General features: G+C 49.0%; 4 protein-coding genes across 7 annotated transcripts; 2 read left to right on the top strand and 2 right to left on the bottom strand.

Moving 5' to 3' along the window:
* The first annotated feature begins 5,157 nt into the window (after window positions 1-5,157).
* Window positions 5,158-28,713, top strand: LOC120928823 (putative nuclease HARBI1). Its single transcript, XM_040339839.1, has 5 exons — window positions 5,158-6,148; window positions 13,296-13,661; window positions 17,480-17,540; window positions 25,890-25,954; window positions 28,284-28,713. Coding segments are annotated over exons 1-3 (1,128 nt in total). The 5' UTR covers window positions 5,158-5,388; the 3' UTR covers window positions 17,482-17,540; window positions 25,890-25,954; window positions 28,284-28,713.
* A 68,445-nt stretch (window positions 28,714-97,158) lies between these two features.
* NEU3 (neuraminidase 3) lies at window positions 97,159-109,687 on the bottom strand. Of its 2 annotated transcripts, XM_040339836.1 has the most exons (3): window positions 109,453-109,687; window positions 104,197-104,404; window positions 97,159-98,159 (listed from the first exon to the last, which is right to left on the bottom strand). In XM_040339836.1, exons 2-3 carry the CDS (start codon window positions 104,395-104,397, stop codon window positions 97,200-97,202), a joined length of 1,161 nt encoding a protein of 386 aa, XP_040195770.1. In that variant the 5' UTR covers window positions 104,398-104,404; window positions 109,453-109,687; the 3' UTR covers window positions 97,159-97,199. The 2 variants fall into 2 exon arrangements, with proteins under 2 accessions (XP_040195770.1, XP_040195772.1); XM_040339838.1 differs by lacking the exon at window positions 109,453-109,687 and having other exon boundaries at window positions 104,168-104,245.
* An 18,906-nt stretch (window positions 109,688-128,593) lies between these two features.
* On the bottom strand, window positions 128,594-198,247 carry SPCS2 (signal peptidase complex subunit 2). Of its 3 annotated transcripts, XM_040339833.1 has the most exons (6): window positions 165,173-165,265; window positions 153,036-153,077; window positions 140,019-140,102; window positions 136,000-136,160; window positions 130,148-130,282; window positions 128,594-129,760 (listed from the first exon to the last, which is right to left on the bottom strand). In XM_040339833.1, exons 1-6 carry the CDS (start codon window positions 165,209-165,211, stop codon window positions 129,574-129,576), a joined length of 648 nt encoding a protein of 215 aa, XP_040195767.1. In that variant the 5' UTR covers window positions 165,212-165,265; the 3' UTR covers window positions 128,594-129,573. The 3 variants fall into 3 exon arrangements, with proteins under 3 accessions (XP_040195767.1, XP_040195769.1, XP_040195768.1); XM_040339835.1 differs by lacking the exons at window positions 153,036-153,077; window positions 165,173-165,265 and adding an exon at window positions 198,193-198,247; XM_040339834.1 differs by lacking the exon at window positions 153,036-153,077 and having other exon boundaries at window positions 165,173-165,269.
* On the top strand, window positions 165,377-282,426 carry XRRA1 (X-ray radiation resistance associated 1). The gene is made up of 18 exons (XM_040339832.1): window positions 165,377-165,422; window positions 168,277-168,369; window positions 168,712-168,896; window positions 176,556-176,627; window positions 184,039-184,111; window positions 207,782-207,879; window positions 220,163-220,296; window positions 227,443-227,550; window positions 231,472-231,695; window positions 233,621-233,670; window positions 237,903-238,031; window positions 249,659-249,752; window positions 252,178-252,296; window positions 257,068-257,334; window positions 259,563-259,731; window positions 268,141-268,256; window positions 270,498-270,603; window positions 281,223-282,426. Exons 2-18 carry the CDS (start codon window positions 168,300-168,302, stop codon window positions 281,453-281,455), a joined length of 2,247 nt encoding a protein of 748 aa, XP_040195766.1. The 5' UTR covers window positions 165,377-165,422; window positions 168,277-168,299; the 3' UTR covers window positions 281,456-282,426.
* The last annotated feature ends 5,932 nt before the right edge of the window (window positions 282,427-288,358 follow it).

The following is a 288,358-nucleotide window of genomic DNA, read 5'->3' as shown; positions in this document are numbered from 1 at the left end:
GAGAGAAGCCGAACACACAGGAAATCCGTCTCCTCTCGGCGCCAAATCCAAAAACAAACACCGCTGCAACCCCGGGCAAGGTGCGGATGGACTCGCAGACGGACGCGTTTGACGGAGACGGACACCTGGATGGAGGCCGCAGACGGACACCTCCAAAGCCGCAGACGGACACCCACAAGGCCGCAGACGGACGCCGGACAAGGCCGCCGATGGACGCAGGGCAAAAATTTAAGTTTTCTTTTTCTCCTTAAACTACCTTTCTAAGGTTGGGGGGCGCGTTATACGCCGGCGCGCGGTATACCCCGATAAATATGGTATGTGCCAAATTGTGTTTTGGTCTATCACATAAAATCCCAATAAAATACATTTATGTTTTTGGTTGTAACGTGTTGTGGTTGTCCACAAAATGTGGAAAATTTCAAGGGGTATGAATACTTTTTCAAGGCACTGTATGTTGAGACTTGTCGTCCTGTATTAGCGGGACACTGGGATTGCTGAGACTTGCAGTCCTGTATTAGTGGGACATTGGGATTGCTGAGACTTGTCGTCCTGTATTAGCGGGACACTGGGATTGCTGAGACTTGCAGTCCTGTATTAGCGGGACACTGGGATTGCTGAGACTTGCAGTCCTGTATTAGCGGGACACTGGGATTGCTGAGACTTGCAGTCCTCTATTAGCGGGATGCTGGGATTGCTGAGACTTGTAGTCCTGTATTAGCGGGACACTGGGATTGCTGAGACTTGTAGTCCTGTATTAGCGGGACACTGGGATTGCTGAGACTTGCAGTCCTGTATTAGCGGGACACTGGGATTGCTGAGACTTGTCGTCCTGTATTAGCGGGACACTGGGATTGCTGAGACTTGTAGTCCTGTATTAGCGGGACACTGGGATTGCTGAGACTTGTAGTCCTGTATTAGCGGGACACTGGGATTGCTGAGACTTGCAGTCCTGTATTAGCGGGACACTGGGATTGCTGAGACTTGCAGTCCTGTATTAGCGGGACACTGGGATTGCTGAGACTTGCAGTCCTGTATTAGCGGGACACTGGGATTGCTGAGACTTGCAGTCCTGTATTAGCGGGACACTGGGATTGCTGAGACTTGTAGTCCTGTATTAGCGGGACACTGGGATTGCTGAGACTTGTAGTCCTGTATTAGCGGGACACTGGGATTGCTGAGACTTGCTGTCCTGTAATAGCGGGACACTGGGATTGCTGAGACTTGTAGTCCTGTATTAGCGGGACACTGGGATTGCTGAGACTTGCAGTCCTGTATTAGTGGGACACTGGGATTGCTGAGACTTGTAGTCCTGTATTAGCGGGACACTGGGATTGCTGAGACTTGCAGTCCTGTATTAGCAGGACACTGGGATTGCTGAGACTTGTCGTCCTGTATTAGCGGGACACTGGGATTGCTGAGACTTGTCGTCCTGTATTAGCGGGACACTGGGATTGCTGAGACTTGTAGTCCTGTATTAGTGGGACACTGGGATTGCTGAGACTTGTAGTCCTGTATTAGCAGGACACTGGGATTGATGAGACTTGCAGTCCTGTATTAGCGGGACACTGGGATTGATGAGACTTGCAGTCCTGTATTAGCGGGACACTGGGATTGCTGAGACTTGCAGTCCTGTATTAGCGGGACACTGGGATTGCTGAGACTTGCAGTCCTGTATTAGCGGGACACTGGGATTGCTGAGACTTGCAGTCCTGTATTAGCGGGACACTGGGATTGCTGAGACTTGCAGTCCTGTATTAGTGGGACACTGGGATTGCTGAGACTTGTCGTCCTCTATTAGCGGGACACTGGGATTGCTGAGACTTGTCGTCCTGTATTAGCGGGACACTGGGATTGCTGAGACTTGCAGTCCTGTATTAGCGGGACACTGGGATTGCTGAGACTTGTAGTCCTCTATTAGCGGGACACTGGGATTGCTGAGACTTGCAGTCCTGTATTAGTGGGACACTGGGATTGCTGAGACTTGTCGTCCTCTATTAGCGGGACACTGGGATTGCTGAGACTTGCAGTCCTGTATTAGTGGGACACTGGGATTGCTGAGACTTGTCGTCCTCTATTAGCGGGACACTGGGATTTCTGAGACTTGTAGTCCTGTATTAGCGGGACACTGGGATTGCTGAGACTTGCAGTCCTGTATTAGCGGGACACTGGGATTGCTGAGACTTGCAGTCCTGTATTAGCGGGACACTGGGATTGCTGAGACTTGTAGTCCTCTATTAGCGGGACACTGGGATTGCTGAGACTTGTAGTCCTGTATTAGCGGGACACTGGGATTGCTGAGACTTGTAGTCCTGTATTAGCGGGACACTGGGATTGCTGAGACTTGCAGTCCTCTATTAGCGGGACGCTGGGATTGCTGAGACTTTTAGTCCTCTATTAGCGGGACACTGGGATTGCTGAGACTTGTCGTCCTGTATTAGCGGGACACTGGGATTGCTGAGACTTGTAGTCCTGTATTAGCGGGACACTGGGATTTCTGAGACTTGTCGTCCTGTATTAGCGGGACACTGGGATTGCTGAGACTTGCAGTCCTGTATTAGCGGGACACTGGAATTGCTGAGACTTGCAGTCCTGTATTAGCGGGACACTGGGATTGCTGAGACTTGCAGTCCTGTATTAGCGGGACACTGGGATTGATGAGACTTGTAGTCCTCTATTAGCGGGACACTGGGATTGCTGAGACTTGTAGTCCTGTATTAGCGGGACACTGGGACTGCTGAGACTTGCAGTCCTCTATTAGCGGGACACTGGGATTGCTGAGACTTGCAGTCCTGTATTAGCGGGACACTGGGATTGCTGAGACTTGTAGTCCTCTATTAGCGGGACACTGGGATTGCTGAGACTTGCAGTCCTCTATTAGCGGGACACAGGGATTGCTGAGACTTGTAGTCCTGTATTAGCGGGACACTGGGATTGCTGAGACTTGTAGTCCTGTATTAGCGGGACACTGGGATTGCTGAGACTTGTCGTCCTCTATTAGCGGGATGCTGGGATTGCTGAGACTTGCAGTCCTGTATTAGCGGGACACTGGGATTGCCGAGACTTGCAGTCCTGTATTAGTGGGACACTGGGATTGCTGAGACTTGCAGTCCTGTATTAGCGGGACACTGGGATTGCTGAGACTTGTAGTCCTGTATTAGCGGGACACTGGGATTGATGAGACTTGTAGTCCTGTATTAGCAGGACACTGGGATTGCTGAGACTTGCAGTCCTGTATTAGCGGGACACTGGGATTGCTGAGACTTGTAGTCTTGTATTAGCGGGACACTGGGATTGCTGAGACTTGCAGTCCTGTATTAGTGGGACACTGGGATTGCTGAGACTTGTAGTCCTGTATTAGCGGGACACTGGGATTGCTGAGACTTGCAGTCCTGTATTAGCGGGACACTGGGATTGCTGAGACTTGTAGTCCTGTATTAGCGGGACACTGGGATTGCTGAGACTTGCAGTCCTGTATTAGCGGGACACTGGGATTGCTGAGACTTGCAGTCCTGTATTAGCGGGACACTGGGATTGCTGAGACTTGTAGTCCTGTATTAGCGGGACACTGGGATTGCTGAGACTTGTCGTCCTGTATTAGCGGGACACTGGGATTGCTGAGACTTGCAGTCCTGTATTAGCGGGACACTGGGATTGCTGAGACTTGCAGTCCTGTATTAGCGGGACACTGGGATTGCTGAGACTTGTAGTCCTGTATTAGCGGGACACTGGGATTGCTGAGACTTGTAGTCCTCTATTAGCGGGACACTGGGATTGCTGAGACTTGTAGTCCTGTATTAGCGGGACACTGGGATTGCTGAGACTTGTAGTCCTGTATTAGCGGGACACTGGGATTGCTGAGACTTGTAGTCCTCTATTAGCGGGACACTGGGATTGCTGAGACTTGTAGTCCTCTATTAGCGGGACACTGGGATTGCTGAGACTTGTAGTCCTGTATTAGCGGGACACTGGGATTGCTGAGACTTGCAGTCCTGTATTAGCGGGACACTGGGATTGCTGAGACTTGCAGTCCTCTATTAGCGGGACACTGGGATTGCTGAGACTTGCAGTCCTGTATTAGCGGGACACTGGGATTGCTGAGACTTGTCGTCCTGTATTAGCGGGACACTGGGATTGCTGAGACTTGTCGTCCTGTATTAGCGGGACACTGGGATTGCTGAGACTTGTAGTCCTCTATTAGCGGGACACTGGGATTGCTGAGACCTGTAGACCTGTGTCAGTTTCATTCCGGGACACTGGGCCATATTCTTAGATATCTCCGGCGGCGTAACGTATGTCCTTTACGTTACTCCGCCGCAAGTTTTACGGGCAAGTGCCTGATTCCCAAACCACTTACCTGTAAACTTGCGGCGGCGTAGCGTAAAGTCCACCCGCGCAAGCCCTCCTAATTCAAATGATCCTGGTAGGGGGCGTGGATCATTTAAATTAGGCGCGCTCCCGCGCCGATCGTAATGCGCATGCTCCGTCGGGTAAATTACCCGACGTGCATTGCGCTAAATGACGTCTCACGGACGTCATTTGTTTTGACGGTAACGTAAATGGCGTCCATCGCCATTCACGGACGACTTACGTAAACGACGTTAAATTCTCAAATTTCGACGCGGGAACGACGGCCATACTTAACATTGAGTACGCCACCTAGGGGGCATGTTTATCTTTACGCCGCGTATCGCTTACGGAAATGACGTAAAATCACTACGACGGGCAAGCGTACGTTAGAGAATCGGCGTGACTAGTCATTTGCATATTCTACGCTGACCGCAAAGGAAACGCCACCTAGCGGTCAGCGTAGATATTTCAGCCTGAGATACAATGGCGCAGGCCGTCGTATTTTAGGCATGTTTTAAGTGTATCTCAGTTTGAGAATACACTTAAACATAGGACGGCCTTAGAATCGGACTTACGTCGGCGTATCTGCTGATACGCCGGCGTAAATTCTTTAAGAATATGGCCCACTGTATTGTCCCAGTGTGAAGGTGCCCGGGACAGACCTGCAGAATGCGGGACTGTCCCGGGCAATCCGGGACACCCTAATTGTCCCTATGGGGAGAGATCGATCGGACGAGAAATCGATCATTGATCGAAGTGTGTACGGCCACCAGAAGAATACAGAAAAGTATCAGCAGCGAGGAGCCTCCACACGTCTCCTTCCATCACAGATCCCAACAATGGGAGGATTAGTCCTCATCTCTGGACGGGGGTTGGAGGACCTTTTCGGAGCCCCCGTTAGGAAAACGCAGACGAGACCTTTGTGTCCCCCGCCTGGACACCATAGTTTAGGGGGATGGTTGTGCTGGGTGAAAGCCAGCCCACATTGCACAGACATTGTTCCCCAGGCCCCAGGCAGCAAAGGCTCGCGTCGTGGGAACAATGACCACCTCTCGGGACGGGAGCGATGTCCTGCAGGTGACGGCAGCCGAGGGCTCTCTCGGGGAGGAGGCCCAGCAGCCGCCCGTGAACGCCGAAGGGGGAGCCCCGAGTCCTTTGGCGCCCGTGAGAGTCCGGCAGCCCCGCATGTTCAGGAGGCGCGCGTACCTCTTGGACGAACTGTCCGACGACGAGGTGGTGAGGAGGTACCGGCTCAACCGCTCCGCCATCCAAGAGCTCTTCGACCTGGTGGGGGAGGACCTGGAGCCGCAGACCAGGAGGAACAAGGCTCTGCCCGGCATGTGCAAGCTGCTGGCGGTCTTGTACTTCTTGGGCAACGCCACCTTCCAGCCGGTCACCTCGCTCCTCATCGGCATGAGCCAGCCCACCTTCTCCAGGATCCTCAAGCAGGTGGTGGAGGCCATCCTCAAGCACTCCAGGCGCCTCGTCCACTTCCCGGCGTCCCCGGCGGACTGGCAGAGGGTGAGGCGGGACTTCTTCCTGCTGGGGGGGATGCCGAACTGCCTGGGCGCCATCGACTGTACCCACATCGCCCTGGCGCCGCCACGGGAGAGGGAGGAGGTGTTCCGCAACTGGAAGGACTTCCACTCCCTCAACGTGCAGGTGGTGTGCGATTCCCGCCTGCGCATCATGAGCGTCAACGCCGCCTTTCCGGGCAGCTGCCACAACGCCTACATCCTGCGACAGTCCGCCCTTTACGACAAGTTTGCGCAGAGGCAGATGCCCGACGGATGGCTCCTGGGTAAGCCGCTTGCACGCGCGCTTCTGGGGAACTAAAGGACAGCCCGCGCCCAATTTTATTTTTTTCCGTTTTGGATGGAGTGGGGAAGGGTCAAAACCCCCGTCAAGGTTCTAAAGTGGAGCTCTAGGCTCCCCCCCCCCCCCCAAAAAAAAATGTAAAGTCAGCAGCTACAAATACTGAACAACACTTACCTGTCCAGGGATCCAGCCATGTCCTCGCCAAAGCGGGATCCAGCCATGTCCTCGCCAAAGCGGGATCCAGCCATGTCCTCGCCAAAGCGTGATCCAGCCATGTCCTCGCCAAAGCGGGATCCAGCCATGTCCTCGCCAAAGCGGGATCCAGCCATGTCCTCGCCAAAGCAGGATCCAGCCATGTCCTCGCCAAAGCGGGATCCAGCCATGTCCTCGCCAGAGCGGGATCCAGCCATGTCCTCGCCTAAGCGTGATCCAGCCATGTCCTCGCCAAAGCGGGATCCAGCCATGTCCTCGCCAAAGCGGGATCCAGCCATGTCCTCGCCAAAACGAGATCCAGCCATGTCCTCGCCAAAGCGTGATCCAGCCATGTCCTCGCCAAAGCGTGATCCAGCCATGTCCTCGCCTAAGCGTGATCCAGCCATGTCCTCGCCAAAACGAGATCCAGCCATGTCCTCGCCAAAGCGTGATCCAGCCATGTCCTCGCCAAAGCGTGATCCAGCCATGTCCTCGCCAAAGCGTGATCCAGCCATGTCCTCGCCTAAGCGTGATCCAGCCATGTCCTCGCCAAAACGTGATCCAGCCATGTCCTCGCCAAAACGTGATCCAGCCATGTCCTCGCCAAAGCGGGATCCAGCCATGTCCTCGCCAAAGCGGGATCCAGCCATGTCCTCGCCAGAGCCAATTCTTCAATTCATCTTAAGTAAGGGAAACCGGCAGTGATGCCTTGCGGCTCCACAGCCAGGTTTCCTACTGCGCATGCGCGAGCCACGCTGCGCTTTGTGAATGCTCCCGTAGTCTTCTGGGACCTGTGATGTGTCCCAGAAGACTGCGGGGGAAGGAGGGGGGTGAACTTCTGGCTCAGATCGCCGCAACGCATCTGAGCGGAACTGGGAGCAGGTACCTGTCAAAATCAGGTACCCGCCCCCCCCAAAAAAGTCCCAACAAAGGGGGGGGGCAAACAAGTGGAACTTTTACATCAGAGCCCACAGTGTTCCCTTTACATCAGAGCCCACAGTGTTCCCTTTACATCAGAGTCCGCAGTGTTCCCTTTACATCAGAGTCCGCAGTGTTCCCTTTACATCAGAGTCCGCAGTGTTCCCTTTACATCAGAGCCCGCAGTGTTCCCTTTACATCAGAGCCCACAGTGTTCCCTTTACATCAGAGCCCACAGTGTTCCCTTTACATCAGAGTCCGCAGTGTTCCCTTTACATCAGAGTCCACAGTGTTCCCTTTACATCAGAGCCCACAGTGTTCCCTTTACATCAGAGTCCACAGTGTTCCCTTTACATCAAAGTCCACAGTGTCCCCCTTGACATCAGAGTCCACAGTGTCCCCCTTGACATCAGAGTCCACAGTGTCCCCCTTGACATCAGAGTCCGTAGTGTTCCCTTTTACATCAGAGTCCATAGTGTTCCCTTTTACATCAGAGTCCACAGTGTTCCCCTTTACATCAGAGCCCACAGTGTTCCATTTACATCAGAGTCCACAGTGTTCCCTTTACATCAGAGTCCACAGTGTTCCCTTTACATCGGAGCCCACAGTGTTCCCCTTTACATCGGAGCCCACAGTGTTCCCCTTTACATCAGAGCCCACAGTGTTCTCCTTTACATCAGAGCCCACAGTGTTCCATTTACATCAGAGCCCACAGTGTTCCCTTTACATCAGAGCCCACAGTGTTCCCTTTACATCAGAGTCCACAGTGTTCCCTTTATATCAGAGCCCACAGTGTTCACCTTTACATCAGAGCCCACAGTGTTCCCTTTACATCAGGATCCATAGTGTTCCCTTTACATCAGAGCCCACAGTGTTCCCTTTACATCAGAGTCCACAGTGTTCCCTTTACATCAGAGCCCACAGTGTTCCCTTTACATCAGGATCCATAGTGTTCCCTTTACATCAGAGTCCACAGTGTTCCCTTTACATCAGAGTCCACAGTGTTCCCTTTACATCAGAGCCCACAGTGTTCCCTTTACATCAGAGCCCACAGTGTTCCCTTTACATCAGAGCCCACAGTGTTCCCTTTACATCAGAGCCCACAGTGTTCCCCTCTACATCAGAGTCCACGGTGTTCCCCTTTACATCAGAGTCCACAGTGTTCCCCTTTACATCAGAGTCCGCAGTGTTCACCTTTCTATCAGGGTCCGGAGTGTTCCCTTTTACATCAGAGTCCACAGTGTCCCTTTTATATCAGAGTCCACAGTGTTCCCCTTGACATCAGAGTCCACAGTATTTCCTTCTACATCAGAATCCGCAGGGTTCCCTTTTATGTCCTGGTCTGCAGAGTTCCCCCTTGCACGGTAAGGCCCCATTCACACCTGAGCTTGAAGCCTGAAACTACAAAACGCCTGAAGCTCAGGCAAGTCCTGGGTTTTTAATTTTAGGCAGATTACATGCTTTTTTTTCTGCTTTGTACATTGGTGACCTTTTGACTTGTACAAAAATCGCAGCAAAAATGCAGTCAAATTGCACGACTTTCTGCCTAAAAACAATACACTCAGACATGAATAGGGCCTAAAGGGGAATCCTGCAGACTCTGATGTATCTCGATGTTGGGTTATAGTTACCTGACCATCATGTAAATTGAGAAATACGTTTTTTTTTTGCCTTTTGTTACACCTTAAAGCAGATAATCGTACATGTTTGTTGATTTGGTCAAATTTTCGAAGGGTCAGTAAAAAAAATTGGCTGTGTCAGTAAATTTCATGTGTTGTTCCAGCAAAGAAATTGGGTAAATATAACTTCGGGAGGTTGGCAACACTGTTACCAGCCACGTGGGTTCTCCGATGCAGTTTTTCACAAACCTATTTGCCTCAGCGTGGACCTGGGTGTAGCCGGGGGATTGCGCCTTCTTTTATGCAGGATTTATGCGCAATTTGTAGTAGAGGAAAAGATTTGCACATTTTTTGCCCACGTCTATTAAAGTCAGGGGCCCAGATTCTCGTACATTTGCGTAAAACTGGGCGGGGTAACGTATCTGATTTACGTTACGCCGCCGCAAGTTTTAAAGTGCTTTATTCTCAAAGAACTTGCCTGTAAAGTTGCGGCAGCGTAGCGTAAATCACCCGGCGCAAGCCCGCCTAATTTAAATTCGGCGGGTAGGGGGCGTGAGGCGTTTAAATTAAGCGCGTTCCTCCCACTGATACCAATGATGGGACACTATTCCTCCCACTGACACCAATGATGGGACACTATTCCTCCCACTGACACCAATGATGGGACACTATTTCTCCCACTGATACCAATGGTGGGACACTATTCCTTCCACTGACACCAATGATGGGACACTATTCCTCTCACTGACACCAATGATGGGGCACTATTCCTCCCACTGATACCAATGATGGGGCACTATTCCTTCCACTGATACCAATGATGGGACACTATTCCTCTCACTGACACCAATGATGGGGCACTATTCCTCTCACTGATACCAATGATGGGACACTATTTCTCCCACTGATACCAATGATGGGACACTATTCCTCCCACTGATACCAATGATGGGGCACTATTTCTCCCACTGACACCAATGATGGGACACTATTCCTCCCACTGACACCAATGATGGGACACTATTTATCCCACTGAGACTAATGATGGGACACTATTCCTTCCACTGATGCCAATGATGGGACACTATTCCTCCCACTGACACCAATGATGGGACACTATTCCTCCCACTGACACCAATGATGGGGCACTATTCCTCCTACTGATACCAATGATGGGGCACTATTCCTCCCACTGATACCAATGATGGGGCACTATTCCTCCCACTGATACCAATGATGGGACACTATTCCTCCCACTGACACCAATGATGGGACACTATTCCTCCCACTGATACCAATGATGGGGCACTATTCCTCTCACTGACACCAATGATGGGGCACTATTCCTCTCACTGACACCAATGATGGGACACTATTCCTCTCACTGACACCAATGATGGGACACTATTCCTCCTATTCATTTCAATGGGCTGTGTTAACACCTCTTGTGCTCACTACGTGACATGCTAACGCATTAAACAAGACTGTTTTTGGGCTCTGAAACTTTTCTCTTCTGAACAAATGTGCTTTTATTACGGGTGATAGTATAATACCACATTCTGGCCATTAGATGGCGCTGAGGAGCATTGGAAATACATGTGTCTTTGTAACAAGAGATACAATGTAACCATTCTAGAGAAATTTAGTGGAGATTGTAGTGTTGAGCGGAATACGCCATATTCGATTTCGCGATATATCACGAATATATAGCCGAATATTCGTGAAATATTCGCTAAAATCGAATATTCGTGATATTTTATCAAAAAACATTTTTTGCGAAATTTCGCTAATGCGAATGCGAAACTGATTGCGAAATTTTGAAACATTCAATTTCACCTGCCCTTTGGAAAAAGTGTGGTTTTACGTAATGGACCCTGCAACTAACAAGGTATTAATAAAATAAATACATTATTATATAGATTTGAGGGTTTACTTTGACCAATTTGTATATTGATTAGTTTAATAAATATTGAATAACCATAGATTTGGAAAATACAAGTAAACCGTTTACGTTGACATCTCTTAAATGTCTTTATGTTAAACAGTTATTATTCTCATTAAAGAGGTGAAATGCAAATGATGATGACACGGGACAAAAGATGGAAAATTCTTTGAAGATGTGATACACTGGAAAATCGCACAGAAACACTCCACTCTCTCCTATGACAACTGTGGTAGGAGAACTCTGATTGGCTCTGATGCAAAAGAAGGGCGGAGAAAGTATTCGCGAATATTCGGCAACATAAAAGGATCGCCTCAGCTTAGCTACTCGGCCCAGGGTCTCTAATCATACCAGCAATGCTTTTAGACGTCGATGGAGATCACTAGGATGTGATCTGTTTTAAAAATAAAATAGAAAAAATACGAATATTCGGAATAGCGAATATTGGCCGCGAAATTCGAGTTATTCGCGAATATTCGAATATGCCATATTCGTAACGAATATTCGCAATGCGAATATTCGTGAGCAACACTAGAGATTAGCAAACCAATGTAATTACTGGCTCTCTAGAACTAATAGATTGTATCTCTTTCTACAAAGACGTATTCTTTCCTATGCTCCTCAGCTCCATCTAATGGCCATAGTGGGGTATATTACTTCTACATATGATGAAGGAACAGCGGTCTCCAAACTGCGGCCCTTTACTTGCCTTTATCTGTCCCTTGAGGTGCCGTTTTATTCTCTGACACCAATGAAGGGCACAGTTCCTCCAAATAACACTAATGATGGGGCCCAAGTACACCAATGATGGGGCACAACTCCTTCCAATACCACCAACAATGGGACCCAATGACACCAATGATGGGGCACAACTCCTTCCAATAATACCCACGATCGGGGCCCAAGTACACCAATGAATCGGCACAATTCCTCCCAATACCACCAACAATGGGACCCAATGATGGGGCACAACTCCTTCCAATAACACCAATAATGGGGCCCAACGATGGGGCACAATTCCTCCCAATAACACCAACAATGGGGCCCAATGACACCAATGATGGGGCACAACTCCTTCCAATAACACCAACAATGGGACCCAATGATGGGGCACAACTCCTTCCAATAACACCAATAATGGGGCCCAATGATGGGGCACAATTCCTCCCAATAACACCAACAATGGGGCCCAATTGACACCAATGATGGGGCACAATTCCTCCTAATAGCACCAACAATGGGTTCCAATAACACCAATGATGGGGGAAACAACTCCTTCAAATAACAGCAATAATGGGGCACTATTCCTCCCAATAACACCAACAATGGGGCCCAATGACACCAATAATGGGGCACAATTCCTTCTAATAGCACCAACAATGGGGTCCAATAACACCAATGATGGGGAAAACTCCTTCCAATAACACCAACAATGGGGCCTAATGATGGGGCACAATTTCTCCCAATAACACCAACAATGGGGCCCAATGACACTAATGATGGGGCACAATTCCTCCTAATAGCACCAACAATGGGTTCCAATAACACCAATGATGAGGCACAACTCCTTCCAATAACACCAACAATGGGTTCCAATAACACCAATGATGAGGCACAACTCCTTCCAATAACAAGGCACAATTCCTCCCAATAACACCAACAATGGGTTCCAATAACACCAATGATGAGGCACAACTCCTTCCAATAACGGGGCACAATTCCTACCAATAACACCAACAATGGGTTCCAATAACACCAATGATGGGGCACAACTCCTTCCAATAACACCAACAATGGGGCCCAATGATGGGGCACAATTCCTCTCAATACCACCAACAATGGGGCACAGTTCCTTCCAATAGCACTAACAATGGGGTCCAATGACACCAATGATCGGGGCACAACTCCTTCCAACAACCCTCAACGATGGGGCCCAATGACACTAATGATGGGGGGGGCACAACTCCTTCCAATAACACCAACAATGGGGCCCAATGACACCAATGATGGGGCACAATTCCTCCCAATAACACCAACAATGGAGCATAATGACACCAATGATGGGTTACAATTCCTCCCAATGACACAAACAATGGGGCCCAAAGACACCAATGATGGGGGATTGTTTACTCCCACTGACGCTGGGACATTTTGTACTCCCGATGGCCGCAGTCCTGCCCACTGAAGTCTGAAGGACATTAAACCGGCCCTTTAATACGTTTGGGGACCCCTGATTTAGAAGAAAGAACATTTGTTTTTGCATTGTATTGTAATAGATGATAGATGGCGTGTATGTAATCACTCGTGTCTGGATTGAAGTCCGGTTGCCACGTACACGGGCACCAGATAGCAGTAAACACCTGCCAGGGCTTCTGATTCTTCACCACTCTCTCCAGAGCTAAAGAGGAACATTTTGGCTGGTCGTAGAATTCAAACATTTTCCTTTCTATACCCTACAGGCCACGCGGGATACGGGAGCCAACCATGGCTGATGACTCCGCTAGCGACTCCGGAGACGGCGGCCGAGACTCGGTACAATCGCGCCCACCAGAAAACCCGCCAATGCCTGGCACGACTCTTTGGGGTGTGGAAATCGCGTTTCCGGTGCCTCTCGTCCACCGGCAAGCTGCTCTACGCTCCCACCAGGGTGGCCGAGCTCGTCATCGTTTGCGCGGCGCTCCACAACCTGGCTTGCAAGCACGGAGCGCCGCAGGACATCGACGGCAACCTACAGGCGGAAGACGAGGGACCGGCTGCTGACGACGAGGAGTCCTCGGAGGCAGGGCTCAGAAAGAGGGCGGAGCTGATCGCCTCCCACTTCTGTTGTGAGTATATAAATATATATTCTTTAAAACAGCGGCAGGCAACCATTGAGAGGTGGAGATCTTCCTGAACAACATGAAATAGATCAAAGATCGGAGACTGCTGCAATGAGAAGGAACGGATCCTGATGTAAGCCGGGGGTCTTCACAATGCCCCCCGCCCCCTCCTTCTACTACCCCAACTATTCTCCTAAACCTCTCCGCTCTGCCCTTCCCTATTGAAAGGGAATGGGCTCCAGGGACCATGATGTAAGGGGGGACTATGGGGAGCCTAATAAAAGTTGGGTCTCTGATATAATGGCGTGATCTGGGGACCCTAATTTAAGGAGGGGGTACTCTGGGGACCCTGATGTAAGGGGGGAATTCTGGGGACCCTGATTTAAGGAGGGGGTACTCTGGGGACCCTGATGTAAGGGGGGAATTCTGGGGACCCTGATTTAAGGAGGGGGTACTCTGGGGACCCTGATGTAAGGGGGGAATTCTGGGGACCCTGATTTAAGGAGGGGGTACTCTGGGGACCCTGATGTAAGGGGGGAATTCTGGGGGCCCTGATTTAAGAAGAGGGGACTCTTGGGACCCTGATGTAAAAGGGGATGACTTTGGGGACAATGATGAAAGGAAGGGGACTTTGGGGACCCTAGTGAAAGGGGTAAACTCTGATATAAGGGGTCAGGCCCGAGGGGGCCCGGGCCTAAAGCTGTGTAAGGGGCCCCAAAATGTCTGATGTCACTAATGATGGGATACTATTCCCTTCACAGATATTAATGATGGGGCACTATTCCTCCCACTAATTATAGGGCATTATTACCTCCACTGATATCTATTATGGGACACTATTCCTCCCACTGACACCAATGATGGGGCACTATTACTCCCACTGACACCAAAGATTGGTTACTATTCTTCCCACGAATACTAATGATGGGACACTATTCCTCCACTGATATTAACGATGGGGCACTATTCCTCCCACTGACACCAATGATGGGGCACTATTCCTCCCACTGACACCAATGATGGGGCACTATTCCTCCCACTGACACCAATGATGGGGCACTATTCCTCCCACTGACACCAATGATGGGGCACTATTCCTCCCACTGATACCACCGATAGGGCACTATTCCTCCCACTGACACCAATGATGGGGCACTATTCCTCCCACTGACACCAATGATGGGGCACTATTCCTCCCATTGACACCAATGATTGGGCACTATTCCTCCCATTGACACCAATGATGGGGCACTATTCCTCCCACTAACTATAGGGCACTATTCTTCTCCACTGATATTTATGATGGGGCACTATTCTTCTCCACTGATATTTATGATGGGGCACTATTCCTCCCACTGACACCAATGATTGGTTACTATTCTTCCCACTGATACTAATGATGGGACACTATTCCCCCTACAGATATTAATGATGGGGCACTATTACTCCCACTAATTATAGGGCATTATTCCCTCCACTGATATTTATTATGGGGCACTATTTCTCCCACTGACACCAATGATGGGGCACTATTCCTATCACTGACACCAACGATGGGGCACTATTCCTCCCACTGACACCAATGGTGGGGCACTATTCCTTTTTTCACTCCCACTGACCGCCAAGCCTATGGCATTTTCTACTCAGCCCAGCCCCCCTAAAGTTTGAAGGGTAGTATACTGGCCCTTTGTTTTGAAAGTTTGGAGACCCCTGCACTAAGGCTGCATTCACATCTAGACGGACGAAATCGCGGCGTTTTGTCGCCGCAAATCGCGGTAAAAATCGCGGCGTTTTGTACCGCGATTTGCGGCGACAAAACGCCGGTATTGTCCGCCTAGATGTGTCCCAAGATGACCCCCTCTATGGAGATGATTCCCATCTCCTAGCCGAACGCTCGAAGTCGCCTGAAAAAAAGGTCCGGGACCTTTTTTCACGCGGCAGGCGACAGGCGTCCGGCGTTCGGCGTGGAGATGTGAACCATCTCCATAGAGGGACATCTGTTTTCAGCCCTCTGGCGGCAGCGGCGTAGCGCTACAGGCGTAAAAACGCCTAGATGTGAATGCAGTCTAAGGCAACGCACCTGTGTTTCAGCACGGCAGTTTGGTGTAAAACATGTACTACCACTGCCAAAAACGGTACATGTCTGATTTGTATAGAGGTGGTAACCTGTGGAATTATTAGCATGGGGAATATTTATATTTATTCACTGGTAATGAATCAATCGCTGTCATTTAAACCACATGAGCCGGGAAGATTCACCTGCAGTGAAGGTTTGGTGAAAGTCCGATTCACTGCTTTTTAAATATGCCATAGTGTTCAAAAACAAGCAAAAAGACAACTATAAAAAAAGAAAGCTACGAGTATTCCAAATTGTAGCTTTTTAAAAAAAAAAAAAAAACGAGGGAGGTGCCACTCGCAGGACAGCCCACTATGACGACAGCTGAAGTTCACCGTTATAGCAAAAGGCGTATTTGTGACGGCAGAACCAACAGGATGTCAGTGTGACAGCCATCTTCTTTCCTTGTCCAATCGGAGGCTTGGGGGGCGGGTCGTTGACCAAGCTGTATTGTGTAACTGTAGAAGAGAAAAGTGAGGTCACCCAGCTGTGTGGCTGGAGGGTGAATCATAGACACGGCCGAATAACATTACAAATATGTTGGGTGACTATTTAGCCTCATTTGTTTTACTTTTTTTTAATGTAATTTAATTAATTAAAAATTATGGAAGAGCCCTGGGGGGGCCATCATAAAAAAAATACAGAATTCTGAGTTTCAAAGTCAGAATTCTGAGATTTAAAGTCAGAATTCTGAGATTTATAGCTGGATTCAGAGACAGTTATGCCGGCGTATCAGTAGATACGCCGTCGTAACTCTGAATCTACGCCGTCGTAAATTTAAGCGTATTCTCAAAAACCAGATACGCTTAAAATAGGCTAAGATACAAGCGGCGTAAGTCTCCTACGCCGTCGTATCTTAGGGTGTAATATTTACGCTGGCCACTAGGTGGCGCTTCCATTGATTTTGGCGTAGAATATGCAAATGTGCTAGATACGCCGATTCAGAAATGTACGTGCGCCCGGCGCATTTTTTTACGTCGTTTACGTAAGGCTTTTTCCGGTGTAAAGTTAGTCGAACAAATAGCTGGCCTAGCCAATGTTAAGTATGGCCGTCGTTCCCGCGTCGAAATGTGAAAATGTTTACGTTGTTTGCGTAAGTCGTCCGTGAATGGGGCTGGACGTAATTTACCTTCACGTCGAAACCAATACGTCCATGCAAGGTATGGACGTCGGGACAAGCCTATCTTTTTACGTCGTTTGCGTAAGTCGTACGCGAATCGGACTGGACGTAATTTACGTTCACGCCGGGAACGGCGTACTTTGGAGCAATGCGCCCTGGATATGTCCACGGACGGCGCATGCGCCGTTCGTAAAAAAACAGCAATCACGTCGGGTCACGGGTAATTTACATAAAACACGCCCCCCCTCATCCTCATTTGAATTAGGCGCGCTTAGGCCGGCACATTTACGATACGCCGCCGTAACTTAGGAGGCAAGTGCTTTGTGAATACAGCACTTGCCTCTCTGACTTAAGGCGGCGTAGCGTATATGCGATACGCTACGCCGCCTCAAGCATACGCCGCCCTACGTGAATCTAGCTATAAATCTTCTTTGGTCACCTCTTGGCCATAGTTGAGTAAAGGACACAAGTCCATCTAGTTCAGCCAATAAATAAGACCTCATGTGATGTCATAGTGGTTTGTCGTATTGTCACAGTCATGTGATGTGTTGATGGGTACACAGATAACCGATTATTTCTTGTTGGTAGAATCTGGAGAAGACGGGTGACTGTTCCTAATCACAGAATGCACGGCCAGCCTTTTCCCTAAGTAAGTATCATTTTAATGATCACATAGGAGTTACTAATTCCCAGGGCTTTTTTTCTCAGAGAATAGGTGCAGGAACTCCCTACTTCCGAGTCACCTGTTGTGTCCACCCCCTACCCACCTCCGAGCACCATTCCTTGGTTCCACCCCCTACCCACCTCCGAGCACCATTCCTTGGTTCCACCTCTAAACACCATTCCTTGGTTCCACCCTCTACCCACCTCCGAGCACCATTCCTTGGTTCCACCCCCTACCCACCTCTGAGCACCATTCCTTGGTTCCACCTCTAAACACCATTCCTTGGTTCCACCCCCTACCCACCTCAGAGCACCATTCCTTGGTTCCACCCCCTACCCACCTCCGAGCACCATTCCTTGGTTCCACCCCCTACCCACCTCTGAGCACCATTCCTTGGTTCCACCTCTAAACACCATTCCTTGGTTCCACCCCCTACCCACCTCCGAGCACCATTCCTTGGTTCCACCCCCTACCCACCTCCGAGCACCATTCCTTGGTTCCACCCCCTACCCACCTCCGAGCACCATTCCTTGGTTCCACCCCCTACCCACCTCCGAGCACCATTCCTTGGTTCCACCCCCTACCCACCTCCAAGCACCATTCCTTGGTTCCACCTCTAAACACCATTCCTTGGTTCCACCCCCTACCCACCTCCGAGCACCATTCCTTGGTTCCACCCCCCACCCACCTTCAAGCACCATTCCTTAGTTCCACCCCCAACCCACCTCCAAGCACCATTCCTTGGTTCCACCCCCTACCCACCTCCAAGCACCATTCCTTGGTTCCACCCCCTACCCACCTCTGAGCACCATTCCTTGGTTCCACCTCCAACCCACCTTCAAGCACCATTCCTTGGTTTCACTCCCTACCTACCTCCAAGCACCGTTCCTTGGTTCCACCCCCTACCCACCTCCGAGCACCATTCCTTGGTTCCACCCCCTACCCACCACTGAGCACCATTCCTTGGTTCCACCTCCTACCCACCTCCAAGCACCATTCCTTGGTTCCACCCCCTACCCACCTCCAAGCACCATTCCTTGGTTCCACCCCCTACCCACCTCTGAGCACCATTCCTTGGTTCCACCTCCAACCCACCTTCAAGCACCATTCCTTGGTTTCACTCCCTACCTACCTCCAAGCACCATTCCTTGGTTCCACCCCCTACCCACCTCCGAGCACCATTCCTTGGTTCCACCCCCTACCCACCACTGAGCACCATTCCTTGGTTCCACCTCCTACCCAACTCCAAGCACCATTCCTTGGTTCCACCCCCCACCCACCTTCAAGCACCATTCCTTAGTTCCACCCCCTACCCACCTCCAAGCACCATTCCTTGGTTCCACCCCCTACCCACCTCCAAGCACCATTCCTTGGTTCCACCCCCTACCCACCTCTGAGCACCATTCCTTGGTTCCACCTCCAACCCACCTTCAAGCACCATTTCTTGGTTTCACTCCCTACCTACCTCCAAGCACCATTCCTTGGCTCCACCCCCCACCCACCTTCAAGCACCATTCCTTAGTTCCACCCCCACCCACCTCCAAGCACCATTCCTTGGTTCCACCCCCTACCCACCTCCAAGCACCATTCCTTGGTTCCACCCCCTACCCACCTCTGAGCACCATTCCTTGGTTCCACCCCCTACCCACCACTGAGCACCATTCCTTGGTTCCACCTCCTACCCACCTTCAAGCACCATTCATTGGTTTCACTCCCTACCTACCTCCAAGCACCATTCCTTCGCTCCACCCCTACCCACCTCCAAGCACCATTTCTTGGTTCCACCCCCTACCCACCTCCAAGCACCATTCCTTGGTTCCACCCCCTACCCACCTTCAAGCACCATTCCTTGGTTCCACCTCTGAGCACCATTCCTTGTTTCCACCCCCTACCCACCTCCGAGCACCATTCCTTGGTTCCACCCCCCACCCACCTTCAAGCACCATTCCTTAGTTCCACCCCCCACCCACCTCCGAGCACCATTCCTTGGTTCCACCCCCTACCCACCTCCAAGCACCATTCCTTGGTTCCACCCCCTACCCACCTCTGATCACCATTCCTTGGTTCCACCTCCTACCTACCTCCAAGCACCATTCCTTGGCTCCACCCCTTACCCACCTCCGAGCACCATTTCTTGGTTCCACCCCCTACCCACCTCCGAGCACCATTCCTTGGTTCCACTCCCCACTCCTTGCCATTACATGCATTCAGAGCTGGAGGTGCCGGGCAGGGTGTATTGATGCTGGCTGGTCTATGGTCGCTGGGGGATCTATTGTTCCTGGAAGGGTGTTATGTTGCTGGGGAGGGGTCAATTGTCAATTATTGGTGAGAGGGACATACTCTTGAGGGAGGGGTCTATTGTTGCTGGCTGCTGCAGGGTGTATTGGTGCTGGCTGGTCTATGGTCGCTGGGGGATCTATTGTTGCTGGAAGGGTATTATGTTGCTGGGGAAGGGTCAATTGTTGGTGGGAGGGACCTACTGTAGAGGGAGGGGTCTATGGTTGCTGGCTGCTGCAGGGTGTATTGATGCTGGCTGCTGGGGGATCTATTGTTTCTGGAAGGGTATTATGTTGCTGGGGGAGGGGTCTATTGATGGTGGGAGGGACCTACTGTTGAGGGAGGGGTCTATTGTTGCTGACTGCCGCAGGGTGTATTGATGCTGGCTGCTGGGGGGGGTCTATGGTTGCTGGGGGATCTATTGTTACTGGAAGGGTATTATGTTGCTGGGGGGGGGGTCAACTGTTGATGGAAGGGACCTACTCATGAGGGAGGGGACTATTGTTGTTGGCTGCTGGGGGGTCTATTGTTGCTGGAAGGGTATTATGTTGCTGGGGGAGTGTCAATTGTTTGTGGGAGGGACCTACTGTTGGGGGAGTGGTCTATTGTTGCTGGTTGCTGCCGGGTGTATTGCTGCTGGCTGCTGGGGGGCCTATTGTTGCTGGGGGATCTATTGTTGTTGGTAGGGTATTTTGTTTCTAGGGGGGGTCAATTGTTGCTGGGAGGGATCAACTGTTGAAAGAGAGGTCTATTGATGCTGGCTGCTGGGAGATCTATTGTTGCTGGGGGGGTCTATTGTTGCTGGGGGATCTGTTGCTGGGGATCTGTTGTTGTGGGAGATCTATTGTTGCTGGGGGGGTCTATTCTTGCTGGGGAATCTGTTGTTGGTGGGGATCTGTTGTTGCTGGGGGATCTATTGTTGCTGGGGGATCTATTGTTGCTGGGGGGATCTGTTGTTGGTGGCGGATCTGTTGTTGGTGGCGGATCTGTTGTTGGTGGCGGATCTGTTGTTGGTGGGGGGATCTGTTGTTAGTGGGGGATCTGTTGTTAGTGGGGGATCTGTTGTTGGTGGGGGATCTGTTGTTGGTGGGGGATCTGTTTTTGCTGGGGAGATCTGTTGTTGGTGGGGATCTGTTGTTGCTGGGGGATCTATTGTTGCTGGGGGATCTATTGTTGCTGGGGGATCTGTTGTTGGTGGCGGATCTGTTGTTGGTGGCGGATCTGTTGTTGGTGGGGGATCTGTTGTTGCTGGGGGGATCTGTTGTTGGTGGCGGATCTGTTGTTGGTGGGGGATCTGTTGTTGCTGGGGGGATCTGTTGTTGGTGGCGGATCTGTTGTTGGTGGGGGGATCTCTTGTTAGTGGGGGATCTCTTGTTAGTGGGGGATCTGTTGTTGGTGGGGGATCTGTTGTTAGTGGGGGATCTGTTGTTAGTGGGGGATCTGTTGTTAGTGGGGATCTGTTGTTGGTGGGGGATCTGTTGTTAGTGGGGGATCTGTTGTTAGTGGGGGATCTGTTGTTGGTGGGGATCTGTTGTTGGTGGGGATCTGTTGTTGGTGGGGGATCTGTTGTTAGTGGGGGATCTGTTGTTAGTGGGGGATCTGTTGTTGGTGGGGATCTGTTGTTGGTGGGGATCTGTTGTTGGTGGGGATCTGTTGTTGGTGGGGATCTGTTGTTAGTGGGGATCTGTTGTTAGTGGGGGATCTGTTGTTAGTGGGGGATCTGTTGTTGGTGGGGATCTGTTGTTGGTGGGGGATCTGTTGTTAGTGGGGATCTGTTGTTAGTGGGGGATCTGTTGTTAGTGGGGGATCTGTTGTTGGTGGGGATCTGTTGTTGGTGGGGGATCTGTTGTTGGTGGGGGATCTGTTGTTAGTGGGGGATCTCTTGTTAGTGGGGGATCTCTTGTTAGTGGGGGATCTCTTGTTAGTGGGGGATCTGTTGTTGGTGGGGATCTGTTGTTGTTACCCAGATTTTAGCAGTCCCCCCCCCCCCAGGGCTCTAATAGTGCATCCACTGATCCATGTGGCACTCTATTGGGGCCAGTTGATGTAAGGGGGGCTCCGATGGGGACAGTTGATGTAAGGGGGGCTCCGATGGGGACAGTTGATGTAAGGGGGGCTCCGATGGGGATAGTTGATGTAAGGGGGGCTCCGATGGGGACATTTGATGTAAGGGGGGCTCCGATGGGGACATTTGATGTAAGGGGGGCTCCGATGGGGACAGTTGATGTAAGGGGGCACTCTGATGGGGACAGTTGATGTAAGGGGGGCTCCGATGGAGACAGTTGATGTAAGGGGGGCTCCGATGGGGACAGTTGATGTAAGGGGGGCTCCGATGGGGACATTTGATGTAAGGGGGGCTCCGATGGGGACAGTTGATGTAAGGGGGGCTCCGATGGGGACATTTGATGTAAGGGGGGCTCCGATGGGGACAGTTGATGTAAGGGGGCACTCTGATGGGGACAGTTGATGTAAGGGGGCTCCGATGGGGACAGTTGATGTAAGGGGGCACTCTGATGGGGACAGTTGATGTAAGGGGGCTCCGATGGGGACAGTTGATGTAAGGGGGCACTCCGATGGGGACAGTTGATGTAAGGGGGGCTCCGATGGGGACATTTGATGTAAGGGGGCACTCTGATGGGGACAGTTGATGTAAGGGGACACTCTGATGGGGACAGTTGATGTAAGGGGGCACTCTGATGGGGACAGTTGATGTAAGGGGGCACTCTGATGGGGACAGTTGATGTAAGGGGACACTCTGATGGGGACAGTTGATGTAAGGGGGCACTCTGATGGGGACAGTTGATGTAAGGGGACACTCTGATGGGGACAGTTGATGTAAGGGGACACTCTGATGGGGACAGTTGATGTAAGGGGACACTCTGATGGGGACAGTTGATGTAAGGGGGCACTCTGATGGGGACAGTTGATGTAAGGGGACACTCTGATGGGGACAGTTGATGTAAGGGGGCACTCTGATGGGGACAGTTGATGTAAGGGGGCACTCTGATGGGGACAGTTGATGTAAGGGGACACTCTGATGGGGACAGTTGATGTAAGGGGGCACTCTGATGGGGACAGTTGATGTAAGGGGACACTCTGATGGGGACAGTTGATGTAAGGGGGCACTCTGATGGGGACAGTTGATGTAAGGGGACACTCTGATGGGGACAGTTGGCCTAGTCACGAATAATTTACATAAAACACGCCCCCCTGTTCCACATTTGAATTAGGCGCACTTAGGCCGGCCCCATTTACGATACGCCGCTGTAACTTAGGAGGCAAGTGCTTCGTGAATACAGCACTTGCCTCTCTGACTTACGGCGGCGTAGCGTAAATGCGTATACGCTACGCCGCCTGTGATTTTGTTCCCTTTAAAAATGGCGTCCTGGTAGGTATATTGAGAATAATTTGTGGTTTACTTTATGGCTAAACTTTTGTGGACAGTTAAACATTGCATATGAGTAAAAACCAGGCGCGGACTGACCATTCAGGCAATCAAAGCCATTCGGAAATACTCAGTTCTTGGGTGTTTCCGAGGTCAGCCGAGCTGTCCCCGGTCATTTCCGAGGCTCTCTGGCGCCCCCCCCCCACCTCTGGCCACATGCGGTATTGCATGCCATTGAAGTCAATGCAAATTATTTTTGGTTTCATTGGGCCAGATTCTCAAAGGCGTTACGACGGCGCAAAGCCATTTGCGCCGTCGTAAGTCCTAATCTGGCCCCGGGTATCTATGCGACTGATTCTTAGAATCAGTTACGCATAGATACCCATTAGATCTGACAGGCGTAAGGCTCTTACGCTGTCAGATCTTAAATGCAATTTTTTTTCCCGCCGCTAGGTGTCGCCTCCGTCGTTTTCCCCGTCGCTTATGTAAATTAGCAATTTACGACGATTCCCGAACGTACGTGCAGCCTGACGCAGAGAATTTACGACGTTTCCGTAGCCTTTGCGACGTGTAAAGTTGCCCCTGGGTCTATGAGGCGCAGCCAATGTTAAGTATGGCCGTCGTTCCCGCAATCGAAATTTAAAAATCAACGTCGTTTGCGTAAGACGTCCGTGAATGGCGCTGGACGGCATTTACGTTAACGTCTAAGCAAATGACGTCGGTGCGACGTCATTTAGCGCAATGCACATCGGGTAATTTACCCGACGGAGCATGCGCAGTACGCTCGGTGCGGGAACGCGCCTAATTTAAATGGTGCCCGCCCCATTTGAATTGGGCGGGCTTGCGCCGAGCGCATTTACGATACACCGTCGCAAGTTTACAGGTAAGTGTTCTGAGAATCAGGCACTTACGCTGTAAACCTGCGGCGGTGTAACGTAAATCACATACGTTACGCTGCCCAGGAGCAACGTAATTATATGTGAATCTGGCCCATTGACTTCAATGGGGAAACTCGCTTTGATATGCGAGTGCTTTGGATTAGACATGTGCACAGAATTTTTTTTTCGTTTTTTTTTGTTCCGTTTCGTATCGTTCCGTAGGTTCGTTCCCGTTCGTTTTTTGTAAGACGCCCGTTTTCCTGTTCGTTCCCGTTTGTTTTTCGTACGACGCAATTTTTTCGTATTCCGATCGTTTCGTATTTTGGTTACCGTTTTATTTTCGTACATGCGGGATGGTTCGTTATTCGTTATTTACAATAATTTTCGTCATTTTGTACTTTCGTAAATATATCGCGGGATTCGCGGCACTTTCAACACGCGGCTCATCCATATTAACTATTGTTAAGCCCCATACACTTGGTCAGACTTTTTTAACAACAAACATAAAAACGATCGTTTTACCAAACGTTCGTTCGTTTTTAAACTCCATCAGAAAACCATTTTTGGGTTCCAGGTTCAAAAGTCTGGCCAACTGATCTCTCCCTTCAGACGAAAATCCACAGAAAAGTTTATTTGGCTTTTCTGTACTACTGTACTCAGCACAAAAGAGAAGCTGCTTCACTAACTAACTACACTCACTGTCCATTCAAAAAAAAGAAAATTACATCTATAACAAAAGATTTGCATTCTGTATTTTGAAACCAAATTACGAACAGAAAAAAGGAATTCAGAATACAGAATACAAATCTTTTGTTATAAGATGTCATATGAACATACAAACAGAAAAAGGATTCAAACAAAATACAGAATGAAAATCTTTTGTTAGATGTCATATGAACATACAAACAGAAAAAGGATTCAAACAAAATACAGAATGAAAATCTTTTGTTATAAGATGTCATATGAACATACAAACAGAAAAAGGATTCAAACAAAATACAGAATGAAAATCTTTTGTTATAAGATGTCATATGAACATACAAACAGAAAAAGGAATCAAACAAAATACAGAATGAAAATCTTTTGTTATAAGATGTCATATGAACATACAAACAGAAAAAGGATTCAAACAAAATACAGAATGAAAATCTTTTGTTATAAGATGTCATATGAACATACAAACAGAAAAAGGATTCAAACAAAATACAGAATGAAAATCTTTTGTTAGATGTCATATGAACATACGACTGAAAATCAAAATACAAACAGAACAAGGATTCAAACAAAATACAGAATGCAAGTCTTTTGTTATAGATGTCATATTCGTTCTTTTGCCGTTTTCGTTTTGTCGTATTTTCGTCGGATCGTTCGTTCGTATTTGCGGTTGTTCGTTATGCGACTCATTCGTAATCCCGACGTTTTCGTATTTTGGTGCTTAAATTTTTTCGTATGTACACATTATTCTGCGGGTACGAAAATAACATTCGTACGAACGGGAATGCACATATCTACTTTGGATTACGAGAATTCTCCTGGAACGGACTATGCTCGTAACTCAAGGTTCCCCTGTATCAACTGCTGTGAGGAGTGCAGCCTCTATTTGGTCTTTATAAGGTCTTCTCATCCAACATCAGTACATGATGCAAATGGGGCGGCAACTCCAAAGGAATGACATTGGTTTTGGAATGGGATGTACAACAAGGTCATATAGGTGTGATGGTCAGGTGACCATATACAGTAATGTGTTAAATATCCTCGTTATTAAAGTAGACTTTTTCTTTATTATTATTACAGAGGCTCTCCATCTTGGAAGAATTGTCATGTACATGGGCCCCGTGGGTCATTCGGCTCTCTTCTTGGTAAGTGGCCCCCCAGCCTGTCTTTTGCAAGTTTTTTCTGTATTCACCTTCCATTAAAGAAATCTCATCAGGTTTGCACAGGAGGCGGCAAGAGATACAATTGTTCCATGCATTGCTCTTGCTGCACCTAGTTAAAGCAAAACTCCACCCAAAGGGGGAAGTTCTGCTTTAAGACATCCTTCCCACCCCCCCCCTTTTCTCTGCTGAACATGGCATGTGATTTTGGAGGGGGGGGGGGTACCTCATTTTGACATGTACCCACTCTTACTTCCACTTGGATCACCTAGGCCAGTGATGGCGAACCTACTTAAAGTGGAGTTCCACCCTCTTTTTCATCTTTATTGCATCCTCTCTATTTCGGGCCCCTTAAAGATATTTGGGGCAGATCCACGTAGCGGATCGTAATTTTATTCCGGCGCAGCGTATCGTAGTAACGCTACGCCGCCGCAACTTTGAGAGGCAAGTGCTGTATTCACAAAGCACTTGCCTCTAAAGTTACGGCGGCGTAGCGTAAATCTGCCGGCGTAAGGGCGCGGAATTCAAATGTTAAAGATGTGGGCGTGTTTTATGTTAATTTTACTTGACCCGCCGTAAATGACGTTTTTTTCTGAACGGCGCATGCGCCGTCCGTGGGGGTATCCCAGTGCGCATGCTCGAAATTAACCCGCAACAAGCCAATGCTTACGACGTGAACGTCATTCTACGCAAAGCCCTATTCACGAACGACTTACGCAAACGACGTAAAATTTTCAAAATTCGACGCGGGAACGACGTCCATACTTAACATAGGATACGCCTCATATAGCAGGGGTAACTTTACACCGAGAAAAGCCTTACGGAAACGACGTAAAAAAATGCGCCGGCCGGATGTACGTTCGTGGATCGCCGTATCTAGCTAATTTGCATACTCAACGTGGAAATCAACGGAAGCGCCACCTAGCGGCCAGCGCAAATATGCACCTTAGATCCGACGGCGTACTAAGACGTACGTCAGTTGGATCTAGCACAGCTTCAGGCGTATCTTGTTTTGTGGATACAAAACAAAGATACGCCGGAGCAAACTAGAAGTTACGCGGCGTATCAATAGATACGCCAGCATAACTGCTTCGTGGATCTGGGCCACTGTTTTGTTCTTGTTAGTTTAGTTCTCCGGCAGCGGCCTCTTCACGTCATCCAGTGCCTGCTATGCCTCCTGGGAGATGTTTGTCATCAATCCCAGGAGGCGGTAGGGTTGCTGGGCTGAAGTATCGCGGGACTTTACCGCTGCAGTTGAGAAACATCTCGAGCAGGCGGGCGGAGGCGGAGAGATGATTAACAGCCCCGCCCTAATTATGTAGAGTTGGTGGGAGGGGGGAGATAGAGCAGACCTTGCCATCATATACGCTGCCACTGCACCCAGCAAACGCAGCCACTGTGCCATCAAACTGCTGCCTCACTGTTCCATCAAACACGGCCTCACTTGTGCCATCAAATGCATCCACTGTGCCCAATGCTGCCTCACTGTGCCCGTAAAACGCATTCATTCGCTGGGGATGATGCGATTTGGCGGGGGCGATGCAATGTGCAGGGGAGCTATGCGATTTGGCGGGGGGCAATGCAATGTGTTGGAGCGATGCAATGTGCTGGGACGATGCAATTTGGCAAGGGGCGATGCAATGTTCTGGTGTGATGTGATTTGGCGGGGGCGATGCAATGTTCTGGTGTGATGCGATTTGGCAGGGGGCGATGCGATTTGTTGGCGGGGCGATGCTATGTGCTGGTGCGATGTGATGCAATTCGGTGGGGGGCGCTGCAATTAGGCGGGGGGCAATGCGATGTGCTGGGGCAATGTGATTGGGTGGGGGGTATTGCAATGTGCTGGTGCGATGTGATGCAATTTGGCGGGGGGGGCGATGCCATTTGGCGGGGGCAATGCAATGTGCCGGGGCGATGCAATTTGGTTGGGGGGCGATGCAATGTGCTGGTGTGATGCGATGCAATTTGGCAGGGGGCAATGCGATGTGCTGGGGCGATGCAATTTGGCGGGGGGGGGGGGCGATGCAATGTGCTGGGGCGATGTGATGGAAATTGGTGGGGGGCAATGCGATGTGCTGGGGCAATGTGATTGGGTGGGGGGTATTGCAATGTGCTGGTGCGATGTGATGCAATTTGGCGGGGGGCGATGCGATTTGCAGGGGCAATGCAATGTGCCGGGGCGATGAAATTTGGTTGGGGGGCAATGCAATGTGCTGGGGCGATGTGATTTGGTGGGGGGGCATTGCAATGACTTGTACAGTGGTATGACTCTTTCGACACCAAGTCTGACATAAAATATTCATTTTTTTCCCAGCAGTGACAGAGGAGGAGATCGCGACTTCTTGTTTGTCTGCGGCTGATATGTGCCATGCAGGAGCTTTAAGCTACCCATCCAAGATGGCCGACAATCATTTGGTCGCCGTTAACAGAAACTACAGGTGGCCGCCATTATGTCCTGTCACTAAGTATTGGACTAGTTACATACTGTATGTCTTGGCTTTGTAAGGCCAAAATCATCGTTCCGCTGTCAGAACTTATGACACGAGTTCTATATTTGAAGAGCACGTTGGCGTACGGTACGTGATACTGTATTTCCACTAATATGGGCACCAATAATCGCTACCATCGCCTTTCGGAAGAAATAGGTGAACCTTGGTTGGCAAGAACTGTGAAATGTATTGTATATGAAAAATGGGATTTATAATCCGTTGTATTGTAAAATAAAATATTGCTTTTTTAAAAAAAAAAAACATTTGGTGTTTTATAATCTGTAAGGACCCTCTGCTTTATTTTTTATTTATTTTTTCTCCACCCCCTTTTACCTAGTACCAGGGGTGCCCAACCTTTTGAAGAGCGAGGGCCACTTAAGCTACTTGGTAATATGTCACGGGCCACAATGAGCGGAGCGGGTGGATGGCAGCCCACTCTACTCTATAGAGCCCACTCAGATTGGAGGTAGGCGTTTGTAAACAGACACAAGTCCATTGACATCTGCTGCTCCTAAGGCCTCGTACACACGACGGGACCTGTCCGATGAAAACGCTCCGCGGACCGTTTTCATCGGACATGTCCGCTGGCGGATTTTGGTCTGATGGCTGTACACACCATCAGACCAAATTTCCCGCGGACAGCGAACGCGGTGACGTGGCTGCGCCGATGACGCAGCGACGTGCGCGACCCTGGAAAGTCAATGCTTCCACGCATGCGTCGAATCACTTCGACGCATGCGAGGGCTTTCGGCCGAGCGGACATGTCCGGTGAGTCATACAGACGACCGAACATGTCCGACGGACTGGCTTCCAGCGGACATGTTTCTTAGCAGGCTAAGAAACATTTGTCCGCTGGAAACCTGTCCGACCCGCCGGAAAATTGTCCGGTCAGCCGTACCAGTTTCAGCAGACATGTTCGGTCGTCTGTACGAGGCCTACGCCTATTGGCGTAGTTTCTGGGGAAAAAATAAAAATGTAATAAAGATCTGTGAAGCAAAATAAGGGTCAGTGCCCATCTGCAGCCTCACAAGTGCCCATCTGCAGACCCACTATTGCCAGGAATGCACCCCAGACCCACCATTGCCAGGAATGCACCCACCATTGCCAGGAATGCACCCACCATTGCCAGGAATGCACCCACCATTGCCAGGAATGCACTCACCATTGCCAGGAATGCACCCGCCATTGCCAGGAATGCACTCGCCATTGCCAGGAATGCACCCGCCATTGCCAGGAATGCACCCACCATTGCCAGGAATGCACCCACCATTGCCAGGAATACACCCGCCATTGCCAGGAATGCACTCACGAGCACCAAAGATTAATTACAGGAGAATCTCCTGTTTACACAGCGGCCTCTTCAATAGAAAGTCCCGCCTCTTTTGATGGACAGAACAGTCGTCCAATGGCAGCGCGGGACTTCCTATTACAGAGGCCGCCCATAAAAAGGAAATTCTCCTCTGTGTGTGCGCGGTGGCAGCGCTGGTCCCGCCTCCTCCCTGTCCTGTTCCAAGGCATATACAGTACGGGCTAGATTCATGTAGAAGTTACGGCGGCGTATCTCCAGATACGCCGCCGTAATTTCAAATCTGCGCCGTCGTATCTTTACGCCGATTCTCAAAGGCAGATACGTTTTATAAAGTAGGCTTCCTCCGCCGACGTAACTTGAATACGGCGGCGTATAATTGTGTGCAATTTTACTCTGGCCGCTAGGGGCGCTTCTGTTGTTTTCGGCGTAGAATATGCAAATGACCTAGTTACGTCGATTCACAAACGTACGTACGCCTGGCGCCATTTATTTACGTTGTTTACATTAGGCTATTTCGACGTAAGGTTGCTCCCGCTATTAGGAGGCGCAGCCAATGTTAAGTATGGATGTCGTTCCCGCTTCGAAATTTGAATTTTTGACGTCGTTCGCGAATAGGGCTTTGCGTAAATTACGTCCACGTCGAAAGCATTGACGGTTTGCGGCGAAATTTTCGAGCATGCGCACTGGGATTCTTTCACGAACGACGCATGCGCCGTTCGTTAAAGACGTCATTTACGTGGGGTCATGTTTTATTTACATAAAACACGCCCACCTCTGGCAAATTTGAATTCGGCGCGCTTACGCCGGCTGATTTACGCTATGCGGCCGCAACTTACGGAGCAAGTGCTTTGTGAATACTGCACTTGCCCGTGTAAGTTGCGGCGGCGTAGCGTAAATAACATACGCTACGCCCGCACAAACTTACGGCGGGCTACTTGAATCTAGCCCATTATCTTTGTCTAGATCAGGGGTGGGCAATTATTTTTTCGATGGGGCCACATGAGAAACTAAAAATATTTTGGAGGGCCGGGCCAAAAGGCTAAACTCAATACTGCATAAAATCAATTGTATTTCTTTATAAAAAGCAGTAAATATCATTGTTGGACAACTGGTACGAGTACTTGTTATAGACATGGCACAGGAGGGGGACAGAGGCTGGGGACATGGCACAGGAGGGGGATAGAGGCTGGGGACATGGAACAGGAGGGGGACAGAGGCTGGGGACATGGCACAGGAGGGGGACAGAGGCTGGGGACATGGCACAGGAGGGGGACAGAGGCTGGGGACATGGCACAGGAGGGGGACAGAGGCTGGGGACATGGCACAGGAGGGGGACAGAGGCTGGGGACATGGCACAGGAGGGGGACAGAGGCTGGGGACATGGCACAGGAGGGGGACAGAGGCTGGGGACATGACACAGGAGGGGGACAGATGCTGGGGACATGACACAGGAGGGGGACAGACGCTGGGGACAGGCAGCCACTGTTTAATCAATAACAATTGTGCAATTGTGCTGCATGTGCTGCATGTGATGGCACAGTGGCTGCGTGTGATGGCACAGTGGTTGCGTTTGATGGGCACAGTGGCGACAATTGATGGCACAGTGGCTGCGTTTGATTGCACAGTGGCTGCGTTTGATGGCATGTCACAGTGGTGACAATTGATGGCACAGTGGCTGCGTTTGATGGCATGGCACAGTGGCGACAATTGATGGCACAGTGGCTGCGTTTGATGGCATGGCACAGTGGCGACAATTGATGGCACAGTGGCTGCGTTTGATGGCATGGCACAGTGGCGACAATTGATGGCACAGTGGCTGCGTTTGATGGCATGGCACAGTGGCTGTGTTTGATTGCACAGTGGCTGCGTTTGATGGCATGTCATAGTGGTGACAATTGATGGGCCCAGTGGCTGCCTGCATATGATGGGCACAGTGAGGCTTCAATTTTTTTGTTTGTTTTTTCGTTTGCGCGCCCCCCCCCCCCAAAAAAAATTTGAGCACCAGCCGCAGGCCACTGGACAAACTAATGCAGACAGACAGTGCACAGTACCATGAGGAAGTAACAGCTGCCCAGGCCCCAGGCCCCCAGCACACATGCCACAGCTATACTTACTTTTCTTTCAGTGTCTGAGAGGCTGGCTCACACTGTCAGTCAGACTCAGTCAGGTCGGTGGTCGGCCACACTCAGCACTGCAGCTCTCTCACCTCCTTGTCCACTCCTCAGCCCTCAACCCCACACTTCCCTCACGCTGTGGACTCGAGATGGGCGGACGCAAATTGCAATTTGGCGCGGAGGCGCGCTGTGAATGCTGGGGCGGCCGCGGCGTCCTCGGCTCCTCCTCCTGATGTCCTGATCACTCTGCTTGCTAGGTGCCGGTCGCCGCGGTCGGCATCGCTCTGCTCTCCGCCGCAGCGCTAGTATTATAACTTTCTGCCGCCGGAATTTGCCGCTCCCTCCTAGGTGCCGCCTGGTACCAATGGTCCCATTGGGTCCCATGTACGGGCCGGCTCTGGCCCGGAGCACTCGCCCCTGCCTTGTACCGGCCCTGCCTACCAGGGCCGCTGTTAGAAATCATGGGGCCCCGTACAGTCTACCTGAAGGGGCCCCCTTCAACCACGCCCTTGCCCCCCCCCCCCGCCTTGAAGCGAAATGCAGGTTTGTTGCCGTTTACATATGCGTGCAGAGCCAATGCATGTGTTTGCAATTAGTAAGCATGAAGGAGCAGGGGGCAGTTTAAATTTATTTTAAATTGTATTTTATTTATTACAAATAATAAAAAAATAAATCTTACACTGTATCTTTACATTTTTGCTATCACAAGGGATGGACAACATCCCTTGTGATAGCATGGGCCATCACAGGTTCTCTTTATGGAAAGATATGAGGTATATTAGACCCCATATCTGTCCTCTGACCTCCAATGCATCTGATCAAACCGAGATCATTTTAATCAGATGCTTGTTCAAGTTTGTAATGGCTTCTTTACAGGAGCCTGAAACAGGAAGTGATAAAGTCCTTGTTACTGCTCCCCCAAATGAAGTTTTTACTGGGCACTTAAACCCCCTTCGTGCCCAGACCAATTTTCAGCTTTCAGCGCTGACGTATTTTGAATGACAATTGCGCGGTCATACAACAGTGTACCCAAATTATATTTTTATAATTTTTTTCCCACAAATATAGCTTTCTTTTGGTGGTATTTGATTATCTCTGCGATTTTATTTTTTTGCGCTATAAACAAAAAAAGACAGAAAATTTTGAAAAAAAAAACCACAATATTTTTTTACTTTTTGTTATAATATCCCAATTAAAAAAATTTCCCTCGGTTTAGGCCGATACGTATTCTTCTACATATTTTTGTTAAAAAAAAATCGCAATAAGCGTATATTGATTGGTTTGCGCAAAAGTCATAGCGCCTACAAAATAGGGGATAGATTCTGTTTTTTTTTTTTTTTTACTAGTAATGGTGGCGATCAGCAGTTTTTTTTTTTGGCAGGCCTGCGATATTGCGGCAGATGTATCGGACACTTTTGACACAAATTTGGGACCATTCACATTTATACAGCGATTAGTGCTATAAAAATGCACTGATTACTGTATAAATGTGACTGGCAGGGAAGGGGTTAACACTAGGGGGTGAGGAAGGGGTTAAACGTGTATCCTGGGTGTGTTCTAACTGTGTGGGGGAGGGGACTGACTGGGGGAGGTGACCGATGCTGTGTCTCTATGTACAAGGGACACAGATCGGTCTCCTCTCCTCTGACAGCATGTGGAGCTCTGTGTTTACACACAGAGCTCCACGTCTCTGCTGTCACCGCCGATTGTGGGTACCTGGCGGACATCACGGCCACCAGGTACACCATCGGCTTCCCAGCGATGCGCCGGGCACGTTGTTTGAGAATGACAACAACAGGACGTCCACCCGGCACTTGAGAGCCGCGCTGTGGACGTCTTTCATCCATAGCGCGGATCCCAAGTGGTTAAAGTAGCATATTTCTTATTATCATCAGGTTACAATTATCACACAGGCAGCACAGTAACCATGGGGTCGATCATGGCTCTATGTCACATGGCTGTTAGGTGCTGACTTAACTTATGGCTGTATTGTATATAACAGACTGTAACAGTACAACTATAACAAAGTCAGCACCCAACAGCAATGTGACACAGAGCCATGACAGAGACCCTGCTGTTCTGCCTCACCTGTGTGATGATTGTAACCTGATGTGCTGTAAGATACATATAATAGGACACAGTGAGTATTATTTCTCTATTGCCCACTCACTGTGTCCAAGTGCAGCCACGATCGCCTCCTGCTCTTCCTTGTCAGCCGCTCAACTCTATCATATCTCATGAGAGAAGCAGCCGGGAGCCGAAAGGAGAATCGCCGTATCACTCCGCCTGCCGGGACTATTATAATAGTGGGGCGGCATGATGTACATGTGCCCGAAAACAAAGAAATAGTCCCTCCGCTGTGCTCCCCTCCTGGGCCCCTGTGTTGACCCGATGGGGTCCAGTAAATGTATATAACCACTCTGTAAGCAAGTGGAGGCGGGAAAGATTTTAGAAAACATTTTTTTTTTAAATGCAGTAAAGCATTTTAATGATGCCCGGCCCCACTGTGTAGCTGATGGGGGCGGGCCCGGTACAACAGGCTACTGTTATCACCGCGGCGGGAACATTACAGACAGCGTTCGTTTGAACAGCTGTTTTCCCCGCTGCGCATAGACACTCCCCCTTGGACGGATCTGTCCAATCGCGAGCAAGGGGGAGTGTCTATGTGACTCCCCCTTGCTCGCGATTGGACAGATCCGTCCAAGGGGGAGTGTCTATGCACGGCGGGGAAAACAGCTGTTCAAACGAACGCTGTCTGTAATGTTCCCCGCCGCGGTGATTAACGTGGCAGCTGCAGCGGCGGGGGGGCCGGATTAAAAGGTCCGCCGGGCCGTATACGGCCCGCGGGCCGTAGTTTGCCCAGGTCTGGTCTAGATATATGTCTAGATAACCCGCGAGCCAGACTTTGGACATGCCTGCCATTAAATTCCTGTGCGTGTAAAGGCAGGTGTCCCAATACTTTTGACAATACAGTGTATTTTAAGGCAAAGGACGCCGTGTTCTGATTGGGCCCTCAGTTAGAAATAATACGTATGATTGGAGTACAGATGTCATTATGACTCCTATGTGACCTCTCTGACATTCCGCCTTGGTGTGTTGTTCTGTCTGGGCGCCCCGCCATTGGCAGTCACCCATTGGAGGAAGATAATATCGGAGGAAGTGTTACCTGGACATTCCTACTGACCAGCAGCCAGGACGCGGCCTTCCTCCAGTGTACCGGCGCTAAATCTGTCTGTCCTACAAAATAGAACAACCACATCCTGTCCAGACATACAGGCCCAGATTCAAGAAGCAATTGCGCCTGTGTAACCATAGGTTACGCAGCGCAATTGCTTACTTGCTCCGGCGTAACGAGTTCTCCTGATTCAGGAACATCGTAACGCCGACTGCAGCCTAAAATCTGCGTGGCATAAGGCTCTTATGCCACGCAGATTTTAGGCTGCATTCTTGCGATGGCCGCTAGGGGGCGCTCCCATTGTGATCAGCGTATAGTATGCAAATTGCATACTAACACCGATTCACAATTGTTGCGCGGGCCCTGCGTACGCAAGTTACGTCGTTTCCGTACGGCGTGCTTAGCGTAAGGCTGCTCCTGCTAATAACAGGCGCAGCCAATGCTAAGGATACCCGTCGTTCCCGCGTCGCGACTTTCGAATTTTACGTCGTTTGCGTAAGTGAATCGTGAATGGCGCTGGACGCCATTCACGTTCACTGTGAAGCAAATGACGTCCTTGCGACGTCATTTGCCGCAATGCACGTCGGGAAAGTTTCCCGACGGAGCATGCGCTTTACGATCGGCGCGGGAACGCGCCTAATTTAAATGATTCCCGCCCCCGGCGGGATCATTTACATTGCGCGCGCTTACGCCAGGCAATTTTGCCGGCGCGCCCTCGCAATTTACGGAGCTACTGCTCCGTGAATCGAGGGCAGCGGCGCAAATTTGCGGGGGCGCAGGGCAAAATCGTTGCCCTGTGCCTCCGCAAAAAAAGAGCAAATCTCTTTGAATCTGGGCCACATATCTCCCTCCCTGAGCCCCCCCGAGATCCGTCACACATAACCCCCCCTTCATTCTATGGGGGCGCGGCGTCCACATGTCCGGGGCTAATACAGCGCAGACTTATCGCTTCTATTTACAGCTGAACTCCGAGCACAAAACTTACAATTTACTTATAATTTACAGGTGTGCTTAAAAGTTTACATACCCCGGCAGGATTTATGATTTCTTGGCCATTTCTCAGAGAAAATTAATGATAACAAAAACTTTTCTTTCACTCACAGTTAGTGATTGGCTGAAGCCGTTTATTATCAATCAACTGGGTTTACTCTTTTTATATCATAATGATAACAGAAACGACCCAAATGACCCTGATCAAAAGTTTACATACCCTGGTGATTTTGGCCTGATAACATGCACACAAGTTGACACAAAGGGGTTTGAACGGCTATTAAAAGGTAACCATCCTCACCTGTGATCTGTTTGCTTGTAATTAGTGGGGTAGATTCACGTAGCTGCGCTTTAGCTTACGGCGGCGCAGCGTATCGTATTTACGCTACGCCGCCGCAACTGACAGGAGCAAGTGCAGTATTCACAAAGCACTTGCTCCGTAAGTCGCGGCGGCGTAGCGTAAATGGGGCCGGCGTAAGCGCGCCTAATTCAAATGTGGAAGGGGGCGTGTTTTATGTAAATGTGTGATGACGGCATGCGCCGTCCGTGTACATATCCCAGTGTGCATTGCTTCCAAGTACGGCGCAACGACGTATCGGTTTCGACGTGAACGTAAATTACGTCCAGCCCTATTCGCGAACGACTTACGCAAACAACGTAAATAATTCAAATTTCGAAGCGGGAACGACGTCCATACTCAACATTGGCTGCGCCTCCTAATAGCAGGAGCAACGTAACGCCGAACAAGCCTTTACGCAAACGACGTAAAAAACTACCGCTGGGCGCACGTACGTTTGTGAATCGGCGTATCTAGGTAATTTGCATATTCTACGCCGAAAACAATGGAAGCGCCCCTAGCGGCCAACGTAATATTGCACACAATTGTACGCCGCCGCAATCAAGTTACGTCGATGGAGGAAGCCTATTTTTTAAGCGTATCTGCCTTTGAGAATCGGCGTAATGATACGCGGGCGCGGATTTCAAATTATGGAGATACGCCGCCGTAAAAGGTACGTGAATCTACCCCAGTGTGTGTGTATAAAAGGTCAATGAGTTTCTGGACTCCTGACAGACCCTTGCATCTTCCATCCAGTGCTGCGCTGACGTTTCTGGATTCTGAGTCATGGGGAAAGCAAAAGAATTGTCAAAGGATCTGTGGGAAAAGGTAGTTGAACTGTATAAAACAGGAAAGGGATATAAAAAGATATACAAGGAATGGAGAATGCCAATCAGCAGTGTTCAAACTCTAATCATGAAGTGGAAAATGAGGGGTTCTGGTGAAACCAAACCACGGTCAGGTAGACCAACTAAAATTTCAGCCACAACTGCCAGGAAAATTGTTCGGGATGCAAAGAAAAACCCTCAAATACCTTCAGGTGAAATACAGGACTCTCTGAAAACATGTGGTGTGGCTGTACAAGATGCACAATAAGGAGGCACTTGAAGAAAGTTGGGCTGCATGGTCGAGTCTCCAGATGAAAGCCATTTCTACACAAAATGCCGCAAAGTATCCCGCTTACAGCACAGAGACAAGCCTCAAACCTTCTGCCACAAAGTCATTTGGAGTGACGAGACCAAAATTGAGCTTTTTGGCCACAACCATAAACACTACATTTGGAGAGGAGGCAACAAGGCCTATGATGAAAGGTCCACCATCCCTACTGTGAAACACGGAGGTGGATCGCTGATGTTTTGGGCATGTGTGAGGTAAAAAGGCTCAGGAAATTTTATCAGAATTGATGGCAAGATGAATGCAGAATGTTATCAAATAATACTGGAGGAACATTTCATTCATCAGCCAGGAAGCTGCCCATGGGACGTACTTGGACATTCCAACATGACAATGATCCAAAACACAAGGCCAAGTCCACCTGTGATTGGCTACAGCAGAATAAAGTGAAGGTTCTGGAGTGGCCATCTCAGTCTCCTGACCCCAATATCATTGAGCCCCTCTGGCAGTGGCGGCCAGTCCATAGGGGGCGCCCGGGCGCCACCCCCCCTCCTGTAGTCATAAAAAAAAACGGGCCCTTTAAGGCTTTTAAAAATGTATTTTGCAGCGCCGCGCAAATAACATACACTCATGCATTGCAGTGTATGTTATTGTGGCCAGCCTATTCAGATAACCGGACATTGGGCGCCGGTTATCTGAATAAGGACAGCTGGTTGGCTGTGCGGAAGTGCCTATCAGAGCCAGCGTACAGCCCTTCAGCTCTCGGATGTCTTATCCTTGGAACATAGTGGGCTACGTCCCTTGGATAAGACTGACGGCCGTCTCAGCCAATCAGGTTCACTGATTCTGGTTATCAGTAACCTGATTGGCTGAAGCGTCATCAAGGGCGGCAGAAGACATCGAGGGACCGTGGAAGGAGGGTGGCGAACCCCAGAAAGGTAAGTGCCGGGTGGGGGGGGGGCAATCTGACTGGCAGCATTTTACAGGGCACAGTGGGGACAATTGATGTGGGGACAATTGATGTGGGCACAGTGGGGGACAATTGATGTGGGCACAGTGGGGGACAATTGATGTGGGCACAGTGGGGGCAATTGATGTGGGCACAGTGGGGGACAATTGATGTGGGCACAGTGGGGGCAATTGATGTGGGCACAGTGGGGGACAATTGATGTGGGCACAGTGGGGGACAATTGATGTGGGCACAGTGGGGGACAATTGATGTGGACACAGTGGGGACAATTGATGTGGGCACAGTGGGGGACAATTGATGTGGGCACAGTGGCGACAATTGATGTGGGCACAATGGGGACAATTGATGTGGGCACAGTGGCGACAATTGATGTGGGCACAGTGGCGACAATTGATGTGGGCACAGTGGGGACAATTGATGTGGGCACAGTGGCGGAAATTGATGTGGGCACAGTGGCGACAATTGATGTGGGCACAGTGGCGACAATTGATGTGGGCACAGTGGCGGAAATTGATGTGGGCACAGTGGCGACAATTGATGTGGGCACAGTGGGGACAATTGATGTGGGCACAGTGGCGACAATTGATGTGGGCACAGTGGCGACAATTGATGTGGGCACAGTGGGGACAATTGATGTGGGCACAGTGGGGACAATTGATGTGGGCACAGTGGTGACAATTGATGTGGGCACAGTGGTGACAAGTGATGTGGGCACAGTGGGGACAAGTGATGTGGGCACAGTGGGGACAACTGATGTGGGCACAGTGGGGACAATTGATGTGGGCACAGTGGGGACAATTAATGTGGGCACAGTGGCGACAATTGATGTGGGCACAGTGGTAACAATTGATGGCGTGGCACAGTGGCTGCGTTTGGCATGGCACAGTGGTGACAATTGATGGGCACAGTGGTGACAATTGATGGCACAGTGGTGACAATTAATGGCACAGTGGCGACAATTGATGGCATGGCACAGTGGCTGCATTTGATGGGCACAGTGGATGCCTTTGATGGGCACAGTGGATGCCTTCGATGGGCACAGTGAGGCTGCAATTGTCTTTTTTTTTTTTTTTCATTTGTTTGCGCCCCCCTAAAATTTTTGAGCACCAGCCGCCACTGCCCTCTGGGGAGATCTCAATCGTGCCGTTCATGCGAGACAGCCCAAGAATTTACAGGAACTGGAAGAGGAATGGACAGCTTTACCATCTGAGAAGATAAAGAGCCTCATCCACAAATACCACAAAACACTTCAAGCTGCCATTGATGTTAAAGGGGGCAATACACGGGATTAAGAACTGGGGGTATGTAAACTTTTGATCAGGGTCATTTGGGTCGTTTCTGTTGCCATTATGATATAAAAAGTGAAAACACAGTTGATTGATAAAAAACGGCTTCAGCCAAACACTAATCATGAGTGAGAGAAAAGTTTTTGGGCTAGATTCAGCAATGATTTACGCCGGCGTATCTATAGATACGCCGCGTAAATTCAAAGCTGCGCGGGCGTAGCTTCTTTCTGTATTCAGAAAGCAAGATACGCCGACATTAGCCTAAGATCCGACTGGCGTAAGTCTCTTACACCGTCGTATCTTAGGGTGCACATTTACGCTGGCCGCTAGGTGACGCTTCCGTTGTTTTCGGCGTACAATATGCAAATGACCTAGATACGCCGATTCACAAACATACGTACGCCCGGCGCTATTTTGTTACGTCGTTTACATTAGGCTTTTTCGGCGTAAGGTTGCTCCTGCTATTATGAGGCGTACGCAATGTTAAGTATGGACGTCGTTCCCGCGTCAAATTTTTAATTTTTTACGTCGTTTGCGTAAGTCGTTCGCGAATAGGGCTGGACGTAATTTACGTTCACGTCGAAAGCAATGACGATTTGCGGCGGAATTTCAAGCATGCGCACTGGGATTCTTTCACGTAAAATACGCTGGGTCACCATTAATTTAAATAAAACACGCCCGCATCATCCCCATTTGCATTAGGCGCGCTTACGCCGGCTACCATTTAGGCTACGCCGCCGTAAGTTAGGAGGCAAGTGCTTTGTGAATACAGCACTTGGCTCTCTAACTTACGGCGGCGTAGCGTAAGCGTAAATACGCCGCCGTAAAAATGCACGGATCTACGTGAATCCAGCCCTTTGTGTTATCATTTATATTCTCTGAAAAATGGGCAAGAAATCATAAATTCTGCCGGGGTATGTAAACTTATGAGCACAACTGTATATATATAAAAATAATAGTGTTTGGCCTTGGTGGGACGGCGCAAGCTCCGTGGTGCAGACTGATGTGACTGTACAATCACACTGATCTCGGATAAACTCCCCCAACCCTTCTAAATATAACACCTGTCCTTGGACTTCTTATTATATCTCGCCGTGTCCCTGCGCACTTTTCCCGTGTTCTTCACGCCGCGGCTCAGACACCTGCTGTTGTTTTTTTTTAGTGAGCCTTTCCGCTCATGTAAGATCTGCCAGCTGTACATCCGCTGTAACCTGCCCGGGCTGGAAGTGTCCGGGGTAACATCAGGAAAAAGTGCGTCCGGCGGCTCAGGAATGTTAGTAAATATATAACGCGCCCAAATTAGACTTTTTGCGTACAAGTTTGCCTTGAACATCCGGCTTCTCAAGCAGAGAGGATGAGGAAATGTAAAATGAGCCTGTACGTAAATATCCCGGCATCCTCCAAATCAAAGCAGATGAATCATCAAACAATTGTCCGCATCTGACGGTGGGAAGCGCGATGCCAGCAAATCGTCCAGATGCACAACACTACAATCTACAGGGATTTAAAGGGACACCGCCTTCCACAATTATGTGGGCTGGGATCAGGGAATTATGGGGCCCCTTACACAGCTTCAAGGCATGGGCCCCCTGGAGCAGAGAACCGGGGGGGGGGGGGGGGGGGGGGTTCTGCCTCCTCAAATTGTGAAGTGGGGGGCTGCCGCAAATTGGGAAGCGGGGGGGGGGGGTGTTTTTGCCGCTACTTGAGAAAATTGAGAAGGGGGGGGGGGCCGTGCCTGGGCCCCTTACAAAAGAAAAGAAATAAAATATATATATATATATAAAAATATATATAAAAAAGGGGGGGGTAGCCATCTGGGGACCTCTGGGCACTTGAATAAAAAGAAAAAAGAAAGAAAGAAAAAATATATATATAAAAAAATATATATTTTTTTTAGGGGTCCGGAGGTCCCCAGGGCCCCGGACGGCAACCCCCCCCCCCTTTTTTTAATTATTTTTTTTATAAAAAAAATGTATATATATATTTATTATTATTATTATTATTATTATTATTAAAGGGCTCAGAGGTCCCCAGGCAGGGCCAGATTAAGAACATCATGGGCCTGGTGCTGAGGATTTTGGTGGGGCCTTTTAGGCTGCATTCACACCTCCGCGACAAGTAACGCCGCGTACGCGGCGTATTTTGCCGCGAATAGTGTAACTTTTTTTTTACAAATCCTTCCTATTGCTTTGTATGGCCGAACGCCAATGCCGCCTGAAAAAAAGGGTCCGGGACTTTTTTCATGCCAGGAAAGTTTACTACCGCTTTATTATCACAGGATCCCAGGAGCCTCTCATGGGGCCCCCTACTGACCCAGTGTTCCTTGGGCAGTGCCTAAGTGCACAGTTGCCAACATTTAAAAAATAGTTTCTGGGACACTTTTTTATATAAGTGCTATACTTAGAGTAGCTGAGATCCCCGATGTTCCTCTATACATCATAGTAGTAATCACAAAATTAAATGAGTACTAATAATGGGGCAGAACAAATATGAGGACTGATATTTCCTTTAGTTGAACTAACAAAAGTGTGTCCATTCTAGAGCTGGTAACATTGAGGATATTCAGTATAATTTTAAAGAACTGTTTTTGTGGGTAAGCGACATAGGGGAGGAGTATGGACGGTATATAAGTGGGAAGTATGTGCAGGTGAGGGAGAGGAATGTGGAGGGTCTAACAGTGGGCACTATGTACAGGAGAGGAGTACAAAGGGTACGGAAAAAAGCACTTTGTACAGGAGAGGAGTGTGAAGGGTATGACAATGGGCAGTATGTACAGGAAGAGTGAGGGGGTATGACAGAGGGTAGTACGTACCAGAGAGAAGTGTGGAGGGTATGATGGGGCAGTATGTACAGGAGAGGAGTGTGGAGGGTATGACAGTGGGCAGTATGTACAGGAGAGGAATGTAGACTGTATGATAGTGGGCTCTATGTATAGGAGAGGAGTGTGGAGGGTATGACAGTGAACACTATGTATAGGAGAGGAGTGTGGAGGGTATGACAGTGAGCAGTATGTACAGGAGAGGAGTGTGGAGGGTGCGACAGTGGGCACTAAGTACAGGAGAGAAGTGTATGACAGCAGGCACTATGTACAGGAGAGGAGTGTGAAGGGTATGACAGTGGGCGCTATGTATAGGAGAGGAGTGTGGAGGGTATGAAAGTGGGCACTATGTACAGGAGAGGAGTGTGTAGGGTATGACAGTGGGTACTATGTATAGGAGAGAAGTGTGGAGAGTATGACAGTGGGCACTATGTACAGGAGAGGAGTGTGGAGAGTATGACAGTGAGCACTATGTACAGGAGTGGAAGGATATTTAGGGACTGAGAAGTGGTTAAGCGGGTCATACATGGATTGAAATTACGCCAATTATGCAGAGACCAGCCATAGTCAATCTATGTATGGGCTAGCTGGTTTTACACAAGTCAATCTATTAATCAACTTGAGTACAACCAGCCTGTTTTTTTTTCTTAAAACAATCAGTGCTGCCAGCTAAAGTTAGCAACACTGATCATTGTACGCACTGGCAGAACACAATAACACTGCAGGAGTGATTCCCCCACAGGTCAGCAGGTGAGAGGGTGTGTGGGGACAGGCTGGGGAGAGATACTAGTCAGTGGCTGGGTAGGCACTGGTAGTATCAGAGCCAGATACACACAGGTTACATACGCCACGATCGTTAGAGCGAGAACAATAATTCTAGTACTAGACCTCCTCTGTAACTCTAAACATGTAACCTAAAAAAATGTAAAGCATCGCTTAGGATACCAAAAAAAATTGTGCTAACTTAACTAACTAACTGTTTTTTTAATGAATGAAACATTTTTTTCCAAAAAAACATGTTTGAAAAATTGCTGCGCAAATACCGTGCTAGAGCTGCACAATTAATCGTTAAAAAAATCGTGATCTCGATTCAACCCCCCTGACGATCTCCAAGGCAGAGTTTGCCGATTCTTTCATAAAACAAGTGGAGAGACTTTCAGCTGTCAAAAGAAAATATCCGGGCAGTCTGCCAAGTTTTTAACAGGAAACATTGTAACTAACACTTCCTTCTTAGATCAAAGGGATACACTTCTGTGTGTAAAGAACAAATCTGGGCAGTCTGCGAAGTTTGTAAACAAAATGAAACATTGTAACTAACTAACATTGTAACTAAATTTAACCACTTAAAGTCCAACACTTGTTTCTTAAGTTAGAAAGCAATATTATTTGCTAGAAAATGACTTGGAACTGCCAAACATTATATATATTTTAGCAGAGACTCTAGGGAATACAATGGCTATTGCTGCATTATTTTATGTCACACTGCATTTTCCCACTTCAATGAATAATAAAAACCATAAAAACAAAACAGTGAAGTTAGCCCATTTTTTTTTTATTTTTTTTTTATGTGAAAGATGATGTTACGCCGCAACAATCGTGAGAGAATCGTGATCTATCTTCTAAGCAAAAAAATTGCAATTCTCATTTTAGCCAGAATCGTGCAGCTCTGTACCCTGCAACATAAAAAGTGCAAAGACCACCATAGAGTAATTTTCTAGCAAAAAACAAATGATGATTTTTACATGTAGTAGAGAAGTGTCAGAATTGGCCTGGGTGGCAAGGGGTTAATTACCATGAGTAATATACAAATAATTATTATAAGCACTGTGATCCTATCAGTCTGCTGCAGTGTGTCAGCTTGTATTTATATTGGCCGCTCTGAATGTAGCTTCTGACAGGCTGTGCAAGCAGGCCCGTATCTCCGGAACCATAAATGATAGCCGTCCCATATTTTAACCAGTTGTGGGGTAGCTCTTCCCATGCCTACCCCCAAATGTAGGGTTTCTGTGACCTCTGGTCATCGGGCTACAACCCCCCAAATTCGATCTTAGAAAAAAAAAAATCTTAAAAAAAAAAAAAAAAAAAAATTTTTTTTTTTTTTTTTTTTGGGCAAATGGGCCTATCTTGAGAAAGGGGCCTGGAGCTGCAGCTCCATCAGCCCCATTGTTAATCCGGCCCTGTCCCCAGGGCCCCATGTGGCAACCCCCCCCTTTTTTTTTATTTTTTTATAAATGTTTATTTTTTAATTTTTGTTTGTTTTTTGTTTATATTTTTTTATATTTTATTAAAAGGCCCAGAGGTCCCCAGGGCCCCCGGATGCCAACCTCCCTTTTTTTATGTATTTTTTTTTTATTAAAGGGCCCAGAGGTTTCTTTTTTCTTTTTATTAAAGGGCCCAGAGGTCCCCAGGGCCCCGGATAGCTACCCCCTTTTTTTTTTTATATATATATATCACCCCCCCCCTGGTTCTCTGCTCCAGGGGACCCATGCCTTAAGTTGTGTAAGGGGCCCCAAAATTCCTGATGGCGGCCCTGCGCATACCTCCCAACACGCATGGATTCTGCGGGACTTTCCCACACAGACAGCTTCTTCCCACAGTCCCGCAAAAGGGTTAATTTTCCCGCACTGCAAGAGGAGGCAGCACGGAAGCAGGAGGAACCGGAGCGGTGTGGAGGACTGTGGCTGTTGAAGGGAAGAAAGCCGACAGCCGGGCTAATGACAGTCTGTGGCCCCGGCTGTCGGCACAGGTGAGAGGCACTCCCCCCCCCCCCGCTCAACAACTGCAAAACCCCCCCGTGGTGTGTGGATGTCTGCTGAAGGGAAGAGAGCCGACACATTCCGTGCACAGGTGAGAGCCGCCCCCTCCCCCCCGCTCAACAACTTTAATGCGCACCCCCCTCCGCTCAACAACTATGACCCCCCCCCCGCTCAACATCTTCGATCCCCCCCCCCAATTCTCGGCTCCAGGGGGCCCCTTCAACACTCAAGCCCAGGGGTCCCCACAACCCTAAGTCCTGCCCTGGGCGCATCATATACGCGGTTTGCGTAAGTCGTACGTCCGGCGTAAAGTTATTCCCCATATAGGAGGCGCAACTCATGCAAAGTTATGGACCATGGAACACAAGCCGTCGTATATTTTGTCGTTTACGTTGTACGTGAATATAACTAGGCGTAGAATACGTTCACATCGTAGGCAGTGATTCAACGTATCTTAGGGAGTAGTTCCGACGTGATTCTGAGCATGCGCACTGGGATGCGTCCACGGGACGGCGCATGCGCCGTTCATTTTAAGTACTTCTATGGCGCTTGGCCCATAATTTGCATGGGGTCACGCCTCATTAGCATGGCTCACGCCCACTTCCACCTACGCTGGCTTACGCCGAGGAAACCCAGCGTATCTTTAACAGCGAGTGGGAGCGAGTGCTTTGTGAATCCAGTGCTTGCCTCTGTGCGCTGCGCCGGCGTAGCGTAAAAAAGATACGCTACGCCGGCATAAATATGCGCTGATGTCTGTGAATCCGGGCCCACGTGTGTGTAAAGGCAGGTGTCCCAATACTTTTGACAATACAGTGTATTTTAACACAAGGCAAAGGACGCCGTGTTCTGATTGGGCCCTCAGTTAGAAATAATACGTATGATTGGAGTACAGATGTCATTATGACTCCTATGTGACCTCTCTGACATTCCGCCTTGGTGTGTTGTTCTGTCTGGGCGCCCCGCCATTGGCAGTCACCCATTGGAGGAAGATAATATCGGAGGAAGTGTTACCTGGACATTCCTACTGACCAGCAGCCAGGACGCGGCCTTCCTCCAGTGTACCGGCGCTAAATCTGTCTGTCCTACAAAATAGAACAACCACATCCTGTCCAGACACACAGATCTCCCTCCCTGAGCCCCCCCCCGAGATCCGTCACACATAACCCCCCCTTCATTCTATGGGGGCGCTGCGTCCACATGTCCGGGGCTAATACAGGGCAGACTTATCGCTGCTATTTACAGCTGAACTCCGAGCACAAAACTTACAATTTACTTATAATTTACAGGTGTGCTCAAAAGTTTACATACCCCGGCAGGATTTCTGATTTCTTGGCCATTTCTCAGAGAATATGAATAATAACACAAAAACTTTTCTGTCACTCCTGGTTAGTGATTGGCTGAAGCCGTTTATTATCAATCAACTGGGTTTACTCTTTTTATATCATAATGATAACAGAAACGACCCAAATGACCCTGATCAAAAGTTTACATACCCCGTGTTTTGCCCCCTTCAACCACTTCCATACCAGGCACTTACGCACCTTCCCGCCCAAGCCAATTTTCAGCTTTCAGCGCTGTCGCAATTTGAATGACAATTGCGCGGTCATGCTACACTGTACCCCAATGAAATTTTTATAATTTTTCTCCCACAAATAGAGTTTTTTTTTGGTGGTATTTGATCACCTCTATGATTTTTATTTTTTGCGCAACAACTAAAAAAAGACCAACATTTTTGAAAAATAATTATTTTTTATTTTTTTCTGTAATTTTTTTTGTAAATAAGTAAGTTTTCTTCTTCAATTATGGGCACTGATATGGCGGCACTGATGGGCACTGATAGGTGGTGCTGGTATGCTGCACTGATGGGCATTCATAGGCGGCACTGATGGGCACTGATAGGCCGCGCTGGTATGCTGCACTGATGGGCATTCATAGGCGGCACTGATGGGCACTCATAGGCGGCACTGATGGGCACTCATAGGCGGCACTGGGCACTCTTTGGCGGCACTTATGTGTGGCACTGATGGGTACTTATGAGTGGCACAGATGGGCACTGATAGGTGGGCACTGGGCATAGATGGGCACTAAGAGGTGGCACTGATGTGGCTCTGGGTGGCACTGATGGACACTGAGGGGTGGCACTGATGGCATTGCTGGGCATCATTCCAGCCAGTGCCCATGTTGCCAGTCAGTGCCCATTTGTGGGCACTGATTGGCATTGGTTGTGTTAATTTTTTTTTTGCTCTATTGAGCACCAGGGGGCACTCCCTGGTGGTCCAGTGGGGGGCTGCGCTCATAAACAATCAGCGTGAACCCCCCCCTGTCAGGAGAGCCGCCGATCGTCTGTCCTCTACTCGCGTCTTTCAGACGCGAGTGAGGAAGAGCCGATCAATGGCTCTTCCTGTTTACATTGTGATCAGCCGTGATTGGACATGGCTGATTACGTGGTAAAGAGGCTCCGCCAGAGGCTCTTTACCGAGATCGGAGATGCAGGGTGTCAGACTGACACCCCGCACCACCGATCGCCGCGCTGCGCGCCCCCACGGGCGTGAGCCGGCATGAAATCCTGCAGGACGTCAATAGATGTCCAGTCCGGATTTCACAACCACTTCCTGGACGTCAATTGACTATTGACCGGGCGGGAAGTGGTTAACACCAATGACAGCTTGAAGTCTTTTGTGGTATTTGTGGATGAGGCTCTTTATCTTCTCGGATGGTAAAGCTGCCCACTCCTCTTGGTAAAAAGCCTCCAGTTCCTGTAAATTCTTGGGCTGTCTCGCATGAACGGCACGTTGGAGATCCCCCCAGAGGGGCTCCATGATATGGAGGTCAGGAGACTGAGATGGCCACTCCAGAACCTTCACTTTATTCTGCTGTAGCCAATCACAGGTGGACTTGGCCTTGTGTTTTGGATCATTGTCATGTTGGAATGTCCAAGTACGTCCCATGGGCAGCTTCCTGACTGATGAATGAAATGTTCCTCCAGTATTATTTGATAACATTCTGCATTCATCTTGCCATCAATTCTGACCAAATGTCCTGTGCCTTTGCAGCTCACACATCCCCAAAACATCAGCGATCCACCTCCGTGTTTCACAGTAGGGATGGTGGACCTTTTATCATAGGCCTTGTTGTCTCCTCTCCAAATGTAGGGCCAGATTCACAAAGAGATATGACGGTGTATCTCCTGATACGCCGTCGTATCTCCGAGTTCCGTCGGTCGTATCTATGCGCCTGATTCATAGAATCAGGTTCCGCATAGATCTCCCTAAGATCCGACAGGTGTAAGTGACTTACACCGTCGGATCTTAGGCTGCAATCTCACGCTGTCCGCTAGGTGGCGCTTTCGTTTGTATATGCGAGGAATATGCAAATGAGGAGTTACACCGATTCAGATACGAACGACCGCCCGGCGCTTTTTTTTTACGTCGTTTGCGTTCGGCTTTATCCGGCGTATAGTTACCCCTGGGTCTCTGAGGCGCAGCCAATGTTAAGTATGGCCGTCGTTCCCGCCACGAAATTTGAATTTTTCTACGTCGTTTGCGTAAGTCGTTCGCGAATACGGATGGATGTAATTTACATAAACGTCGAAACCAATGACGTCCTTGCAACGTCATTTGGAGCAATGCACGCTGGGAAAATTTCCGGACGGCGCATGCGCTGTTCGATCGGCGCGGGGGCGCGCCTGATTTGAATAGTACACTCCCCCTAGCCGCGGAATTTTAATTCCGCCAGGGGATTTACGATACGCCGCCACAAGTTTTGAGGTAAGTGCTTTCTGAATTAAGCACTCACCTCAAAAACTTGCAGCGGCGGATCGTAAATCAGATCTAAAGATCTAAAGATCCGCTAACCTATCTGAATCTGTCTCGTAGTGTTTATGGTTGTGACCAAAAAGCTACATTTTGGTCTCATCACTCCAAATGACTTTGTGGCAGAAGGTTTGAGGCTTGTCTCTGTGCTGTTTGTCGTATCGTAAGCGGGATACTTTGTGGCATTTGCGTAGTAATGATTTTCATCCGGCGACTCGACCATGCAGCTAGGGTGACCACATTTCCAAACTACCATTCAGGGACACCCTCCCTTCCCAAAAATCAGCTTGTGCTGTAACGAATCACAGTGATTGGACACAAGAGGCGGGATTTATGATTTCTCCAGTCACGAGCAGGGGGCGGGGACTGTGCTCCTCCAGGTATTCCCGGCCTAGACAAGTACTGTCAGTGAGTAAAGTGGTGATGTGGCGGCCTTTTTGGGGGCATCAGATTGGCCCGGGGGGTGGCTGTGTCAGTTTAATTCCGGGACACTGTATTGTCCTGCAATAAAGGTACCCGGGACAGACCTGCAAAATGCGGGATTGTCCTGGGCAATCCGGGACACGTGGTCACCCTACATGCAGCCCATCTTTCTTCAAGTGCCTCCTTATTGTACATCTTGTACAGCCACACCACATGTTTTCAGAGAGTCCTGTATTTCACCTGAAGTTATTTGTGGGTTTTTCTTTGCATCCCAAACTATTTTCCTGGCAGTTGTGGCTGAAATTTTAGTTGGTCTACCTGACCGTGGTTTGGTTTCACCAGAACCCCTCATTTTCCACTTCTTGATTAGAGTTTGAACACTGCTGATTGGCATTTTTATTTTTTGCGCTATAAACAAAAATAGAGCGACAATTTTGAAAAAAAAAATCAATTTTTTTTTTACTTTTTGCTATAATAAATATCCACAAAAAAGATATAAAAAACATTTTTTTTTCTCAGTTTAGGCCGATACGTATTCTTCTACATATTTTTGGTGTGGGCTCTAATAGGCTTCCAAAATTGGTAAACAGCAGGCGCAGTGCTGTGCGTTCGCTGTTTACACAGTGTTGTGTTAGGGAAGCGAATAAATTGCTTCCCTAACACTGACCCGCCTCTCAGCCAATCAGGTGCTCGGGTCTGGTTACCCTGTCACCTGATTGGCTGAAGCGACAGGTGCTGTGATTGAATGCCTATCAGGCATCCAATCATAGCAGAGGACGGGAAGAGGACGGGAGAAGACATGAGGACTCGGAGCGTGGAGGACAGTGCCGAGGCAGGTAAGTGCTGGGCGGGGGGCACACTGGCAGCATTTGATGGGGCACAGTAGCGGCAATTGATGGGAACACTGGTGGCAATTGATGGGACACAGTGGTGGCAATTTATGGGGCACACTGGCAGCAATAAATGGGGCACACTGGCAGCAATTGATGGGGCATAGTGGCGGAAATTGATGGGCACAGTGGCGGCAATTGATGGGCACACTGGCAGCAATTGATGGGTACAGTAGCTGCGTTTGATGGCACAGTGGCGGCAATTGATGGGGCACGCTGGCAGCAATTGATGGGGAACAGTGGCGGCAAATGATGGGGCACAGTGGCGGCAATTGATGGGGCACGCTGGCAGCAATTGATGGGGAACAGTGGCGGCAATTGATTGGCACAGTGGCAGCAATTGATGGGGCACAGTGGCAGCAATTGATGGGGCACGCTGGCGGCAATTGATGGGGCACACTGGCGGCAATTGATGGGCACAGTGGCAGCAATTAATGGGGCACAGTGGCAGCAATTGATGGGCACAGTGGCAGCAATTGATGGGGCATGCTGGCAGCAATTGATGGGGCACAGTGGGAGCAATTCATGGGCACACTGGCAGCAATTGATGGGGCACAGAGGCGGCAATTGATGGGCACAGTGTCGGCAATTGATCGGGCACGCTGGCAGCAATTGATGGGGCACAGTGGCGGCAATTGATGGGGCACGCTGGCAGCAATTGATGGGGCACAGTGGCGGCAATTGATGGGCACAGTGGCTGCAATTGATGGGGCACACTTGCAGCAATTGATGGGCACAGTGGCGGCAATTGATGGGGCACACTGGCAGCAACTGATGGGTACAGTAGCTGCGTTTGATGGCACAGTTGCAGCAATTTATGGGTACAGTGCTTGATGGGAACAGTGGCTGCGCTTGATGTTTTTCAGTTTGTTTGCGCCCCCCCAAACATTTTGAGCACCAACTGCCACTGATAAGATGATATTTTGGACCCAGTATTGGTGCTCAGCGGAGCTCCTCTTTAATCTCAGCCATTACTCAGCACTTTGTCCTGCCGGAGACAGTGATTGGGGGACACTGGTGACAATGTGACATAAGCCGCCTGCCTGGAACAATCAGCGTATTCCATGTAAACAAGTCCAGCTGCATATCAAAAGCCGGCCGTGACGCAGTTTACTTAAAGGTCTGATGCGGATTCCTTTTCCTCCCGGATCAAAACAAGCCAATTATCAGCGCTGAGTCCGTCTGAATGCCCATCAGCTCTGCACATCCTCTTCCTACTGCTGTTTAGATTGTTCCTGGCTGCTTCCTGCCCTCCGCTCCTCCTGTCCTTGGCACGAGAAATCCATATACTGCGCCCAATCCTCCCAACTCATGTCTTTATTTCATGTATGTCAATGTAGACACCTTAACCACTTAACCCCCGTACCATATGGCTGGTCAAAGACCAGAGCACTTTTTGCGATTCTGCACTGCATCGCTTTAACTGACAATTGCGCGGTCGTGCGACGTGGCTCCCAAACAAAATTGGCGTCCTTTTTTTCCCACAAATAGAGCTTTCTTTTGGTGGTATTTGATTGCCTCTGCGGTTTTTAGTTTTTGCGCTATAAACAAAAATAGAGTGACAATTTTGAAAAAAATAAATATTTTTCACTTGTTGCTGTAATAAATACCCCCAAAAATATATATAAAAAACATTTTTTTCCTCAGTTTACGTATTCTTCTACATATTTTCCGTAAAAAATCGCAATAAGCGTTTATTGATTGCTTTATTTTTTTAACTAGTAATGGCGGCGATCAGCGATTTTTTTTCGGTACTGCGACATTATGGCGGACACTTCGGACACTTTTGACACATTTTTGGGACCATTGGCATTTTTATAGCGATCAGTGCTATAAAAATGCATTGGATTACTATAAAAATGCCACTGGCAGGGAAGGGGTTAACACTAGGGGGCGGGGAAGGGGTTAAGTATGTTTCCTGGGTGTGTTCTAACTGTAGGGGGGGTGGCCTCACTAGGGGAAATGACTGATCAGCATTCCCTCCCTGACAGGACCGGGAGCTGTGTTTACGCACACAGCTCCCGGTCCCCGCTCTGTAACGAGCGATCGCATGTGCCCGGGGGCGATCCCGCCCGCCGGGCACGCGCACGGGAGTCAGAGGCGAGCGGGGGGCGCGCGCAAATGGTCTGCGATAGAGCCGACGTAGAGCTACAGGCTTTCGCGCAGGGGAGCCGACCTGCCGCCGTAAAACGGTGGCGGCAGGACGGCAAGTAGTTAAAGGGTCAGTCCACCCAGAGCTGGCATGTCATTGCTGGAGAGATGTCTCTCGGGAACTCTAATGCCGACAACCAATGTTCGATGGGAGCTTGCTGTCGGAAATTCCGACCCTGTGTAGGCCCCATCGGACATTTGCTGTCGGAATTTCAGACAACAAAAATTTGAGAGCTGGATCTCAAATTTTCCGACAACAAAATCCGTTCTCGTAAATTCCGATCGTGTGTGGATAATTCTGCCGCACAAAATTCCACGCATGCTCTGAATCAAGTAAGAGACGGAAGCGCTCGGTCTGGTAAAACTAATGTCCGTAATAGACATGGCACATTCGTCGCGCTGTAACGGACTGAAAAGCACGAGGCTGAAAAGCGTGAATCGTCTCTCACCAAACCTCTACTAACACGACTGGTATTGAACTTCCCTTATCTAGTGCCGTCGTACGCGTTGTACGTCACAAGCTTTCTTGGCGTTCGGAATTTTCCGACAACATTTGTGTGAACGTGTCCGTCGGGAAAAAAATCCACGGCTTTGTTGTCGGAATTTTCGATCTTCTGTAGGTGGCATAAGGCTTCCGGGTATCTGGTTCTTGACACCTGCTTTGCCATGATATGGGGTTCCCACCATTCCTGCACTGAGTTCCTGGCTCTGGAACCTGCTGTGCCCATTATGAGGGGTTCCCACCGTCCCTGTGCTGAGTTCCTGGGTCTGTACACCCGCTGTGCCCATTATGAGGGGTTTCCACCATCCCTGTGCTGAGTTCCCAGGTCTGTACACCTGCTGTGCCCATTATGAGGGGTTCCCACCATCCCTGTGCTGAGTTCCCGGGTCTGTACACCTGCTGTGCCCATTATGAGGGGTTCCCACCATCCCTGTGCTTAGTTCCCGGGTCTGTACACCTGCTGTGCCCATTATGAGGGGTTCCCACCATCCCTGTGCTGAGTTCCCAGGTCTGTACACCCGCTGTGCCCATTATGAGGGGTTTCCACCATCCCTGTGCTGAGTTCCCGGGTCTGTACACCTGCTGTGCCCATTATGAGGGGTTCCCACCATCCCTGTGCTTAGTTCCCGGGTCTGTACACCTGCTGTGCCCATTATGAGGGGTTCCCACCATCCCTGTGCTGAGTTCCCGGGTCTGTACACCTGCTGTGCCCATTATGAGAGGTTCCCACCATCCCTGTGCTGAGTTCCCAGGTCTGTACACCTGCTGTGCCCATTATGAGGGGTTCCCACCATCCCTGTGCTGAGTTCCCAGGTCTGTACACCCGCTGTGCCCATTATGAGGGGTTCCCACCATCCCTGTGCTGAGTTCCCAGGTCTGTACACCCGCTGTGCCCATTATGAGGGGTTTCCACCATCCCTGTGCTGAGTCCCGGGTCTGTACACCCGCTGTGCCCATTATGAGGGGTTCCCACCATCCCTGCACCCAGAACACAGAGGAAACCACTGAAGAGCAATTAAGGCATGTAAGAAAAACAACGATATCCACCATAATTCAGTCTTCCCTGTCGACTCCAAACCATTTTGCCAGAAAGTGACATTTTCTGTTTGGCAAATTTTGGTGCGGCACATTGGCTTTGTTCTCTGATTATAGGGAGCCCCTCGGACCATTTCCATTCGGCTCCCTCTTCTCCCCGGTCAGGCCTTCTATCTTGTTTTTTTTCCCACGTTTATTTCCTGTTATTAGCTGACGGCTTCCTGACATCAGTAAACAGCGAGCGGGCGGGCGATGCGCGGCGGGAGAGATTTCCTTGTCACTCAGCGCCGCTGCCTTTTGTTCTCCGTGTTGTGATGTCAAAGGACGATGTTTATAGAGAGGCTGCGGCCTGGCAGACGGTGTCACTCATGGAGTCCGGCTGCCGGACTCTTCCTGACCCGTGAGGAGGACTGAAGTGACCTCATAAAGGAGAACCCCGGATAACGAATATCTGACACGCGTAGTGGCGAGTCGGTGGAGAAGAGGGCGACAAACCCCCCCCCCCTCAACGCACCTTCTCTGCAAGTGTGTCCCACTGCATTTTCCAGATTACCAGGCAACTAGCATTTTCAGAAACAGCAGAAGCCTTTGGGCCAGATTCTCAAAGGCGTTACGACGGCGCAACACCATTAGCGCCGTCGTAACACCTCATCTGGCCCCGGGTATCTATGCGACTGATTCTCAGAATCAGTTGCGCATAGATATCCATTAGATCTGACAAGCGTAAGGCTGTTACGCTGTCAGATCTTAAAAGTATTTTTTTTTCCCGCCGCTAGGTGTCACATCGTCGCTTTTCCCCGTCGTCTATGCAAATTAGGTAAGTACGGCGATTCCCGAACATACGCGAGGTCGACGCAGCGAATTAACGTCGTTTGCGTAGCGTACCCGACGCGTAAGGTTGCCCCTGCTAATTAGCAGGCGCAACCAATGTTAACGATGGCCGTCGTTCCCGCGTCGAATTCAATAAAAATTACGTCGTTTGCGTAAGACGTCCGTGAATGGCGCTGGACGCCATTTACGTATACATCTAGGCAAATGACGTCGGGGCGACGTCATTTAGCGCAATGCACGTCGGGTAATTTACCCGACGGAGCATGCGCAGTACGCTCGGCGCGGGAGCGCGCCTAATTTAAATGGTGCCCTCCCCATTTGAATTGGGCGGGCTTGCGACGAGCAATCTAACGCTACACCGCCGCAAGTTTACAGGTAAGTGTTCTGAGAATCAGGATGTAAACCTGTAGACCTGCGGCGGTGTAAAGTAGATCTCATATATTACGCTGCCCAGGAGCAGCGCGAATGTATGAGAATCTGGGCCTTTGTATTCTTGAAGCGCATTTCCCAATGAACTTCACGAATGATCACCATGGCCCATATTCTCTCTAAAAATCCGCGGGCTGCGCTTAAGGCACTTACACTCCGCTGTCCCAACTTACAGGAGCAAGTGTTGTATTCCCCAAACACTTGCTCCGTAAGTTGGGACGGCGGAGTGTAAATGCCCCGGCGTAGCCTGGCGGATCTCCAAGGGGGCGGCTTGTATTCAAATTAAGCGCGCCCCCGATTCTAATGAACTGCGCATGCGCCGGGCTTCAAAAAGCCCAGTGCGCATGCTCCAGTTCTTGGCGGAAAACGTCAATGACGCCGACGTGTGCGTCATTGACGTAAAGTCGTATTCAAGAACGACTTACGGAAACGACGTACCCGACGAGAAAACACGACGCGGACCCGACGCCATCCGTAACATGGCCTACGTGGGACTTGCGGAAACTTACTCCTCATATAGCAGGAGTAAGTTTCTGCTTACGCAAACGATGTTAGCGACGGTTACGCGACGCGAACTCGTTCGAGAATCGGCGTAGAAGGATCATTTGCATACGCAAATGAGTCCTTCACGTAAATGCCATCTAGCGGCGGCCGGCGTCATTACATTTAAGATCCGCCAGTGTAAGTGACTTACAGATGGCGGATCTTAAGCGTATCTATGCGAAAATGATTCTAAGAATCAGTCGCATAGATACACGGGCCAAAAAAGAGAGATACGATGGAGTATCCTGAGATACTGCATCGTAACTTCTATGAGAATATGGCCCCATGTTGTTTGCAATATCATTATCTCCTATGAGCGTTGGCACCATCTAGTGGCCATAATGCAGTATTTTCCTTAACCACGTCTGGACCGCCGCACACCGATATACGTCGGCTTTTTCAAGAGGGATATCTCTGTTATGGCAGCAGCTAGCTGCCATAACTGAGGTATCCTCTTCTTCAGCCGGCGGCCCGGTTTCCAATAATGGTGGTCTCTGAGCCGGATTCACCACAAGATCACTGTTATCGGTGGCGGGAAAGGGCCCCCCCTCCCCCTCCCGCCGCTCTCCCATGCCCTCTGCCGCTTACTGGAGCCGTCGGCAGTGGCGGAGGCGATTGGGTCCTTCTGGTGGCTGGGTACAGGCCCGGATTTCCCACAAGGCCACTGAGGCCAGGCCTTGGGGCGGCAGGGCTCCAAGGGGCGGCAGTGGCATGGAGTCCCCCGACGCCCGGAAGATACAGTTAAGGGCGGTAAGTTATGGGGGAATCCGCTCGCTCGTTAACAAGTGATTGCGGCGATGTCGCCAAAATCACTTGTAAAATATGTGCTCCCGTCCGTCCTCCCCCCTCCCCCCCCACCCCACATACCTCTCACTGCTGGCTCTGTCTTCAGGACTCCGTCCTCCCCCCGGCCACCGAGTCTGTCTCCTGTCCCTGCTGCCGATGTACACAGTGAGAGGGGAGAGCTGTGCTCTTCCCATCTCAGCTGTGACAGGAGTTCTAGCACAGCGCTAGGACTCCTGTTTTGGAGGTGACAGGGTCAATAAAGAGAACCTGTCACCTCCAATTGCAATCACACAGGAAATTGTTTTCTCCTGTGTGATAGCAAAAAAGTTAAAGTGGTTGTAAACCCTCGGAGACAACATTATTTAAAAAAATAGCCCATAACACAGGCAGTTGATCGCTGCCTGTGAAAGTGTACTCACCGCTACATTTACCTGTAAAATGTTATTTTTCTTTTCAATGACGTCACCGCGCTTGCGCACTTTTGACCCTCAAAACCGGCACCTAAAGTTTGTCCGGTTTCATTTTCATTGTTTCCGGCACTGAATCTGAGCGAACTTCCCCTCTGTCCGCACAGAGGAGAAGTCTCGCGTTGTTATAATCCTTCTACTGTTTCTGATACTCCCCCCTCTCCTTGCCAGTGCTTTTGCATTTGCCACGTATCTTGGTTGACATGGTAACGGCAATTGACATTGAGGCTTGGTTTCGGCGCTACGGCGCACGCGCGAGATTTCGAACAGGGACTCAGTAAGGGCGGAAGTAATGCCAGATAAGGATTCACTGAACAGCACAAAGAATGGCGATTTCAATACCCGGAAGTAGGGAGAACAACAACGGGAGATAAAGGGTATTTGCGGGCCTCGTTTTTTCTAAATGTTATATGTAATATGCATTGCCATGCCCTTGTGTAACATAATATTTCAAAAATAGAAAAAATCGGCCGGGGGTTTACAACCGCTTTAACTACTTAACCCCCGGACCATATTGCTGCCCAAAGACCAGAGTACTTTTTGCGATTCGGGACTGCGTCACTTTAACAGACAATTGCGCAGTCGTGCGACGTGGCTCCCAAACAAAATTGGCGTCCTTTTTTTCCCACAAATAGAGCTTTCTTTTGGTGGTATTTGATCACCTCTGCGGTTTTTAGTTTTTGCGCAATAAACAAAAATAGAGAGACAATTTTGAAAAAAATGAATATTTTTTACATTTTGCTATAATAAATATCCCCCAAAAATATATAAAAAAACATTTTTTTTCCTCAGTTTAGGCCGATACGTTTTCTTCTACATATTTTTCGTAAAAAAAAATCGCAATAAGCGTTTATTGATTGGTTTGCGCAAAAGTTATAGCGTTTACAAAATAGGGGGTATTTTTATGTCATTTTTATTATATTTTTTTTACTAGTAATGGCGGTGATCAGCGATTTTTTTTCGTTACTGCGACATTATGGCGGACACTTCGGACATTTTTGACACATTTTTGGGACCATTGTCATTTTTATAGCGATCAGTGCTATAAAAATGCATTGGATTACTATAAAAATGCCACTGGCAGTGAAGGGGTTAAAACTAGGGGGCGGGGAAGGGGTTAAGTATGCCTGGGTGTGTTCTAACTGTAGGGGGGGTGGCCTCACTAGGGGAAACACTGATCCTCTGTTCATACATTGTATGAACCGAAGATCAGCATTTCCCCTGCCGACAGGACCGGGAGCTGTGTGTTTACACACACAGCTCCCGGTCCCCGCTCTGTAACGAGCGATCGCGTGTGCCCGGCGGCGATCGCGCCCGCCAGGCACACGCACGGGAGTCGGGGGCGAGCAGGGGGCGCGCGCGCGTGCGCGCCCCTAGTGGCGGCTGGGAGAGAGGACGTCATACTACGTGCTCTCGCCCAGCCGAGCCAACTTGCCGATGTAGAACGGCGGTGGGCGGTCGGCTAGTGGTTAAGTGAAAAAAAATTGATAAAAAATAAATAAATAATAAAAATAATAATTAAATTAATAAAATAAAAAAGTAAAGAATAAGAAAAACAATAAGAAAATGATACAAAAATTCAAAAAAGTAAGACAAGCTACAAATAAATAATAAAAAAAAAAGTGATAAAAAAGTAAAAAAACAAACAAAACATATTTGAACTAACCGTGCTGCACATTCTCCGTTAATTTGGAGGGGGGGGGTTCGGTTGGCGGGGAGGGGGTGCATTGTGGAACCTGGCCTTGGGGCGGCAGGGAGAGCAAATCCGGCCCTGGCATCCATACCATAGCAGGTTTGATAATAGAGGTTCTCTCACTCTGCCCAAAACGTAATAAAAGAAGTGTGGCTGCCCCACAATAATACTTCTATCTTCTATACCGGCCTCGTGTTTCTACGTGATGTCCGGGAGGAAACTCATATTTATGATGATTAGAGTCACAATCCACCAGAATTAAAGACACATCCTGTCCCATGACTGCCTTCCTCGTCCAATTACGGCCATTTACTAATCTCTACAGAACAGGCCGTGTCCCGACTCCCTGCTAGTGATGGACACACAGGCCCGGATTCTCAGAGGACTTACGACGGCGTAGCACCATGTGCGCCGTCGCAAGTCCGAATCCGACCCATCGTATCTATGCGCCTGATTCTTAGAATCAGTTACGCATAGATATCCATTAGATCCGACAGGCGAAAGTCTCTTACGCCGTCGGATCTTAACTGCATTTTTTTTTTTGACCGCTAGGTGGCGCTTCCGTCGAATTCCGCGTCGAGTATGCAAATGAGCTAAATACGCGAATTCCCAAACGTACGCGCGGCCGACGCAGTAAAGTTACGACGTTTACGTTAGGCTTTTCCCGGCGTAAAGTTGCCCCTGCTATATGAGGCGCAGCCAATGTTAACCACTTAAAGACCTTAGGTGTTTTTCAGATTTGGTGTTTGCAAGACTAAAACAGTTTTTTCTGCTAGAAAATTACTTAAAACCCCCAAACATTATATATTTTTTTTTCTAACACCCTAGAGAATAAAATGGCGGTCATACTTTTTGTCACACCGTATTTGCGCAGCAGTCTTACAAGCGCAAAATCACTTTTTTGAATTAAAAAATAAGACAATAATAAATTTGGCCCAATTTTTTTATATATTGTGAAAGATAATGTTACGCCGAGTAAAATGATACCCAACATGTCACGCTTTAAAATTGCGCCCGCTCGTGGCATGGCGTCAAACTTTTACCCTTAAAAATCTTGATAGGCAACGTTTAAAAAAATCTATAAGTTGCATTTTTTGAGCTACAGAGTAGCTCTAGGGCTATAATTATTGCTCTCGCTCTAACGATCGCGGCGATACCTCACTTGTGTGATTTGAACACCGTTTTCATATGGCGGCGCTACTCGCGTATGCGTTCGCTTCTGCGTGCGAGCTCGTCAGGACGGGGCGCTTTAAAAAAATTTTTTTTTGTTTTCTTATTTAATTTTATTAATTTTATTATTTTTTACACTAAAATATAAAAAAAAAAAAAAAATGATCACTTTTATTCCTATTACAAGGAATGTAAACATCCCTTGTAATAGAAAAAAGCATGACAGGTCCTCTTAAATATGAGATCTGGGGTCAAAAAGACCTCAGATCTCATATTTAGGCTTAAATGCAAAAAAAAAAAAAAAAAAAAGGAAAATTTGTCATTTAAAAAAATGACAAAAAAAAAATTGTCTCTTTAAGAGGCTGGGCGGGACTGACGTTTTGACGTCACTTCCGCCCAGCAGAGCTATGAGGACGGGTGGGGGCCATCTTGCCCTCACTCAAGTCCTCATTCTCCAGGCGGCAGTATCGGATCTCCTCCGCCGCTACCAACGGCTCCGGTAAGCGGCGGAGGGCGCGGAAAAGCGGTGGGAGGGGGGGGGCCCTCTCCCGCCACCGATAACGGCGATCTCGCGGCGAATCCGCCGCGGAGACCGCCGTTATCGTTTACACGGCCGCCCGCTGAAAACATGGATATCTCAGTTGTGGCAGCAGCTGCTGCCGTTACTGAGATATCCATGTTTAAAAAGAGGACGTACATTTACAATACGCCGGCGTCGAAATTTTAAAAAATTACGTCGTTTGCGTAAGTCGTCCGTGAAAGGGGCTGGACGTTCATTTACGTTCACGTCGAAACCAATGACGTCCTTGCGACGTCATTTGGAGCAATGCACACTAGGAGATTTTACGGACGGCGCATGTGCAGTTCGTTCGGTGCGGGGACAAGCTTGATTTAAATGATACACGCCCCCCTACCCGCCGAATTTGAATTCCGCCGGGTGATTTACGCTACGTCGCCGCAACTTACGGAGCAAGTGCTTTGAGAATACAGCACTTGCCCGTGTAAGTTGCGGAGGTGTAACGTAAATCAGATACGTTACGCCCGCACAATTTTGCGCGGCTGTATGTGAATCTGTCCCACAAGTTACATAGTAGGTGAGGTTGAAAAAAAAGTTCTTCAAGTCCAACCTATGTGTGTGATTATATGTCAGCATTACATTGTATATCCCTGTAGGTTGCGGTGATTCAGGTGCTTATCTAATAGTTTTGTTAAACTATCGATGCCCCCCGCTGAGACCACCGCCTGTGGAAGGGAGTTCCACATCCTTGCCGCTCTTACAGTTAAAGAACCCTTTACGCAGTTTAAGGTTAAGCCGCTTTTCTTCTAATTTTAGTGAATGGCATTTAGGTAGATTCAGTAACATTGCCGCAACTTTGCTGCGGCGTAGCTTAGGGAATTTAAGCTACGCCGCCGTAAGTTAGGGAGGCAAGTACATGATTCACAATGTACTTGCCTGCTAAGTTACGGCGGCGTAGGCTAAAGCGGCGGGCGTAAGGGCGCCTAATTCAAATGTGTTTGAGGGGGCGTGTTTTATGTTAATAGTGCTTGACCTTACGTTTTTTTTACGTTTTTTTCGAACTGCGCATGCGCCGGGCGCCTACATTTCCCAGTGTGCATTGCGGCTAAGTACGCCGCGCGGGCCTATTGATTTCGACGTGGACGTAAACGACGTAAATCCCGATTCACGGAAGACTTACGCAAACGACGTAAAAATTTTGACGCGGGAACGGCGGCCATACTTAACATTACTATTCCATGTAGGGCTAAGCTCTAACTTTAGGCGGCCTATCTCTAACGTAAACGGTGTAAAAGTACTGCGGCGGCCGGGCGTACGTTCGTGAATCGGCGTATCTACTCATTTACATATTCTACGCCGACCGCAATGGAAGCGCCACCTAGCGGCCATCCGAAATATTGCAATCTAAGATAGGAGGGCGCAAGCCGTCGTATCTTAGATATGTTTAAGTGTATCTCTGTTTGAGCATACCCTTAAACATAAGTCGGCGCAGATTCTGAGTTAGGTCGTCTTATCTACTGATAAGTCGGCCTAACTCTTACTGAATCTACCTAATTGCGTCTTATTAAATTCCCTTTTGCGGAAAAGTTTTATCCCTATTGTGGGGTCACCAGTATGGTGTTTGTACATTGAAATCATATCTCCTCTCAAGCGTCTCTTCTCCAGAGAGAATGGGCCTGATCCACAAAAGGGATACGCTGGCGTGTCTACTGATACGCCGTCGTATCCCTGTTTCTATCTATGGAACTGATCCACAGAATCAGTTTCTCATAGATAGGCAGAAGATCCGACATGTGTAAGGGACTTACACTGTCGGATCTTAGGATGCAGTACCGCAGCCGCCGCTGGGGGCATTTCTCGTCGAAATCCAGCGTCGGGTATGCAAATTAGCACTTACGGAGATCCACAAAGCTTTTAAGCTTTGTTTTTTCTCCGTAAGTATTAGTTTGCCGTCGCAAAATTAGGGCTGCTTTTACAAAGTGTAAAGTTAGTACACCATGTAAAAGTAGACCCTTCTTTCCCGCGACGCTGTCAATTTTTTTTTTTAATTATTTTTTTTCCCCGCCGCATCTCTTTTTGTTCCCGACGCAACTTTTTTTACCCGGCGCGATTCACAAAACTCGGCGTAACGTAATTTCGTGCAATGCACGTCGGGAAAATCGCGTCGGGAGCATGCGCAGTACGTCCGGCGCGGGAGCGCGCCTAATTTAAATGGGACTCGCCCCATTAGATTAGGAACGCCTTGAGCCGGACGGATTTAAGTTACACCGCTCAAAATTTCTAGGTAAGTGCTTTGTGGATCGGGCACTTAGGTAGAGATTTTGCGGCGGTGTAACTTAAATGGCAAAAGTTAAGTTACGGCCGTTTTTTGTGCATCAGGCCCAATAAGTCCAGTGCTCGCAACCTTTCTTCATAACTAATATCCTCCAGACCATTTATTAGCTTTGTTGCCCTTCTTTGTAATCTCTCCACTTCCAGCACATCCTTCCTGAGGACTGGTGCCCAGAACTGGACAGCATACTCCAGGTGCGGCTGGACCAGAGTCTTGTAGAGCGGGAGAATTATCGTTTTATCTCTGGAGTTGATCCCCTTTTTAATGCCAATATTCTGTTTGCTTTGTTGGCAGCAGTTTAGCATTTCATGCCATTGCTGAGCCTATCATCTACTAGGACCCCCAGGTCCTTTTCCATCCTAGATTCCCCCAGAGGTTCTCCCCCTCCCCCGTGTATAGATTGCATTCATATTTTTGCCACCCAAATGCATTATTTTACATTTTTCTACATTGAACCTCATTTTTCATGTAGTTGCCATCCCATTAATTTGTTCAGATCTTCTTGCAAGGTTTCCACATCCTGCGGAGAAGTTATTGCCCTGCTTAGCTTAGTATTGTCCTCAAATACAGAGATTGAGCCGCTTACCCCCATCCTCCAGGTCGCTTATGAACAAATTAAATAGGATTGGTTCCACCACAGAACCCTGGGGGACCCCACTACCCACCCCTGACCATTCCCAGTACTCCCCATTTATCACCACCCTCTGAACTCGCCCCTGTAGCCAGTTTTCAATTCATGTACTCACCCTATGGTCCATACCAACGGACCTTATTTTGTATAGTAAACGTCGGGGATGGACTGGCCATCGGGACTACCGGGACATTCCCGGTGGGCCGATGGCTCGGTGGGCTGGTCGGAGGTCCGCAGCGATAAACCCGTCAATCGCCGACATCTGGCGCCTGACGGGTAGATCGAGATTAGCCAGCATGCAGTGTAGCGCAGGAAGCGTGTGTTCTCAAGTCACGCGGAGGCTGCTCCCCGTCCCCTCCCCACTCTCTTCTCATCCATCCATATTTTCCTGTGACATCATCTGGGATGGACGAGAAGAGAGGAGGGGCCACCGGGGGCGGTGAGCAGCCGCAGCGTGACTTGAGAGAGAACACACGCTTCCTGCACTACTCTGCATGCTGGCTGGTAAACGATGTGCCATGTGCCCTGATGTATAATGTGCCCTGATGTGCCCTTGTGTCCTGATGTGCTATGTGCCCTGATGTGCTATGTTCCATGTGCCCCATGTCCTGATGTGCTCCGTGCCCTGATGTGCTCTGTGCCCTGATGTGCTCTGTGCCCTGATGTGCTATGTGCCCTGAGCCCTGATGTGCTATGTGCCCTGATGTGCTATGTGCCCTGATGCACCCCGTGTCCTGATGTGCTCTGTGCCCTGATCTGATGTGCCCTGTGCCCCGTGTCCTGATGTGCTCCGTGCCCTGACGTGCTATGTGCCCTGTGGTGCTATGTGCCCTGATGTACCCCATGCTATGTACCCCATACTCTGATGTGCTATGTGCCCTGATGTGCTATGTGCCCTATGCCCTGATGTGCTATGTGCCCTGATGTGATCTGATGTGCCCCGTGCCCTGATGTGCCCCATGCCCCGATGTGCTGTGCCTCAATGTGGTGTGCCCTGATGTGCTGTGATGGGCCCTGATGTGCTGTGCCCTGTACCCTGATGTGATGTGCCCTGATGTGCCTAGTGCCCTGATGTGCTGGGCTATGTACCCTGATGTTCTGTACCCTGATGTGCTGTGATGGGCCCTGATGTGCTGTGCCCTGTACCCTGATGTGATGTGCCCTGATGTGCACAGTGCCCTGATGTGCTGGGCTATGTACCCTGATGTTCTGTGTGCTGTACCCTGATGTGCTGAGCTCTGTACCGTGCCCTGATGTGTTGTGCCCTGGGCCGGTCTGGATGAAGTCCAGGGCCACATTTTTGTCCCAGTCCAGTACTGGTAAACGTTTATGGGGAACTGTGTCAAATGCTTTTGCAAAATCCAAATACACCACGTCTACGGGCCTTCCTTTATCTAGATGGCAACTCACCTCCTCATAGAAGGGTAATAGATTGGTTTGGCAAGAACGATTCTTCAAGAATCCATGCTGATTACTGCTAATGATACCGTTCTCATTACTAAAATCTTGTATATAGTCCCTTATCATCCCGTCTAAAAGCTTACATACTATTGATGTTAGGCTAACTGGTCTGTAATTCCCAGGGATGTATTTTGGGCCCTTTTCTAAATATTGGTGCTACATTGGCTTTTCTCTAAACAGCTGGTACCATTCCAGTCAGTAAAAATTGGGAACAATGATCTGGCAAGTACTTGACTGAGTTCCTTAAGGACCCTCGGATGCAAGTCATCTGGTCCCGGTGACTCATTAATGTTAAGTTTTTCAAGTCTCATTCTAACTCTGTGCTCTTTTAGCCACGAGGGTTCTTCCTGTGACATGTCATGAGCAGACACATCTGCTGAGTCCTATTCTCCAAGGGTTCAGCGACTCTTTAAAGTGGTTGTAAACCTCAGACATGAAATATGAACAAAGCATATCCCTCCATAATGTGTACTTGTCTCAAATAAGAGCACTAAGCAGGTGATTTACTAAAACTGGAGAATGCAAAATCTGGTGCAGCTGTGCATGGTAGCCAATGAGCTTTTAACTTCAGCTTGTTCAATTAAGCTTTGACAATACAACCTGGAAGCTGACTGGTTTCTATGCAGGGCTGCACCAGATGTTGAAATCTGTGGGCCGGATTCACACAGCACTTACGCCGACGTATCTCCAGATACGCCGCGTAAGTGCAAATATGCGCCGTCGTATCTGTGCGCCGTGCCCACAAACTAAGATACGCCTAAAAACAGGCTTCATCCGACCGACGTAACTTGTCTACGCCGGCGTAGAGTGAGCGCATATTTACGCTGGCCGCATTTGGCGCTCCCATTGATTTTCTATTCACATATGCAAATGAGGGAGATACGCCGATTCACGAACGTACGTGCACCCGACGCAGTGCGCGTAAAGTCATACGTCCGGCGTAAAGTTATGCCCCATAAAGGAGGTGTAACTCAGCAGCATCCATGCAAAAGGCTGCACCTGGGAACACAAGCCGACGTAGTTAACGTAGGACGTGAATAGGGCTGAGCGTAGGTTACGTTCACGCCGTAGGCAGTGATCCGGCGTATCTTAGGGAGTAGTTCCGACGCGATTCTGAGCATGCGCACTGGGATGCGTCCACGGGACGGCGCATGCGCCGTTCATTATACGTATCTGTCTGAGACTCAGCCCATCATTTGCATGGGGTCACGCCTCATTTGCATGGCTCACGCCCACTTCCACATACGCCGGCTTACGCCTAGGAAACCCAGCGCAGATTTGGCAGCACAGGCTTTGTGAATCCAGTGCTTGCCTCTCTGCGCAACGTCGGCGTAGCGTATATGAGATACGATACGGCGGCATAAATATGCGCCGATGTGTGTGAATCCGGGCCTAAGTGTCCTTTCTGTCTGCTGCTTCGTTCCTCTGCCAGCAGCATGAATCACTTCTGATGAGTTTCCTTCACACCAAGAGAAAAAAGGTGACAAGGGAGGGATCTCCAGCTGATTGACGGCCTCAGCTCTGTTCCATGTGTGCTGTGTTCAGGTGGGGAGTGTCCCTTCTGTGTCCCCTCCCTCCAATCAGCTCTCAGAGCTCTCCGCACTGAGCTCTGCAGAGTGTGACTTCAGCTCTCCACCCTCTTTTTTTCTAAACTCTCAGGCCCCGTACACACGGCCGAGGAACTCGACGTGCCAAACACATCGAGTTCCTCGGCGAGTTCAGCCCTGAAGCCGCCGAGGAGCTCGGCGGGCCGAGTTCTCCCATAGAACAACGAGAAAATAGAGAACATGTTCTCTATTTTCTCGACGAGTTCCTCGGCGGCTCCATCGGGCCGAAAGTGTACACACGACAGAGTTTCTCGGCAGAATCCGGCTCTGACCGAGTTTCTGGCTGAATTCTGCCGAGAAACTCTGTCGTGTGTACGGGGCCTCAGACAAGCTTTACAATTCAGCACTTTGAATGAATGTAGAGAAGAGATGGTTAACAGGTACAACTTATGTAGGAGGCTTTGTTTTACCTCTATGTTTCACCCGAGGTTAGATACTTCATTGGTTATATGTGAGGGTTTACAACCATGTAAACGTCGAGGGGAACACATTTGAACTCTATGGGGGACATTTTTGTCCTTTTATAGGGATAATAGACCATTTACTGTCAAAATAGGCATGAGAGGCTAAAAATTGCCATAGGGGACGTGTAACAATGCAAACTAATACCGTATAACAGCTAAAGGGTCTTTTCATGCGACTTGCAGGGCAACATTTAAGGTGCACAAGTCCTTTAAATAATATGCTTGGGGGCATGGGCGTCCGCTGAAACTTTTTCAGGGGGGGGGGCGCTTCGGGATCGGCGATAAACAGTCGCATTTAACACGGCCAGCTGGCAGTGTGAAATAGCTCTTGAGATAATTCAGCTTCACTCCATCCCCATATAAATATAGCCTAGAGAATGTACAGACCCCCCTTCAGCACAGACCCCTCCATTCAGCACAGATGGACCCCCCTTCAGCACAGACCCCCCCCATTCTGCACAGACCTCTCCATTCAGCACAGACCCCTCCATTCAGCACAGATGGACCCCCCTTCAGCACAGACCCCCCCCATTCTGCACAGACCTCTCCATTCAGCACAGACCCCTCCATTCAGCACAGATGGACCCCCCCCCCCCTTCAGCACAGCCCCCCCCCATCCCACACAGGCCCATTCATTCAGCACAGACCCCCCTTTCAGCACAGATGGACCCCCTTTAAGCACAGACCCCCCCTTCAGCACAGATGGACTCCCCCTTCAGCACATACCCCCTTCAGACAGCCCACGGCCACGAGACTCTTCAACACCTTCTCGATTTTCCAGGGGGGGTCAATTGCCCTATGGAGCCCCCCCTTGCCCTATGGAGCGGACACCCATGCTTGGGGGATACCTTAGCGCTGTATGTAGAGTTATGAAATAATGCAATTTTCATGAAAAGTTTCAGTCGCAGCGCAAGCTGGCAGCGCATATTCGGCTGTTTTTTTTTTTTTTTTTTTTTTTTCAATTAGCTTGTCCTATATAAAGAAGCAGCATCCCCATTCTGACTCATTACAGTTTGGAATAAAGGCTTTCTGAAGTAGTTTTAGCAAGGACACATGCTTTCCCATCAAGCGCTAATAAACCTGCATAGACCATTACATAGAAATTGTCCAGTAGTTCTCTGTGGCTGTCTCCTTATTCATGTAAAACTGCCCTGTTAATAGCCGGTTCAATCAAATGATGGTATAGCAGTGTAAAACTAGAATTAGGAGCAGTGGCAGCCTGTCCATTGGGGGGGGCAGGGGCTCCGTCCCCCTAATCCATGCATCCGACCCCTAATCTAGGGCAGGGCACCGGATGCATAGATTCCAATAGTTTTTTTATTTATTTTTTGGAAGCACATGATTAGAGCCTGAGGCTCTAATTGGCTTTAAAAAAGGGTGGGATCAGGGCTCAGAGCACTGCGCCCGGAGCCCACGCAGTTGTGCGACATTAGCAAATGTCTTCCTGTTTTTCCTCATTGCCAATCAGTGGGTCCTGAGACCCAACTGGCCAGGAGTTCTAAGACCACATTGGCCGGGTTCCAGGACTCCTGATTGGCCAAGAGGAGATTAGAGCCAGAGGCCCAGATTCTGAAAGGGCTTACGACGGCGCAACGCCATGTACGCCGTCGTAAGTCCTAATCTGGGCCGTCGTATCTATGCGTCTGATTCTTAGAATCAGTTACGCATAGATAAGCATTAGATCCGACAGGTGTAAGGCTCTTACGCCGTCGGATCTTAAATGCATTTTTTTTTTTGGCCGCTAGGTGTCGCCGACGTCGTTTTCCCCGTCGAGTATGCAAATTAGCTAGATACGCAAATTCACGAACATACGCGCGGCCGACGCTAGGCTTGTCCCGGCGTATAGTTGCCCCTGCTATATGAGGCGCAGCCAATGTTAAGTATGGCCGTCGTTCCCGCGTCAAATTGTAAAAATTTACGTCGTTTGCGTAAGTCGTCCGTGAATGGGGCTGGACGTCATTTACGTTCACGTCGAAACCAATGACGTCCTTGCGACGTCATTTGGAGCAATGCACCCGGGATATTTTTCGGACGGCGCATGCGCATTACGTTCGGCGCGGGAACACGCTTAATTGAAATGCTATACGCCCCCTACCCGCCTAATTTGAATTAGGTGGGCTTGCGCCAGGTGATTTACGCTACGCCGCCGCAACTTTACAGGCAAGTTCTTTGTGAATAAAGCACTTGCCTGTAAAACTTGCGGCGGCATAACGTAAATGACATACGTTACGCCGCCGCAGAGATACGCCGGATCTACGAGAATCTGGCCCAGAGGCTCTAATAGACTTAAAAAAAAGGGTGGGCTCCGGGAACAAAGCACTGCTCCCGGAGCCCACCCAGTTGTGTGTTAATAGCGAATTTATATTTGCTATTGTCTTCCTGCTTCTCCTCCCGGCCAATCAAGAAGCGGGTTTAAGGCCTGATTGGCCGAGAGGAGAAGTGATCGTATTGGCAGCCAAGGGAAGGATGAGGTAAGCCGCTGAAGATGAAGTTGCCGCCATGGAGGAGGAGGAGACGCAGGAAGGAGTCGAAGCTGCTACATGGGGTAAGTGTGGGGCTGGTGGAGGAACGAACGACGGACCGAAGTTGCATAGATGTCGGCAAGCCGCCCCTATAACTCGCACTGGCCGGCGGTTTTGAAACCACACTGAAGTAGCGCGATTTTAAAGCCACATTCAGTGTGAACGGGGTGTGATGACCTATGATGATGCACATAATTAGGAGACCTCAGATGATACAGCAGTGAGAAATAAAGGATTCAGAGCCCACCAATGATACAGCAGTGTAAAATTAAGAAAATCTGTCCAATGAGGCGTGAGACAGTGGCTGGAGCCACTGCGCTCGTGCACATCGATGGATCGGATCAGGCTCATGTAAGAAAAAGGGGGGGGTCTGGGGGAGCTACACCACAGAAGGTTTTTCACTTTAATGCATAGAATACATTAACCACTTCCGGACCGCCGCATGTATATGTACGTCGGCAGAATGGCACGGACAGGCACATTGGCGTACCTGTACGTCCCTGCCTAGACGTGAGTCAGGGGTCCGATCGGGACCCCCCCCCGGTACATGCGGCGGTCGGTAACCTGCGGGGAGCAATCCGGGACGAGGGCGCGGCTATTCGTTTCTAGCCGCCCCCCCGCGATCGCTCCCCGGAGCTGAAGAACAGGAAGAGCGGTATGTAAACACGGCTTCCCCGTGCTTCACTGTGGCGGCGCATCGATCGAGTGATCCCTTTTATAGGGAGACTCGATCGATGACGTCAGACCTACAGCCACACCCCCCTACACTAGTAAACACACACTAGGTGAACCCTAACTCCTACAGCGTCCCCTTGTGGTTAACTCCCAAACTGCAACTGTCATTTTCACAATAAACAATGCAATTTAAATGCATTTTTTGCTGTGAAAATGACAATGGTCCCAAAAATGTGTCAAAATTGTCCGATTTGTCCGCCATAATGTCGCAGTCACGAAAAAAAAACGCTGATCGCCGCCATTAGTAGTAAAAAAAAAAAAAAATTATAAAAATGCAATAAAACTATCCCCTATTTTGTAAACGCTATAAATTTTGCGCAAACCAATCGATAAATGTTTATTGCGATATTTTTTAACCAAAAATAGGTAGAAGAATACGTATCGGCCTAAACTGAGGAAAAAAATAGTTTTTATATATATTTTTGGGGGATATTTATTATAGCAAAAAGTAAAAAATATTGAATTTTTTTAAAAATTGACGCTCTATTTTTGTTTATAGCGCAAAAAATAAAAACCGCAGAGGCGATCAAATACCACCAAAAGAAAGCTCTATTTGTGGGAAACAAAAGGACGCCAATTTTGTTTGGGAGCCACGTCGCACGACCGCGCAATTGTCAGTTAAAGCGACGCAGTGCCGAATCGCAAAAACTGGCTGGGTCCTTTACCTGCCTAAAAGGTCCGGGTCTTAAGTGGTTAAGGTGAAAAACCTTAAGCCTTTAGAACCACTTTAAGACTTTAGGAGACCACTAATGATAGAGCAGTGTAAAATTAAGAATTTAGGAGACCGCTGATGATAGAGCAGTGTAAAATTAAGATGTAACAGAGTGCCGATGATAGAACAGTGTAAAATTAAAGGAGAAGTATAGCCAAAGCTCGTTTGGCTGTACTTCTCCTGTGAATCACAGGAATGCAATTCGTTTTGCACTCCCGTGTCCCGTTTTTAGCAGAAAAATCTGCTCTCTGCTGATGTCACAGAAGTTGGTCCAGGGTCTGCGTCATCATGACAATGCAAGTTGGCATCCGCCAGTTCCCTGCACCGACACCCAGCTCAGCCTCTCAGTGAGCCGCTGAGAGCCTAAACCGGCTGCTCCTCCCCCTCCACAGCCCTGCCCTCCAATGAGTGAGGAGGGAGCAGAGCAGAGAGCTGTAACTGACAGTCTGCAGCTCTCTGCTCCCAGAGCTGTGAGAACCGAGTGATCGGCTGTGTTCTATCGCTCGGCTCTCAGTTTAGAGACCCCGGGGACTGATGCAGAATCAACCTAGGTAAGTATGAATCTTAAAAAAAAAAAAACGACTTCTCTTTTAAGAATTTAGAAGACCCCTGATGGTAGAGCAGTGTAAAATTAAAAATTTAGAGACTGCAGATGATACAGCAGTGGGAAATTGGCCAACAGCTGGACAGTTTTAATAAGGGAGAATTGGCCAAAATGAACTTAAAGCGGGGGTTCACCCTAAAAAAAATATATTTTTTTGTCTATCGTGCCATGCAGCATACTAGCGTGAGCTACAGTATGCATTTATTTTATTTTTTTCCGCTGTACTCACTGTGTAATCCGTTTCAGACTCCCCGCGGGGAATAGGCGTTCCTATCAAGAGGGGAACGTGATTGACGGCCAGCTATGGCGCGTCACGCTTCCCGGAAATAGCCGAAATAGGACTTGGCTCTTCACGGCGCCTGCACAGTCAGCTCCTAGTCTGTGCGCAGGCGCCGTAAAGCGCCGTGAAGAGCCGAGACCTACTATTTTCGGGAAGCGTGACGCGCCATAGCCGGCCGTCAATCACGTTCCCCTCTTGATAGGAGCGCCTATTCCCTGCGGGTGTCTAAAACGAAACTATTGGATAACACAGTGAGTACAGCGCAAAAAAAAAAAAATAAAGGCATACTGTAGCTGACGCTAGTATGCTGCATGGCATGGTAGAAAGTAGTTTTTTAGGGTGAACCTCCGCTTTAAAGAGGAAGTAAAGCCTCTTGTTCAAAAAAAAAAAAAAATCAAATGCAGCCTCACCAGCACTAGGGTGACCACATTTCCAAACTGCCATTCAGGGACACCCCCCCCCCCCTTTCTAAAAAAAAGATAACCTTTTCTAAAAAAAAATTGTGACCCCCCCCCCATGGTTTTCACCGGTTCATCCTGGGACCTGTAGTTCTTCACTAGTTGGGGGGGTTCATGCTGGGACCTGTAGTCCTTAACTTTGGGGGAGGTCACCCCCCCCCCAAAGTAAAGGACTACAAATCCCAGCATGAACCGATGATATCTAAAGATGTGACCCCCCCACCCCAATTTTGAAACTCCCAGCATGAACCTGTGAGATCTAAGGGTGTGACCCCATAGATTTCACAGATCTATGCTGGGACCTGTAGTTCTTCACCTGTTTGGGGGGGGGGGGTGTCACATCTTAAGCTCTGAGGGGTACATGCTGGGACCTGTGTCAGTTTCATTCCGGGACACTGTATTGTCCCAGAGTGAAGGTGCCCGGGACAGACCTGCAGAATGCGGGACTGTCCCGGGCAATCCGGGACACGTGGTCAGCCTAACCAGCACCCATCAAATGCAGCCTCACCAGCTCACCTCACCTAGGGCAGGAAGCATGCTCTTGGCAGAATCACCAGGTGAAAATTAAGAGAAAAAAGGGAAAGGAATGCAGCCTCCACAAAAGACTGATAGGCAGCAAGACGTTACATCTTAGTTCTTGGGTTAGGAGGATACAGGGTCCTTTATGCGGGAAAACAGTAAACACATGACTCTCCAGTTGTGAAGGAACCTCAATTAGCAGCCAGCAGGGTTGAGCAGAGGCTGGAGATGACCCGACCCTGCTCCAGCCATAAAGTCCAACCCACCAATCACAAGGTCTTTAAAATCGTTCTAGTTTTCCCAATCATCAGCATTTGATCCCGGAGAAGGTCTGCAGCCATGAACTATCTCCAGGTCTTGTTCTTGGTTCTCGTGGTCGTCACCTGGAGAGGCAGTAAGTCGGGAACTGGTCACAGGAGATGGGTCAGACGTGTCATTATGTGTTGGGCAGATGACATTATAGATATTTTTCCATATAACCAAATTCTGAGATTCTTTACCATGTAATTCCACGTGTTGGGGGAGCGGTGACCTACCTATGGGGGGGTAGACTTTGTATACGGGCAATGAGTGGTCAGCAGTCACTTGTCCTTGGAAATGTCCCATCTTTAGTAAATGTCATCCCTGGAAGAATGCCATCAAACCATATACTTAGAATCTTTTGACCACTGCAGCTATGTTTTGTTTTTTTTGTAAAAAAAATTGTTGGACGACAACATTTAGATGTACAGTGGGGATGGAAAGTTTGGGCACCCCAGGTAAAAATTTGTATTAATGTGCATAACGAAGCCAAGGAAAGATGGAAAAATCTCCAAAAGGCATCAAATTACAGATTAGACATTCTTATAATATGTAAAAAAAAGTTAGATTTTATTTCCATCATTTACACTTTCAAAATGACAGAAAACTAAAAAATGGCGTCTGCAAAAGTTTGGGCACCCTGCAGAGTTAATATCTTGTACTGCCCCCTTTGGCAAGTATCACAGCTTGTAAACGCTTTTTGTAGCCAGCCAAGAGTCTTTCACTTCTTGTTTGAGGGATCTTTGCCCATTCTTCCTTACAAAAGTCTTCCAGTTCTTTGAGATTTCTGGGCTGTCTGTCACGCACTGCTCTTTTAAGGTCTATCCATAGATTTTCAATTATGTTGAGGTCAGGAGATTGTGAAGGCCATGGCAAAACCTTCAGTTTACGCCTCTTGATGTAATCCCCCGTGGATTTTGAGGTGTGTTTAGGATCATTATCCATTTGTAGAAGCCATCCTCTCTTTAACTTCAGCTTTTTCACAGATGGCATCAAGTTACCATCCAAAATTTGCTGAAATTGTATTGAATCCATTTTTCCTTCTACTCGTGAAATGTTCCCTGTGCCACTGGCTGCAATACAACCCCGAAGCATGATTGATCCACCCCCATGCTTCACAGTTAGACAGAGGTTCTTTTCATTAAATTCTGCGCCCTTTCTTCTCCAAACGTACCTTTGCTCATTCCGGCCAAAAAGTTCTATTTTAACCTCATCGGTCCACAGAACTTGTTTCCAAAATGCATCAGGCTTGTCTATATGTTCATTTGCAAAGTTCAAACGCTGATTTTTGTGGTGAGGACGTAGAAGAGGTTTTCTACTGATGACTCTTCCATGAAGACCATATTTGTACAAGTATCTCTTTATAGTGGAATAGTGTACCACAACTCCAGTGTCTGCCAGATCTTTCTGGAGGGATCATGCAGTCAAACGTGGGTTTTGAATTGCTTTTCTCACAATCCTGCGAGCTGTTCTGTCTGATATTTTTCTTGGTCTTCCAGATCTTGCTTTAACTTCCACTGTTCCTGATGACTGCCATTTCCTAATTACATTCCGAACAGAGGATATTGACATCTGAAAATGCTTTGCTATCTTCTTATAGCTTTTCCAGCTTTGTGAGCGACAACTATTTTCACTTTCAGATTTCTAGACAACTGCTTAGAAGAACCCATGGTGCTGATTGTTGGGGGAGGGTCAGATGAGTCTGGGCATTTAAAACCTTTGAGATTGACATCACCTGGTCTTCCCAGACGATGATTGAGAACAATCCATGACACTGGCAGGTCTCAGCTTTGCAAAGGGGGCAGTGCATGCTATAAATTCTGCAGGGTGCCCAAACTTTTGCAGACGCCATTTTTTTGTTTTCTGTAATTTTGAAAGTGTAAATAAAGGAAATAAAATCTAACTTTTTTTTTACATAATATAAGAATGTCTAATCTGTAATTTGATGCCTTTTGGAGATTTTTCCATCTTTCCTTGGCTTCGTTATGCACATTAATACAAATTTTTACCTGGGGTGCCCAAACTTTCCATCCCCACTGTAACTCTAAAATGTAATGATTTTGCTGAGAAAAGAGCATGTCACAGACACTGGTCCTTATCTGCTGAAAGAAGGACTGTTCAGATGATGAAGGAGCGAATCAGAAGCAGCGTGGAGACAGAGGTGTCCCACAGGGGGCACATGAAGACGGTACAATACGGGGGACACAGGACACACTGAAATCACTAGAGGACATGGGGAATGGATAAACACTTGGGAGTCACTGAGTGTACTGGACTCACAATGTGACACGGGAACTAGAGATGCATTTGGAGTCACAATGGGCACAATGGGAGTCACTGGGCACACTGGAGCCTCAAGATGACACAGAGGCACAGTGGGAGTCACTGGGCACACTGGAGCCTCAAGATGACACAGAGGCACAATGGGAGTCACTGGGCACACTGGGGCCTCAAGATGACACAGAGGCACAATGGGAGTCACTGGGCACACTGGGGCCTCAAGATGACACAGAGGCACAATGGGAGTCACTGGGCACACTGGAGCCACAAGATGACACAGAGGCACAATGGAAGTCACTGGGCACACTGGGGCCTCAAGATGACACAGAGGCACAATGGGAGTCACTGGGCACACTGGGGCCTCAAGATGACACAGAGGCACAATGGGAGTCACTGGGCACACTGGAGCCACAAGATGACACAGAGGCACAATGGAAGTCACTGGGCACACTGGAGCCACAAGATGACACAGAGGCACAATGGAAGTCACTGGGCACACTGGAGCCTCAAGATGACACAGAGGCACAGTGGGAGTCACTGGGCACACTGGAGCCTCAAGATGACACAGAGGCACAGTGGGAGTCACTGGGCACACTGGAGCCTCAAGATGACACAGGGACTAGAGGCACAATGGGAGTCACTGGGCACACTGGAGCCACAAGATTAAACAGGGAATGGAGGCACACTTGGAGTCATTGGGTGCACTTGGGTCACTAGATGATACAGGGACTGGAATTGCATTGGGAGTCACTGGGCATACTGGAGCCACTAGATAACATGGGGACTGGGGGTGCTGTTTGGAGTCATTGGGCCTACGCCTACTGGGGGTCACTAGATGACTTAGGGAGGGAGGTGCACTTGAGTAACTAGAGGACTGGAGCCACGCCAAGGCAAAATGTCATCTCCCTCGGTGTGGACCGGCTGGGAGACCGATGCCTCGTTCTAAGGCAAGTATTACATAATGAGCTAGTATGCGGTGCATACTAGCTCATTGTGCCCTTTGCCTTACAGGTATACAACCGCTTTAAAATTTTGCATCTCAAAATGTCCAATTGGAACAATAATGTCCACTATGTACCTTGTACAGAACTAATATTGGGGTTCCCATTATTCCGGCCTGTGAATCCTCACCTACAGGTTTAATGTAGAGCACAGGAGTCAAACACAAGGCCCGCGGGCCGAATCCGGCCCTCCAGGCCATTTCATGTGGCCCTCACACCTCTCTTGCAACTGCAGGAGACCTTCAGCCCTCCTCTGGTCCTCCTCCAGACCTTTACTTTCTGCTTTCAAGCAATGCATCCAGCGATGCACTGTGATGTAAGGGAGAGTGGGGGACTCAACTTCTGATGTTGGGGGGGCTCTTGACATCTAATATATGGGGAGGAGATGTGCTGGACACCTAATCTTACAGATACAACCGGCCCTTTTGAGGACCATTATAATCCGGCCCACAATGAAATTGAGTTTGACACCCCTGACATTGTAGACTGCATCCACTGTTATATTGAACGTCTGCATTGTTGATATGATATGTGACCACTAGATGGCGACATCACACTGCACAAATGATGAAAAAGGCCTTTTTTTGGCCCATGTCCCTTTGGGACATCATAGAAGCTGCTAAGTAGTCCTATTCATTCTACAGCACTGGACTTCTGGGCTCAATTCTCACTAGTTTGAAATTTTTCATGAAAAAAATAAAAAATCCTGGCAATTTCCTCGCATCAGACTTCACCGTGCGTTACGCTTTCGCACCAGAACAGAACAAAAAAAATGTACATGCAGCATTTTTTTTCCCCCCAATGTTGCGCCACAACACATGGTAGTACGTTACTCATGGCTCCCAACTGTTGGAGAAATGTCCCTCTGTCCCTCATTCCTCCTCATCTGTCCCTCATTTTGCTCTGATCTATATCCACTTCCATACAAGGCACTTACGCACCTTCATGCCCAAGCCAATTTTCAGCTTTCAGCGCTGTCGCACTTTGAATGACAATTGCGCGGTCGTGCTACATAGTCCCCAAATGAAATTTTTATCATTTTGTTCCCACAAATAGAGCTTTCTTTTGGTGGTATTTGATCACCTTTTATTTTTTGCGCAACAACTAAAAAAAGACAGAAATTTTGGAAAAAAATTACGTTTTTCTTTAATTTTTTTTGTAAATAAGTAAGTTTTCTTCTTCAATTATGGGCACCGATGAGGTGGCACTGATAGGCAGCGCTGGTATGCTGCACTGATGGGCATTCATAGGCGGCACTGATGGGCACTCATAGGCGGCACTGATGGGCACTCATAGGCGGCACTGATAGGCACTCATGGGTGGCACTGATGGGTACTTATGGGTGGCACAGATTGGCACTGGGCATAGATGGGCACTAATGGACACTGGGTGGCACTGATGGACACTGAGGGGTGGCACTGATGGCATTGCTGGGCATCATTTCAGCCAGTGCCCATGTTGCCAGTCAGTGCCCATTTGTGGGCACTGATTGGCAGGGCCGCTGATAGGGGGGGACCACCAGCCCTCCTGTAGGGGGCCTGGGCACACAGGGGGGGGCCCAAACGGCAGGGGGAATTAGTGCGGTTCGGCAGAGGGGTGGTTACAGAAGGATGCCCTGTGCGGCTCTCTGCAGCAGCTGAAAGACAGTTTCTCCCCCTCCTGCCGGCTTTCAGCTGCTGCAGGGAGAGACACAGGGCATCGTTCCTGTAACTGATTCCCCTTCCTGTTCTGCCCGCTTCTGATCCCTCGTCACTGTGAACATATTTTTTTTTTTTAATCTAAAAAACAAATACAAAATAATGATTTTAGGGTATTTTAAGTGAAAATATGGTCTTGATATATTGGGGGGGCCCTGCCAGGTAGGCTGTATGGGGCCCCATGATTTCTAACAGCAGCCCTGCTGATTGGCATCGATTGTGTTATTTATTTATTTTTATTGGTGTTTTTTTTGCTCTATTGAGCACTGGGGGGCACTCCCTGGTGGTCCAGTGTTGGCATCCGAGGGGGGGGGGGGGCGAACAACGGCTCTTCCTGTTTACATCGTGATCAGCCGTGGTTGGACACGGCTGATCACGTGGTAAAGAGCCTCCGCCGGCATCACCGATCGCTGCGCGCCTCCACGGGCGCGCGCCGGCACGAAATCCTGCAGGACGTCAACAGACGTCCAGTCAGGATTTCACAACCACTTCCCGGACGTCAATTGACTATTGCCCGGGCGGGAAGTGGTTAAAGTTGTATATAAAATGCACTTTTTTATCTTTTAAAAAGTGTTTCCCAGCGCTAAACCTTTCATCTAATTTCTAAATTGCTGCATTTGTACGTTTAAAAGCCAATATAAACGAATAGTATTGGTTAAAAAAAAAAAGCCCTTGTGGATTTAATTAACCTTTTTTTTCCGGGTTGATTCTCCTTTAAGGGGGTGTGGCAGGGGGTGTGTCCTAGGCCTATATACATTTTCTTGTAGGTGTCCCTCATTCCTATCTGTGTTGTGTATGTTGGGCGGTGTGACTTTACTGCATTTGCGCCGTTTGTGGTTCAGAGGCGCGTTGGGTTGCCGTATAAAGTTGTTTGTTCTCCCTCTCCCCAGGTGACGGCGCCTCTCCCGCGATCTGGGGCTGCGACAGTTTCCTCGGTAATTGCCGATTGGCCTGTTTTGTTCGCGAGTCCTCCGTAGGGCAGAAGGAGTGTGCCGAGGGAATGCTGTAAGTGATCTCTGCCATAGGTATAGCACCACAACTCTCCACATTTTGCCATACTCCCACTCCTCTGACCACCAACCCATCCAGGCATTTTTATATTTGCATAACTCCTCCCAAGAGCACGCCCACTGCTTGCATCAAAACTGAGGACTCATAAGAGGGTGTTGTCAGGTTTGGACGATTTCACGCTCCCAACTTTGTGGGAGGAGCTTGGGGGACGGCCCCTTCCTGTTCCAACATGACAGCGCACAAAGCAAGGTCCATAAAGACATGGATGAGCGAGTTTGGGGTGAAGGAACTTGACTGGCCTGCACAGAGTCCTGACCTCAACCCAAGAGAACACCTTTGGGATGAATTAGAGTGGAGACTGCGAGCCAGGTCTTCTCACCCAACATCAGTGCCTGACCTCACAAATGCGCTTCTGGAAGAATGGTCAAACATTCCCATAGACACACTCCTAAACCCTGTGGACGGCCTTCCCAGAAGAGTTAAAGCTGTTATAGCTGAAAAGGGCGGGGCCAACTCAATATTGAACCCTACAGACTAATGCCGCGTACACACGATCGGATTTTCCATCTGAAAAACCTTGGATTGTTTTTCCGAAGGAATTCCGCTCAAGCTTGGCTTGCATACCCACGGAACTTTCGACCGGCAAGAACGCGGTGACGTACAACACTACGACGAGCCGGGAAAATTAAGTTCAATGCGTCCGAGCATGCGTTGGAATTTTGCGCGTCGAAATTGCTACAGACGAGTGGATTTTCCGATAGGATTTTTTTCCAGCGGAAAATTTGACAACCAGATCTCAATCTTTTGTTGGCGGAAATTTTCCGACAGCAAAAAGTCCGATGGGGCCTACACACGGTCGGAATTTCCGTTCAAAAGCTCACATCGGACTTTTGCTGGCGGAATTTCCGATTGTGTGTACCGGGGATAAGAGTGGGATGCCATTACATTTTATGTGTGCGTAAATTCGGGTGTCCCAATACTTTTGGTAATATAGTGGTGATTGTTCAACAGTGCCGAAGTATGTCATGTCTACCTAAAGTTTGAATTTTAAAGGGATTGTAAAGGTAAAAAAAAAAAATTCCCTAAATATCTTCCTTTACCTTAGTGCAGTCCTCCTTCACTTACCTCATCCTTCCATTTTGCTTTTAAATGTCCTTATTTCTTCTGAGAAATCCTCACTTCCTGTTCTCCTGTCTGTAACTCCACACCGTAATGCAAGGCTTCCTCCCTGGTGTGGAGTGAGGGGGGAGGGGGCGAGCAGGAGTGTCAGCACGCCCACTAACACACAGCTCCTTTCTCTATCTGCAACGTAGAGAGCGTCCTTGATCTCCTGCTCGCCCCCTCAAGGGAGAAGGCGAGCACGACACTCCACACCAAGGCTTTCTCCCTGGTGTGGAGTGTCGTGCTCGTCCCCTCCCTTGGACTCCAGGAGAGTCAGGACGCCCAATAACACACAGCTCCTTTCTCTATCTGCAACGTAGAGAGCGTCCTTGATCTCCTGCTCGACCCCTCCCCCCTCAAGGCTTTCTCCCTGGTGTGGAGTGTCGTGCTCGCCCCCTCCCTTGGACTCCAGGAGAGTCAGGATGCCCACTAACCCACAGCTCCTTTCTCTATCTGCAACGTAGAGAGCGTCTTGACTCTCCCGTAGTCCAAGTAGGGTGACCACATTTCCAAACTACCATTCAGGGACACCCTCCCTTCCCAAAAATCAGCTTGTGCTGTAACGAATCACAGCACAGTGAGGTGGGATTTATGATTTCTCCAATCACAAGCAGGGGGCGGGGACTGTGCGCCTCCAGGCATTCCCGGGCAGGACAAGTACTGTCAGTGAGTAAAGCGGTGATGTGGCTGCCTTTTTTGGGGGCATCAGATTGGCCCAGGGGGGTGGCTGCATCAGTTTCATTCCCAGGACACTGTATTGTCCTGGAATGAATGTGCCCGGGACAGATCTGCAAAATGCGGGACTGTCCCGGGCAATCTGGGACACGTGGTCACCAGAGGCGGCTCTAGGCTTTGTGAGGCCTTAGGCAAAACTTGACATGGGGGCCCCACTCACACCCATGATGGGAAAAATAATTCAAGGACAAGAGCCTCTTCCCCACAACCCTGGCCAGTGGTTGTGGGGGTCTGCGGGCTTATCGGAATCTGGAAGCCCCCCCAGATCCTGTTCTTTAACCACTTAAGACCCGGACCAAAATGCAGCTAAAGGACCTTGCCCCTTTTTGCGATTCGGCACTGCGTCGCTTTAACTGACAATTGCGACGCGGCTCCCAAACAAAATTGGCGTCCTTTTTTTCCCACAAATAGAGCTTTCTTTGGGTGGTATTTGATCACCTCTGCGCTTTTTATTTTTTGCGCTATAAACAAAAATAGAGCGACAATTTTGAAAAAAATGCAATATTTTTTACTTTTTGCTATAATAAATATCCCCCAAAAATATATATAAAAAAACGATTTTTTTCCTCAGTTTAGGCCGATATGTATTCTTCTACCTATTTTTGGTATAAAAAAAAAATCGCAATAAGCGTTTATCGATTGGTTTGCGCAAAATTTATAGCGTTTACAAAATAGGGGATAGTTTTATTGCATTTTTATTAATTATTTTTTTTTTACTACTAATGGCGGCGATCAGCGATTTTTTTCGTGACTGCGACATTATGGCGGACACTTCGGACAATTTTGACACATTTTTGAGACCATTGCCATTTTCACAGCAAAAAATGCATTAAAAATGCATTGTGTACTGTGAAAATGACAATTGCAGTTTGGGAGTTAACCACAAGGGGGCGCTAAAGGGGTTAAGTGTGACCTCATGTGTGTTTCTAACTGTAGGGGGGTGTGGCTGTAGGTGTGACGTCATCGATTGTGATTCCCTATATAAGGGAACACACGATCGATCACGGCGCCACAGTGAAGAACGGGGAAGCTGTGTTTACACACGGCTCTCCCCGTTCTTCAGCTCCGGGGACCGATCGCGGGACTCCACCGGCGATCGAGTCCCGCGTTCAGGTACGTGATTGTGCCCAGCCGTGCCATTCTGCCGACGTATATCGGCGTTAGGCGGTCCTTAAGTGGTTAATAACTAAGGGGCGGGGGCCATTCAGTGATTTCACCTGGTAAACCCGCCCCCCTTGTGACATCATTGACTGAGGGCATGCTGGGTCACTGACATCACAAGGGGTGGCGTCACCGATATTCACTGGTTGTTAGGGACGCTGGCGGACCCGCTCCTGAGTCAGGGCTCAGCAGCCTTAAGGTTCCCTGTCGCTCAAAACTGGGGTAATGCATTGGGCAAGTTAGGCAGCCGCGAGGCCCCTGCGACTGCGAGGCCTTAGGCGACCGCCTAGTTAAAGAGCCGCCTCTGGTGGTCACCCTAAGTCCAAGGGAGGGGGGCGAGCACGACACTCCACACCAGGGAGAAAGCCTCACATTACTGTGTGGAGTTACAGACAGAAGAACAGGAAGTGAGGATTTCTCAGAAGAAATAAGGACATTTAAAAGCAAAATGGAAGGATGAGGTAAGTGAAGGAGGACTGCACTAAGGTAAAGGAAGCTATTTAGGGGGGGAAAACATTTACCTTTACAACCCCTTTAATGACAGGTCCACTTTATCCAGTATATGTTACTTGTATCCGCCATCTTGTCTGCCAACAGGTGCTGCATTCCCAACGTGTTCGGGACTTTCTGGTGAGGACTCCGGAGAAGAGCTGCCGTTGGATGAAAATTCATTGAATTTTTTTATTTTTTGTTAAACTGTAAAAATGAGTATTTTGTGATTCTGTCCGTCTGCATTGTGTGCCCCTGAAAGATGGGCGGCGGCTTGCTTCTTTTATGAAATATTCTGTTACAATTACAAATTTTTATTCAATAAAATATACCTTTGTGTATTATGTTCCTCCAGCTCCTTCCTGTGCTCCCCTCCCGCTCCTTCCTGTGCTCTCCTCCCGCTCCTTCCTGTGCTCCCCTCCCGCTCCTTCCTGTGCTCTCCTCCCGCTCCTCCCTGTGCTCTCCTCCAGCTCCTCCCTGTGCTCTCCTCCCGCTCCTTCCTGTGCTCTCCTCCAGCTCCTTCCTGTGCTCTCCTCCCGCTCCTCCCTGTGCTCTCCTCCCGCTCCTCCCTGTGCTCTCCTCCCGCTCCTTCCTGTGCTCTCCTCCCGCTCCTTCCTGTGCTCTCCTCCAGCTCCTTCCTGTGCTCTCCTCCCGCTCCTCCCTGTGCTCTCCTCCCGCTCCTTCCTGTGCTCTCCTCCCGCTCCTCCCTGTGCTCTCCTCCCGCTCCTTCCTGTGCTCTCCTCCCGCTCCTTCCTGTGCTCTCCTCCCGCTCCTTCCTGTGCTCTCCTCCAGCTCCTTCCTGTGCTCTCCTCCCGCTCCTTCCTGTGCTCTCCTCCCGCTCCTTCCTGTGCTCTCCTCCCGCTCCTTCCTGTGCTCTCCTCCCGCTCCTTCCTGTGCTCTCCTCCAGCTCCTTCCTGTGCTCTCCTCCCGCCCCTTCCTGTGCTCTCCTCCCGCCCCTTCCTGTGCTCTCCTCCCGCCCCTTCCTGTGCTCTCCTCCCGCTCCTTCCTGTGCTCTCCTCCCGCTCCTTCCTGTGCTCTCCTCCAGCTCCTTCCTGTGCTCTCCTCCCGCTCCTTCCTGTGCTCTCCTCCCGCTCCTTCCTGTGCTCTCCTCCCGCTCCTTCCTGTGCTCTCCTCCCGCTCCTCCCTGTGCTCTCCTCCCGCTCCTCCCTGTGCTCTCCTCCCGCTCCTTCCTGTGCTCTCCTCCCGCTCCTTCCTGTGCTCTCCTCCCGCTCCTTCCTGTGCTCTCCTCCCGCTCCTTCCTGTGCTCTCCTCCAGCTCCTTCCTGTGCTCTCCTCCCGCTCCTTCCTGTGCTCTCCTCCCGCTCCTTCCTGTGCTCTCCTCCCGTGCCTTCCTGTGCTCTCCTCCCGCTCCTTCCTGTGCTCTCCTCCAGCTCCTTCCTGTGCTCTCCTCCAGCTCCTTCCTGTGCTCTCCTCCAGCTCCTTCCTGTGCTCTCCTCCCGCTCCTTCCTGTGCTCTCCTCCAGCTCCTTCCTGTGCTCTCCTCCCGCTGCAGGCGAATGGCTCCTCCTTGTCATGTGACAGTTCCCAGCATGCTAAGCACGTCAGCTGAAAAGCAGACGGTGGAGACTCAATATTACCATCCAACAATGCCTACCATATAGCCGGAGGGGGCTGTTCACATGCCGGGCATCACAAATTTTGGGTCCCCTTACTGGAGCAGTGAACCGGGGGGGGGGGGGGTTCCTGATGCGAGATAATAAGCGTGGGAGGGGGCCTGGGGACCATTGAGACCCTTACCAGTGTAATGCAAAAAGTAAATAACGTTAGGGGGGCCGGCCTGGCCTGTAAGGGGCCCTGGGGACCATTGGGCCCCTTACAGGTGTAATGCAAAAAGTAAATAAATAATAATAATAATAAAATTAAATAATAAAAAACGGGAGGGAGGCCACCTGGACCTGTAAGGGGCCCTGGGGACCATCGGGCCCCTTACAGGTGTAATGCAAAAAAGAAATTTAAAACAAAGAAAAAAAAAATGGGAGGGGGGCCAGCCGGGCCTGTAAGGGGCCCTGGGGACCATCGGGCCCCTTACAAGTGTAATACAAAACAAATAACGGTAGGGGGGCCGGCCCGGCCTGTAAGGGGCCCTGGGGACCATCGGGCCCCTTACAGGTGTAATGAAAAAAGTAAATAAATAATAAATATAAATAAATAATAAAACACAGGAGGGGGGCCACATGGACCTGTAAGGGGCCCTGGGGACCATCGGGCCCCTTACAAGTGTAATTCAAAAAAAATAACGGTAGGGGGGCCGGCCCGGCCTGTAAGGGGCCCTGGGGACCATTGGGCCCCTTACAGGTGTAATGCAAAAAGTAAATAAATATTTTAATTTTTTTAATTAAATAATAAAAAACGGGAGGGGGGCCACCTGGACCTGTTAGGGGCCCTGGGGACCATCGGGCCCCTTACAAGTGTAATGCAAAAAATAAATAAATAATAATAAAAAAAAATAATAATAAAAAACCGGGAGGGGGGCCACCTGGAACTGTAAGGGGCCCTGGAGACCATCGGGCCCCTTACAGGTGTAATGCAAAAAGGAAATTAAAAAAATAAAAATAAAACAATTAATGGGAGGGGGGCCAGCCGGGCCTGTAAGGGGCCCTGGGGACCATTGGGCCCCTTACAAGTGTAATGCAAAAAAAATAACGGTAGGGGGGGCGGCCCGGCCTGTAAGGGGCCCTGGGGACCATCGGGCCCCTTACAGGTGTAATGCAAAAAATAAATAAATAATAATAAAAAAAAATAATAATAAAAAACCGGGAGGGGGGGCAGCCGGGCCTGTAAGGGGCCCTGGGGACCATCGGGCCCCTTACAGGTGTAATGCAAAAAGTAAATAAATATATATATATATATATTTTTAATTAAATAATAAAAAACAGGAGGGGGACACCTGGACCTGTAAGGGACCATGGGGTCCATTGGGCCCCTTACAAGTGCAATGCAAAAAAAATAACGGTAGGGGGGGCGGCCCGGCCTGTAAGGGGCCCTGGGGACCATTGGGCCCCTTACAGGTGTAATGCAAAAAGTAAATAAATATAATTTTTTTAAAATTAAATAATAAAAAACGTGAGGGGGGCCACCTGGACCTGTAAGGGGCCCTGGGGACCATCGGGCCCCTTACAAGTGTAATGCAAAAAAAAATAACGGTAGGGGGGCCGCCCGGCCTGTAAGGGGCCCTGGGGACCATTGGGCCCCTTATAGGTGTAATGCAAAAAGTACATAAATAATAATAATAAAAAAAAAATGTAATTATAAAAAATGGGAGGGGGGCCACCTGGACCTGTAAGGGGCCCTGGGGACCATTGAGCCCCTTACAGGTGTAATGCAAAAAAAAAAAAAAAAAAAAAAGAAAAGAAAAATGAAAAAAAATAAAAAATGGGAGAGCGGCCTGTAAGGGGCCCTGGGGACCATCAGGCTCCTTAAAAAAAACAGGAGGGGGGCCATTCAGGCCCCTGGGGACCATCGGGCCCCCCCTTACAGGTGTAATGCCTGTACCCCCCTGATGGCGGGCCCTGAGCCCCATGATACTTTGCATCACGGGTGTGTCAAATTTCACATACGGCATGTTGTGATCAAGTTCAAGTCAACGGGGCCAAACGCCCCCCCCCCCCCAAAAAAAGGGCAATCATGAGGCGGTAAGATCACCTCCTGAATGCCCGATTGCTTTTCAGCAAGAGTGAACCCAGCCTTGATCTGTTAAACACTTAAGCCCCGGACCAATATGCTGGCTAAAGACCCAAGGTGTTTTTACAGTTCGGGACTGCGTCGCTTTAACAGACAATTGCGCGGTCGTGCGACGTGGCTCCCAAACAAAATTGGCGTCCTTTTTTCCCCACAAATAGAGCTTTCTTTTGGTGGTATTTGATCACATCTGCGGTTTTTAGTTTTTGCGCTATAAACAAAAATAGAGCGACAATTTTGAAAAAAAAGCAATATTTTTTACTTTTTGCTATAATAAATATCCCCCAAAAATATATAAAAACATTTTTTTTCCTCAGTTTAGGCCGATACGTATTCTTCTACCTATTTTTAGTAAAAAAAATCGCAATAAGCGTTTATCGATTGGTTTGCGCAAAATTTATAGTGTTTACAAAATAGGGGATAGTTTTATTGCATTTTTATTATTTTTTTTTTTTTTAACTACTAATGGCGGCGATCAGCAATTTTTTTCGTGACTGCGACATTATGGCGGACACTTCGGACAATTTTGACACATTTTTGGGACCATTGTCATTTTCACAAAAATGACAGTTGCAGTTTGGGAGTTAACCACAGGTGGCGCTGTAGGAGTTAGGGTGCACCTAGTATGTGTTTACAACTGTTTGGGGGTGTGGCTGTAGGAATGACGTCATCGATCGTGTCTTCCCTATAAAGGGAATGACGCGATCGATGCGCCGCCATAGTGAAGGACGGGGAAGCAGTGCTTACACACGGCTCTCCCCGTTCTTCAGCTCCGGGGAGCGATCGCGACGGAGCGGCTATAAACAAATAGCCACGCCGTGGTCCCGGATCGCTCCCCGAGCGGACCCGACCTCCGCATGTAGCGGGGGGGGGGTCCCGATCGGACCCCCCACCCGCTAATAGGCGAGGACGTACGTGTACGCCCATGTGCCTGTACGTGCCATATTGTGGACGTATATGTACATGCGGGGGTCGGGAACTGGTTAAATATCTCATTGGAAGTGTTTTGTTATAAAGTATCTATTCCATATACAGTACCGCTGATAAGGGAGTACCACCAGGCCTCCTGTAGGGGGCCCGGGCACACGGGGGGTTCTGGACAGCAGGAGGATCGGTGCGGCAGAACAATGCACTATGTCTCCCCCTCCAGCAGCTGAAATCCAGTTTCTCCCCCTCTCTTTCAGCTGCTGGGGGGGGAGAGACACAGATACAGTGCATCGTTCTGTAATTGTCCTCCGCACTGGTCCCCCGCCCTGAGCTGCCTACATCTGATTCCCCCTTCTGATTCCCACCTGTACGTGATTGTTAAATGCCCAGCCGTAGGTCGCGGCGCGTGCCCGCGACCCGGTCCGAAGCTCCGTGACCGCGAGACTCGGGGACCCGATCGCCGCTGGAGTACCGCGATCGGTCCCCGGAGCTGAAGAACGGGGAGAGCCGCGTGTAAACACCGCTTCCCCGTTCTTCACTATGGCTCCGTCATCGATCGTGTGTTCCCTGATATAGGGAATCACAATCTCTGACATCACACGTCCAGCCCCGCCCCCCTACAATTAGAAACACACATGAGGTCACTCTTAACCCCTTCAGCGCCCCCTTGTGGTTAACTCCCAAACTGCAACTGTCATTTTCACAGTAAACAATGCATTTTTAATGCATTTTTTGCTGTGAAAATGACAATGGTCCCAAAAATGTGTCAAAATTGTCTGATGTGTCCGCCATAATGTCGCAGTCACTAAAAAAAAAAAAATCGCTGATCGCCGCCATTAGTAGTAAAAAAATATATGAATATATAAAAATGCAATAAAACAATCCCCTATTTTGTAAACGCTATAAATTTTGCGCAAACCAACCGATAAACGCTTATTGCGATTTTTTTTTTTACCAAAAATAGGTAGAATACGTATCGGCCTAAACTGAGGAACAAAAATATTTTTTATATATTTTTGGGGGATATTTATTATAGCAAAAAGTTAAAAATATTGAATTTTTTTCAAAATTGTCGCTCTATTTTTGTTTATAGCGCAAAAAAAAAAAAACAACCTGCAGAGGTGATCAAATACCACCAAAAGAAAGCGCTATTTGTGGGGAAAAAAGGACGCCAATTTTGTTTCGGAGCCACGTCGCCCGACCGCGCAACCGCGACATGTGCAATTCGTTTTGTTTCTAATTCGTTTTTTTACGAAAATTCGTTAATTACGAATTTTCGTATTTACTAATTTTTTATTTACAAATTTTCGTTTTTTTTTTAAATTTCCGAATTTTCGTATTTTTCAATTTTCGAAATTTTTTCATTTTCAAATTTTTCCATTTTCGATTTTTTTCAATTTTTGAATTTTTCAATTTTCGAAAATTCGAAATTCGGAAATACGAAAATTCGAATTTTTCAGAAATTTGGAATTTTTTAAATTTTAGAATTTTTCAATTTTGGTATTTCCGAATTTCGAAAATTGAAAAATTCGAAATTCAAAAATTGAAAAATTCAAAAACTGAAAAATTAGAAAATTAAAAAATTCGAAAACTGAAAAATTAGAAATACGAAATTTCGAAAATGTGAAAATTGAAAAATTAGAAATTTCGAAAATTGAAAAATTTGAAATTCGTAAATTTCCGAATTTTTTTTTTTCGTTTCATTCGTTTTTTCCTTTTTCGGAAATCCGAAAATTTCCCGAATTTACGAAAAAAGCAAAAAAACGAAAGAAACAAAAAACGGAAAAAAAGAATTTTTCGAATTTCCGGAATTTATGAAAAAAGAAAAAAAAAGAAAATAACATAAACGAAAAAAACGATTTTTTTGGCAGTGCACATGTCTAAGCGACGCAGTGCCGAATCGCAAAAAGGGATCGGGTCCTTAACCTGCATTTTGGTACGGGTCTTAAGTGGTTAAAAGGGTGCTACAATATCTCCCACCTGGTCGAAGTGTATACCGTAGATGAAATAAGCACACCGACAAGCTTGTTTCAAAGTGCAAAGCTTTTTTTCCTGTTGGATCACATAGAAAACCAACGTTTCGGGACCACGCAGGGACCCTTCCTCAGGCATGTGATGGTCATCCTCATACAATCTAAAATGAGTAAAGGAGTTAAATATTTAACGTATAACTACAGGCAAACTTTTTTTATTATTATTTTGGATAGAGCGGGAGGGTTCAGTTTTTTCGCTGCCATCTGTGTCCCATTGCGGAGATTTCCCTTCACTTCCTGTCCCATAGCCAAACAGGAAGTGAGAGAATTCCTTGGGGACCCCCAGGTCACCCGAATTATTGTCCACTCTACAGTGCAGGGACAAGATCATTCAGTGCCCAGGGCAAAGATGCCAAATTGTGACCTCCCCCACCTTCAAGCTTACGAGTAGGAGGGGGAGAGAGAGCACAGCCCGCACCTCCTCCTGGCTCTCTCCTTAGCACTTCCAGTGACGGGCTGACAGAAGTAGTGATACCGCCGTCACTACACCTGTCAGTCTTATAGTAGAAGAAGGTGGGTGCCCCCATCCCTACAATACAAGCTGCGCCCAGGGTAGCCGCCCATTCTGCCCACCCTTTCTCCTGGTGCTGCCCCCTCTATGACTTTTCTGGGGGACAACCCAACATTTTTTATTTTTATTTTACTTTTTTCAACCACTTCCCGCCTTGCCTATAGCAGAATGATGGCCGGAGTGGTTGCGTTATCCTAACTGGACATCATATGACGTCCAGCAGTATAACAGCCACCGCTACACCGATCTCGGTGAAGAGCCTACGTCAGAGGCTTTTTACCACGTGATCGGCCGTGTCCAATCACGGCTGATTACGATGTAAACAGGAAGAGCCGTTGATCCTCTTTTCCTCACTAGCGTCTGACAGAATCGAGTAGAGGAGAGCCAATCGGCTGCTCTCCTGACAGGGGGGGGGGGTCTGTGCTGCCTGCCCAGGACCACCAGGATGCCAGAATAGACCACCAAGGATGGCCACCCCACTGAACCACCAGGTATGCCACCTAGACCACCAAGGAAATGCCAATCTGTGCCTAGGCAGCTACCAATCAGTGCCCACCCAAAATGTCTGCCAGTGCCACAAGGGATGACTATCAGTGCCATCTATCAGTGATGCATATCAGTGCTACGTATCAGTGGCGCCTATCAGTGCCCAGAAGTGCCGCCTATCCGTGCCACTTATAAGTACCCATCAGTGCAGCCTTTTAGTGACCATCAGTGTCACCTATCAGTTCCCACCAGTGCCACCCATGAGTGCCCATCAGTGCCGCCTATCAATGCCCATCAGTGCTGCCTATCAGTGCCACCTATCAGTATCCATCGTTAGTGCCACCTAATCAGTGCCCATCAGTGAAGGAGAAAAACGTACATATTTTCCAAATTTTATAACTGAAACAAAAGAAAAACTATTTTTTTTCAATACTCTCTCTTTAAATATTTACCGTAGTTTGCCGTTAGTTATATTTTAAGTCTATCAAAGGTTCCTGAACAGTAGTTCCCTGCCACTGATAGGCTGATTCAATGCAATTTTTAATGTGACTTTTCTATATTGCTTTTTTTGTTGGTGTGCACTGCAAAATATTGTAGCTCAGAATGAACAGGCTGCATGGAATCTGATCCCGGAACAGTGCACACAATGTACTTGTGCTCGTTTCTCTCCAAAGACTGCTATCCATCATCCAGTTCCTTCTTCCCTACCATCATCCAGTTCCTTCTTCCCTACCATCATCCAGTTCCTTCTTCCCTACCACCATCCAGTTCTTTCTACCCTACCATCATCTACTTCCTTCTTCTCTACCTTCACCTAGTTCCTTCTTCCCTACCACCATCCAGTTCTTTCTACCCTACCATCATCTACTTCCTTCTTCTCTACCATCACCCAGTTCCTTCTTCCCTACCATCATCCAGTTCCTTCTACCCTACCACCATCCAGTTCGTTCTACCCTACCATCATCCAGTTCCTTCTTCCCTACCATCATCCAGTTCCTTCATCTCTACCATCATCCAGTTCCTTCTTCCCTACCATCATCCAGTTCCTTCTTCCCTACCATCATCCAGGTCCTTCTTCCCTACCATCATCCAGTTCCTTCATCTCTACCATCATCCAGTTCCTTCTTCCCTATCATCATCCAGTGCCTTCATCTCTACCATCATCCAGTTCCTTCATCTCTACCATCATCCAGTTCCTTCTTCCCTACCACCATCCAGTTCTTTCTTCCCTACCATCATTCCAGTTCCTTCTTCCCTACCATCATTCCAGTTCCTTCTTCCCTACCATCATTCCAGTTCCTTCTTCCCTACCATCATCCAGTTCCTTCATCTCTACCATCATCCAGTTCCTTCATCTCTACCATCATCCAGTTCCTTCTTCCCTACCTTCATCTAGTGTCTTCTTCCCTACCTTCATCCAGTTCTTTCTTCCCTACCATCATCCAGTTCCTTCTTCCCTACCATCATCCAGTTCCTTCTTCCCTACCATCATCCAGTTCCTTCTTCCCTACCATCATCCAGTTCCTTCTTCCCTACCTTCATCCAGTTCCTTCTTCCCTACCATCATCCAGTTATTTATTCCCTACCATCATTCCAGTTCCTTCTTCCCTACCATCATCCAGTTCTTTTGTCCCTACCTTCATCCAGTTCCTTCTTCCCTACCATCATCCAGTTACTTCTTCCCTACCATCATCCAGTTCTTTCTACCCTACCATCATCCAGTTCCTTCATCTCTACCATCATCCAGTTCCTTCTTCCCTACCATCATCCAGTTCCTTCTTCCCTACCATCATCCAGTTACTTCTTCCCTACCATCATCCAGTTACTTCTTCCCTACCATCATCCAGTTTCTTTTTCCCTACCACCATCCAGTTACTTTTTCCCTACCATCACCCAGTTTTTTGTTCCGTACCTTTTGATCATGATGAAACGCGTCAGTGCAGAGCAGGATGTAAACTACGATACTGTAAAATTTGGAGAACTGTGTAAACAATGAAGCTTTGGGACTAATGAGGAATCACACACCTCTGACCATTGTTCAAGTCTTTATACAAAGTCTGTGCCTCCACTTAAGCACATTGGAAGCATATCCATCCAGCCACATGAGTGTTAAAAGCACCTGTGATATGGCCCTGGACATTTTCAGGCCTGGGTCCCTGGAAAGGACACCTAAAACCTGGCCCTCAGGGAGTCAAAATTCCAGGAGGAAAGCCCATAACCTATTTAGAGAACCAGCAGGGTCCTTGTGCCACCAAGGTGTTTTTTACTGTAGAAGTTCCATGTTGCATCACAATTATATGACACGTCACACTGCAATACCACAGGTAATCAGTAGTTGGCACTGTAGATAAAAATATTACTACGTTGCAATACCACAGCTAATCATCAAGTGGCATTGCAAGTAAAAATAATACTATATTGTAATACCATAGTTAATCAGCAGGTGGCACTGTAGGTGAAACATTAAAACGCAGCTCCCGCTCCAGGTAAAATCCAGGCTATGGGTGGAGTGACCGGAGGTCAGAAGCCAACTTCAAGTAGTTATACCACAGCTCTAGGCAAGCTTATTATTATTCGAGGTTTGAAGGTTCCTTCAGAAATATTCTTCCCGGTAAGGCTTTATGCTGCAAACCAATGAGATACAAATGAGATACAATGAGATACAAAGCAATGAGATACTCAGGAGTCTGCCATTGGCCAGCCAAATAAGTCCATAAAGAGACAGTGGCCCAGATTCAGGTAGAATTTGCCCCTTTCTTACGGAGGCACAGGGCAGCGTTTTTGCCCTGCGCCCCCGCAAATTTACTGCGCTACCCGCGATTCACGGAGCAGTAGCTCCGTAAATTGCGTGTGCGCTGTGTAAACTTGCCCTGCGTAGGGGCGCCTAATGTAAATGATCCCGTAGGGGGCGGGAATCATTTAAATTAGGCGCGCTCCCGCGCCGAGCGTAGAGCACATGCTCCGTCGGGAAACTTTCCCGACGTGCATTGCGGCAAATGACGTCGCAAGGACGTCATTTGCTTCAAAGTGAACGGCGTCCAGCGCCATTCACGAATCACTTGCGCAAATCACGTAAATTTCGAACGTCGCAATGCGGGAACGACGGGTATCCTATAGCATTGGCTGCGCCTGCTATTAGGATGTGCAACCTTACGCGAAACCCGACGTACGCAAACTACGTAATTTGTGTACGCAGGGCTCGCGCAACGTTGTGAATCGGTGTTAGTATGCAATTTGCATACTATACACAGATCACAATGGGAGGGCCCCCTAGCGGTCATCGCTAGAATGCAGCCTAAGATATGCGTGGCATAAGAGCCTTATGCCACGCAGATTTTAGGCTGCAGTCGGCGTAACAAGCTCTCTGAATCATGAGAACTCGTTACGCCGGGGCAACTAAGCAATTGCGCTGCGTAACTATGGTTACGCAGGCGCAATTGCTCTCTGAATCTGGGCCTCTGTCACCAACTTAAAAAGAAAAATCATCAAAAAGCACAACATTTTTTTTTTGTTCCTTTCCATAAATTATTTTAATAATAATTTTGAACTTGCTAGCAAATTTGAATACCCCCAGGAAGCGTCAAATCTCGGACACAGCACCATCCCCTCCTTTCATGTTCTAGCCCTACCCTCTTCTTGTGCTGGCCTAGCTACTCCACCTCCCCCCTCTCTTTTATGTACCTGCCAGGGGAAGGCTACCCTTTCAGGTAGTGCCTGTGCTGGCCCAGCTCCTCTCCTCACCTTTCTACATAACCTTTGATGTAACTGCCAGGGTTGGATCGAAAGGGAATACTAGAGAAAACCATTCTCAGCCAGGGTTCCTCCAAAGGTTGCAAGGGGTTCCATTAACCACTTCCCGACCGCCGCATGTAGATATACGTCCACAGAATGGCACGTACAGGCACATGGGCGTACAGGTACGTCCTTGCCTTCTAGTGGGTGGGGGGTCCGATTGGTGGTATTTGATCACCTCTGCGGTTTTTATTTTTTGCCCTTTAACCACTTCCCGACCGCCTCATGTAGATATACGTCGGCAGAATGGCACGGACAGGCACATCAACGTACCTGTATGTGCCTGCTTAGACGTGGGTCGGGGGTCCGATCGGGACCCCCCCGCTGCGTGCGGATCCCCTCGGGGAGCGTTCCGGGACGACGGCGCGGCTATTCGTTTATAGCCGCTCCGTCGCGATCGCTCCCCGGAGCTGAAGAACTTGCTTCACTGTGGCGGCTGCATCGATCGAGTGATCCCTTTTATAGGGAGACTCGATCGATGACGTCAGTCCTACAGCCACACCCCCCTACAGTTGTAAACACACACTAAGTGAACACTAACTCCTACAGCGCCCCCTGTGGTTAACTCCCAAACTACAACTGTCATTTTCACAATAAAGAATGCAATTTAAATGCATTTTTTGCTGTGAAAATGACAATGGTCCCAAAAATGTGTCAAAATTGTCCGAAGTGTCCGCCGTAATGTCGCAGTCACGAAAAAAATCGCTGATCGCCGCCATTAGTAGTAAAAAAAAAAAAATTTTATAAAAATGCAATAAAACTATCCCCTATTTTGTAAACGCTATAAATTTTGCGCAAACCAATCGATAAACGCTTATTGCGATTTTTTTTTACCAAAAATAGGTAGAAGAATACGTATCGGCCTAAACTGAGGAAATTTTTTTTTTTATATATATATGTTTTTGGGGGATATTTATTATAGCAAAAAGTAAAAAATATTGAATTTTTTTCAAAATTGCCGCTCTATTTTTGTTTATAGCGCAAAAAATAAAAACCGCAGAGGTGATCAAATACCACCAAAAGAAAGCTCTATTTATGGGGAAAAAAGGACGCCAATTTTGTTTGGGAGCCACGTCGCACGACCGCGCAATTGTCTGTTAAAGCGACGCAGTGCCGAATCGCAAAACCTGGCCTGGGCATTTAGCTGCCTAAAGGTCCGGGGCTTAAGTGGTTAACTGTGATGCAGCAGCAGTCTTGGGGCTTCTGGATATCTACATAAGGTAGTCAATGTCATGCCTATAATACATTTATTGCTCGAAGAATCTTATGGGGAGGTTTCTGCTGGAGCTACTGACATCACCTCAAAGATGGCGGCACCCAGTAGCACTTTTAGGGGTTCCTCTGGGGTAACAAGTGTAATCTCTTCTCTCCTGACGCAAGATAATTAAAAAAAACGGGAGGGGGCAGTAAGGGCCGGGGCATGTGAGGGGCCCTGGGGACCATTGGGCCCCTGACAGGTGTAATGCCTGTACCCCCCCCCCCCCCGATGGCGGCCCTGACTCCAGAAGAGTGAGTTCCCTAGCACATCCCCCTTCTTCCTTGCCTTCTCCTCTTCTGGGAGTGTTTGATTACAGTCTGCGCTGGCCCAGCTCCTTTGCACCTCCCTTCAGCTTAGGGTGACCACATTTCCAAACTACCATTCAGGGACACCCTCCCTTCCCAAAAAGTCACTTGTGCTGTAACGAATCACACCACAGTGATTGGACACAAGGGCCCAGATTCAAGTAGATCCGCGCAAAAATGTGCGGGCGTAACGTATCTCATTTACGTTACGCCGCCGCAAGTTTTTCAGGCAAGTGCTTTATTCACAAAGCACTTGCCTGTAAAGTTGCGGCGGCGCAGCGTAAATCACCCGGCGGAATTCAAATTCGGCGGGTAGGGGGCGTGTATCATTTAAATGAAGCGCGTCCCCGCCGCCGAACGAACTGCGCATGGGCCGGCCGCGACTGAATCCCAGTACGCATGCTCCAAATGACGTCGGCAAATCGTCATGCTTTCGACGTGAACGTAAATTACGCCCAGCCCCATTCGCGGACGACTTACGCAAACGACGTAACTTTTTATAAATTTCAACGCGGGAACGACGGCCGTACTCAACATTGGCTGCGCCTCATAGACCCAGGGTCAACTTTACGCCGGGAAAAGCCTAACGTAAACGTCGTAACTTTACTGCGTCGGCCGCGCGTACGTTCGGGAATTCGCATATCTAGCTAATTTGCATACTCAACGCGGATTTCGACAAAAGCGCCACCTAGCGGGGCAAAAGAAAATTGAAAATTCAGATCGGACGGCGTAAGAGACTTACGCCTGTCGGATCTAATGGTTATCTATGCGTAACTGATTCTAAGAATCAGTCGCATAGATACGACGGCTCAACGCAGAGATACGACGGCGTATCTGGAGATACGCCGTCGTATCTCGGTTGAGAATCTGGGCCAAGAGGCGGGATTTATGATTTCTCCAATCACAAGCAGGGGGGGCGGGGGATTTTGCTCCTCCAGGCATTCCCGGCCAGGGCAAGTACTGTCGGTGAGTAAAGCGGTGATGTGGCGCCCTTTTTTGGGGGCATCAGATTGGCCCGGGTGGGTGGCTGTCAGTTTCCTTCTGGGACACTGTATTGTCCTGGAATAAATGTGCCCGGAAAAGACCTGCGAAATGCGGGACTGTCGCGGGCAATCCGGGACACGTGGTCACTCTACTCCAGCTGCATACAGGGGAGCTATGAAGTTGAGGCTGCTGACATCACATCCAAGATGGCGGTACCCAGCAGCAGTCTTAGGAGTTTTGATATCTACACGGGGGAGGGGGTCAGTATCATGCCTAAAATACGTTAAGTGCTCATTGAATCTTATGGGAAGGTTTGTGTTGGTCTGGAGACAGAGTCTCTTTAAATGTAACAGTAAAAAGCCATGTTTAGAGTAACTAAACAAGAACAAGGCATGCTGGGACTTGTAGTCTGTAGACAGCTGACGCGGCATTGTTTCCAAACATTTATTGGAGGTTGTAACAAGAAACCGATTAACGTTTTGACAAATTTTCCAACAGCTCCTCTACGGTGAACCTTCGAAAGACGATGTTTTCACAAGCGTCTACGCCACACTCGAAGAGGCATCCAAATGCATGTGTGCCCTGGCAGACGGCTAGGTCGGAGTACCCGCTGGGGCCCTGGTTAATGATCCACGGTTGGTTCCATCCAGTGGGTTTCAGTGGGGATTTGTTTAGGTAGATCCCTAAGTCAACCCTTTCATATTTGCTCGTTGGGTGGGAGTAGAGCAGCCAAGACTTAGCATCCAGGTCATCTGCCTCTTGGTGGCTCTCTAAGGGCTGGTAGCTCACCACACTTCCCTGGCACCCATGGGGTGGTTCACAAAGGTTCCTGCACAGATCAGAACTGTCAAACCCCTTGGCCTGGTCGCTACTGGTAGCTTCTACCCGGTAGTGCTTTTTTGTCCGGGCGCTGCAATACAACATGTCAGGACCGTTGCAGCAGGACACATATGCCACCTCGCACTCGCCAGTCTGCCGTTGCCAAATGGTGCACCCCCTGTGCCATCTTTTACCATGGTCATCACTGTAGAAGATGAAAGAGTGAGGCTTGGTTTTCCATGGAATGGGTAGACCGCAGACACGGGAGTGGATGTAGTAGAGGTAGGCCGGCACTATCAGCTTTCCCGATAGGGACTGGATTCCGTGACCAGGCCCAACAGCCACGGTGGCACAGTTCTCCAGCTCCTTGCCCAGAACGTCCTCCGTTACGTCCACTAGGGAGTTCCAGGATTTGCCGTAGTCGGTGCTGGTGACGTAGCAGATTCGGGCAGCGTTTATGCCGGTAATGATCTGCCTCATTTCTGAGCAGTTTCTCCGGACGCAGATGAAGAAAAGGAAGACGGTTCTGGTGTGCTTGTCGTACACCGGGCACGGGTTCATGGTACGGTGGTCCAGTAGCTTGGCTTGTTTCAAGGTAATCATGTTTTCCCACTGGAGGAAGAAAATGATAATACATTTATTACAGCCACAAAACCCTTCAGTTTAGCCTATTGCCGGCCCACTCACAGTAGAGGTACAGCAAGCAAGCAGTAGAGCCAGGCACCGCAACGTTGCGGTGTGCTTTCTGGTCTGGGGGCGCGCATGCACGCACCCCCCCCCTCCAGACCCGTGTTGTGATTGGCCACAGCACAAGTTTCGCAGCAAATTTCAGGCAGCGATTTTGTCTGAAACCTGCTGATTGGCTGTGGCCAATCACAGTACAGAGTTCTGTGTTTACAAACGGAAATGCAGGGAGAAAAACAGCCAGATCAATAAGTAAAATCAGCACACATTACACATTGTTAGGCACACAATTAACTAGGGTTGTCCCGATACCGATACTAGTATCGGTATCGGGACCGATTCCGAGTATTTGCGGGAGTACTTGTACTCCCGCAAATACCCCCGATACCGGATCCGATACCACCCCCCCCCTCGCCGCCGCCGCCACCGCGCCGCATCCCCGCCGCCTGGTTAATACGGGCGGGGAACAATACAGCTTTCATTTCCTCGCCGCGTATAGACACTCCCCCTTGCTCGGGTGAACTGTCCAATCCCGAGCAGGGGGGAGTGTCTATACGCAGGGCGGCGCAAATCACTACAGCTATTCAAATGAAAGCTGTAATGTTCCCCGCCCGTATTAACCAGGCGGCGGCAGCGGGGATGCGGCGGGATGCAGGTAAGGGGGACATGGCTGCATATGGGGGGAGACATTGCTGCATATGGGGGACATGGCTGGATATGGGGGGGGGGACATGGCTGCATATGGGGGGACATGGCTGCATGGGGGGGGACATGGCTGCATATGGGGGGAGACATGGCTGGATATGGGGGGAGACATGGCTGGATATGGCGGGAGACATGGCTGCATATGGGGGGAGACATGGCAGCATATGGGGGGGAGACATGGCAGCATATGGGGGGGAGACATGGCTGGATATGGGGGGAGACATGGCTGGATATGGGGGGAGACATGGCTGGATATGGGGGGACATGGCTGCATATGGGGGACATGGCTGCATATGGGGGGGAGACATGGCTGCATATGGGGGGAGACATGGCAGCATATGGGGGGGAGACATGGCTGGATATGGGGGGAGACATGGCTGGATATGGGGGGGGGACATGGCTGCATATGGGGGGAGACATGGCTGGATATGGGGGGAGACATGGCTGCATATGGGGGGAGACATGGCTGCATATGGGGGGGGACATGGCTGCATATGGGGGGGGACATGGCTGCATATGGGGGGGCATGGCTGCATATGGGGGGGACATGGCTGCATATGGGGGACATGGCTGCATATGGGGGACATGGCTGCATATGGGGGGGAGACATGGCTGCATATGGGGGGAGACATGGCTGGATATGGGGGGAGACATGGCTGGATATGGGGGGAGACATGGCTGGATATGGGGGGAGACATGGCTGGATATGGGGGGAGACATGGCTGGATATGGGGGGAGACATGGCTGGATATGGGGGGAGACATGGCTGCATATGGGGGGGGGCATGGCTGGATATGGGGGGGGACATGGCTGGATATGGGGGGAGACATGGCAGCATATGGGGGGGACATGGCTGGATATGGGGGAGACATGGCTGGATATGGGGGGGACATGGCTGGATATGGGGGGGGACATGGCTGGATATGGGGGGGGGACATGGCTGCATATGGGGGGGGGACATGGCTGCATATGGGGGGGGACATGGCTGCATATGGGGGGGGACATGGCTGCATATGGGGGGACATGGCTGCATATGGGGGGGACATGGCTGCATTTGTGGGGGGGACATGGCTGCATATGGGGGGGACATGGCTGCATATGGGGGGGACATGGCTGGATATGGGGGGGACATGGCTGCATTTGTGGTGGGGACATGGCTGCATATGGGGGGGACATGGCTGCATTTGTGGGGGGACAAGGCTGCATTTGGGGACACATTTAAAAAAAAGTATCGGTATCGGCGAGTACTTAAAAAAAAGTATCAGTACTTGTACTCAGTCCTAAAAAAGTCATATCGGGACAACCCTACAATTAACCCGTTAATTGCCACTAGATATTAACCCCTTCCCAGCCAGTGTCATCAGTACAGTGTCGGTGTACAGTATTATCACTGTATTAGTGTCACTGGTGACATCAGTGTCAGTAAGTGACCGTCCCAGGGCCCGTCAACCTATCACAGTCCCACTAGAAGTCGCTGATCACCATCTTTACAGTACATTGCCTTGAAAAAGTATTCATACCCCTTAAATTTTCCACATTTTGTCATGTTACAACCAAAAACGTAAATGTATTTTATTTGGATTTTATGTGATAGACCAACACAAAGCGGAACATAATTATGGATTGGAAAGAAAATGATAAATGGTTTTCAGAATTTGTTACAAATAAATATCTGAAAAGTGTGTGTGTGTGTGTGGGGGGGGGGGGGGGCATTTGTATTCAGCCCCCTTTACTCCGATACCCCTAACTAAAATCTAGTGGAACCAATTGCCTTCAGAAGTCACCTAATTAGTAAATAGAGTCCACCTGTGTGTCATTTAATCTCAGTATAAATACAGCTGTTCTGTGAAGCCCTCAGAGGTTTGTTAGAAGACCTTAGTGAACAAACAGCATCATGAAGGCCAAGGAACACACCAGACAGGTCAGGGATAACATTGTGGAGAAGTACAAAGCAGGGTTAGGTTATAAAAAAATATTCTAAGCTTTGAACATCTCACGGAGCTTCTGTTCAATCCATCATCGGAAAATGGAAAGAGTATGGCACAACTGCAAACCTACCAAGACATGGCCGTCCACCTAAACTGACCGGGCCGGGCAAGGAGAGCATTCATCAGAGAAGCAGCCAAGAGGCCCATGGTAACTCTGGAGGAGCTGCAGAGATCCACAGCTCAGGGGGGAGAATCTGTCCACAGGACAACTATTAGGCCTCGTACACACGACCAAACATGTATGCTGAAACTGGTCCGCGGGCCAGTTTCAGCATACATGTTCGGTCGTGTGTGGGCGCGAGCGGGCCGAATTCCAGCAAACATTTGCCCGCCGGGCCTTTTCCCAGCGGGCAAATATTCCTGGACTTGTTTTAAAACCGTCCGCTGGAATCCTGCCCGCTCGGACATGTCCAGGCGCCCGCCGTCCCTCGCATGCGTCGAATGACTTCGACGCATGCGTGGAAGCATTTTAAAGGCGGGCCGCCCACGTCGCTGCGTCATTGTCGGGGCGACACCGCGTCATCGACGCGGCGACACCGCGGACACGCCCCGCGTATTGTTTACGCGCGGACTTCTGTACGATGGTGTGTACAACCATCGTACAGAAGCCCTCTGGCAGACATGTATGGTGAAAACGGTCCGACGGACCGCTTTCACCATACATGTTTGTTCGTGTGTACCCGGCCTTAGTCGTGCCTCCACAAATCTGCCCTTTATGGAAGAGAGGCAAGAAGAAAGACATTGGAGAAAGAAAGACATAAGAAGTCCTGTTTGTAGTTTGTAAAAAGCCATGTGGGGGAGGGGACACAGCAGACATGTGGAAGAAGGTGCTCTGGTCAGATGAGACCAAAATTGAACTTTTGGCCTAAAAGCAAAACGCTATGTGTGGCGGAAAACTAACACTACACATCACCCTGAACACACCATCCCCACCGTGAAACATGGTGGTGGCAGCATCATGTGGTGGGGATGCTTTACTTCAGCAGGGACAGGGAAGCTGATCAAAGTTGATGGGAAGATGGATGGAGACAAATACAGGACAATCTTAGAAGAAAACCTGTTAGAGTCTCCAAAAGACTTGAGACCGGGGGGAGGTTCACCTTCCAGCAGGACAACGACCCTAAAGTACAGCCAGAGCTACAATGGAATGGTTTAGATCAAAGCATATTCATGTGTTAGAATGGCCCAGTCACAGTCCAGACCTAAATCCCATTGAGAATCTGTGGCAAGACTTGAAAATTGCTGTTCACAGACGCTCTCCATCCAATCTGACAGAGCTTGAGATATTTTACAAAGAAGAAGAATGGGCAGAAATGTCCCTCTCTAGATGGGCAAAGCTGGTAGAGACATCCCCAAAAAGAATTGCAGCTGTAATTGCAGAGAAAGGGGGTTCTACAAAGTATTGACTCCGGGGGGCACCATACAAATGTACCCCCCACACTTTTCACATATTTGTAAAAAAAAAAATTGAAAACCATTTATCATTTTCCTTCCACTTTACAATGATGTGCCACTTTGTGTTGGTCTATCACATAAAATCCCAATAAAATATATTTACGTTTTTAGTTGTAACATGACAAATAGGCAGATTCAGAAAGACTTAGGCCGGCGTATGAGTAGATACGCCGGCCTAAGTCTGAATCTGCGCCGACGTGAATTTAAGCGTATTCTGGTAACCAGATACGCTTAAATTAGGCTCAGATACGAGCAGCGTAAGTGTCTTACACCGTCGTATCTTAAAGTGTCATTTTTAGGCTGACCGCTAGGTGGAGCTTCCATTGAGTTCGGCGTAGAATATGTAAATCGTAAGATACGCCTATTCACGAACGTACGTGCGCCCGTCGCAGTAAAGATATGCCGTTTACGTAAGGCATTTTCAGGCATTCCATCAAATAGCTGGACTAGTAATGTTAAGTATGGCCGCCGTTCCCGCGTCGAAATTTGAAAATTTTACGTCGTTCGCGTAAGTCGTCCGTGAATAGGGCTGGACGTAATTTACGTCCACGTCGAAACCAATACGTCCTTGTGGCGTACTTTGCCGCAATGCACACTGGGAGATGTACACGGACGGCGCATGCGCCGTTCGTAAAAAACGTCAATCAGGTCACAGTTAATATACATAAAACACGCCCCCGCATCCTCATTTGAATTAGGCGCGCTTACGCCGGCCCCATTTACGCTACGCCGCCCTAAATTAGCAGGCAAGTACTTTGTAAATACAGTACTTGCCTTGCAAACTTACGGCTGCGTAGTGTAAATAAGATACGCCGCCGCAACGATGCGCCGCCGTACCTGAATCCAGCTACAAATGTGGAAAATATCAAAGGGTGTGAATACTTTTTCAAGCTGGCATCGGTGCATCCCTAGTGACAACACGTCTTGGCATGTCACTTCTGCAGAGGCAGTGGCCCGGATTCAAGAAGCAATTGCGCCTGTGTAACCATAGTTACGCAGCGCAATTGCTTACTTGCCCCGGCGTTACGAATGCTCCTGATTCAGGAACATCGTAACGCCGACTGCAGCCTAAAATCTGCGTGGTATAAGGCTCTTATGCCACGCATATCTTAGGCTGCATTCTTGCGATGACCGCTAGGGGGCGCTCCCATTGTGCTCAGTGTATAGTATGCAAATTGCATACTAACACCGATTCACAATGTTGCGCGAGCCCTGCGTACGCAATTTACGTTGTTTCCGTACGGCGTGTTTAGCGTAAGGCTGCCCCTTCTAATAGCAGGGGCAGCCAATGCTAAAGTATACCCATCGTTCCCGCGTCGCGACGTTCGAATTTTACGTAATTTGCGTAAGTGATTCGTGAATGGCGCTGGACGCCATTCACGTTCACTTTGAAGCAAATGAAGTCCTTGCGACGTCATTTGCCGCAATGCACGTCGGGAAAGTTTCCCGACGGAGCATGCGCTCTACACTCGGCGCGCCTAATTTAAATGATTCCCGCCCCCTACGGGATCATTTACATTAGGCGCCCTTACGCAGGGCAAGTTTACACAGCGCACACGCAATTTACGGAGCTACTGCTCCGTGAATCGCGGGTAGCGCAGGAAATTTGCAGGGGCGCAGGGCAAAAACGCTGCGCCTCCGTAACAAAGGGGCAAATCTACCTGAATCCGGGCCGGGGTTGTCAGCTCATACAGGAAGTAGGGGGCTTCCTAGCAGAGCAAGAAGAATACAAATTTATCGCAATTTCCACGATTTGGATTTTTTTGGGCTGTTTTCATTACCATTTACCTGACCCGGGTCCAGATAATAGAACGTACCCGCAGAGTCCCATGAGCCTCCACTCCTCTCCTCATCACCAGGCACAGAGCGTCCTGATCCCGGGGCGACAACCGCTTCTCTGCAAACGCCAAAAACATGGAGGGATGCTCGATGTAGATGAGGGCCGGGATCCGGTACGTCATGCCGCAGGGCTCCCGCTTGAACAGTGTGGACACGTCCGGTACTGCCGCCTCCGCCATGGTGTATCTGGAGAACATCACATATCAGTCTGTGCACCACAGGAGCTTACACTCTAATACCCCCCCTCCCCGCCCCCAACATTCTATATTTATACAGCTCTGACATATACCATGATAAAGTACAAATAATGACCCAGATCAGTCTGCGCCAGAGCAGCTTACACTCCAACTAGACGCGTGTGCTTCGTTTTGTTTTGCGAATTGAAATTCTGACAAATTTTGAGTTATGCAGAAATTCGGATGATCCAAATTTCAGATATAAAATAGTAACAAATTCGACCATCTCCGAAATATCAAACAAACTGGGTCTGTGGTGTCGTCTCCCCCCAGTCTGTGGTGTCGGTCCCCCCCTGGTCTGTGGTGTCGTCTCCCCCCGGTCTGTGGTGTCGGTGCCCCTGCCCGGTCTGTGGTGTCCGTGCCCCCCCCCAGTCTGTGGTGTCGGTCCCCCCCCCGGTCTGTGGTGTCGGTGCCCCCCGGGTCTGTGGTGTCGGTGCCCCCCGGGTCTGTGGTGTCGGTGCCCCCCCGGGTCTGTGGTGTCGGTGCCCCCCCGGGTCTGTGGTGTCGGTGCCCCCCCGGGTCTGTGGTGTCGGTGCCCCCCCCCGGGTCTGTGGTGTCGGTGCCCCCCCCGGGTCTGTGGTGTTGGTGCCCCCCCGGGTCTGTGGTGTCGGTGCCCCCCCTGGTCTGTGGTGTCGGTGCCCCCCCTGGTCTGTGGTGTCGGTGCCCCCCCTGGTCTGTGGTGTCGGTGCCCCCCCTGGTCTGTGGTGTCGGTGCCCCCCCCCTAGTCTGTGGTGTCGGTGCCCCCCCCCTAGTCTGTGGTGTCGGTGCCCCTGCCGAGTCTGTGGTGTCGGTGCCCCCCCCGGTCTGTGGTGTCGGTGCCCCCCCCGGTCTGTGGTGTCGGTGCCCCCCCGGTCTGTGGTGTCGGTGCCCCCCCTGGTCTGTGGTGTCGGTGCCCCCCCTGGTCTGTGGTGTCGGTGCCCCCCCGGTCTGTGGTGTCGGTGCCCCCCCTAGTCTGTGGTGTCGGTGCCCCCCCTAGTCTGTGGTGTCGGTGCCCCCCCTAGTCTGTGGTGTCGGTGCCCCCCCTAGTCTGTGGTGTCGGTGCTCCCCCGGTCTGTGGTGTCGGTGCCCCCCCTGGTCTGTGGTGTCGGTGCCCCCCCTGGTCTGTGGTGTCGGTGCCCCCCCCTAGTCTGTGGTGTCGGTGCCCCTGCCGAGTCTGTGGTGTCGGTGCCCCCCCCCCGGTCTGTGGTGTCGGTGCCCCCCCGGTCTGTGGTGTCGGTGCCCCCCCTGGTCTGTGGTGTCGGTGCCCCCCCTGGTCTGTGGTGTCGGTGCCCCCCCGGTCTGTGGTGTCGGTGCCCCCCCTAGTCTGTGGTGTCGGTGCCCCCCCTAGTCTGTGGTGTCGGTGCCCCCCCTAGTCTGTGGTGTCGGTGCCCCCCCTAGTCTGTGGTGTCGGTGCCCGCCCAGTCTGTGGTGTCGGTGCCCCCCCGGGTCTGTGGTGTCGGTGCCCCCCGGTCTGTGGTGTCGGTGCCCCCCCGGTCTGTGGTGTCGGTGCCCCCCCCCCCCCCCGTCTGTGGTCTCCCAGTCAGTGTCAGAAAGTGTGGTTGTCAAGTCTGTGTCTGCACCTATTGAGGGTGCGGGACCAGAGTGTATGGTGGTGCCAACCCCTCCTCCTCAGCGTGGCAGAAGTGCGGGTGGAGTGAGGGAAGGATTGGAGGATGGAAGAGGTGGGAAGGGCATGAGGGTGGCTGGTGCAGAATGCAAGGTGAATGATGTGGAAGCTGGGGGGGGGGGTGAGTGATGTGGAAGTTGGGGGGGGGGGGGTGAATGATGTGGAAGTCGGGGGGTGAATGATGTGGAAGTCGGGGGGTGAATGATGAGGAAGTCGGGGGGGTGAATGATGTGGAAGTCGGGGGGGGGAATGATGTGGAAGTCGGGGGGGGGAATGATGTGGAAGTCGGGGGGGGAAAATGATGTGGAAGTCGGGGGGTGAATGATGAGGAAGTCGGGGGGGTGAATGATGTGGAAGTCGGGGGGGTGAATGATGTGGAAGTCGGGGGGGTGAATGATGTGGAAGTCGGGGGGGTGAATGATGTGGAAGTCGGGGGGTGAATGATGTGGAAGTCGGGGGGTGAATGATGTGGAAGTCGGGGGGTGAATGATGTGGAAGTCGGGGGGTGAATGATGTGGAAGTCGGGGGGTGAATGATGTGGAAGTCGGGGGGAATGATGTGGAAGTCGGGGGGAATGATGTGGAAGTCGGGGGGTGAATGATGTGGAAGTCGGGGGGAATGATGTGGAAGTCGGGGGGTGAATGACGTGGAAGTCGGAGGTGAATGACGTGGAAGTCGGGGGTGAATGATGTGGAAGTCGGGGGGTGAATGATGAGGAAGTCGGGGGGTGAATGATGTGGAAGTCGGGGGGTGAATGATGAGGAAGTCGGGGGGTGAATGATGAGGAAGCCGGGGGGTGAATGATGAGGAAGCCGGGGGGTGAGTGATGTGGAAGTCGGGGGGTGAATGATGAGGAAGTCGGGGGGGTGAATGATGAGGAAGTCGGGGGGTGAATGATGAGGAAGTCGGGGGGTGAATGATGAGGAAGTCGGGGGGGGTGAATGATGTGTAAGTCGGGGGGTGAGTGATGTGGAAGTCGGGGGGGTGAATGATGTGTAAGTCGGGGGGTGAGTGATGTGGAAGTCGGGGGGGTGAGTGATGTGGAAGTCGGGGGGGAATGATGTGGAAGTCGGGGGGGGGGAAATGATGTGGAAGTCGGGGGGTGAATGATGAGGAAGTCGGGGGGGTGAATGATGTGGAAGTCGGGGGGGTGAATGATGTGGAAGTCGGGGGGGTGAATGATGTGGAAGTCGGGGGGTGAATGATGTGGAAGTCGGGGGGGTGAATGATGTGGAAGTCGGGGGGTGAATGATGTGGAAGTCGGGGGGTGAATGATGTGGAAGTCGGGGGGTGAATGATGTGGAAGTTGGGGGGTGAATGATGTGGAAGTCGGGGGGAATGATGTGGAAGTCGGGGGGTGAATGACGTGGAAGTCGGAGGTGAATGACGTGGAAGTCGGGGGTGAATGATGTGGAAGTCGGGGGGTGAATGATGAGGAAGTCGGGGGGTGAATGATGAGGAAGTCGGGGGGTGAATGATGAGGAAGTCGGGGGGTGAATGATGAGGAAGTCGGGGGGTGAATGATGAGGAAGTCGGGGGGTGAATGATGTGGAAGTCGGGGGGTGAATGATGAGGAAGTCGGGGGGTGAATGATGAGGAAGTCGGGGGGTGAATGATGAGGAAGTCGGGGGGTGAATGATGTGGAAGTCGGGGGGTGAATGATGAGGAAGTCGGGGGGGTGAATGATGAGGAAGTCGGGGGGGAATGATGTGGAAGTCGGGGGGTGAATGATGTGGAAGTCGGGGGGAATGATGTGGAAGTCGGGGGGAATGATGTGGAAGTCGGGGGGTGAATGATGAGGAAGTCGGGGGGTGAATGATGAGGAAGTCGGGGGGGTGAATGATGTGGAAGTCGGGGGGTGAATGATGAGGAAGTCGGGGGGTGAATGATGAGGAAGTCGGGGGGGTGAATGATGTGGAAGTAGGGTGACCACATTTCCAAACTGCCATTCAGGGACACCTCCCCAAAAAATAATAATATTTTTTTGCCAATTTTGGGGGCAGGGGCGTATCATGAAATCAGCGGGCCTGTGTGCAAGATCAAAAGTGGGCCCTAGGTCCCATCAAATACAGCCACTGTGCCCCATCTAATGCCACCACTGTGCCCATCAAATACAGCCACTGTGCCCCATCTAATGCCACCACTGTGCCCATCAAATACAGCCACTGTGCCCCATCTAATGCCACCACTGTGCCCCATCTAATGCCACCACTGTGCCCATCAAATGCAGCCACTTATGCCCCATCAAATGCCACCACTGTGCCCCATCAAATGCTGCCACTGTGCCCATCAAATGCAGCCACTTGGGCCCAATCAAATGCCACCACTGTGCCCCATCTAATGCCGCCACTGTTCCCATCATATGCAGCCACCTGTGCCCCATCAAATGCAATCACCTGTGCCCCATCAAATGCAATCACTTGTGCCCCATCAAATGCAATCACTTGTGCCCCATCAAATGCAGTCACCTTTTTTCATCATATGCAACCACTTATGCCATCAAATGCAGCCACTGTGCCCCATCAAACACAGCCACTGTGCCCATCAAACACAGCCACTGTGCCCCATCAAACACAGCCACTGTGCCCATCAAACACAGCCACTGTGCCCCATCAAATGCAGCCACTGTGCCCCATCAAATGCAGCCACTGGGCCATCAAACACAGCCACTGTGCCCATCAAACGTAGCCACTGTGCCAACACACATCGCCACTGTGCCCATCAAAGCAGCCACTGTGCCATCACATGCAGCCACTGTGCCAACACACGTTGCCACTGTGCCCATCAAACGCAGCCACTGTGCCATCAAATACAGCCACTGTAACCATCAATTATTATTGCCACTGACAGTTTGCCCCATCAATTGCCGCCATTGTGCCCATCAAACGCAGCCACTGGGCCATCAAAAAATTGAAATAGGGGGAAAAAGAAAAAAAAGTCATTTTCGGTTTGTTTTGTTATTTCGGTTTTGTTTCGGCTCTGAAATCTCCATTTCGGTGCACCCCTCATTTATATAGCTCTGATATAAACTGTAGGGAAGCACAAATAACGAGACAGATCAGTCTGCACCGCAAGAGCTTACACTCTAATCCCCCTCCCCATTATATATATAGCTCTTATATATACCATAGTGATGTACAAAAAAACGAATCGCTCAGCGCCAGAGAAGCTCCGCTTACATGTTCCACCCACTATTACTATTTATATATCTCTGACATATACAGTATGAAAGTACAAATAATAAGACAGATCAGTCTGCACCAGAGGAGCTTACACTCTAATGTCCCCTTCCTCCCTATATTTATATATAACTCTGACATATACTGTAGGGAGGTCACAGCTGTAAGTCCTGACACCCCTCCCCTCCCCCACACACAGAAATGTAAACAAACCTCTCCGTCTCCTATCCAGAGTCTGCACTAAAAAATGACAGCGAGCAGAGCAGCAAAACTAAAGGCTAAGATACAGGGTGTCTGCTGGCGGCCATTTTCTCGTAGAGCATTTCCTTACTGTAGAAGGGAGAGGCAAAAAGAAAATGGCTTCCGATTGCCCGAGGGAAAAATCGGCCTCTAGTGCACGTCCTCGTAAAGCGTTATTCTAACCCAACGGGTAACCTGAGGCGACTAACTGAGACACAACCTCACGCGTAGCTAAAGGCAACGTGAACACCGCCCACCTGGGAAGGCAGACCACGCCCCCGGCTGAGGAAGACACCGCCCAGTTAGCTAAGGCGGAGCTCGACGCTAGCAGACATAGACTCCGCCCACCGCCGTAAAGTGTAAAGTGACAGCTGCTGATCACTTTCCACACCCAGCAAATGTTTATTTACCTCTCCATAGCAACGCCCTGGCGTATATACATTTCCCTGTCAGTGATCAGTTCCTGGCGTATGTGCATTGCCCTCTCATAGGTAGATTCAGAAAGAGTTAGGTCGGCTTATCAGTAGATAAGCCGACCTAACTCAGAATCTACGCTGACTTATGTTTAAGCGTATGCTCAAACTGATATAACTTAAAGCGGGGGTTCACCCTATCGACGGGAAAAAAAATAATTTTTTTTCTTTTACCTTTAAATCAGGCATTGTAGCGCGAGCTACAGTATGCCTGTCCCGAATTTTTTCCCCCCATACTCACCTTGTAGTCGTCCATCGAAGATACCGGGGAATGGGCGTGCCTCTGGAGACGGAGGATGATTGACGGCCGGCTCTGGCGCGTCACGCTTCTCCGGAAATAGCCGAAATAGGCTTGGTCTTCACGACGCGTGCGCATAGCCTGTGCGCACGCGCCGTGAAGAGCCGAGACCTACTCCGGCTGTCTTCGGGGAGAGTGACGTGCCAGGGCCGGCCGTCAATCACCTTCCCTCTCCATAGGCACGCCCATTCCCCGCGGGAGCCGAAATCTACGATGGACGACTACGAGGTGAGTACGGGGTTAAAAAAATCGGGACAGGCATACTGTAGCTCGCGCTACAATGCCTGTCTCGATGGTAACATCAAGTACGAGAGGGTGAACTACCGCTTTAAACATATCTAAGGTACGACGGCTTGCGCCGTCCTATCTTAGATTGCAATATTTTGGATGGCCGCTAGGTGGCGCTTCCATTGCGGTCGGCGTAAGAATATGCAAATCACTAGATACGCCAATTCCCGAACGTACGCCCGGCCGACGCAGTACTTTTACGCCATTTACGTAAGAGATAGGCCGCGTAAAGTTAGAGCTAGGCCCTAGTGGAATAGTAATGTTAAGTATGGCCGCCGTTCCCGCCACGTCGTTTGCGTAAGTCGTCCGTGAATCGGGATTTACGTAGTTTACGTTCACGTCGAAATCAATAGGCCCGTGCGGCGTACTTAGCCGCAATGCACAACTGGGAAATGTAGGCGCCCGGCGCATGCGCAGTTTAAAAAAAACGTAAAAAACGTGAGGTCAAGCCTCATTAACATAAAACACGCCCCCCTCAAACAAATTTGAATTAGGCGCCCTTACGCCCGCCGCTTTAGGCTACGCCGTCGTAACTTAGCAGGCAAGTACATTGAGAATCATGTACTTGCCTAGCTAACCTACGCCGCCGCAAGTTTAGGCTCTTCTACGTGAATCTACCTATCAGCGATCAGTTCCTGGCGTATGTTCATTGATCTCTCAGGGCCAGATTCTCGTCCAGCGGCGTATCTCTGCGGCGGTGTAACATATCCGATTTACGTTACGCCTCCGCAACTTACACGGGCAAGTGCTGTATTCTCAAAGCACTTGCTCCGTAAGTTGCGGCGGCGTAGCGTAAATCGGCCGGCGTAAGCCCGCCTAATTCAAATTCGGATCGGGGGGGGGGGGGCGTGTTTTATGTAAAACTACTGTGACCCGACGTGATTGACGTTTTTGCAGAACGGCGCATGCGCCGTCCGTGGAATTTCCCAGTGTGCATTGCTCCCAGTGTGCATTGCTTCATTGCGTCAAATTTCGACGCGGGAACACCGGCCATACTTAACATTGTTACGCCACACTTATGCCTCATATAGCAGGGGCAACAGTCCCTGGCGTATGTGCATTGATCTGTCAGTGATCAGTTCCTGGCGTATGTGCATGGATCTGTCAGTGATCAGTTCCTGGCGTATGTGCATGGATCTGTCAGTGATCAGTTCCTGGCGTATGTGCATTGATCAGTCAGTGATCAGTTCCTGGCGTATGTGCATTGATCTGTCAGTGATCAGTTCCTGGCGTATGTTCATTGATCAGTCAGTGATCAGTTCCTGGCGTATGTTCATTGATCTGTCAGTGATCAGTTCCTGGCGTATGTGCATTGATCTGTCAGTGATCAGTTCCTGGCAATTGTTCATTGATCTGTCAGTGATCAGTTCCTGGTGTATGTGCATTGCCCTGTCAGTGATCAGTTCCTGGCGTATGTGCATTGATCTGTCAGTGATCAGTTCCTGGCGTATGCGCATTGCCCTGTCAGTGATCAGTTCCTGGCGTATGTGCATTGATCAGTCAGTGATCAGTTCCTGGCGTATGTTCATTGATCTGTCAGTGATCAGTTCCTGGCGTATGTGCATTGATCTGTCAGTGATCAGTTCCTGGCGTATGTTCATTGATCTGTCAGTGATCAGTTCCTGGCGTATGTGCATTGATCTGTCAGTGATCAGTTCCTGGCGTATGTTCATTGATCTGTCAGTGATCAGTTCCCGGCGTATGTTCATTGATCTGTCAGTGATCAGTTCCTGGCGTATGTGCATTGATCTGTCAGTGATCAGTTCCCGGCGTATGTTCATTGATCTGTCAGTGATCAGTTCCTGGCATATGTGCATTGATCTGTCAGTGATCAGTTCCCGGCGTATGTTCATTGATCTGTCAGTGATCAGTTCCTGGCGTATGCGCATTGCCCTGTCAGTGATCAGTTCCTGGCGTATGTTCATTGATCAGTCAGTGATCAGTTCCTGGCGTATGCGCATTGCCCTGTCAGTGATCAGTTCCTGGCGTATGTTCATTGATCTGTCAGTGATCAGTTCCTGGCGTATGTTCATTGATCTCTCAGTGATCAGTTCCTGGCGTATGTGCATTGATCTCTCAGTGATCAGTTCCTGGCGTATGTGCATTGATCAGTCAGTGATCAGTTCCTGGTGTATGTTCATTGATCAGTCAGTGATCAGTTCCTGGCGTATGTTCATTGATCAGTCAGTGATCAGTTCCTGGCGTATGTGCATTGATCTGTCAGTGATCAGTTCCCGGCGTATGCGCATTGCCCTGTCAGTGATCAGTTCCTGGCGTATGTTCATTGATCAGTCAGTGATCAGTTCCTGGCGTATGTTCATTGATCTGTCAGTGATCAGTTCCCGGCGTATGTGCATTGATCTGTCAGTGATCAGTTCCTGGCAATTGTTCATTGATCTGTCAGTGATCAGTTCCTGGTGTATGTGCATTGATCTGTCAGTGATCAGTTCCCGGCGTATGTGCATTGATCTGTCAGTGATCAGTTCCTGGCGTATGCGCATTGCCCTGTCAGTGATCAGTTCCTGGCGTATGTGCATTGATCTGTCAGTGATCAGTTCCTGGCGTATGCGCATTGCCCTGTCAGTGATCAGTTCCTGGCGTATGCGCATTGCCCTGTCAGTGATCAGTTCCTGGCGTATGTGCATTGATCTGTCAGTGATCAGTTCCTGGCGTATGTGCATTGCCCTGTCAGTGATCAGTTCCTGGCGTATGCGCATTGCCCTGTCAGTGATCAGTTCCTGGCGTATGTGCATTGCCCTGTCAGTGATCAGTTCCTGGTGTATGTTCATTGATCAGTCAGTGATCAGTTCCTGGCGTATGTTCATTGATCTGTCAGTGATCAGTTCCTGGCGTATGTGCATTGACCTGTCAGTGATCAGTTCCTGGTGTATGTTCATTGATCTGTCAGTGATCAGTTCCTGGCGTATGTGCATTGATCTGTCAGTGATCAGTTCCTGGCGTATGTGCATTGACCTGTCAGTGATCAGTTCCTGGTGTATGTTCATTGACCTCTCAGTGATCAGTTCCTGGTGTATGTGCATTGATCTGTCAGTGATCAGTTCCTGGTGTATGTTCATTGATCTGTCAGTGATCAGTTCCCGGCGTATGTTCATTGATCTGTCAGTGATCAGTTCCTGGCGTATGTGCATTGATCCGTCAGTGATCAGTTCCCGGCATATGTTCATTGATCTGTCAGTGATCAGTTCCTGGCGTATGTTCATTGATCTGTCAGTGATCAGTTCCCGGCGTATGTTCATTGATCTGTCAGTGATCAGTTCCTGGCGTATGCGCATTGCCCTGTCAGTGATCAGTTCCTGGCGTATGTGCATTGATCTGTCAGTGATCAGTTCCTGGCGTATGTGCATTGATCCGTCAGTGATCAGTTCCCGGCGTATGTTCATTGATCTGTCAGTGATCAGTTCCTGGTGTATGTGCATTGATCTGTCAGTGATCAGTTCCTGGTGTATGTTCATTGATCTGTCAGTGATCAGTTCCTGGCGTATGTGCATTGCCCTGTCAGTGATCAGTTCCTGGCGTATGTGCATTGATCTGTCAGTGATCAGTTCCTGGTGTATGTTCATTGATCAGTCAGTGATCAGTTCCTGACGTATGTTCATTGATCTGTCAGTGATCAGTTCCTGGCGTATGTTCATTGATCAGTCAGTGATCAGTATCTGGCGTATTTGCATTGATCTGTCAGTGATCAGTTCCTGGCGTATGTGCATTGATCTGTCAGTGATCAGTTCCCGGCGTATGCGAAATGATCTGTCAGTGATCAGTTCCTGGCGTATGCGCATTGCCCTGTCAGTGATCAGTTCCTGGCGTATTTGCATTGATCTGTCAGTGATCAGTTCCTGGCGTATTTGCATTGATCTGTCAGTGATCAGTTCCTGGCGTATGCGCAATGATCTGTCAGTGATCAGTTCCTGGCGTATGCGCATTGCCCTGTCAGTGATCAGTTCCTGGCGTATGCGCAATGACCTGTCAGTGATCAGTTCCTGGCGTATGTGCATTGATCTGTCAGTGATCAGTTCCTGGTGTATGTTCATTGATCAGTCAGTGATCAGTTCCTGACGTATGTTCATTGATCTGTCAGTGATCAGTTCCTGGCGTATGTTCATTGATCAGTCAGTGATCAGTATCTGGCGTATTTGCATTGATCTGTCAGTGATCAGTTCCTGGCGTATGTGCATTGATCTGTCAGTGATCAGTTCCCGGCGTATGCGAAATGATCTGTCAGTGATCAGTTCCTGGCGTATGCGCATTGCCCTGTCAGTGATCAGTTCCTGGCGTATTTGCATTGATCTGTCAGTGATCAGTTCCTGGCGTATTTGCATTGATCTGTCAGTGATCAGTTCCTGGCGTATGCGCAATGATCTGTCAGTGATCAGTTCCTGGCGTATGCGCATTGCCCTGTCAGTGATCAGTTCCTGGCGTATGCGCAATGACCTGTCAGTGATCAGTTCCTGGCGTATGTGCAATGATCTCTGATTGATTGGTACGAGTGGACTCCATTTAGACCAAAGAGTTCAATCTTTATTTCATCAGACCAGAGAAATTTGTTTCTCATGGTCGGAGTCCTTCAGGTTCCTTTATACAAACTCCAGGCGGGCTGTCATGTGCGTTTTATTGAGGAGTGGCTTCCGTCTGGCCACTCCCCCATACAGGCCTGATTGGTGGAGTGCTGCAGAGATGGTTGGAAGGTTCTCCTCTCTCCACAGAGATACATTGGCGCTCTGTCAGAGTGACTATCGGGTTCCCGATCACCTCCCTGACTAAGGCCCTTCTCCTCCGATCGCTCAGTTTAGCCGGGTGGTCCGCTCTAGGAAGAGTCCCGGTGGTTCCAAACCTCTTCTATTTACAGATAATGGAGGTCACTGGGCTCATTGGGACCTTCCATGCTTCGGAAATGTTTCTGTCCCTCCATACAATCCTGTCTCTGAGGTCTACAGACAATTCCTTGGACTTCATGGCTTGGTTTGTGCTCTGACATGCACTGATACCTGTGGGACCTTCTATAGACAGGTGTGTGCATTTCCAAATCATGTCCAGTCATCTGACTTTACCACAGGTGGACTCCAATCAAGTTGTAGAAACATCTCAAGGATGATCAGACGGCACCTGAGCCCCATTCTGAGTGTCACGGCAAAGGCTGTGATACTTCTGTGCATGGGAGGAGCCTGTGATACTTCTGTACATGGGAGGGGCCTGTGATACTTCTGTGCATGGGAGGAGCCTGTGATACTTCTGTACATGGGAGGGGCCTGTGATACTTCTGTGCATGGGAGGAGCCTGTGATACTTCTGTACATGGGAGGAGCCTGTGATACTTCTGTGCATGGGAGGAGCCTGTGATACTTCTGTACATGGGAGGGGCCTGTGATACTTCTGTGCATGGGAGGAGCCTGTGATACTTCTGTACATGGGAGGAGCCTGTGATACTTCTGTGCATGGGAGGAGCCTGTGATACTTCTGTGCGTGGGAGGAGCCTGTGATACTTCTGTACATGGGAGGAGCCTGTGATACTTCTGTGCATGGGAGGAGCCTGTGATACTTCTGTGCATGGGAGGAGCCTGTGATACTTCTATACGTGGGGAGAAGCCTGTGATACTTATGTACATGGGAGGAGCCTGTGATACTTCTGTACATGGGAGGAGCCTGTGGTACTTCTGTACATGGGAGGAGCCTGTGATACTTCTGTACATGGGAGGAGCCTGTGATACTTCTATACGTGGGGAGAAGCCTGTGATACTTCTGTGCGTGGGGAGAAGCCTGTGATACTTCTGTACGTGGGAGGGGCCTGTGATACTTCTGTACATGGGAGGAGCCTGTGATACTTCTGTACATGGGAGGGGCCTGTGATACTTCTGTACATGGGAGGGGCCTGTGATACTTCTGTACATGGGAGGGGCCTGTGATACTTCTGTACATGGGGAGGAGCCTGTGATACTTCTGTACGTGGGAGGAGCCTGTGATACTTCTGTACACGGGAGGAGCCTGTGATACTTCTGTACGTGGGGAGGAGCCTGTGATACTTCTGTGCGTGGGAGGAGCCTGTGATACTTCTGTACATGGGAGGAGCCTGTGATACTTCTGTACATGGGAGGAGCCTGTGATACTTCTGTACATGGGAGGAGCCTGTGATACTTCTATACGTGGGGAGAAGCCTGTGATACTTCTGTGCGTGGGAGAAGCCTGTGATACTTCTGTACATGGGAGGGGCCTGTGATACTTCTGTACATGGGGAGAAGCCTGTGATACTTCTGTACATGGGAGGAGCCTGTGATACTTCTGTGCATGGGAGGAGCCTGTGATACTTCTGTACATGGGGAGGAGCCTGTGATACTTCTGTACGTGGGAGGGGCCTGTGATACTTCTGTACATGGGAGGAGCCTGTGATACTTCTGTACGTGGGAGGGGCCTGTGATACTTCTGTACGTGGGAGGGGCCTGTGATACTTCTGTACATGGGAGGGGCCTGTGATACTTCTGTACGTGGCAGGAGCCTGTGATACTTCTGTATGTGGGAGGAGCCTGTGATACTTCTGTACGCGGGAGGAGCCTGTGATACTTCTGTACGCGGGAGGGGCCTGCGATACTTCTGTACGCGGGAGGAGCCTGCGATACTTCTGTACGCGGGAGGAGCCTGTGATACTTCTGTACGCGGGAGGAGCCTGTGATACTTCTGTACGCGGGAGGGGCCTGTGATACTTCTGTACGCGGGAGGGGCCTGTGATACTTCTGTACGCGGGAGGGGCCTGTGATACTTCTGTACGCGGGAGGGGCCTGTGATACTTCTGTACACGGGAGTGGCCTGTGATACTTCTGTACACGGGAGGGGCCTGTGATACTTCTGTACATGGGAGGGGCCTGTGATACTTCTGTACATGGGAGGGGCCTGTGATACTTCTGTACATGGGAGGGGCCTGTGATACTTCTGTACATGGGAGGGGCCTGTGATACTTCTGTACATGGGAGGGGCCTGTGATACTTCTGTACATGGGAGGGGCCTGTGATACTTCTGTACATGGGACGGGCCTGTGATATTTCTGTACATGGGAGGACCATGATTCTTCTGTAAATGGGAGGAGCCTGTGATTCTTCTGTACATGGGAGGAGCCTGTGATACTTCTGTACATGGGAGGAGCCTGTGATACTTCTGTACATTTTTCGGTTTTTATTTTAAATACATTTGCAAAGATTTCAAACAAACTTCTCTCACATTATCGGATATTGTTTGTAGAATTTGGAGGAAAATAATGAATTGAATCCATTTTGGAATAAGGCTGTAACATAACAAAATGTGAAAAAAGTGAAGCGCTGTGAATACTTTCCGGATTCACGGTATTGAGGTGGACAGGAGACAAGCGCCCCATCAATACCATTGGCTGCCCAGTCTGAAATAAACACCAGCGATCCTGCCATGAAGGTCTGTGTTCAGGCACTTCCTGTTACAGGGAGGCAGCAGGGCGGTGGCCCCATGAAGGCTACAAGTGGCCATTTCAGCACAAGTTACACAGGCATGGTCCACACTGTTGTCACCATCAGTTACCCCGTCCCCTGGGAAATGCCAACTGACACTGGAGAGCATGTAGACAGGAAATGGCTGCAAAGAGGATGCAAGAGGATCAGCAGGACCAAGAGACACCATCTATATTAGGACAGGTCTGGATTTTTTTTTTTCATGCAGACTTGTAATGTTACCAAGAGGTTTAATTAAATTAGTTTGGCTTTTTTTTTTTTAAGTTGGCAATTGTGGACTCCAGTTCATTCAGGACGAAGTGCCAATGTCATTGTAAAGCCGACACCTCAACACAAAATACCTCCAGGTTTTAGGGGAGGATGTGTCCACCTCCCATGGTAAAGGACGAGGAGAGGGACAACTTTGCTTACTCCAGGGGCTCAGTCTGAGTAAAGGGCTAGCTGGGATGGTGGGAACCCTTCATAATGGGCACAGCAGGTGTACAGACCTGGGAACTTGGCACAGGGATGGTGGGAACCTCTTATAATGGGCACAGCAGGTGTACGGACCCAGGACAGGAATGGTGGGAACCCCTCATACTGTGTACAGACCCAGGAATTTAGGACAGGGATGGTGGGAACCCCTCAATGTGCACAGCAGGGGTACAAACCCGGGAACTCAGCACAGGGATGGTGGGAACCCTTCATACTGGGCACAGCAGGTGTAAAGAACCGAGAACTCGGCACAGGGATGGTGGGAACCCCTCATAATGGGCACAGCGGGTATACAGACCCGGGAACTCAGCACAGGGATGGTGGGAACCCCTCAATGTGCACAGCAGGGGTACAAACCTGGGAACTCGGCACAGGGATGGTGGGAACCCTTCATACTGGGCACAGCAGGTGTAAAGAACCGAGAACTCGGCACAGGGATGGTGGGAACCCCTCATAATGGGCACAGCGGGTATACAGACCCGGGAACTCAGCACAGGGATGGTGGGAACCCCTCATAATGGGGCACAGCAGGTGTACAGACCCAGGAACTCAGCACAGGGATGGTGGGAACCCCTCATAATGGGCACAGCAGGTGTACAGACCCAGGAACTCAGCACAGGGATGATGGGAACCCCTCATAATGGGCACAGCAGGTGTACAGACTCAGGAACTCAGCACAGGGATGGTGGGAACCTCTCATAATGGGCACAGCAGGTATACAGACCCGGGAACTCAGCACAGGGATGGTGGGAACCCCTCATAATGGGCACAGCGGGTGTACAGACCCGGGAACTCAGCACAGGGATGGTGGGAACCCCTCATAATGGGCACAGCAGGTGTACAGGCCCAGGAACTCATCACAGGGATGGTGGGAACCCCTCATAATGGGCACAGGTATACAGACCCGGAACTTGGCACAGGGATGGTGGGAACCCCTCATAATGGGCACAGCAGGTGTACAGACCCGGGAACTCAGCACAGGGAAGGTGGGAACCCCTCATAATGGGCACAGCAGGTGTACAGACCCGGGAACTCAGCACAGGGATGGTGGGAACCCCTCATAATGGGCACAGGTATACAGACCCGGAACTTGGCACAGGGATGGTGGGAACCCCTCATAATGGACACAGCAGAGGTACAGACCCGGGAACTCAGCACAGGGATGGTGGGAACCCCTCATAATGGGCACAGCAGGTGTACAGACCCGGGAACTCAGCACAGGGATGGTGGGAACCCCTCATAATGGGCACAGCAGGTGTACAGACCTGGGAACTCAGCACAGGGATGGTGGGAACCCCTCATAATGGGCACAGCGGGTGTACAGACCTGGGAATTCAGCACAGGGATGGTGGGAACCCCTCATAATGGGCACAGCGGGTGTACAGACCCGGGAACTCAGCACAGGGATGGTGGGAACCCCTCATAATGGGCACAGCAGGTGTACAGACCCAAGAGCTCAGCACAGGGATGGTGGGAACCCCTCATAATGGGCACAGGTATACAGACCCGGAACTTGGCACAGGGATGGTGGGAACCCCTCATAATGGGCACAGCAGGTGTACAGACCCGGGAACTCAGCACAGGGATGGTGGGAACCCCTCATAATGGGCACAGGTATACAGACCCGGAACTTGGCACAGGGATGGTGGGAATCCCTCATAATGGGCACAGGTGTACAGACCTGGGAACTTGGCACAGGGATGGTGGGAACCCCTCATAATGAACACAGCAGAGGTACAGACCCGGGAACTCAGCACAGGGATGGTGGGAACCCCTCATAATGGGCACAGCAGGTGTACAGACGCGGGAACTCAGCACAGGGATGGTGGGAACCCCTCATAATGGGCACAGCGGGTGTACAGACCTGGGAATTCAGCACAGGGATGGTGGGAACCCCTCATAATGGGCACAGCAGGTGTACAGACCCGGGAACTCAGCACAGGGATGGTGGGAACCCCTCATAATGGGCACAGCAGGTGTACAGACCTGGGAACTCAGCACAGGGATGGTGGGAACCCCTCATAATGGGCACAGCGGGTGTACAGACCTGGGAATTCAGCACAGGGATGGTGGGAACCCCTCATAATGGGCACAGCGGGTGTACAGACCCGGGAACTCAGCACAGGGATGGTGGGAACCCCTCATAATGGGCACAGCAGGGTACAGACCCGGGAACTCAGCACAGGGATGGTGGGAACCCCTCATAATGGGCACAGCAGGTGTACAGATCTAGGAACTCAGCACAGGGATGGTGGGAACCTCTCATAATGGGCACAGCGGGTGTACAGACCCGGGAACTCAGCACAGGGATGGTGGGAACCCCTCATAATGGGCACAGCAGGTGTACAGACCCGGGAACTCAGCACAGAGATGGTGGGAACCTCTCGTAATGGGCACAGGAGGGGTACAAACCCGGGAACTCAGCACAGGGATGGTGGGAGCCCCTCATAATGGGCACAGCGGGTGTACAGACCCCGGAACTTGGCACAGGGATGGTGGGAACCCCTGGTAGGGACCTCCTCATAACGGGCACACCAGCTCACTAATAGGGTCTCTCTATGGGTGGGCAGCAGGCCTTCTCCCAACATGGTAAGCGGTGACGATCACCCATTTGTACTGTTAAAAAAAAAAACCTGTGGCTACAAAAACGACACACTGGAACACATCAGACGTGAATTGCAACAGAATGAGAAGAGGGACGCCTCTAAAAATGCTCTTTTCTTTTATTATCAATAATAATAATAATAACAAGAGGATTCGGCCTTAAGACAAAGCTAAGCTTTACAGATACAGCAGACGGACTGTCCTCCCTGTTTTCTATTGTCCCCACTGACGGTGTACAAAAAAAAAAAAAAAAAGAACAAGTAAATTCCCGTTGAATAAATAAAAAGAAAATGGACAGAATCCTGTGTGACAAAGTTTTGTCCTGAAACTCACAAGAAGAATGAATGAGGAGCCGGTCGGTGATGATGCAGCTCTATGGATGTGATTGGTCAGGAAACATGCGTACATACGGGGCTCTCTTATTAAAGGGCACCTTCCATGGCAGGAATGCTGTGCGTTTTTGTTAGCGCGTGCCCCCCTCCCAGTATCTGGTCGCTGGGGTCACCCAGAAGTGTTGGAGCACGGGGGGGGGGGGGGGGGCACTGAAATACACACCCCCCCCCCCCCCCCAGAAATAAGAAAACCCTTCCGTTTTCCGTGGATGGTCCACCCTAAAGTAGAACTCCTGCCCAACATAAACTAGTCTTAAAAAGTCACCTCCTACCTATGCTGACTAACCTGTGTGGGTGAGAAAAAAACCCAATTACAGTGGAACCTCGGATTACTAACATAATCCGTTCCAGGAGAATGCTTGTAATCCAAAGCACTCGCATATCAAAGCGAGTTTCTTCATAGAAGTCAATGGAGACAAAGATAATTCGTTCTGCATTGACTTCTATTGCATGCAATACCGCTTGTGGCCAGAGGTGGGCGGGGGGGCGCTGGAAAGCCTCAGGGACAGCTCGGCTGAACTCAGAAACCCTTGAGAATGGAGTATTTTGGTACGGCTCCGAGTGTCACCGGCGCCCCCGCACCTCTGGCCAAATGCGGTACTGCACGCCCCATTGGCTTGAATCCTACTCGTCTCGCAAGACAACACTCCAGGTTTTTTTTTTTAAGAAGTTGCTGGTCTTTCTAAACGCTTGTTAACCGCGTTACTCGTAAACCAAGGTTCCACTGTACATACTTACCCATTTCAGCCCACCCCACTCCAGTCAAGTGATCCAGCTCCTCCGTGGCAGCTGCAGGGAAGAGGGCGAGCTTCCAGATTTCCCAGCCAATGTTAAGTGTTCTGCCCCTCTCCCCTGCAGCAGCCGCTCACTGACATGGGATCATACGACCAGGCTGAAAATGGGCAAGTATACACTTTTGTTTTTTCAGCATAAGTAGCATGGAGGGGACAGTTTTAGGCACAGTCAGTGTTACGTGGGATCTCCACTTTAGCCCTGGTTCACACTGGGTACGATTTGGAACGATTTGAGATGCGATTTGACATGTCAAATCGCATCTCAAATCGGCGGCAATTGTCGGCAATGGCACTGTCCTAATCAGTGCGACGCCGCATCTGCGATTTCAAAAAGTAGTTCCTGTACTACTTTTTGCGATTTCGGGCATTTTACCGCGATTTTGAATTCGCAGCAGTGTGAACCTAGGCTTAAAGTGTTGGGATTCCCGGTGATGAGGCTGTCCCAGTAAATGAGCCAGGGATTGTAAATCACCCAACACCGCCCTCTGTAAGGCTAGCCATACACCAGGGGTAGGCAACCTCGGCCCTCAAGCGGTTTTAAAACTACAAGTCCCATGAGACATTGCAAGACCCCGGCAATCACAGGAATGACTCCTAGAGGCCGAGGCATGATGGGATTTGTAGTTTCACCACAGCTGGAGGGCCGAGGTTACCCACCCCTGTCATACACAGACCAATTGTTGACTCTTATTTAATATAACACAATTTTATTGACTTCAGCCAAAACTATTGCTTAAAAGGAGATCGAATCCAAAGATCAGAAATTACACATTGCATTCTTTCGATATGGTGGCTGCATTTGTTTTTGTTTTTTTGCGTTTATAGTCCAAATTAGAAAAGCAGTCTAGGTGCCAATCACAGATCCCTCCATAAATACATTCTAATCTTATTCATAGGAGACCAGGTGAAAATAAATGGAAAAAAAGTGTTGGGGAACAAAAAAACTAAATACAGCCAGCACTAGGGAAGATAGATTTTACCAGTGATGGTGAACCTTGGCACCCCAGAGGTTTTGGAACTACATTTCCCATGATGCTCCTCTACACTGCGGAGTGCATGGACATTGTGGGAAATGTAGTTCCAAAACATCTGGAGTGCCAAGGTTCACCATCACTGTATTGTACAATTTTGGGGTATGGATACATTTTAAGACTGGCCTGTAATTTTTTGTGGAACGGATTTCAATTTAAAATTCTATTTCAATTTTTATTTAGGTTTAGGATAGAGTGGGGGAGGATTAAACCCCCTGCAAGGGTGTGACTGCTCTCGGGGGCTCCATTAAAGGAGAAGTAGGGTCAAAGCTCTTTTAACCATACCGTATTGATCGGCGTATACCGCGCACTTTTTTGCCCTGAAATTCAGGGCAAAATCGTGGGTGCGCGATATACGCCGATACCTGCTTCCCGTGCAGAGTTTGAATTACTGCGCCGGCATATACCGAGCGCAGTACACTCGTGTATATTCGGGCAGGCTTGGCTTCTCTCGCAGTCACGTCCTGGACGTACAGGACGTGACCGCCAGAGGAGCCGAGCCTGCGCGACTAAACACGAGTGTACTGCGCTCGGTATATGCCGGCGCAGTAGTTCAAACTCAGTGCAAGGAGGACGCCGGACCCGACGAGGAGGACACCACCGACGCGGCGCAAGACACCAAAACTGTAAGTACTAAAATCTTTTTTTTACAGGAATGCGGGTCCACTTTAGGGGTGCGCGCTATACGCCGGAGCGCGCAATACCCTGATAAATACGGTACTTCCCTCTGTAGGTCATAGGAGTGCACTTTGTTATGCATTACAGTGACTTGTATTCAGCCGACAGCGGGCTAGAGTACACTGTCGGCTGGCGTACTCAGCCGGTGTTTCGTCAGAATTGGTAACGCAAGTGACGTTCCGCCGCCATCTTGCTACACCCCGCACTCCTCCATAGTAAGGAAACTCTGAGAAGGGGGACAGCAGACATCTTGTTACACCCAACGGAGTTTTCTTTTTTTACACTTATTTTTAACAGTAAAGTGAGTTTACATAGTGAAATACAGTAAATATAACTTTAAAAGCAGCGGTGTTCTGTCAGATTAGCAAACCTGTAAGATGAGCAGGCTTGCCGCCGCTTTTAAAATTCAACATCATAACAGGTCAGACGAAGTTCCAAGTACCGGATTTCACTATATAAACTCACTTTACTGTTAAAAAGAAGTAGGGCTGCGGAAATTAAACAATTCCTCGATTCATTTCTTTGATCGATCAAAATAATTTTGATCGGGACGATCCATGGATTGAGCTCCGCGGTCTCGCCCATAGGAAAGGTCACAGCTTCGGCCTAGCTCCGGAGCCACGGCCATCTTGGTACACCTGGCGGCAAGCCTAGTAACGGCGCAAGCAGGGAGATGTGGACATTACAGTACGGGGCAAGATGTGGACATTACGGGGGGAGAGTTTAATTAGAAAAATTTGAAAAACTGTGCGTTATAATTAATCGAAATTAGTCGATTAACCGAAAATTTTAATCAGTAACAGCCCTAAAAATAAGTGTAAAATGGAAAACGCCGGCGGGTAACAAGATTTCCACTTTGCCCCTCCTCAGAGTATTACTATGTAAGTGCAGGGTGTAGCAAGATGGCGGCGACAGAACCTCACTTCCGTTACAAACTCTGATGACACATCGGTCCAGAATCTGGAGGGATCCCGACACTAAGGGATTTCCCCTTACTTCCTGTCTTGCTGAAAACCATTTCACCAAACAGGAAGTGAAAAGGTGGAGGGGAGGGATCTGCAACAAACAGAAGCGGCATGCAAGACCCCTTTCACACTGCAGCCTTGCTCAAACAGTGCCGGTGATCTGCCGATATGGTTCCGGCTAACGTGAAAGTTCCTGCGCAGGCGCAATCTGATCTGCTGATATGGTTCCGGCTAACGAGAAAGTTCCTTTAAGGACTGCGCAGGCCCAAACTTGCCGACGGAAATCTCCAAACCTTGTCCGGCATGGATTTCGAGGAAAGTGGCCAGTCGGCCTCATGTCCTTGCTCCGCTCGGACTCCTGGCTCTTTTTTTAACATCCTCCAATCCACGGGGATGTTAAAGAATGAGCCTGGATGCCGGGCGAGGTTCGGAGATTTCCGTTGGCAAGTTTGCACCTGCGCAGTCCTTGAAGGAACTTTCATGTTAGGGGAACCTTAAGGACAAGTCACCGGTTGTTTTTGCGCTGCTTTTCGGGCAGGATATTTTAAGGTCACGTGACCCTCAAAAACAAAAAAAAGTCCCATTTTGCACTTTCAAAACGCTTTTTAGGCGCTGTCCATTCATTTAAATGGGCAAGAGCATTTTGGGAGCACTATAGCTCCCAAGCTGCTCCAAAGATGGTGCTTGCAGGACTTTTTCGAACGTCCCGCAAGCGCACCGCCCCAGTGTGAAAGCACTCACTGCAATAAATGGAAGGCAGTTTTTAGGCGCTTTTTCAAGCGCTAAAAACTGCCTCAGTGTGAAAGGGGTGTCTTACAGGAGGTCTATCCCTCCCTTACTACTGAAAAGATCACATCTTATTACTGTGCCCCTCTCACAGGTTTTCCCTTAATTCCAGCGTGGCAAAGTTATAGGAAGTGGGGACGAGTCTCTCCATCTGTGCCCTGGATAGCAGCGGGTTTCAGTTATTGCCACTCTTCCCAAAACTATAAAAAAAGGAAGGCTTGCCTGGACATACAATAAGTGGATGGTTATAGAAAACCAGACTCATACAAGAAGCTACATATCTTCCCTTCAATTATAACCATGCAAGATTATTTATGAAAGATTCATATTATACAAGGTGTCGAGGGTCACCTAAAGTCTGGCAGATGTGCGTCTCTCTCCCAGCTTCATAGAACAAGGCCTGTCCACATTCCTTTGTAACTCGATCCAGATATGCACACTCAGCAGCTGGGAGACCGCATGCATCCGCAGATAAAAGGATGGCACCTCTTAGCTGCAAAGACATAAAAGGCTGGGTTCACACCTATGCGATTCGAATGCGCATTTCTCCGCATAGCAGGAGAATGTGACTGGCTCTCTATGGCAATGTTTCCCAACTCCAGTCCTCAAGGCACACCAACAGGTCATGTTTTCAGGATTTCCCTCAGATGAAACGGCTGTGGTAATTACTAAGGCAGTGAAACTGATCAAATCACCTGTGCAAAATAATGGAAAGCCTGAAAACATGACCTGTTGGTGTGCCTTGAGGACTGGAGTTGGGAAACACTGCTCTATGGAGCCGGTTCACATATCTCCACAGCCGGTCCGGTGTGCCGGAAAAACGCATGCTTTTTTTGGTGCATTTCAGGTTCAATGTCAGCCCAAAATTCGGGCTGAAATCGGACCTGACCTGGTGGACCATCACGCACGAACCCCTGCTGTGAGCCGCGTGCGAGGACGGTGTGAACCCGGCCTCAAAGCAAGAGAAACAAAATAAGGAGGGGCCAGGAAAAGCTTCCACTCAAAGTCCGCCCGTGGCTGTTGGCACAGGTGCCAGATAATTGGAGTCTGCTCCCCATTCCACAGAGATCAGCGAAACTTTGATGGTATTGGCAAAATTTTATTGTTCTGGGGATCTGCCCAAAACCTCCTCACTCTGAAAGTGGAAAAAAACCCTTTCCTTTTTAGCCACGGAAGCTGCCATCTTAGCTTCTGTTTGATCGTCAACTGGCATGATGTTGCACGTTGATCACTTGGGACTCCAGCCATTTAGTGGTTAGACAGTTTAGGTGAAAGCACAAGCAAACGTGACTGGTAGCATCCCAGGAACGCAACTGTTTTTAAAACCAATAAAATGGAACTAAACCCTCCTATCGTTTTCCACCAAGGAAGCCGCCATCTTGGTCTACGCTAATGATGCTGCACCTGTGATCAGTTATGACACCAGCCAATTGCTAGTTTGAGAATGTGGTTAATGGCACAAGCGGCCACGCTTCTCATCTTGTGTGAATAAGACGAGCAGCGTGAGAAAGTTGCAGTGCAACGATCATATCGAAGAGACAGGCGCGGGCACGCCTGCCATGCTGTGAACAGACAGGCGAGCTGGCGGCAGGGAGAGGACACGCAGGCAACTATTTGGCGAGGCTGCAGTCCGAGCAGCATGTCTACTGGGGCCGGAACTGGACCGCGGTCTGCCATTTAGTGATGCCCGATTTATAGTAACAGGAAGTGACGTGATTGGAGATCTCAATGAATTGGCTATTTTGACAAAACACCAGGAATGCAACGTTTTTTTGAAACCAATAAGGTGGAACTAAACCCTTTTATAATTTTTCAACCAAGGAAGCTGCCATCTTGGCCTACACTTCATCCTCGACTACCATGATGCTGCACGTGATCAGTTTTGACACCAGCAGTTTGGTCGATAGAACAAGCAAATGTGGCACGTGACGGGAATGTAACTTTTTTAAACGGGGTCATTTGATGGGTTTAGATCCACTTGAAGGATTTCAACCAGAAAGGGATTAATCCATCTCCAAGAATAAACTATTTTCCAGGTGGGCCATATCTGAGCGAGAAGAGTTTGGGGGGGGGGGGGGGGGGGGGGGGGGGGTGACAACCTCCTGCGTTATCGTCCAGAACAATAAAAGTTTACCCATGCTGATGTCATCAGAGTGAGAAGGGTCAGGGAGGACCTTGTGTTATTGTACAGAACAATAAAGTTTACCCATGCTGATGTCATCAGAGTGAGAAGGGTCAGGGTGGACCTTGTGTTATTGTACAGAACAATAAAAGTTTACCCATGCTGATGTCATCAGAGTGAGAAGGGTCAGGGAGGACCTTGTGTTCTTGTACAGAACAATAAAGTTTACCCATGCTGATGTCATCAGAGCGAGAAGGGTCAGGGTGGACCTTGTGTTATTGTACAGAACAATAAAGTTTACCCATGCTGATGTCATCAGAGTGAGAAGGGTCAGGGTGGACCTTGTGTTATTGTACAGAACAATAAAGTTTACCCATGCTGATGTCATCAGAGCGAGAAGGGTCAGGGTGGACCTTGTGTTATTGTACAGAACAATAAAGTTTACCCATGCTGATGTCATCAGAGTGAGAAGGGTCAGGGTGGACCTTGTGTTATTGTACAGAACAAGAAGGTTTACCCATGCTGATGTCATCAGAGTGAGAAGGGTCAGGGTGGACCTTGTGTTATTGTACAGAACAATAAAGTTTACCCATGCTGATGTCATCAGAGTAAAAAAGGATCAGGGTGAACCTTGTGTTATTGTACAGAACAATAAAGTTTACCCATGCTGATGTCATCAGAGTGAGAAAGGTCAGGGAGGACCTTGTGTTGTTGTACAGAACAATAAAGTTTACCCATGCTGATGTCATCAGAGTGAGAAGGGTCAGGGTGGACCTTCTGCGTTATTGCACAGAACAATAAAATGTATCAATGCTGATGTCAGAGTGTGGTCTGTATTGTTGCCTGTGAGGCATGCAGGATGACAGGGGAGGGCGGTAATTAAATCTTCCATAAGTAAATCTGTATTATAACTAAAGACAAAATAGTCACACAGTCTGTAACAGGCAAGAACTGACTTTGTAACATGGCTAAAATGAAAACGACAGCTTCTCTTATCCTGCAATGAAGAAGAGACTATACATGGACTCACATTGACGTATGTCCCTATAGAATCCATTCTGAAACCAGCAGCAGTTCCTGCGAAATTGGATGGAAACGCCCCAAAAAAATAAAAAAAATCTCCCCCATTCCCCGAGCAAAGGATTGTGGGAGTGGCGGTATTAGCAGAGTAAGGTGGGCTCAGGTATGCAGCACCTGGGGCACCGCCTGGCTATTCTGACAGCGGTGTGTGTGTTTGAGTCAGTGGCCGTTCTTTATCCACGTGGCAAAAGCCGTTTATATAAACACCCCACAGTAACCAATCGCATTCAAATGTCATCTAAAAAAAGGGGCAGTTGAAGCTTTTTAAATTCGTTTGGTGGGTTTGGGGGTGTTACGGACTGATGAGACACGTGGATAAAACGTGGCTTATTATTTACTAGGAATTCTTCTACAAAAAGAGACTGAAGGAATGTTGAGACCCCCAGAATCCTCTGGAGATCCGGTGTGATGAATGTATTGTATTTAGAACAGAACCTTGTCATTGGCCTATCAGAAAGGGCCTACGCCACGGTCTATGGCAGCTTTGCTAGCGAAATGTGTGGCTTTACAAAACCCCAAGCCGAGGGGGGGGAGGGTAAACATTATTTTTTTGTTTCTCAAATACCGCTTCTGCATTATCCCTCATAAGCATAACTCGACAGACAGGCCCCCCCCCCACTGTTCTCTCTTTACTTCATTTTCTTCTCCGCAGCCAAACTGTCATGGAGTTTGGAGACGTCGGGTTCAAACAAGTCCATGACTAATGTGCCGTTGTCATCGAAGAACTTGGCTATCGACTTGGTGAACTCGGCGTCCCGCTGCTGCTTGCTCTTGCTACTGATGAAGGTGACTTTCAGGGTGTACTTGTCGTCAAACCTAAAGGAGGGGGAAAAACACAGGGATTAATGGAGGAGAGACCAGGAAAGCCTTATGGCTCATTTACACTTCTTTCAAATGTTTCATTGGACACGTGGCTTTTTTTTTTTTTGGCAACATGACAAAATGTGGAAACATTTCAAGGGGTATGAATACTTTTTCAAAGCACTGTATGGGGCAGGGAAATGCAATTAGCGGTCCTCCGGCCGTTTCAAAACTACAAGTCCCATCATGCCTCTGGGTGTCATGCTTGTGGCTGTCAGGGTCTTGCTATGCCTCATGGGACTTGTAGTTCTGTAAACAGCTGGAGGTCGGCCAATGACATATCCCTGGTATAGGGGCTGCTCTTTCATAGCACACAGATGCCGTATAAATGGGACACGTTACCGTTTGAGGCTGGATGAGAGGTGCCAGATGTCATCGGGGTCCATCCCAGTGGGATCCTTTCTGTGGGCCACAAGGAAAATGCTCTTCTCTTTGTATGAGGTATAAACGGTGAGGACCCCCATCATCAGGAAATAAGTGAACAGAAGTCAAGGTAAAAACCTAAAGGGTAACTCCCAACATTGAACGTCTCTCATTGGGTAACTTGTGACCTGTTAAAATATATATAAAAAAGGAAAAACCTTTTACAGACAGAGGTGCGAGTATGTGGGAACCAATGGATGCCGCACCTCTCCAGCTCAACAGTTGGTGTGATGTAAACGGCCTTAGCCGCCTCCTATGCCACTCTAACACGTTTCGCCCCAATCACAATTTTTTTGCATTTCATGAATGGGATGTATAAATTCCAGTATCTTGTTCCACTTTTTCACCTTTACAATTAACCTCTTCATTACCGGCCCATTGTAATAGGACGTCCACAGAGGGGATCCCCCATCCTGGGTGGACGTCATATGACGTCCTGGGCTTTGTGCGGGGATATCTGAATGATGGGTGCAGCTAGAGGCATCATTCAGATCTCATTCTTTTGTGTCGGCGATTCTCTGCACGATGAGAACAATCATAGCGGCAGTTCCGCTGCTTGATCATTCTTATAGGCGGCAGGGAGGGGACACCCCCCCCCCCCTCCACCATCCGGTGCTTCTCCGGGCTCTGCCGTGCCATCGGGGGCCCAGAGAAAGAATCGTCCGGCGCCAGATGGGAAGCATAGAGATGACTGGTGACCACATGGTCACCAGTCATCTCTATGACCATCGGAGGCCCGGGGCGCAATGTGATGACGTCACGCACGGTAACAAAGCCGCGATTACGGCTAGTAAGCATGAGATCAGTGACATTTTTTTCACGACCTCATGCTTTCCAGCCTGGAGGAGAGATGTGGGGTCTTATTGACCCCGCCTCTCTCCATAAAGAGGACCTGTCACACACTATTCCTATTACAAGGGATGTTTATAAAAGTGATAATAAAAAGTGTAAAAATTCTAATAAAATAAGTAAAAAAATAAATAAATAATAATAATAATAATAATAATAATAATAATAAAGTAAAATGCCCCGTCCCCGGTAGCTCGCGCTCAGAAGCAAACGCACACGCAAGTCCCGCCCACATATGTAAACGCCGTTTAAACCACTTATGTTAGGTATCGAAACTGTAAACATTTTCACAGCGTCGCCTATGGAGATTTTTAAGTAACGAAGTTGGGCACCATTCCATGAGTGTGCGCAATTTTAAAGCGTGACATGTTAGGTATCGATTTACTCGGCGTAACATCATTTATATTTTACAAAAAAAATTGGGCTAACTTTACGGTTTTGTTATTTTTTAATTCATGAAACCATTTTTTTTTTCCAAAAAAAGGGCATTTGAAAAAATTTTACTAAAATACCGTGCAAGATAAAAAGTTGCAATGACCGCCATTTTATTCCCTAGGGCATGGGTGCTCAACCTGTGGCTCTCCAGCTGTTGCGGAACTACAATTCCCATGAGGCATTGCAAGCCGCTGACAGGTACAAGCATGTCTCCCAAAGGCTGAGGCATTATGGGAATTGTAGTTTTGCAACAGCTGGAGAGCCACAGGTTGAGCACCCATGCCCTAGGGTGTCTGCTAAAAAAACATAATGTTTGGGGGTTCTGAGTAATTTTCTAGCAAAAGAATGATGATGATTTGTACGTATGTAGGAGAGAAGTGCCAGAATAGGCCCGGTATGGAGGTGGGTATGAAAGCCCAATATTGAAGGGGTTAAGCCCCAGGGACGGGACGAAGCGCGTTAGAAAGGCCCGAGACCATTGAAATCACACATCACCTGTCGGTGTGCAACATTCATCCCCACATACTCATATCTGTCGGGATTAAGACGACAACCGGACTTACCTTTTGTCCTGACGTTTGATATCATCAGAACTTTTTTTAGATTCGTTTCAATTGGAGTTTGGAAGGGTTAGACCCCCTGTAAAAGTTTATTGCCGTCTTTGTCCCCAATATGGATATTCGCCCCTTTTATTTGTCCCGGGGGCACTATAACCAAATAACAGAAAGTGGAAATCCTACACTTTTGAGTTATGAGGGAAGAGTTGAGGGGGGGTAAATCTTCCAACCATCTAAGATGGGAATCTACCTAAATTTAGGGGAGATTTAATCCAACTTCCTGTTGCATCTCCAAGACAGGAAGTGAAGGGAAGTCTGTCCGGTGTGTTGTCATATTCTGCTCCCTATCGCAGAATGCTGCGGAAGTCACGTGGCGGGCAACTGCGTATGCGCAATGCGCTCCAACGGCAAATGTGATGCGTTCCAGGGGATTTACGACACTACCCTTCAGTGAACCATCACAATTTGTCACGGAAGTGACGTATTACCATAGACGGAGCGAGAGAGAGAGAGAGAGAGAGAGAGAGAGAGAGAGAGAGAGAGAGAGACACATTCACAGCGAGAGAGAAATAGAGATAGTGAGATACATTCAGAGCGAGAGAGAGATCGTGTACATATATTATAGATAACGGAATTAATGCACATAGGGGAGGTAATCCCCTCCCTGAGCCCCGCTTCTCTCTCAGTATCTCTATATCTGTATACCTCTCTCGCTCTGAATGTATCTACGTATCTCTAAATGTCTATTTCTCTCTCGCTCTGAATGGGTCTCTCTCTCCCCCCCCCCCCCCCGCTCCGTGTATGGCAATACGTCACTTCCGTGACAAATTGTGATGGTTCACTGAAGGGTAGTGTCGTAAATCCCCTGGAACGCATCGCATTTGCCGTTGGAGTGCATGCGCAGTTGGCCGTCTCGTGACTTCCGCAGCATTCTGCGATAGGGAGCAGAATATGACACTGCACCAGCAGGCAGGACACAGACAGCAAAGTATAGCCTCGATAGGGGCTTTAACCTTTCCCTTCTCAATCCAAAACGAATATGTTTTGACCATACATAAAAATTTAACGCATTACATCCGTTTAGAAACTGCAAAAAATTCAAATAAAATACCTGCCAAAAAATACTTCCTGTGCTGCACTACAGGTATACAGTTATCTCTCTGGACTACAGAACACCTTCCCCTCTTATGAGGATAAGGAGATGAGGTGTTCTTTAGTTCTGTCCTAGGGTGACAACCCTGCTCCTCCATAGATACAGTCTAGCGGGTGTTGTCACCCTAGACAGGAAGTGGGCTAATGGCATGATCACCAGATGAAAATAAAGGATAGAAAGCCTGAAAAAGGAAAACTGATGCCATTAAAGGCCTGTTAAGTAATGGAATACATTTTGGTTTTTAGGTTTAGATGCACCTTTAGATCGTCATTATTGGGCCCATTAGCAAAACTGTCACTGGCAACATCATGTCAGAAACTGAATGAATAGAGCAGGGATATGCAATTAGCGGACCTCCAGCTGTTGCAAAACTACAAGTCCCATCATGCATCTGCCTCTGGGTGTCATGCTTTCGGCTGTCAGAGTCTTGCTATGCCTCATGGGACTTGTAGTTCTGCAAACAGCTGGAGGTCCGCTAATTGCATACCCCTGGAATAGAGGAATCCACACACTTGGTGATTGAGAATCTACAGCTTTCTAACCAAGGGAATGACGTCTATTAGGTAAAGTGGCGGATACATCTTGCCATCAGAGGTGTGGCGTGATCCCTACTGCCGTTGGCAGCCAAGGCGGTTCACCGGCATTCAGATGTGGTGGAACTTTCATGTACACAATTTTCTATGAACCTGTCGCCCAACATCTAACCCTGACAAATTTCTACCTCATATGAAGCTGTGTCCACCTGCTACTAAAGCTCTGCAGGGGCGGGGCTTAGCTCGAAATTGCTGCCCATGCTATAAAAACACACCCAGGACTAAGGAAATTCTAAAAATGCTCAGATTGATCTTTGCCCTAATGACTCTGAAGTTTCAGCACCACATAGAGGCTCTGTATAGTATATGTACCGAGACTGCGGGGCTATTAGGGTAAAGAGATCAATGGGAGCAATTATTGGGATTTCCTTGCCCCTGCAGAGCTTCAGTTGCCAGCAGAGACATTTTATCATGGACAGGTGAAAGAAAATAAATAGGGATTATCACCACATAGAGCACTGGCTTCTCAACCTGGGGGTCAAATGATGATTTGCCAGGGGTCACCAAATCCTGGGCTGTTCCTGAAGCCTGCACCTCTTTTGCAGCCACCCAGCAGGGGCAGTCCCTGGAGCCCACGGCAGCCCACTCAGCCTCTTTGCAGCTGCCCATTCAGTTCATGACATGGCTGGGGGGGCAGAGACTAGCGGTCAGCTGACTGGTGAGGAATGTGAAGTGGGAGGGGCTGGGGAGACCCCATCTCCTGATTTTGGTAGAGGTGTCACTGCTACGAAACACCACAAAGTCGGAGACATAGTGAGGGAGTGGAGGAAGAATTTAGGATAGAGAGATAAAAGGGAAAGAAAGGAGAAAAAAAGTGGTACATACTAAAATGTACCATAAGGGGTTTTAATACTTCACAAATGTAAGGCTTAGGGGCGCAAATTACTTGTTTTGCCTTGGGTGCCGACAACCCACGCTACGAAATTTTTTACTGTTAGGGGTTCCCACAACTTAGGAAATTTTATCAAGGGGTCACGGCATTTGGCGGGTTGAGAACCACTGACAGAGGTTCTGTGTAGTATATGCACTAAGCTCAATTTTACCAGTCCATGAAAATGTCTCTACTGGCAACTGAAGCTCTGCAGGGGCAAGTCTTTGCTGCAAATTGGAGACCGCTTTATAACGCGCCCAGGACTAAAGAAATCCCAATAATTGCTTTGATTGATCTCTGCACTAATGACCCTTCAGTCTCAGTGCATATACTATACAGAGCCTCTATATGGTACCAAGTCCTTATTACCATTGTAAAATGTCTCTACTGGCAACTGATGCTCTGTAGGGGCAAGTCTTTGTTCCAAATTGCTGACCGATTTATAACATATCAAGGACCAGGGAAATCTCAATAATTGCCCCCACTGCTCTCTGCACTAATGACCCTTCAGTCTCAGTGCATATACTATACAGAGCCTCTATATGGTACCAAGTCCTTATTACCATTGTAAAATGTCTCTACTGGCAACTGATGCTCTGTAGGGGCAAGTCTTTGTTCCAAATTGCTGACCGATTTATAACATATCAAGGACCAGGGAAATCTCAATAATTGCCCCCACTGCTCTCTGCACTAATGACCCTTCAGTCTCAGTGCATATACTATACAGAGCCTCTGTATGGTACCAGGTTTTTATTACCAGGTCATTGTAAAATGTTTCCACTGGCAACAAGCTCTGCAGGGGCAAGTCTTCACTCCAAATTGCTGACCGCTTTATAACACACGCCCAAGACTAAGGAAATTCCCAATAATTGATCTCTTTGCACTAATGACCCTGCAGTCTAGGTGCATTTACCATCTAGAGCCTCTATATCAGTGATGGCGAACCTTGGCACCCCAAATGTTTTGAAACTACATTTCCCATGATGCTAAGGCACTCTGCAGTGTAGTTGAGCATCATGGGAAATGTAGTTCCAAAACATCTGGGGTGCCAAGGTTTGCCATCACTGCTCTATGGTACCAAGTCCTTGTTACCAGTTCATTGTAAAATGTCTCTATCGGTAACTGAAGATCTGCAGGGGCGGGGCTTAGCTCCATATTGATGCCTGATCTAAAGCACAAGTCCTATACTGGGGAATCCCTGAGCTTACAGAAACCAATTCTAGACCTCCAAAGACTTTTGGACACTGTACACTTCATGGTGACTGGCAGCAGGAGGACCACCATTGTGTTGGTTGCGGTCAGTGAAAGGATATGATATGACGCAAAAGGCCAGGACAGGTTTTGACTCGGGGAACGGGTGCAAGTAATCCCACACCAAGGCCACAATGGCGAAGAGGCAAGAGATGGTGCAGATGATGAGGCGGCCATCGATGAGGGAGAAGTTTTCAACATACTTGTATTTCTCCAGTAGGACCTGAAAACCAACGAAACACATCATTAATAACTCTCCACATCAATAAAAGATCCATTATTGAGCTTAGAAATGCAACTTTTTACATGTATGGCGGCAAGATGGCTCTGGACCAGGTACTAGAAATGTGACCCGGCATTTCTGGGTGGGGGGCACACATGCTGCCGGTGATCTGCCCTGCTGGTTCCAGGTATCACGGAAGTTCCAGCGCATGCGCGAACTGATGCGCAGAGATGGTTCCAGCCATCGGGAAAGTTCCTTCAAGCACTGCGCAGGTGCAAACTTTTTGACGGAAATCCCCGAACGGCGGCCGGCATCCAGGGCGACGTGGACTTAGAGGAAAGTGGCCAATCCACGGGGATGTTAAAGAATGAGCCTGGATGACGGGCGAGGTTCGGGGATTTCCGTCGGGAAGTTTGCGCCTGCGCAGTCAGTGGAGGAACTTCCCCCATAGGGGAACATTGAGGACAAGTCACCGGCGACCCCGGCTGTGATGTGATGTTATTAGACACAGCCGACGTCTATCAACAGGTACCAGCCAATGAATGACCACCGGCACCCGCCGATCGACGGGATGACACACGACAGAGCTTTGTCCATGTAAACAAGGCAGAGCTCTGCCCTGTCAGTGGGGAAGTCATGGACTTTCCTTAGTAAAAGCACAACACTGGCTAGGTACACATTTAACCACTTAAGGACGGCCCCCTGCACATATACGTTGGCAGAATGGCACGGCTGGGCACAAACACGTACCTGTACATCGCCTTTAAGAGCCCAGCCGTGGGTCGCGTGTGACCCGGTCCGAAGCTCCGTGACCGCGGGACCTGATCACCGCCGGTGTCCCGCGATCGGTCACAGGAGCTGAAGAACGGGGAGAGGCGAGTATAAAACAAACCTTCCCCATTGTTCTGTGTGGCAGTGACACTGATCGTCTGTTCCCTGATATAGGGAACGACGATCAGTGACGTTACAGCCACGGCCCCCTACAGTAAGAATCACTCCCTTAGGACACACTTAACCCCTTAGCGCCACCTAGTGGTTAACCCCTTCACTGCAATTGTCATTTTCACAGTAATCAGTGCATTTTTATAGCATTTTTCACTGTGAAAATGACAGTGGTCCCAAAAATGTGTCAGATGTGTCCGCCATAAAGTCAGCTTTAACGTAATAACAGATGCGGCTCAGCCTCTTGGCTGTTACTACAAGCAGCGGGGGGGGGGGGGGGGGGGGGGTGGGGTGGGGGGGATTTTCCCCCCCAGGAGGCCCGAGCAACCAGCTGGCAAGCACGCCGGATGGAAGACGACCTAAACAAAACCGATGCTTCGTTCGGTTTTGGATCTAGTAACCCGGAAGCGATGTAATGACGTCACTTCCGGATTACTTGCATCCTAAAATGACTATAACCCCCCCGCCCTTTTTTCTTTTTAAACAAACATGTCAAACTTGCCTCCACTGTGCAGTTAGTTTTGCAGTGTGGCTCTGATCCTCCTCTTCTGGGTTCCCCCAACGGCGCTTGCAGCTCCTCCTCGCATCGGTAATCTCCCTAGGAGAAGCGCTCTCCCAGGGGGTTATCGCGCGGGCGCGATCCCGAGTCCAGCATTTTGAGTCCATAGACACAGAATGCCTGACTCGGTCCCACCCCCTGCATCATTGGATTTGATTGACAGCAGCGGGAACCAATGGCTGCGCTATCAATTTATCCATTTAAGAGCCAAGAACCCCAAGGCAGCGAGGGAGAGCGTGTCTCCGCTGAGGGAACGAACGGGCTCAGGTGAGCGTCAGAAGTTTTTTCACCTCAATGCATAGGATGCATTAGGGCTGGTTCACACTGCTGCAAATCCTATTGCGAATTTGATCCGTTGCGATTGTTCAAATTCGCAAGTCATTTTTACCAACATAGTTTTCCATGAGTGCCGTTCACATCAATGCGTTTCGAATCTAAGCTGCGTTAAAGGGTCCTGTGCGCGTTTGATCCATGTGTGATGCAAATTCAGCTCTATAGACTGCCATTCCCTGAATCGCGGCCGTGAATCGCAGTAAATTACCGCAATTTTGAAGTCGCAGTGGTGTGAACCGGCCCTAAAGGTGAAAAAAACACACCAGGATTTACAACCCCTTTAAAAGGCGCCAGTTTAATTTTTTTTTTTTAAAGCAGGATTCCACCCGCGATATTTTTTTTTCCCTTTTAAGTCAGCAGCTACTAACACTGTAGCTGCTGACTTAATAAGGACACTTACCTGTAGTCGTCGCCCGCGAGGTCGGTCCCCCGACGGCGATCCCTCCGTCCTGGCGCCTCTATCCTTACGAAGGGAAACAAGTAGTGAAGCCTTACGGCTTAACTGCCCGTTTCCTACTGCGCATGTGCGACTCGCACAGCGCTTTGTGAACGGGTGGCTGCCTCCTGGGATACACACAGTTCCCAGAAGGCAGCGCGGCTCATTCACAAGAAGACACAGACGTAGGACGAGCCAGAAGATCCACCGCGGTGGAAGAAGAGGCAGAAGAGCTACTTCCGCATAGCAACAGCCCTTTCAGGCGAGTATATAAAATAAAAAAAAATTCTATTTTTTTTTTTAATTTTACGATTTTTAGTGATAAACAAACAAAAAAAAAAAACGGGTGGAACTCCACTTTAACAGCTTGCCGACCAGCCGCCGTCGTTTTACGGCGGCAGGTCGGCTCCCCTGCGCGAGAGCCCTTAGCTAAAAGTTGGCTCTCGAGCAGGCCGCTAGGGGCGCGTGCGCGCCCCCGACTCCCGTGCCCGATCGTCGCCGGGCACACGCGATTGCTCGTTACAGAGCGAGGACTGGGAGCTGTGTGTGTAAACACACAGCTCCTGGTCCTGTCAGGGAGAGAAATGCTGATCTTCTGTTCATACAATGTATGACCAGAAGATCAGTCATTTCCCCTAGTGAGTCCCTACAGTTAGAACACACCCAGGGAACATACTTGACCCCTTCCCCGCCAGTGGCATTTTTATAGTAATCAACGCATTTTTATAGCACTGATCGCTATAAAAATGCCAATGGTCCCAAAAATGTGTCAAAAGTGTCCGCCATAATGTCGCAGTACCGAAAAAAATCGCTGATCGCCGCCATTACTAGTAAAAAAAAAATATTAATAAAAATGCCATAAAACTACCCCCTATTTTGTAAACGCTATAACTTTTGCGCAAACCAATCAATAAACGCTTATTGCGATTTTTTTTTACGAAAAATATGTAGAATACGTATCGGCCTAAACTGAGGGAAAAAAACTTTTTTTTATATATTTTTGGGGGATATTTATTATGGTAAAAAGTAAAAAATATTACATTTTTCAAAATTGTCGCTCTATTTTTGTTTATAGCGCAAAAACTAAAAACCGCACAGGTGATCAAATACCACCAAAAGAAAGCTCTATTTGTGGGAAAAAAAGGACGCCAATTTTGTTTGGAAGCCACGTCGCACGACCGCGCAATTGTCAGTTAACGCGACAGTGCCGAATCGCAAAAAGTGCTCTGGTCTTTGACCAGCAATATGGTCCGGGGGTTAAGTATTCAATCTTGATATTTTGAATACTTTCAAGTGCAGAGGATGGGTTTGGGGACTTGTAGACCCCCAATCCCTCCATAAAGAGGACCTATTACTGCCACGAGGGATGTTTACATTTCTTGTGACATCAATAACTGTAAAAGGACTGTGTAAAAAAAAAAAAAAAAAAAACACTATCCCTAGAAAGAACCCTTACTGTAAAGAACCCCTCCCTATAGAGAAAAGGTACAAATGGCCTTTCATTCATTGCCTTGTCCTTAGTAAAGCCCCAGGAATAAAACGTTCCTTTGCTGAATGTTTAGAAGGGTTCTTTATAAAAGCCGATTACCTTTTTGGCCGCATCATCCAAGGAGTTTTTAACTGCAGATCCGTCCCATTTGTCAATTTTTACTGGCTTGTCGTCAATTTTCCACTGGAAGGACACAAGAGGAAAAAAATCAATAAAAGATTTACTACTTCTTACACACTACTTTCATTTTCATCATCCAAATGCACAATTCAGTACAGCATACTGGGACTTGTAGTTCTAATAAAAACTAGAGAGCCGCGTGTGCAACCCTCAATGCAACCGCAAAATGAAGGCTTTCCAGTGCGACCCCCCAGACCAGCGATCTCCAAACTACGGCCCTCCAGCTTCTGAAGATCGCATTCCATGAGGCATTGCGACACTGACATCTACAGATATGACTGGGCATTAGAGCGGCACCATTCTGACAATCACTATTTCTTTTTGCTTAACCACTTGGGATCCGCGCTATGGACAAAAGACGTCCACAGTGCGGCTCTCAAGTGCCGGGTGGACGTCCTGTTGTTCCCTGTGTGCGCCGCTGGGGGCGCGCAGCGGGGAAACAACGTGCCCGGCGCATCCCTCGGGAGCTGATGCGAGTGCCTGGCGGCCATGATGTCCGCCAGACACCCGCGATCAGCGGCGACAGCGGGGACGTGGAGCTCTGTGTGTGTAAACACAGAGCTCCACGTGCTGTCAGGGAGAGAGGAGAGCGATCTGTGTCCCTTGTACATAGGGACACAGCATCGGTCACCTCCCCCAGTCACCCCCCCCTCCCCCCACACAGTTAGAACACACCCAGGATACACATTTAACCCCTTCCTCACCCCCTAGTGTTAACCCCTTCCCTGCCAGTCACATTTATACAGTAATCGGTGCATATTTATAGCACTGATCGCTGTATAAATGTGAATGGTGCCAAAATTGTGTCAAAAGTGTTCGATACGTCCGCCGCAATATCGCAGCCCTGACAAAAAAAAAAAAGAAATCGCCGCCATTACTAGTAAAAAAAAAAAACCATAAATCTATCCCCTATTTTGTAGGCGCTATAACTTTTGCGCAAACCGATCAATATACGCTTATTGTGATTTTTTTTAACAAAAATATGTAGAAGAATACGTATCGGCCTAAACCGAGGGAAATTTTTTTTTTTTTTTTTTTTTAAATGGGATATTATTATAACAAAAAGTAAAAAAATAGTGTTTTTTTTCCAAATTTTCTGTCTTTTTTTGTTTATAGCGCAAAAAATAAAAATCGCAGAGGTGATCAAATACCACCAAAAGAAAGCTCTATTTGTGGGGAAAAAATGATAAAAATATAATTTGGGTACAGTGTTGTATGACCGCGCAATTGTCATTCAAAATGCGTCAGCGCTGAAAGCTGAAAATTGGTCTGGGCACGAAGGGGGTTTAAGTGCCCGGTAATGAAGTGGTTAAAAGTTAGATCACGATTCTCGAGGAGAAACATCTTCACATTGAAACAAAACAAATTGGGCCAACTTTACTATTTTCTTATTCATTGAAGTGTATTTTTTCCCAAAAAACTGCGTTTGAAAGACCGCTGGGCAAATGCAGTGCAACATAAAATATTGCAGCCATTGCCATTTTATTCCCTAGGCCAGGGGTCCTCAAACTTTTTAAACAAGGGGCCAGTTCACGGTCCCTCAGACTGTTGGGGGGGGGGGGGGGGGGCGGACTATAGTTTTAAAAAAATATGAACAGATTTCTATACACACACACATCTCATTTGTAGTGCAAAAAACGATTTAATATTTAAAACAAAAAACAATTTTATCAACAAACTTATTAGTATTTCACAGACTCCCCTCATCACGGAGCCTCTCCATCACAGATTCCCCCCATATCAGGTCATCCATCACAAAGCCCCCCTGTAATAGACCCCCCCCCTAATCCAATCACAGCCCCCCCCTAATCCAATCACAGACTCCCCACATCACATAACAGACCCCCCCCCCCCCCCATCACATAACAGACCCCCCCCCATCACATAACAGACCCCCCCCCCCCATCACATAACAGACCCCCCCCCCATCACATAACAGACCCCCCCCCCCATCACATAACAGACCCCCCCCCCATCACATAACAGACCCCCCCTCCCCATCACATAACAGACCCCCCCTCCCCATCACATAACAGACCCCCCCTCCCCATCACATAACAGACCCCCCCTCCCCATCACATAACAGACCCCCCCCTCCCCATCACATAACAGACCCCCCCCCCCATCACATAACAGACCCCCCCCCCATCACATAACAGACCCCCCCCCCATCACATAACAGACCCCCCCCCCCATCACATAACAGACCCCCCCCATCACATAACAGACCCCCCCCCCATCACATAACAGACCCCCCCCATCACATAACAGACCCCCCCCCATCACATAACAGACCCCCCCATCACATAACAGACCCCCCCCCATCACATAACAGACCCCCAGCCCCCCATCACATAACAGACCCCCCCCCATCACATAACAGACCCCCCCCCATCACATAACAGACCCCCCCCCATCACATAACAGACCCCCCCCCCCATCACATAACAGACCCCCAGCCCCCCATCACATCACAGACCTCCCCCATCACATAACAGACCCCCCCCATCACATCACATAACATAACATAACAGACCCCCCCCATCACATCACATAACATAACATAACAGACCCCCCCCATCACATTACATAACAGACCCCCCCCCATCACATAACAGACCCCCCCACATAACAGACTCCCCTCCACCGATATTACACTTCTATAATATCACAGCACCCCCCTCCCCGCTGCTACCTCAATCACACACAAGACGTGAAGCAGGGCAGGTCCAAACAAAGGGCGGGACTTTGCAAGTGGTTGATTGCTGGGAACGTCCCGCTGCCTAGTAACCAATCACCCGCTTCTCAACTCGAAAGGTCCCGCCCTTTCTCTGGACCGGTCACGTTTCTCCTCGTGTGATAAAGGTAGCAGAGGGGAGGGCGATTGCTGCAATGTTAAAGGGGCAGTCCGCGGGGCCGGGTAAATCACACTGGCAGGCCAGATGCACCCCGCAGTTTGATGACCCCTGCCCTAGGGTCTCTGCTAAAATGTATAATGTTTGGGGGGTTACAAGTAATTTTCTAGATTTTACCCTAAGAAACAAGTGTCAGAAAAAGATATAGACCAAGTGGTTAAACTTCCTGCATTTACACACAGAAGTGTATCCCTTTGATCCAAGAAGGAAGGAAGTGTTGGTTACAATGGGCCAGATTCACAAAAGGGATACGCCGTCGTATCTCTGTTTCTATCTATGCGGCTGGTTCATAGAATCAGTTACGCATAGATAGCCCTAAGATCCGACAGGTGTAATTGTTTTACACTGTTGGATCTTAGGATGCAGTACCGCGGCCGCCGCTGGGGGGAGTTTGCGTCATAAACCAGTGTCGGGTATGCAAATTAGGAGTTACGGCGATCCACGACGGATTTTCGCGTTCGCTAACGTCGCCGCTAGTCTAGTTTCCCGTCGCAAAGTTAGTCGTCGTTTTGGGTGCCCTAACTTTATTCAGCAAACGTATTGCTGTCTAAAGTATGGCCGTCGTTCCCGCGTCGAAATTTAAAAATGAACGTTGTTTGCGTAAGCCGTCCGGGAATACGGAATTACGCTACGTGCGCCGCCGTTCGAAAAAAAATTTGGCGCGCAAAGCACGACGGGAATTGCGCAACTGAGCATGCGCAGTAGGTCCGGCGCGGGAGCGCGCCTAATTTAAATGGCACACGCCCATTTGAATTGGCCCGCCTTGCGCCGGCGTAGTTTTCATCGCAAGTGCTCTGTGAATCAGGCACTTGCGATGAAAACTTGCGGCGGTGTAACGTATCTACGATATGTTACGCCGCCGCTCACCTACGTGAATCTGGCCCAATGTTTCATAGTGTTAAAAACTTAGCAGAGGATTTTTTTCTTTACACACAGAAGTGTATCCCTTTGATCTAAGAAGGAAGTGTTGGTTACAATGTTTCACAGTGTTAAAAACTTAGCAGAGGATTTTTTTCTTTACACACAGAAGTGTATCCCTTTGATCTAAGAAGGAAGTGTTGGTTACAATGTTTCACAGTGTTAAAAACTTAGCAGAGGATTTTTTTCTTTACACACAGAAGTTTATCCCTTTGATCTAAGAAACAAACAATAACCTGCTTACACTCATGCGTCCCCCCTCCATGTATCCCGGGTTCTGCTTGTCTATCTGTGGGCCTGAGACGGACATAGTGGGCGCCCCCCGGGTAAAAGGGAGGGAATAGAGCAGGCTCACATTCAGAGGTAGACCGATATGGGTTTTTCTCTGGCCGATGCCGATATTTAGAAATTGGGGCGGCCGATGGGCGATATATGATGGCGATTTTTGTGGTCGATATTTTATACCAATTAAAAAAAAAAACACACAACAACAACAACCTCACCCACTCCACTCCTTCCTGCTTACTCCTGTCACTCTAGCACACTTTATGTCCTCAGTACAGAGGGCACAGGTTTGGAACCGGCGGGTGCCACAGGAATGGAACCGGCGGGTGCCACAGGAATGGAACCGGCGGGTGCCACAGGAATGGAACCGGCGGGTGCCACAGGAATGGAACCGGCGGGTGCCACAGGAATGGAACCGGCGGGTGCCACAGGAATGGAACCGGCGGGTGCCACAGGAATGGAACCGGCGGGTGCCACAGGAATGGAACCGGCGGGTGCCACAGGAATGGAACCGGCGGGTGCCACAGGAATGGAACCGGCAGGCGGCACTGGAATGGAACCGGCAGGCGGCACTGGTTTGGAACCGGCAGGCGGCACTGGTTTGGAACCGGCAGGCGGCACTGGTTTGGAACCGGCAGGCGGCACTGGTTTGGAACCGGCAGGCGGCACTGGTTTGGAACCGGCAGGCGGCACTGGTTTGGAACCGGCAGGTGGCACTGGTTTGGAACCGGCAGGCGGCAATTGGAACTGGTTGGCACTGGCGGGTGACACCGATTGGCACTGGCTGGTGGCACTGATAGGTTTTACACTAAGCCAAGCGTAACCAACTGTGTGAAACTAACAGAGGAGCGAGAGAGGAGCTGTCAGCTCGATGTCGGGGGTGGGCGGGACCCAGCAGCAAAATTACACCAGTCAATGATTGGGCTGCATTAGAAAGGGGGGGCGGGCCACATACACATAGCAGCCCGCCCAGATACCATCCCATTGGCTGGTGTAATATAGCTGCTGGGTCCCGCCCACCCCTGAAATCGAGCTGGTCAGTTTCATACTTAATGCTACCAGAGCCGCCGAGTGTGGAGAAGGGAGGAGGAATGGCGGTCAGTGTAAAATATCGGCCTAATTTTGATAATAATCGGCCGATGACGATTTATGAAAAATGGCTAAGAATCGGCAGGCATATCGGTCTACCGCAGGGATATGCAATTAGCGGACCTCCAGCTGTTGCAAAACTACAAGTCCCATCATGCCTCTGCCTCTAGGTGTCATGCTTGTGGCTGTCAGAATCTTGCTATGCCTCATGGGAGTTGTAGTTCTGCAACAGCTGGAGGTCCACTAATTGCATATCCCTGGTCTACTTTCTCCTCCCCTACGCGTTGCTAACCTGGAAAGCCACGTGTACAACGTCACTTCCAGGTCTGCCCGTCAAGTGTCGACGGCCAGCATACCCGGGAACAAATGTAATGTGATGTGCATTACATTCAGTGGAGCACAGGGGAGAGATGCAGGGTCTTTTATACTTGTCCCCTATGTGATGTTAAAAAAAAAAAAAAAAAAAAATATTAAATAATAAAAAAAAAAAAAAAATTAAATAAATAATAAAAATAATTTAAATAAATAAAAAAAAAAATAATAAAAAAAAATATAAAAAAAAATAAATAAAAAAATAAAAAGTTGCACACAAGCAAATCACACCCGGCCAAAAAAATAAAAAAAAAACTTTGAGGCCCCCCACTCCAACATACATACACACATACAAATGCACACATCGGGATGCATACGCATGAAAACCCCAATAGCGATATACATCGCCATGCATGCCAGTGTGAGAGCAATAATTCTAGCACCAGATCTCCTCCATAACACTAAACTGAGGACCTCTGGGGGGCTTTTAAAGCAGAGTTCCACCCAAAAATGAAACTCCCGCTTATCTGCTACCCCCCCCCCCCCCGTGTCACATTTGGCACCTTTCAGAGGGGAGCAGATACCGATCCAATACAGGCATTTGCTCCCACTTCCGGCAAAAGATCGCCGCAGAATCCGTGTGATCTATGCCTAGTCTGTACCCTCCTCCAACCCCCCCCTCTCACTGTCTTCTGGGAGACACACGGGTCCCAGAAGACAGCAGGGACCACTCAGAGCGTGCAGCGCGACTCGTGCATGCACAGTAGAGAAACAAGCTGTGAAGTCGCAAGGCTTCATTTGCCGATTCCCTTACTTAAGATGCCGGCACCTCCACCCGGAGCCAAGGAACGGGTCGGTTGGGGTGCCGACATCGCAGGCGCCCTGGACAGATGAGTGTCCTTATTTTAAAAAAAAGGACAGCCAGATGGAAACCGCCTTTGATAGAAGTGAAAGTGATCCTGGAGCTCGGCAGAGCCCCGTGTCGGTATTATTGACTTCCCATGTACATGAAATGTGATCTCTATGCCAGGGCTCGACAAATACCAGGCGCCAGGTCGCCATGGCGACTAGAAATAGTGTCCTGTCGACTTGGCTTGGAAGGTGGGCAAAAAAAAAAAATCATTTTTTTGGTGAGCTGGCGACATCTGGTGGTGAGCCGTTGGTATTACAAGTTATTACCACCAGATATGTGAGCTGGCGCCATCTGGTGGTGGCCGTTGGTATTACAAGTTAAGCATTACAAGTTAAACAGCAATTCTAATGTCATTTTTCACTATTTTTCACTGCCATCTCCTTCCCTCTAATTAGAACCCCCAAATAGTATATATATTTTTTATCCTAACACCCTAGAGAATAAAATGGCGATCGTTGCAATACTTTGTCACGCCGTATTTGCGCAGTGGTCTTACAAGCGCACTTTTTTGGGAAAAAAATACTTTTTTTAATTAAAAAATAAGACAACAGTAAAGCTATCCCAATTTTTTTTGGAATATTATAAAAAGATAATGTTACGTCGAGTAAATTCATACCCAACATGTCACGCTTCAAAATTGCGTCCGCTCTTGGAATACCGACAAACTTTTACCCTTTAAAATCTTCATAGGCGACGTTTAAAAAAATCTACAGGTTGCATGTTTTGAGTTACAGAGGAGGTCTAGGGCTAGAATTATTGCTCTCGCTCTACCAATCGCGGCGATACCTCACTTGTGTGGTTTGAACACTGTTTACATATGCGGGTGCTGCTCACGTATGCGTTCGCTTCTGCGCGCGAGCTCGTCGGGACGGGGCGCGTTTTCTGGCTCCTAACTTTTTTAGCTGGCTCCTAGATTCCAAGCAAATTTGTCAAACCCTGCTCTATGCCATCATTCCTCCCAGTTTCCATCAATACTGGCACCTATTGGAGAACCGGCTTCCCCCAATCACTTCTGTGACTTCTCGGGGCTCTTCGTTGAAAAGCAGCGTTTCATTTATGTGTGAATATTTGCAGAGCTTGTCTGGAAGAACATCGGCGAGGTGAAGGGATGGATCCAGCGATCCACAATTAGGAGGAAACCCGAAAGGGGCTCTGCACTTTGCGTTATAGGAACGACTCCTCCGGCTTATAGGAAAATTACAACTCCACCAAAAGATCTGTAAAGTAGTAGAAGATCAACATTGCCCGATACTTCCTAAATAAAAGTTTGGAGAAGACCCCTCTGTTCCGAGGATTGAACTGCTTGGCGGACCTTTATCTGAGCAGCGTCTAGATAAAGATTGGAGAACTCCATTTACAGAAAACTTTGGAGAGTGACAATTCTCTTAGGGTTCCAAGAGGAAAATATTCATTACATTTAAATGTCATAACAGCTTCATGTATTAAGGAAAGCAAAAAGACAAGAAAAAAGGCAAAAGCAAAGACAAGAAAAAAGGCAAAAGCAAAAAGACAAGAAAAAAAGCAAAAGCAAAAAGACAAGAAAAAAAGCAAAAGCAAAAAGACAAGAAAAAAAGCAAAAGCAAAAAGACAAGAAAAAAAGCAAAAGCAAAAAGACAAGAAAAAAAGCAAAAGCAAAGGCAAGAAAAAAGCAAAGGCAAGAAAAAAGCAAAGGCAAGAAAAAAAGCAAAGGCAAGAAAAAAAGCAAAGGCAAGAAAAAAAGCAAAGGAAAGGCAAGAAAAAAGCAAAGGAAAGTTCTAGGTCATCACTTGGAGCTTACACTGGGCTGAGTATTCACTCTGATCTCTGGCACCCATATGACAGCATTGGGTACCCGAGTGGCCAAGTACCACAGCTGTCACAGGGCATAGGACCCCCTCCTTACCTCCAGATGAGAATTCCAGGCTACCCAACAAACTAATCACTGCTGCTGAAGGGCTGAGGAATCTCTTTGCCCCCAGGGTATCCAAGCAGCAAAGCGTCACAGCTATCACAGGGCTGAAAACTTCCCCATGTAACAATATAGGGGCCCTGAATGGGCCAATCACCAAGGGCCACTGCTAACACAGGACTCTCTCTGCCGCCCCCCCCCAGACAATGCTGGGTACCTGAAGCAGCAAAGTATCACAGCTGTCACAAGGATGAGGACTCGCTCCTACCCCCATGTGACAATACGGGGTACATGAATGTTCAGGTGAAGTTAGCTCAAAATATTAGTGCATATAAAAAGTAAAAAATATATGACAGTGAAAAAATAGTTATCACAGTAACTATACTATATGTTTGTACGTATAAGTACACAAAAAACAGTAAACTATTTTTTTGTGTATTTATACGTACAAACATAGTTACTGTGATAACTATTTTTTCACTGTCATATATTTTTTACTTTTTATATGCACTAATATTTTGAGCTAACTTCACGTGAATATTTGGTTTGGTTGCGCGCTTGTTTATAGGTTTCTTTTGGCTTTAAGTATTTAGGCTTTCACGAGCAGCAGCACCACCCTCTGAATAATATATTTTTTTCACTCATCCTATAATATTTTCATATTGTCAACTCAATTTACCATCACTTTATATAAAGGTCAAGCGCAGAGTTCTTTTCTCTTTTTTTAACATGAATGTACAGGCCTGAGGACCCTCAGGTACCCCGGTATTGTCACACAGTGGTAGGGAGAGTGCACAGGCTGGAGGACTCTTCCCCCCCCCCCATGTAATACGGGGTACCTGAAGACTCTCTTCCTATCACCATGTGACAATACCGGGTATACCTGAATGTACAAACCTAAGGACTCCCTCCCTACCCTATGTGACAATACGGGGTACCTGAATTTACAGGCCACAGGGCCCTCTCCTTCCCCCCATGTAACAATACGGGGTACCTGAATTTACAGGCCAAAATGGGTCTCTCTCCTTCCCCCCCATCTCTTTCTCCCATGTGACAATACGGGGTACCTGAATGTACAGGACTGAAGACCCTCTCCTTCCCCCATGTGACAATACGGGGTACCTGAATGTACAGGACTGAAGACCCTCTCCTTCCCCCATGTGACAATACGGGGTACCTGAATGTACAGGACTGAAGACCCTCTCCTTCCCCCATGTGACAATACGGGGTACCTGAATGTACAGGACTGAGGACTCTCTCCTTCCCCCATGTGACAATACGGGGTACCTGAATGTACAGGACTGAAGACCCTCTCCTTCCCCCATGTGACAATATGAGGTACCTGAAGACTCTCTCCCTACCCCCATGTGACAATTAGGGTTGTCCCGATACCATTTTTTTAGGACTGAGTACGAGTACCGATACTTTTTTTTCAAGTAGTCGCCGATACCGAATACCGATACATTTTTTTTAAATGTGTCCCCAAATGCAGCCATGTCCCCCCACATATATGCAGCCATGTCCCCCCACATATATGCAGCCATGTCCCCCCACATATATGCAGCCATGTCCCCCCACATATATGCAGCCATGTCCCCCCACATATATGCAGCCATGTCCCCCCACATATATGCAGCCATGTCCCCCCACATATATGCAGCCATGTCCCCCCACATATATGCAGCCATGTCCCCCCACATATTACAGCCATGTCCCCCCACATATTACAGCCATGTCCCCCACATATTGCAGCCATGTCCCCCCACATATTGCAGCCATGTCCCCCCACATATTGCAGCCATGTCCCCCCACATATTGCAGCCATGTCCCCCCACATATTGCAGCCATGTCCCCCCACATATTGCAGCCATGTCCCCCACATATTGCAGCCATGTCCCACATACCTGGATGATGCCGCACGTGCCGCGTTAATCAGCGTGCGGGGAACATTACAGCTTTCGTTTAAATAGCTGTATCCCCGCCGTGTATAGACACTCCCCCTTGCTCGGGATTGGACAGATCATCCTGAAAGTATTCTATTTCGGTATCGGGGGTATTTGCGGGAGTACGAGTACTCCCGCAAATACTCGGTATCGGTCCCGATACTGGTATCGGGACAACCCTAGTGACGATACAGGGTACCTGAATGTTCAGGACTGAAGACCCTCTCCTTCCCCCATGTGACAATATGGGGTACCTGAATGTACAGGCCTGAGGACTCTCCCTACCCCATGTGACAATAAGGGGTACCTGAAGTCTCTCTCCCTACCCCCATGTGACAATACGGGGTACCTGAAGACTCTCTCCCTACCCCCATGTGACAATACGGGGTACCTGAAGACTCTTTCCCTCCCCCCATGTGACAATACGGGGTACCTGAAGACTCTCTCCCTACCCCCATGTGACAATACGGGGTACCTGAAGACTCTTTCCCTCCCCCCATGTGACAATACGGGGTACCTGAAGACTCTCTCCCTACCCCCATGTGACAATACGGGGTACCTTAAGACTCTCTCCCTACCCTCATGTGACAAAACTACTTTTTAAGGCACAACTGAACCCCCAGGCTAGTTACTAGACATATTGGGTGTTCCTCTTCACCTACTTCTCGTCTCTGTACCGTGGTAAACACGCATTTTTATTTTTGTAACCATCTGAGAAAATTACCATGGTAATCCCTGTGACGTCATTCGCTTCTATTCATATACGTCTGGGCACCGGGAGGCGGTAGAAGGGAAGCTGCTGTGAGACTACAATTGCCATCTTGTAATGGGAATAGTAGCAGCAATGGGTGTGAATGTGAGGGAAATGAGGGACAGACCACGAGTCTCCTGGAAATAGATGAAGGAACATTTTTGCTCGGAGTCTAGCTTTAACATCTTCATCTATGAGGACTTCAGCATCCCGGCCAACCAGTGCCGGCCCAAGACATTGTGCTGCCTGGGACCAAGAATGAAATGCTGCCCCCCCCCCCCAGAAAAAAAATCACGCCAACCAAAAGGCCCCCACATTCATTATTTTATATCATGATAAAGGAGTATATAGAGGACCTGTCGTTACTCTTTACATGTAAAGGAATATAAAGAGGACCTGTCATGGCTCTATAAATGTATAAAGGAGTATAACGAGGGCCTGTCATGGCTCTATACATGTATAGGAGTAAAAAGAGGACCTGTCATGGCTCTATAAATGTATATAGGACTATAAAGAGTACTTGACATGGCTCTATACATGTATAAAGGAGTATAACGAGGGCCTGTCATGGCTCTATACATGTATATAGAGGACCTATCATGGCTCTATACATGTATATAGAGGACCTGTCGAGACTCTTTACATGTAAAGGAATATAAAGAGGACCCGTCATGGCTCTATACATGCATATAGGCGTATAAAAAGGACCTGCCATGGCTCTATACAAGTATCCAGGAGTATAGTTAGTCAGGTTGAAAAAAGACACAAGTCCATCCAGTTGAACCACAATAAATAAATCAAAAATAAATAAATAAACAAACAAAATAAAAAAACACAATGCAATCCCATACACCCAACTCCATACCCACAGTTGATCCAGAGGAAGGCAACAACCCCAGCAGAGCATGAGATCCAATTTGCTGCAGCAGGGGAAAAAATTCCTTCCTGATCCCCCGAGAGGCAATCGGATTTACCCTGGATCAACTTTACCTATAAATGTCAGTACTCAGTTATATTCTGTACATTTAGGAAAGTATCCAGGCCTTTCTTAAAGCAATCTACTGATCTGGCCAGAACCACCTCTGGAGGGAGTCTGTTCCACATTTTCACAGCTCTTACTGTGAAGAAACCTTTCCGTATTTGGAGGTGAAATCTCTTTTCCTCTAGATGTAAAGAGCGCCCCCCATTGTCCTCAGTGTTGACCGTAAAGTCACAAGACCGTGAGTATAAAGGGACCTGTGAATTGCCGGCGGCCACAATGTCTTTTGCGCAAACTAATCAATGTACGCTAATTGTGTTTTTTTATCGGTACCATTAATATGTAGAAAAAATACATATTGGCCTTAACTGAGAGTCGGTTCACACTAGGGCGACACGACTTCCAGCACGACTTTCAGTTAAACTATGTAGTGTAAGGTCCTGCCTGACTGCATACAAATTAACCACTTAAGGACCGATCCTCCTTTTCAGACTGTTAAAAAAAAAACATTTTGCTAGAAAATGACTTAGAACCCCCAAACATTATATATATCCCCCGACACCCTCGAGAATAAAATAGCAGCCGTTGCAATACTATGTTACACCGTATTTGCACAGCGGTCTTACAAGTGCACTTTTCTGAATTAAAAAAAAAGAAGACAACAGTAAAGATGGCCCATTTTTTTTTATATTGTGAAAGATAATGTTACGCCAAATAAATTGATACCCAACATGTCACACTTCAAAATTGCGCCCGCTCGTGGAATGGCAACAAACTTTTACCCTTAAAAAAACTCCACAGGCGACGTTTAAAAAATTCTACAGGTTGCATGTTTTGAGTTACAGAGGAGGTCTAGGGTTAGAATTATTGCTCTCGCTCCAACGATCGCGGCGATACATTACAAGTGTGGTTTGAACAGTTTTCATATGTGGGCGCTACTCACGTATGCATTCGCTTCTGCGCGCGAGCTCGTCGGGACGGGGCGCTTTAAAAGAAAAAAAAAATATCTTAATTTTTTCACTTTATTTTATTGATTTTGACACTTAAAGAAAAAAAAAAAAAGAACAATGGTATCACTTTTATTCCTATTACAGGGAATGTAAACATCCCTTATAATAGAAAAAAGCATGACAGGTCCTCATATATGAGATCTGGGGGTCAAAAAGACGTCACATCTCATATTTACACTAAAATGCAATAATAATAAAAAAAATAAAAATGGCCCTTTAAGAGCTATGGGTGAAGTGATGTTTTGACGTCGCTTCCGCCCTGCTATGGTATGGAGATGTGCGGGGGCCATTTTGCCCTCACTCGTCTCCATTAGAACCCCCAAACACTATACATGTTTTTTTAGCAGACACCCTAGGGCAGGGTTCAACAAAATCTGGGCGCCCGGTCGCAATTGTGACTAGAATTAGTGACCTGGCGCCCAGATCAGAGAAGGAAGCTTCTGCAGAAGGCCGCAAAGCCGCTGCCTCAATTACCGGCCAGCGCGGCGGTTGAGGGCGCACGGAGACACCGCGGCTTTGTGGCCTTCTGCAGGCCTAAGCTTCCTTCTCTGATCTGGGCGCCATCTTGTGGTGGCCGTTGGCATGACAAGTAAACCAGCAATTCTAATGGAGCTTCCCCAGGGTTTTCACTGCCATCTCCTTCCCTCTAATTAGAACCCCCAAACATTATATATATTTTTTATTCCAACACCCTAGAGAATAAAATGCGCGCAAGCTCGGCGGGACGGGGCGCGTTTTCTGGCTCCTAACTTTTTTTAGCTGGCTGCTAGATTCCAAGCAAATTTGTCAAACCCTGCCCTAGGGAATAAAATGGCGGTCATTGCAACTTTTTATCTCACACGGTATTTGCGCAATCATTTTTCAAACGCCTTTTTTCTGAGAAAAAAAAAACAGTTTCATGAATAAAAGAACAAAACAGTAAAGTTATCCCAATTTTTTTTTGTATAAGGTGAAAGACGATGTTACACCGAGTAAATAGATACCCAACATGTCACGCATTAAAATTGCGCACCGCTCGTGGAATCTCCTTAGGCGACGCTTTAAAATGCGATACCTCACATGTGGGGTTTGAACAGCGTTTCCCTTGTGACAGGAATCTATTGCGACAGGTCGTCTTTATGGAGAGAGGCGGGGTCAATAAGACCCGATTCATTCTCTGGGTCCCCGATGGCACGGAGAGCCCAGGGTAGCACCGGATGTCCGCGGGGGGGAACAGATAGACAAAACACCAGAAACATCAAAAACATAGTAGTGGTCTTGAGAGAGCAGCACAAATCTAAAACCCTGCAAGAGCTCACCATTATATAAATCTGCCCTCCAGAAATACAATTCCCATCTATATTGCAAACCAGACCTACTTCGCCACTCTTATTAACCACTTGGCGCCCAGAGGACGTCATATGACGTCCTGGGCTTTGTGGGGGTATATCTGAATGATGGGTGCAGCTACAGACATCATTCAGATATTGCCGTTTTCAGCCGGTGGCGACTGGTGCGCAAAATTTTTGGGGGGGTCGCAAAAAAAACCCCATCAATTGCAGCCTCACTGTGCCCATCAATTGGCGCCACTGTGCCATAAAATTGTCACTACTGTGCCGAACCATCAAACGCAACCACTGTGACCTGCCATTGTCGCCACTGTGCCATGCCAAAGGCAGCCACTGTGCCCATCAATTGCCGCCAGTTTGCCCCTAAAATGCTGCCAGATTCGATGTCGCTTCAGCCAATCAGGTTACCGGTAACCAGATCCGGTGAACCTGATTGGCTGAGATGCATGTCAGTGTTAACCAGGGAACGCACACCCCATGTGCGTTCCCTGGTTAACACTAGGACTTATTTTCTGGGTAGGTCTTATTTTTGGGGGAAACACAGTATTTTGATTTGATGCTTTATACTATTCCTCACTTTTTTATGATTATGCAGTGTGTGTAAATTGATGGCGCTATACAAGTACCTACATAAATACATTAAACTCTCAACATCGCCGCCTCCTAGCCCTTTATGAGGTTTATGAAGGCGGGACTTAAACCCGCCTAAAAAAAAATAAAAAACACACCCTGCAAGACAAAGGCATAGCATACTAGCTCGTTGTGTATTACTTGCCTCTGATCGGAGCCCCCGCATCGGTCCACATCTCCCCCTCCAGCCGCTGACATGTCGTCCCAGAGTTACTTTCGGGTATGGCGGCTCCGGCGCTGTGATTGGCTGGAGCCGCGATGACGCATGCGTACGGGAGCCGCCGGTAGCAGCACTAAGACTGAAGCAACGGCACATAGGTTTGCCCCAGTGCGCATGTGCTGATGACTTTGGCACATGCAGACACAGGGGGATGTCTCCTAAACCGTGAAGGTTTTTTAAAAATAACAAACATGTTATACTCGCCTCCACTGTGCAGTTCGTTTTGGGGTCCCTCTGTGGCTGTCTCGGCTCCCCCCCCCCCCGCAAGAGCTTTCCACCTTCATGCGAGTGAGCTCTTGCAGGCGCTCTCCCGTGATACAGCGGCGGCCATAGCCGCCAACTGTATCACTCGTCCCCATCCCCCGGTGTGCCGCGTCATTGGATGTGATTGACAGCAGCGCCAGCCAATGGCTGGGCTGCTTTCAATCCATCCAGTGTAGCCAATCAACGGCCAGGCTGAGAACCAAGAAGGATGACGGGGACGAATGCGGGACTTTCGAGGGGTCAGGTAAGTAAAACGGGGGCTCGGGGGGGGGGGGGGGTTTCACCTTAATGCATAGGGGGAAAAAAACAACATTTACCTTTACAACCCCTTTAAAGGAGGAAGCAAACCCTCTAAAACATTTCTTTAAAAAAAAAAAAAAAAGCCCTGCAAGAGAAAGGCATAATGAGCTAGTATGCATAGCATACTAGCTCGTTATGAATTACTTACCTGAGATTGAACCCCCCAAACCGACTCTTGTTCGTTCCTCTCCTCTGCCATGATACACAAGTTACTTCCGGGTATCGCGGCTCTGGCGCTGCGTTTGGCCGGAGCCGCGGCAGTGTCACTCCAGCGCTCGGGAGCCGTCAGTGACGGCACGATCGCCTTCACCAACGGCACGCTCAGTGCGCCGTTGTCTACGTTGCGCATGCGCCGTAGACAGCGGTGCAGTCTTTTCTGCGAATATCTCCTAAACCGTGTAGGTTTAGGGAATATTTGTTGCACCTTCAGGCAAGCCTTAATCTAATCTAAGCTTACCTGTAGGTTAAAGTGGTCTGTAAGGGTTTACAACCACTTTCATATAGGCTTACCTGTAGCCTAAAGTTATAAAAAAAGGGTTTACAACCACTTTAAGAGCACATGACCGCTGCGATTGGCTGTCAGGTGATCCGAAAACTCCCGATCGCAAGGATCGGTCAGGCGCCGTTAACTGCAGGGCGCACGCTCTCAGCACAGCAATTCGCGTAATTATGGGGCCCCTAGGTGCCAAGGACCAGGCGCCAAGAGGCCGCATATTTGCGTGTGGCTGACGCCAAAGGGTTAAGTAAAAATGATAACTTTGGATGAGCCACACTGAAGCTGCAGAGATCACTCGGGATTGTAAAAAAAAAAAAAACTTTGGAATATTATGTGACCACAGTGCCACTCCAAGCTTCTTGCCCCGCCCCCATTCATTTATTTGAATGTGGCGTCTACGCACACGCCCCCATTACATGGCTGACTCATTGCAGGCTGACATTTAAACATCATGGGAGTGTAATGAGTGGTGCAGACCCTGCTGATTACACATTGTTGAGTACATTTGCACTGTGCGTATGTAAACGTTGCACAAATGTTACTTGTATACACAGTACAGGCAGATTTTTTTTTTTTAAGAACAGTGCAAAATAAAAAAAAAATTAACGCAAAATAAATAAGAATAAAATAAATGTTTTTAGGCACCCCGTCCCAACGAGCTCGCGTGCAGAAGCGAACACATACGTGAGCAGCGCCGCATATGTAAACGGTATTCAAACCACACATGTGAGATATCACCACGATCGGTAGAGCGAGAGCAATAATTCTAGCCCTAGAGCCCCTCTGTAACTCAAAACATGCAACCTGTAGAATTTTTGTAAACGTTGCCTATGGAGATTTTTAAGGGTAAAAGTTTGTCGCCATTCCACGAGCGGGCGCAATTTTGAAGTGCGACGTGTTGGGTATCAATTTACTCGGCGTAACATTTTCTTTAACAATATAAAAAAAATGAGCTAACTTTACTGTTGTCTTATTTTTTTTATTTAAATACGTCCCCCCCCCCCAAGTGCGCTTGTAAGACCGCTGCGCAAATACGGTGTGAAAGGATTTCAATGACCGCCATTTTATTCTCTAGGGTGTTAGAAAAAAAGATATGTTTGGGGTTCTAAGTAATTTTCTAGCAAAAAAACAACAACCTGTTTTTAACTTGTAAACACCAAATCACAGAAAGAGGCTCGGTCCTTAAAGCGGTGGTTTCCCTTAAAAACGACTTTTTTTTATTCCACTGCCCCCCCACATTCCATCACGATTAAGGCACATATTTTTTTTTTCCTGCTGTACATACCTTACTACAGCGTATTCACCCGTGGCATCCGGGTTGCGAGTCCCGCGGGAGTGGGCGTTCCTCTCATGCTGTTGATTGACGTTTTGCCCAAAAACGAGCTCACCCCCCGTCGCGTAAGCCGCGTCACGGTTGGCGAAAGGAGCCGAACGGCGAGTCGGCGCTATACTGCGCATCGCCGTTCGGCTCCTTTCGCTAACCGTGACACGGCTTACGCGACGGGGGGAGCTCGTTTTTGGGCAAAACGTCAATCAACAGCCTGTGAGGAACGCCCACTCCCGCGGGACTCGCAATCCGGATGCACGGGTGAAGATGCTGTACTAAGGTATGTACAGCAGGAAAAAAAAAAATATGTGCCTTAATCGTGATGGAATGTGGGGGGCCAGTGGAATAAAAAAATGTTGTTTTTAAGGGGGAACCACCGCTTTAAGTGGTTGTAAAGGCAAACGATTTATTTTCATGCATTCTATGTGTGTAGCGGCTCCCTTCAGCCTCTGCCAATCACGTACCTGAGGTCCGTCTAGTTCCAGCGATGTCCATAAATGTCTCAGCCGTCCGAGATTCTCCTTCCTGATTGGCTGACACAGCCGGTGCCATTGGCTCCCGCTGCTGTCAAAGTCAGCAGGACAATCAGGGGAGAGAGGGGGTGGGGCTCAGTATCTGAATGGACACAGAGCTGTGGCTCAGGTGCCCCCCATAGTAAGCTGTGGGGGCACTAGACAGGAGGGAGGGGCCAGAAGCTCAGATGAGGGACCTGAGATGAGGAGGATCGGGGCTGCTCTGTGCAAATCCACTGCATGGAGCAGGCAAGTAGGTTTGTTATTTTTATAGGGGAAAAATTGAGACTCTACAATTACTTGAAAGCTTTGTCCTGCCATTTCCATGATGGGCGGGTGGGACACAATGAAATCATCTGAGCAAGTCAATGGGGCACAGCATGGTATTGTGGAGAGGATGGAGCACAGCATGGTATTGTGGAGAGGATGGAGCACAGCATGGTATTGTGGAGAGGATGGAGCACAGCATGGTATTGTGGAGAGGATGGGGCACAGCATGGTATTGTGGAGAGGATGGGGCACAGCATGGTATTGTGGAGAGGATGGAGCACAGCATGGTATTGTGGAGAGGATGGGGCACAGCATGGTATTGTGGAGAGGATGGGGCACAGCATGGTATTGTGGAGAGGATGGGGCACAGCATGGTATTGTGGAGAGGATGGGGCACAGCATGGTATTGTGGAGAGGATGGAGCACAGCATGGTATTGTGGAGAGGATGGAGCACAGCATGGTATTGTGGAGAGGATGGAGCACAGCATGGTATTGTGGAGAGGATGGAGCACAGCATGGTATTGTGGAGAGGATGGAGCACAGCATGGTATTGTGGAGAGGATGGGGCACAGCATGGTATTGTGGAGAGGATGGGGCACAGCATGGTATTGTGGAGAGGATGGAGCACAGCATGGTATTGTGGAGAGGATGGGGCACAGCATGGTATTGTGGAGAGGATGGAGCACAGCATGGTATTGTGGAGAGGATGGAGCACAGCATGGTATTGTGGAGAGGATGGGGCACAGCATGGTATTGTGGAGAGGATGGAGCACAGCATGGTATTGTGGAGAGGATGGGGCACAGCATGGTATTGTGGAGAGGATGGGGCACAGCATGGTATTGTGGAGAGGATGGAGCACAGCATGGTATTGTGGAGAAGATGGAGCGCAGCATGGTATTGTGGAGAGGATGGGGCACAGCATGGTATTGTGGAGAGGATGGGGCACAGCATGGTATTGTGGAGAGGATGGAGCGCAGCATGGTATTGTGGAGAGGATGGAGCACAGCATGGTATTGTGGAGAGGATGGAGCGCAGCATGGTATTGTGGAGAGGATGGAGCACAGCATGGTATTGTGGAGAGGATGGAGCACAGCATGGTATTGTGGAGAGGATGGGGCACAGCATGGTATTGTGGAGAGGATGGGGCACAGCATGGTATTGTGGAGAGGATGGGGCACAGCATGGTATTGTGGAGAGGATGGAGCGCAGCATGGTATTGTGGAGAGGATGGGGCACAGCATGGTATTGTGGAGAGGATGGGGCACAGCATGGTATTGTGGAGAGGATGGGGCACAGCATGGTATTGTGGAGAGGATGGAGCGCAGCATGGTATTGTGGAGAGGATGGAGCGCAGCATGGTATTGTGGAGAGGATGGAGCACAGCATGGTATTGTGGAGAGGATGGAGCACAGCATGGTATTGTGGAGAGGATGGGGCACAGCATGGTATTGTGGAGAGGATGGGGCACAGCATGGTATTGTGGAGAGGATGGAGCGCAGCATGGTATTGTGGAGAGGATGGAGCACAGCATGGTATTGTGGAGAGGATGGAGCACAGCATGGTATTGTGGAGAGGATGGAGCACAGCATGGTATTGTGGAGAGGATGGAGCACAGCATGGTATTGTGGAGAGGATGGAGCACAGCATGGTATTGTGGAGAGGATGGAGCACAGCATGGTATTGTGGAGAGGATGGAGCACAGCATGGTATTGTGGAGAGGATGGAGCGCAGCATGGTATTGTGGAGAGGATGGAGCACAGCATGGTATTGTGGAGAGGATGGGGCACAGCATGGTATTGTGGAGAGGATGGAGCACAGCATGGTATTGTGGAGAGGATGGAGCACAGCATGGTATTGTGGAGAGGATGGAGCGCAGCATGGTATTGTGGAGAGGATGGGGCACAGCATGGTATTGTGGAGAGGATGGGGCACAGCATGGTATTGTGGAGAGGATGGGGCACAGCATGGTATTGTGGAGAGGATGGAGCACAGCATGGTATTGTGGAGAGGATGGAGCACAGCATGGTATTGTGGAGAGGATGGAGCACAGCATGGTATTGTGGAGAGGATGGGGCACAGCATGGTATTGTGGAGAGGATGAAGCACAGCATGGTATTGTGGAGAGGATGGAGCACAGCATGGTATTGTGGAGAGGATGGAGCACAGCATGGTATTGTGGAGAGGATGGGGCACAGCATGGTATTGTGGAGAGGATGGAGCACAGCATGGTATTGTGGAGAGGATGGAGCGCAGCATGGTATTGTGGAGAGGATGGAGCACAGCATGGTATTGTGGAGAAGATGGAGCACAGCATGGTATTGTGGAGAGGATGGGGCACAGCATGGTATTGTGGAGAGGATGGAGCACAGCATGGTATTGTGGAGAGGATGGAGCACAGCATGGTATTGTGGAGAGGATGGAGCGCAGCATGGTATTGTGGAGAGGATGGGGCACAGCATGGTATTGTGGAGAGGATGGAGCACAGCATGGTATTGTGGAGAGGATGGAGCACAGCATGGTATTGTGGAGAGGATGGGGCACAGCATGGTATTGTGGAGAGGATGGGGCACAGCATGGTATTGTGGAGAGGATGGGGCACAGCATGGTATTGTGGAGAGGATGGAGCACAGCATGGTATTGTGGAGAGGATGGGGCACAGCATGGTATTGTGGAGAGGATGGAGCACAGCATGGTATTGTGGAGAGGATGATGCAACACATAGGAAGGATTGATTTTGGTAAAAAGGAAAAAAACAAAAACAAACACACTGACCCTTTAGGGGATGGGTACTCATGGGGCCCTCCAGCTGTTGCAAAACTACAAGTCCCATCATGCCTCTGGGAGTAATTGAAACTGTCAGCCTTGCAATGCCTTATGGAAAATGCAGTTCCACAACAGCTGGAGGGCCCCAGGTTGCCTACCCCTGCCCTAAAGCATAGGCGCTCCCACCTGTGGCCCTCCAGCTGTTGTGAAACTCCAAGTCCCATCATGCCTCTGCCTCTGGGAATAATACTTGTACCTATCAGCCGTGCAATGCCTCATGGGACTTGTAGTTCCACAACAGCTGGAGGGCTGCAGCTTGAGCACCTATGCCTTAGGGCAGGGGTAGGCAACCTGGGGCCCTCCAGCTGTTGTGGAACTACATTTCCCATGAGGCATTACATGGCCGGCAGTTTCAATTACTCCCAGAAGCATGATGGGACTAGTTTTGCAACAGCTGGAGGGCCCCGAATTGGTTTCCCCTGCTTTAGGGGCATGGGTGCTCGACCTGCGGCCCTCCAGCTGTTGCAGGACTACAAGTCCCATCATGCTTCTGCCTTTGGGAATCATACTTGTACCCATCAGCCTTGCAATGCCTCATGGGACTTGTAGTTTCTCCACAGCTGGAGGGCCGAGGTTACCTACCCTTGCCCTAGAGCATGGGTGCTCAACCTGCGGCCCTGCAGCTGTTGCGGTACTAAAAGTCCCATCATCATGCCTCTGCCTTTGGCAGTCATGTTTGTAACGGTCAGCGGCTTGCAATGCTTCATGTGACTTGTAGATCTGCAACAGCTGGAGGGCCACAGGTTGAGCACCCATGATCTAGGGCAAGGGTAGGTAACCTTGGCCCTCCAGCTGTGGTGAAACTACAAGTCCCATGAGGCATTGCAAGGCTGATGGGTACAAGTATGATTCCCAAAGGCAGAAGCATGATGGGACTTGTAGTCCCGCAACAGCTGGAGGACCGCAGGTCAAGCACCCATGATCTAGGGGCAGGGGTCTCAAACTGGCGGCCCTCCAGCTGTTGCAAAACTACAAGTCCCATCATGCCTCTGCCTGTGGGAGTCATGCTTGTAACCGTCAGCCTTGCAATGCCTCCTGGGACTTGCAGTTTCGCAACAGCTGGAGGGCCGCCCGTGCATCCGTCACCTGTGTACCCGTCTTTACCTGCTTTGGCACTGATCTGCATGCAGGCAGCCCATATTAGCCAATGAGGACACAGCAGCTGTACGGACTAAGCCCACACAACCGTACTTGGCTGCCTTCACGGACCCCCGACGCAAAGCCTGTGCATCCACGACCGCGTACCTGAAATCAGCTGTACAGAGACTCCATTCAGACCAAGCATTGCCATCCACTTCTATGGGCTGCCTGCATGCAGCTCGGCGCTAAAATAGAAAAGCAGAGACGGGTACGTGGCCGTGGATGCACGGGCTCTGCATCAGGGTACGTGAATCAATCCAAATTGGGCCGTGTGGGCGAGTCGATATCGCTGCCGTGTCCCCCCCATTCACTAGTATGAGCTGCGTGCATGCCGATCAGGCCTAGGACAGAAAAGTAAACATGGATGGATGGTCATGGATGCACAGGCTCTAGCTGGGGCCCATGCATGTATTGATTTCCAGCTGTGTTGGGGGGGGGGGGGGGGGGGTCTGTACAGCCGTTATGTTTGGCAGGGGGGTGTAGAGTCTGTACAGCCGCTGTGTTGGGGGGGGGGGGGTGAAGAGTCTGTACAGCCGCTGTGTTGGGGGGGGGGGTGTAGTCTGTACAGCCGCTGTGTTGGGGGGGGGGGGGGTAGAGTCTGTACAGCCGCTGTGTTGGGGGGGGGGGTGTAGAGTCTGTACAGCCGCTGTGTTGGGGGGGGGGGGGGGGTGTAGAGTCTGTACAGCCGCTGTGTTGGGGGGGGGGGGTAGAGTGTGTACAGCCGCTGTGTTGGAGGGGGGGGGGGTGTAGAGTCTGTACAGCCGCTGTGTTGGAGGGGGGGGGGTGTAGAGTCTGTACAGCCGCTGTGTTGGGGGGGGGGGGGTGTAGAGTCTATACCGCCGCTGTGTTGGGGGGGGGGGGTGTAGAGTGTGTACAGCCGCTGTGTTGGAGGGGGGGGGTGTAGAGTCTGTACAGCCGCTGTGTTGGGGGGGGGGGGTGAAGAGTCTGTACAGCCGCTGTGTTGGAGGGGGGGGGGGTGTAGAGTCTGTACAGCCGCTGTGTTGGGGGGGGGGGGTGTAGAGTCTGTACAGCCGCTGTGTTGGGGGGGGGGGGGTGTAGAGTCTGTACAGCCGCTGTGTTTGGTGGGGGGGGTGTAGAGTCTGTACAGCCGCTGTGTTGGGGGGGGGGGGGGTTGTAGAGTCTGTACAGCCGCTGTGTTGGGGGGGGTGTAGTCTGTACAGCCGCTGTGTTGGGGGGGGTGTAGTCTGTACAGCCGCTGTGTTGGGGGGGGTGTAGTCTGTACAGCCGCTGTGTTGGGGGGGGGGGGGTGTAGAGTCTGTACAGCCGCTGTGTTGGGGGGGGGGGTGTAGAGTCTGTACAGCCGCTGTGTTGGGGGGGGGGGTGTAGAGTCTGTACAGCCGCTGTGTTGGGGGGGGTGTAGTCTGTACAGCCGCTGTGTTGGGGGGGGGTGTAGTCTGTACAGCCGCTGTGTTGGGGGGGGGGGGGGTAGAGTCTGTACAGCCGCTGTGTTGGGGGGGGGGGGGTGTAGAGTCTGTACAGCCGCTGTGTCGGGGGGGTGTAGAGTCTGTACAGCCGATGTGTTGGGGGGGGGGGGGTGTAGAGCCTGTACAGCCGATGTGTTGGGGGGGGGGGGGTGTAGAGCCTGTACAGCCGCTGTGTTGGGGGGGGGGGGTGTAGAGTCTGTACAGCCGCTGTGTCGGGGGGGTGTAGAGTCTGTACAGCCGCTGTGTTGGGGGGGGGGTTTAGTCTGTACAGCCGCTGTGTTGGGGGGGGGAGAGTCTGTACAGCCGCTGTGTTGGGGGGGGGGGTGTAGAGTCTGTACAGCCGCTGTGTTGGGGGGGGGTGTAGTCTGTACAGCCGCTGTGTTGGGGGGGGGGGGTGTAGAGTCTATACAGCCGCTGTGTTGGGGGGGGGTGTAGAGTCTGTAGAGCCGCTGTGTTGGGGGGGGGGGGGGGGAGTCTGTACAGCCGCTGTGTCGGGGGGGTGTAGAGTCTGTACAGCCGCTGTGTCGGGGGGGTGTAGAGTCTGTATAGCCGCTGTGTTGGGGGGGGGTGTAGAGTCTGTATAGCCGCTGTGTTGGGGGGGTGTAGAGTCTGTATAGCCGCTGTGTTGGGGGGGGGTGTAGTCTGTACAGCCGCTGTGTTGGGGGGGGGGGGGGGGTGTAGAGTCTGTACAGCCGCTGTGTCGGGGGGGTGTAGAGTCTGTACAGCCGCTGTGTTGGGGGGGGTGTAGAGTCTGTACAGCCGCTGTGTTGGGGGGGGGGGGGAGTCTGTACAGCCGCTGTGTTGGGGGGGGGGGAGAGTCTGTACAGCCGCTGTGTTGGGGGGGGGGGGGGGAGAGTCTGTACAGCCGCTGTGTTGGGGGGGGGGGGGGAGTCTGTACAGCCGCTGTGTTGGGGGGTCTGCACAACCACACGTGATAACGAGGGGGGGGGCTCCTAAAGTGGGATCACACGTGACAACGGGGGGGCTCTTAATCTCTGGTGATTGGATCAGCGCAGCCAATCACACGCGCCGCACAGCGATGGCGGTCAGCTGTCCCTTTAAGCACAGTCACCCCCACACAGGTTAGGCTGAAGAGCTGACAATCATTTCCCCTCCTCCTCCCCAGTCAGGCCCTCACACCCCAGAATTCTGGGGTCTCCAGTCACCCATAGCAACCAGCCAGCTGTTCCCCCTTCCCCAATCACACAATGGTTACCACGGGCAACAGTCACCCCCTCATGTGCTACCATCCCCCCTCCTCTCATCCCCTGTACCATTCCACCCCATCCCCCCACTCCCCGAACCCCCATTACTTTCTCCAGAATCCCGTTCTTGCCGCCTCTCGCCGCCATCTTGTCTCATCCCCGCTGTCTCCTGACCTGGCGCCCGCTGATTGGTGGAAACGCAAGCCCCGGCCCCTCCCACTCCTCCGCTCGCCGCGCGCACGGCCAGAGGAGCGCACAGAGCCCGGGCACGCGAGGAGGAGGGGCGGGGTTTTGGAGGGGGGTGGGATGAGCGTCCTCGGTTGCTAGGAGACGATGGCGCTGCAATGATGATGACGGGGTAAGTGGTGAGGGGGCCGGAGATGTGTCTGAGGGAACCCAATATAAGTGTATTCATAATGTCACCTCATCACCGACAGGGGCCACAAAGAGGGGACACATATACCCCGACAGGGGCCCCAAAGAGGGGACACATATACACCGACAGGGACCCCAAAGAGGGGACACATACCCTGACAGGGGCCCCCAAAGAGGGGACACATATACCCCCTACAGGGGCCCCCAAAGGGGGGACACATATACCCCGACAGGGGCCCCCAAAGAGGGGACACATATACCCCAACAGGGGCCCCCAAAGAGGGGACACATATACCCCCGACAGGGGCCCCCAAAGAGGGGACACATATACCTCGACAGGGGCCCCAAAGAGGGGACACATATACCCTGACAGGGGCCCCAAAGAGGGGACACATATACCCCGACAGGGGTCCCAAAGAGGGGACACATACCCCGACAGGGGCCCCCAAAGAGGGGACACATATACCCCGACAGGGGCCCCCAAAGGGGGGACACATATACCCCGACAGGGGTCCCAAAGAGGGGACACATATACCCCGACAGGGGCCCCCAAAGGGGGGACACATATACCCCGACAGGGGTCCCAAAGAGGGGACACATATACCCCGACAGGGGTCCCAAAGAGGGGACACATATACCCCGACAGGGGTCCCAAAGAGGGGACACATATACCCCGACAGGGGCCACAAAGAGGGGACACATATATCCCGACAGGGGCCACAAAAGAGGGGACACATACCCCGACAGGGACCCCCAAAGAGGGGACACATATACCCCGACAGGGGCCCCCAAAGAGGGGACACATATACCCCGACAGGGGCCCCCAAAGAGGGGACACCATACAATAGGAGTCCTGAGGTGGGAGTCTACGGGGGCCCCCCAGACGCCTCCCTAGGAGTCTTCGGGGCCCCCCTCTGAGTCTTTGGGGCCCCCCTAGGAGTCTACAGCGCCCCCACAGGAGTCTACGGAGCCCCCACCGCCCCCTTAGGAGTCTACGGAGCCCCCACCGCCCCCTTAGGAGTCTACGGAGCCCCCACCGCCCCCTTAGGAGTCTACGGAGCCCCCACCGCCCCCTTAACAGTCTACGGAGCCCCCACCGCCCCCTAGGAGTCTACGGAGCCCCCACCGCCCCCTAGGAGTCTACAGGGCCCCCCTAGGAGTCTACGGCGCCTCCGACGCCCCCCTAGGAGTCTATGGTGCCCCACCGCCCCCCTAGGAGTCTACGGCGCCCCCACCGGAGTCTACGGTGCCCCCACCGCCCCCCTAGGAGTCTACAGAGCCACCACCGCCCCCCCCCCAGGAGTCTACGGCGCCCCCCCCTAGGAGTCTACGGGGCCGAGATGCTCCTATAGACGTTAGAGCTGCATGATTCTGGCTAAAATGAGAATCACGATTTGTTTGCTTAGAAGATAGATCACGATTCTCAAGCGTAACATCTTTCACATTAAAACAAAAAAAATTGGCCTAACTTTACCGTTTTTTTTTTTTTATTATTAATATTATTAATTGAAGTGTATTTTTTCCCCAAAAATTGCATTTGAAAGACCGCTGGGCAAATACAGTGCGGCATAAAATATTGCAGCAATTGCCATTTTATTCCCTAGGGTCTCTGCTAAAAAATATATCATGTTTGGGGGTTCCAAGTCATTTTCTAGCAAAAAATATTGATTTTAGCAGTGTCAGAAAAAGATTTGGGCTTTAAGTGGTTAAACTTCCTGCATTTACACACAGGGGGGTTGGATCGAGATCACAATGTTTTTAATGATTAATTTTGCAGCTCCTCTAGGCATCCAAGGGGGCCCAGGCCCTCCTCTAGGCGTCCAAGGGGGCCCAGGCGCTCCTCTAGACGTCCAAGGGGGCACAGGCGCTCCTCTAGACGTCCAAGGGGGGCACGGGCGCTCCTCTAGACGTCCAAGGGGGCCCGGGCGCTCCTCTAGACGTCCAAGGGGGCCCGGGCGCTCCTCTAGACGTCCAAGGGGGCCCGGGCGCTCCTCTAGACGTCCAAGGGGGCCCGGGCGCTCCTCTAGACGTCCAAGGGGGCCCGGGCGCTCCTCTAGACGTCCAAGGGGGCCCGGGCGCTCCCCTAGACGTCCAAGGGGGCCCGGGCGCTCCTCTAGACGTCCAAGGGGGGCCCGGGCGCTCCTCTAGACGTCCAAGGGGGCCCGGGCGCTCCTCTAGACGTCCAAGGGGGCCCGGGCGCTCCTCTAGACGTCCAAGGGGGGCCCGGGCGCTCCTCTAGACGTCCAAGGGGGCTCGGGTGCTCCTCTAGACATCCAAGGGGGCCCGGGCGCTCCTCTAGGCGTCCAAGGGGGCCCAGGCGCTCCTCTAGACGTCCAAGGGGGCCCGGGCGCTCCTCTAGACGTCCAAGGGGGCCCGGGCGCTCCTCTAGACGTCCAAGGGGGGCCCGGGCGCTCCTCTAGACGTCCAAGGGGGCCCGGGCGCTCCTCTAGACGTCCAAGGGGGCCCGGGCGCTCCTCTAGACGTCCAAGGGGGGCCCGGGCGCTCCTCTAGGCGTCCAAGGGGGCTCGGGTGCTCCTCTAGACATCCAAGGGGGCCCGGGCGCTCCTCTAGGCGTCCAAGGGGGCCCAGGCGCTCCTCTAGGCGTCCAAGGGGGCCCAGGCCCTCCTCTAGACGTCTACAGGGCTGTAAGGTGCAGGTAGGACTGGATGTCAACAGAACTGCGCCTGTCAGTTCTATGTATACATTTATAGAGGGGGGGGGGGGGAGAAGGTCAGGCAAAGGGAACAAATAGGATAAATGTCCTTTGTTTTACAGATCACTTACCCTTTAAATACAAAAGATAGAAAGTAATCCCCTGTAAATGTTTCATTTTACAGATATAGCGACAAGACTGTATAGGATGGACACAGGCGGCGTGCACACGAGCAACTGTTTTCCTGCTAGAAACCTTTTCCGAACAAGTCATGGAGGTACGCCGGGGATCTCTTCACTTTGTGAACAGTGCTAAACTGACGTATCAGTGTACAGATGACAGACTGATGGGACGGGCTCAGTGTTCTCTGTACAGCACTGTGGTATATGTCAGATCTATATACATGTATAATAATAATAGTGTGTGACTGTGGGGGGGACATTAGAGTGTAAGCTCCTCTGGTACAGAGACTGATGTGATTGGCTCAGTGTTCTCTGTACAGCACTTCAGTATATGTCAAATATATATGAATGTATATTGGTGTGTGACTGTAGGGGGGGGGGGAATTGGAGTGTAAGCTCCTCAGGTGTAGAGTCTGATGATATTTTTGTATCCTCAGGGGCTGGACATTGGCTGGTTTCACAGAAGACCCCGCAGGAGAATAACTTCCGGACGGTTGTCTGTTCTGCCTCCTCGGATCAGAAGAGAAGTTTGGAGATCCGAGACGTTCCACACCGAAGCAGGAGCTGCCCCTCGGACAGGACGGGGCGTACACCCAAATATGTATTGGATGCAGCATTTCTGGTATGAGAAGACTGTGTGCTCCTTCACCACTGCGCTGTACTGAGAGCAGATTCCAACGCGGATCACAAGACCAAATATAATTCGCTTGTTGGCTTTCTATGCTGCTTGATGTTTTGACTTGGCAATCTTTGCTAGATAGTGGCAGTTTACACGTATTGGACAAGCGGTGTGTTTTTGGGAATAGTGCACCATAGACCTCAGAGCGCCCCCAATTCCTGCACCTTCCCACCTCAGAGCGCCCCCAATTCCTGCATCTTCCCACCTCAGAGCAGCACCCAATTCCTGCACCTTCCCACCTCAGAGCAGCACCCAATTCCTGCACCTTCCCACCTCAGAGCAGCACCCAATTCCTGCACCTTCCCTACCTCAGAGCAGCACCCAATTCCTGCACCTTCCCACCTCAGAGCAGCACCCAATTCCTGCACCTTCCCACCTCAGAGCAGCGCCCAATTCCTGCACCTTCTCACCTCAGAGCAGCACCCAATTCCTGCACCTTCCCACCTCAGAGCAGCACCCAATTCCTGCACCTTCCCACCTCAGAGCAGCGCCCAATTCCTGCACCTTCTCACCTCAGAGCAGCACCCAATTCCTGCACCTTCCCACCTCAGAGCAGCACCCAATTCCTGCACCTTCCCACCTCAGAGCAGCGCCCAATTCCTGCACCTTCCGACCTCAGAGCAGCCCCCAATTCCTGCACCTTCCGACCTCAGAGCAGCCCCCAATTCCTGCACCTTCTCACCTCAGAGCAGCCCCCAATTCCTGCACCTTCCCACCTCAGAGCAGCGCCCAATTCCTGCACCTTCCCACCTCAGAGCAGCGCCCAATTCCTGCACCTTCCCACCTCAGAGCAGCCCCCAATTCCTGCACCTTCCCACCTCAGAGCGCCCCCAATTCCTGCACCTTCCCACCTCAGAGCAGCCCCCAATTCCTGCACCTTCCCACCTCAGAGCAGCCCCCAATTCCTGCACCTTCCCACCTCAGAGCAGCGCCCAATTCCTGCACCTTCCCACCTCAGAGCGCCCCCAATTCCTGCACCTTCCCACCTCAGAGCAGCCCCCAATTCCTGCACCTTCTCACCTCAGAGCAGCCCCCAATTCCTGCACCTTCTCACCTCAGAGCAGCCCCCAATTCCTGCACCTTCTCACCTCAGAGCAGCCCCCAATTCCTACACCTTCCCACCTCAGAGCAGCGCCCAATTCCTGCACCTTCCCACCTCAGAGCAGCGCCCAATTCCTGCACCTTCCCACCTCAGAGCAGCCCCCAATTCCTGCACCTTCCCACCTCAGAGCAGCCCCCAATTCCTGCACCTTCCCACCTCAGAGCAGCACCCAATTCCTGCACCTTCCCACCTCAGAGCAGCACCCAATTCCTGCACCGTCCCACCTCAGAGCAGCACCCAATTCCTGCACCGTCCCACCTCAGAGCAGCGCCCAATTCCTGCACCTTCCCACCTCAGAGCAGCCCCCAATTCCTGCACCTTCCCACCTCAGAGCAGCCCCCAATTCCTGCACCTTCCCACCTCAGAGCAGCCCCCAATTCCTGCACCTTCCCACCTCAGAGCGCCCCCAATTCCTGCACCTTCCCACCTCAGAGCAGCCCCCAATTCCTGCACCTTCCCACCTCAGAGCGCCCCCAATTCCTGCACCTTCCCACCTCAGAGCAGCCCCCAATTCCTGCACCTACCCACCTCAGAGCACCGCCCAATTCCTGCACCTTCTCACCTCAGAGCAGCGCCCAATTCCTGCACCTTCTCACCTCAGAGCAGCACCCAATTCCTGCACCTTCTCACCTCAGAGCGGCGCCCAATTCCTGCACCTTCCCACCTCAGAGCGGCGCCCAATTCCTGCACCTTCCCACCTCAGAGCAGCCCCCAATTCCTGCACCTTCCCACCTCAGAGCAGCCCCCAATTCCTGCACCTTCCCACCTCAGAGCAGCGCCCAATTCCTGCACCTTCTCACCTCAGAGCGGCCCCCAATTCCTGCACCTTCCCACCTCAGAGCAGCCCCCAATTCCTGCACCTTCCCACCTCAGAGCAGCCCCCAATTCCTGCACCTTTCCACCTCAGAGCAGCCCCCAATTCCTGCACCTTCCCACCTCAGAGCAGCCCCCAATTCCTGCACCTTCCCACCTCAGAGCAGCGCCCAATTCCTGCACCTTCCCACCTCAGAGCAGCGCCCAATTCCTGCACCTTCCTACCTCAGAGCGCCCCCAATTCCTGCACCTTCCCACCTCAGAGCGCCCCCAATTCCTGCACCTTCCCACCTCAGAGCGCCCCCAATTCCTGCACCTTCCCACCTCAGAGCGCCCCCAATTCCTGCACATTCTCACCTCAGAGCAGCACCCAATTCCTGCACCTTCCCACCTCAGACCAGCCCCCAATTCCTGCACCTTCCCACCTCAGAGCAGCGCCCAATTCCTGCACCTTCTCACCTCAGAGCGGCCCCCAATTCCTGCACCTTCCCACCTCAGAGCAGCCCCCAATTCCTGCACCTTCCCACCTCAGAGCAGCCCCCAATTCCTGCACCTTTCCACCTCAGAGCAGCCCCCAATTCCTGCACCTTCCCACCTCAGAGCAGCCCCCAATTCCTGCACCTTCCCACCTCAGAGCAGCGCCCAATTCCTGCACCTTCCCACCTCAGAGCGCCCCCAATTCCTGCACCTTCCCACCTCAGAGCGCCCCCAATTCCTGCACCTTCCCACCTCAGAGCGCCCCCAATTCCTGCACATTCTCACCTCAGAGCAGCACCCAATTCCTGCACCTTCTCACCTCAGAGCAGCGCCCAATTCCTGCACATTCCCACCTCAGAGCAGCGCCCAATTCCTGCACATTCCCACTTCAGAGCAGCGCCCAATTCCTGCACCTTCCCACCTCAGAGCCACGCCCAATTCCTGCACCTTCCCACCTCAGAGCAGCCCCAGCGCACGCACCCCAGATCAGCCCCAGCGCACATATTTTAGCCCTGGTGTATACACTTCAGACCTTAGATCAGCCCCAATGCATATTCTTCAGCCCTCAAGGATAAGCCCCAATGCATGCTCCAAGCATCAGTTGTGTGGCGTCGACCTATAAAACACCTTCCTCCTTTGTCAACAATGTTATCAGCTTTCCCAGCTATCAGCAAAATAACCTCTGTGTTATGAAGAAAAAGGGAGGTAGTGTGATGACACTTCTGCCCCCCCATTAACCACTTACCCTCCTTAGGCTACTACAGTCATGATCCTGGTATGATTTTGTTAGCCCCAGCGATTCTCTTTCTAGTAAAAGTAATCCAAGCAGCTATGAAGCCGCTTGATTACTTTTTTTTACTGGCGGTGGAAGTCGGTCCCTTCTGTCACTTCCGGCTTTGGCCATTACTGTTTAAAAGCATCAGATCAAACCGTTTGACAGCCAGAGGTAAGAGGTCTAATAGACCCCAGATGTCTCCATAAAGAGGACCTGTCACAGCCAATGCCATCACGAAGGATGCTGTTCATCCCTTGTGATAGCAATATTTCGCCTCGGCGGGTCTTCCGGGTATCGCAGCTCCAGCGCTGCAAGTGACTGGAGCCGCGATGTCTTTCCGGCAAGGTCCGGCGTCTGCTGGGCCTTCAGCCGAGAATCCCCTGTGCGCATGCGCCGCTGCAGTCAGCGGCACATTGCGAGGGGGGAATATCTCCTAAACCGTAAAGCCTTAGTATAGGCTTACCTGTAGGTAAAAGTAAAAAAAAAAAAAAAAAAAAAGGATTATACAACCACTTTAACCCCTTAACCACTTGCTTACTGGGCACATATACCCCCTCCTGCCCAGGTGAAATTTCAGCTTCCGGCACTGCGTCGCTTTAACTGACAATTGTGCGGTCATGCGATGTGGCTCCCAAACAAAATTGACGTCCTTTTTTCCCCACAAATAGAGCTTTCTTTTGGTGGTATTTGATCACCTCTGCGGTTTTTATTTTTTGCGCTATAAACAAAAAAAAGCAACAATTTTGAAAAAAAAATCTATATTTTTTACTTGTTAGTATAATAAATAGCCCAATTAAAAAATAAATAAAAAAACATGTTCTCAGTTTAGGTCGATACGTATTTTTCTACATATTTTTGGTAAAAAAAAAAAAAGACCCCGTGTCATTTTTTCAGTAATCAGTGCATTATTATAGCACTGTTCGCTGTGAAAATGACAATGTCCCAAAAATGTGTCTGATGTGTCCACCATAATGTCGCAGTCACGAAAAAAAAATCAATGATCGCCGCCATTACTAGTAAAAAATTATTAATAAAAATGCCAAAAAACTATCCCCTATTTTGTAAACGCTATAACTTTTGCGCAAAGCAAACGCTTATTGCGATTTTTTTTTTTTTACCAAAAATATGTAGAAGAATACGTATTGGCCTAAACTGAAGAAAAAAAAAACATGTTATTTTATATATTTTTGGGGGATATTTATTATAGCAAAAAGTAAAAAAATATAATTTTTTTAAAAATTGTCACTCTATTTTTGTTTATAGCGCAAAAAATAAAAATCGCAGAGGTGATCAAATACCACCAAAAGAAAGCTCTATTTGTGGGGGAAAAAAGGACGTCAATTTTGTTGACGACTGCGCAATTGTTAGTTAAAGCGACGCAGTGCCGAATCGCAAAAAGGGGCCAGGTCCTTTAGCTGCATAATGGTCCAGGGCTTAAGTGGTTAAAGTAGGTTTCTAGCGAAGAAAAAATAAAAATGCAGATTTTTACATTTAGGAGGGGAATGTCAGAATTGGCCCAGAATGGAAGAATGGAAGTGGTTAATATAGTAATTGAACATTGTCACCCTAGGACAAGGAGTGTGGCAAAATCACCAGGTGAAAGACAAAGAAAGCTGTCCTCTGGCCTTTCCGGCCGTTTCCAAGCCTCTCCGGCGCTCCCCCCACCTCTGGCCACATGCCATTGAAGTCAATGCGGAACAAATTATTTTAGTTTCCATTGACTTCAATGGGGAAACTCGCTTTGATATGCAAGCACTTTGGATTACGAGCATTCTCCTGGAAAGGATTATGCTTATAATCGAGGTTCCACTGTATATCTAACGTTTTTTTTTTTTCCATTTTAAAGGAGGAAAAGGTTTTAAAACCCCAATATTTTTTTTTGCCGTGTCCTATTGGGGAGATTTGTTTTCATGTACACCCAACAGGAAGCAAGAGGAAAATCTCTTCAAAAGGGAGGGAAATCTGCTTGTAGACAGCTGTCACCAGAACAGGTATCCCCATTGGAAGGTTTGCTCTCTATTCCTGTTCTGCTGACAGCTCATATACAGCATCTCACAAAAGTGAGTACACCCCTTACATTTATGTAAATATTTAAAAATTTTCATGCAACATTGAACAAATGACACTTTGCTCAGGGCCGCCATCAGGGGGGTACAGGCAGTACACCTGTAAGGGGCCCGGATGGCATCCCCCCTTTTTTTAAATAATATTTTTATTTTTTTAATTTGTTTTTATTAAAAGGCCCAGAGGTCCCCAGGGCCCCGGATGGCAACCCCCCCACCCATTCCGTTTGTTCGTCAGCACCCAAAGCCCCCCGGCCCCAGTTCTCGGCGGCAGCACCCCCTGCTCCTCAATTTGTGGCACCCACCCGCTTCTCAATTAGCGGCGCCCTCCCCTGCTTCAGGGGGCGCCCATGTCTGGAGCGGTGTAAGGGGCCCCATAATTCCTGATGGCAGCCCTGACTTTTCTACAATGTTGTGTAGTGAGTGTACAGCTTGTATAACGGTGTAAATTTGCTGTCCCATCAAAATAACTCAACACACAGCCATTAATGTCTAAACCGCTGGAAAAATGAGTACACCCCTAAGGGATAACGTCCAAATTGCCTAAATTTTTTCTGGCCAAGAACATTTACGGCAAATACAGAAAATACATGCTGAGCTTTCCACAAATCCTGTGTCCTCGTCCTCAATTGGAAGCACAAACAATGTTATCTTCCTTCTGTGAACTACCAATACCCCCGCCCCCCCCCATGTAATGAAGAACCAAGGCTGCAATGTTTGAAGTCCAGCCTGGGTGACAACCATTGCTCCCTTCTTAGGCTGGCCATACATTGAGCAAATTTCTTTCCTGCAACCACGGGTTGCAGGAAAGAAATGTGCTTGATTCCTCCAACACAAGACAGTGCCGATGCAGAAATCTCTCTTGCTGGACCATTGTCCTCTCTCCGGGGCCGCCATCAGGAATTTTTACACACCTTTAGGCATGGGCCCCCCTGGAGAGCAGAGAACCGGGGGGGGGGGGGGGGGTGCTGCCGCCACAAATTGAGAAGCAGGGTGGAGTGTCGCTCCACGAATCGAGACACAGGGGCTGCCGCTGCAAATTGAGAAGCGGGGTGGAGTGTCGCTCCACGAATCGAGACACAGGGGCTGCCGCTGCAAATTGAGAAGCGGGGTGGAGTGTCGCTTCACGAATCGAGACACAGGGGCTCCGATTTTTGTTTTGGGTTTAGAAACACTTGATGCTCCGTTCACATCTAGCGACTTGGAAGCACAGGCAGAATCGGCATTTTTTTGCCATATTTCCAAATCGCTCTGAAATGTTTTGAGCGGCATTTTTTTTTTATGGTGAAAGATTGCGCCTGGCTTTGGGACAACATTTGCTCCATAAGCTTTTGTGCCATGACAAACGCACATAGGGCAGTCCTTTAAAGTGAAGCGCCTATAAATCATGGCGAAATAAAAAAAATGGGAATGCGGATTCCCGCTAGGTGAGATGTGAACAGGGCCCTTAGGTCCTCTGGGTGATGGAAATCCCAGGCTGGTCCTAGGTTGCGTGTAGATTCTATTGCCTAGATTCACATACATGGCCGCAACTTTAAGGCGGCGTAGCTTAAGGCATTTAAGCTACGCCGCCGTAAGTTAGCGAGGCAAGTACATGATTCACAATGTACTTGCCTGCTAAGTTACGGCGGCGTAGCCTAAAGCGGGCGGGCGTAAGGGCGCCTAATTCAAATTTGTCTAAGGGGGCGTGTTTTATGCTAATGGAGCTTGACCTGACGTTTGACGTTTTTCTTCAACTGCGCATGCGCCGGGCGCCTACATCTCCCAGTGTGCATCGCGGCTAAGTACGCCGCACGGGCCTATTGATTTCGACGTGGACGTAAACAACGTAAATCCCTATTCACGGGCGACTTACGCAAACGACTTAAAAATTTCGAATTTCGACGTGGGAACGGCGGCCATACTTTTACATTGGCTACGCCACCTAGGGCCAAGCTTTAACTTTAGGCGGCCCATCTCTTACGTAAACAGCGTAAATGTACTGCGGCGGCTGGGCGTAGGTTCATGAACAGGCGTATCTAGTGATTTGCATATTCTACGCCGACCGCAATGGAAGCGCCACCTGGCGGCCAGCAGAAATATTGCAACCTAAGATAGGACGGCGCAAGCTATGTTTAAGCGTATCTCTGTTTGAGAATACACTTAAAGATAGGTCAGCGCAGATTCTGAGTTAGGTCGGCTTATCTGTAGATAAGCCGGCCTAACTCTTTCTGAATCTAGCTAAAAGTTGCGTGTAGATTCTACGTTGCGCGTGTAGATTCTACGTTGCGCGTGTAGATTCTACGTTGCGCGTGTAGATTCTACGTTGCGCGTACATTCTATGTTGCGTGTCCCGCTCCTCATTTTCTTCTTTCTTTGGACTCTCCCTCCAGATGAAAGTTCATCGCATAAAGGATCCCTCCGACCTGTGCTCTGTGGATGTCAGCGACAAACGCCTGACTGCGGTACGTAGGAGCCCTGCTGCTTTTTTTTTTTACAGTATAGCAACAACATTGTATATTGTGGACCCGTGTATACAGCAGCATTGTATATTATGGTCCCGTGTATACAGGAGCATTGTATATTATGGTCCCGTGTATACAGCAGCATTGTATATTATGTACCCATGTATACAGCAACATTTTATATTATGGACCCGTGTATACAGCAGCATTGTATATTATGGTCCCGTGTATACAGCAGCATTGTATATTATGTACCCATGTATACAGCAACATTGTATATTATGGACCCGTGTATACAGCAGCATTGTATATTATGGTCCCGTGTATACAGCAGCATTGTATATTATGTACCCATGTATACAGCAACATTTTATATTATGGACCCGTGTATACAGCAACATTTTATATTATGGACCCATGTATACAGCAACATTGTATATTATGGTCCCGTCTATACAGCAGCATTGTATATTATGGTCCCGTGTATACAGCAGCATTGTATATTATGGTCCCGTGTATACAGCTGCATTGTATATTATGGTCCCGTGTATACAGCAGCAAGAGAAAAAAAAACAAAAAAGAAAAATGACTGCTGCACACCCTTAAGAGTTATTACTACGTTTTATTAAATATCAGAAAATAGAGCATAAAATGCATTAAAAACACACAGGTAACCAATAATGGTATAGTACCCTAGAAGTGACCTGAGAATACACTCACAAAAGCGAGACGGCAAAAATCAGTGACAAATTGAAAACTGGAGCTTGATCATCCAATAAGGAGATCTAAGTCCATAACTCACCCATTCACCCTCCACACAACACAAAGAGACCCCCCACCCCAAGCACATATAAAACCCCCACTGCTATCAATAATCCTAAAGATTTCCACACCATGCGGTGGTTCCCTGTAACTACAGGTGAAAGTACCACCGTCTAAGTGGGAAAAGTTGCAAAAAAGAAAAAGCTCAAAAATGGGGACATGAGAGGGATCCACTATATAGTGGTATAGTAATACTGCTCAATTGGAGATAAATGGCAAGTGATAAATCAGATGAGAGAGATATAGTCCCAGGGACCGCAGACAATTCTACTAGGCTGGAGAAAAAAAGTGGTATATATATATATATATATATATATATATATATATATATGTCTCTGCTCTTCAGATGGGTCGCCGCATCTGGCGTAAACAGTTATTCAATTTCCATCAGATAGTAACTGATAAGGAGGCATTCAACAAAAATATATATTTGAGACACTGTAGTAGTGATCATTAAGTATCAGAGTTCACCTATGCTGCACTTGAGAGGACTATGCAACAATGTAGCCACAATTAATTGACGGGTTCCCATTACTTATGGGTAGTGTCCATTCTAATATATCAAGTAGATATGTCCATCAGATATTGAAATCTTGTTGAACTGCTAATGGCAATTAGGCTTACATGAATATTGGATGTGTTGATATATACACTGTTGGTGAGCAGATAATTGATCAGCATTCCACAGAAAATAAACGGTTGAAGTTGTACTCACTGTTGGGCTGTTATGTGTAGCTCAGAGTTGTAGCTACCACATCAAATCTGTACTCACGTGCTGCCAGAGAGATTTGCAGCCGAGCCATCCATCCATGTGTAGCACACAGAGCCTGAAGCACTCCTCATCAGTGCAGTAATGATAGGTGAATGATATAGTAATGTCCAGTATAAAACTGCAATTATACAGTGTCTTCAATGATGTTAGGCAAATACCAATCTCCAAAGTTGAGAATAAAGAATGTATTAGGTCTCCATGGGGTCAGTCTCTCCAATTTGAGCGTGCAAGTAATGTTCAGATTGCACTGTTCATGTCTCCATGTGATACTTTTCCTTAAGCTGCTTAGTGCAATGTGCATCGGGGGGTCCCTGTACCCCAAGAGTTTACATGTAAACTCTTGGGGTACAGGGACCCCCCGATGCACATTTTGAACCTCAGTGCTTTTTTTTCTTTTGGAGCTCGGTAACATGGTTACCTTGAGCCACTAAGCAGCTTAAGGAAAAGTATCACATGGAGACATGAACAGTGCAATCTGAACATTACTTGCACGCTCAAATTGGAGAGACTGACCCCATGGAGACCTAATACATTCTTTATTCTCAACTTTGGAGATTGGTATTTGCCTAACATCATTGAAGACACTGTATAATTGCAGTTTTATACTGGACATTACTATATCATTCACCTATCATTACTGCACTGATGAGGAGTGCTTCAGGCTCTGTGTGCTACACATGGATGGATGGCTCGGCTGCAAATCTCTCTGGCAGCACGTGAGTACAGATTTGATGTGGTAGCTACAACTCTGAGCTACACATAACAGCCCAACAGTGAGTACAACTTCAACCGTTTATTTTCTGTGGAATGCTGATCAATTATCTGCTCACCAACAGTGTATATATCAACACATCCAATATTCATGTAAGCCTAATTGCCATTAGCAGTTCAACAAGATTTCAATATCTGATGGACATATCTACTTGATATATTAGAATGGACACTACCCATAAGTAATGGGAACCCGTCAATTAATTGTGGCTACATTGTTGCATAGTCCTCTCAAGTGCAGCATAGGTGAACTCTGATACTTAATGATCACTACTACAGTGTCTCAAATATATATTTTTGTTGAATGCCTCCTTATCAGTTACTATCTGATGGAAATTGAATAACTGTTTACGCCAGATGCGGCGACCCATCTGAAGAGCAGAGACATATATATATATATATATATATATATATATACCACTTTTTTTCTCCAGCCTAGTAGAATTGTCTGCGGTCCCTGGGACTATATCTCTCTCATCTGATTTATCACTTGCCATTTATCTCCAATTGAGCAGTATTACTATACCACTATATAGTGGATCCCTCTCATGTCCCCATTTTTGAGCTTTTTCTTTTTTGCAACTTTTCCCACTTAGACGGTGGTACTTTCACCTGTAGTTACAGGGAACCACCGCATGGTGTGGAAATCTTTAGGATTATTGATAGCAGTGGGGGTTTTATATGTGCTTGGGGTGGGGGGTCTCTTTGTGTTGTGTGGAGGGTGAATGGGTGAGTTATGGACTTAGATCTCCTTATTGGATGATCAAGCTCCAGTTTTCAATTTGTCACTGATTTTTGCCGTCTCGCTTTTGTGAGTGTATTCTCAGGTCACTTCTAGGCAGGCCCGGACTGGCCATAGGGCATACCGGGCATTTGCCCGGTAGGCCGCCTGGCTGTCAGGCCGATTGTTCTAAATTAGATCTCTCATGCCTCCTCCACTCCTCTCCCGGCCTTCTAGCATCTTCTTCCAACTCCTGGGGGGACGAGGCATTGCCGAGCGAGCAGCGCCGGCCGGCCGTGGTTGCTCGGTGACAGGCCCGCCCCCCAGGGGTGGACTGACCATTCAGGCTCTTTGGCTGAGTACCTGTGGGCCGAGGCATGCAGAGGGAACTCCAGCCGTGGGATGGATGGCGAGAACGGGCTGTGAGGAGAGAGAGGGGGACACTTCCTGGACTGAAGTGTTACTTGCTGTCTGTCTTCCCTGTCAGGCGTAGCGATCTCCGCCCGACAGGAGCTTCCTAGTCCCGGCCGCATGATGTCATTCACAGGCTGGGAGGCGGGATGAGCCGAGGAGAGGCTGCTGCAAAGACCTGTGAAGCGTCGTGCCTGTGCAACAGTGCAAGTAAGTTAGAAGAGGTTAAAAACCTTACCTAAGGCACTGTTGTCACAGTGGCTTTGCTGTGTTATTTGCCTAAAGTGATTAACTCTTTGGGGGGGGGGGGGGTTAATTTACAATGGTATTTTATAATATGCAGCATGGAGGAGATTAATGTACTGCCACTGGTCACTGATGCATTGGTGACCAGTGGCAGTTAATTAACCCCTTTGTGCTGCATTAGTGACACCAGTGTCAGTGTTTATTAACCCCTATATTGTGCAGCATGAAAGGGTTAATAAACACTGACACTGGTGTCACTAATACAGCACAAAGGGGTTAATTAATCGCCACTGACCACCAATGCATCAGTGGCCAGTGGTGTATTTGATACTACCCACCCCATACACCCCACAACCCTCTCGTACATACCACCCACCCCCATACACTTCGCACCCCTCTCATGTACATTCCACCCACCTCCATACACTTCGCACCCCTCTCATGTACATAATTCCCCCCGCCATACACTCCACACCCCTCTCATGTACATACTACCCCCCAACATACACTCCGCACCCCTCTCATGTACATACTACCCCCCAACATACACTCCGCACCCCTCTCATGTACATACTACCCCCCAACATACACTCCGCACCCCTCTTATGTACATACTACCCCCCAACATACACTCCGCACCCCTCTCATGTACATACTACCCCCCAACATACACTCCGCACCCCTCTCATGTACATACTACCCCCCAACATACACTCCGCACCCCTCATGTACATACTACCCCCCAACATACACTCCGCACCCCTCATGTACATACTACCCCCCAACATACACTCCGCACCCCTCTCATGTACATACTACCCCCCAACATACACTCCGCACCCCTCTCATGTACATACTACCCCCCAACATACACTCCGCACCCCTCTCATGTACATACTACCCCCCAACATACACTCCGCACCTCTCTCATGTACATACTACCCCCCAACATACACTCCGCACCCCTCTCATGTACATACTACCCCCCAACATACACTCCGCACCACTCTCATGTACATACTACCCCCCAACATACACTCCGCACCCCTCTCATGTACATACTACCCCCCAACATACACTCCGCACCCCTCTCATGTACATACCACCCACCCAACATACACTCCGCACCCCTCTCATGTACATACCACCCCCCCAACATACACTCCGCACCCCTCTCATGTACATACCACCCACCCAACATACACTCCGCACCCCTCTCATGTACATACTACCCCCCAACATACACTCCGCACTCCTCTCATGTACATACCACTCATCGCCATACACTCTGCACCCCTCTCATGTACATACCACCCACCGCCATACACTCCGTACCCCTCTCATATACATACCTCCCACCTCCATACACTCCACACCCCTCCGTACCGATCACTCACTGTGTTCTTTTAGTAAAGATAGGGGCTGGTAAATTACATTTAGGCTATGCTGCAGTTAATATTTAAATGTCCGCTCTATGCAGCTTAGCTGCAATATGTAGTTGGAGATTGTGTAGCTGTGGCTTGAGTGTGGGTGGGGACACAGGGGGCCCCATGATCTCCTATTGCCCCAGGGCCCCATGAGTTGTCAGTCCATGACTGTATGGGCTGATCAATCTAAAATGCCCGGGCCTATTATTTGTCCCAGTCCGGGCCTGCTTCTAGGGTACTATACCATTATTGGTTACCTGTGTGTTTTTAATGCATTTTATGCTCTATTTTCTGATATTTAATAAAACGTAGTAATAACTCTTAAGGGTGTGCAGCAGTCATTTTTCTTTTTTGTTTTTTTTTCTCTCTTGGTACATTATATTTTTGATTGCACCCCCCGAAAATATCGGTGAGTACTACATATTTGATAAATAGGTGGGATTCCCATATCCTTCTCTCCTTTGTGTATACAGCAGCATTGTATACTATGGACCCGTGTATACAGCAACATTGTATATTATGGACCCGTGTATACAGCAGCATTGTATATTATGGACCCGTGTATACAGCAGCATTGTATATTATGGATCCCTGTATACAGCAGCATTGTATATTATGGACCCGTGTATACAGCAACATTGTATATTATGGACCCGTGTATACAGCAACATTGTATATTATGGACCCATGTATACAGCAACATTGTATATTATGGACCTGTGTATACAGCAACATTGTATACTATGGACCCGTGTATACAGCAACATTGTATATTATGGACCCGTGTATACAGCAGCATTGTATATTATGGTCCTGTGTATACAGAAGCATTGTATATTATGAACCCGTGTATACAGCATCATTGTATATTATGGACCCGTGTATACAGGAGCATTGTATATTATGGACCCGTGTATACAGCAGCATTGTATATTATGGACCCGTGTATACAGCAGCATTGTATATTATGGATCCCTGTATACAGCAGCATTGTATATTATGGACCCGTGTATACAGCAACATTGTATATTATGGACCCGTGTATACAGCAACATTGTATATTATGGACCCATGTATACAGCAACATTGTATATTATGGACCTGTGTATACAGCAACATTGTATACTATGGACCCGTGTATACAGCAACATTGTATATTATGGACCCGTGTATACAGCAGCATTGTATATTATGGTCCTGTGTATACAGAAGCATTGTATATTATGAACCCGTGTATACAGCATCATTGTATATTATGGACCCGTGTATACAGGAGCATTGTATATTATGGTCCCGTGTATACAGCAACATTGTATATTATGGATCCGTGTATACAGGAGCATTGTATATTATGGTCCCGTGTATACAGCAACATTGTATATTATGGTCCTGTGTATACAGCAACATTGTATATTATGGTCCCGTGTATACAGAAGCATTGTATATTATGAACCCGTGTATACAGCAGCATTGTATATTATGGTCCCGTGTATACAGAAGCATTGTATATTATGGTCCCGTGTATACAGCAACATTGTATATTATGGTCCCGTGTATACAGCAACATTGTATATTATGGATCCGTGTATACAGAAGAATTGTATATTATGGTCCCGTGTATACAGCAACATTGTATATTATGGTCCCGTGTATACAGCAGCATTGTATATTATGAACCCGTGTATACAGCAACATTGTATATTATGGCCCCGTGTATACAGCATCATTGTATATTATGGTCCTGTGTATACAGCATCATTGTATATTATGGATCCGTGTATACAGCAGCATTGTATACTATGGACCCGTGTATACAGCAACATTGTATATTATGGACCCGTGTATACAGCATCATTGTATATTATGGACCCGTGTATACAGCATCATTGTATATTATGGACCCGTGTATACAGCAGCATTGTATATTATGGATCCGTGTATACAGCAGCATTGTATATTATGGATCCGTGTATACAGCAGCATTGTATATTATGGATCCGTGTATACAGCAACATTGTATATTATGGACCCGTGTATACAGCAGCATTGTATATTATGGATCCGTGTATACAGCAACATTGTATATTATGGATCTGTGTATACAGCGTGTATACAATGATGCTGTATACACAGATTGTATATTATGGTCCCGTGTATACAGAAGAATTGTGCTCTGTAATCTTTCAGTACATTCAGCCGCATTGTATAATATAACAATGTGGTGTTCCTCCTCCTTTGCAGGCCAGGCCAGAGGAGTTTGTGCCGTTTAATAGCGTCGCTTACATCAACGCAACCGAGAACGCGCTCGCTTTAGGTAAGAATTCCCATTTCTCTCCTTCTGATAACACGCCGCCGCCAAACCTTCCCACACATGTCCAGGGACACTCTGCTGGTAATCTCATCCATTCACTGATCATCGCTGAGACTTTGTTCTACAAATGTTCCACATACAGCTGGTTGGATCATTTTATTTGCAATACTTTTCTTTTGGGTCATGCGAGTACATTTAGGGCTACATGCCACCGCTCTAAAAAGTGATCCATGGTGGATCGCTCTTCAGAGGGCGGTTGACAGGCTGCCAGGAGGCAATATGCCATCCTCCTCACTGCCTGTTTTACCCTCGAGTTGCAGCACGGCCCCACTCACTTGAATGGTGGGGGTACTGGCCACCAAACACAACGGGGGGGGGGGTATTTTTGTCCCATCACGCCTGCCACATTTGTACAATCCCCTCTGTGTAAGGTTAAGGGGGGGCAGTCGGGGGACGGTAAAACCACATTTTAACCACCTGTTTTTGCTGACTTACTATTGTTGCCCATTGCATAGGTGTGAATAGACCCAATATTGGCCCTTGTTGCATAGGTGTGAATGGGCCCCTGATTGGTTGCCGTTGCATAGGTGTGAATGGGCCCCTGTTTGCCGTTGCATAGGTGTGAATGGGCCCCTGTTTGCCGTTGCATAGGTGTGAATGGACCCCTGATTGCAGTTGCCGTTGCATGGGTGTGAATAGACCCAATATTGGCTCTTGTTGCATAGGTGTGAATGGGCCCCTGATTGGTTGCCGTTGCATAGGTGTGAATGGGCCCCTGTTTGCCGTTGCATAGGTGTGAATGGGCCCCTGATTGGTTGCCGTTGCATAGGTGTGAATGGGCCCCTGGATTGCAGTTGCCGCTGCACAGGTGTGAATGGGCCCCTGATTGCAGTTGCCGTTGCATAGGTGTGAATGGGCAGACATGTTTGTGCTGCCTTTTTTCCACCCGCCCCCCCACTTAAGCTGCAGTAGGCAGCAGATGGGGGTGTTTTTCATGCCACAGTCGCGATGCTTTGCTTAACATCTGCGGCAGAGTTGACCCGACATGTAACAATTGGTGGGTGGCAAGCCCACTGAACGCCAACCATTCAAGCCAACAAACTCCCTGCAATGTCGGCCCGTTTGACGGCAAGAATTGGGGTAAAGCATCACATCGCTTCCTTACCGCCTGTCAAGAGCAATCCAAACATGGATCAGGCTTCAGAGGGAAGGAAGATTTAGACGCACACTAAAATCTACCCATACATTACATAGCCTGGCAATCTAAATCAGTCTCTCCAGTCTGCAGGTGTTCTCACTTATGAGGGTTGTTCAGAGAGACACACAAGTCACTGCTGTCATGAGCCTGCATTGTATGCCAAAGGAGAGGAGCTTCACCTTCGTGGTCGGCCAGAACAAACCTGATTTGGGACGACAAAACCTACGTTAGATCTACCGGTAACAGTATTTCTACGAGCCTTCCAGGACGGCACACCAGAGAGATAAGGGCTCCTCCCACAGGAAACACAATCAATTGACAAGTTTGTTATAAGTTCCCACCCACCCCCTTGCTCCTCAGTATTTTATAAAGTAATCTTGAACTGGTTCACAAGGGGCACCCCATCGGTACTTACCATTTAGCATATAGCTTACCTTTCTTCACATAGGGTGGGTAGTAGGCCTGCCGTCCTGGAAGGCTCGTAGAAATACCGTTACCGGTAGATCTAACGTAGGTTTTCTCCTACGCCTTCCAGGACGGCACACAAGAGAGGATATAAAAGGACCTCAGGCCTACCTCAGGGTGGGACCACAGCTTGGAGGACCTTCCGACCGAAAGCCAGGTCTTGCTGTGACAACAATTCTACACGGTAGTATTTCAGGAAGGTGTGATGACTTGACCAGGTAGCCGCACTACGGATCTGGTCCCAGGAGGCACCTGCTCTCTCCGCCCAAGATGTCGCCAGAGATCTGGTTGAATGAGCTTTGATATTAAGTGGAGCTGGTTCTCCTGCACACTGATAAGCCTCTGCAATAGCTTCTCTAATCCATTTTGAGACTGATGGCCTTGAGGCCTGCAATCCCTTCCTGACTCCACCATAAAGGATTAGGAGATGGTTAGATTTCCTGAAACTTTTGGTTCTCTCTAAATATATAAGAAGACATCTTCTTACGTCCAAACAGTGAAACTTAAATTCCTTCTCGTTCTTTGGTTCTGAACAAAAGGACGGCAATATCATTTCTTGCGTCCTGTTGAGTAAGGATGCTACTTTAGGTAGGTATAAGGGATCTGCCCTAAGAGTGACCCTGTCTGGTTGCACCCTAAGAAAAGGCTCTTTCATGGACAGAGCTTGCAGATCTCCCACCCTCCTGGCTGTAGTAATAGCTAACAAAAAAGCTAATTTTAACGTAAGGAACCTAAAGGAAACTTTCTCTAAAGGTTCAAAAGGGGGCATAGATAATGACTCTAATACCCTAGTAAGGTCCCATGGTGGACAGAAGCTTTTAAGGACGGGGGACATTCTTTCCCTAGCTAGTAAGAACCTCTTAACTAGGTCGTCCTTCGCTAATCTTTTATCCAGGTACACAGAGAGGGCAGCTACCTGTACTCGCAGGGTGCTAACCTTAAGCCCGGCGTCTGCTCCATCCTGGAGAAAATCCAGGATAACCGGAACCGACTGGGAAGACGCTAGTCTTTTTCTACTCCAGGTCTGGAATGTTTTCCATATTTTTAAGTAGATCTTTCTGGTGACCGGCTTTCTACTTGTAAGGAGAGTATTAATCACCTTTTCTGAACAACCTTTTTGTTTCAGAATCTGGCGCTCACTAACCAGGCTGTTAGCTGAAAGAACTCTGGTCTCGGGTGAAACACTGGACCCTGTCTGAGAAGATCTGTCCTGGCTGGGAGTCTCAGAGGTTCTGCTACTGACATGAACCTCAGATTCGCAAACCATGTCCTCCTTGGCCACCATGGGGCAATAAGGAGGACCTGACCGGGGGACTTGCTGACTTTCTGGAGTACCCGCGGAATTAGCGCCAGGGGTGGGAAGGCGTAGGCCATTCTGAAGTGCCAGTTCTGGGACAGCGCGTCCAGGCCCTCGGAGTCCCGTTCTACGGAGGTTGAGAAGTACCTGTTCACTTTCCTGTTCTTCCGGTTCGTGAACAGGTCTATGTCTGGTTCGCCAAACTGAAGAACTAGGGCCTGAAAGACCTCGGGATTCAATTCCCATTCCCCCTGTCTTAATTGTTGGCGACTGAGGAAGTCCGCTTCTATGTTGTCTGTCCCCTTTATATGTATGGCTGAGATGGAGGTGACATTTTTCTCTGCCCAACCCAGAATTTCCATGGTTAGTTCCAATAGGGGACCGGATCTGGTACCACCTTGGTGATTCAGGTAGGCCACTACTGTAGCGTTGTCTGAGCTCACCTGGACCTCCCTGTCTGTGACATCTTGTTGGAAGGCCTTCAGGGCTTCTCCTACTGCTCTGAGTTCCCTGGCATTGGAAGATTGACGAGCTAGGAGGTAGCACCATCTTCCTTGGGCTTTTTTCCCCCCCCATGTGGGCACCCCACCCCCATGTGCTGGCATCCGTAGTCAATTTTACCGGATCCCATTGTGCCCAAGGTCGACCTTCCCTTAGGTTTTGGTGACTGGTCCACCACTCTAGGGATGACAGGACCTGAGGGGTGAGTAAAATCTCCTGATCCAGGGATTCCTTCTTCTTGTCCCAAGAGGACAGAAAGAAAAAATGGAGTATCCTTGCATGTAATTGGGACCAGACTACTGCTGGTATGGATGCCGACATTAAGCCTAGGACTCTCATAACTGACCTCCTGGGAAGTCTGGGGAATCTCGCCAGATTCTCTGCTGCTGACGCCAATTTTTTTATTTTTTCTTCTGGCAGGAAGAGCGTCTGAAGCCTGGAGTCTATAGTGTAGCCCAGAAATATTTTTACCTGCTCTGGTATGAGGGAGGACTTCTCTAAATTGATAATCCAGCCTAGGCTTTCTAAAAACTCCATCACCCTGTTGGTATCCCTCTGAACCTGTGACTCTGTCTGACCGGAGATCAGTAGATCGTCCAGGTATGGTATAAGGCATATCCCTTGAAGATGTAGGAAGGCTACTGCCTCTGCCAGTATCTTTGTAAAGATTCTGGGGCTGGAGGTTAGGCCGAAGGGTAGCGCCCTGAACTGCCAATGAAAGATTTCCTCCCCTACCACCACCGCAAACCTCAAAAAGGCCTGATGGTCCACGTGAATTGGCACGTGCAAATAGGCGTCTTTCAGGTCTATGGTTGTCATGTAGGTTTCCTTCATGAGGTTCTTTCTTACTGAGTAAATACTCTCCATGGAAAACTTCTTCTGTTCTAAAAATCCGTTTAGTTTTCTCAGGTTTACTATCAGGCGGAATTTTCCTGATGGTTTCTGAACCAAAAACACGTGGGAATAGAACCCCCGGTATTGCTGTTCCACTGGCACTGGTGTTATTACTAGTTGCTCTGCCAATTCCTGAATCCCTTCCAAGAGGGCCCTTCTTTTTAGGGTATCCTTGGGGAGCTGCGTGAGGGTGATCATAGGGGGGGGGAAAGGTGACAAATTCCAGGCGGAACCCATCCCTTATAAGCTTGTGTATGTAGGGACTGTCTGAAATATTTTCCCACTGTTGTACAAACTGGGACAGCCTCCCCCCTACTTTGACCTTGGCGTCACTTGGTCTGTTTAGCATCAGCCTTGGCAGAGGGAAAGAGCAAGTTATTCTTTTTGTTCCCTTTGCCATAAAACCAGCGCCTATTGGGTTCTCTTTTATACTTCTGCTTGTTTTGCCCCTGGGGGCCTCGAAAAGTCTTCTTAAACCCATCTTTCTTAGGTTTCACAGGGAATTTCTTTCCCTTTTCTGAAGACCTAGCTAGGACATCATCCAATCCTTGGCCAAACAGAAGTGAACCCTGGAAAGGGAGTCCACACAGTTTTCCCTTTGATGTGACATCCCCATCCCAGGCCTTAACCCAGATAGCTCGCCTGGACGAGTTGATCAAGGCCGCTGTCTTGGCTGAAGCTTTAGCAGTTTCCAAAGCGGCATCTGCCAAGTATGCGACAGCTTTTCCTATCAAAGATAGAGACCCCAAGATTTCCTCTGACTCTAAACTGGCCGAGGTGTTCTGCCAGTTTCTCTACCCATAGGTCTGCATTCCTGGCTACACAGGTCGCAGCTAAGGCTGGGGCCATAGAAGCTGTGTTAGCCTCCCAGGCTTTTCTTAGGAGTGATTCGGCCCTACGATCCATTAGGTCTTTAATACTGCCAGCATCTTCAAATGAGAGGTCTGACTGTTTAGTGACCTGAGACAGGGCCGCATCCAGTTTTGGAAGTTTAAAGAAAGCTTCCCCAACTGATTGGGTGAACGGGTACTTCCGTTTCCAGGTTTTCTGAGTGGTCAGTCTCCTTTCTGGATATTTCCATTCTTGTAGGATTATTTCTTTTAGAGATTGGTGGAGAGGGAAGACTCTATCCTGCGTTTCACTGAGTCCCCTATACACCTTATCCTGTGCAGAGGTCGTTTTAGGAACCTCTGGAATCTCTTCAGTGGCATAGATTGCCTGAAGGAGACTGTCCACATCCTCTGCTGAGAAGAGGAATCTTTTCAATTTTCCTTCTTCCTGAGACATGACTGAGTCTCTATCCTCCTCACCCTCTGAGCTATGTCTAGTGACCTGGCTCATGACCTCACTTTCCTCTTCCTCCAGATCATGAGAAAAGACCTGGGAGGATAGGAAAGGGGTACTGGGTCCTGCAACTAGCCTTCCCTGAGAAATCAAAGTCTCTCTAGGGGCCGGTTCCTCTGTGCTAGGGCCTGTGGCTGCTTGTGTAGCTGTCTCCCTGAAAGCTCTAACCGTGGCCAACATTTCAGACTGCATTGATCAGAGAAAATCTTTCATCATGGCAGCTGCCTCCTTCCCAGCCAACTGGTTAATACACTTGTGGCAGAAGGGTTTGGTGTAGGATTTTGGGAGCTTATCTTTACAGTTTCCACATTTTTTAGAGGAACTACCACTAGCAGATGCTGAGGATTGAGCAGAGGCCCCCTGGGTTTCACCGGGAGATTCTGTTAGAGAGGGAACATAATAAAACAACCATGTTATTTCTTCCCACTTCTGAGCTGCAGGCTGTACTAGGGAGAAAAGAGAGAGAGAACGAGGAAGGCAGCCGTTACCAGCTGCATCCTGCGACTCAGGAACTCTCACTCTCCCCTTTTCTCCCTTTCCAGGAGAAACTGTACTCACCGACCCCCGATCTGGATTTGGTAGCCGCAGCGCTAGTCTTCCCTTCCTCTTCCATCATGAGGAGGTTGACTGGGTCCTTGGCTTGCCGGTACCTGTTGCAGGGTTTATCCGCCGCCGACCCCACCGCTCCACGCTGCCCTCCACGCCGAAGCGTCACTTCCGGGTTGCCGTGTAGGGAACGCCCACTCTCCGGTGACCCGCTTCCTGTACCTCCGAACGAGGTCTGGAGCGCAATGCTCCTCTGCAAACCCCCCCAGGAAGAAGAGATTAGCAGCGTGGCGGATTTTTGTGCAGAGGGACGATGGCTTTTTCACCACAGCTCAGAGCGTCCATGCCTGTCTTTGTGGCGACCTGTGAGCGACCGAAGCCAACAGGTCAGTTCAGCTCTCCCCGGCCTCCCTGAACCTGCCTCAACAGGGGTACCCTTCGACCTCACCGTCTCCAGGTAATATAAAACAACAAACGTGCCGCTGTGTTCGGGAGAAACACAATCAAAATACTGAGGAGCAAGGGGGTGGGTGGGAACTTATAACAAACTTGTCAATTGATTGTGTTTCCTGTGGGAGGAGCCCTTATCTCTCTGGTGTGCCGTCCTGGAAGGCGTAGGAGAAATCAACATGCCACCTGAGAGTGGAATATTCTCAATATCGGAATTGGCATGTTCTCAGTTCCTTTTCAAACTGACTGGCACCATTCCGCCGCTGGGGTCCCAAAAAAGGGGTATGAACTACTATGTCTGTTGTTGCACACTTGCTAAGACACCAACCCCAGCAGCTGGTTGTAAACCCTTACATATACCCCGGTGAAGTGACTGGCCTCAGGTGATATGCAGAGATTAAACAAATCCTCCTATGTATGTTGTACCTGTTTATCCTCAGCCAGCTCTCCTCTGCAGCCTTCTAAAACACACATGTCAAAGGGTTTTTGTCAGCTCCAGAAGACAGTGGGTGGGGATATAACATCACACACTGCTGAGCATAGTGTCAGGACCTGGATTAGACGGTGGGTTGCAATTCCAGGGTCCACCAGCAGGTGTCTCCCAGTAGCCAGTGTTCTGTCGATGAGGGCCTGAGCTGCAACGCACATGTGCAGTATGGAACGGCACAACAGCTGATTTTCCGATCAGCTGTTGCTACGGCATATGCACGGATCGTCAGCCACAATAGCCAACGGGACAATGTTATTGTCAGATTGTGCCTCGCGCTCATTCTATTGAAGGGCGGGATTTTATCTATTGATGGGCAGTGCTGCAAATGGAATGTTATTCTATTATGCCTGGAACCTTGCGGGGCGTTTAGTGTGCTGAAGGGCAGTTTTTTTGTCTTGATGGGCGGGTGTTCAGCGATTTGCAGGGCGTATTCCACGGTCCTGCAACTAAGCCAAATGCCCGGATACTCACCCAACGCCACCCCGATACTCACCCAACGCCGCCCCGATACTCACCCAACGCCGCCCCGATACTCACCCAACGCCGCCCCGATACTCACCCAACGCCGCCCCGATACTCACCCAACGCCGCCCCGATACTCACCCAACGCCGCCCCGATACTCACCCAACGCCGCCCCGATACTCACCCAACGCCGCCCCGATACTCACCCAACGCCGCCCCGATACTCTGGCAAATCTGCTCAGTTAGCTAAATACGCCCTGCAAATCACTAAACACCCATCAAGACCAAAATAAACCCCGCCCTACAGCACACTAAACACGCCTTCTCAAGGTTCCAGGCACAATAGAATAACATTCCATTTGCATCACTGCCCATCAATAGATAAAATGCCGCCCTTCACTAGAATGAACCCGCCCCGCACGAGGCACAATCCAACAATAAAATTGTCCTGTCGGCTATTGCGGCTGACGATCCGTGCGTGCGTTGTCACAACAGCTGATCGGAAAATCAGCTGTTGTGCCGTTCCATACTGCGCATGCGGGGGCACTTTGTGACGAAGGGCACAAATCGACAGAACACCGGCAGACCCCAATAATCAGTTTCCACCTGATGCTGGCTGCTGGGAAGGTATTTAGGTCCTCCGCGTACTAGTGCCTCTTTCTCCAGTGTTTTGTCCAGTGGCTGTCAATCACCTATGTGCTGGAAGGGATTGGGTCCATCTCCCAGCATTGCTTGGTGTCACGTTAGATCAGGGATCCTCAAACTACGGCCCTCCAGCTGTTGTGGAACTACACATCCCATGAGGCATTGTAAAACTCTGACATTCAGGAGCTGCGGTGGCTCAACGCGATTGGCACTGCGCTGACAAGCCATTCACCTCTGCAGCTAGGGGTTCGGACCCCGGTCTCAGCTACATGTGAATTGAGTTTGGTGGTCTCAGCCCGGCTCCCGGTGGGTGTGCTATGCGAAGTAAGCCTGCGCTTAGTACGCCCACCCCCCTCCCACAAAAAACACCACACTTACACGCACTCGAAATTGGGTCAACATGCACGCACTTTGACCACGCGGTCTCTAAAAAGAGAGGCGAAGGACTAACGGGGCTGGTAGGGCGGGCTAATCCTCTCACTCCCTTATAGGGAGTCCCTCTGCCCCGTTGAGCGTCAAAGCGGGGCGGGCTGTGTGGGAGGACCCCCTCACACCTGCCATTGCCACCCGGGGCATGGAGAAAGGTGGCAGATTGCCTCTGGGGGAGGCCTGCCAACTCCTTCAGTCCGGCTCCTCTCTCGAGTACACGCACAAAATACACTTAAAAAAAAAAAAAAAAATTCACAGACATGACTAGGCATGATGGGAATTGTAGTTCCTGAACAACTGGAGGGCCATAGTTTGAAGACCCATGCGTTAGACCGCCAGAAGTGAATAATGCAGATAGAGGCAGGACGGAATCACATAGGCCAGTATGCTTTGGTAAGTTCAGAGGTTTACAAACCCTTTACCCATCATACTGGTGCCCACCATATAATAAAATACCAGCTTTGGTTGGAGTTGACCTGTAAAATAAAAGTCTTGTGTAGTCGTACTCCAGCTTTTTTTTCTTGCAGCGATGGCTGCCTGCCCATTAATTTTTCAATGTCTGCAGTGACTCGGGGTGACCGATGTTTATAATGCGGATGGGAAGCAAATGTTCCGTGCCTGACATGACCGGTCCAGGGAATTTATATTACAATGGCAGGCTGCCAGACAGCGCCAGAGAATCCCTCGGTCACCTCACCCTTGACAATGACTCAGTATAAATAATGCATCTGCACAGCAGTCTTTAGCCTATTCTTCCCCGCTTCTCCCTCAGCGGCGTACAGAAATAACCATCACCCTATAATATAAATGGCTGCACTTCATCACTTAAAGTGTCAAAAGACCAGATTTATTTTTTCACTGCAGACCCAGTTAAAAAAAATAAGGTCTCTGTGCTCTTCTTTGGGCCTCATTGACATGGCGCATACCGCTGTACAGCGTAAATTGTGGGCGTATTACCCTCAGGAGGGGGGCGTGGTGATATGACCAGGCCCGGATTTCCCACAAGGCCACCAAGGCCAGGCCTCGGGGCGGCAGGGCGCTATGGGGCGGCAGCGGCATTGAGTCCCCCGACAACCAGTTATGGGCGGCAAGTTGCTTTCTGGAATCCGCTTGCTCCTTAAGTGATTGCGGCGATGTGTGCTGCCGTCCCCGTCCCCCCACATACCTCTCTCTACTGGCTCTGTCTTCGGGACTCTGTCCTCCCCCAGGCTGCTGAGTCTGTCTCCTGTGATTGTCCCTGCCACCGATGTACACAATGAGAGGGGTGAGCTGTGACAGGAGTTCTAGCACAGTGCTAGGACTCCTGTTTTGGAGGTGACAGGGTCAATAAAGAGAACCTGCTGTCACCTCCAATTGCCATCACACAGGGAATTGTTTTCTCCTGTGTGATAACTTTATTGCCAAGTGAAAAAAAATTGATAAAAAAATAAGAAATTAAATTATTAAAATAAAAAAGTAATTAAAAAGTATAGAATAAGAAAAACAATATTAAAAATAATAAGAAAATTATACAGAAATAAAAAAAGTAAACGACAAGCTACAAAATAAAAACTATTAGAACTGTGCCGCCCTTGCCATCGGTTGCCATTCTCCATTGATTTGGGGGGGTGGTGGTTCGGTTGGCGGGGAGGGGGGTGCATTGCGGAACCTGGCCTTGGGGCGGTAGGGAGAGCAAATCCGGCCCTGCATATGACCTGTCAAAGTCACAAAACCAGCCCTCTTCCTGATAAGCGGAGAGAACTCCAGGGGGACACCAAAGGTTCCACGCCATTTGACAGATATCGACGTCCACTGTCCTTAATAAATGGGCCCACCAATGCATTTATTTTTTTGTATTAAAAGTGGACCTTCAGCCTCAATGGACTTCCATAGCGCACCTATTCTGCCACTCCTCTCCTACATGCAAAAATCATAATTTTTTGCTACAAAATGACTCAGAACCCCCAAACACTATGGCCCGGATTCACAAAGCACTTACGCCGACGTATCTCGAGATACGCCACGTAAGTGTAAATATGCACCGTCGTATCTGTGCACCGCACTCTGAAACCAAGATACGCCTGAAAATAAGCTTCATCCGACCGACGTAACTTTCCTACGCCGGCGTAGAGTGGGCGCATATTTACGCTGGATGTATTTGGCGTACCCGTTGATTTTCTATTCACATATGCAAATGAGGGAGATACGCCGATTCATGAACGTACGTCCGTCCAACGCAGTGCGTGTAAAGTCCTACGTCCGGCGCAAAGTTATGCCCCATAAAGCAGGTGTAACTCAGCAGCATCCATGCAAAGGTCTGCACCAGGGAACACAAACCGACGTATTTTACGTAGTTAACGTAGGACGTGAATATGGCTAGGCGTAGGTTACGTTCACGCCGTAGGCAGTGATCCGGCGTATCTTAGGGAGTAGTTCCGACGTGATTCTGAGCATGCGCACTGGGTTGCGTCCACGGGACGGCGCATGCGCCGTTCAATATACGTATCTGTCTGAGACTCAGCCCATCATTTGCATGGGGTCACGCCTCATTTGCATGGCTCACGCCCACTTCCACTTACGACGGCTTACGCCTAAGAAACCCAGCGCAGATTTGGCAGCACTGGCTTTGTGAATCCAGTGCTTGCCTCTCTGCGCTACGTCGGCGTAGCGTAAAGGAGATACGCTACGGCGGCATAAATATGCGCCGATGTATGTGAATCGGGGCCTATATATGTTTTTTTAGCAGACAGCTTTATCACGCACGGTATTTGTGCAATCATTTTTCAAACGCCTTTTTTTGGGGGGGAAAAAAATGTTTTATGAATTAAAAAATATAACAGTAAAGTTAGCCCAATTTTTTTGCATAATGTGAAAGATTATGTTACGCCAAGTAAATAGATACCCAACATGTCCCGCTTTAAAATTGCACACACTTATGGAATGGCGCCAAACTTTAATTTTTTTTTACTCTAAACCTTCGGGAGAGCGCTTACCTGTTATTGGTTATCTGATGCGGGGGAGGAGCCGCGAGAGCTGCCGAGGGACCCCAGACGTCGCGGATTGGGGCCACTCTGTGCAAGACGAGCTGCAAAGTGGACGCAAGTATGACATTATATTTAACCACTTCTACACCAAGCACCGCATCAGATAACCAATAACAGGTAAGCGCTCTCCTGGGGGTTGCGGCCGCGCTCCTGAGTCATTCATTTGGCTACCATAGACGCAGAGTGTTTGACTCAACCCGCCCTCTGGCGCCCGCATCATTGGATTTGATTGACTGCAGCGGAAGCCAATGGCTGAGCTTCTATCAATCTATCCAATCAAGAGCCGAGAACCCCAGGAAGAGGAAGAGCGCGTCTCCACTGGGTGAAGTTCCAGGGCTCAGGCGAGTAAAACTTGGGGGCTGGTGGGCCGGTGATTGCCAGAAGTTTTCTCACCTTAACCACTCAGCCTTTTTCTGAGATTTGGTGTATACAAGTTAAAAACATTTTTTTTGCTAGAAAATGACTCAGAACCCCCAAACATTATATATTTTTTTTCTAACACCCTAGAGAATAAAAGGGAGGTTGTTGCAATACTTTTTGTCACACCGTATTTGCGCAGCCGTCTTACAAGCGCGCTGGGGTTATGGTAGCTAGCTGCTGACATAATGGAGATATCCGTATTCCTGCGGCAGGCGGTCCATAAGTGGTTAATGCATAGGATGCATTAAGGTGAAAAAACATGAGGGTTTACAATCCCTTTAACCCCCCCCCCCTTACCAGGCCACTTTTTTGCGATACAGCACTGCGTTACTTTAACCGCTTGCCGACCGCCGCACGCACTTTTACGTCCCCTTTATTTTGCCACTGTGTGGTTGCGTGCACGCACCGCCGCTGGCACGCTCGCCACCCTGTCAGGAGCTTTGTGACCTTGCCCGTGGGACCCTCGGACTCGATGTCTGCTGGTGTCCCGCGATCAGGTCACAGAGCTGAAGAACGGGGAGATGTCCGTGTAAACACAACAGCTCCCCGTTCTTCCTAGTGACATGTCACTCGTAGCCATACCCCCTAACAGAATCACTCCCTGGGACACACTTAACCCCTTCAGCACCCCCAACAGGTTAACCACTCATTTTTTATAGTATGGTCACAAAATGGTGTCTAAAGTGTCCGCCATAATGTCGCAATCACGATAAAAAGCGCTGATCGCCACCATTACTAGTAAAAAAATAAAAATGCCATAAAACTATACCCCATTTATTAGACGCTATAACTTTTGCGCAAACCAATCAATAAACGCTTATTGCGATTCTTTTACTAAAAATATGTAGAATACGTATAGGCCTAAACTGAGGACATATTTTTTTATATATATATATTTTTGGGGGGGGGGGGGATATTTATTATAGCAAAAAGTAAAAAATATAGCATTTTTTTCTCAAAATTATCGCACTTTTTGTTTATAGCGCCAAAAATTAAAACCGCAGAGGTGATCAAATATCACCAAGAGAGGGAGCTGCGGTGGCTCAACGCGATTGGCACTGTGCTGACAAGCCATTCACCTCTGCAGCTAGAGGTTCGGATCCCGGTCTCGGCTTCATGTGAATTGAGTTTGGTGGTCTCAGCCCGGCTCCCGGTGGGTGTGCTATGCAGGGTAAGCCTGTGCTTAGTACGCCCACCCCCCTCCCACAAAAACCACCACACTCTAAATTGGGTTAACACACGCACTTTGACCACGCGGTCTCTAAAAGAGAGGCGAAGGACTAATGGGGCTGGTTGAGCGGGCTAGATCCTCTCACTCCCTTATAGGGAGTCCCTCTGCCCCGTTGGGCTTCAAAGCGGAGCAGGTAGGGCGGGCTGTGTGGGAGGACCCCCTCACACACCCGCCATTGCCACCCGGGGCATGGAGAAAGATGGCAGATTGCCTCTGGGGGAGGCCTGCCTACTCCCAACTCCTGCAGTCCGGCTCCTCTCTCGAGTTCACGCACAAAATACACTTTAAAAAAAAAAAAAAAAAAAATATATCACCAAGAGAAAAAAAAGTCGTCAATTTTGTTTGGGAGCCACGTTGCACGACCGCGCAATTGTCAGTTAAAGCGACGCAGTGCCGAATCGCAAAAACTGACAATTGCACGGTCGTGCGACACTGCACCCAAATAAAATGTATGTAATTTTTATTGCACAAATATTTTTTTTTTTTTGTGGCATTTGATCACCTCTGCATTTTTTGGCGTTATAAACAAAAAAAAAAGCAACAATTTTGAAAACAAAAATAATATTTTTTACTTTCTGCTATAAAACATACCCAATATTTTTTTTTTAGAACATGTGAGCGGCTGTAAATACAGAACAAGCTTCTGTCACAGTCCAGCCTGCAGACTTCTCTTGTGACATCCTCTTACCTCCTTGGAGATCTGCGACTTCATTTCACATGTGATGTTTGGCTTCTCTGTTCATCTGTAGGCGTCGCCTCCTCCACTCTGGCTTTATATCCTTTTCCCTTCTATTACTTCCTGGGTCACCTCCTTGTTTGCTTCCCTATATACAAGTGGAACTCGAAAAAGTAGAATATCGTGCAAAAGTTCATTTATTTCACTAATGCAACTTAAAAGGTGAAACTAATATATGAGAGAGACTCATTACATGCAAAGCACGAGGGTTCAAGCCGTGATTTGTCATCATTGTGATGATTATGGCCAGGGCCGCCATCAGGGGGGTACAGGCAGTACCCCTGTAAGGGGCCTGGATGGCAACCCCTTTTTTTTTTTTTTTTTTTTTTTTATATATATATATATTATTTATTAAAGGGCCCAGAAGTCCCCATGTGGCAAACCCCCCCCCCCTTTTTTTTATAAATGTTTATTTTTGTTGATATATATATATATATATATATATATATATCATTTCTCTTCCGTTCATAGACGGACACAGCCTTCATTGACATTAGGGTTATGCTTCTTCCTACCAGGAGAGTTTAGGCAGAATTTAACAGCACTTAAAGTGTTAAAACCTTTCCTTCGTGCCGCTCCTCCCAGGGGGCGTGGCTCCCCCAGGCATAACCCACACCCTGCTCTAGGAGCCTCAGTCTTTTTCTGCCTAACGACAGGAGAGGAGTCAGGCGCTTCTGGAGTCCCTGTACTCTGGAGTTTTTTTCTTGCGATTTTTCTCGCTTTTATTATTTTGTTCCTGCATTTTTTAAATCCTGTGATTCTTCTATCAACAGCCGACTGGGTGACAGGCTGGGTCTTGACTCTTGTAGTCCCCCCCATGTTCGGCCATCGAGCGTGTGCCGGCCCTTAGCTCAGCTTTGGGACGTCCACGACAAAAAAAAAAAAGTAGGTCTCTCCTCCGCCAGTGGACCCCCCTGTGTCCAGACTGCGCAAGGCCACCACGTTGCCTGTGGAAGGGGCTCCTGCATTTCAGGATTCCGCTGATAGGAGAGTGGAGGCCGTGTCCCGCTCCCTATTCACGGTGGTGGGTTCGGCGGTGAGGCCGGCTCTGGCCGGGGCCCTGGTCAGGCCCAGACTAAAAGGGCGAAGCTCCTGCTGCAGGAGCTGGAAGAAGGGGCTTCCGAATCCTCTAGGGACCTGGCTGAACAATTGGTTCAGGGTCAGAAATTTCTCTGCGAGGCGGCCATGGATACGGTCCGGGGCTTCCGTCTATGCAGTGGTTCTGCGCCGCCTTGTGTGGCTGAAGAGCTGGTCTGCGGACTAGTCCTCTAAGGTGGCCTTGGTGATGGCCGTTAAGGGTGAACGGTCCTTTTGGGACTTCCCTGAATGGCATCATTGAGGATGCCACAGGTGGTAAGCGCATGCTGTTCCCACAGTCTGGGAAGGGCTAGGGACCTCGCCCTGTGCAAGGACCCTCCTTGCCTACCTCCGAGCGTTTTTTCGCCCGCCCTGTGCGGTGGGGGTAGGTCTACATGGTGCTTGAATCCCCGCTGCGGGGTAGCAGCGCACCTGATACCGCATGCCTAACAAGTCTGCGGACATACCTGCTTCCGCCTGAAGGTCTGCTCCCGCCCGTGTCTCGGGTGGGAGACTGGCTTCGCATTGCAAAGTGTTTTCCTTGGGGTACAAGATTGAGTTTCTGGCCTCCTCCGGTTCGCCGGTTGGCTCTGTCAAGGGCTGTTCAGGATCTTCTGGTCAGGGGAGTGATTGTGCCAGTTCCCTCGTTGGAACGGTCTTGGGGTTTTACTCCATTCTGTTTGTGTCCCCACGGAGGATGGGGCCTGGTCAATCCTGGGCCTCAAGTCCCTCGTTTGTTTTGTCAAGGTGCAAACTTTTAGGTGGTGTCGATTCGCTTGGTACTCCATCAGGGGGATTTTCTGGCATCCTTGGATGTCATGAACGTGTACCTGCATATCCTCAAACCACCGGAGATTCTGTGCTTTGCGGTCGGGGGGGACCATTTTCAATTGGTGTCCTTCCCATTCGGCGGGTTTTCGCCAAGGTGCTCGTCCCGATACTGGCCCGGCTGTGACAGCGGCGGTTTGTTATCATGGGATGTCTGGACGACATTCTCCTACAAGCTTCTTCGAGCTCTGCATTGGTGGAGCCGTGTCTATCACGTATCGGGCTCTCCGAGTGTTCGGCTGGTTTCTGGATTGTCCTGAAATCAGGGTTGATTCCGTCTCAGGGACTGGAATACCTGGGACTAGTCCTGGATTTCGCCGGGGCGGGAGTGTTTTTCTCCTAACGGAGAAACTTCAGACTCTGCTATTTGCTGTGCAGCAGTTGCCGACCCAGAAGCAGTCATCTCTGCGATTCTGCAGGAAGGTTCTGGGTCAGTTGGTAGCCTCTTTCGAGGCGGTTCCGTATGCCCAATTCCACGCCACGGTACTACGGAGGGAACTGCTGTCACGATGGGACTAGCTTCCGTCATCTCTGGATTACCAGATTCAATTGAGTCATCTGATCATGTCTCCCCTGGTGTGGTGGCTGGCGTTTCCGGTGCTTCGGGCCGGAAAGTCATTTTTCTGCAGGCCACTGGACAGTGGTCACGACGGATGCCAGCCTCTCCGGTTGGGGAGGGGCGCTTGGGGCACCCAGTCAGCCCAGGGGCACTGGACTCAGGTGGAGTCCTGCCTACTGATCAACGTTCTGGAGCTCCGAGCAATCAAGCTTTGCCTTGCCAGGCGGTCCCTGGATCTACAGGGCCGACCGGTCAGGATCCTGTCCGATAACACCACGGCCGTGGCGTAGGTTGATCATCAGGGAGGCACACAGAGTTCTGTTGCAGCGACGGGGGTCGCGCACATCCTTTCGGTGGGCCGAGGGGTCCGTTCCGGCTCTATCGGCCGGGTACATTCCGGGAATACGGAATTGGCTAGCCGACTACCTAAGTCGCACTGCACTGGGCCAAGGAGAGTGGTCTCTCCACCCGCAGGTGTTTCGGGGTCTGTGCCGAAAGTGGGGCACTCCGGACGTGGACCTTCTAGCGTCCCGTCTCTATCGGTAGGTGCCACGGTTGGTGGCCAGGTTTAAGGACCCGTGGGCGGACGCGTCAGGCGCGTTGGTGGCTCCTTGGGGTCACTGTCGCCTACTTTACACCTTCCCTCCTCGGAAGCTTCTTCCTCGCCTCCTGCGCAGAGTGGAAGCTGTAGGGATTCTATCAGTCCTGATTTCCCCAGATTGGCCGAGCCGCTTCTGGTACGCGGACCTGATGCTTCTGGTGGCAGACGCTTCCTAGCGTCTTCCCCTGGGAATTGATTTTCTGTTACAGGGTCCGATCTTTCACCCTGTTTCACAGCCACCGGCCTTAGCGGCGTGGCTGTTGAGAGCCAGGGGCTTAAGGACCGAGGCCTATTGGGCTCGGTGGTCTCTACTGTGCTGCCTGCACGGAAGTCTACCTCACGTAGGTTTTTTCCTCATACATGGAAGGCCTACTTCTCTGTGTGTGGGGAGATGAACTGGCACTCTCGTACATGCATTGTGTACAGGATTCTGCTGTCTTTGCAGCAGGGAGTGGTTCAGGCTCTCGCCTTACGTACGGTTAGGAGCCAGATTTCTGCTCTGGCTGTTTTTACTTGCAGCGACCCTTGGCATCGCACTCCTGGGTGCGTACGTTGGGTCAGGGGGTCTGGCAGGTGGCCCCTCCGGTGCGCCCTCCATTACCCCGTCCTGAGCGTACAGGACGTCAGCGCGAGAGTTGCCGAGCCTACCCGACGATACACGAGTGTACTGCGCTCGGTATATGTCGGCGCAGTATTCAAACTCGCGGGGAGGACGCGAGGACGCCGGACCCGACGAAGAGGACACCCGAAGCCGCAGACGGACGCCGGACCTGACGAGGCCGCCGATGGACGCCGCCGCGCAAGACACCAAAACTGTAAGTACAAAACATCTTTTTTTCCACAGGAATTCGGGCAACTTTCGGGGTGCGCGCTATACCCCGATAAATACGGTATATATTTTTTATTTATTTTTTTCTTTTTATTAAAGGGCCCAGAAAAATATTCCTTTCCGCTCCGACCAGCACATGATCATCAGAAAGGGGCACAGATAATGGGAAAAATACAACCCCCCTAAGCTAGTAAGAGCGGCAGAGCGGGGGGTGTGTAATTCAGAATTATTTTTTTTATTCTAAACTGACTGTCATTGAAATTGCCCCAGCCCTTGTTCAAATCCAAACTGGGGACAAAACCAGGGACAGACTTGGTCCGGGGACAGTGTCCTCAATCCGGGGACTGTCCCCTGAAACCGGGGATGTCTGGTCACCCTAGGTAAGAGTGCCTGCACAGTTCTCTGAGACCGGAGATGATTGCCACTGGGAGAGGCTGGATCCGGCTGGAGTGCTGAGGATGCAGGTCAGCTGGATCCTGGTTCACCAGGGAACAGCAGGTGCACTGGTTAGGATGCAGGTGCAGGACTTGTGCAAGGATCTTTTACATCCTAGACCAGGGGTGCCCAACCTTTTGAAGAGCAAGGGCCACTTAAGCGACTTGGTAACCGGTCGCGGGCCACAATGAGGAGCAGGTGGATGACAGCTCACTCGGCTCTATAGAGCCCACTCTACTCTCAGCACACTAAACTCGCAGGTAATAGAAGTCTATGGCTCAGTGCAGGTAACCCACAGGATCAGTTTGAAAGCAGCGCAGTAACCACTGCATAACAGATATGCCCATATATACACTGTGATATTAGTAATAAACTTACCTTTAAAAACAGTGTTCTATTTTATTCCATCCCAGAGCAGGAGGTCGAGGGTCACATCAGAGGGCTCCGCGGGCCACATGTGGCCCCCGGGCCACTGGTTGGGCACCCCTGTCCTATACGAGACCTAATTTTGCCGCCACCTCTTTGACTCCACCCCCTTTGTCCTGCCCATGTATACCCCACCTTTTTAATGAAGCACCCATCAAATGCAGCCTCACCAGCGTCCATCAAATGCAGCCTCACCAGTGCCCATCAAATGCAGCCTCATCAGCACCCATCAAACGCAGCCTCATCAGCACCCATCAAATGCAGCCTCACCAGTGCCCATCAAATGCAGCCTCATCAGCACCCATCAAACGCAGCCTCATCAGCACCCATCAAATGCAGCCTCACCAGTGCCCATCAAATGCAGCCTCACCAGCGCCCATCAAATGCAGCCTCACCAGCGCCCATCAAATGCAGCCTCATCAGCACCCATCAAATGCAGCCTTACCAGCGCCCATCAAATACAGCCTTACCAGCGCCCATCAAATGCAGCCTCATCAGCGCCCATCAAATGCAGCCCTATCAGCGCCCATCAAATGCAGCCTCACCAGCGCCCATCAAATGCAGCCTCACCAGCGCCCATCAAATGCAGCCTCACCAGCGCCCATCAAATGCAGCCTCACCAGCGCCCATCAAATGCAGCCCCACCAGCGCCCATCAAATGCAGCCCCACCAGCGCCCATCAAATGCAGCCCCACCAGCGCCAATCAAATGCAGCGTCACCAGCGCCCATGAAATGCAGCCTCACCAGCGCCCATCAAATGCAGCCTCATCAGCGCCCATCAAATGCAGCCCCACCAGCGCCCATCAAATGCAGCCTCACCAGCGCCCATCAAATGCAGCCTCACCAGTGCCCATCAAATGCAGCCTCACCAGCGCCCATCAACGAATGTTTGCTTGCTTCCATTCATTCCGGAGTTGGGACACAGTCCTCCGCCACCACTGTGCCTCTGACACTATGTATGAACGGAGCGGTGGCTGCCAGCCTCAGTCCACTCCTTGTGAAAGTCCCCAACACTTTTGAATGGCCTTTTCCTGACAATCCTCTCCAGGCTGCGGTCATCCCTGCTACTTGTGCACCTTTTTCTTCCACACTTTTCCCTTCCACATAACTTTCTATTAATGTGCTTTGATACAGCACTTTGGGAACATCCAACTTCTTTTGCAATTACCTTTTGAGGTTTTCCCTCCTTATGGAGGGTGTCAATGATGGTTTTCTGCACAACTGTCAGGTCAGCAGTCTTTCCCATGATTGTGATTCCTACTGAACCAGACTGAGAGACCATTTAAAGGCTCAGGAACCCTTTGCAGGTGTTATGGATTAATTAGCTGATTAGAGTGGGACACTTTGAGCCCAGAATATTGCACCTTTTCACAATATTCAAATTTTCTGAGATTGTGAACTTGGGGTTTCAGACCACCTGAAACCCGGACACATTATTCAGACTATGGCTTCCCAGCAGGGTTGCTGGCTGCAGTTGTCTAAGCCGAGAGTGTCTGTTACTCTCTCTTTCACACTGCCCAAAGCAAACACTAACAACCCCCCCACATACAGATGGGAGAGGAGAGAAGGTTTGACGTGCTCCTCTTCCTCCCGCCCCTACCCCTTTCCCTTTGTGTCTGTCTACACTGCAATCCCTGGTGCTGTGCCTCAGGAAAGGGAAGTGGGGGTGGGAAATTTGAAGCACAGCAGCCGTAGATACATCTGGATGAGAGATGAGAGGTGCTGACTGCCATTGGGTGAGTGAGCTCACCATCCATCCCTGTCTGTGACTGTAGTCACCCCCCTTCCCTCTCCTGCCTCTGAGTGAGTACACTAAGGTAAATCGGAGTTCTCAGAGCACCCCTTACATCAGAGTTCCCCTTTACATTAAAGTCCACAGAGCTCCCCCTTAAAGTGTAATAGCTAGATTCATAAAGAGTTAGGCCGGCGTATCAGTAGATACGCCGACCTAACTCAGAATCTGCGCCGACCTAAGTTTAAGTGTATTCTCAAACTGAGATACACTTAAACCTATCTAAGATACGACGGCTTGCGCCGTCCTATCTTAGGGTGCAATATTTAGGCTGGCCGCTAGGTGGCGCTTCCATTGTGTTCGGCGTAGAATATGTAAATCACTAGATACGCCTATTCACGAACGTACTACCGCCGTCGCAGTAAAGATACGCCGTTTCCATAAGAGATAGGCCGCCTAAAGATAAACATGCCCCCTAGGTGGCGTAGCCAATGTTAAGTATGGCCGTCGTTCCCGCGTCGAAATTTGAAAATATTACGTCGTTTGCGTAAGTCGGCCGTGAATAGGGCTGGACGTAATTTACGTCCACGTCGAAACCAATACGTCCTTGCGGCGTACTTTGCCACAATGCACACTGGGATATGTACACGGACGGCGCATGCGCCGTTCGTAAAAAACGTCAATCACGTCGGGTCACAGTTAATCTACATAGAACACGCCCCCCACATCCTCATTTGAATTTGGCGCGCTTACGCCGGCCTATTCACGCTACGCCGCCGTAACTTAGCAGGCAAGTACTTTGTGAATACAGTACTTGCCTAGCTAACTTACGGCGGCGTAGTGTAAATACGATACGATACGCTACGCCGCCGCAACAATGCGCCCGCCTACCTGAATCCAGCTATAAGTGGGAATGCTGATGTAAAGGGGGCTCTAGGAACACTGAATAAAGGAGAATACAGGAAACTCTGTAAGTGGGGCTCTGGTTACCAGAGACCCCTTTACATCAGAGTTCCCCTTCACATCAGAGGGCACAGTGTCCTCCCTTACATTAGAGTCCTCTCCATACAGAGTTCTCAGCGTTCCTCGTTAAGAGGGTTCCCAGAGCATCCCGTATGTCTCCCTTACGTCAGAGTTCAGATGTAAGAGGAAACTCTGAGGATTCAGATGAAAAGGGGAACTCTGTGGACTCTTGCGATCAACTTCATATGATTAGAGACAGATGTTATTTAATCGCAAATCCTTGAATCCTGAAAGAATTTGCGCCGTAAGTTATGGCGGCGTAGTGTTTCTCTCGCGGCGTGAGGGCGCGGAATTCAAATGCGGCGAGTAGGGGGCGTGTTTCATTTAAATGAAGCGTGTCCCCGCGCCGAACGAACTGCGCATACCCCGTCCGTCAAAACTCCCAGGGTGCATTGCTCCAAATGATGTCGCAAGGATGTCATTGTTTTTGACGTGAACGTAAATGGCGCCCAGCCCCATTCACGGACGACTTACGCAAACAACGTAAAATTTTCTAAATTATACGCGGGAACAACAGCCATACTTAACATTGAGTACGCCACCAGATAGCAGCTTTAACTATACGCCGGAAAAAGCCGAACGGAAACAACGTAAAAGAATGCGACGGCCGCTCATACGTTCGTGGATCGTCGGAAATAGCTAATTTGCATACTCAACGCGGATTACCACGTGAACGCCACCCTGCGGCCGCTGGAAAATTGCATCTTAGATCCGACGGCGTACTAAGGCGTACGCCTGTCGGATCTAACACAGATGCCGTCGTATCTTGTTTGGTGGATACCAAAACAAAGATATGACGCGCAAAATTTGAAGTTACGTGGCGTATCAACAGATACACCGGCGTAATTTCTTTGAGGATCTGCCCCTCTCTCTCCAGCTTCTACCAGGTTCAGGGTGTTTGGCCATCTTGATCGGCAGGGCCAGGATGATGTAGCTCCCGCGCATGTGCATGGTTGTTCATTTTATCCCGGCACCATGGTGTGCCAAGAATGTTTATTGAGCTGAGCATACACGCAGAATGTCTGTTTTGTGATAAAAATCCTTCCTGTCAAGAGTCAAGTTCACCCTCACCCACACGGAGGTACTAATCTGTACACCCGTGCAAAGGGCCGTCTTCACCCGCGCAGGATGCAGAGTTGTTCCATGCAGCTTCATACAAGCAGCCTGCTCAGATCAATGACAGGCGGGCAGCTGCATGACCCAGCACGGATTTCCATGTACTTCCTGGAGTGTACATCCATGTAGGATTGATGCACGGATCAGAACACAGGCAGACTGCATGGAACTCCTGTGAGGGTGAAGACGGCCCTTTACTCTGATATAAGGATCAGTACGGCAATGTGAATGAGGCCTAACTGTTCGGTGATTTAAATCAGACAGGTAGAAGCCCAAGAGAGGATCACTACGTACCATATGCAGTGGGTCATGTTGAGTGCCCGTGTGAAAGACAGTATCAAATAACTGCACCTTGTAATTGTTTATGTTCCTCTGTTATTTGAGGCGGTTATGCAGACTCAGGAGTGATGCCGCGTACACACGGTCGTTTTCTGCGATGTAAAAAAACGACGTTTTCTGTGAAGTAAAAAACGACGTTTTTAAAACGACACTTTTCAAAAACGATGTTGCCTACACACCATCGGTTTTTCACAGTGCTCTAGCAAAGCGAGGTTACGTTCACCACGTTTTTCCATTGAAGCTCGCTTCATAACTAGCTTCTGGGCATGCGCGGGTGTAAAAACGTCGTTTGAAACGTCAAAAACGACGTTTTGAAAAACGACACATAAAATTGAAGCATGCTTCAATTTTTTTTGGTCGTTTTTCAGAAGACATAAAACGTCGTTTTCTCCCACACACGGTCAATTAAATTGACGTTTTTAAAAACGTCGTTTTTTTACATCGCAGAAAACGACCGTGTGTACGCGGCATTAGGACACAGAATATCAGGCCTGCATGTCCAACCAGCAAGGTGGGCCTACATCATGTATCCTTTGTCACTGCAAGTCTTCCTATCTGTGCTGCTTCTATTTCAGAGCATTTTCGGACATTTGTACAACTCAGAGAACTCGAGCTGCCTTTAAACAAGATCCGGTGTATAAAAATCGAACCCGGGGATTTCCCACATCTTGAGGTAAGGAACCTTTTCTGAATGCTATTCTCTCCATGTACTGGGCTCTAACTGACGATGTACAGGGATCGGGTAGAATATTTATGGACCTGTGTTGGGCCAGATATACTATAAGGTACTGTGAGCCTGTGCCCATAGGCAGCAGGGACAAAGAGGTTCCTCATTATTAGTAGCCTCATATTATTTTTTTAACCATCATTAGCAAACAAGCATTCATCAAATATTTATACATTGTCACAATTTTCTAAACCAGTGGTCTCCAAATTGTAACCCGGGTGCTGGATGTGGCCCTTTGCCTTTATTTTGCCCTAGGGGCACTATTCCACCAACTGACACCAATGGCAGAGCACCATTCTCCCTACTGACACCATCAATGGGGCACTATTCCACCAACTGACACCAATAATAGAGCACCATTCTCCCTACTGACACCATCAATGGGGCACTATTCCACCAACTGACACCAATGATAGAGCACCATTCTCCCTACTGACACCATCAATGGGGCACTATTCTTCTCATTGGTATCAATAATGGGGCACGATTCCTCCCATTCAAATCAATGTTGGGGCACTGATGCTGGGGCATTTTCTACTACCACTGGCCACAGTTCGGCCCCTCTAAAGCCTGAAAGACAGCAAACTGGTCCTTTGTGTAGAAAGTTGGGAGTGGGAGACCCCTGTTCTAAACCATATTAGGACTAGCAGTCCTTTTTTTCAGCGGGAACGCAGGGGAACGCAGTTCCGGCACCTCCTGGACTGACTGTATGTAATGGCAAGGGGTTCTGGGGAGTGCTGCAGGGTATTGATGCTCACTGCTGGGGGAACTATTCTAATTTGAGGGGATCTATTTTTGCAGGGGGGGGGTCTATTGTTGTTGAGGAGGTCTATTGCTGCTGGTGGGGGACCTATTGATGCTGGGGGTGGGTCAGTTGTTGCTGAAAGAGATTAACTGTTGGGGGAGGGGTCTATTGTTGTTTGCTGACGGAGAGTCTATTGCCTTGTTTCCACTGAACGGAACGGTTCGGGTCAGTTAGTTTGGAACGGTTTAGAATGGACCGGTCTATTCTCGTGAGCGTTTCCACTGCAAATCGGACCGTCGGGACCATACAGGATTTAGAAAAAATGCCTAGCGTGTCCACCAATCAGTGGAATGTATTGCATCTCCTCCCCTAATGGAACCGTTCCATTTTCTATGGCCCCACATCTGAAGCAGGACCCAGAATGGTCCGGTACGGTTCAGTTTAATGGCACACTTTCATAATGGAAACACCCAAAATAGCGTACCGAACCGATCCGCTCAGTGGAAACGAGGCATATTAATGCTGGCTGTTCGGATATCTGTTGATGCTGCCGGGAGTCTATTGTTGCTTGGAGGGGAAATTTTGTTGTGGGTGGTCCATTGTTGTTAGGGGGATCTATTGTTGCTGGCTGCAGGATATCCATTGTACTGATTTTCTTGATACCATTACCTAATTCCATACAAATTTCTTAGCACCACAAAATGATACTTGGTTCTGTATTGTCTAAAAGGGGCGGTACTGGGAGGTGGGTATGGGATGGAACCAAGGGATGGTGCTCAGAGGTGGGTAGGGGCATGTAAGATGGGTGACTCAGAAAGGGGGAGTTCCTGCACCTATTGTCTGAGAAAAAAAGCCCTGAGGACTAGTAAATGTTTTGTACAGAAAAGGTGGTCCTGGCCTTTGCCTTTGGGTGCCAATGGTTGTGCGCCAAGAGGCCCCAGTGATAGAATCTAGCTCCAAATGTGGTATTACGGTATTTATGATTATTGTGTGTGCCCATTCAATGATGAAATACCAAATTGATGTGAATGTACACGTTGTACAGTACAGAGTTCAGCAGTCTGGGGAATTTAACGTGTTACACATTGTATTTGTAGTACATGATGTGCTGTTACAGTAGCAGTCGATTATATTGGTGGTCATTGGGGAAGTGCACAGTACAGGGGTAGTCCTTGTAGAATTGCATCATTGGTAGTCAGTTGAGAAGAGTATGGTACATTAGCTGTTAATGAAGAAGTAAATGGTATAGTGGCAATCGGTGGAGAAGTGCTCCCATACGATCGCGTTGGTCAGTGGAGACATGCAGGGTAGAGTGGCTATCGGTGCAGTGGTGGCCATTGGAGACGTGCATCAGTACAGTGGCAGTCAGAGGAAATGAGTATCAGTACAGTGGTGGTCCATGGAGAAGTGCAATGGTGCAGTGGCAGTCAGAGGTGGTTCAGAGGTAGTCAGTGGAGAACCGCATTAGTTCAGTGGCAGTCATGGAGAACCACGTTGGTTTAGTAGCAGTCAGTGATCAACCTTGTTGGTTTGATTCTGGTCAGTGAAGAACCTTGTTGGTTCAGTGGCTGTCAGTGGAGAACAGCTTTGGTTCAGTGGCTGTCAGTGGAGAACAGCGTTGGTTCAGTGGCTGTCAGTGGAGAACAGCGTTGGTTCAGTGGCTGTTAGTGAAGACCCGTGTTGGGTCAATGGTGGTCAGTGGAGAACTGTGTTGGTTCAGGGGCTGTCAGTGGAGAACAGCGTTGGTTCAGTGGCTGTCAGTGGAGAACAGCGTTGGTTCAGTGGCTGTCACTGGAGAACTATGTTGGCTAGGTGGTTGTCACTGGAGAACTATGTTGGTGAAGTGGTTGTCAGTAAAGAACCATGCTGAGTCAATGGTGGTCAGTGGAGAACTGTGTTGGTTCCATGGCTGTCAGTGGAGAACAGTATTGATTCAGTGGCTGTCAGTGGAGAAAGGTGTTGGTCAAGGGTGGTCAGTAGAGAACTGTGTTGGTTCAGTGGTGGTCAGTGAAGAACTGTGTTGGTTCAGTGGCTGCTAGTGAATAACCATGTTGGTTCAGTGTATGTTAGTGAGGAACTGTGTTGGGTCAGTGGAGAAAGGTGTTGGTGATTGGCTGCCAGTGGACAATTGTGTTGGTTCAGTGGTTGTCAGTAGAGAACCGTCTTGGTTCAGTGGCTGTCAATGAAGAACCATGTTGGGTCAATCGTGGTCAGTAGAGAACTGTGTTTCTTCAGTGGTGGTCATCAGGAAACTGTGTTGGTTTAGTGGTGGTCAGTGAAGAACTGTGTTGGTTTAGTGGTGGTCAGTAAAGAACTATGGTGGTCAGTGAAGAACTGTGTTGGTTTAGTGGTGGTCAGTAAAGAACTATGGTGGTCAGTGAAGAACTGTGTTGGTTTAGTGGTGGTCAGTGAAGAACTATGTTGGTTCAGTGGTGGTCAGTGAAGAACTGTGTTGGTTTAGTGGTGGTCAGTAACGAACTGTGGTGGTCAGTGAAGAACTATGTTGGTTTAGTGGTGGTCAGTGGAGAACAGTGTTGGTTCAGTGGCTGTCAATAAAGAACCATGTTGGGTCAATGGTGGTCAGTAGAGAACTGTGTTGGTTCAGTGGTGGTCAGTAGAGAACTGTGTTGGTTTAGTGGTGGTCAGTAAAGAACTGTGGTGGTCAGTGAAGAACTGTGTTGGTTTAGTGGTGGTCAGTAAAGAACTGTGGTGGTCAGTGAAGAACTGTGTTGGTTTAGTGGTGGTCAGTGGAGAACAGTGTTGGTTCAGTGGCTGTCAATGAAGAACCATGTTGGGTCAATGGTCCTCAGTAGAGAACTGCGTTGGCTCAGTGGCAGTTAGTGGAGAACAGAGGGGGTTCAGTGATGTTTAGTGCAGAGCAGCTTTGGTTCAGTGGCAGTCAAGGAAGGACCACATTGGTTCAGGCTGTCAAAAGGAGAGCTATGTTGATTGAACCATAGTTACGCAGCGCAGTTGCTGACTTGCGCCGGCGTAACGAGTTCTCCTGATTCAGAGAACTCGTTACGCCGACTGCAGCCTAAAATCTGCGTGGCATAAGGCTCTTATGCCACGCAGATTTTAGGCTGCGTTCTAGCGATGACCACTAGGGGGCGCTCCCATTGTGATCTGTGTATAGTATGCAAATTGCATACTAACACCGATTCACAACGTTGCGCGAGCCCTGCGTACGCAAATTACGTAGTTTGCGTACGTCGGGTTTCGCGTAAGGTTACACATCCTAATAGCAGGCGCAGCCAATGCTATAGGATACCCACGTTCCCGCGTTGCGATATTTAAAATCTACGTTGTTTGCGTAAGTGAATCGTGAATGGCGCTGGACGCCATTCACGTTCACTTTGAAGCAAATAACGTCCTTGCGACGTCATTTGCCGCAATGCACGTCGGGAAAGTTTCCCGACGGAGCATGCGCTTTACGATCGGCGCGGGAACGCGCCTAATTTAAATGATTCCCGCCTAATTTAAATGATTGCCTTACGCCGGGCAATTTTGCCGGCGCGCCCTCGCAATTTACGGAGCTACTTCTCCGTGAATCGAGGGCAGCGCAAAATATTTGCATGGGCACAGGGCAAAATCGTTGCCCTGTGCCTCCGCAAATAAAGCGCAAGTCGTACCTGAATCTGGGCCAGTGTCAGTTCACTAGTGGTCAGTGAAGAAGTGCTGCCATTTCAGTGTTCTGCTGGTCCTGTGGCAGTTCTTCGAGGAGTAAATTTGCAGAGGGAAAATGTTTGGTTATCAGTTCAATACGAGTGTCTATGACTACTATGGCTCCAGTATTGGATTGTTGAAGGGTGGGGGACGGAGCTTGGTACAAGGTGTCTAGTAGGTGCGTAGTATGTCATGTATGCCATCGGCAGCTTCCCAGGCACATCTAACCTACTGGGAGGAGCTAGGTAAGAGAGCTGCCGCTCCAGGTGAGCTCACTAGGGTAATTGATGTCCACTCAGAAGCAGATGGGTGCTGGCAATGCACAGGATGTGCAAAAGCAATAAGGATATGGACAGCCGCACTCCAGTAACTTGAAAAAAGACGTGCCCTTTATTGGGTACAGGAAAAAATGCACTACAGATATCAGCACACAGTGGGATAAACAGCTGACGCGTTTCGCATTGAGTGTCAATGCTTAATCATAGCTCATTAAGCATTGACACTCAATGCGAAACGCGTCAGCTGTTTATCCCACTGTGTGCTGATATCTGTAGTGCATTTTTTCCTGTACCCAATAAAGGCCACGTCTTTTTTCAAGTTACTGGAGTGCGGCTGTCCATATCCTTATTGCTTTTGCACATACTGGGAGGAGCTAACTTGTTTAAAGCTGCATATATATAAGCCATATTTTAAAAGGTTTAGGGCCAAATCCTCAAAAAACGGGCTTAACTTAACTTTTCCGAGTTAAGTTACACTGCCGCAAATCTCCCAAGTTAGGTGCCGATCCTCAAAGCACTTACCTGGAAATTTTCGGCAGTGCAACTTAACTCCGTCCGGCGCAAGGCGTTCCTAATACAAATGGGCGATTCCCATTTAAATTAGGCGCGCTCCCGCGCCGGACGTACTGCGCATGTGCGTGACGTCATTTTCCCGACGTGCATAGCGCGAAATTACGTTACGTTGGGCTTTGTGGATTGCGACGGGACAATAAAGTTGCGTCGGGTAAAAAAAAAGATACGGCGCCAAAAAAAAAATTCTAATTTAAAAAAAATCGCATCGCGAGCAAGAAAGGTCTGTTTTTACAAGGTGTAAACAGTTTACACCTTGTAAAAGCAGCCCTAATTTTGCGTTTGCAAAATTAAACTTACGGAGAAAAAACTAAGCTGAAAAGCTTCGTGGATCTCCGTAAGTGCTAATTTGCATACCCGAGGCGGCATTTCGACACGAAATACCCCCAGCGGCGGATGCGGTACTGCATCCTAAGATCCGGCAGTGTAATTCAATTACACATGTCGGATCTTCGTCCTAACTATGGGAAACTGCTTCTGTGGATCAGTTCCATAGTTAGGACCAGGGATACGACGGAGTAACAGCAGTTACGCCGTCGTATCTCTTTTGAGGATTTGGCCCTAAGGCTGGGTTCACACTTGTCCTACAAACGGTCCTACATTGGGAGCCTCATGTAGCATGACGTGTGAAAATCAATGTTTCCCTATGGGAGCCGTCTTAACTGGTCCTACACAAGTCGGTCCGACTTTGAAACTACTCCCTGTACTACTTTGGTCCTACTTTGATCCTACATCAGCCCATTGAATATCATTAAAGTAGGATCAAAGTAGGAGCCTTGTCCTAACCATCCGACTTTTGACATCCGACTTGTGATTACAGCAGCAGTAAAAGGAATTTATCTCACACTGGGATTTTTTTTGATTGGTTAAAGAACAAGTCAGGCCTCGTACACACGACAGAGATTCTCGGCAGAATTCGCCGAGAAACTCGGTCAAAACCCGGATTCTGCCGAGAATCTCTGTCGTCTGTACAGTTTTGGCTCGATGGAGCCGCCGAGGAGCTCGACGAGAAAATAGAGAACATGTTCTCTATTTTCTCGTTGGCCGCGTTGTTCTATAGGAGAAGGCGGCCCGCCGAGCTCCTCGGCGGCTTCATCCCAAAACGAGACGAGGAACTCGACGTGCCAAGCACGTCGAGTTCCTCTGTCGTGTGTACGGGGCCTCAGACTATCACAAAGTCGGATCAAAGTAGTATCCTGTTCATGAAAGTAGGATGGATGTAGGACCAATGTAGGATCAATGTAGGACCAATGTAGCAGAGCAAAGTAGGATGAAAGTAGTGTAGTAGTGTGAACCCAGCCTCAGTCTGCAGGTAATCTGTAACACAGGTGTTTATAATGATTCTTTAATGATCCTTTATTTCTTCTTTGTTACTTTTCATTCACTAATTGCCACTGAAGTTCCTGATATGAAAAATCAATGTTCTTTATGGGTCTGTCACACGGCCTTCTATGTACAATGGACATACACAGGACTTTTTTTCAGTGGGAACGCGGAGGAACGCGGTTCCGGCACCTCCTGGACTGACTGTATGTAATGTCAAGGGGTGCTGGGGTGTGCTGCAGGGTATTGATGCTCACTGCTGGGGGATCTTTTCTAGCTGGAGGGCATCTATTTTTGCAGGGGGTCTATTGTTGCTGAGGAGGTCTTGTGTTGCTGGTGGGGGACCTATTGTTGCTGGAGGGTCAGTTGTTTCTGAAGGAGATCTACTGTTGGGGGATGGATCTATTGTTGATGGCTGCCAGAGAGTCTATTAATGCTGGCTGTGCGGAGATCTGTTGATGGGGAATTTTGTTGTGGGTGGTACATTGTTAGGGGGATCTATTGTTGCTGACTGAAGGGGAAACCAAATTCCATACAATTGACTTAGCACAACACAATTATACTTGGTTCTGTATTGTCTAAAAGGGGCGGTACTGGGAGGTGGGTAGGGGATGGAACCAAGAGACGTTGCTCGGAGGTGAGTAGGAGCAGAGAAAACAAGTGACTCGGAAAAGGGGAGTTCCTGCACCTATTGTCTGAGAAAAAAAGCCCCACATACAATATATTACAATGTACACGGGGATCCATTAGCAGGAGATATATGAAATATTAATCTGAGACTATGTCAGACAAATTACAGAAATTGGTAGTAAATAAACCATAGTAGGTGCATTTTAATCAGCCCGTTATATGCAAAAAATCTTTCCTGGCACACAAGGACTTGTGAGCGTATTATAGACAATATTTAGCTGCTGCTAGTATTGTACTCAACATACAAAGTGTAAACTGAGGCAAGGCAGGCACGTCTACAATCAATACTGGGGATTAGCTGTTAGCAAGCAGCAAATATCCCCAATGGGAATAAACAGATGCTCACATCTAAAAAAGAAAAATAATTACAGTATGTTTTACTAATGACCAAATTACACTATTTAGTGCTTTGCAGCTGCAGGCCCATTCACAGTGCGCTGCACGAGCACACGCATGCACAGTGGGGAGCTGGCTATTCGTAGTGACTTAAAAAAATAAAAACAAAAAAAAATGGCCCGGATTCACAAAGCACTTACGCCGACGTATCTCGAGATACGCCGCGTAAGTGTAAATATGCGCTGTCGTATCTGTGCGCCGTGCCCATAAACTGAGATACGCCTGAAAATAGGCTTCCTACAACCCACGTAACTTTCCTACGCCGGCGTATCGTGGGCGCATATTTATGCTGGCCGCAATTGGCGCTCCCATTGATTTCCTATTCAAATATGCAAATGAGGGAGATACGTTGATTCACGAACGTACTTGCGCCCGGCGCATAATATACGCGGTTTGCGTAAGTCGTGTGTCCGGCGTAAAGTTATTCCCCATATATGAGGCGCAACTCATGCTAAGGTAGGGAACACAGCCGACATATTTTACGTCGTTTACGTAGTACGTGAATAGGGCTGGGCGTAGGTTACGTTCACGTCGTAGGCAGTGATCCATCGTATCTTGGGGAGTAGTTCAGACGTGATTCTGAGCATGCGCACTGGGATACGTCCACGGGACGGCGCATGCGCCATTCGTTTTAAGTACTTGTATGGCACTCGGGCCATCATTTGCATGGGGTCACACCTCATTAGCATGGCTCACGCCCACTTACACCTACGCCGGCTTACGCCTTAGAAACCCAGCGCAGATTTGAGAGCAAGTGCTTTGTGAATTCGGTGCTTGCCTCTCTGCGCTACGTCGGCGTAGCGTATATTAGATAAGCTACGCCGGCATAAATATGCGCCAATGTATGTGAATCCGGGCCTATCTCTTTTTATCTATTCATTTTTTTTAAAAACATTTAAGCATCACTTCCACAGGATGTCTGGATATATCCCCCCCCCCCCGCTGTTCTGTCCACCAGATGTCTATGCTGATTATCTGTGTTGTTAAAATTACATGTAAGTTTTGTAATTTACATAAGACAATCAAATGTGGAGTGCAGGCTCCATCTAGCATCCTTTTTTGGTATTGCTGCAGTTGTTCTGGTTATTTGATTTACTGTATGTGTAGTTAAAGGGGAGTTTCAGCCATTTTTCACGTTTATTAAAAGTCAGCCTAAGGGCCAGATTCTCAGTGGAGATACGACGGCTTATCTCTGAGTCCGGCCGGTCGTATCTATGCGCCTGATTCTTAGAATCAGTTACGCATAGATATCTATTAGATCCGACAGGCGTAAGTAACTGCATATTTACGCTGGCCGCTAGGGGCGTGTACGCTGATTTACACGTCGAAATATGTAAATCAGCTAGATACGCAAATTCACGAACGTACGCCCGGCCGAGGCAGTACAGTTACGCCGTTTACGTTGGGCTTTTCCCGGCGTAAAGTTACCCCTGCTATATGGTGGCGTACATGCGGCGTACCAATGTTAAGTATGGCCGTCGTTCCCGCGTCGAAATTTGAAAAAATGACGTCGTTTGCGTAAGTCGTCCGTGAATGGGGCTGGACGTCATTTACGTTCGCGTCGAAACCAATACGTCCTTGCGGCGTACTTTGGAGCAATGCACACTGGGAAATTCCACGGACGGCGCATGCGCCGTTCGGGAAAACGTCAATCACGTCGGGTCACAGTACATTTACATAAAACACGCCCACCTCTTCACAATTTGAATTAGGCGGGCTTACGCCGGCCTATTTACGCTACGCCGCCGCATTTTGAGAATATGGCACTTTCCTGTAAAAGTTGCGGAGGCGTAACGTATATAGGATACGTTACATCCGCACAAAGTTGCGCCATTCTACGTGAATCTACCCCTAAGTGTGTTCATCGGAGCACTAATACACGGCCCAGCAAAAATTCTCTTGCCTTTGTGGCTGTGTGTGGTGAAGAGATGAGCTTGAGCGTATTATTTGGAGATACCGTATTTATCGGTGTATAACACGCACCTTCACTTTAAGAGGTAAGTTTCAGACAAAAAAAATTAAAAAAATTAAATTAAAAACTGTGGAGAAAATTAAGGGTCAGTGCCCATCCACCCCAGGATTCCTTTTCCAAACGGTGGTCTACTCATTAGTCATATTTGCAGACCTTTATGTGTGCGTTTTTTTCTTCTATAATCTGGGTTAGTTTACACCTATTTTATTTCCAATTGGAGGTCACTTCTATTTTGCTAAGTACACCCCACTATCACATTAGTTCATTTTTTTGTCCACTTTCCCCTCCCTTTCCTCCCCATTTTTGGCCTCTACAGCGCAGACACTCCCATCACCTTCATAGTATAATATTTTGTCTTGAGAGGACATCTCTTTTTGTTTGCTGCAGTATTTCACGTTCACTTACCCCATCACTCCCTTTCTGGCCCATTCCCCCTTGCTTATATCCTATACAGCGCAGGAGTTTCACCTAGCATATTTATCAGTGCCCATTAATGCAGCCTAATCGGTGCCCATGAATGCAGCCTCACCATTGCCATAAATGCAGCCTCACCATTGCCATAAATGCAGCCTCTGAATACAGCCTTACCATTGCAATGAATGCAACCTCACAAGTGCCATGAATGCAGCCTCACCATTGCCATCAGTGCAGCCTGATTGATGCCCATCTGCAGCCTCGGATGGGACAGGAAGGGGGGGTGGGACGAGCCCCAACAGATTGCATACAGGAGAATCTCCTGTTTATATAGCAGCCTCTTTAATACAAAGCACCGCCTCCTATGGTAGACAGAACAGTCATCCAATGGCAGCCCAGGAGACGGGACTTCCTATTACAGACGCCGCAGAGTAAACAGGAGATTCTCCTGTATGTAATCTGACGGCAATCATCCCGCACCCCTCCCTGTCCCCTCCGAGGCAGTGCCGATAAATACAGTATTTATCTTTTGTGGCCCTGGGGGCCACAATATGGCCCGGATTCACAGACAGCGGCGCACATTTATGCCGCCGTAGCGTATCTCCTGTACGCTACGCCAACGCAGCGCAGAAACTGCGCTGGGTTTGGAAGGCGTAAGTCGGCGTAAGTGGAAGTGGGCGTGAGCCATGCAAACGAGGCGTGACCCCATGCAAATGATGGTTTGAGAGCCAGACAAGTACGTTGAACGAACTGCGCATGCGTCGTGTCGTGGACGCATCCCCGTGCGCATGCTCATAACCACGTCGGAACAACTACCTAAGATACGCCGGATCACTGCCTACGCCATGAACGTAATCTACGCCCATCCAGACACACGTACAACGTAAACTACGTAAAAACCGCCGGCTTCTGTTCCCTAAAGCAGACCTTTACATGTCTGCTGCTGAGTTACACCTCCTTTATGGGGTTTAACTTTACGCCGTACGTACAACTTACGCGCACCAGTCTTAGCCTGCGTCGGGCGCAAGTACGATCATGAATCGGCGTATCTCCCTCATTTGAATAGAAAATCAATGGGAGCGCCACATGCGTCCAGCGTAAATATGCGCCCACGCTACGCCGGCAAGTTACGTTGGTGGAATGAAGCCTGGGGCATATTCTTAAAGATCTCAGGCGGCGGAACGTATGTCCTTTACGTTACGCCGCCGCAAGTTTAAGTGGCAAGTGCCTGATTCCCCAACCACTTACCTGTAAACTTGCGGCGGCGTCGCGTAAAGTCCACCCGCGCAAGCCCTCCTAATTCAAACGATCCTGGTAGGGGGCGTGGATCATTTAAATTAGGCGCGCTCCCGCGCCGATCGTAATGCGCATGCTCCGTCGGGTAAATTACCCGATGTGCATTGCGTTAAATGACGTCTCACGGACGTCATTTGTTTTGACTGTAACGTAAATGGCGTCCAGCGCCATTCACGGACGACTTACGCAAACGACGTTAAATTTTCAAATTTCGACGCGGGATCGACGGCCATACTTAACATTGAGTACGCCACCTAGGGGGCATGTTTATCTTTACGCCGCGTATCGCTTACGGAAACGACGTTAAAACACTACGGCGGGCAAGCGTACGTTAGAGAATCGGCGTAACAGGCCATCGTATCTTAGGCATGTTTAAGTGTATCTCAGTTTGAGAATACACTTAAACATAGGATCGGACTTACGTCGGCGTATCTGCTGATACGCCGGCGTAAATTATTTGAGAATATGGCCCCCTGTTTTTAGGCGTATCTTCGTTTTGTGGGCCCGGCGCACAGATACGACGGCGCATATTTGCACTTACCCGGTGTATCTCGAGATACGTCGGTGCAAGTGCTTTGTGAATCCGGGCCTATATATATATATATATATATATATATATATATATATATATATATATATATATATACACAAATTACCGGCGGGGCCACATTAAACCAGAACGCGGCCCGCAATTGGCCCCCGGGCCGGACTTTGGACATGCCTGGCCTAGGGTGTTACAAATACTTGCACCAGCCCTGGGTGTTCCTATGCTATAATAAGCACTTGTTGGTCTTCCAATAGAGTCTAGAAGTAAGCAGAAGGTTGATTTATTACTCCAACATTGCTGTAGACCAACGCATACTATGTCTTGTATCACAGGTGCTGGATCTATCATACAACAGCCTGTCTCCAGGTGACATTACACAGCTTGGGGTACTCCCACGACTCAGAGTACTCTACCTATCAGGAAATGATCTGACTCAGCTGCCCCCCGACCTGACCGCTCCGCCATGGTGAGTACCGCTCATAGTTGTACAGTTCCTCATACTTGTGGTGTACACGGACAATCTCCATGGCCTCTGACAGATTTGGTGTTATGAGGCTATGCTTCCTAACACGCGAGATACCAGGAAAATCTTTGATACGCAATGGAAAATGTGGGCTGACCGGTTGAAGGCAAATTAATGTGATGGAAAATTTTGGAAACAACTGCGCTAAGATGATAAGTTGAGATTGATAAGCAGCAATTAAATTGTGTATAAACAAATTAAGAACAAGTGAAAAAAAGGGGAGATAATTGCGCTAAACTCAATTGTGCACTTGTGTCAAATAACATGTGACCAAGTGTGTGTGTTAACAGGTAAATCTAAACTAAAAGTATAGATTCATCCGTGGAATCAGGGGGACATGGCCACCTGTTCCCACTGAACACTGGTGTGCGTAAACCCAGTTGTCAAATAACACTGGGATGTGTCAATCGTGACTGCAATAGTTGCAATAGCAGAGTCAGGAGGCTATGGCTGCCCGTCCCTCCTAAGCAGTGGTTGGTGTGAGCCCAAAAAATGCAGTGACTTAAACAATATAACACAAATAATAAAAACCGTGATAGCAATATTTGCTAGAGATTAATAATCACAGAATTAATATATTGAAAAAAAGTCCATAAAGTCCAAATTGGAAAATTAAATAGATGATAAGTCCATATGGCTATGAAGACACCCGTGAAATTCCAGAATACTGTAACTGAGCACCAGATGTGAATCCACCACCAATCATGCAGCTGCTTACCAGAAATTCGGGTCCTGCCGGACCACTATCAACATATCTCTTAACCAAAAGATTTTAAGGCAGTAGTAGATCCTCCACTTGCACTAGCACCCAGCCGTATCCAGCGATGGATATAGAAAACAACAAGACAGAGCTCCACATGGCATAAAATCCGGGTGATTTATTTAAAATAGCATTAAACGAATATACAACTCACATTTGTAGATAGAAAAACCAGCAATTGGCCTGTAACGCCGGCCGGACGTGTCCAGGAACAACAGCCACTCGTTTGGAGAAATGAAGGGGATGGCGTCCACACGTCACTCACTCCACTCACTCCACCCAACGCGTTTCGTGACAAGATCACTTCTTCTCGTACCCCGAGAAGAAGTGATCTTGATCTTGTCACGAAACGCGTCGGGTGGAGTGAGTGACGTGTGGACGCCATCCCCTTCATTTCTCCAAACGAGTGGCTGTTGTTCCTGATGGAATGTCTTTGCATGTTTGTGATATCTATTAGGTAGATTCAGAAAGAGTTAGGCCGGCTTATCAGTAGATAAGCCGACCTAACTCAGAATCTACGCCGACTTATGTTTAAGCGTATGCTCAAACAGAGATACGCTTAAACATATCTAAGATACGACGGCTTGTGCCGTCCTATCTTAGATTGCAATATTTTGGATGGCCGCTAGGTGGGGCTTGCATTGCGGTCGGCGTAGATTATGTAAATGAGGGGATACGCCGATTCACGAACGTATGCCCGGCCGACGCAGTACTTTTACGCCGTTTACGTAAGAGATAGGCCGCGTAAAGTTAGAGCTAGGCCCTATTGGAATAGTAATGTCAAGTATGGCCGCCGTTCCCGCGGCGAAATTCGAATTTTTTACGCCGTTTGCGTAAGTCGTCCGTGAATCGGGATTTACGTCGTTTACGTCCACGTCAAAATCAATAGGCCCGTGCGGCGTACTTAGCCGCAATGCACACTGGGAAATGTAGGCGCCCGGCGCATGCGCAGTTAGCATGAAACGTAAAAAACGTGAGGTCAAGCCCCATTAGCATACAACACGCCCCCCTCAAACACATTTGAATTAGGCGCCCTTACGCCCGACGATTTAGGCTACGCCGCCGTAACTTAGCAGGTAAGTACATTGTGAATCATGTACTTGCCTCGCTAACTTACGGCGGCGTAGCTTAAATGCCTTAAGCTACGCCGCCGCAAAGTTAGGCATAGGTACTTGAATCAGCCATTGCGGGGGTTTTTTTTGTACTGTTTGTACCATCATTGTAATCTTTTTTATCTTTACAATGAAAAAAAAAAGGTTCATGTTTTTGATTTGCTGCAGGTGACATACTAACATTAGGATTTAATAAAAAAACTTTTTTTTTGCAAGTTAAAAACGACATATGAGTGTGAAAGGGCCTTTATGCTTTGATTTTAATCCCTTTTAGTTAAAAGGGTTGTAAAGGATTTTTTCCCCCCTAAATAGCTTCATTTACCTTAGTGCAGTCCTCCTTCACTTACCTCATCCTTCCATTTTGCTTTCAAATGTCCTTATTTCTACTGAGAAATCCTCACTTCCTGTTCTTCTGTCTGTAACTCCACACAGTAATGCAAGGCTTTCTCCCTGGTGTGGAGAAAGCCTCTTGATGGGGGAGGGGACGAGCAGGGGTGTCAGGACGCCCACTAACACACAGCTCCTTTCTCTATCTGAAAAGTAGAGAGCGTCCTGACTTGCCTGCTCGCCCCCTCCCCCCTCAAGAGGCTTTCTCCACACCAGGAAGAAAGCCTCGCATTACTGTGTGGAGTTACAGACAGAAGAACAGGAAGTGAGGATTTCTCAGAAGAAATAAGGACATTTAAAAACAAAATGGAAGGATGAGGTAAGTGAAGGAGGACTGCACTAAGGTAAAGGAAGCTATTTAGGGGAAAAAATCCTTTACAACCCCTTTAAGGCAGGGCAAAAGGGGAAGCTGCCCTGGGCCCTGTCATTGTTGTGGGGCCCAAAGCAGCTGCCCCATACTTGTCAACTATCCCAGTTTAAATTCCCTTGTCCCTTGAAGTTTTAGTCCTGTGCTGTGTCCTGATATCTCAGTGTGAAGTGCTGCTACTAATGCTGCCCAGCTCTGCCCTATTGAGTACAGATGACTCACCTGCAATAACGAAACCATTCATATGTAAATAGCGGAGGCTGGCGGCATTCATATGTATGTAGCACTACCCCCGAAGGAGCTGCTGGTTTGGATTTGGGTCTGCCGTTACCTGTTTGTCCTAGGGGTCCTTCTTGAAGAATTACAAATGTCCGCACCAACACGTGGTTTCCTTTTTTTCAAACGTTTTATTAACAAGTTCCTTCAGAGGAATAGAGGGTTAGGGAAGATTCAGGTACCTTGCTTTGCGTATTGCGGGTATAATCTTGGATCCAGAGGGCAACTGTCCCACACTGAATTTGGCGACCACCGGATAGGCCTCTCTCACTGGCCTAGCAACCGGTGCGAAGCTCGCTCAACAGTCTCTGCCACAGACTTGATGAATATCGTTGAGTCGTTACACGGTCCTCTGCCACAGGATCATGTAACTACACAAACACTTTGCAAAGTTCCAAAAGAAGGATTACACAGCTCACGGTGCCAGGATCTTTCAGCCGAGCCGGCCGCACTGTGAGGTACATTGGTCAGGACGCATCCTCTAATTCAGTGGTTCTCAACCTGGGGGTCGGGACCCCCTCGGGGGTTGAATGATGATTTGCCAGGGGTCACCGAATCCTGGGCTGTTCCTGAAGCCCGCACCACTCTCTCAAGCTTATTGTGGCCACCCAGCTGGGCTGTTCCTGGAGCCTGTGGCCACCCAGCTGGGGTGTCTCTGGAGCCTGTGGCCACCCAGCTGGGCTGTTCCTGGAGCTCGCGGCCGACCACTCAACCTCTTCGCAGCCGCCCATTCAGTTCACGGCATGGATGGGGGGGCAGAGACTAGAGGCCAGCAGATTGGTGAGGAATGTGAAGTGGGAGGGGCTGGAGAAGACCCTATCTCCTGCATAGGCATAGGTGTCACTGATGTGTCACTGCTATGAGACACCACAAAGTCGGAGACACAGTGAATAACACTACCTCTGATTCTAGTTGCCATTAAAAGTCCCCACTACAGTTCTCAGATCAGCAGATGACCTTGATCAAGAGCACCCAAGTTGGCTGATCAGAACTCCTCCCAGCATTGCCACTCATCCCATCCCCCCCAACCCCCAGGAATAAAAATAGAGAATACATGGAAGGGAGAGGAAAAGAGGGGGAGGAGCAAAGAAAAAGGAAGAGAAAGAACAAGAAAGACTGCAAGAGACAGAGATTGGGCGGAAAAAAACAAGAAATTAGGATAGAGAGAGATAAAACCTAAAGAAAGGAGAACAAAGGAGAAAGAGCGGTACATCCTAAAATGTACCATAAGGGTTTTTAATACTGTACAAGTGGAGCGTTAAATGTCCGTGGGTTAGGGGTGCAAATTAATTGTCTTGCCTTGAGTGCTGACAACCCACGATACGAAAATAATTTTACTGTTGGGGGTCCCCACAACTTGTGAAATTTTATCAAGGGGTCACGGCACTAGAGAGGTTGAGAACCACTGCTCTAATTGAATCCTCAATTATTTGGCTCCTTCCTGCAGAGAAGACAGCACAGGACCATCCCTGGACCAGTAACCCCCCCCAGAAAATTCTGGGCCTACTTTCAGTAGCGGTGCCTTGGGCCAGCAGGCCCAGAGACCAAAAGGTTGTTAATACATCCCTGGGGCCAGGAGGGCCACCAGGTCAGGATCGGAAGGACCCCGCCAGAACGGCGTCTGCCACTGAGCCGTCTCCGGGCATGAGGCACCCAATACACCCAGCCCATTGCAATTCCAACCTTGACCCCCTGGTGAGAGCGACACCCACATTCAGGTGGAAGATGCGCAACACAGCTCAGCTGGAACAGAGACCCATAATTTGCCATGAAAGTCTGAGCTAAATACACCTCAGATAACTAAATTTACAAAATAGCGCCTACCCAACAGGAGCAGGGCGCTACATGTATATCATGCCCCTCTGCAGTGAAGAGACGATGTGCTGTAACCTCTAGCAACCAATCAGTGAGCAGTATTACTGTACAGTAATCTCTAGCAACCAATCAACAAGAAGAAATCATGTGCTGTAACCTCTAGCAACCAATCAGTAAGTGGTAATGATATTCTGTAACCTCTGGCAACCAATTGCAATCACTGCCTGATCTGATACAGTAAACTGATTTTAACTGCTTGCTGTCGTTTTACGGCAGCAGGTCGGCTCCCCTGCGCGAGAGCGCGTAATATAACGTCGGCTCTCGCACAGGCCACTAGGGGCTCGCCCCCGACTCCCGTGCGCGTGCTCGGCGGGCGCGATCGCCGCTGGGCACACGCGATCGCTTATTACAGAGCAGGGACCGGGAGCTGTGTGTGTGTAAACACACAGCTCCTGGTCCTGTCAGGGGAGAAATGCCTGATCGTCTGTTAACCTCCCTGGCGGTATGATTCTGTCTGGAATTACGTACCAAAAGCGGTACAATTATTTTGCAAGGAAATTTGGCATTTTATACTGTAGGTCTGTAATTTTTAGAAATAACTCACTTAAATCTGACCAAGCAAGAGTCTTGTAGGCATCCCGGGTATGATTTTTTTTTTAAAACAAAATTATAAATTATAATATAATAAATAATTATAAATAATTATAACAAATAATAATATAATTATAATAAAAATTATTCAATAATGTAATCAACTCAAAATCACTGAGATTTGCTCAGTTGCAGAATTGTCGCTGTCATTTTTTTTTTTTTTTATGACGAATTTCCCCACAAATCGCTATCGCACAATTCTGCAAGTGATTATAATTTATTATCGCTGTTTTCTAGCTGATCTAAAACCATTTTTGACATAAAGGGACACTTTTGGACAATCTACAGTTTTTAGGCAGAAAGAACATTTTTTATTATATAAAAGTACATGCAGGGCACTGGGCAGACCACTAGGGACAAGGGGGGTGTGTATTTTTTACATACAGTACTGCAATCTATAAGATTACAGTATACTGTATGTAAAGTGTTTGTTTACTTTTTTGAATTTGGCGCCGTTCTCCGCCCCCGTGCGTCGTAACGTCGCAGGGAACGGAGATCGGCGGCACACGGGGACACTGTGAATCGAGCGAGGAGGACCCGCTCGCTCACACAGCGGGGTGGCATCGCTGGATCCAGGGACAAGGTGAGTAACTTGCCTGTGGATCCAGCGAAAGGTAAGCCGCGCCGCTGCACGTCCACCCCGAGCGTGACTCGGGGATACCGATCTTAGCATTGAAAACCAACCCCGAGTCACGCTCGGGGATACCGCCAGGGAGGTTAATAAAAATGCCATAAAACTATCCCCTAATTTGTAAACGCTATAACTTGCGCAAACCAATCAATAAACGCTTATTGCGATTTTTTTTACAAAAAATATGTAGAATACGTATCGGCCTAAACTGAGGAAACAAATAGTTTTTTTTATATATTTTTTGGGGATGTTTATTATAGCAAAAAGTAAAAAATATTATTTTTTTTCAAAATTGTCGCTCTATTTTTGTTTATAGCGCAAAAACTAAAAAACGCAGAGGTGATCAAATACCACCAAAAGATAGCTCTATTTGTGGGGAAAAAAGGACGCCAATTTTGTTTGGGAGCCACGTCGCACGACCGCGCAATTGTCAGTTAAAGCGACGCAGTGCCGAATCGCAAAAAGTGCTCTGGTCTTTGGGCAGCAATATGGTCCGGGGGTTAAGTGGTTAAAGCGGAGTTTCCATAAGAAAAAAATAAATAAAAGTCAGCAGCTACTAACACTGGAGCTGCTGACTTTTAATAAGGACACTTACCTGTCCTCGCCGCCAGCGATGTCAGCCCCCGCCAAGGCCGATCCTCAATACTGGCAGCTCCAAGGCTTCACTGCCCGTTTCCTACTGCGCATGCGCGAGCAGCGCGGCGCTTTGTGAATGGGCAGACTGCTTTCTGGGACACACACAGTTCCCAGAATGCAGCGCGCCCCATTCACAAACAGACGCCCAGTGTAGGAGGAGAAGAGAATCCACCGAGGACGATGAAGAGGCAGATTCGGCACTTCTGCATAGCAACAGCTATTTAGGGTGAGTAAAAATTTTTTTTTTTTTTATCTTAGATTTTTGGTGAAATATTTTTTTTTTTGGTGGAACCTCCACTTTAAGTCTAGCTGATATTTATTGTATGTCTCAGAGTAGGTGGAGAGCAAAATTGCATGGGGGGGGGGGGGGGGCCCAAGAATTTTTTTGCCCATGGTCCAATCAACATTAAAGAAATGCGCAGCTAAAATCCTCTAAAATTCTCTTCCTATGCAGGAATGGTGACAACAATATGACAATGTTTCCATGTCTGGAAATTCTGATGTTGGATAACAATAGACTATCACACCCATCCGTATTCGTGAGCCTGGCTGGACTTAAAAGGTAAACTCTTTTCAGTGTTGAAAGTGAAAAAATGTACTTTCTAGGCACCAATCATAAGAAAAAAAAAAAACAATACAATTTATTAACAATTAATACATAGGAGTTTAAAAGCATTAAAATACTGTAATGTTACTACAGTGACAAGTAAGGGCCAGATTCACATAGATTTGTGTTACGCTGCGGCGGCGTAACGTATCCCATTTACGTTACACCGCCGCAAGTTTACAGCGTAAGTGCTTGATTGATTCACAAAGCACTTGCCTGTAAACTTGCGGCGGCGTAGCGTAAATCCGCCCGGCGCAAGCCCGCCTAATTCAAATGGGGTGGGGACCATTTAAATTAGGCGCGTTCCCGCGCCGAACGTACTACGCATGCTCCGTCCCTAAAATTTCCCGACGTGCATTGCGCTAAATGACGTCGCAAGGACGTCATTGGTTTCGACGTTAACGTAAATGGCGTCCAGCGCCATTCACGGACGACTTACGCAAACGACGTGAAATTTCAAATTTCAACGCGGGAACGACGGCCATACTTAACATTGGCTAGACCACCTAGAGGGCAGCTTTAGTTTTACGCGACGCATCTCTACGGAAACGACGTAAATTTACAGCGACGGGCAAAGTGGACGTTCGTGAATCGGCGTAACTAGTCATTTGCATATTCTACGCTGACCGCAATGGAATCGCCACCTAGCGGACGGCCTAGAATTCACTTACACCTGTCGGATCTTAGGGCTATCTATGCGTAACTGATTCTATGAATCAGGCGCATAGATACGACAATCGTATCTCAGAGATACGACGGCGTATCTCTGAGTATTTTGTGAATCTGGCCCTAAATGTCTCCAGTACTGATCATAGATGTCAGAACATATCAGAATAGACATGTATGACATCTATAATGTAGCAATATGTTAAGCTCTACATGTTTCGCGAAGATCACTTCTTCAGGAGCTTGTGTGTAGTTTCTTTATAGGAGTGTAAAGTATTTAACCACTTAAGGACCGAGCCTGTTTTTCAGACTCGGTGTTAACACGTTAAAAACAATTTTTTTTTGCTAGAAAATTACTTAGAACCCCCAAACATTATACATTTTTTTTCTAACACTCTAGAGAATAAAATGGCGGTCGTTGCAATACTTTTTGTCACACCGTATTTGCGCAGCGGTCTTACAAGCGCATTTATTTTTTAGAAAAAAAAACACTTTTTTAAATTAAAAAAATAAGACAACAGTAAAGTGAGCCCAATTTTTTTATATATTTGAAAGATAATGTTACGCCGAGTAAATTGATACTCAACTTGTCACGCTTCCAAATTGCGCCCGCTCGTGGAATGGCGTCAAACTTTTACCCTTAAAAATCTCCATAAGCGTACGTTAAAAAAATTCTACAGGTTGCATGTTTTGGGTTACAGAGAAGATCTGGGGCTAGAATTATTGCTCTCGCTCTAACGATCGCGGCGATACCTCACATGTGTGGTTTGAACACCGTTTTCATATGCGGGCGCCACTCACATATGCGTTTGCTTCTGCTCGTGGGGAGTGGGCGCTCAAATTTTTTTTATTATTATTATTTATTTTACTAGATTGTATATATTTTTACACTGTTTTAAAAATTTAAAAAAATTGGGTCGCTTTTATTCCCATTACAAGGAATGTAAACATCCCTTGTAATAGAAAAAAGAATGACAGGTCCTCTTATATATGAGATCTGGGGTCAAAAAGACCTCAGATCTCATATTTAGACTTAAATGCAATAAAAAAAAAAAAAATATTGTCATTTGAAAAAATTACAAAAATAAATTGGCCCTTGAAGACGTATGGGGGGATGTGACGTTTTGATGTATGGTATGGATATGGGTGGGGGCCATCTTGCCCTTCCTCGTATCCATGCCCAGCACGAGAAAGGACCCGATCACCTCCGCCGCTACCGGGCTCCAGTGGCGGTGTGTCTATAGAGGGCGCTGGAGCGCCGCCCCCTCTGGCTCTCGCACCACCAATGAATAACATACATTCATGCATTGCATGAATCTATGTTTTTGTTGCTGGCCGCTGCCACAACTATTCAGATGGCCGGACGGTGAGCGCCGACCACCTGAATAACGGCAGCTGGTTGGCTGTGCGGAAGCTGGCTCTGATAGGCTTTCCGAGTACAGCCCTCAGCCTTCCGGATGCTTATCCAGGGAACGTACGGAGGGTGTGTTCCTTGGATAAGACTGACAGGCGTCTCAGCCAATCAGGTTCACCGGTTCTGGTTATCGGTAACCTGATTGGCTGAAGCGTCATCGAGGGCGGGAGAAGACATCGAGGGACGTGAAAGCAGAAAGGTAAGTGCCGGGCGGAGCATTTTATAGGGCACAGCAGCGACAATGGGTACAGTGACATCAAAGGGCACAGTGGCGACAAAGGGCACAGTGGTGAAAAAGGGCACAGTGGCGACAAAGGGCACAGTGGCATCAATGGGCACAGTGGCGACAATGGGTACAGTGATGACAAAGGGCACATTGGCGACAAAGGGCACAGTGGCATCAATGGGCACAGTGGCAACAATTAAAGGGCACAGTGGCGACAAAGGGCACAGTGGCATCAATGGGCACAGTGGCGACAATGGGTACAGTGATGACAAAGGGCACATTGGCGACAAAGGGCACAGTGGCATCAATGGGCACAGTGGCAACAATTAAAGGGCACAGTGACATCAATGGGCACAGTGGCGAGAATGGGCACAGTGGCGACAATTAAAGGGCACAGTGGTGACAATTGGCACAGTGGCGACAATTGAGGGGCACAGTGTCTGCGTTTGATGGCATGGCACAGTAGTGACAATTGATGGCACAGTGGCTGTGTTTGATGGCATGGCACAGTGACTGCGTTTGATGGCATGGCACAGTGGTGACAATTGATGGCACAGTGGTGACAATTGATGGCAATGCACAGTGACTGCGTTTGATGGCATGGCACAGTGGTGCGAATTGATGGCACAGTGGCTGCGTTTGATGGCATGGCATAGTGACTGCATTTGATGGCATGGCACAGTGGTGACAATTGATGGCACAGTGGCTGCGTTTGATGGCATGGCACAGTGGTGACAATTGATGGCACAGTGGCTGCATGTGATGGGCACAGTGAGGCTGCAATTTTTTTTCTTTTTCGTTTGCGCCCCCCAAAAATTTTGAGCACCAGCCGCCACTGCCGAGCTCCGAGCTGGAGCAGTTTTGCCAGGAGGAGGAATGGGCAAAAATCCCAGGGGTGAGATGTGACAAGCTCATAGAGACTTATCCAAAGCAACTTGGAGCTGTGATACCCGCAAAAGGTGGCTCTACAAAGTATTGACTTTAGGGGGGTGAATAGTTATGCACATTGACTTTTTCTGTTATTTTGCCCTATTTGTTTGTTTTTGTTCTGTAAATTAAATGATGCAAATCCTTAAACAATCCATGTTAATTCCAGGTTGTGAGGCAACTAAACACGAAAAATGCCAAGGGAAGTGGGTGTGAATACTTTTGCAAGGCACTGTATATTGATTGGTTATGTGTTATGCTTTGTACACACGATCGGAATTTCTGATGGGAAAAGTCAGACTCAGCTATGAGTAAACATCAAATTAAGATGTGAAACGCGTCAGCTATTTGTCCCTGTATGTCCACTTCTTGCTTTTGACTGTGTTTTGCATGATTTTTTGGATTACTTTGCAGTTTTTTTGGTTTTATCCTTTGCTATTTTTGTAATAAAATTTGAATAATCAGAGTGCGGCAGACGATTTTTTCTTTCCATGACTTTTTCCATAGTGGCGTTCATTGGGGTCATTCTGAATTCCCACACTTCCCCCGTGTCTCCTGTATGAAGAAAGAAGCTATTGATTTGTTCTCTTATTTTATAATTTATTATTTTATTCATATATTCATTTATTCTTATTGTCTGTAGTCTACGTCTGCTGAACCTGGACAGTAATGGGATCACTGCAGTTCCGTTCCTACATCAGTCTGAGAGCAGCCTGCAGGGCGGAGAGGCAGAGAATATGGACACCACTGTGGGGGGTAGTGACAAGACCCCAGAGATGAGTGACAGAGAGGATTCTCTATATCAGGGGATGGAGGAGAAGCTGCACTACATGGTCCTACCCAGTACCAAGGATCCAGATAGGACAGGTAAGGGATTTCCTTTAATATCTATGGAGAGTGACCTTCTGTCCCCTCACCTCTGTGGCCTATGACCCTCTGTCCCTTCACCTCTATGATCAGTGACCCTCTGTCCCCTCACCTCTATGATCAGTGACCCTCTGTCCCCTCACCTCTATGATCAGTGACCCTCTGTCCCCTCACCTCTATGATCAGTGACCCTCTGTCCCCTCACCTATATGATCAGTAAACCCTGGGTCCCCTCATCGCTATGACCAGTGACCCTTACTCCTCCCACCTCTATGACCGTGACCTTCTGTCCCCTCTGAGCTATGACCAGTGACCCTCTGTCCTCCCACCTCTATTACCAGTGACCCTCTGTCCTCCTACCTCTATAACTGGTGACCCTCTGTCCCCTCACCTCTATGACATAACCCTCTGTCCCCTCATCGCTATGACCAGTGACCCTCACTCTTCCTACCTCTATAACCAATGACCCTCTGTCCTCCCACCTCTATAAGCAGTGACCCTCTGTCCTCCCACCTCTATAACCAGTGACCCTCTGTCCTCCTACCTCTATAACCAGTGACCCTCTGTCCTCCCACCTCTATAACCAGTGACCCTCTGTCCTCCCACCTCTATAACCAGTGACCCTCTGTCCTCCCACCTCTATAACCAGTGACCCTCTGTCCTCCCACCTCTATAACCAGTGACCCTCTGTCCTCCCACCTCTATAAGCAGTGACCCTCTGTCCTCCCACCTCTATAACCAGTGACCCTCTGTCCTCCCACCTCTATAACCAGTGACCCTCTGTCCTCCCACCTCTATAACCAGTGACCCTCTGTCCTCCCACCTCTATAACCAGTGACCCTCTGTCCTCCCACCTCTATAACCAGTGACCCTCTGTCCCCTCTTCGATATGAACAGTGACCCTCTGTCCTCCCACCTCTATAACCAGTGACCCTCTGTCCCCTCATCGCTATGAACAGTGACCCTCTGTCCTCCCACCTCTATAACCAGTGACCCTCTGTCCTCCCACCTCTATAACCAGTGACCCTCTGTCCCCTCTTCGATATGAACAGTGACCCTCTGTCCTCCCACCTCTATAACCAGTGACCCTCTGTCCCCTCTTCGATATGAACAGTGACCCTCTGTCCTCCCACCTCTATAACCAGTGACCCTCTGTCCCCTCATCGCTATGAACAGTGACCCTCTGTCCTCCCACCTCTATAACCAGTGACCCTCTGTCCTCCCACCTCTATAACCAGTGACCCTCTGTCCTCCCACCTCTATAACCAGTGACCCTCTGTCCTCCCACCTCTATAACCAGTGACCCTCTGTCCTCCCACCTCTATAACCAGTGACCCTCTGTCCTCCCACCTCTATAACCAGTGACCCTCTGTCCTCCCACCTCTATAACCAGTGACCCTCTGTCCCCTCATCGATATGAACAGTGACCCTCTGTCCTCCCACCTCTATAACCAGTGACCCTCTGTCCTCCCACCTCTATAACTAGTGACCCTCTGTCCTCCTACCTCTATAACTAGTGACCCTCTTCCCCCTCATCGATATGACTAGTGACCCTCACTCCTTCTACAGTACCTCTATAACCAGTGATGCTCTGTCCCCTCACCTCTATGGTAAGTGACCATCTGCCCCCTCAACTCTATAACCAGTGACCCTCTGTCCTCCCACCTCTATAACCAGTGACCCTCTGTCCTCCCACCTCTATAACCAGTGACCCTCTGTCCCCTCACCTCTATAGTAAGTGACCCTCTGCCCCTTCAACTCTAAGACCAGTGACCCTCTACCCCCTTATCCCTATGACAAGTGACCCTCTGTCCCCTCAACTCTATGGTGAGTTGGGCTTTAACTAAAAATGTCCAAAAGACACTATATTCACTAAATACCCAAGAAATGAAACTTTGCATTTAATGACCTTTTGTTGTTTGTAGAGGTGATATTCCCATCCATCCAGAGTGCCAAATCTTCTAATACGTTCCCAGTAAGTATTATATAAGGATTATATATCTCATATCAAATGATCAGAAAAATCTTCACCATGGACAGAGATACAAATCTCACTGGGGTTCTACCTTCCCTGACTCTTTTCATTCCTTCCTGTGTTACGTATCACCAAATATAGCTTGGTTTGATATAAACCGATCAGCCATAACTTTATGACCACTGATAGGTAAAGTGAATAACATTAATTATCTCATTAGAATGGCATCTGAATGTCAGTGGGATATATTAGACAGCAAGTAAACATGTTGTCCCTGAAGTTGATGTGTTCAAAGCAGAAAAAAATATGTCATCACAGTTTGTTGTGCATGGGGCCGTGTAGACGAAGCCTGGTCATGGTGCCCATGCTGACCCGTGTCCATAGCCAAAGATGCCTACAATGGTCACGTGAGCATCAGAACTGAACCACGGAGCAATGGAAGAAGGTGGCCTGGTCTGATGAATCACGTTTTCTTTTACATCACGTGGATTGTCAGGCGTGTGCGTCACTTACCTAGGGGAAAGATGGCACCAGGATGCAGTATAGGAAGAAGGCAAGCTGGAGGAGGCAGTAGTGTGATGCTTTGGGCAATGTTCTGCTGGGAAACCTTGGCTCCTGCCATTCATGTGGATGTTACTTTGGCACGTACCACCTACCTAAACATTGTTGCTGACCAATCACACCCCTTTATGGAAACGGTATTCCCTGATGGAAGTGGCCTCTTTCAACAAGATATGTGCCCTGCCACATTGCAAAAATGATTTAACCACTTAAGGACCGGACCAATATGCTGCTAAATGACCCAAGGGGTTTTTACAATTCGGCACTGCGTCGCTTTAAAAGACAATTGCGCGGTCGTGCGACGTGGCTCCCAAACAAAATTGGCATCCTTTTTTCCCCCACAAATAGAGCTTTCTTTTGGTGGTATTTGATCACCTCTGTGGTTTTTATTTTTTGCGCTATAAACAAAAATAGAGCGACAATTTTGAAAAAAATTCAATATTTTTTACTTTTTGCTATAATAAATATCCCCAAAAACATATCTAAAACTTTTTTTTCCCCCTCAGTTTCGGCCGATACGTATTCTTCTAACTATTTTTGGTAAAAAAAATCGCAATAAGCATTTATCGATTGGTTTGCGCAAAATTTATAGCGTTTACAAAATAGGGGATAGTTTTATTATTTATTTTTTTTTACTACTAATGGCGGCGATCAGCGATTTTTTTCGTGACTGCGACATTATGGCGGACACTTCGGGCAATTTTGACACATTTTTGGGACCATTGTCATTTTCACAGCGAAAAATGCATTTAAATTGCATTGTTTATTGTGAAAATGACAGTTGCAGTTTGGGAGTTAACCACAGGGGGCGCTGTAGGAGTTAGGGTTCACTTAGTGTGTGTTTACAACTGTAGGGGGGTGTGGCTGTAGGAATGACGTCATCAATCGAGTCTCCCTATAAAAGGGATCACTCGATCGATGCAGCCGCCACAGTGAAGCACGGGGAAGCCATGTTTACATACGGCTCTCCCCGTTCTTCAGGTCCGGGGAGCGATCGCGAGGGGGCGGCTAGAAACGAATAGCCGCGCCCTCGTCCCGGATCGCTCCTGAAGCCACGGGAACCGCCGCATGTACCAGGGGGGTCCCGATCGGACCCCCCGACCCACGTCTAGGCAGCGACGTACAAGTACGCCAATGTGCCTGTCCGTGCCATTCTGCCGACGTATATGTACATGCGGTGGTCCGGAAGTGGTTAAGAATGATTTGAGGAAGACAATTAGGTTTGAAGAGGTGACTTGACCTCAAAATTCTCCAGATCTCAATTCAGTTGAGCATCTGTGGTATGTGCTGGAAAAACAAGTCTGGTCCATGGAGGCCCCACCTCCCAACGTACAGGACGAATGTAGCTCATACATTACTCACTTTTTTTCCGTTCAACCAATGGGTTGAAAAAAACTGACTCGATTCCCCCCATCCACATCAAGTGGAATCCTCCACGGTGAGCTATTGTATTCTGACAGCAGGGAGGCTTCAGAATACATTAATCAGCACTGCAGGCTATAGCCTGTGGCGCTGATCGAGTGGGGAAAATCTGAACAACTTCTGTACAACCACATGGATCGAATTTCAGCCGTTCCCTGCTGAACCGGACAAATTTAAATCCATATATGGCCGGCTTTAACCACTTCAGCCTTGGACCATTTGGCTGCCCAAAGACTAGAGCACTTTTTGCGATTCGGCACTGCGTCGCTTTAACTGACAATTGCGCGGTCGTGCGACGTGGCTCCCAAACAAAATTGGCGTCCTTTTTTCCCCACAAATAGAGCTTTCTTTTGGTGGTATTTGATCACCTCTGCGGTTTTTATTTTTTGCACTATAAACAAAAATAGAGTGACAATTTAGAAAAAAAAAAAACAATATTTTTTACTTTTTGCTATAAAAAAAATATCCCCCAAAAATATATATATATATATATAAAAAAAAAACGAATTTTTCCCTCAGTTTATACGTATTCTTCTACATATTTTTGGTAACAAAAATCGCAATGAGCGTATATTGATTGGTTTGTGCAAAAGTTTATTGCGTCTACAAAATAGGGGATAGTTTTTTGGCATTTTTATTAATATTTTTTTTTTACTAGTAATGCTGGCGATCAGTGATTTTCATTGTGACTGCAACATTATGGCGGACACATCGGACACTTTTGATGCTATTTTGGGACCATTCACATTTATACAGCGATCAGTGCTATAAATAGCCACTGATTGCTGTGTAAATATGACTGGCAGTGAAGGGGTTAATCACTAGGAAGGGGTTAAGTGTGTCCTAGGGATGTGTTCTAACTGTGTGGGGGCGTGGCTTACTGTGACACGACAGTGATCACTGCTCCTGATGAGAGGGAGCAGACGATCAGTGTCCTGTCACTAGGCAGAACGGGGAGATGCTTAGCTAGATTCAGGTACATTTTCCTAACTTTGCGGCGGCGTAGCTTAAGGCATTTAAGCTACGCCACCGTAAGTTAGCTAGGCAAGTACATGATTCATAATGTACTTACCTGCTAAGTTACGGCGGCGTAGCCTAAATCGGCGGGCATAAGGGCGCCTAATTCAAATGTGTTTGAGGGGGGCATGTTGTATGTTAATGGGGCTTGACCTTACGTTTTTTACGTTTCTTGCGAACTGCGCATGCGCCGGGCGCCTACATTTCCCAGTGTGCTTTGCATACTAAGTACACCGCACGGGCCTATTGATTTTGACGTGGACGTAAACGACGTAAATCCCGATTCACGGACGACTTACGCAAACGACGTAAAAAATTCGAATTTCGATGCGGGAACGGCGGCCATACTTGACATTACTATTCCAATAGGGCCTAGCTCTAACTTTACGCGGCCTTTTACGTAAACGGCGTAAAAGTACTGCGTCGGCCGGGCGTACGTTCGTGAATCGGCGTATCTACTCATTTACATATTCTACTCCGACCGCAATGGAAGCGCCACCTAGCGGCCATCCGAAATATTGCAATCTAAGATAGGACGGCGCAAGCCGTCCTATCTTAGATATGTTTAAGCGTACCTCTGTTTGAGCATACGCTTAAACATAAGTCGGCGTAGATTCTGAGTTAGGTCGGCTTATCTACTGATAAGTCAGCCTAACTCTTACTGAATCTACCTAGCTGTGTTTACACTGACATCTCCCCGTTCTTCAGCTCTGTGACACAATTGCGAGCACCCGGCGGACATCGAGTCCGCGGGGGCCACGGTCATTGAGCTCGCGGCAGGGGCTCACGCGGCGCGAAATTCAAAGTAACGTACAGTTACGTTACTTTGCGCAGCCGTGCCATTCTGCCGGCGTATATGTACAGGAGCCGGTCGGCAAGCGCTTAAAGAATCTGCTACTGATGGCTTGGTGCCAGATACCACAACATACCTTCAGAGGTCTAGTGGAGTCCGAACCTCAATGGGTTTGGTGGCAAAAGTAGGACCTACTCCGTATTAGGTGGGTGATCATAAAGTTATGGCTGATCGGTGTATATGTATCACTTTGTTATCCTAAGTAGAGACAAAGTAATGGGACTATAGGGGTGAGAACTGAACTAGTTTATTACAATGAGGGGGATGGCCCACACAAGCCCCTTTGTGGCCCCTGTGTGTAATGACAATGGACAGGCTGGTAAGGGGCTTAGTTCTGATGTACACCGGAGTCTCATTATCTTCTCCTTCTATATGACAGAAGCCCCCAGAGACCACCATCAGTTCCTCCATCCTGCCCAGCTTCCTGCTGTCCTCCACAGAAGAGCTAATCGAGTCCTTCACCCCTCCACTGCCGAACCTGACAACCCTCAGCCTGGCTGACAACAAGGTATGTGTGGACTTGGGGCTATATGGAGAACCCCAATAAAGGCAGATTGTATTTTTGGCTGTTGTGGCGGGATGTTGTATTGTACATCCTAATAGTGGAAAAAAGGGGCATCTCTGCAGAGGTGTAAGTAGAGCCTTCAGGGCCCGGTGCAAGAAACCATAAAGGCCCCCCCCCCCCTGAAACCCTACCTGGGGCACCTCCCTCCGAGTTCAGGGCCCTTCCTTTCGAGCCTTGGTGTAACACCAGGGCCCAGTCGCAGGTGCAACCTTGGTAATTCTGCCACTGGTGTCAGTAGTTTTTTATTTTAACCACTTAAAGCGGTGGTTCACCCTTAAAAACAAGTTTCTACCATTAAATCCAGCATACTAGCGTGAGCTACAGTATGCCTTTATTTTTATTTTCTCTTTCGTTCATAGACGGACACAGCATTCTTTGACATTAGGGTTATATCCGCTTTCACTAGGAGAGTTTAGGCAGAAAAAAAAGCACTTAAAGTGTTAACAAAACAAACCTCAGTGCAGCTTCTCCCAGGGGGCGTGGCCCCCCGGTATAAACCACACCCTGCTCTAGCAGCCTCAGTTTTTTCCTGCCTAACCGTCAGGAGAGTCAGGGAGTTCCTGTACTCTGGAGATTTTTTTCTTGCGAGTTTCTCGCTTTTTATTATTTTGTTCCTGGATTTTTGGAATCCTGTGATTCTTCTATCAACAGCCGACTGGGTGACAGGCTGGGTCCTCGACTCTTGTAGTCCCCCCAGGTTCGGCCATCGAGCGTGTGCCGGCCCTCAGCTCCGCTTTGGGACGTCCACGACAGGCCCCATGGCTCCAGGGGCGGCCGGGGAACTTTGGTTCTAGGGCACACATATGACCGGTCTTTTATGGCCTTGTCACAGTGTGTCTGGCCGACAGCCATGCCGTTTAGCGGACGTTGGATCTGTCTGGGATACCTCCAGCCGGTGGTCGCAGGACGGGTAAGTAGTGGCCTCTTACTCAGGTAAGTGGTCTGGCTGGAATTTTCCCCTGGGGAGGTCGACTGAGGGTTTTCCCTGCTTTCCTCTCTCCCTTTTTTCCTCTCCCTCCTTCCCAGTTTCTGGGTGACGGCCGTGAGGTGGGGGCCCCGCTTGGGGGGCTCAGTCTGACCTGGGGGCTGCTACTGCTGTGGGTGCTGTGTTTTTATGTGCTACATATGTGCGGAGGGGGTCCTGTGGGCCTGTGTACTGTGTGTGTCACTGGGCTTGGCTGTGTGTTTTTTTGAAAAAAACGCAGTTTTCGGGCGCCATTTTGCCGCTGACGGCGGTGTTATATGGCGCAGTTGTAATTGCGGCGGCCATTTTCTCGGAGCCCGCAGACATATCGGTGGCCATCTTGAACAGCTCTTGTGCCTAGGATGACGGCGCGTACGGCTCTGCATTCTTTCCTTTGAATGGCGCGGCACAGGCAGCGTTTTTGGCTCTCGGCAGCGGCGGTCTGGTCGGACGGTGAGTCCTCTGGGGGGGTTTCACTGTTCTCTGTGGCGGCTGAGGGGATGTCCTGTGGAGCCTGCCAGTACTAGGGGATGTTAACCCTTGGTGTCCCTATTCCTGCAGCCTCCAGGGATGCTGTGCTGGCAGTCCCTGGGGCGTTTGGGTCAGGATGGGGGTGTTGGAGGAATGTGGGAGTTACAATTCATTCCCCCCTCTGCCTCCCTCTGGGATGTTATTATTTTTTCTGATAAGGAATCAGGCCTCGCTGAGGCGTCCGGCTCTGGTTCCGTTTTTTTGTCAGTAGCTGCTGGCTGAAGTCCACATGGACTGTGAGGATGGCCCTGTTTCAGGGTCAGCACTTGATGGTGCTGTTGTTGGGGCTCTTGACACTGCGGTGCGGGTTACCAAAGCTATGGTGGATTCGGCGGTGGCATCAGTGGTGTCAGTCCCTTTTGGGTTCCGTGCTGCCCCGCATCGCCATATGTGTTTTTCCTTGCTTCCATGTCTGGAATATGTTGTGCAAGGATTGGGTTCAGTCGCAGGGTACAAAATACTTTGCGGTCTGTCCCCCCCTGCTGGGTAGCTTGTTTTGATACATGGCTGCCACGTTACCTGTGGAAGGGGCTCCCGCTTTTGGGGACCCTGCTGATGGGGGTGCTGTGGACACACGCGAAAGGTCCCCGGTTCGTAACCGGGCAGAAACACCATGGTCACCCCATATTCATAGCGGGGGGCGGCGGTGAGTCCGGTTTTGGCCGGGACTCTGGTGTCGCAGACATTTCCCGGACGGGGAGCTGGAGGCGCAGAATGCTTCTGTGACCTGCGTGGTCCTGACCGACTAGTTGGTACTAGGTCAGATATTTGTCTGTGTGTCGACCCTGTATATGCTCCCCTTGCTATCCAGGGCCTCCGCCTGCGCCATGTTTTCTGCCCTGCCTTGTATGGCTGGGGGTTGGTCTGCGGACGGTCTTTTCAGTAGTCCCTGGTGGTATTGCCCTGTGGGGGTGTACGCAGGGGTGTCTCGGATTGTCATCATAAAAGATGCCACGGGCGGTGTGAGCACTCTGCTCCCGCTATCTGACAAAAGGGTGGGTGCCTCACTGTAGGCAAGGGCCCTCATTTACTATTCCCCATGCGGTTTTGTTTTCGCCCGCCAAGTGCGGCAGGAAAACATTTTCAGTCCGGCTATTCCCCCGTAGAAGTCCCTTCGTGACGAAACAATTGTTGGGTGCCGTGACGTCATTGCGTTCCGTCCTGAACGCTGGCCGTGGTTGCAGACTGAGTAGCGAGGAGCATCGGAACACTACAGCTGAAGCGCTCTCTCTTTTCCTTGTCCACTTTTATGCAGTTTTTTGGCAACATAACTGTAAGTGCATTACTTATATTAAATCTCACCTTTGGTTTAAACGGTATGCACTATGAAAAGTTTCTTTTGTTCCAATTTATGACACCCGGATCGAATGCTGAGGTTTAATTTTGCTGAAAAGGTATTGGGAGACCAGACTTCCCATAGGCTCTATAAGACTGGTGGAAAACAGTCTTTACCTCTGGTAAGCGGTTAATCCTATCTTCACGAATTGCATGGGTGAACACCTTTTCACAGCAATCAAGATCTCATCACATCTTGCTAATTAAGGAATTTTTTTCACACCAGATTGAGACACTTTTTTATTTTTGGGTTTTTAAACGGACTTTGCTGTTTTTTCTATCACTTATTCATTTAATTTATTTGGTCTCTTTCTCCTATCAAAGAGCTTTTTTGTTTACACTGTTTTTACTTAATTGTATTTAAGCATTCTATCAATATTAACAGCGCTGCACTGCTTTTTATATTTATGCTTGTTAATCTGTTGTACACATTTTAGTGCTAGCTGCTACATATCTTTCTTTTGTTTGTTCATAACATCACTCATCACTTCTTTATCACTAATTTTTTAGCGCAGCGCCAACCCTTCGGGTTTTTTCATTAAACATTTTCAGGGGGCTAGGACGTCCACTGAGGACAAAGGCGCCCCTGGTGCCGCAAGCCCAGCAAGCCTGCTTCCGTTTGGAGGTTTGCCTCCGCTCACATCTAGGGTGGGGGGCTGGCTCTGCGAATTCGCGGCTCGATTGAGGTCTCTCCTCTCTGACCGTTGGGGTTGCGGAGTAGTTTCCTCTGGGTACGAGATTGGTTTTCTCTCTCGTCTACCAGACAGGTTTTTTTCTGTCCAGGATCTTCTGGTCAGGGGAGTGATTGTGCCAGTTCCCTCGTGGAACAGGCTCGGGGGTTTTTTCTCCAATCTGTTTTGTAGTCCCCCAAGGAGGACGGGGTCCGTCCAATCCTGGGCCTCAGGCCCTTGTTTGTTTTTTTGTCAAAGTGCAAAATTTCAGGATGGGTTTTTTTTCTGGTGTCTTTGGATGTCATGAACGCATACCTCCATGTTCCCATATGCTCAAAGCACCAGAGATTCTGGGCTTTGTGGTCACGGAGGACCATTTTAATTTTGTGGCCCTCCCGCTCGGCTTGGTGTCGACACCACAGGTTTTCACCGAGGTGCTCATCCCGATACTGGCCCGGCTGTGGCAGCGGGGGTTTGTTATTGTGGGATGTCTGTACGAAATTCTCCCACGCGCTTCTTCGAGCTCTGAATTAGTGGAGCCGTGTCAGTCACGTGTCAGACTCTCCAAGAGTTTGGCTGACTTCTGTTTTGTCCAGAAGTCGTTTTCTGCCATGTCACTGGACAGTGGTCGCGGCGGATGCCAGCCTCTCCAGTTGGGGAGGGGTTTTTGGGGCACCCAGTCAGCCCTGGGGCGCTGGACTCCGGTGGAGTCCCCACCTACCAATCGGTGTTCTGGATCAAGCTTTGCCTTGCCTGGTGGTCCCTGGATCTACAGGGCCGACCATTCGGGACCCTGTCCGACAACGCTGTGGCGTACGTCGACCATCAGGGAGGCACACAGAGTTCTGTTGCAGCGACGAGGTCGCGCACATCCTTCGGTGGGCCGCAAGGTCCGTTTCCGGCTCTCGGCCGTGTACATTCCGGGAGTACAGAATTGGCAAGCCGACTCCTAAGTCAGACTGCGCTAGACCAAGGAGAGTGGTCTCTCCACCCATAGGGTTTTTCAGTGTCTGTGCCGAAAGTGGGGCACTCCAGGCGTGGACCTGCTAGCGTCCCGCCTCAACCGGAAGGTGCCATGTTTTTGGCCTGGTCAAGGGACCCGTGGGCTGACGCGTCAGGCGCGTTGGTGGCTCCTTGGGGTCACTGTCGCCTACTTTAAACCTCCCCTCCTCGGTAGCTTCTTCCTCGCCTGCTGCGCAGAGTGGAAGCCGAGGGAATTCTGTCAATCCTGATTGCCCCAGATTGGCCGCGTCGTTCCTGGTACGCGAACCTGGTGCGTCTGGTGGCAGACGCCCCCTAGCGTCTTCCCCTGGGGGTTGATCTTCTGTTACAGGGTCCGATTTTCCACCCTGTTTTTACAGCCACTGGCTTATCGGCGTGGCTGTTGAGAGCCTGGGGCTGAAGGTCCGAGGCCTATTGGGCTCAGTGGTCTCTACCGTGCTGCCTGCACGGAAGTCTACCTCACGTAGGATTTTACATCCTACGTGGAGGGCCTGCATCTCTGTGCGTGAGGAGATGAAATGGCACTCTCGTACATACGCGGTGTCCAGGATTCTGATGTTTTTACAGCTGGGAGTGGATCAGGCTCTCGCCTTCAGTACAGTTAGGAGTCAGTTTTCCTGCTCCGGCGGTTACTTTCATTGAGCCTTGGCGTCGCACTCCTTGGTGCGTACGTGTGGTCTGGGGGTCTGGCATGTGGCCCCTCCACTACCCCCATGGGGCTTGAATTTAGTCCTTTCGGTTCTTCTGGATGCTCCCTTTGTGGACATTCGGGAGATTTTTTTTTTTTGTTGACTGTCACAAAAAGGGAGCAGGTTTAGCTCGGCGCTAGAGTACCTGCCCTTCATGCATTTGACTCAGGCCCAGGAAGGTCTGCGTTGTCACGTGGCCATGGCTCAGTGTGGGCATCTCCACTGTAATTTTTCTGGTAGCAAATTAACTCGATCAGACGAGTGTTTGTCTGTTCTGGCGGCCTTGTCTTGCAAGGCTCCCTACTTGGTCATCCATGAGGATGAGATGGTGCTGCGGCCGCAGCCGTCTTTTCTCCCTAAGGTCGTTTCGGCTTTTCACGTTGATGTGGACATTGTTCTTACATCCTTATGTCCTCGGCCGAAATGCAAGGAGGCGGCCTCTTTACATCCTCTGTATGTGATTCGGGCCCTACGAGTGTACTTATCTGCTATGATTCCGTTCCGGAAGTCGGACTCACTGTTCGTGTCGCTGGCTGGTTCTACCAGGGGGCCTGGTAGTCTCGTCGGCCACCTTTTCTGGGTGGATCCGACGTTTTGTGCTTCAGGCCTATGCCCTGAAGGGGCTGGCGCCTCCCTTTTGGGTTACGGCGCATTCGACCAGGGCGATCGGAGCCTCTTGGGTTTTTTCTGGCATCATGCCTCTGTGTTACAGGGGTATATGGCAGCGACCTGGTCGTTGATCCACACTTTTTCAAGGTCTTACGAGGTGGATGTGAGTGCATCTTCTGATGCCTCCTTCGGCCGCAGATGTTACAGGCGGCGTTTTATGGTAGGAGTTTCTCCGTTGAGCAACTCCCGGTTGTTTGGGATGTAACCTGTTTTGCTGTGTTATTTTCCCACCCCTCTAATTTTTTTGACACTGCTTGGGGACGTCCCTAATGTCAAAGAATGCTGTGTCCGTCTATGAACGAAAGAGAAAATAGGATTTTTGTACTCACCGTAAAATCCATTTCTCTGAGTTCATAGACGGACACAGCACCCACCCCTCCTTTGTTTGTGCTGCTTGTTACGAACTGAGGCTGCTAGACCAGGGTGTGGGTTATGCCTGGGGGAGCCACGCCCCCTGGGAGGAGCTGCACTGAGGTTTGTTTTGTTAACACTTTAAGTGCTTTTTTTTCTGCCTAAACTCTCCTAGTGAAAGCGGATATAACCCTAATGTCAAAGAATGCTGTGTCCGTCTATGAACTCAGAGAAATGGATTTTACGGTGAGTACAAAAATCCTATTTTTTTGCGCCGTACTCGCAGTTTAATCGCGTAGTTACGTTTCAGACTCCCCGCGGGGAATGGGCGTTCCTATGCAGATGGGAACATGATTGACGGCCGGCTATGGCGCGTCACGCTTCCCGAAAATAGCTGGAGTAGGACTCGGCTCTTCACGGCGCTATACGGCGCCTGCGCACAGACTAGGAGCTGACTGCGCAGGCGCCGTGAAGAGCCAAGTCCTATTTCGGCTATGTTCGGGAAGCGTGACGCGCCATAGCCGGCCGTCAATCATGTTCCCCTCTGCCTAGGAACGCCTACTCCTTGCGGGGAGTCTGAAACGTAACTACGCGATTAAACTGTGAGTACGGCGCAAAAAAATAAAATAAAGGCATACTGTAGCTCACGCTAGTATGCTGGATGACATAGTAGAAATTTTTTTTTTTTTTAGGGTGAACCCCCGCTTTAAGCTTCGGACCATTTGACTGGCCAAAGACCAGAGCACTTTTTGTGATTCGGCACTGCGTCGCTTTAACTGAAAATTGCACGGTCGTGCGACGTGGTTCCCAAAAAAAAATTACGTCCTTTTTTTTCCGCAAATAGAGCTTTCTTATGGCGGTATTTGATCACCTCTGCGGTTTTTATTTTTTGCGCTATAAACAGAAATAGAGCGACAATTTTGAAAAAAAATATATATATATTTTGTACTTTTTGCTATAATAAATATCCCCAATTTTTTTTTAAAAAAGCAAATTTTTTTCCTCAGTTTAGGCCGATACGTATTCTTCTACATATTTTTGGTAAAAAAAATCACAATAAGCGTTTATCGATTGGATTGAGCAAAAGTTATAGCGTTTACAAAATAGGGGATAGTTTTATGCCATTTTTATTATATTTTATTTTTATTAGTAATGACGGCGATCAGCGATTTTTATCGTGACTGCGACTTTATGGCGGACACATCAGACATATTTTTGGGACCACTGTCATTTTTACAGCGACCAGTGCTAAAAAAATGCACTGATTACTGTGAAAATGACACTGGTAGTGAAGGAGTTAACCACTAGGTGGCGCTGAAGGGGATTAAGTGTGACCTAGGGAGTAATTCTAACTGTTTGGGGGAGAAGCTACCAGTGTCACGTCACTGATCACTGTTCCTGATCACAGGGAACATTCGATCAGTGACATGTCACTAGGCAGAACTGGGGAATGCCTTGTTTACAAAAGCATCCCCCTGTTCTGCCTTTGCCGACCACAGTCGTGGGCCGCCTGGGAACATCAAGTTCCCAGGGACCCGCGAGCGCACTCACGAGGCACGCAAATTTAAAGGGACACACAGGTACGCCCATTTGCCTGCCCGCGCCATTGTGTCAACGTATATCGTCGTGCGGCGGTCGCTATGTGATTAAACAAGAAAGGAATGTGGGACTTTGAATGTGGCAATTGACTTGTGGAAGTAGAGTGGTTAGTAAACATTATTTAATCGTGACAATAGTATGAAACAAGTAAAAAAGTTATTTCATATATGTACATACACATGCACACATATCATGAACATAATGGATACATCCATACATATATGTCAGCTTGGCAGCACATGAAAAGTAACAAATAATTATATAGAAAATACAAATATGTACACATGTCATAGACACGGCATTTGGCAATAAGGTGTAGGATATACAGTAGATATTGAACATGATTAATTGTAGATATAGTACAAGATATTTCCTGCATTGGTACACCATACACCACAGAGCTGCTGTAAAAACAAACGAAGATGGACATTAATAATCACATAGGGCCAGATTCACAGAAAAAGTACGCCGGAGTATCTGCTGATATTCCGGCGTACTTTCAAATTTGCCGCGTCGTATCTTTATTTTGAATTCTCAAACCAAGATACGACGGCATTTGGCTAAGATCCGACAGGCGTACGGCTTCGTACGCCTTCGGATCTTAGGATGCAATACTTCGGCGCCCGCTGGGTGGAGTTTGCGTCATTTTCCGCGTCGGGTATGCTAATTAGCTTTTTCCGTCGATCCACGAAGGTACGCGCGTTCGTCGCATTCTCTTACGTCGTCGCTAGTCGGCTTTTCCCGTCGCAAAGTTACGGCTGCTATTTAGGTGGTGTAAAAATAGACAGCCCATGTTAAAGTATGGCCGTCGTTCCCGCGTCGAATTTCAATTTTTTTCTTTTTTTTGCGTATGTCGTCCGGGAAAACGAAAGGACGTAACGCACGTCGCCGTTCAAAACATTACGTCGGGGCGACGTCATTTCGCGCAAAGCACGGCGGGAAATTTCAAAACAGAGCATGCGCAGTACGTTCGGCGCGGGAACGCGCCTAATTTAAATGGTACACGCCCCATTTGAATTAGGCGAGCTTGCGCCGGGCGGCTTTACGCTACGCCGCCGCAAGTTTACAGGCAAGTGCTTTGTGAATCAAGCACTTACGCTGAAAACTTGCGGCGGTGTAACGTAAATGGGATACGTTACGCCGCCGGATTTCTACATGAATCTGGCCCCAAGTTCTCAATAGATTTTAAATGTATAAAAGATATAGGCCCAGATTCAGGTAGAGCGGCGTATGTTTAAGCGAACGTAGCGCAGCTCATATGCGCTACGCCGACGTAAAATAGAGAGGCAAGGCCAGTATTCACAAAGCACTTGCTCCCTAAGTTATGGCTGCGTGGCGTAAATGGGCCGGCGTAAGCCCGCCTAATTCAAAGTAGGCAGGTAGTGGGCGTGTTGTATTATAATGAATCGTGACCCCATGTAAATGAAGCACCGAACGAACGGCGCATGCGCGCGCATGCTCAGAATCACGTCGCATATACTCCCTAAGATACGATGGCTCAATGCGTTCGACGTGAACGTAACTTACACCCAGCCCCATTCACGTACGACTTGCGTAAACTATGTAAAATCCGACGGCAGTTCCGACGTCCATACCCTAACAGACTTAGACCAGCTATTTGGTGGTTTATCTTTACGCCGGACGTACGCCTTACGTAAACGGCGTATACTCATGCGACGGGCGCAAGTACGTTCATGAATCGGCGTATCTCGGTCATTTGCATATTCGACGCGTAAATCAATGGAAGCGCCCCTTGCGGCCAGCGTAAATATGCGCTTTAGATACGACGGCGTAGGAGACTTATGTCGGTCGGATGGAGCCAGATTTCAGGCGTATCTTATTACAAGAATAAGGCGCATAGATACGACGGCGCATCCATGAACTTACGCGGCGTATCATTAGATACGCCGCCGTAAGTCTTTCTGAATCCGGCTAATACAGTATATACTCGAGTAGAAGCTGACCCGAATATAAGCCGAGGCACCTAATTTTACAAAAAAAAAACTGGGCAAACTTATTGACTCGAATATAAGCCTAGGGTGAGAATGCAGCAGCTACTGTAAGAGGAAAAGAGGGTCAACAATTCCCATTTACGCGCCTCACTGTGCCCATTTGCACGCCTCATTGCATGCCTCACCTCACTGTGCCCATTACAGCCTGACCTCACTGTGCCCATTGCAGCCTGACCTCACTGTGCCCATTGCAGCCTGACCTCACTGTGCCCATTACAGCCTGACCTCACTGTGCCCATTGCAGCCTGACCTCACTGTGCCCATTACAGCCTGACCTCACTGTGCCCATTACAGCCTGACCTCACTGTGCCCATTACAGCCTGACCTCACTGTGCCCATTGCAGCCTGACCTCACTGTGCCTATTACAGCCTGACCTCACTGTGCCCATTACAGCCTGACCTCACTGTGCCCTTTACAGCCTGACCTCACTGTGCCCATTACAGCCTGACTTCACTGTGCCCATTGCAGCCTGACCTCACTGTGCCTATTACAGCCTGACCTCACTGTGCCTATTACAGCCTCACTTTACCGATCTGTGTACCTGATTATCCGTGACATATTCAGACGGCGGGCATCCAGTGTTAAAAAGTCGCGCCTCCTCCTCGTCCTGTTCCGTGATAGGCGGAACACTAAGTTTCCCGGCAGACATTGTGTTCAGTGTTCCGCCTATCATGGATGTCCTCTCGTCCCGTTCGAAGATGGAACCCCAAACTGATTGGCCCGGATTCACAAAGCACTTACGCTGACGTATCTCGAGATATACAGCGTAAGTGTAACTATGCGCCGTCGTATTTGTGCGCCGTGCCCACAATCTGAGATGCGCCTTAAAATAGGCTTCCTACGACCGACGTAACTTGCCTACACCGTCGTATCGTGGGCGCATATTTACGCTGGGTGCATTTGCCGCTCCCATAGATTTTCTATGCACATATGCAAATGAGGGAGATACGCCGATTCACGAACGTACTTGCGCCCGACGCATCATATACACGGTTTGCGTAAGTCGTACGTCCGCCGTAAAGTTATTCCCCATATATGAGGTGCAACTCATGATAAGGTATGGACCAGGGAACACAGCCGTCGTATTTTACGCCCTGAGTTTTGGCTCAGCTCTGTACATGTAAATTTAATGAAGTGCCGACCATCCCTTTCCTTATTCTGGTATGGATAGGTACGCTTGTGTGATTGAGGCCTAAAGTGTACAGGCATACCCCGCTTTAAGTACACTCACTTTACATACACTCGCGAGTAAGGACATACCCCTGAGTGTATGTACAGTGCCTTACAAGTACTGTACAGACATTTTGCAGCCACAGTAGAAGGAGCTGAAGCTCAGAGAGCATAGCCTGCCCTGTTCCAGTGTGCCCCTGACACCCCCACTACAGCCCCTGGGACCCTTAACTACAGCTCCTAACACCCCCTGACCCTCCACTACACCCTATAAGTGCAAAAAGGCATTGTTTCAATTTAAGTACATTTTCGTTTTACATACATGCTCTGGTCCCATTGTGTACTTAAAAGTGGGGTATGCCTGTATATAAACCCGAACATTGAACTTCTCTTATTTACTCCTTTTTGTTCTGTTAACCCCTCGTTTACAGAAAGAAGAAATAAATAAAAAGGAGGTAAAAGGTTTAGATTCATATAATAGAAGATGGTCCAGTAATCTTATCACTTTGTATATATATATAGTAGATGGATCATCTGTTTGGAGGTCATTTTGTTGTATTTTCTTCACTATTTTAGATAGAACATGAAGAGGACCTGTTAGCCGTGGCTCTGTTCCCGTCACTGGAGGAGTTAGTGATCCATGGGAACCCGATGACTACCCGCTGGAAAGGTAAAGCCGGGGAACCTCTAACCAGACCCAACTCTAATCATTCTAGGGACTGGTCTGTAGAATATATTTATGGTATAGCCCAGTGATATTGAACCTTGGCACTCCAGATGTTTCGGAACTACATTTCCCCATGATATCTCATGCACTCTGCAGTGTAGTTGACCATCATGGGAAATGTAGTTCCAAAACATCTGGGGTGCCAAGGTTCATTATCACTGGTAGCCTGACCCCGCCATTTATATGTGTTAACCACTTACGGACCCGTTCACGTCGATATATGTCGGCAGAATGGCACGGCTGGGCACAAGCACGTACCTGTGGGAGCTTCGGACCGGGTTGTGAGCGCGCCCGCAGCGGCGCGCTCGCGACCCGGTCCGAAGCTCCGTGACCGCGCCTGCGGGACCCACGGACCCAATCGCTCCCGGTGTCCCGCGATCGGTCACAGGAGCTGAAGAACGGGGAGAGGTGAGTGTAAACACACCTTCCCCGTTCTTCATTGTGTCATTGATCGTCTGTTCCCTGATATAGGGAAAGACAATCACTGACGTCACACGTCCAGCCCCGCCCCCTACAGTTAGAAACACATATGAGGTCACACTTAACCCCTACAGCGCCCCCTAGTGGTTAACTCCTAAACTGCAATTGTAATTTTCACAGTAATCAGCGCATTTTTATAGCACTTTTCGCTGTGAAAATGACAATGGTCCCAAAAATGTGTCAAAATTTTCCGGTGTGTCCGCCATAATGTCGCAGTCACGTAAAAAATCACTGATCGCCGCCATTAGTAGTAAAAAAATAATATAAAAAAAAATGCCATAAAACTATCCCCTATTTTGTAAACGCTGTAAATTTTGCGCAAACCAATCGATAAATGCTTATTGCTATTTTATAGCAACAAGTAAAAAATATTGAATTTTTTTCAAAATTGTCACTCTATTTTTGTTTTGTTCTCTATCTAAACTCTGATGGAATTCATAGGAATTTCCGATGGAATTACTCCGATGGGGCATACACACGGTTGGAATTTCCGATGGAAAAAGTCTGTCTGACTTTTTCTATCGGAAATTCCGATTGTGTGTATGGGGCTATAGACTGGAGACATATAACATAAGATGCTAAACATCCAGGGGCGGACTGACAACTCATGGGGTCCACGGGCGATAGGAGGTTATGGGGACCCCTGGGCAATAGGAGGTTATGGGGGCCCCAGGCAATAGATTATGGGGCCACACAGTATACACACATACACATACAGTATACATACACAGGCCCAGATTCTCAAAGGAGATACGACGGCGTATCTCCAGATACGCCGTCGTATCTCTGAGTCTGAGCGGTCGTATCTATGCGCCTGATTCTTAGAATCAGTTACGCATAGATTTGTATTAGATCCGACCGGCGTAAGTCTCTTACGCCGTCGGATCTTAACTGCATATTTACGCTGGCCGCTAGGGGCGTGTACGCTGATTTACGCCTAGAAATATGTAAATCAGCTAGATACGCCAATTCACGAACGTACGCCCGGCCGACGCAGTACAGATACACCGTTTACGTTAGGCTTTTCCCGGCGTAAAGTTACCCCTGCTATATGGTGGCGTACATGCGGCGTACCAATGTTAAGTATGGCGCCGTTCCTGCGTTGAATTTTGAAAATTTTACGTCATTTGCAGAAGTCGTCCGTGAATGGGGCTGGACGTAATTTACGTTCACGTCGAAACCAGTACGTCCTTGCGGCGTACTTTGAAACAATGCACACTGGGATATGTCCACGGATAGCGCATGCGCCATTCGTAAAAAGCGTCATTTACGTGGGGTCACATAACATTTACATAACACACGCCCACATCTTCCACATTTGAATTAGGCGGGCTTACGCCAGCCTATTTACGCTACGCCGCTGCAACTTACGGGGCAAGTGCTTTGAGAATACTGCACTTGCCCGTCTAAGTTGCGGAGGCCTAACGTAAATAGGATACGTTACGCCCGCTCAAAGATACGCCGATGTACGTGAATCCGGGCCACAGTATACATACACACAGAATACACACACACACACACTGAAAAGGTACTGGAGAGGCGGGGCGGGATTTTTTTTAGAAAAACTCAGATTTTTACATACTGCCCCTGTTTTTTCTGAGTCTGGCAACCCTGATGGGGCCCCCTAGTGGCATGGGGCCCTCGGGCAGTGCCCAAATGGTCAGCCCGCCCCTGTAAACATCGCAGCTATCACTGCCCCTTCACAAATGAATTCCCCTGTATTTGTGCTCCCTACAAGCCCCTTACACATACTTGCGCCACATTTGATATTGTTGTCAGTAAGCTCCATTATAAAGGATCAGATAATCAGGGAAAAAAGCATACAAAAAGAGAAAAGCAATAGACAGCAAAAAAGATGTAAAGTGACTCCCGCTTTCTTCCCGGACAGGAGATCCGCGCATGCTGAAGAGCTTCCTCCAAGAACGCCTCGGGGTGAAAATCACTCGGAAAAAAATGGCGGCGGTTAATAAACCTCACCTGGTGATTCCAATCAGAGAAACGAGAAAGGTGAGCGATGCCCTCCTTCTACCCCTCCTAGGCTGTGCTCAGAGGTGCTGATGGGATCTGGGATCAGGGATTATTACTCCATCTTCTCATTGGAAGACATGTAGGGACTGTCCTTATGGAATTGCTGGTTGTCATGTTAATCCTTTCAAAATCACTGAACTGGAACCTGTATGCAAATCAGAAAGTACAGGAGCATGAGAGAGCCAGGCAAATAGCATTTCCTGAAAAGGGTCAGCGATAGTAACTCGTATATTTCCCCTCCTGATACTGCTAATGATGAGATGAGATGCTGCGGTATACGTCAGAGCTATATAAAAGTATAATAATAGTGTGTGACTGTGGGGGGGGGGGGGGGACATTAGAGTGTAAGCTCTTCTGGTGCAGAGACTGATGGGACTGGCTCAGGGTTCTCTGTACAGCACTGCGGTATATGTCAGAGTTATATAAATATATAAAATCTGGGGGCAATAGAGTGTAAGCTCCTCTGGTGCAGAGACTGAGGCCTCGTACACACCACCCAACATGTCCGATGAAAACGGTCCGCGGACCGTTTTCATCGGACATGTCTGCTAGCGGATTTTGGTCCGATGTGTGTACACACCATCAGACCAAATTCTCCGCGGACAGAATACGCGGTGACGTGGCGGCGACGATGACGCCGCGACGTGCGCGCACCAGGAAGTTCAATGCTTCCACGCACGCGTCGAATCACTTCGAAGCATGCGTGGGATTTCGGGCCAGCAGACATGTCCGATGAGTCCGACGGACAGGCTTCCAGCGGACAAGTTTCTTAGCATGCTAAGCCGGAAAATTGGGCCTGTCTGCTAGGCCGGAAAATTGTCCGGTCGACCCTACACATGACCGAACATGTCCGCGGAAACTGGTCCGACGGACCAATTTCAGCGGACATGTTCGGTCGTGTGTACGAGGCCTGATGGGACTAGTTCAGTGTTCTCTGTACAGCACTGCGGTATATGTCAGAGCTATAGAAATGTATAATAATAAAAATACTAATAATAATAATGTGTGACTGTGGGGGGGGCATTAGAGTGTAAGCTCCTCTGGTGGAGAGACTGATGGGACTAGTTTAGTGTTCTCTGTACAGCACTGCGGTATATGTCAGAGCTATATAAATGTATAATAATAATAATAGTGTGTGACTGTGGGGGGGGGGGGACATTAGAGTGTAAGCTCTTCTGGTGCAGAGACTGATGGGACTAGTTCAGTGTTTTCTGTACAGCACTGCGGTATATGTCAGAGCTATAGAAATATATAATAATAAAAATACTACTAATAATAATAGTGTGTGACTGTGGGGGGGGCATTAGAGTGTAAGCTCCTCTGGTACAGAGACTGATGTGACTGGCTCAGTGTTCTCTGTACAGCACTGTGGTATATGTCAGAGCTATAGAAATATATAACATTTGGGGACATAAGAGTGTAAGCTCCTCTGTACAGAGACTGACGTGACGGGATCGGTGTTCTCTGTGCACTGCGGTATATGTCAGAGCTTTATAAATGTATAATAATAATAGTGTGTGACTGTGGGGGGGGGGGGGGACATTAGAGTGTAAGCTCCTCTGGTACAGAGACTGGTGAGAGTGGTTCTGTGTTTTTTGTACAGCACTATGGTATATGTCAGAGCTATATCAATGCATAATAATCATAGGGCTAGATTCATAAATGACATACGACGGCGTATCTCCAGATACGCCGTCGTATGTCCGAATGAGCGCGGTCGTATCTATGCGCCTGATTCATAGAATCAGTTACGCATTGATTTGGCCTAGATACGAGCGGCGTAAGTCTCCTACGCCGTCGTATCTTAGGGTGCATATTTACGCTGGCCGCTAGGGGCGCTTCCATAGATTTACGCATAGAATATGCAAATGAGCTAGATACGCCGATTCAGAAACGTACGTCCGCCCGGCGCATTGATTTACGTCGTTTACGTTAGGCTTTTTTCAGCGTAAAGTTACCCCTGCTATATGAGGCGTAGCCAATGTTAAGTATGGACGTCGGGACAGCGTCAAATTTTCTGTCGTTTGCGTAAGTCGTACGCGAATAGGGCTGTGCGTAAGTTACGTTCACGTCTAAAGCATTGACTATTTGCGATGTGATTTCGAGAATGCGCACTGGGATACGTTCACGGACGGCGCACGCGCCATTTGTTAGGAGCGTCAATTACGTGGGGTCAAGGCTCATTATAATACAACACGCCCACTGCCTGGACAGTTTGAATTAGGCGGGCTTACGCCGGCCCATTTACACTACGCCGTCGTAACTTAGGACGCAAGTTCGTTGTGAATACGGTACCTGCCTCACTAAGTTACGGCTGCGTAGTGTATCTGAGATACGCTACGCCCGCCTAAAGATAGGCAATTCTATCTGAATCTAACCCATAGGGCCAGATTCACAAAGGTTAGCGGATCTTTAGATCCGTGTAACCTATGTGTTTTAAGATCCGCCCTCGCAAGTTTGTGAGGAAAGTGTCAAATTCACAACACACTTACCTCCAAACTTGCGACGGCGGATCCTAACTCCCCCGGCGGAATTCTAATTCCGCGGCTGGGGGAGTGTACTATTTAAATCAGGCGCGCTCCCACGCCGATTTAAATACGCATGCGCCGTCCGGGGAATTTCCCGGCGTGCATTGCTCCCACTGACGTCAATAGGACGTCAGTGGTTGCGACGTGAGCGGGACTTGCGACGCGCATGTTCGTGAATCGGCGTACGCAAACGACGTAGGAAATTTCAAATTCGACGCGGGAACGACGGCCATACTTAACAATACTTACCCCTGCTTTTAGCAGGGGTAAGTATACGACGGGTACCGCGCTCCGGAAACGACGTAAGAACACAGCGTCGGGTCCGCGTACGTTCGTGAATTTCGCGTATCTCGCTGATTTACATATTATTCAGTGTAAATCAGCGGGATCGCCCCCGGCGCCATTTTTAAATCCAAAAAAAGATCCGACAGTGTAACACAGTGTGACACTGTCAGATCTTAGTCCTATCTATGCGTAACTGGTTCTATGAATCAGGCGCATAGATAGGACCAGTTTACGTCAGAGATACGATGGTGTATCTGTAGATACACCGTCGTATCTCTTTGTGAATCTGGCCCATAGTGTGTGACTGTGGGGGGATTATGGGGTGTAAGCTCCTCTGGCGCAGAGACTGGTGTGATTGACTCAGGGTTCTCTGTACAGCACTGCGGTATATGTCGAAGATATATGGATGTATAATAATAATAGTGTGTGACTGTTAGGGGACATTAGAGTGTAAGCTCCTCTGGTGCAGAGGTTGATGTAAATATTTTGTAAGTAAGGAGACACTGACTGATCCCTGTCTTGGGGTCTTGGACTAATGCCTCGTACACACGGCTGGACTTTACGAGAAAAAGAGTCAGACGGGCTTTTTTTCTGACGTGCCATGTGTAGCCTCCATCTGACTTTTTTTCTCGGAAGTCAGACTGACCTTATGCCGCGTACACACCATCACTTTATGTGATGAAAAAAAACGGCATTTTCTGTGAAGTAAAAAATGACGTTTTTGAAACTTCAATTTTCAAAGGCGAAGTTGCCTACACACCATCGTTTTTCTCACAATGCTCTAGCAAAGCGAGGTTACGTTCACCACGTTTTTCCATTGAAGCTCGCTTCATAACTAGCTTCTGGGCATGCGCGGGTGTAAAAACGTCTTTTTAAACGACGTTTTTGCTACACACGGTCAATTTCTGTGAAGTAAAAAACGACGTTTTCAAAAACGACACATAAAATTGAAGCATGCTTCAATTTTTTTTGGTCCTTTTTTAGAAGACATAAAACAACGTTTTCCCCCACACACGGTCAATTAAAGTGACGTTTTTAAAAACGTCATTTTTTTTCATCACATAAATAAAGTATCTGTTCTCTTTGGCCCAGATTCACAGAGATCGGCGTATCTCTGTGCAGGCGTAACGCATCTCATTTACGTTACACCGCCGCCTGTAAAGCACTTGCCTGTAAAGATGCGGCGGTGTAGCGTAAATCACCCAGCGGAATTCAAATGCGGCGGGTAGGGGGCGTGTTTCATTTAAATGAAGCGCGTCCCCGCGCTGCGCATGCGCCGTCCCTAAAATTTCCTGGCCTGCATTGCTCTAAATGACGTCGCAAGGACGTCCTTGATTTTGATGTGGACGTAAATTAAGTCCAGCACCATTCACGGACGACTTATGCAAACGACGTAATTTTATAAATTTTCGACGCGGGAACGACGGCCATACTTAACAGTGACTGCGCCTCATAGACCCAGGGGCCACTTTACGCCAGGAAAAGCCTAACGTAAACGTCGTAACTTTACTGCGTCGACCGCGCGTACATTCGTGAATTCGCGTATCTAGCTAATTTGCATACTCGACGGGGAAATCGACAGAAGCGCCATCTAGCGGGCAGAAAAAAATTGCATTTAAGATCCGACGGCGTAAGAGACTTACGCCTGTCGGATCTAATGGATATCTATGCGTAACTGATTCTAAGAATCAGTCGCATAGATACGACGGCCCAGATTAGGACTTACGACGGCGTACATGGCGCTGCGCCGTCGTAAGCCCTTAGAGAATCTGGGCCTTTCTTTCCGACGGACTCACGGCGGACTTTTGCACAGTCAAAAGTCAGACTGTGTGTACGAGGCATAAGTCTGGTAGTTTTTGGATCCGGCCCTTAGTTTGTGGTGCCGCCCCTGTTGTGAAAAGTGATATGAAATGTGTTTTTTCCCCCTCTATTGGAAGGTCAGCACGCACCTCCCCAAAATCCCCAAGCAGCCTCTGATGATTGAGCCTTCACTACATCCCTTCCTGAGACAGTTTGGTCATGACAGTGACATGACAGAACATGTGATGTCATCAAGTCCTCTCCCTCCAATCAGAACTTCTTCAGAGAGAGATGGAGACACCACCATGGGGCAGGATCGGGAATCCAGCAGAGTGCATGAATTATCGGAGGAGGAGATTGATTTTGGCTCTGAAGCAGCCCCTGAGTCCGTCTTCATGACGCAGGTCAGTGCGGAATGTCTCTCCTAACACAAAGTCACATTTACACATTTTACCTCCCTTGGTGTGCCAACATTACAGAATTCTATTTAATATATGGAGCTATAGGAGCTTTATTTGGTGGTCTTCTGTACGCTAGACTGCAACCAGCATTGTTGCTGGACGCCAATCAGAAGATACCAAATATGGGAAAAGTAGGTTGGGGAGTGTCTTGTGTACAAATGCCTGACCCTGCAAACTGTCTCCTATCTTCTGGCAAAGGATTGGGAGACGGGGAGTCATGATAGCTGTCCAAGCAGTGGCGGAACTACCAAGGTTGCAAAATGATTGAGACCGGACCCTGGCATTCCGCCACTGTCGGGGGGGGGGAGGGGCAGCGGGGTTGCTGGCCACAGGGCTCTGAGATTATAGCTTCTTTTTCATACAGCACACAGCCTACCGATGGGAGAGGAGAGAGCCAACCTGCTCCTTCTCCACCCGCCCCTCTCCTCCTATGCACAGCGGGTGAATGATCAAATTTGTGTGAGGGAGGAGGGAGGGGGAATTGTCAGTGCAGGCTCTGGGCTGTATGAAAGAGATTCTCCCAGCTTAGAGCCCTGCTGAGGTGGAACTGACAGGCAGCACTGATAGGCAGCACTAATAGGCGGCATTGATGAGCACAGATAGGTGGCACTGATAGGCAGCACTGAAGGGTACAGATAGGTGCCATTGATGAGCACTGATAGGCAGAACTGATAAGCACTGATAGGCAGCACTAGCAGGCGGCATTGATGGGCGCTGATAGGTGGCATTGATGAGCACTGATAAGCTGCACTGATGGGCACTGAGAGGCAGCATTACTGAGCACTGATAGACAACATTAATGAGCACTGATAGGCAGCATTGATGGGCACTGCTAGGCAGCATAAATGAGCACTGATAGGCAGCATTGATGAGCACTGATGAGCACTGATAGGCAGCATTAATGAGCACTGATAGGCAGCATTATTGAGCACTGATAGGCAGCATTAATGAGCACTGATGGGCACTGATAGGCAGCATTGGTGGGCACTGATAGGCAGCATTAATGAGAACTGATAGGCAACATTAATGAGCACTGATAGGCAGCATTAATGAGCACTGATAGGCAGCATTAATGAGCACCGATGGGCACTGATAGGCAGCATTGGTGGGCACTGATAGGCAACATTGATGAGCACTGATAGGCAGCATTAATGAGAACTGATAGGCAACATTAATGAGCACTGATATGCAGCATTGATGGGCACTGCTAGGCAGCATTAATGATCACTGATAGGCAGCAAAAATGAGCACTGATGGGCACTGATAGGCAGCATTGATGAGCACTGATAGGCAGCATAAATGAGCACCGATGGGCACTGATAGGCAGCATTGGTGGGCACTGATAGGCAACATTGATGAGCACTGATAGGCAGCATTAATGAGCACTGATAGGCAGCATTGGTGGGCACTGGTAGGCAGCATTAATGAAAACGGATAGGCAGCATTAATGAGCACTGATAGGCAGCATTGATGGGCACTGATAGGCAGCATAAATGAGCACTGATGGGCACTGATAGGCAGCATTGATCAGCACTGATGGGCATTGATAAGCAGCACTGATGGGCACCGATAGGCAGGACTAATAGGCAGCACTGATGGGTCTGCACTGATAATCAGTGCCCTGATTATCGGTGTAAACAATGTATTGCCAGTCTTGCCAGTTAACGGCTCTCCTTTCCTCACACAGACACAGCGTGGGAGGAAAGGACTGCCGATAAATGGCATGTCTGTTTACATGGGATCAGCTGATCACATGGTAAAGGGAAACTGTGACTGGCCCTTTACTGTGATCAGCCGGGTCCTCAGGACACAGCAGTCACAGAGTGCAATGGATGCATGCCCCAGGATTCATGCGGTAGGGCAGGTTTCTAGGAGGATGTCCTTGGATGCCCTCCCAGAACTAGAAGCCCGGGGCTCAGATAGAAGTAGGAGGGATCAGGGTGGCCCTTCTTGGTTTCTTGCACTGAAGGTTCTAGTTACGCCTCTCTGTCAAAGGTTTATTATGAAATTTTTTTTTTTTTAAAACTGCAAACAAGACCTATTATAGAGGAAATGGAATACAAGAGAAGAAAATGTCAAAATGAAACCAGTTCTATTAGTAAACCTTAGTGTGTTTGCATTGAAATTTATCATTGACAACTTACTCAGGGGCGGAGTTATACATTATACAGGTGGACGATCAGGTGGATCACCTGCGCTGCACCAGCTCAGGCACCACCCACGAGGAACAAGATGTGGATTTCAACCAGAACCTAGAACATCTGGATATTCCAGAGAAGTTCCGGGGTTATGAGGAGTTCTACGACGTGAAGACCGACCCTGATTTTATAGAACCAAGCGGTGAGTTCACACCTGGAGTATATGACTGTGATCGGGTCCGATCCTTCCCTCTGCCATGGAGCATGGGCTGCTCTCACCATCACTGGGGGTCATGGTATCTCTCTGCTCACCTTGTTTTCTTGCTAAATCTTTTTACTGAAACATTTTCAAGTTTACAGAACATTTCTTGTTTTGAAGAACCAATAAGGACAGGATGCAATATTATGTCTGGGCAGCACAGTGGAGTGCTGGGGGTGCTAGTGCTGGGGGTGCTAGTGCAATACTAGGGTCTTCTGTTACAATTCAACCTGGACACTATCAACATGAAGACTGCAAACAGGTTTAACCACTTAAGACCCAGACCTTTAGGCAGGTAAAGGACCTGGCCAGTTTTTTGCGATTCGGCACTGCGTCGCTTTAACTGACAATTGCGCGATCGTGCGACGTGGCTCCCAAACAAAATTGGCGTCCTTTTTTCCCCCACAAATAGAGCTTTCTTTTGGTGGTATTTGATCACCTCTGCGGTTTTTATTTTTTGCGCTATAAACAAAAATAGAGCGACAATTTTGAAAAAAAAGCTATATTTTTTACTTTTTGCTGTAATAAATATCCCCCAAAAACATATATATATTTTTTTTCCTCAGTTTAGGCCGATACGTATTCTTCTACCTATTTTTGGTAAAAAAAATCGCAATCGTTTAGCGATTGGTTTGCGCAAAATTTATAGCGTTTACAAAATAGGGGATAGTTTTATTGCATTTTTATTACTTTTTTTTTTTTACTACTAATGGCGGCGATCAGCGATTTTTTTAGTGACTGCGACATTATGGCGGACACTTCGGACAATTTTGACACATTTTTGGGACCATTGTCATTTTCACAGCAAAAAATGCATTTAAATTGCATTGTTTATTGTGAAAATGACAGTTGCAGTTTGGGAGTTAACCACAAGGAGGCGCTGTAGGGGTTAAGTGTGACCTCATTTGTGTTTCTAACTGTGGGGGGGTGTGGCTGTAGGTGTGATGTCATCGATTGTGTTTCCCTATAAAAGGGATCATTCGATCAATGACGCCGCCACAGTGAAGAACGGGGAAGCTGTGTTTACACATAGCTCTCCCCGTTGTTCAGCTCCGGGGACCGATCGCGGGACTCCAGCGGCGGCCGTGGTCACGGAGCTTTGGACCGGGTCGCGTGCACGCGCGTGACCCCACGGCTGGGCTTAAAGGGCCACGTACGTGTACGTGGATGTGCCCAGCCATGCCATTCTGCCGACGTATATCGGCGTGAAGGGGTCCTTAAGTGGTTAAGGAATGAAGTGATAAACATGTAACAAGGTCCCAGGCCTCTTTTGGCATGATGAGAACCTCCAGGGCCAGAGATAGCTGGCATCCCCCTGTATGTAGTGGGTTGTGAGGCATAGTGGGTGCAAATATGGTGAAAGTCATTGGGCGCCAGACACTTCTTGCATGCAAAAGAACACTTATTTCTCTTAACAAACTTTTCCAGGGGAGGAGGGTTTAGGGCCAGGACACCCTTAGGTATTTGCAAGTTCAATTGGCAGACTCCAAAACTTTGACAGGAGGACAGCCATGCAGGGAAAGGCATGCTCGGTCCCTGGCTTAACACACAAGGCTGCTCTGCAAGCATCACCCCCACAGGCTGGGTCCCTGGCTTGATTCCCACTGAAGTTTCCAGATTCTTCACCGTCCCTGGTTGGTGAGAATACTGCTCGGGTACTTGCTTCAGCTACTCACTGTGGTCCCTGGTAATAAGGCGGATAACCGCTTACTGGCGACAGCTTGCCTTCTACCCCCAACCACGACAGGGTCTCCGGCCAGCAGGACCGGCACTTCTGGTTGGACTGCAAGCCGTGGTCCCAACCCTGCACTGCTTTTTTGCTTCTGGATAGGCCCCTTAGACAGTCTAGCAGCCAGATGTCCACTGGATAGGCCCAATCTCTGGCCTAGCAGCCCGGGCAACACAACACACGTCCACCCAGACAGCCGTTAAGGTAGCACAGAATATCGATCACCTGACTCCACCCAAATATATAGGTTCTCCCAGCAGACCAAGGCTTTTAAGAAAACCCCTGCCCATTGGCTGAGATAACCCATATATCCATAACCTCACCTTGGGTTGCCCTTTCCATATCTAATACCACCGAGTACCCGACCACCTAGTGGTAGAAGACAAAAGTGCAAGAAGGCCAAACTTAGGGAGAAATCAATAGATCTCCAACAATCAACCAGAATAACTACTCCTGGCAAGGAAATTTGTGAAAAGCTCCCTGACTAAACTCCAGGGTGCTACATACAGAATATCCTGTGGGGGGGACAATGGAGTTGAGTGGCTGGAGGGTGTAGTGTGGGGAGTCTGAGATCAAAAGTACGTAGCACAGTAAAGCCTCAACCCCTGAACGGCGTAAGGCTCCTGACAGGGGTGGGGTGCTTTAGTCCAGTGGTCGCCAACCTTTCCGACCTCACGGACCACTAAACTCACAATTTTGAATCCTGCAGACCACTAACATAAATGTTACACGCCTTATACACACTTTGGCTCTGCCAAAGCCAGTCCTTCAAGAGCTTTCCTGAAGAAAGACCCCGATGGAAAGAGAATAAAGACCTGAAAGCCGCAGATCCTCATATTCCTCATATGTGATGGAATCGGACATATGGAAATCTTCTGTTTTAGCAGAAGTCTTTATTGGGTTGTGCACTGCTTAGGCTAGTCTTTCTAAACCTCTTCAACACAGAGAAACCCTTGAAATAACTTTACAATCTCAAGGAACCCCTGTGAATAATTCCTTTTTCTACAACTCATGATACATTAGTGCAGCCCTCAAAATTTCCACTCGCCTACTAGCATTTGGCGAGTGGATTTAAGCTGGGGGCGAGTGATGACAGGGCTGCATGGCCAATCTCCCTCCAATCTGTGCCTACACTTAGAGTCCCAATGAGATTGGCGGCCGAAGAGGAAAGGTGCATGCTCGGGAAAAGTAGTCTGGTGAGCCGCGCACAGGCAGAGCAGTACACAGGTGCTCTCCTTACAATTCTCATTAAGCCATGGGACCTAACAGTATGACCTCTCTGAGCCTGCCCCCCTCCCCCGGGCCCCGACCAATGTAGCTGGAGAGCAGAAAGTAATGAGTGAGGTGGAGGATTGGAAAAATTACCACTCCGGTGCAGCGCTCACTGAAAGTTGCCCTGACATGAGAGCGGCAGCCTTCTAGTTTGTGCCGTTTTCTTCTCCTCGTGCTCTATGTAAGTGTCCAACAGTTTAGCCTGAGCACTGTGAACAGACTGGTCTCAATGTGTGCTGTGCGCTGTCAGTGTGCGCTGTGCTATGGTGTCAATGGCTGTGCAGTTGTGTGGATCTCAGCGCTGGATTGTACTTCCTCCCGCTGTGCTGCAGTTCCTCTCTTCACTGCCAGCCTGAATAAAAGGGGGAAGTGGGGACATGCAAGCGTGGAGCCGCACACACAGGCTCCTGATGATGAGATGAATGGGAGAGAGAGAGAGAGGATGGATGGGAGTTGCAGAGGAGACAGCAAGAGAATGGGGAAGAGACCCAGTTCTAGTGCCCTGTCCCTCTGGTCTGCCCCCAGTGCCCTGTCCCTCTGGTCTGCCCCCAGTGCCCTGTCCCTCTGGTCTGCCCCCAGTGCCCTGTCCCTCTGGTCTGCCCCCCAGTGCCCTGTCCCTCTGGTCTGTCCCTCTGGTCTGCCCACAGTGCCCTGTCCCTCTGGTCTGCCCCCAGTGCCCTGTCCCTCTGATCTGTCCCTCTGGTCTGCCCCCAGTGCCCTGTCCCTCTGGTCTGCCCCCAGTGCCCTGTCCCTCTGGTCTGCCCCCAGTGCCCTGTTCCTCTGGTCTGCCCCCAGTGCCCTGTCCCTCTGGTCTGACCCCAGTGCCCTGTCCCTCTGGTCTGACCCCAGTGCCCTGTCCCTCTGGTCTGACCCCAGTGCCCTGTCCCTCTGGTCTGCCCCCAGTGCCCTGTCCCTCTGGTCTGCCCCCCAGTGCCCTGTCCCTCTGGTCTGCCCCCCAGTGCCCTGTCCCTCTGGTCTGACCCCAGTGCCCTGTCCCATTTTGTTAAAGTTGTTGTTGGTAATATTTAATTTTGTAACTTGATTCTGCATAAAACATTGTCATTCCATGAGATAATCTACGAGGGCGTGTTTACGGGTGCAATTAGGCACAGGGCAGTGTATGAATTAGGTGGGGCAACTGGTGGCGAGTAACTCTTGAGGCCTGGCTAGTGGCTCAGGACTTGACATTTTGAGCCCTGCATTAGTGTGATGGTCAGTGCGAAGAATTCCCCCCTTACAGATCTCTAAAAAGATCAATGGTGTCAGTGGGAACATATCTGAGAGGCAAAAATTTCTCTTGCTCAAGGGACCCCTAGCTACCTCTGGAGGAACTCTGGGGTTCCATGGAACCTTGGTTGGGAAGCTCTGGCTTAGAGTGAGAGGTGTATTGCTTTGGAGCTCTTTCACAAGAGGGGTAAAAACAGGCAGTTGATTTGTTCTTTTACTGCTCACCTAAATCCTAACAAGCAGGGGCGGACTGACAACTCATGGGGCCCCCAGGCAATAGAAGATTATGGGGCCCCCGGGCTTACATATGGCCACCAAGCCAGGAGGCAGTGCAGAGGCGGGGCAGCTAAAATCTCAGGATTTTCACATCAAAAGCATGTCGGTTTCAGACATATCAGGGACAGATGTAAAAAAAACACAGATTTTTACATACTGTCCCTGGTTTTACTGAGCCTGGCAACACTGATGGGGCCCCCTAGTGGCATGGGGCCCTCGGGCATGCCCAAGTGCCTCAATGGTCAGTCCGCCCCTGCTAACAAGGCAGCTGGATGGTGTAATACACGCGCCATGGCCACAATTATTTGCAGCCCCAGCAAATTTAGCTCAGCTTGCAAAGTTGGAAAGGGCAGAACCATCTGTCAAACTTATCCATTAAACGCTTGCCGACCAGCCGCCGCAGTTTTAGGGCGGCTCAGCTGCGCGAGATCACGTAATATTATGTCATCTCGCGAATCAGCCAGCTCCCGGTCCTGTCAGGGGGAGAAATGCCTGATCATCTGATCATACAATGTATGAACAGCGATCAGTCATTTCCTCAAGTCAGTTCCACCCCCCTCCTTCAGTTAGAACACACCCAGGGAACATAATTAACCCCTTCCCCGCCCCCTAGTGTTAACCCGTTCCCTGTCAGTGGCATTTTTATAGTAATCAATGCATTTTTTATTGCACTGATCGCTATAAAAATGCCAATGGTCCCAAAAATGTGTCAAAAGTGTCCGAAGTGTCCGCCATAATGTCGCAGTACTGATAAAAAATCGCTGATCGCCGCCATTACTAGTAAAAAAAAATATATTAATAAAAATGCCATAAAACTATCCCCTATTTTGTAGATGCTATAACTTTTGCGCAAACCAATCAATAAAGGCTTACTGCAATTTTTTTTACAAAAAATATGTAGAAGAATACATATCGGCCTAAACTGAGGAAATTTTTTTTTTAATATATATTTTTGGAGATATTTATTATAGCAAAAAGTAAAAAATATTATTTTTTTTTCAAAATTGTTGCTCTATTTTTGTTTAAAGCGCAAAAAATAAAAACCACAGAGGTCATCAAATTCCACCAAAATAAATCTCTATTTGTGGGTAAAAAAGGACGCCAATTTTGTTTGGGAGCCACGTCGCACGACCGCGCAATTGTCAGTTAAAGCGACGCAGTGCCGAATCGCAAAAAGTGGCCCGGTCATTGACCAGCAATATGGTCCGGGGCTGAAGTGGTTAAGGTCAACATGACTGTGCCTCAATCACGAGTCAAATGTTTGGCCCATGATTTGGCTCATAATGAAAAACACGCATTCATGAGGTGGCAGCCGGACTGGCAGTGGCTTATTTGTTGCCCTCTGAAGAGCCATCTGCGGTGCTCTGTTCTTCAGAGGGTGGTAGAAACTGCCTCCGATATAAAAGAGCCATTAGTCCCTTCTTTCTAAAAGCCTATCAGACCTACAACTAAACCCTAGTACACACTAGTAGATTTGTTCCGTTAAATAGAAAAAGAGGAGAGCAGTCAAAGTGGGGGGACTCCATAGGTGGGGGCATAGCAGTCAAAGCTGGGTGGGTCCATTAGGGTGGCCACTTTAAACCAAACCCGAACACTTTAAATGTTTGCCCCCCTTAGTCTACCCCCCCATTAGATCAGGGTCCTCTTATATAGGCACCCCCACTTAGAGACCCCCCATTAGATTAGAGTCTCCTTATATCAGCACCCCCAAGGCTACATTCTCATTGGAGATTATGGCAAGTGAGAATAGTTGGTAGATGTGGCTGCCAGCCCCGTTCATTATAATAACAGGTCACCGGCGGTCTCTGCTATTCGCTGCTGTCTGCACAGCCAGTGATTACCCGCGATTACCTTCACAGTAAACGGGGCCAGCGGTGGCATCGAGCTGCTAAGAGCCACAGCAGGAATCTCTGACTCCTACAGCTAGCTACTACTGTATTTGCACTGGCCCTAATTGCCGGTGTGAATGTAGTCTTAGAGCCCCCCCCCCCCCCCATTATATTAGAGTCACCTTATATAAGCACCCCTCCTTACATATCCCTATTAGATTAGATTAGAGGCCAACGATTAGATCCGCACTCTTTAGATCAGAGTCCCCTTATATTAGTGACCCCCATTAGATCAGGTACCCCCTTATATCAGTGCCCTTGCCCCCTAAAGACCCCCATTAGGGGGCCCTGTGGGTAGAAATGTTGTATTAGTGAGGTGCAATTAAAGGAGGGAGGTAGAAAGTGGTCTGTCCATGATATCCAGACGCATTGGAATTTTCCTAGCTTAACCTCCTGTTACCCTGTTAGCTTTGCGATTGCTCGTCATTCCTATGGTGGCCATATGCACAGTGATCACTTGTACCTAGATTCATCACCAATCCCTAACAAGTATTTTATCACTGAAAACCCCACTGCAAGGGATAATTATTTTAGTTGCCTGGAGTTGGGCTTTAACCACTTCCATACCAGGCACTTACGCAGCTTCCCGCCCAAGCCAATTTTCAGCTTTCAGCACTGTCGCACTTTGAATGGCAATTGCGCGGTCATGCTACACTGTACCCAAACAAAATTGGCGTCCTTTTTCCCCCACAAATAGAGCTTTCTTTTGGTGGTATTTGATCACCTCTGCGATTTTTTTTTTTTTTTTTGCGCAACAACTAAAAAAAGACTGAAAATTTTGAAAAAAAAAATACGTTTTTATTTTTTTCTGTAAATTTTTTTGTAAATAAGTAAGTTTTGTCTTTCAATTACGGGCACTGATATGGGGGCACGGATGAGATGGCACTGATGGATATAGATGAGGTAGTACTGACGGGCACAGATGAGGTGGCACTGATTGGTGGCGCTGGTATGCGGCACTGATGGGCACTCATAGGTGGCACTGATGGGCACACATAGGCGGCACTGATGGGCACACATAGGCAGCGCTGATGGGCACTCATGGGCGGCACTGATGGGCACTCATGGGCGGCACTGGGCACTCATAGGCGGCACAGATGGGCACTCATGGGCAGCACTTATGGGTGGCACAGATGGGCACTGTGGGGTGGCACTGATGGGCATTGTGGGGTGGCACTGATGGACACTGTGGGGTGGCACTGATGGACACTGTGGGGTGGCACTGATGGACACTGTGGGGCGGCACTGATTTACTTATGTTGCCAGTCAGTGCCCATTTGTGGGCACTGATTGGCATCTTTTTTTTTTTTCCAGACTTTTTTTTTCAGACTTTTTTTCTTTTTCCCATACTTTTTTTTAGTCCCCTTTTTTTTTGCCCTTCCCTGGTGGTCCAGTGTGGCGGGGGTGCGCTGATAAACAATCAGCGCGAACCCCCCCTGTCAGGAGAGCCGCAGATCGGCTCTCCTCTACTCGTGTCTGTCAGACGCGAGTGAGGAAGAGCCATCAACGGCTCTTCCTGTTTACATCGTGATCAGCCGTGATTGGACACGGCTGATCACATGGTAAAGAGTCTCCGTGAGAGACTCTTTACCGAGATCGGTGTTGCGGGGTGTCAGACTGACACCCCGCAACAACGATCGTCGCGATGCGTGCCACAGGGGGCGTGCAGCGGCTCAGAATCCTGAGGACGTCATATGACGTCCAGTCAGGATTCTACAACCACTTTGCCGACGTCAATATGTCATTGGCGGGCGGCAAGTGGTTAAAGATATAATTCTGGTTCTCTGGTAGCTGGTATGGTAATGGGGCCCCTTTCCACCCCCTGGCCCCATAGCCATTGTGTGAGCTGCTATAGCTATTGTTACTCTACTGTGCAGATAATCATCCAATTTGGCTGTGGAGAGTGGTGGGATCTGCTGTAGAATGGGATCCTGACTGAAGCTACACTGTGTATTACAGGTATACAGAACAATGTCCGCGCTTTGGAGTACGCACTGAGGCGCCTGCATGTGCACCACGACTGTAAGCCTATACTGGGCAGCAATCAGAAGCCGTACATCCCTCAGGAAAGCCAGGTAATCTCTGCCAATCCACTGTATGTGTTTAATGAGCCCCAACATGTGACCCACGCTCCATATCCTACTCTGGATGAAGGTGAGGCCAGTCAGCTGAGACCACAGAGGAATAGTGCCCAAAGGGCCTGAAAAAGGCAAGCAGAGGGGCCACAGTTTGGAGACCACTGTTCTAGACCATAATGTTGTCAGTCAGTACCCATTTGTGGGCACTGATTCACATCTATTGTGCATATTTTTTCATATGTGGATGACCAAAGGGTACATACCTGGCCATCCACGTGTTTCCCCCTTCCCCTCCTTCCCTGGTGCTCCAGGCGGCATCCCTGGTGGTCCAGTGTGGGCATCCGCGGGGGAGGGGGGGGGGCTGTGCTGATAAACAATCAGCACAGACCCCCCCCCCTGCCAGGAGAGACGCAGATCAGATCTCCTCTACTCGTGTCTGTCAGACGAAAGTGAGGAAATTCCAATCAACGGCTCTTCCTATTTACATTGTGATTGGACACGGCTGATTACGTGGTAAAGAGCCTCCGACGCACCACCCATCTCCCCCAAGGGCACGTGGCGGCTGTTATGCTGCTGGATGTCTTATGACCTCCAGTCAGGATAAGGCAACCACCGCCCGGCCGTCATTCTGCTATAGGCCAGGCTGTAAGTGGTTAAATAAGGGATTGCAGCTGCAGTACTCCCCTTCTTTCTGGTGCTGTCCTCTGCAGTAATTCTGGTTCACCACAAGATGTCCTCAGTCTTCTGAGCTGACTCAATGTCCTGGTTAGGAACAGTAACGTGGGAATCATTTTGGGCAACAAAATCAGTCCTAACATCTTCATGGCAATAAATCTGAGGCCTCGTACACACGACAGAGTTTCTCGGCAGAATTCAGCGAGAAACTCGGTCAGAGCCGGATTCTGCCGAGAAACCCGGCCGTCTGTACACGTTCGGCCCGATGGAGCCGCCGAAGAACTCGTCGAGAAAATAGAGAACATGTTCTCTATTTTCTCGTTGTTCTATGGGAGAAGGCAGCCCGCCGAGCTCCTCGGCGGCTTCAGGGCTGAACTCGCCGAAGAACTCGACGTGTTTGGCACGTCGAGTTCCTCGGCCGTGTGTACGAGGCCTGAGTGTTATTCGGGGCGGACTGACAGGTCAGGGGCGGACTGACAACTCATCGAGCCCCCGGGCAATAGGAGATTATGGGGCCCCCGGGCAAAAGGGGATTATGGGGCCCTCGGGCAATAGAAGATTATGGGGCCCCCTGGGCAAAAGGGGACTATGGGGCCCCCTGGGCAAAAGGGGACTATGGGGCCCCCTGGCAATAGGAGATTATGGAGCCCCCTGGGCAAAAGGGGATTATGGGGGCCCCTGGGCAAAAGGAGATTATGGGGGCCCCTGGGCAAAAGGGGATTATGGGGCCCCCAGGCAATAGATTATGGGGTCACACAGTATACACACACACACACACAGTATACACACACAGTGTATACACACAGTATATACACACACACATAGTATACACACACACAGTATACACATACACAGTATACACACATTATACACACACAGTATACACACACACAATATACACACACACAGTATACACATACACAGTATACACACACAGTATACACACACACACACACAGTATACACACACACACACACACAGTATACACACACACTATACACACATACACACAGTATACACACAGACACAAACAGTATACACACACACAGTATACACACACAGTATACACACAGCCACACACAGTATATACACACACAGTATACACACACACACACACAGTATACACACAGTATACACACACACAGTATACACACAGACACACACAGTATACACACAGACACACACACAGTATACACAGACACATACAGTATACACACAGACACACACAGTATACACAGACACACACAGTATACACAGACACACACTGAGAAGGTACTGGAGAGGCGGTGCAGTTATAATCTTGGGATTTTTAGACCAGAAGGATGTCGGTAAGGGACATTTCAGAGACAGATGGAAAAACACACACATTTTTACATTCTGTCCCTGGTTTTACTGAGGCTGGCAACCCCTAGTGGCATGGGGCCCTCAGGCAGTGCCCGGGTGCCCGAATGGTCAGTCCGCCCCTGTTCGGGGTAACCATTTTCACAGGTGCACACAATTGTGTTTTGAACCTATGTTCTAAAACCTCACAAAATGTTGTCTCTGTTCTTTTCTTCTTACCAGCGTGAGAAAGATCTTCATCCAGTATCCTGGAAGAGTAAGAAAGAGGTCTTTGCAGATGTCCTAACGAGTATGAGAGAACGGCGCCATCTGGTGGAGGTTCCTCTGGGTAGGTAGTCATCTACACGGGCATATCTTCTGGTGATATCAGTCCAATCTTCCAATTGTCACTAATACAGGTTTTTTTTTTTATAAAGAGTCAGTTGTTACAAAAACGAATATTTTAGTGTTTTATAGATGTTAGAAAGTTGTATGTGTAATATACAATATATATATATGTGTGTGTGTGTGTGATAGAGTATAAAACGTTATTCTATTTACTTTTTTAGTTTTAGATAATTTACAGAACAGTTAGAACCCCCGTTGTTGTTTTTTCCCTGCCGTTTGTGTCCCATTATTGACAAAACAGGAAATCCCTCCGAAGTGACTGGAATCCCCTCCCCCTCCCCGGAGATGTCCACATTGGGGGTTTTCTGGTTTGTTGACAACTCAGAAATGTGGAATTTTCCCATCACATCCTCTCTGGGTGATCATTAGGACACATAGAGGGGCCGCTTATAAAATCCTGACAGGGAGTCTTTCCTCACACCGTCCATAACTAGAATAGAACACAAAGGTTAGAAGTGATCTATTGGTTTCTTCTATTTCTCGGGGCTCTTCTAGTAAGATCTCTGGTGTGATCTCTTAGGCTGTTGTCCTGCTGTGCCCATTATTAAGGGGGTTCCCACCATCCCTGTGCTGAGTTTTTTGGGTCTGTGCATATGCTGTGCCCATTATGAGGGACTTTCGCCATCCCTGTGCTAGATTCCGGGATCTGTACACCTGCTGTGCCAATTTTGAGGGACTCCCGCCATCCTTGTGCCGAGTTTCCTGGTCTGTACACCTGCTGTGCCCATGATGAGGGGTTCTCACCATCCCTGTGCTGAGTTCCGGGTTCTGTACATATGCTGTGCCCATTATGAGGGACTTTCGCCATCCCTGTGCTGGATTCCTGGTTCTGCACACCCGCTGTGCCCATTATGAGAGGTTCTCACCATCCCTGTGCTGAGTTCCTGGGTCTGTACACCTGCTGTGCCCATTACGAGGGGTTCCCACCATCCATGTGCTGAGTTCCTGGGTCGGTACACCTTCTGTGCCCATTACAAGGGGTTCCCACCATCCCTGTGCTGAGTTCCTGGGCCGGTACACCTGCTGTGCCCATTACGAGGGGTTGCCATCATCCCTGTCCTGGATTCCTGGTTCTGCACACCTGCTGTGCCCATGATGAGGGGTTGCCATCATCCCCGTGCTGAGTTCCAGGTTCTGTACACCCGCTGTGCCCATTATGAGGGGTTCCCACCATCCCTGTAATGAGTTCCCGGGTCTGTACACCTGCTGTGCCCATTATGAGGGGTTCTCACCATCCCTGTAATGAGTTCCTGGGTCTGTAAACCCGCTGTGCCCATTATGAGGGACTTTCGCCATCCCTGTGCTGGATTCCTGGTTCTGCACATCTGCTGTGCCCATTATAAGGGGTTCCCACCATCCCTGTGCTGAGTTCCCGGGTCTGTACACCCGCTGTGCCCATTATGAGGGGTTCCCACCATCCCTGTAATGAGTTCCCGGGTCTGTACACCTGCTGTGCCCATTATGAGGGGTTCTCACCATCCCTGTAATGAGTTCCTGGGTCTGTAAACCTGCTGTGCCCATTATGAGGGGTTCCCACCATCCCTGTGCTGAGCTTCTGGGTCTGTACACCCGATGTGCCCATTATGAGGGGTTCCCTCCATCCCTGTGCTGAGTTCCCGGGTCTGTACCCTGCTGTGCCCATTATGAGGGGTTCCCACCATCCCTGTGCTGAGTTCCCGGGTCTGTACACCTGCTGTGCCCATTATGAGGGGTTCCCACCATCCCTGTACTGAGTTCCTGGGTCGGTACACCTTCTGTGCCCATTACAAGGGGTTCCCACCATCCCTGTGCTGAGTTCCCGGGTCGGTACACCTGCTGTGCCCATTACGAGGGGTTGCCATCATCCCTGTCCTGGATTCCTGGTTCTGCACACCTGCTGTGCCCATGATGAGGGGTTGCCATCATCCCCGTGCTGAGTTCTGGGTTCTGTACACCCGCTGTGCCCATTATGAGGGACTTTCGCCATCCCTGTGCTGAGTTCCTGGTTCTGCACATCTGCTGTGCCCATTATGAGGAGTTCCCACCATCCCTGTGCTGAGTTCCCGGGTCTGTACACCTGCTGTGCCCATTATGAGGGGTTCCCACCATCCCTGTGCTGAGTTCCCGGGTCTGTACACCTGCTGTGCCCATTATGAGGGGTTCTCACCATCCCTGTAATGAGTTCCTAGGTCTTTACACCAGCTGTGCCCATTATGTGGGGTTCCCACCATCCCTGTGCTGAGTTCCCGGGTCTGTACACCTGCTGTGCCCATTATGAGGGGTTAATTTTGTTTATTGAAAAATCTTACAAACAACAACGTATATACAATAAAACAAAACAATTGAATATGACTATACAAAACAGAAACAAACACAAGAACATAATAAACGGTGCAAACCAAATTGCGCACAACATAATCCCTACGGGAGAGCCAGACTAAAGAGCATCACCATGCATGTCACCTTTTATATAAAGTGAGTGGGAACCGCCATTAAGGTGGCTGAGGCTGTTTCCCAGCCTGGCTCCTCCCTCTCCCTGGAGAACCAGCGCGCTTCGTTGCACCCTGGCACTCTTCATCCATAGAGGATGCAGAACTGAACGAGTCCCATTCATAGTCATCCTCAGACAGTACCGTAAATTTATTCGCCAAAGGCAAAACCTCAGGACTTAAGGTAACTGTACCTCCTTTTTTCCCCTTCTTTTTGCCTCTCCTCCTTTTATCCTCCAACCACTCCATATCATCCTTGGACAACCCGGAGTCAGCAGCCTCCCCACACCCTTCACCCCCCTCCCCCCCATACTCCCATCCCTTATCTACCCCCAGGCCAGCCTCTTCACCATCCTCCCCACTCCTCTGCACCCCACGATCCTTAACAGGAACCCTGCAGCATCGAGGGAGGGGGACTGGCACCGCACCTGATGCACCAGCACCTCTTGCTGCCTCTGCAATTTTAGAAGACACAGAAGGATTGGACACATTCTCTGCAACTGACACCTTACCTACAGACTGGGAAGACACTGACACATTGGGAATTGGCACAGACTGGGGCACCACGGACACATTGGGAATTGGCACAGTCTGGGGCACCACGGACACATTGGGAATTGGCACAGACTCAGATGGACTCACAGGCCCTCCAGCTGTTGAGCTCCGAGCATCCTCCATGTCCAGGCGGAAGAAACCCCTCATGAGCTCAGGCTTATTGTGCATTGCCTCAGGACACTGGCTATAAGGATGTCCCACCGCATTGCACAGATTGCACCTTATGAGGTTACAATCCTTAGCCAGATGTCCTATACCCTGGCACAGAGAGCACTTCATCACTGGACAGGAGGATGCAAGGTGACTCTTGTCTCCACATTTATTGCAGAGCTTTGGCTGGCCTGGATAGAAGATGGTCAGCCTGTCCCTCCCCAGGAAAGCTGAGGATGGCAGATGCTGGACGACATTATCAATGACTTTTAGTTTCAACTGAGCAGACCATCCCCCCGTCCATATTCCCCGGTCATCCAGAATCTTCTTTAGGGGGCCCAGGACGTCTCCATACCTCCTCAGCCATATACATAGATCCCCCGGTGGTATGGACTCATTACGGACCAGAATCGTGACCACTTTAATGAGGGGCTGGCGGGAGACAAGTTTGGGCATGAGCCCCTTCCAGTCCGGCAGGCCCCTACACACGTGCTCATATTTCTCCCAAAAAATGTCCAAAGACTCCGGGCGGAGAAAGGACAAATCATACTCATAGGAACCTGCCGGACTGATCAGGGCGAAGATATCTGCGGGCGTGAACCCCATCTGCAGAATCTTATCCACCACCGCCCTCCTGTGTGGGGGGATTCCACCGCCTTCCCACCTCAGCTGCACAACATTCCTCCTTTTAAACATGGAGGAAGACAACCCATTCCCATGCTCCTTCCCTGCTTGTTCCCCCTTCCCAGATCCAGCAGCAGCAACACCAGCATAGGATTTCCTTCCACCCCAGTACTTGCAGTCCTGTCCTTAGACACAGTCACACCTGCCGGCAAAGCGTCTGATTCAGCTGGGATTGTATTAGCAGAGGCAGGACCCACCCCCTCCCCCCGCTCTGTACACACAGCTCCAGTCCTGTCCAATGCAGACTTCTGCAGAGTTGTGGCACTACTGCACCCAGCATCTCCTCCATCATTCGCAGGTACAGCCGCTGTGCCTGGTCCAGGCAAAGTCACTGTATTGTCCATGGACCTCTCCGCAGACTGGCAGTTTTTATCAGGTGTATGCTGTACATTGTCTATGGGCTGACTGCCTGCAGCACTACAACCCTCAGCAAGCTTATTGTCATTAATAAAGTTCCCACCACCATCCTGCACACACACTGTACCTGCTTGCTGGGTTGTCACCTGTGCGATTTTATGGCTGGGATCAGAGCTTCCCTCAGCTGCTGCAGACTCCATGGTGGATCTTGCTCTCTCCACAGGATTGGAAACGGCGTCCATCTTGACATCACCATCCGGGGAAGCCGCATCTGGAGGGGATTCCAACTTGGTTATGAAATCCAGCATGGCAGGACCTTCACCCTCCTGAGACATTCCACATTGCTGGGGTGTGAAGGGGGCAGAGGGCTCAGCGCATGTCAGAGGTGCCTGCACCTGCATCTCCTCGCTGGCTTCCCCATCCTCCATGCATGAAGCGGCTCCTCTTCTCATGCGATTAAATCGCTCCTCATTCTTATATATTTTTTTAAATATTCCGCTCTTCTCCTTCAGAGAATACAGCAAATCCTTCTGTTTCCTCACAGCTTGTTCCAGGTCCTTCAGCTCAGGCCTCAGAGCTGGTCTTTTCTTACTGTATACTTTAGCACAGATCTGTTTTTTCTTTCTGAACTCGGCCATCAAAACCATCAATTTCTCCTCCTCCTTCTCAATCCGCTTCAACTTACTGACAGTCCTCTGTCTGAAGGCTGACAGGGACTCATCTTTCCTTTGGGTAGGCCCAGAATCTTCCACAGGCCTATCCAGGGGGGCCCCGCCCGGCTCTTCCCCAGGATCCAGCATCCCTCCTGGGGCAGAGAAGCCACTCTAGCCCCTGGTCTCTGGAGCACAGGAGCAAAGGAACTAGCAACCACACCCTTCACTGACAAGGAGTGGAATGGCAGTTTCCCACCATCCCTGTAATGAGTTCCTGGGTCTGTACACCTGCTGTGCCCATTATGAGGGGTTCCCACCATCCCTGTACTGAGTTCCTGGGTCGGTACACCTTCTGTGCCCATTACAAGGGGTTCCCACCATCCCTGTGCTGAGTTCCCGGGTCGGTACACCTGCTGTGCCCATTACGAGGGGTTGCCATCATCCCTGTCCTGGATTCCTGGTTCTGCACACCTGCTGTGCCCATGATGAGGGGTTGGCATCATCCCCGTGCTGAGTTCCGGGTTCTGTACACCCGCTGTGCCCATTATGAGGGACTTTCGCCATCCCTGTGCTGAGTTCCTGGTTCTGCACATCTGCTGTGCCCATTATGAGGAGTTCCCACCATCCCTGTGCTGAGTTCCCGGGTCTGTACACCTGCTGTGCCCATTATGAGGGGTTCCCACCATCCCTGTAATGAGTTCCTGGGTCTGTACACCTGCTGTGCCCATTATGAGGGGTTCCCACCGTCCCTGTGCTGAGCTTCTGGGTCTGTGCACCTGCTGTGCCCATTATCAGGGGATTTCATCATGGCAATAAGTTCTCCCGAATAGTGTGCCCATCAGCGCAGCCTCACTTGTGCCCAACAATGCAGCCTCACTTGTGCCCAACAATGCAGCCTCACCTGTGTCCATTGATGCAGCCTTTACCTGTGCTCATCAATGCAGCCTCACCTGTGCCCATCAAGGCAGCCTTACCTGTGCCCAACATGATGGGTTGCTCATCCACCTTACTCCACCACACCTCTGCCAATCCCTCCACTGACTTCCATTCACCCAATAAATATTGGGGTAGATTCAGGTAGCAATTGCGTCTGCGTAACCATAGTTACGCAGCGCAATTGCTTAGTTGCGCCGGCGTATCGAGTGCTCCTGATTCAGAGAGCTCGATACGCCGACTGCAGCCTAAGATATGACTGGCATAAGGCTCCGTAAGAAAAGCGCAAAGCTACCTGAATCTACCCCAATTTTTTAAAATACTAACAACAACCTACAAAACCATCCGCAACTCTGCCTCCAGCAACCTCACCATCTACAAATATCACCCAGACCGTCCCCTCGACTTATCCCAAGATCTTCTGCTCTCTAGCTCCCTCATCAACTCATCCCATGCTCGTCTCCAGAGCTTCTCCCATCCTCTGGAACTCTTTATCTCTTACTCTGTAACCTTTAGGTGATCCCTGAAAGCTCATCTCTTCAGGAAAGCCTATCCTTCCTCCACCTAAAAAAAACAAACTTCTTCTTTCTGTATTAACTCATTCCCTACCGTGTTTCCCCGAAAATTTAGCCCAGGTCTTATATTAATTTTGGCAACAAAAGACACAATAGGTCTTATTTTCGGGGTAGGTCTTACCATGTAATGTGATGTCTTCTCTCCCTCCCTGCCTGTCAGGAATCTCCAGTGTGAATTGAGTTAAAATGCTTGTAAAATCCTATAATCCCCTCTATTACAGTATTATATCATGTACAATGTGTGCGTTTCTGTAATATAATTGTGCCAAATACATTTGTTATAGAGCCGATCTGTGCTTCTGTCACCCGCCGGAACTTTCTTCCCCGCAATTATATTACAGAAACACACACATTGTACATTATATAATACTGTAATAGAGTGAATTATAGGATTTTACAAGAATTTTAAACTAGGGCTTATTTTCTGGGTAGGGCTTATATTGCAACCCTCCTGGAAAATAACGCTAGGTCTTATTTTCGGGGGAAACACTGTAGTTATCGTATATACTCGAGTATAAGCCGAGTTTTTCAGCACATTTTTTTGTGCTGAAAATGCCCCCCTCGGCTTATACTCGAGTCAACTTTTTGCGCCTGATCTCCCGGACTTTGGGGACCCGGTACCGGCCGGCCGTAGGTCCCCTGGACTTCGTACACATATGGGCCCACTCTTCCTCTACAAGTGTGCAAAGTTTGTTGTCTGGAAGACCTACGGCCGGGGAGCACCAATTTTTTTAAAGTCGGGCACCCCTTCCATAGACTCCCATTTTAAATGGTAATTTCTCTGGTAACTTTGGGGACCCAGGTACCAGCCGGTCGTAGGTCCCCTGGACCCGAAACTTGGCACACATGTAGCACCAATTCTTCTCTACAAGTGAGCAAAGTTTGCTGCCTGGGGGACCTACGACCGGGGAGCACCGATTTTTCAAAGCCGCGCACCCCTTCTATATACTCCTATGTTAAACGTAAGTCTAGTCATGGGCACAGTGAGGCATGGGCACAGTGAGGCATGCACATGGGCACAGTGAGGCATGCACATGGGCACAGTGAGGCATGGGCACAGTGAGGCATGGACACAGTGAGGCATGGGCACAGTGAGGCATGGGCACAGTGAGGCATGGGCACAGTGAGGCATGCACATGGGCACAGTGAGGCATGCACATGGGCACAGTGAGGCATGGGCACAGTGAGGCATGGACACAGTGAGGCATGGGCACAGTGAGGCATGGGCACAGTGAGGCATGGACACAGTGAGGCATGGGCACAGTGAGGCATGGGCACAGTGAGGCATGGACACAGTGAGGCATGCACATGGACACCCTAGGCTTATAGACAGAAACTTCCCCCCAGGAGACTGTTCACATTCTCCTCTGCTATAGGCCACCTGGGCCAAAATCGCAGTTTTTGCCATCATTAACGGAGTTTATATCCACTTATACCCTTAACAGCAAACATCTTTTGCTGCTCGGGGACTTCAATCTGTGGGCCAACTCCGCACAGGATCCCATTGCGGACGCCTGCATTGATCACCTGGAAGGATTAGGACTACAGCAACTTATATGCGGGCCAACACATGCTTCAGGTCACACACTCGACCTAATTTTCAGACAAAATCTGAAAATAAGCATTTTAGAAAATTAACCATTGCCATGGACAGACCACCATGCAATTAATTTCATAATCTCCAAAATTCCCCCAGTGATAAAAGCACCCAAGCCGGTGACAATACACTGGGCTAGGTCTCAGAAGAAGCTCCATTCGGAACTCTTTAAATCTACCTTGGGAAACAGAATCAAAACAATCCATCCACATCAAACAGCCGCAGATACACTGGATGCCATAAACGCAGCCCTGCTACAGTCAGCCGATTTAGTAGCACCGAAACGCAAAGCCTGCATCCGAAAAAAAAAGTCCGGCTGGTTCAACAACCAGCTGTCGCTTCTGAAGCAAGAGCGCAGAAGGGCGGAAGCCGCCTGGAAAAGAAGCCCTGCAGAGGATAACCTCATCATCTACAAGGCAATAACAACACGATATCATAAAGAAATCTTCAAAGCCAAGAAACATCATTTTTCTATGGCGATTAACAGCGCCCTAAACCGCCCCCGCGAACTCTTCAAGATGGTCACCCAGACCATTAATTCCAGGATGTCTTGAAGTCCCCAACTCAGACACCCAAGAGTTCTGTAATGAACTATCGGATTTCTTCATCAACAAAATTGAAAGAATCCGGGAAAGCATCTTGCAAAACAATACCCCCCTCAACCCCACCATCAATCAACCACAAAACACCCACAGAAACGCTCTACAATCAACAAAGTTCACTCTGGAACCGATCTCCATCGATACCACAAAAAATATCATTGGTGCTTTGCGGAACAGCACATCGCCCAATGATATCATCCCCACCAAACTGCTGAAGGAATGTGCCGACATCCTGGCACCACCCATCACACAGCTTATAAACCAGTCATTTAAGGAAGGCACAGTGCCATCCCTGTTGAAAGAGGGCACAATCCAGCCCATCTTGAAAAAACCTAACCTGGATCCCAAGGACCCAACTCACCGCCGTCCCATAACAGGCCTAAATGTTCTCTCCAAGATAATGGAGAAAGTAGTGGTACAACAGCTGCAACAGCATCTAGATACCCACAATCTACTCGATCGATTACAATCAGGCTTCCGTCCCGGACACTGGACAGAAACGGCCTTACTCAAAATATGGGACGATGCCCTCGAGGCCGCAGACGAAGGAGAATCTTGTCTCCTGGTTCTGCTGGACCTAAGCGCAGCCTTTGACACGGTAGACCACAAACTGTTACTGATGCGACTAGCCAAGGTAGCAGAAGTCGCAGAAGGTGATTTACCATGGTTTTCTTCCTTTCTTGAAAACCGATCACAAACAGTTAAATTGGGTTGTTTCACGTCGGAAAAGCGCACAGTGTCATGTGGAGTCCCCCAAGGATCCCCCCTATCACCGGTGCTTTTCAACATCTATCTTCGCCCTCTCTTTGATATTATCAGTAGCCAAGAACTACTCTATCACTCTTATGCAGACGATACGCAATTGTATTTTCGCATCTGCAACAAAAAGGATCATCATCTCAGTTTAGAGAAATGTCTCTCTTCGATAGAAAACTGGATGACTAAGAGTTATCTTAAATTCAACAGTTCAAAAACAGAACTCCTTATGTTTCACGCCAGCCGAAAGAGTCAACTGGCAACAACCTGGACACCCCCGCCCATTCTGGGCCAAATCATCACCCCTAGCTCCAAAGTCAAAAGTCTCGGGGTCATCTTCGACACCTTCATGACAATGGACGCACAAATAGGGTCAGTAGTCAGCGGATCCCACCATCTGTTACGCCTACTACGCAGACTTATTCCATTTATCCCCAAAGAAGACGTAGCAGTCGTGGTGGGAACAATCGTGAATTCCAGACTGGACTATGCAAATGCCCTTTACCTCGGACTCCCAAAGTACCAAATCTCCCGTCTGCAAGTCGTACAGAATACGGCCGCCAGACTGGTGACTGGGGAAAAAAAATGGGAATCAATCTCACCTTCGTTGAGAACCCTTCACTGGCTGCCAGTAAAAGACAGAATTGCATTTAAAGCACTCTGCCTGACACATAAGTGCATCCATGGGAAGGCTCCGCAATATCTTTGCGACAAGATAGAACCTCACAATTCTAATCGCGTTCTGCGATCCACTGACCAAAATCTGGTCAAGGTGCCAAAAACCAAATACAAGTCCAAAGGAGAAAGAAGGTTTGCTTTTCAAGGTCCGAGACTATGGAACGCTTTACCAACCAGCGTTCGGTTGGAGGAAAACCACCTGACTTTCAGAAGACGGATCAAAACTCTGCTCTTTTGATGTCATGAGACACGAACAACTAGCGCCCAGAAGCGATTCAGTTCGCATGCGCCGCGCTTTATAAGTTTTTCATTCATTCATATTCAAGTCAATAAGCTTTCCCATTTTTTTGTGGTAAAATTAGGTGCCTCGGCTTATATTCGGGTCGGCTTATACTCGAGTATATACGGTAATAACTTTGTATCACTTCCCCTTCCCCTTCGGACTGTAAGCTCTCATGTCCAGGGTCCTCCTCGCCATGTTGTATTGAATTGTATTGTAACTGTACCATCTTCCTGTAAGTCCTGTATAATAATAATATTGTTCCTTCCCAGAATCTGCCTTGGAGAAGAATAAAAGCAGCCGAGAACACAAAGAGGCGAGGCGTTTGATGAAAGATCTTCATCAGAGATACGACTTCTTCCAATCTGAAGCCGTGAAATTTGCCGCTGAGCTGGAAGGCGAACTTAGAGACACGGCCAAGGAACTGCTAGAGGCTCAGGGAAAACTAGGACACTGGAACATCCAACATGGACTGAGACATAAACCAAAGAGCCCCCCCAAGTGACCACTCAGCGTGTGTACACCATGGAGGTAGCCATACTGGGTGACCCTCTAGGCAGCCATTCCATTGGCTAGGAATTGATGGTCTCATTATGGTAGGAGACCAATTCATGGGCTGGATAGTGTCTTTATCACCATAACACTTCCAAGCTGTTTGGAGAGACGCGCACAGCACACCCAAGAACAAAAATTGTACTATATTGCAGATTACCAGTCTTTAGATGTTGTGGTTGCCCTTTTTTTGGGGCTTTTCTTCCCTTTATTTTTACCCAGTAATCCTGCCATTAACACACTACCTGTGCCAGGGTGAGGTGACAACGCTCACTCGCTGTACCGTATCTGTGGAGGAGCAGGGTTGTCACCCTAGGAGAAGTTCTGTAATTCATTGAAGTAGCCCCGTGCAGGTCTGATAAGACATGTTGTTGGCTTACTACAGGACATTAGGCACTTACTAGGCAGGATCAGCAGATATATTATGCACCTGTTCAACAGATATAAAATCTATTTTAAAATGTAATAGACCAAAAGGGAGCAAATAGGAGAAGTCTATTGTTAGGATTTACATACAGCGATCAACCAAAACATTAAGACCACCCACCATAACCCATCGAAACATGGCCTCCACTAGACCTCTGAAGGTATGATGTGGCATCTGGCACCAAGCTGCCAGTAGCAGATCCTTTAAGTTGTGACGTGTGTCCTCCAAGGATCAGCATTGTTCTTCCAGTACACCCCACAGATGCTTGATTATATTGAGATCTGTGGGAAACATTAAGACCACCCACCATAACCCATCGAAACATGGCCTCCACTAGACCTCTGAAGGTATGATGTGGCATCTGGCACCAAGCTGCCAGTAGCTGATCCTTTAAGTTGTGACGTGTGTCCTCCAAGAATCGGAAATGTTCTTCCAGTACACCCCATAGATGCTTGATTATATTGAGATCTGGAAACATTAAGACCACCCACCATAACCCATCGGAACATGGCCTCCACTAGACCTCTGAATGTATGATGTGGCATCTGGCACCAAGCTGCCAGTAGCAGATCCTTTAAGTTGTGATGTGTGTCCTCCAAGAATCGGAAATGTTCTTCCAGTACACCCCATAGATGCTTGATTATATTGAGATCTGGAAACATTAAGACCACCCACCATAACCCATCGAAACATGGCCTCCACTAGACCTCTGAATGTATGATGTGGCATCTGGCACCAAGCTGCCAGTAGCAGATCCTTTAAGTTGTGACGTGTGTCCTCCAAGGATCAGCATTGTTCTTCCAGTACACCCCATAGATGCTTGATTATATTGAGATCTGGAAATATTAAGACCACCCACCATTACCCATCGAAACATGGTCTCCACTAGACCTCTGAAGGCATGATGTGGCATCTGGCACCAAGCTGCCAGTAGCAGATCCTTTAAGTTGTGACGTGTGTCCTCCAAGGATCAGCATTGTTCTTCCAGTACACCCCATAGATGCTTGATTATATTGAGATCTGGAAACATTAAGACCACCCACCATAACCCATCGAAACATGGCCTCCACTAGACCTCTTAAAGGATCTGCTACTGACAGCTTAGTGCCAGATACCACAGCATACCTTAAGTTGTGACGTGCGTCCTCCAAGGATCGGAATTGTTCTTCCTGTACACCCCACAGATGCTTGATTATATTGAGATCTGTAGGCCAAGTCACCACCTCAATCATGTGTTCCCCAAAGCATCCTTGAGTTCATCAGACCAGGCCTCCTTCTTTCATTGCTCCGTGGTCCAGTTCTAATGCTCACATGCCCATTGTAGGCACTTTAGGTCGTGGACACTGGTCAGCATGGGCACCCTGACCGGTCTGCAGCTACACAGCTCCATATACAACAATCTGTGATGTGCTGTGTGTTCTGACACATTTCCAGCAAATTGAGCTCCAGTAGCTCTTCTATTGGATCTTACTACTCAGGTCAGGCTTCACTCCCCACTTCCATCAATGACCCCTGGCCACCCATGACCCTGTCACCGGTTCGCTTTCTTTGGACCCCCTTTGGTTGGTCTTGACCACTGCAGACCGGGAACATCCCACAAGAGCTGCAGGGTTGAAGTTGCTCTGACCCAGTGATCTAGATCAGTGGTTCTCGACTTCAACCCTCAAGTACCCCCAACAGGCCATGTTTTGTGAATTTATCTTATATAAAATAGCTGTTCAAAATACCAAGCCACTGACTCTGATTTAAAGCACCTGTCCAAGATAAAGGAAAACCAGCAAACATGGCCTGTTGGGGGTACTTGAGGACAGGGTTGAGAACCACTGATCTAGAGCAGGGGTCTCACAACTTTCTAAGCAAAGGGACAGCTTACTGTCCTTCAGTCTTTAGGGGGGCCAGTCTGTGGTCAGTGAAAGTGGAAATTGTCCTGGTGTCAGTGGGCGTAAACAATGCATCTTTGGTATTAGGGGGAAGAATAGTGCCGTCATTGGTGTTGGAGTAATAGTGTCCCAGCTTTGTTGTTAGTGGGATGGATAGTGTCCCAGCTTTGGTGTTGGCGGGAGGGATAGTGTCCCAGCTTTGGTATCAGTGGGAGGGATAGTGTCCCAGCTTTGGTGTTGGCGGGAGGGATAGTGTCCCAGCTTTGGTGTCAGTGGAAGGAATAGTGTCCCAGCTTTGTTGTTAGCGGGAGGGATAGTGTCCCAGCTTTGGTGTCAGTGGAAGGAATAGTGTCCCAGCTTTGGTGTCAGTGGGAGGGATAGTGTCCCAGCTTTGGTGTTAGCGGGAGGGATAGTGTCCCAGCTTTGGTGTCAGTGGAAGGAATAGTGTCCCAGCTTTGGTGTCAGTGGAAGGAATAGTGTCCCAGCTTTGGTATCAGTGGGAGGGATAGTGTCCCAGCTTTGGTGTCAGTGGGAGGAATAGTGTCCCAGTTTTGGTGTCAGTGGAAGGAATAGTGTCCCAGCTTTGGTGTTAGTGGAAAGAATAGTGTCCCAGCTTTGGTATCAGTGAAAGGAATAGTGTCCCAGCTTTGGTATCAGTGGGAGGGATAGTGTCCCCGCTTTGGTGTCAGTGGAAGGAATAGTGTCCCAGCTTTGGTGTCAGTGGGAGGGATAGTGTCCCAGCTTTGGTGTCAGTGGAAGGAATAGTGTCCCAGCTTTGGTGTCGTTGGGAGGGATAGTGTCCCAGCTTTGGTGTCAGTGGAAGGAATAGTGTCCCAGCTTTGGTGTTAGTGGAAGGAATAGTGTCCCAGCTTTGGTGTCAGTTTGCGGAATAGTGCCCCATTGTTGATGTCAATGTGAGAGGTAGTGTCTTGTATCAGTGGGAGGAAAAGTACCCCAAGAGCTGGAAAAAGGCGAGAAAAGGGCTGTGGCCAAGGCTCATTGACGCACACGTGGGGTGAAGGCTCATTGACGCACTTGGGGAGTGAAGGCTCATTGACGCACTGGGGGAGTGAAGGCTCATTGACGCACTTGGGGGTTGAAGGCTCATTGACGCACACGTGGGGTGAAGGCTCATTAATGCACATGTGGGGTGAAGGCTCATTGACGCACTTGGGGAGTGAAGGCTCATTGACGCACACGTGGGGTGAAGGCTCATTGACGCACTTGGGGGGTGAAGGCTCATTGACGCACTTGGGGGTTGAAGGCTCATTGACGCACTTGGGGGGTGAAGGCTGACCCGTGTAGTCCAATTCAATAGAAGAGTTACTGTAGAGCAAATCGCTGAAAAAGCAAATGCTGGTTCTGACAGAAAGGTGTCAGAACACACAGTGGATTGCAGTTTGTTATGTATGGGGCTGTGTAGCCGCAGACCGGTCAGGGTGCCCATGCTGACCCATGTCTACATCTAAAAGCACCTACATTGGGCATATGAGCATCAGACCTGGACTACTGGGCAATGGAAGGAGGAGGTCTTTTCTGTTGAACTCAAGAATGGTTTGAGGAACACAACATGTTTGATGGGTTGATTCCGGCCCTCGGGCCACAGTTTGGAGACCATTGGTCTAGACATTCCACTTTGGACCAAAGTCGCTCAAATCCTTACACTTTCCCATTTCAAAACATCAATAACAGGGACAATGTTCAGATGCTGCCCAATATATCCCACCCACTTTTAGATGCCATTGTAACCAGATAAAGAACGTTCTTCACGTTACCAGTCAGTGGTCATGTTTCGGCTGATCTGTGTATTTTAAGGCGGAATTCCAGCTAAAATAGTTGTTTTGTGTTTTTTATGTATTTTTTATTTTAGTTAACAATACAGAAATACTTATTACTCACTGTTGAGTTATTTTCTTGGGGCTTCCTTGAAGGAAAGTACCCCGTTGGGCCTGGTACCAATGATTTTTCCTTGTGTCCTTGTAGAGCTGGCTACTAGTAATGAGCTCAGGTTCAGCCTGAAGCTGGAGGTCAGCTGTTAGTGGTGGACCAATGAGCTGCAGAAGAGCGCCCCCCCACCCTGTAGCTGTATGTAAACAAAGGGGTCCAGGATGTTTGTGATACCATTGGCTGCACCTGGAGTCCAATCTCTTCTCTACTTGCTACCCAGTCTCAGTTGTAAGGGAGCTTTTGTCAACCAAGTGGACAGGGGAGGGCTAGCAGCCTTAGACCTGGGGGGCAAGTCCAGTCAAGTGGCCCATTGAACCGCGGAATCAGCTCACCATCCATGGCCCATCTAGTTGGGGCAGGTTACATATGGTGTATGGGGGTCAGCTAGGGGTGTCAGGGTCTCTCACCTCAGTGATCTCAGCTCAGTAGGTCCTTGCGCGCCACGGCCTCCTGGGGGGGGGGGTAATGCTCCTGGTGTTCCTCAAACCATTCTTGAGTTCAACAGAAAAGACCTCCTCCTTCCATTGCTCCGTAGTCCAGGTCTGATGCTCATATGCCCAATGTAGGTGCTTTTAGATGTAGACATGGGTCAGCATGGGCACCCTGACCGGTCTGCGGCTACACAGCCCCATACATAACAAACTGCGATCCACTATGTGTAATGCTCCTGGTCTTAGGGTCAAGTTGTAGCCAGCGCCCAGTGTTCCAACTCCCTGGCATGCCCTGCCTCTGCCTGCTTCCAAGAATCCAGTCCCAGGGAGTTGTAGTTTCCTCTGCGCTGCTCTGTTTCCCACCCACCGGGAGCTTTAAGCGTGGACTACAACTCCTGGAGTGCAACAGCTAGTGGTCGGCCCGACTTCCAAGACCAGAATACAAAATAAAATGGTAGCGGGCATTTTGAACATAAGTTAGGGCGGCCTGGGAGGCAATTGTCACCCTGCCCCCCGGCCCAGCCCTCCCCTGCAAGTGGAGCTGTAGCCACCTTCGATACTTTATTTTCTTTGCACTGTGCATTCTCCTCCAGCAGGTGGCATGATAACCCATTGTTTGTTTGTTTGTTAATTTATGTGTGGAGAAATGCCATAAAAAATAAACCTGAAAGAGGCTCCAAACTCTACTCAAGTTTTTGTGCTTTGAATCTGTCCCGTGGATCGTTATTAGTTTACATAAAATGTTGTGTTGTGTGGCCTCCCTGGCGGTGTGATTGTGTCCGATTTTTGAACCTCAAAGCGGTACAATTGTTTTGAATAGTACACCCTGGAGGTGCGATACCCGGAGGACACGCAGAGGCAACATGTCGAGGAATAGGAGGAAGTGTCCTGTCATTGGTGTCAGTGGGAGGAATAGTGCCCCATCATTGGTGTCAGTGGGAGGAATAGTGTCCCACCATTGGTGTCAGTGGGAGGAATAGTGTCCCATCATTGGTGTCAGTGGGAGGAATAGTGTCCCACCATTGGTGTCAGTGGGAGGAATAGTACCCCATCATTGGTGTTAGTGGGAGGGATAGTGTCCCACCATTGGTGTCAGTGGGAGGAATAGTGCCCCGTCATTGGGAGGAATAGTGTCCCACCATTGGTGTCCGTGAGAGGAATAGTGCCCCACCATTGGTGTCAGTGGGAGGAATAGTGTCCCATCATTGGTGTCAGTGGGAGGAATAGTGTCCCATCATTGGTGTCAGTGGGAGGAATAGTGTCCCACCATTGGTGTCAGTGGGAGGAATAGTACCCCATCATTGGTGTTAGTGGGAGGGATAGTGTCCCACCATTGGTGTCAGTGGGAGGAATAGTGCCCCGTCATTGGGAGGAATAGTGTCCCACCATTGGTGTCCGTGAGAGGAATAGTGCCCCACCATTGGTGTCAGTGGGAGGAATAGTGTCCCATCATTGGTGTCAGTGGGAGGAATAGTGTCCCATCATTGGTGTCAGTGGGAGGAATAGTGTCCCACCATTGGTGTCAGTGGGAGGAATAGTGTCCCACCATTGGTGTCAGTGGGAGGAATAGTACCCCATCATTGGTGTTAGTGGGAGGGATAGTGTCTCACCACTGCTGTCAGTGGGGGGGAAGTTATGCCCCATTTGATATCAGTGGTTTCTCCAAGGGCTGGAAAAAAGCAAGCAAAGGGCTGCTTCCCTGGGACAAAGTTTGGAGACCCCTGCTCAAGGGCGTTTACTGTCAGAAAATATATAACATTTGGGGGGGGGGGGGGTTTAAGTAATCATCAGGTGCAATTTACTTACTGAGTAAATACAACAAAACACTTCCAATGATAAGACACCTGTGAGCACTCCGCATAGAAGAAACTTCAGCAATAAAGTGAATCCACAATCAATAAACATAACTAAAGGCGGTTTATTATTTGTGTGCAATTTCAGCAGAATTTGAAAACCTCACAACAGAAAAAAATAATTACAAAAACATAAAAATAAAACAAAGAAAAACGTAATGTTCAGTCCCCACCCCCGCCTCTCCTTAGTGTTCCAACACTGGGGTAAGAGATATATATATATATATATAGAATCTTCTATAACACTTCCATGGAGCGGGATTGTGGCCGACGCTCCGCAGAAATACTGATCTGTGCAGATTACATTCAAAGAGTTCG

This window comes from Rana temporaria, chromosome 2 (genome assembly GCF_905171775.1).
Source record: "Rana temporaria chromosome 2, aRanTem1.1, whole genome shotgun sequence".
NCBI classification, from domain to species: Eukaryota; Metazoa; Chordata; class Amphibia; order Anura; family Ranidae; genus Rana; species Rana temporaria.
Note: the sequence above shows the minus strand (reverse complement) of the source record. Positions and strands in the feature narration are given on the sequence as shown.

Bases quoted from the DNA above. Each gene is read 5' to 3' on its own strand.
- LOC120928823 (XM_040339839.1), top strand. From the start codon at position 5,389: ATGACCACCTCTCGGGACGGGAGCGATGTCCTGCAGGTGACGGCAGCC. The intron at 6,149-13,295 runs GTAAGCCGCTTG...TATACCCTACAG, and splicing joins GCCCGACGGATGGCTCCTGG to GCCACGCGGGATACGGGAGC.
- NEU3 (XM_040339836.1), bottom strand. From the start codon at position 104,397: ATGGCGGAGGCGGCAGTACCGGACGTGTCCACACTGTTCAAGCGGGAG. The intron at 98,160-104,196 runs GTACGTTCTATT...TTCTTCCTCCAG, and splicing joins AGGCTCATGGGACTCTGCGG to TGGGAAAACATGATTACCTT.
- SPCS2 (XM_040339833.1), bottom strand. From the start codon at position 165,211: ATGGCGGCGAGAGGCGGCAAGAACGGGATTCTGGAGAAA. The intron at 140,103-153,035 runs GTGAGTAGCGCC...GTGTCCTTCCAG, and splicing joins GCGCAGAAGCGAATGCATAC to TGGAAAATTGACGACAAGCC. The intron at 130,283-135,999 runs ATATCCTTTCAC...ACTTCTGTTCAC, and splicing joins CTGGCCTTTTGCGTCATATC to TTATTTCCTGATGATGGGGG.
- XRRA1 (XM_040339832.1), top strand. From the start codon at position 168,300: ATGGACACAGGCGGCGTGCACACGAGCAACTGTTTTCCTGCTAGAAAC. The intron at 168,370-168,711 runs GTACGCCGGGGA...TTGTATCCTCAG, and splicing joins TTTCCGAACAAGTCATGGAG to GGGCTGGACATTGGCTGGTT. The intron at 207,880-220,162 runs GTAAGGAACCTT...CTTGTATCACAG, and splicing joins GGGATTTCCCACATCTTGAG to GTGCTGGATCTATCATACAA.